Genomic DNA, 219,494 nt, shown 5'->3' with positions numbered 1-219,494 from the left:
AAACATGAACGTAAGTAGTAATAAGCAACATCACGAGGGAAAGAAAACTAATATTTTGGAAAGATTGTTTAAGGCATTATAACTACATATCGTACTTCGTTATAATTCTTTAAAATATTTTGTTGGTTTTGCCCACAAACTTTTAGTCTCTGCTGGAATTATTGAACTGGAATATCAAATCTAAGACAAATGAATAAATAGACTTCTTGAGTGAGTTGGAGTTTAGCAAACCCACTCTCAAGCTGTTGGAATTTAGATGGTGCTTGGCTGAGCTCAGGGCCAAGTCTGTACAAGTGCTTTGGCAGTATAAACATATCAGGATACTCTGGGGGTAATTCTAGCAGTGCCGAAGGTCTGAAGCAGTGAATCTGCCAAGTTTGCCCAAACAGCATAGAGATACAGCTCCAGGACATGAGGTATTCATTATCCCACTCCCTGGTAAATTCACAAGCGTGTGGTACCAGCAAAGCATTCCTAGGATGAACCACTAGAACTGCTTTGCTGGCAATTCGTTCTAGCTACCAGCAAAGTATCGTTTTGTCTTTATAATGTTAACCACAAGAAGAAATTTTGCCAGCATAGCTATATTAATCACAGATCGTACCTCATCACAATTCTTGTTTAGAATAGACCTGAACTATTTAACAATAAGACTGATGTATAACATCTTCACTGACATACCCATTGTAAATTACATTGAATTCAGTGGACTTTGGATTTACAGCAATATGAGTCAGAGTAAAATTTAACCCAAGGAGATCCTTTTTGAGCTTTCCTATAATTGACATATCTGCTAAAAGATTCGAGTTGTGGATTCCCCTTCAGTTTTCCAACTGTTTTCTAGATTTCATTCATCTGTACATTTTATTTTATTTTAAAGGAACTGGTACAGATCATCAACTGCAGTAAACACACACACACACATATATATACATATATATATATATAGTTTGATGTCCATTGTACAATTCTGTTTGTTTGTTCAGCTCCAGTATCTGCAGTAAAGAGCACGCATATTCCTCTGGAATTTAGTTGCTGACTCTTAGAAAGACAAGTTCTGAAGCCAGCTGTGTAGTTCATACAGGATTCTGCTTAATGCTATATAGGGATCCAGTGGTTGTTTTATTGTACTGATACATCACACCTCCACATGCTAGTATTTTTAGATGCATATTTTTCAAATATACTTACAGTCAGAAATGTGACTGCAAAAGCAATCCCTCAAGAACTGCCTGCATTCGCTATTGCTGTCTATGCATCTGATTTTTCTTTCACTTACATTAGTGTAAATCTAGGATAATTCTACTGTTATCAGTGAAATTACAGTGATGCAGAAGTGACATAACTGAAAGGCAAATAAGGCCCTGAATCTTTTTTGAGGGATGCTGACTTAGTTATTGACACAAAAAAAGCTGTAATTACTGTCAGCAGCATTGCAGAACTAATTAAGCGGCAGAAGCTCTTCATGTATTGTCAGCCAAATTATCAGTTCTGATTTTAGGATTTTTATTGTGGGACAGGATTTGTTTTTATGGGAGAAGCAAAATGGATACAAGCTAGTTTTTTAGGAAATGGATTGAACAGACAGTTTTACAAAGATTTTTTTAACTTGTATATCAAGCAAAACCCTTGTCTTTCAAATCGTATAGTGCTATCTGCATTCCTAGATGTAGGGGTACAACTGCGGTTACAGTTTGGACTTACAAGAGACGAGTCAATACTAGGCTTCAGTTACAATGAGCTCTTTGACTGTTAGTGGCATATGAAGAACATGAAGTTGGTGAATGGCAGGCTGTCCTATTTAAAGTTTGGTTATAGGTAGGCTTGAGTTTGAGACTTACTGATGTTAAAGAACAGTTATCTATGGGCTTCCACTGAGTAACAAGTGCTCATACTGGGAGATCGAGTGTGTTTAGTTTTCAGACTACTTTCACCTCCCCTTGTAATTTGCAACAGAATCATTACTGTGATTAGGATTAGGGTTGTGGAGATAAAGTTAGATCTGGAGGAGAAGGCACTCTTGAGTATAGTGCATTGTATTAACAAGAAGTTGAGGTTCAGAGTTAGGGAAAGGGTTAGGCCCTTGTAAGAGACAAAAGCTAGTGTTAGACCTGGTCTCTAAGCATCTATTTGGCTGATTTAAGGTATGGAATGTCAATAGATACGGAAGTATATTTAGTTTTGAACTTTTTCAGGCATTGAGTTTTGATCAAGATTCTTATTAGGACTGAAACTCACTTGTGGTTTTTTTGCTGTTCTGCTATTTTACAAGGACAAATTAGTATTAATTGAAGGCTGGTATCATCAGTGGCTACAGACATATGTTTGTCAGGATGAAAATGGTTGCTTTCTTCAAGTCAACAAGAGAATCGAGAATAGGTTTACAATTAGCAAGCAAGTTAAGCTTTGGGTTCTGACTCCCTAAAGGAGGTTAAGCTAGAATTTATAATAGGTCTCTGGATTCACAGCAGGACCCATACCACCAAGGCTTGCCATTTACATTCTTCTTCAGAGGTGATAAGGGTCTTTTCTCAGCATTAGAATTACAGTCAAGATAGAATTAGGGTTAGAGTTCAGATTTATCAAAGGAAGTGAATTAAATTTACAGCAGGATCTATTGGGATGATGCAGACTGTTCCGTTTTAGAGGAGGTTGTAGATGGGTTTCCTCCTTACATTTAACTAACAGTCCAAGTTAGGACTCGGGTTAATGTTTGGGGCAGGGTTCTGGTTCTTTTGAGTATACAAGGAATTATTCAGAAACTTATTGAAAACCAGACAAGTTTACTGTTGATATCATCAGGTGTTGATGAACAATTGTTTTTCAGACTGCTGTAGGTCACAGCTGAGAGCAAACACTGAGGTTAGATTTAAGACTAGGATTAGGGTGAGATAATAAATTTGCTAGGAAAGATAAGCTAAGATCAGGCCTTCATTTATTGGGATAAAATAAGAGATGTGTGGAGAAGTAGTATTAATTTTGTGGAGGAGAAGACTGCTTGCTTAGGGTTATCAACAAGCAGGAGGGAGCTTAGTTTAAATACCAGTGAGGTGATCCCTTAAACGTCCAGGAAACTGCATTTAGTGCAGGAGCTGGAAGATGAAGAGACACTTAAGGTTTTCCATATAGTTAAGAATCAGAGCTTACAAGGGACATCTGAGTTTAGTTCTAAGTTCAGGTTGTTAACTGTTACAAGTCAGCAAAACATAAGTGGTTTGGTGACTCACATCCTTTTAGCAATTCCTACTATGCATGGCACCAACATCATCATTATTTTAAAGCAAAAGAGACAGGCAGTCATCCATGCCAAATGGAATGTCTTGCAGGAAACCGTTTCACACATGCAGTATAATCTGGAAAAAATAATGTATGCCAGTCCTCAGTGGGTGCCATGTGCTGGAAATATCACTATATAGAAATTTAGGCATCTGAAACAGATTTGCAGATATCTTTTCTGGAAACAGACATAAAAAATATTAGGTGTTCTTTTGTTGGACTTGCCGCAGGAGAGTACAATGGATCCTGTATGTTGCATACAGTTTGATTATGGGACCTGTTCTGCTTGACTTCTCTTCAGTCTGTTCCGTTTTCTCACCAGTTTGCTGTTGTATTAGTTTTAATGGCCTAAAAAAACTTACTGTGCTGTTTACTCACCAAAACAGCACACCTGGTAAGAGTCTATAGCTTTTTCTCACAAATGTAATAAATAGGAAATTTGAAGAACTGAAATGTGATCTGCAGCAGTACTCAAAGGTAGATTAAACTCTTTCAGCAATACCATAGTTTATAAAACCTAGAGGACAAGATAGCTCTCCAGCAGAGGGCTTTCCTCAGCCACAATAAAAGTAACCCAGAAATACTAGTGCTTAGGCACTTACCCCCATGATGATATTCTGCCTAGGTTGGGGCTCATGACAAAGAATAGCAGGTCTGTTATTTATATGCTTTCCTATTTTATTGTTGGCTTGTCTCTTACTTGTTTGGGCTGTTACAGGTCTGCAACTGTGCACACATGTGACAGGGATCACATGCTAGGAACTCCCAAACACAACCCAGAACCACTCTCATTTCTGCCTTCTTGAAATAGAGCCCTCTTCCTCTTTGTTTCTTTGTCTCTTTTTCTCTTTCACAGAAATTTGAGTATTTCAAAAATACAAGCACGCCCCTTGGTAAGTTGGCAAAAGAGGAGTTAGCATGCAATTGGATATAGAGGCCAAGGATACTTGAATCATTTGTATCAAACTAATGCATTCACTAGACCAAAGACTGCTTGAGGAGTCAAGAAAGAAAATGTGAAAGAGGTGGAGAATTCTTCTTTTAAAAATTTGTAATTCAAAAAAAAGTGCAAACCACATGGATGCAGCGTTTATTAGAGATTGACCTTTTCCCATTACTCACATGGAAAAAGGTTAGGTGGGGTATTATTCTGAGGTGTTCCTGAGGCAATTTCTTCTCTTACTGGATAATATTCTGGGCACACATAACTAGACAATTAATTCCCACAAAACATTTTCCATGCTCACTTAATATAAGGACAACAGCTGCAGAAAAATGGGGCAGTTCTGGGTGGGACTTTGTCGGAGTGTCAGAAATTCAAGACTATGAGCTCACACAGCCAGATTGCTACTGAATAAAAAATGGTGTCTGCATGCAACACTGGCCATTCAAAAGGCTCAGATCTTTCTTCTCATCCCTGCCTGTTTGAAGCATCACTTATTGCTAAAGAAACTAGTTCTTGCTCACAAGTTTAGATAGTTTTACTTTGCCCAACAGGAACCCATGTGTGTCTCTAATTTGTATTTTATGGGCCACATCATGTCTTCTTTCAAAACAGTTCATGCTGCAGCAAGTCAGCAGGACTGATCCAAAAGTTAACTGGAGGGTATGTGGCAGATTACAGTTACCCAGGCAGACCAAGTGGTTTAATATGGCTTTAAAAAAATCTGTGATCAGGTGTTGTGAGGCAGCCATGTAAATGGAAGGCCACAGCCAGTCTTGTGGCTGCTATTCAGAGGCCACACATATTAAACCATCTGGTCTTATTTGCATAAAACACTCAGAACTCCTTTTCAATATTCACACTGGGAGTAGTATGCATTTTCATAGAATCATAGAATCACAGAATGATTTGGGTAGGAAGGGACCTCAAAGATCATCCAGTTCCAACCCCCTGCCATGGCAGGGACACCTCCCACTAGACCAGGTTGCTCAAGGCTCCATCCAGCCTGGACTTGAACACTGCCAGGGATGGAGCATCCACAACTTCCTTAGGCAACCTGTTACAGTGTCTCCCCACCCTCAGGGTGAAGAACTTCCTTATGTTTAGTCTAAACCTGACCTCTCCCAGCTTCCAACCATTATCCCTCATCCTATCACTGGAGGCCCTTGTAAAAAGTCCCTCCCCAGCCTTCCTGCAGGCCCCCTTCAGGTACTGGAAGGCCACTAGAAGGTCTCCCCAGAGCCTTCTCTTTCCCAGGCTGAACAAGCCCAACGCTCTCAGTCTGTCCTCGTAGGAAAGATGTTCCAACCCTCTGACCATCTCGGTAGTGCTCCTCTGGACTCGCTCCAACAGCTCCATGTCTTTCTTGTGTTGGGGACTCCAGAGCTGGACACAGTATTCCATTGCTTGACACAGCTAATAGAAAGTTTCCCTACAGCTTTTTGATTAGAATGCTTCAACAGAGGCAATTCAGTGGGAGGGATCTGCCTGCACCTTTGCAAGCAATGCTACAAAAATGCAATGAACCAAAGGGTGTGAAATGAGAATAAATTCCATTCAACGTTGTGACAAGCCAACAATCAACATCATGGCCTGATTTTCTAGGGTCTGTAGGGATGGCACAGTGCAGAAAGGAAAAGCTTTCACATTTTGTAAAAAGCTTTGTGTCCATTTTATTTGCTACTCATGCCTGAACTGCCCTTATGGGTTTTCAAACCGTTTCTGCTGAGCGCAATCTATTCATCCAGCTAGGGAATAGAAACATTTCTGTGTGATTTCCATAGCCAACTAACATGATCATTGAATTTCAAACATCAATTGCCAGATGGAGGCAATGACAGAAAGTGGTAGATAGAAGATGATCCATAGACAGAATATATATATTTTTTCCCCTCCCAAGTGTATCATCATGAAAACTGTGCCTTCACTTATAAATGCCAATTCTTCAGGCACCATAGACAAAAAAAAAAACACATTATGGGAATCAATACATGGAGTGAAAACCAAGCCCCCAAACCTGCAAAAAACAAATAGAAGAATTTGAAAGACTGCCTAAAATCACATCTATTTTGGAGCATTCTATGGAAAGAAAAAACAGGCATCACCCAAGAGCAAAGCAATCCCTCTGACTTACTTGCTAACTTCACTCATAGCCCCTACTGATGTCAGTGTAAGGTTACAACTAACTGGCTCTTTGAAAATCAAGCCTGTTATTTAACTGGTCATAAATGCTATTTGAACTTATCCTCATAGTTAGATGTCATAGCATTTGAAGTATTGTTAGTAGCTGGGAGCACATCTGCATTGGGTTTACTAATGTGAAAAAGCCAGGTGAGCTAGACGCCCATGTCCTGTTTCAGATTATACCGTTGTTTTCCTTCGGAATTGTGTTCTTAGATTGCTCTATGCCTTTTCCAGTCTTAGCACTGTTTGTGAACAAGTTTTCTTCACTTGAGGGCGCTAAAGGCCTAGCTCCGAAAAGGGAATGCACTTCTTGAGTTGGCAAACAGTACTGCTGATAAGTATCACAAGACGAAAAAAAAAAAGGATCACTACAGTGTAAAAAATTGGTTTTAGTTACACATATTAACATGATGAAATCTTGGGTGCTAGAGGTGGAAAGAGACTATTGTCATACAGATCATAATAGATGGCCAGGGCTGTCTGCCTTGGCTCAGAAGATGATGAGAAGCTCATCCAGGAGCAGAGTGTTGTATCTTCTCTGTGATCAATACCTCTTCCACTCAGGTGAGCAGACAGATACATGCCGGAGTTCGCCAATTAAGTTAAACAGGGACCCGAAGATTTTGTTTATATTTGCTTCCCTCAGATGTGCTCCTAGTCCCTTCCAATCTATGTATGTCCGAATTCACAGCTACCGTTCAGCTCAGTTTAGTTCCAGGAGTTCATATTTAATTCAGCAGCAGATCTGGTCCTCTCACAGACTTAAAGAGTTCAATTCATTCAGATTATCGTTCTCTTCCCTCTGGCTTCTGCTTTTCAAAAAGCTTTTTATGGAATTAATCTGCACAGTAGGTTTTGGGTTGGTTTTTTTGTGGTGTTGGCTTTTTGGGGTTTTTTGTTTTTTTTTAAGATCTATAAGCAGAGCATCTACTTTCTGTCACTTCTTCACAATTGGATTGTCATTTAAGCTGTAAAGTACTAGCTAAACTCAAGAGGTAACAAAAGCAATATTCCATTGGAGTCATAAGCAAAGCCACTTTTCATAGCTAAATCACGTATGACTAATACATTGGTCATGCTGATGTGCTGGGTTGTAGTTTAGATGTTTCTGATGATGTTCTGTAACTATTTATATGACTAGTGCTTAAGAATAATCTGGGAGTTAATTTGAAACATTTACAGTCTGTTTGAGCTAGAAAACTACTTCCCACCATGGGTTTAGGTATTTTAAACTGCTCTGTCCTATTTTAAACCCCTCTGTCCTCCTGGAATTTTTCAGCTGTAGCTTGATTTTGCTTTCAGTACTATATAAAGGAGAATGCAACAAGACAGTATGTGTTAATTATTACACATGCAAAATCAGAGCCTGAATGAAGGGCTGCTGTGAACTGTGGGTCCTCTCAATGTTGCTTTCATTGTTAACATTTTTCTGCTACTGATAATAGCACTTTAGCCCCCCTCCCTGGGCTAAAGGCAGGCATACGTCCCAGATGACCCTTCTGCTGCTAATTTATGCTACTGAAAACTAGATGGGTCAGGTGCCCATGCAGTCAAGCCCAAACACTGAGATAAGCATACAGAAGAGTAAGTCTCCCTCCTTCCTTGTGGGGCTTACTCAGTTGCCTACTGACTGTCTATAGAAAAACAATTTGTCTTAGAGAAGCTAGTTTCCCACCCACCAGCTATGAAACAATGAGCTCTGTGTGGTCACCTGAATTGCCAGGTTTCCCTGAAGTGGACATGGAAAGCTGTCAGGAGGTCATGAGCACCAAAACTGTCAGAACTGAGAAGAATGAAGGCCCCTTCTAAATGTGCTTATACGCCCTTTGACAGGTGGGAGGGTTGTCTGCATTTTTTACTAAGCAAGGCAATTCCAGATGTCTGTGATTATGGACAATGAAGAAAAAAAACGTAAGGGAGAGAGGCAAGAACGGGAATAAGGTAAATCATCTGAAGATCCTGAACTGTCTTGGTTCTCCTGGGAAGAGAAAAGTGAGATACTCAATGAACATGTCCTCCTGTACTGCACACAGGGAAATTAGGACAGCACTGTCAACAGTGGCTGTGTCTATGATACTGATCACAGTGGGGAACATAAGCAGAAGCACAACCTTGACCCCGTTACATGACATGGAAACCACACTGCAGTAAATGAGGCCAGAGAGACAGCTACGTTCTCTTAAACCTGCAATATATTGGACCCTGTCTACAGTGGGTTCATTTAATCAACATTCCTTTTAACTCCAGTATTGATCAGTGAATTGTATCCACCCAGTAATTTTAAATCAACTGAGCTGTTTTCATTGACACTCATGTCAGCACTTATCAAAAAAGACAAGTTTTTCAGAAGTGTCTGATTTGCATACATCGTTATGGAGGCAGCCCACGTAAATCATCAAAATTTACCTTCACTGGCTGCTTGTGACACATTTGCTATACCAAATGGCGTGGGAGTGTCAAACCCGAACCAAATGCCTATTAGATCTATTGCCTGGAGGACAGAAGAAAGACTTGGAAAAAAATTTAAATATTGCAACTATGTACCCAAATTACACTGTGCTCCATGACAGGCACTACAGAAATATACAACGAAAAACAGATTCTGCCTTCAATTACTGATATGTATAATAAAAATTGTGATCCCTTATCAGTGTAACATGGCTGCTTTCTTACAGTAAACTCATGATTGATAAAGCACTGCCTTGTTCTTAGTATATAACATGATATATCTTTTTTTTTTTCTAAAAGTTTTAACAGTTCCCAGATGAACAGATACTTACTCTCCTAATAATAGACTGACACTTAACTTTTGGTGGTGTCTTGTCCCCCACCTCTTTCAGAGCGCTATATATCTATGATGTTTTATGTGTTATTTTTACAGAAGATGTCAAATGCTTGCAATGGCTTCATATGCTTATCATATTAAAATGCAGCACTGGGAATTTAGAAATCCATTTAGTACACGCATGTGGTTAAGTAATATATTACCATAAATAATAAAAAAGCAGAAGGAGTAAGAAATTTAGAAACATAGAAGCACTACTTCCTTTCTGCACCAGCTAATTCAAACAAAGCCAAAACACAACCAAGACATTTGGAGACAAACAATTTCATTGCATTATGCCTTTCAGTACAGTCAGATGGGAAAGACCTTGAGTAACCTGATTCTCACGTGCTCAGAAAGCATGGGTGCATCGCCACTGCTCTGTGAAAAGGCCACAAGCCAGGTCACAGTGTTAATCACTCAGAGAGCTGTGAGGTCTGAGCAAAAAGAGATCCAGAGTTACAAGAAAATAATGCGCGCACTGGTTTCATAAGCAGTGAAATCCCCTGTAATTTTGTTGCATGCATTCAGAAGCTGAGAAAGTGGAAGTCTGGGGTTCTCACGAACATTCCCACAAATCTGATTTGTCTCCTATGCCAGCTGCAAGACCTAACATTTTGCTAGCGATCCAGCTAGCCAGAGAACTACAACGAACAGTACAGCTGGTATGGAGGGAATAAGGACCCACTGCCATGTAACGTGAGTTTGCGTCAGCCCAGTACAACCATTTCTAGGCTCTACTGGAATACAGCACACGCTGTAGTACTGTTCAACCATGGAGAGAGCTCAGAGTGAGGCAGAATGGGAGAAAGGTTTATGCTGAAGAATTTATTGGCCAGGGCTGGTTTAGATCTGGCTCATACTTTGTCCGAAACCTCAAAATTTGTTGATAACATGGCTTGGATGACTTTGATTATGGCTTATCCTTATGTCTCAGTGCCCAACCTATAAGATTATCTGTTTCAACCCTTACTGGCTTGGGTGTGCTTTTGTCCTGGTTTGGCTGGGACAGAATCACACCCAGCCATGCTGGGCAGGCTGTTGGCAGTTTTGAGTCAGCCAGGGCAGCTGACCTGAGTTAGCTACGGGTGTAGCCCATCCCATAGTGTCATGGTCATTATAAAGGCGAAAGCTTTGCTAAGAAGGGAGAGTTCCTGTGAGATTCCTGATGGGGTTTCTCCTCTGGTTTCTTTCTGCTCTTGAGGACTGCGCTCCTGTTGTTTGTCTGAGTATAACTTTGTACACCTTTGTTAGCATTGGTGTTTCATTAAATCTGTTTTCACTTCAACCCATGGATCTGCTCTCCTTTTCCTGATTCCCCTCCCTGGCTGGTGAGGGGTCACCAGTGATAGAGCAACTGATACAGTTTAGCCCTGGGTACAGGCTAAATACAGACAGCTTTCCGTATGCCACAACCTCATGCTGATATGTCAGTCTACAATGTGTTTTACTCCAGATTAAGGAAGAAAACAGACAAGAAATACAGGTCTCTTATGTGACCCTGCCTCTAACACATATCTGTAATGTATGTGTAGAACAACCTCCAGCTTCTGCCAATGGATGGCAAGTCGGTTCATGTAAAGATACAGAAAGCAGAAAATAGGATCCGAATCTCTTTCCTATTCTAACATTGTAACACACATGAAAGTTTATCACAATATACAAAGACAAATACTAAATGTGTCCCAGGCGTTTGCTTTCTGTGCCAATGTGAGATTGAGTCAACGTGTCCTGGTAAGATTACTGTGGTATCTGAAGAAGGTACTTTTCTATGGTGAGAGCCTGGCAGCCTTGTTCATTGGTTAGCTTTTTCTACAGTGCTAAAGCCAAGCATTTGTGAAGCAGGAATAGTTTCCCAAACCATCAGAGGGCCTTAAAAGGCATGAGATTTTACAGAATTTAAAACTGGTATGTTCTCTATTAGCCTTCTGATTGTAAGGATTCATGTTTTGAAGATTTTCTCTCCGATCTCAAAAGCTATGCATCCACTTGAAAATGAAAGAAATGCTCTCACAAATCACGGCTACTTTCCTAAAGCAGTAGTGGCATATCCTCAATGACAGCGTATGCAAAGCCAAGCCTAGAAATTGCTTGTTTCTAACCAGAATGTCACTCAAAATAGCTCTGACTAGGGAGACAGAATTATTTCATCCAGAGATCTCATAAAAAAGTGATCACATACTCTTTTTCTTCCACTCTTCTAACATCTCTGTACTTTGATGAGAAAACAGGAAACACATTTATTTTTTAAATGACCAGGACAGATAGGACAATGTTGTGATTCCCACGGTTAAACTCTATGGAACTTCAGAACCAGCAGGACCACACATCAGTCTTTGCAAATAACCATTTATGATCAAAAAAAAGGGAAGAAATAACATGCAGCCTTCAAACCTAGTAGCTACCAACCAGGTAATCAAACTGCTAGGAACAGCACTATGAATATGGTGATACACATATATTTATACACATAATACATGAGTGTATTATGTCTGTTTTATGGTCTTTCGAAGTAAAAGAAAAAATGGCAAAATGGGGCCATGAAGTTGGCCTGTCAAAGAAAGAATAGCCATCAACAAGATAACAGTGGAAGAGACTAAAAGCTCCGCCCTTTACACATTTAGAGCTGCTTTCGGTTGGTGGTTTGACATGATGTTAGTGGAACTCCTTTGCTCTCCTTATAAGTCTCTACCTGCTCGATATATCATAAAAAAATAAGTTTTAGTCTACATTACATTTGAGTAGTGCCTCACTGAGGGCTTCCTTCACCTGAGCACCAAATGCACCTGGGCTTTCCAGCACATGGCATAATGTCTTAATGTCTTCCAGCACACATAATGTCTTAATCTCCCAAGACACACAGTTCTAATGTCAAATTAGGCACACTCAGCAAACAGTGCTCTCATCACACTGAAATGAGATTTTGCGACTAACTGTGGTGAAAGAATAATGGGTTTGCTATCATTCTGAGCACTATTTTCAAAGTTTTTTAATTCTTTTCCTCAAAATATTTTAAGATCACATTAGCTGATTTTCTGAGGGGAAAATGTGAGTTATTTGGCTAATTCAAAAGCATCTCAGACTAGCTCAACATTGTTGCTGAATATAGCACTGTGCTGCATACAGAGTTTAATTGCATGGTGTGTATCCATGGTTGGAGGCACACGAGGAAAGAAAGCCTTTCAAATAGAACAGAAGGCAGATAAACAGGGAAAGAATACATGTATCTGCATGTATGTGTTTGCAAGTGAACTCAGTGCCAATTACAAGAATTACTATTAAACTGATGTAAAGAGCTAGTAGTAGCAAATACGTCTGTAGTGCAAGACATAAATCAAGAGCATACAATGCCTAACAGGTGGACGCAGTTCACAGTTTGTATAAGCTACTTCCTTGGCAAGAAGCTTCTCTGGATTTCTGCCCAGGGGCCAGGTGCTCCTCACTGACTGACAGGGCTAACCTCACTGCACTTCCCCCACTGGCACATTGCTACATATTTTGCATTAGGAAGGAAACCTCACCCTGAAAAAAGATGCAGAATGGACAGGAAAATTCTTGGGAAAACAGCAGTGGTCTGTACAGTAGCTCAGTTCCCAGTCCAGCATTAGCAGAAATTCCTTGTACATCTTCTTTTCCCTTGTGCTGCCATTTTTAATCATTTCCATAGGGACTGATTCTATTTATTCTGCTTGGCTTCTAGTTGTTTTCTCTGCTGTCCAGTAATGTCCTTACTAGTGGATTTCCCAGGGGACTCCACATTTGATTCACTGTCTCAGCTCTCCACATTTTTTCCAGTTCAACACTGCATGCCCTAAAATCAATAAATCCAGATGGTAAAGGGTTCTCCCATTGCTAAGAGTACAATTGAGGTAACTGAAGGATCACTAAAACAAATTATTAAGTGGGTATTTATACCAGTATTCAGGTGGTATCAGCAAGACATTTCATCATGAGGTTCATATACAATTCTCTCCCTCTCATTCCCACTGTTTTCTTCAAATCCAGATCTCAGACCTTCTGTATCTTTCTGATCAACTTACTGCCAGCAGCGTCAGACTGAACTTGCATTCCTACCCAAGGAAGCTCTGTAATTTGAGAAAAGGACACTGGCAATATATCTAAACAGCATCAGACAATGTCATGATATGAAAAAAAGATCCTTTGACAGGAGAGCCAATATAGCTGTATTTACAGAGTGCTGTGCCAGAGAAATTAGACCAGCTGTTTCTGTAATTAGTCCACATACAGCACTCCACTAGTGCAATGACACTCTTCTACCTCCACAGTCAGGCCTCTGAAACTTACATCAGTATTTCCGCTCAGTGCTGATATTTTACTTTAATATTTTACCTTGAAGTAATTTACAAAGGATAATAGCCATATATGGAATATGTGAGATTTATACAATTCTAAGTCAATAAAAAATACATTCTTCTTTCCTTATAAAGCCAACAGTACCGAACAGATTTTCAGCTGTCTCTCTCACAAGAGAACTTGGACTTTCTTATAAAAAAATCTGAAAAATGAACACTTTGGCTAAACCCAAAATCTGCAGTTTTCATATTTTTCACATTTCAAAGGATCAGCAACATGTCCAAAGAAAGCAGACACTTCTCCCACAGAATAATTTTGTCAAAATCCCATGTTTTGATCAAAACCAAATTAGAGATTTTTTTTTTTAGTAGTCCTGGCAGAAGTAGCTCCTTACTGAAATCAGTAGTGGTCTGGTACCTATGGGGTAACATACAAGACCCACATGACTTAGTAGTGTAAACCACATCTTCAGATGTGCTATACGGGAGCAGACAAAGACACTTCAATCCTGAACTGCAGTCTCTGTTCATTGTCATAATAACCAACAATATGTAACAACAATAGCATCTGTTAGGAACAAAACAGTGTTTAGACAACCAGAGATGCCATACAATATGAAGATCAGATTTTAAACCTATGTGTTCACATATCTAAATAAGATTACCTTCATGGCTTATTTTACTGAACACGCACTGCTCACACTGACTGACATCAGTGTGTTCTTCTGGTGGGTAGCAGCCCTAAAACCAGTCATTTTAAGAAGCTTAACATACTCAGGCTTGAAAATTTGAGACTATTTTCCTTTTATAGTCTTTAGAACCACATCTAGACAAGAAAAGCCTACAATTACCTGAGTATATATAAACATTGGAACCAACTTGTCTTTGAAAGAAGAAGTGTATTTATTTTTTAAAAATAGCAGCCAGAGAGAGAGAGCAGATGGGAAAAACAGTTTTGCCAATCACTGCTTTTGACTGCAGAGTGAGAAGTCTAATTGAGTGGAAAGACACAAATGAAATTGAGTAAGCTCCCACACCCTGAAATGCCTGAAATGTGGAAGACCCAGGGCTGGATAATCACTCACTTGCAATTTTTCCTGACTGAGAGGTGATAATGAGACTCTATTTGCCATGCAAGCGCTAGTTAGATTTGCATGTGTCTGAATGCCACAGGACTGACTTGTTACACATTCTATCTTGTGCACAGAAGAGCATTGTATTTTGCTTTTCACATAGGTAATAGTGTAAGTATTCAGATTTTGTTGACAGAAACCTTGTATTCAGTAAAAATGAAGAAAACAGAATAGTAAGTTACCAAAGATCCTGGTTTACAATATAACAGAGTCCTGTCAGAATTTTTTAAACTGAAAGTCATTGAACAATATTTGCAGATTTATAAGGTTTTAGCGATAGCTCTCCATCTCTGGCACACAAGCCTGTGCATCAGCCCTGAGTTTGCTTACTAGTGGGATGACTTCAGTTACAAAGAGAGCTATTAGTAGCACAGGAATTAAATTGATAAATGACCTTCTCTCTATCTTTCATCTGATCTTTATATCTCACCATTTCTTGTAAGAAACCCAGAGAGTTATCAAGAAATGCCCCTGGCTTTTATCCTAGAGTATGGATTTTATTCATGCATGTGCAGAATTCTTCATGTTTTTCACAAAGCCAGTTCTAGACAGTTCCTTGGCTCCTTGATTCAGATTTAAGATGACTTGTTTCCTTTCCTCTCAGCAGGAAAGGCTTCCTCTCTCTGCTCATTACTGTATTCATTTATTCCCGATTTGCTTTTAGGTATTCTTTAGAAGAATCTTCATTTAGACAAAAGGAGCTTTGTTCCAATTTCACCTCTTGTACCTTCTGCCTACTGGGCCAGAATTAGCATGTGTAACCCAACAGGTCTAGTGAGCTTATTTTATAATTATATAATAAAATATAACATAATATAGCTTATTTTATTATTATAAGCCACCCTTATTTTATTTAAGCTTCATTTTCTTTATCCTTTCAGTGTTTCCCAAGTACTTTATGAGACTAAATATTACTGGAAGAAAAGAAACATGTTGACAAAACTGAAGTGCGTGCATGTGTAGAAATTGGGGGTATGGGACTGATTCTTTCTCTCTCTCTCTCCTGACTGGTTCAGTTTATAAAGCGCAACATGTTTTTTCTATGCTGTTGTCACTGGAAACTTTTCCACAACCTTCTTGAATACCCGTGTCTCATCATTATCTTGGCTCTCTTGGTGTTCTTTTTAAAACTGGTATTGTAGTGCTCTAGTTTCCCCCTATATATCTGTACTTTGTTACTCAAATCCCAGCTACCATTTTAAAGAATCTTCCTATTGAAAAATTTAGTTGCAATTGTACTGATGTAGAAGAAAGAAGCTGTTAACTGTCCTGGTCTGGTGTTACTAGGAAGCATGCTCAATTGGAAACTGAAACGGTTCTGTAATTTGTACAGCCAGTAGAGTGGAGAAATAATTTCCATATCAGAGGTCATTCAAATGAAATGTGGAGACTCAGATTCACGGGACCCACCCTCCTCCACCCTTATGCACATGGGTATTGTCAATAACTTCAGTGAGCCTATTTGTACGATTACCTTGCACAAGCTTCATTTGTGGCTGTGACCTGGTGCATACCAAACAGAAATCTAGCCAAAACCTAAACCTCACATACAAAACACTAACTTCTAACTCTCTAGAGGAGCACAGGAAAGATGGGGCTCTGCAGCGATTTTGGTGCTTGAACAATGGAAATACAGCTGTAGTACAAGCCATGCCCAAAGCATCAGCCATTCAAAGAGAAGGCTTTGTCTGCACACTTCTAAAGGCGTGTTTCCTCTCCTTGTGTTTGGGAGAAAGCAGATGTGAAAGGCATTTTGCCTTCTTCCCAGGGACCAGCAGAGCTCAGGGCTGATGTCTGAAGCCTTCAAGGACTTCCAGAAAAGTCTGAATTGTGGAGTTCCATTTCAGGGCTTGGGACAATTTATACAATAAGTCATCATGGAGATCAGCAGTGGGTGTAAAGCTGTAAGATCAGCCGCACAATCTAGTCCAAGTCAACATCCTCAGAAAGGGAAAGAAAATCCTGCTTAGCATTTTACATTTTATAGTCACTTAACACTAGGGTGCACCTACGAGCTATAAAATCCAAACCTCATGCATGTTAAAGACAAACACCTTAGACTTTGTTAAGTACTTTTTGTTTAAACAAAGCATACTGTAGCATGTTAGCTACATTCAGTTCAAGTTATCCTTTTTTTTTTTTTTTTTTTAAAATTCCTGAAAAGATATTCCAGCATAGCATTGAATCTACATGGTGATATTTTTCTTCAGTTTTGGAAAGGAAAGAGTATTTTTTCACTTCTACTCGTCATGCATTCTGAATAAAACTTCTGGACTTAGACTAGAAAGTTTTGGCCAAAATGAGGATTTCTGAAAAGTACTGAGCTTCTGAAAGCAAAGGGGCCATAACTGACATGTTTTCTATCATTAATGCAATTTGGTTGTTTAGAAAAGCTGCAAGAAAAACAGATCTGCCCCATTTCCTTCCATCTTCAGTCTAAGACCTTCTGCATGCTGTGTTCTGGGCCATTAGTGTTTGCACGAACTTCCATCTTCTGTGGCAAAGCATGTAGGCCTCCTCCTAACTTTAATCTGCTATCACTGGCTTCCTGTTATGACTTGCAGAGCATTTACACTGTAATTCAGATGAAAATGTTCTGTGATTTCATGAGTGATACTGTCAGTTTAATGGCATTTTTATTGCTACACCTACTTTTAATGTTTCTGCACAAAAACAGTAAGAAAAAAAATAAAAGCCCCTTTTGAAAACATAAATGAGGCAAAAAAAATCTGATTCCCATTCTCTAGTGGGACTGCTGTAGTCAATTAGTATGCTGTTAGAGCTGAGTGATCATTTCCCCAAAAGTCTTTCTACTCCTACACTGGGAGCTCACAGCCCATGTACTGACCTTACGTATAAGCGGCTTTACTTCCATGGACTGCATCCAGCACTGATGCATGCAGCAGTGTAAGGCTATAGTTTCACAAATGGCTTTAAACTGATCTGCGTGTGAGTTACTGCCAAAGGAGGTAGTCCCATCCTTCTCCCAGCCCTGCCCTTGCCACAAGACTTTACGCCTCCTTTCATGCCAGCAGTAGCTCTTGGGGGTTGCACACTGGGCCAGTCAGGGAGCAAATCTGACTAAAAAAGGACCTTTTGTTTGTTTGCCTTCCGGTTAATTTTCAGCTGGATCAGCTGATCAGTTCCTGATCCTGTTCACCACAGTGTCACAAAGGAGGTGGTGAAATCATGCACAATGTAGAAAGGGGAAAAAGGGTAGCTCACACTTAGATTGCCTCAAGTCCAACCATAAAATCACAGTCTAAGCTATATACAGGACTAAATTTTTCCCAATCACATGAATTCAGCCCTATGGGTATAAAATATGTGCACTACAATAACCATGGGGAGAGTTTTACCCTGAATACAAGATGCCCAGGGAGACTCTAAATGGCAAAGTTACGTATTATGACAAAGCTATCTATTTCATGCTAATGCGATACCTAACTGGTTCAGTCCATCCTTAGTAAAAGATCTTTAGTTTATCAAATGCAGATCTCCCTTACTCTTAGTTTTTAGTGGAGAAGAGTCCACATATCATCTCGCAAATGCATATTAGGTTACTCATGTCCCCCAACATTAAAAAAAAAAAAAAAAAAAATTGTAGATGCAGGCAACGAAACCCAGAAATGACATTCCTGTTCAAATACATTTGGAGCACTGAGTGTCAAAGAAGCAGCTGATGCAGCATCACGTTAAATGATGTCTTGCTCCTTTCCCTCACACCAGCACAGGGAGCAGGACCCAACTGAGTCAATCACTTAAGCATGATCTGAACTTAAGCATGTGAATGATCCATCAAACCTCTTAAGCACATGTTGCAGTTGAAGGCCAGCAGATGAGAGATTGATGAGCTATTGCCAATCCCTAGCTCCCAAAATCAAGATCTGCATCTTCAAAACCACTGAGGCTCATGGGAGAAAGCAGAGAATAGAACTGGAGAAGAGCGGATGGATGGATGCCTGCTGGATAGCCTGTATTTCATAAAATATTTTTTCTCTGATCTTCAAATCTCTGCTCCATGAGGGAGACTTTTTCCAGCTCTAGTTATGAAAACCACACGAGTTTAGAAGTGGCTGCCTGATTCCAGTCTCCACATCTTCACTACATTTTTTATAAACATTGGTTGTGCTTGACACAAAGGTAGGTGGCTTTTCCTGTAAGATGTACTGATGGTTGAAAATAATATACATGCCATTAGGAAGAAGCAATTTGTAAGCAAAACCAAGCACCATCACTTGTGTTATTTTTTCTTCATGTACTTGTAGAGATAAAAATACAAAAAGTAACTTTTGCTTGGTTGTGTTAGCCCAGGGCAAATACTTATTTGCAACGCAATCTGCAAAACTTCCAACAACCTCTCTTAGTACTCCCCTAAACAACAAATTTCATAAGAATGTTAATTTGTCAGCAAAAATGTAAGGAATTGCAAACTTGCAAATGGTCTCATATGGGAAAAAAATCACTTGCAACAATCCCAGTTTAATTGACTATTTCATCAATATCTGAGAAACTTCCAATTTGCAAAATATACAAAAATTTTGCAAAATAAAATTAAAAATTATTCTAATTCAATAATGAAGTTTGATGCATCTTCTTTTCCCCATCCCTAGTTCTGGTGCTTTAGATAAAAGTAGCTAAGCCTGCTGTCAAGACAATGTTTCTCTGTTGTTGACTTTAGAGGGTAAAGAGCGTATCACATAGCACTGTATGTCAGAAATAATAGAAATGCTTTATGCACATTACTTAAAAATAAAACTGCTTAAAAATACCTTGAATTGAGCAAGACCTTTTGATTAATTAAACCAAAAATCTTCTTTTAGTTCAAGAGCCCAATGAGAACCCTTAATTACATAATCAAAAATTATGTCAGGAAAGAGCATCATGAAAATCTAATTATATACTTTTTAGTACGTGATTAGTTTTAAGTAGGTGGGTATGATTGAGGAAGAGCTAAAAGAGTAAAAGAGGTGAATCAAGCAGTGGAAGGAAAAGAGGTATCAGAGAAGTGAGTAATAACAAATACAACCTCCTCCCAGAGTGTCTTCAAAAATTGGATGTCTTGACTTGATTATAGAATGTATGAAATAAGACATGCGTCTTCCTCAATTATATGCATTTAGGATTTGACACAAAGCTCACTGAAACCTATGAAAAGGAAATGGGCTGCATTTCCAATTAATTAGTGAGTTCAATACCAGGAAGATGTTCAAAAAGTTTTGTCCTCACCAGACCTTATAATGGAAACAACTGTCGATTCTCATCGTGCTGCCCCTCTGCTAAGTGAAACTGATGTAACATTTTACAAAATGCTGTGTGCAGGTACCATGATATAGTTTATAGTATCTCCCTCTTCTCAAATCCTGGATCCTTTTTGTCACGAAGTTTTGTTAACCTCAGTTTTCTCTGAGATAGAAGAGTTACGAAGTAAGGACGGGGGATGCCGAGGAGAAGCACAAGCTTCAGGCACTGCTGTGTCATGGCACTCCCAGCTGGCCTGAACACCATGGTTAAAATCTGAGTTGCTGGCTGGAAACTTGTGTGACATCGTGGAGGCCCCTTGGAGTGGGCTCTGTGAGTCAAAGCCAGGAACTGTGAATTCCTGAATTGCAGTTTTGCACATATTGACGCCGTGTTCTTGGGCAGCCACTTCAGCTGTCTGTATCTGTTCCCCCATTTTCAAAAGGACATAATAATACTTACCTCCTTCTGCCACACATCATGAGTCTAATTAAGTGTTTTCAGAGTTTATCTGAATGTGTGTACAATATTACCCTCTAATCAAAGAGAATTCCACCCAACCCTGCCTAGCAATTCTGTTTCTTTGTTCTCCATGCTCACTCTAAGCCTCTCTGTATTTGTTCCAAGTCACTCTGCAGTCAAGTTACCTGAGCACTCCTATTCAAAAAATATTTTTATGCTGATGTTAAAAAAGGAAATGCAAATGCTCCACTGGCAGTCTAGGTTCCTGGAGAGTGAGAACCTGAGAAATTATTTCTGCAAAGTTCACTGAAAACTACCTCTATATATCTTGCTTGAAGATAAATCATTTGTAGAAATCAAAGGGATTAATTCTTAGCTAGAATAAATCAGCAGTGGCTTTAGTGAAATCAGTAAGTTGCAATGAAATATATAGGGGTAGGTGAAAGGTGATTCATGTCCACTACACACAGGCCAGAATCTGATTTCAATTACGTTGATGGAAATCTCTATTAACTACATTGTTTTGCCTGAAGTTTCTAGAATTACTCTGCATATCTACAGATACAATGATGGGTTTTAAATTAGCTACTGCCATTCAATAAAGAGTTCCTGGAGGAATGAAAGGTTTATTCTCTGCTCAGCAGCAGCCATAAAAGCAAGCAGCATTTTAGAACCTATATGGAAACACCACACAGAACGTCATGGTACCACTGAACAAACCCCTGTCACACATACATCTTTAATGTATTGCAGAAATCTGTTACTGCCATCTCTAAAAGGATACAGTAGAACTGTTCTAGGTACAGAGAAGGGCAATAAAGGTGGTAAACCATGTAAAATGGCTTCAATATGAGGAGAGTTTAACAGATTAAGGCATTTTAACATGATGTGGAGACCACTGAGGGGAAATACACTAAAGGTCTCCAAAATCTTAAATGGTGAGTGAGCATGGACAGTGATTAAGCTCTGTTTCTTACAATACTAAAGTTAAGGTGCAACCAAGGAAATTATCAGGTCTGAAGCAAAAGGAAATATTTTTTTCATACAGTACATGATTAAATGTGGAAACAATTGCTAAAGGATCCTGGAAAAATCCAAAAGTTTAAATTAATGCAAAAGGCTTTAGGAGCATTCACTGGGAAACAGGCCCATTGGTGACTATTACAAACAATGGTTTAGGTACAACCTCTAGCTCAGGAAATCCTTAAACTACCTTGAACCAGGCACGTCATAGACAGGGCTTGAGTGCCAAAATTGTTTTGGGGAACCAGAGTTCAATTGACCTATTGATTTCCCATGAGTCCTTAGGCATTTCTATACTGCTCAGTGAAGTGGGCTGTGGATTAGTAAATGCTGAACTGAGATGGGAAATTTAGGGTGCCCTATGGACACCATGTACCAGATCTGCAAACAGTAAAGCTGTGACAATATGAGCAATAGCTCTGTGATGGCCTGCCTTTCTGTAGCAGTTGCCACCTCACATGCAGCTCCACACAAAGCTCACTCCCAGCTTTAAGCTTCTTTTAAAGTTAGCTTGCCATATACAGACTGTTCCAGACCCATATTCACCAAGAGATCCAGACAAACCACCTTGTACACTGACATACAGGAACCTATAATTCAGTGGCTCTTTTAACACAACAGTAAGAACATACACACAAAGACCCAGTGGAGATCAATACAGCAAAGTAATGTTCAGGTACCTCCTCTCTCAGACACACACTGTACCCAACGCTTTTTATCGTCCACATGCTTTTCACCACAGAGAGGTTCAATAAACTGTGAAATTGCGGTGTACTAAATTCCACTGAAAAGCTGTATAAACATTTTCATAAATCAAAGCATTTGAGGCTGGAGTTTACTTAGCACCATAAAAAAAAAATAAATATACAGGATTGGTTCATATAAATCATACATACAATGTCTGCACAAACAAAGGGCCATGCAGAATGCGTAATGCACTTGAACATCTGCCTTTGCCATCAAGTCACTTCGAAACTAAGCATGAGTGGCAATTTTTTGATAAGCCAGAAACAGGGATTTGATTCAAATTTTTCCTAAAGTTAGCAGAAAGAACACTTGTTAATTTCAGCAGACTTCAGAATGATATGCTTTTGGGAAGCCTGATGAACAAATATTCCTTTCAGAAAGGACTAAAAATGGTTAAAGGAGAATAGAAAAAAAACAGTGGGGAAGAGGCAGGTGGGTAGTTTATCAGATCTTCCTTGCTGAGGCTAAAGTATAAACTGACAAATTCTGCAATCACTCTGGATTTCTAAATCATTTTCTAGAGCAAATAAGGTACCAATCATATCCCACACAACTTTCTTGGAGCTCTCCTAGAGCCTGCAGCAGGCCAATAGTGAATAATGTTTTCTCCTACAAGACTGAATACAGCCAGTATGCAGACAAACATGTAATTGATGACTATTTTCTTTGGTATTGTGATACCATGCAGAGACCTTACCATCTCGGTGCTACTGTGGTAGACACTGTGCAAATATAACAGCTCCAAACAACTTACGAGCACATGTAAATTAATTACAACTTCACAAAAGATGGTGAATTTCACGGTAATTGATATGTCAGCCTCCTGATAATTGACTCCCTGACTGTCTTACAAAGTAGCAGCATTTTTGTTTGCTTTTGAAGTGCTCACTTGAAAATATATTGCCAGTAAAAATTCTCTTCAAAACTGAACAGTAGTTGTAAACTACTTCCTTTTAAAAAATATTAAAAAATGAAAAATAAGCAAAAAGAAAACACACTAGAAATAACCTATATTCAGTTGAAGCTTCATTCAGCTAACACACAATATCCCTTTAAAAACAAAAGAGCTTGCTGGCTAGTTACAGATTTTTGTATTTAAAATGAAAAGCCATGCTAGCAACTAATAAAATATCCATTCTAAAGAGAGGATTATGTGTATGCCTGAGATAATTTGGACTTTACCAAACTGAATTTTCCTACAGCAAAAAGAAAACCATTTCTAAAAAGAGGGAAAAATCTCCCTTTAATTTTAATATAAATTTTTTCTTAACACTTTACTCTTTCCAGTCACCTGTAACATCCTTTTAAAAGTCCTTACATAGTAACACTTCTAGTGCTGACAATAAAGCTAGAAAAGTATGTTGAAGCAATGTAGCTCACCCACAAGGTCAACAAAAAGGCACGCACACCACAGTAGCTCAGGCACTGCTCGGGTAACATCCTACTGACTCTATGACGGTCTCCTGTCTCAGCATTTGCTACAGAAATCAAACTATTGTAAGACTTTTGAGGCAAACACAGGAGACAGTCAACAAATTAACGACTTTAAAACTAAAAACTTTCTCATTCAGCCACAGGGTGGGGGCGTAGCTTTGGGGATGCTGATTTTTTCCTAACAGAGTGTATTGTTATTTAAACAGGATCTTTTAGAAGAGCCTTGCCACTTGCCCCAAACAGAAAAAGCATTTGATGGTTTTTAAAAAGACCTCAACTGGAGACACACTGAGTAAGTAAATGAAAATGCCATAGTGACTTTCAGAAGAAAACAAAAGGTTAAATATAAACAGCTTGAAAGAAAACCAGTGAATTTAGCATCTAATCTGACCTTCTGAGAACTTTGCTTCCCTGTCCTTGTCTCAGGCCTGTGCTGTGGTGCTCTTCCATCTCCCATAGTGCTCCTCAGTACAGCCGAGATCAGCATAAACCCCAGAATTATCCCTTGCTGTTCTCTTCCTCAGTGCTTTTCCCTCAGATCTTCTACATTTAGGGACACAAGAGCTTTCCCACACTTTTCTTCCCATTTTGAGCAATGGTGTTTCAGACTGAGTGAAGGAAACGTTTCTCACTGATGAGGTTGCAGAAAGTGGTATTACAACGTATCACGAGAGTCATGTTTGTGAAGGTGCACGTTGCGCACCTTGACCCAAGGCTACATCATAAAGAGACGTGGCAAAGTAATATGTTTTTGTCACTTGATAAAGGCAATTTCCACACCTAGGACTGAAAACATCTCAGGTATTTTCTTTATACTGCAGATGTGCAACTATATCTGGACCAAAGGGCTGTTTTTTCATTTCATGTATGTAATATGATATCCATGAAGCCCTCAGATGACAATTGTGTATGTTAGACTGCCATAATTTGCTCCTGAACAGAAAATGACTGGAATAAAGATGAGGCAAGGCAGAAAAAAGCCACTGTTAAGGTAAAATACCCAAAGAGGTATTTTGTTTTAGCCTGAGGAAGATGGCGATTTATTATATCGTCTGTGTTGGTGTTTAAGGTAACAGATTCGATAAGTGTCTCTATCCCTAGGCTACTTAAAAGTTCACATTGTTAACGTTTTTAAAATTTCCTCTTGCAACTTTCTTAATTCAAAAAAAATACATACATGTTTACAGTTTGACAAAGCCTGGCAGCTTTCCTATGGTGTAATGAAGATATTTGGGAGAATCTCCACCGGTATGAATCAAGTTAGCTTTTTGGAAGTCAGTGGGAGCAGCACTGAACTGCAGGACTTGGTTTATTTTTGTGTGCATTTTGCCCCACTCAAGCCCACCCTTAGGCCTTCCACTCGCTTTACACAGTTACAACCAACTTTAAAAACCCTGTATTTTTGATTCACAGCAATGAAACACTTACATTTATCGTATATATTCTCTGTTGGCGTGGAAGTCTGCAATAGCTTATTTCTGCATCTTTGTGTACGTTCTGGCGTGTGTATCCCTGCATGTACTTCTGCGTACGAGTGGTGTTTGTGCGCCCACCCATCAGCGCCGCGCAGGGGAGGGGCGCCCGTAGGTTTGGGTGCAATTCTTCGTGCGTGCAAGGAGCCGTGGGGTGTTCATCTCCCTGTGCCGTGCGGATGTGGGGGGCGTGGGGTGTGAGCCCGGTGTCTGGCTGTGCTGTGTGGATGTAGCGTGTGGTGTGCGAGTGTGCTGGGGGGTGTGCAAACGCATGGCGTGTGCAGTGTTAGGGAACGGCGGTGTGAGTGCGGGGTGTGTGGGTGGGGGGAGTGCGCGGGAGTGTGTGTGGGGGTGTGTATGTGGGGGGGATGAGGGAGTGTGGCTGTGAGGCAGGTGTGTGTGTGGGGGGGTGGTGTGAGGGGCTGCGGGGGGCGAGGGAGCGCGGGGTGTGAGGGGAGGGATGTGTGTGGGGGATGTGTGTGTGTATGGGGGGTGTGTGTGGGGGTGTACGGGTGTGTGTGTGTGGCGGGGGTGCGTGTGCGGGGTGTGAGGAGATGAGGCAGCGCGGGTGTGAGGGAGGCGCGGGTATGTAGGGACTGTGAGGGGATGAGGCCGCGCTCCCGCCGCGCCGCCGCCCCGCCCCCGCCGCCTGACCCCCGGCCGCCCGCGCTCCCGCCCGGCCGCCCCGCCAGGCCGCTGCCCGCCGCTGGCCGGCCAGGCCCCCAGGGGCCGGGCTCCGCCGCCTTCGCCCTCCCCGTCCCGCCCTCCCCGCCCGCCTCCCGCTCCCCCCCTCCCCGCCGCCGGGGCTTCCCTTCCCTCTTCATTCAGCGCTGCCTCGCCGTTGAGCGCTTTCCGCGCCGCTACCCCGGCATGTCCCGCAGCCGGGCTCCCCTCAGCCACCGGCCCCTGTAGCGCCTCCACCCGCGGGCGAGGCAGGGCCGAGGGGGCGGCAGGGGGTGCCGTTACCCAGCCGCGCCGGGCACCGCGCGGCCATGGGGGGCTCCTGAGGCGGCCGAGGAGAGCGGCGGGGAAGCGGAACGCCTCGCCCCACGGCCGCCACCATGGAGGCGCCGCCGCCGCCACCCGGCGCCCCCAGCGCCGCGGAGCCCGCCGGCTGTCCCAAGGACACTGACCGCCAGCTGCGCCTCCGCCTCTGCGTCCTCAACGAGATCCTCAGCACCGAGCGAGACTATGTGGGGACCCTCCACTTCCTGCAGTCGGTGAGCGGCGCCGCGGGGCGCGGGCCGGGGAAGCCCCCTCAGGGGCACCGCGGGGGCTGGGCGGGCGGCCGGCGTGGCCCGGAGCGGAGCGGCTCCTCCCCGGGCGGGACGGGGGCTGCGAGTGTGTCCCGGCGGCGCGGCAGCGCTTGGCGCAACTTGTGGGAAGTGCCTGGGGCCAGGCCGGCTTCGCCGAGGGGGAGTTTCTTCTGTTCGAGGGGCTGAGGCCGGGGGGCTATGCGAGGGGCCGGCGTGGGTCCGCCGTGGGCAGAGCAGGACGGGCAACAACGGCGTTTTTCCCGCCGGTGAGGAAAAGCCCTGCCGCCGGAGCGATGGAAGTGCCGGATCTGGCAGCATCGTGGCGGTGCCCTGGCCGCTGGGCCGGGGGAAGCAGGCGGGTGTCTCTGCCTCGCTGGGGGGTGATAGGGACGGTTCCAGAAATGAGCCTGCGTTTCAGAATGCCTCATCCCTTTCGTTGTTGTTGTTTAGAAGTTTCTGTTACACCCACTTGGAAACTCTACCCTCACTGCCTTACTTATAAATAAATATTATATATATATTTTGCTTTAATGGTAAACATAAATAAGTGATTGGGCCGGGTGTGTCTGTGCATGTGGAGACAATTATACCCGCCTCTGAAATTATCCACGGGCAAGTTCAGAAGTAAAACTCCATCTGGATATTTCCTTTTTCCTATATAGGTTCTAGATGTGGAATTCATCAGCATACCACCACACTCCTGCAAATAACTAGAAAAGCCTGCAGTAAAAGTTGCTAGATAACAGATATGCCATAAAAAAGAAGAAGAATAAACTATTTGATCACACAGAGATCAAGAATCAAAGCAAGGGAAGTCTCTGCAGAGATTTCTAAAAGATTGGACGGGGCAGAAATTCTTTCTGGTGTTTTGCTAGATAAGTACTAAACTCTGATTTCATTTAAATGAGCTTAGACCCTGGACCCTTTTTGACTTCTTTTTGGCAAGGTTTTTGTTTGTTTGTTTTTAAAATCATTTTGTCTTCAGTGTTTTTCAAATTCACCCAAGTGACAAACTGTCTAGCCTAGAAGATAAATGAAAAGGATGTGGTTGCTTTATGACCTAGTCTCTACTTAAATCCTCCTTTTTCTTTCTCAAATAGTTGAACTCAGAGCCTTTAATTTCAGAAAGTTTCTGACTGAATTGCCAGTTAGCTTTCTTTAGAACTGGGATTCTGTCTCAGTGTGAGGAGATTCTTAAAAAAGCTGCAAGTTGCAGAAGTGCCCCACCCTACAGACAAAACAAAACAAAACCCTCAGAAAACTCCTCTGTCCTAAGTACTGAATTTGAGATTTTGTCAGCTGCAGGCTGGAATGCAGATTCAAGCTGCATATATTTTTAGCTTCAGTTCTTACAGCTAAATGCATTCACAGTGTTAGCTAATGTGATTTTAATATATTAAAAATGAAAACAAGTCTTTTATTTATTTATATTCTTTAAGTTGGCAGTTTTCATGAGAGCAGTAGTGAGTAACATTCCTTAGGTAATGGCAGGAGAAGATACTGACGGATTACACTTGGCTGTGGTCTCAGGATGGCACTGCAGACAGTCAGAGCCCTTCATAGTCACTTTCTTACTAGCTGCTAGGTGTAGATTGGCTGTAGTATTATCTTGGGGGGTTGACACTGATAGTGCAGATTTACCGTCCTGTGGAATTTCTGTTTTGGTAATTAGCTTTAAATAAAGCACTGAAGGATAGGATCTTTCCTGTCTCTAGCCCTTGGTTTAGAACAGCATTCACACACAGGCTTAACTTTCAACATGTGTTGAATGTTCATGTGCTGTCCTAAATAGTAAGTTTCTTCAACCATTGACCTAGTTCTTTTGGGCTGAATCTCTGTACAACTGCATTCAGATGGTTGAATGGTGTTAGCACCAAGGAAAGGAGAATGAGGATCTACTGCAGAGCAGTAGTGGGATGAAATTTTTGAAAATGAAACTTGGAGTGAGAAATATTTTCTGCATAAATTTGGTGGATGGTCATAACTTAATACCTTCTAACAAGATAACACAAAGGAAAGAATTCTGCTCTGCTTCCTGCATTGGACAGCTGACATGACGTGCAAGGATTGTATCATCTATATAGTCACTGGAATTACAGGCAGCTAGTTACAGGGCAAAAGTTTTGCCTTATGACACTAATAAAAGTAGTACTGTAGCACTGGGACCCTGTATTCTCAAATCTATGTGGGCCTCACAAATAAAGTCCCCTTTACTCCCATTGTTTTTTTTTTCTGAGTGCTCTGACGTTACTGCATAGGAACTGCTGCTCCTGCCCCATGGGTCTCTTTCTTACCGTCTCATGTTCTATGTGAGTAGCACTTAACCAGTGCAAAATAAATGTAAACTATTACACTTTCTGGGGTAATGCATCTAGTTAACACTCAAATGTGGTTGGGTGATGTTAGGGTTTTTTGTTTGTTTGTTTTTTTAAATTTATTTTTATTTTTTTATTTTTTTTTAACAGTGTGAATTGTACTTGTATCGATATACTTCCATATGTTGCAGAAGCAATTTTGGCTGTAGTGGAGAAAAAACTGCAGTTCCCAGATCTTACAGAAACTTGTTCCTGTCAAACGTGAGATGAGATATATGGGGTACAGGTTCCTTTGCTTAAGAAACTTTAATAGGTTTGATAAATAAAGGAAGGCTAAGTCTCATATCTTTCTATTGTCAGAATGAGTTTTCCGTAAGTAGGATGGGACAGTTGTGCTTTAGAGCACAACTGAGGGAATTTGTGCTCTTTGTTAAATATTTGCTATTGAAGCCCTGGTCCTCATTGATATTCTCAATAAACAATGTTTTAAAAAGCAAACAACTAAGTTCTATGGGTTTATTCACAGCACTGAGGTTGCTTGCTAGCAGCAGCTTCCTGTGTTCCCTGGTAATGTAAAAGAATCTCCTAACTATTTAACACTCTGCATTTTCAAGTAAATCAAAGTTACTTTGATTTATTAAGATTTAGGTCCTTTTTAGAAGGCTAGTGTGTGACCATGTTAAAGGAAAGGTTTCCTTTTTCTTTTCTTTTTCTTGTATGCTTAGAAACCTTTTCCTGCTAAGCTGCAGGGAAAGTAGATTTGCTTTAAACATAAGGACTCAATCCTTATTTGCTTTGCCTGAAAGATTGTGGTCCTTATTTTGTTTCCATAGATTAATAAAGTGGGTATCATTAAAGTTACAGAACATGGAGTTCTCTTTTCTTTCATGGTTAATCACCATGAAGAATATTTTGCTATGAATTTTGTACTCATTTAATAAAAATGCTCCAGATGTTTACCTATTCCAGTAAAATCGACTCTAGAATCTGTTGTATTTCGTACTCCAAGTAATTCTGACAAATAGAGTTACATCTGCAAATTGAACTTAGATGTCCCATGCCACTACAGCTAAATTAGGCTATTCAGCCTGTTAGGTTTAATACATACAGTTAATTTTTCTCTGTGTGTATTGTTTGTAACATTTTTATTCCATAGAATTTTGGACACAAGAAGGCGTTCCTAGTCAGTTTTGCTCCTGTTTAGTTTCTGGTACTCCTCTTGATAGGTCATGTTACAGTATTATGTATCGGAACTGTGGAGAGAATAAAATGCAGTAGCTTTTCTCCATGGTTTGTTCCAGATCTTGCCAGATAGGATGATCAATTCCAAGGGTTATAGCTATTTTTTTAAACAGAGTCTGGATTTTGTATTAGACAGTAACATAATACAATATGATACTCATATGCATATCACAATTTTGATAGTCTGTCTTTTCCTAGATTAAGCCTCAAAAGGAGGGGTTACCATACTGAGAGGGTAAACTCTTTTCTACCAGCTCACAGCTGATGATCTGAAGTTACCAATTTAGTTATGAATATGCACATGCTGTATTGTGTCCTGTCTTATCTGCCATTTTGTTAGGCAGGTATTGTGTTGCAAAATATGGAATCCTTCTTGAAGAAATGCTGTGTAAATCACGAGTATTAACAGAGAATACTGCAGTTATGCAGATATGTTACTAACTTTACTGATAAAGGCTCATTACACAGCTGAACCTTTTAAGCAGCAGGGAGAACTACAGGGAATGGATGAAAACACGCTGCTGCCAATGTCATTAAAGAACTACTGATCAAGTAAGAAGCAAAGTGGAAAATTGTCAGAAGCTAATGGAACGTTACTAAAAGTTACTGATGGAGTAAGATAAACTTCAAAGAGATAAAGGCAGATAATTCTGTTGTAAGTCTCTGGTGAGATCATAAACCATAAGGATTTTCAGTCTCCAGACTTCAAGATTCAATTAATCCTTTGCCTCCCTGTGGCTTTTTTAACTCTCTGCAACATATGCAGAAATGTTTACATTTTACATGTGATCTTGTAAATATTTCTTTTCTATGTGACAAAATTAAACCAGGTGGTAATTTAGTTTGTGACCAGTCGAGTAAATGTCAAAGCATCTGTTCCGTGTCATGCGGTCTTGCACGTGAAAATGTAGCTGACAGCGGAGTCTTTGGGCACTGAGGTGCAATGTGTGCACACCACAGTCCTTAAGCTCACCTGTTCTCTAGGTGTCTGTTCTTGCCTGTGTTGTCAATCTGTATGGAAAAGTCACAGACAATTCATTTGGAAAAGAAAGGCTGTGGTTTGTTTGAATACCGCATGGTCATTCCACAGAATCCCAGTCAAATCTGTGATACTAATATTGCAATGATTAAAGACCAGCTTTCAAGTAAGGAGACACAGGAGCCCTGAGCCATTTCAGACATACTTATTGACCATCATTCTAAAAATAGGCTGAATAGTGGGTACACAACAGTTAGATGTCAATATTTAAAGGTTTGGTTTACCAGTTTGTAGACATAATTGTATGAATTACATGTAAAAGTGTAGTAACAGTAATTATCCATATACTAGATTGCAAAGGTAGGTATTTTGTTGCATAAACTTTTTTTGTTGCCATCCTTTAATTTCACTGAACACTTAGCTCTAACCTGCACATGCAGCTCCGACAACTGATTCAAGTAATTGCAAGTATATAAAGCCAAATTGTTCTCCACGTTGTATGTAAATACAGCTCTTTCATCTTTCCAAAGATAAACCACCAACCTGTAAATTTTTATGTCAGAATGACAGGATGTACTTTTACCTTGAACAATTGCTGTGTGTTCTGTGCAGACATGAAAATAGTATGAAAGTTGAACTGTCCTATCAGACTGGTATCAAGTTGGATAAGCAGTTGTACCAGGACTATTTTTAGGTTTTAATATTATACCATCCTTTATTTTTATATGACGACTAGAAGTCTTTTCCCATCTTATCAACTGTGTGAATATGTTACGTTAGGACATGTGCCATCAGATAAATGAACCCACATCCTACAAACTCAAAATATTTATGTTATACTCCCTTTTCTTGCTTTGTAGTTGTAATTGATCTAGTATCTCTGGATTTTGCACTCCACCCATCTTGTAATATGATAAGCATCACAGGCCTTTTTTTTTTTTTTTTTTTTTTTCATATTTCACAATCTTGTTTGCATCCAAGATTAGGGCTCTGGTGCTCAGATAGAGTAGCAAACAAACCATTTGTCTCAGCTGTGAGGTGTGGTTTCCTGTCCTACCCTGTTCTTTGCCTGTTTCACCCTCAGTAGATACAGATAAACTCTGATTCTGGTAGGTGAACCATATGGTTTGGGTAATGTTGCTCCTTTATTATGAGACAACTAAAAGAGCAATTGGGGAGAAGGAGATGGAAAAGGAGATTTGTTTGGAAGTGATCTAAATTACCTTTGCTGTTCTGTTGTTTCAGTCAGTTGGTCACATGCAGTCACCTATAGCCAGTTGTTACGATTGCAAATGATCGAGGTTTTCTTTTTCTACTCTTGAGTCTTGACAACGTAGAACTTTTTTTTTCTTTAAAAGCCTGGTTCCTGACATATGTAAACTGAGGAAGATTGCAGCTTTCATTTTAAATGGCACATTCGTAGCCCTTGTGGTTGTAAGGCAAAGTTTGAAGATAGAACATTAGCAAAACATAAATGCTTGTGAGTTTTTAGGGGCTTGTCTTATGACTCTTGAATATTCGGGGCTGGCAATTCTGCTAGTAGAGTTTTCTATTCAGACTTAGTGCAAAATTAGCTGCTATAAGGGCTGAAATGTGAACAGATTAAAAGGTTCTTTTGCTCTGGATACAAAGAGAGACTGTGAAGAAAACAGTCTGGATGTAGAAGGCGAAGCAGAAGTGAAAAACAAAAAAGCAAAACAAACCAAGAGAAAGCTCTGAAAATATTTATTCATCTGAGCCTGTGGTCTACAGAGCCCAGATTACGAGCCACAGGTGTAAGAGCAGGGATGGAGGATACAGGATTCTCAGGTTCTCTTCTGCTCTGAGGTGCACATCTGAGCTTAATTTTTCGCTTAGAAAATTGTGTGACCAGCTCATGCCTTTTGCAGCGAAGCTTTATGAATTGAAATTATATAGGAGTACAGCAGATTTTTCATATGAACAAAGCCGTTTAGTTCTTTTTGTGCTCTCACAGAATCTCCTCAGTGAGAAAATATCATTAAATCCTCTATGTAGTTTCACCAGTTTACTGCCGCACACTTTGCTTTCCTTAGCTCGTTCCAGCTTGGTGTGCATCTGACCCTTGTTATCATTTATCTCAGACCTGCTTTGGTCTCATTACATCCTTCAGAATGAGGTGTTTGACCTGACTCTGGCTCTGCATCTCTCCCTCCTCTCAACTGCAGTGGTATAATCAATCAGCCCTTTTGCCATTTGTCCCTCCCTCTCACATCAGGGATGCCAGCTGTTGTCTGAACATGTGTCATGATCTCTGTGGGGGGAGGGAGAGGTTGGCTGCCCTGGGCTTTCCCAGCGCCACGCTGGTGCCTCGAAACAAAATTCACTTGCAATAGCAGTCTGGGAGCTGAGCGAGTGTAAGGCAGGGCCAGAGACTCTGGTAGGAAAGAGGTTTGGTATGTGGATCAGAAAGTGAAATGAGCATCACAGATAGCAGAAATTATTTGAGGGAATTGCTCTGCACATAGCTGAATGCATGTTTGACTGCACAATTTTTGGCTGATTTTTGCAGGAAGCAGCCTGATACCTATTATGGGAGTTTGTTTGTCCCTAAACATAGGAAGAGGAAAAAGTTTGAAAGCTTTTCTAATTTTCTACTTGCCCGGTCAAACAGTGTTTATGCCATAGGCAGGAGTATGGCTTTTCATGCATGGGAAATGTTCTACAATTTTACATCGTGTCATAGAATCATGAAAAATAGTCTTGGAGAGGATCTGGACAAACCATCCCATCATATTCTCATCTAAAAGGGGGGTAATTTCTGGTAGTTTATCCTGGTGTTTAGATGTCCTTATTATTAGAAATGACTTCCTGATGCCCAATATAATGTCTAATCTTTTTTTTTCAGTGAGCACAGAGGTGATCTCTTTCTCTTTGCGTCAGTCCCTCAAGTGTTTCATGGATGGTTTCACATTTCATTTCAGACTAGACTAAATTGTCAAATAATTTAAATTTTTTTTTCTCAAAAACTATTTAATCTTACTTCTGGTAATTCCTTTGCTGTTACCTGGATTCTCTAGTCTATATGTTTCTTGAACTCTAGTGCCCAAAATAGTGGTACAAGACCCTCAAGGCTGTAGCAGTACTGAGTGAGGGAATGGATTACTTCACATTTTTGTACGTTACACAGGAGTATTATCATAGCACAAGAGCCTTAAGAAAGGCTTATCTGCGTTTGTACCTGTATTGGAGGACAAATGATTGCTCATACTGGTGACCATGACTAGGTCTGCATAGAGGATTTATGGGAGCAGCCTAATATTTGGACTTCTGGGATGCACGCTGAAAGGGCAACACTGAACCCTCCTTAAGGGAAAGAGAGCGATGGCTTTTCTAGCCAGCTTTCCTGTGTTCAGATCCTGGCAGTCCCAGAGGCATCCCAGTCTGAGAGGGTATCTGAGGCTTGAAAAAGCAGGCTCTCCCAAGTGCAGTGTCTGCCTGCAGGCATCCAGATGAGTCTGTGACAGATGAAGCTTTCGAGAAAGTACTTATTTCTGTTGCCTGCCTTTTGTTTCCTTCTACCACTTACAAGAAAACATAAGGGATTATATGTGAATTTCTGCTCTTCTTTCTAGCTGTAGAATCCCTTGTCTGTGGTGGGTTTTTTTTTGTTTTGTTTTATTTCCAGCCCCACATGGATTCTTGGCCTGCAATGGGTATTTTCTTGGTAAAGGCATTGCACAGCTGTAGTGTGTCTTAGGATGTAAATGGTAATGCATGTTTTGACTTTGGTGATGCTTGAAATCACTGTGCAAGAGACTACTGCTGACCCATGTATATCTGCTTATCATTATCTGGAAAGACTATCATCAATTTTCTTGCACCAAATGGGGATTTAATGACAAAGCTTTGCAGAAACCTTATTTGATGTCCTGGATCTTGTTGGACCAGGCCTTTCCTGTGGCAGACCTTCCTGCACTTCATCTCCTTTTTTGAAATACTCCTGAAATTAGGAAATAGAAGTATATTCTATGGACTCTTCTAATTTGTGAAGACTTTTTTATTTTTTGTTTGCAAATAGCAATTGCCATGGTTGCAGAAATGTTTTCTGGCTTAAGTCTTTGAATGGTTCTATCTCCCACTTTACTACATGGCAAGGCTTCTTTGCAGTTGTCTTTCAGCCAGGCCCTTTTGTTTTGTGCTTTAGATGACATGAAAACATGTGTAGTTCACTAATGCTTCTGCTTATTACCATTGTCTTTGTGTTGTGGTGGCATACTTAATCCATATTTACCCAGCAGTTTTTCCATTAAATGCTCTGAATTGATGGATGATCCCTTAATTAGTGCAATCAAAGGTGTTGCTGTTTCAGAGTGCATGAAGGCTGTTTGAATTAAGGATGTAAAAAGTAGGGTTGGACTTGTGGCATAGGGTGGCTGCTATTTCCTCCTCTGTTAAAGTGGCTTCAATCCATTCCTCCCCCTTTTAGTCTCTGTTTCTGTCTCAGTATTTTGCATTCTGTTTTCAGCTTCTGTTTGAGCAACCAGTCCTGTCTCTTTGAAGGGTAAACTGGAAGCATCACTATCATAGCTTGTTTCTTATCTATTTTGAAGAGTTCCAATTTAGCAGTGGGAATGACTGCAGCATTCTCAGCCTTGAACAGCTAGGGGCAAGAAAAAGATTTGAAATATGCAACAATGTAATTTCTCAATCAGCTACAGAGCCTTCATTGTGGAGTGATACAATTCTGCGAAGCCATCTCTCATACAGGGACTGAATGCTACCTTTTACTACTTATCACTGCTGGATCGCAAACTGTGGCTTGGACTGGGGGTTGCATGAACAGCGTGCCTAAGACCTGAGCAAAGTCTTGGATTTGAATATTACTGCAGATGAAGATTCCTGCTTGATAGCCTAGCCAAGCCTGATTAAAGCTTTAACGCTGCCTTCTGCACATATGATTGAGTCAAACTGTAGCGGACATTCAGAACTGCAGTAGTTCTGTGCTGGGAGTGAACCTCAGGATGATTGTCTGGACTAAAATGCCTGACTCCTACACATACAATCTCCTTCACCCTTCTGTAGAAGCCACTCATCTGAAGAGGCCTTGGCTCCCTTTGAACTGCAGATCTCAAGACCAGAGTAAGAGAAAACAGCTCTGTGGCGAGAAAACAGTTCCTTCACTCTTGTTAATGAGCCTTCCTCCTTAGAAGAATAACTCACTGCTTACACAGCTGATAGCCATATGTGGAGCCATGAGATGGCGATTGCCCAAAGCTGAATGGGATTTCTGATAGGCCCCTTGAAGCCTAGTGACAGAAAGACAGGTACTGACTGTTCTGGGCATCATGATGTTTATGTGTGAAAGCCCTCCTGCTATTTCACCCAGTGCTATTAGCACAAGAACTTGTCACAGACTGGCTGGCGATGTGACTTCCTACAGCTCCAGAAACAGCTGCAATTTTATGTCATATATCTTTGAGTTGTAGAGGGCAATAGATTTCTACACCTTGATTATTTAAAGATTAGAGTGGTTACTGAGATGATGGGACTGTGGAAGTGAGTTAAAGGGACATTTATGTTCATGTAAGGATAATGGGTCAATCTCACTGCTATTGCCATTGCTATAATTATTTTTATGGAAGCATATCAGCCATACAAATAATACCTTCCTGCAACTTATCTGATGTCTCATGACTCATGGAGTAAATTTTGTGACCATTCACAACCTGACTTTCACTTTGTACTTCTGGTTTTGCTTGTGGCCAGTTCTTGCACCAGCAGGTTAATTTGTTGGTTCACAAACCACTTAGCTTATGTAAAATGAGGGCACTTTATTTTTAACAAGCACTGTCTTTTAGTCATTGAAAATCTTTGTAGACTATTACTGGGCCAACTAAATGGTGACTACGCTTCAGGTTTTGTTTGTGGTTTTTTGTTTTCGTTTTTGTTTTTTTAAAAGCAAGCAATCTAATATGCAGGGTGCTGATTATATAGTCCCTGTGGATTTGTCAATTGTTTAGTTGCCACTGTCTAAAAGTTAGTGCCAACATTTTCAGGGCTCCTTCAAGCATGTATTAGGAACTGCTTGGCTGTATGTTTTGGGTGTGAAACTTGATGTGATAGGGCTGGGAGTTTGGCTTGCACAAATCAGGCTGCCGATTTAATTGTGAACCAGTGTCACCACCAGTGGTACCAAATCCACGTTCTTTTTCCTAACATGTCCTGCCCTAATGAGCAAATATTGATTGCTGAAAGGTCACACTGCTTACGCCTTCCTTGAGTGGACCGCTTTTAAAGAGAGAGGCTAGCACAGTTCTTTGCAACTGGTGACCCTGTCTGCTGAGGTTGCCACCAAGGAGTGATGTCTTTGATCTGAGCAATTTATTAAGAAACAGCTTTGAACCTGTGAGACTCACTGTCAGACGTTAACTACCTTTGTACATGAAGGAATGGGCTTAGATTTAAAAAAGCTTAACAACAGCTTCATCCATGTCTTCTTATGCATTTTCTTATCTACAGTAAATCAATTTACTGATAACACTTTTGTCTTTAAAGTTTTGCCTGCTCATTCTTCTGGCATCCTAGTGTGGTTTGAGTAACTTGGAACAGCCTACCATGGGATTACATGAGGGAAATACATGTCAGGAGAGAGAGGGAAACATAAAAGGTTGCATTTGGGGATTATTTTGGAGGCTGAGGAAGCTGACAATGAGAGGAGTTCCCTGATATTCAAAGTGTCACGTGTCACTGGTGGAGGGCCCTGCTTTGGGATCAGACTCCTGATAAGAATTTGCATTTTAGTGAGCTCTTATCTCAGATAGGTGGGTGGGTTTTAGCTACACGGCAGTCTCTGGTCCCATGGGACTGTCTGTCTAATCTGACAACTCCTTTGAATTCATCACCTCACAGGGAGCCGTTTGCTGTTAATCTCATCACTATGTGGCTAAAGAAGCCCCTTTCATTTTGTTTGAAGGGGCAATAACAGAAAGTTGTAAAACTTTTGACCTGGTAAAATGTTTTGGACTCTGAAACCTGATTCTTAAACAGAATCCAGGTTGTTGTGGGAACAATGGACAAGCTTGATGTAGGTATGTATATATGAGTAGTCTGTGTCCTATTTAATATGTAGATCACAAAGGAGAAGTCATGGAGGCGAAAGTTTATCCATCTTGTTAGATCTGATCAGTGGTTAATGCCCTGTATTGTTAAGTGAGAGACTTAGTCTACAAATGCCATAAACAGTGCCAGGCTTTCTTCTCTGGCCCTGAGGCCAACTGGCATGATCTGGTCTTGTCTTGTACCACTGAACTCTCTGAATCTCAAAGCAGGATGGCTGCATCCAGATTGCCTATTGGGAATGATCCTTGGCCCCTCCTAACTCTGGCACCATGCCTGAGAATTGTTTAGGAGAGTGCTAGCAGGCCTTGGCCAAAGGGTGCCAGGAAATATTCTAACAGCTTTCTGACAAAATTGTAAGGCCCACCAAGCCCATGTCCTGGCATTGTTAGCTTACCAGTATAGGCACAGTCCCACTCCAGGCTGTGGCACATACTGCTAAAAGAGGACTTTGGTAGAAGAGTGAAGCCTGTGGCAGAGCTGGCACCCAGACCCAGTGCTAGCTTTTCTGTATTGGTGGCTGATGCAGATGGATTTATTTCTGATGCTTTCTTGCAATGTCAAGTTCTAGGTGCCAGGCCAGGAGTGTTGGAAATAGTTTTGTCAACCTTCCTTAGATTTTTGCCATTACTGACTCTGTCGTGATTACTTGAGGTTTTCCATTTTCTTGATATGTGGAGGAGACAGAAGGGAAATGCAGTTTGAATGGGTGGGGACTGCTTTAGGACAGTGTGAAAAGGAACTGGATGTTAATTACCTAATTCTCAGTGTCATTACTAACAATTGTGAGCTATGTAGACTGAAAGCACTTTGGTCCTTCACAAGAAGTGCTGCTTGCTCATTGCTTCAAATGATAATCACTGGACACTTGCATATAATTTTTTTAGCTCATATCCCTCTGGGTGCTTGTGGTTCTGTCTCTGTTGTCTTAATGACACTGTGCTCAGAAATCGGCTCAGATGGGAAGCAGCTGTTTGTGAGGAGAGGGTGTTGACAAGACATAGAGTAAGGGAAGAACAGTGGGGAAAGATTTCCAAAGAGAGCTGCAGAAGTGTGTTATGAGCATCCAGTTGTCAGAGGCGTGATCCCTCAACAGGAAAAGGAGATGGATATTGGGAAGACACTTTTCCTAGAGTTTGGCTCCTTTGTGGCTCTTAAAACTTTACATTTAAAACTATCCCTGTTGCAAATACGTGTCTCCTTTTTTGTGTTGGCACAAGTGTTTTGTTCACTTGTGAGGAAAACATGTTCTGAAAACTTGTCAGTAAATAAATAATGATTGTCAGGCAGTAGGGACCAAAGATAATTTTTTTGGGGGGGAGGTATAGTTGAGTATAGTTGGAAAGTGAGATTTACCAATGAAGTTATTTATACAAGCCGAAAATACCACTGGAGTTTTAAACTTAGTCATTAAATGGTACAGGGCACACAAGATCCAGTGCAATTAGTGTTGCAGTATCTGTTTTGCTGGGCTTTTTACTGAGTCAGACCTCCAGCTTTGCCACCATTGAATTTCTAGAATTCTGCTGTGTTCTGGCCTTCACATTGCACTCACATTCTGGGCTTACTACTGCCTTCCCTCACATTGGATTGCAAAGCCATTGCATGAGAATAGATAATCTTTACTGCGTATCTTTTTTCTTTCTTCTGTGGTTCCTCCTCTGTTCAGCACTTACAAGTAGTATTTGCCAGAGTAACTGCACTTAAATTAGGGAGCAAGAGCAAAAAGCATTTAGAAACAAAAATGGACCAATAAATTTAAGGTATAGTCAAGGCTTTTGAACTAAACACAATTGGAAAGAGTATTGTTTCTAGATGAATGGAAGAAGTCAAAATAAAGGACATATCAGTCCTTCTGGGATTAGAACAGGTCATTGCAGACATATTACACCATTACATAGTCTTTCACTATTCACCAACTATGATGGCTCTCTGAAAAAATCAGTTGTGGGCAGTTCCTGTTGTTATAAATCAAAAATTGTGCACAGTTTTTATTACTTTGCTTTGGCTTTTGTTATTTGTTGGGTTTGGGTTTTTTGTATGTTCGCCTAATGGGGCAAAGCTCTCTTATTTTTTACTTAGTGAGCAAAACATTCCCTTAAGCCTCTCTTTCTTTAAATGCTTAATTTACTCAGCTGCATCTTGATTCTGACATGGTGAACAGATCAAGCTGGTGAAACTTTGCTTTATGGATGGATTTGTTTGTGAAGGGTGCTGAAAGTTTTCTGCAGTTACACTGAGTAGCAGAGGAAAAGATAAAAAGAAAGATCACTTAGGATGATATTCTGTTTTGCATTATGTCTGGTAGAGCACCTTTTGAGGATTCTGCTACCTCTATGGACTTTATCCTGCAGGATGTTGAAGCCAGGAGGGGCTGGGAAGGCTCAGCCTGTTCTAGCAAGTGCCTATCACCTTGCAGTATCAGCATTTTCTGTGTATGGCATCTGAACTTTATGAACAGCAAGGTACATCTGGGAATTTCACTCTGACCTCTTGTTTCCTTCCCCATTTAAAAACAGCTTAATATGCATCTTGACATAAAACAAAGCCAGAAAGAACAGCCAGCCTCCTGATTGGTTTTGTTTGCTATGCTCTGTATGCAGTATGTGTGTATGTCATAAGAGAGCTGTTTGCACAATAGAGGCCAATGCATCTTTCTTAAGCAGTTGCACAAGAAAAGCCACAATATTTGGCAAGTAAAGTATGAATCAAATTTTTTACAGCACAGAACCAGAGGAACTGAAATTTGCAATCAGCAGGCAAGAATTAAATTGCAGTGGTAGCAGTTGCTGTGTCCAGGTGGTGTGTATTTGGAGGCAAGGCTGCATGACATCAGTTCTCTTTTAATGTGGTTCTGGGTGAGCTGCTGGGGCAGCCTGGTATAAAAAAAAAAAAAACAAAACCAAAACATTTTAACCCAGTGGAAAGAAAAGTGTCAGGCTATTTTACTTAGAGAAGAAGATGATTTTGCTTTGACGTGCATTAAGAATAAAGATGCTAGTCTGTGTTCACGCAGCACTTTTTTGGCCGCATTATCTTGAAATAGAAAACTGGTGTTTGGCAGATGGAGAAACTGAGGCACAGAAAGGCAAAATGACTTGTCCAAAGGTTGCAGGGGAAGCACCTAACGGAGTCAGCAACTGAAACTAAGTATCTTGTCTTCATTCCTTACCTCTTAGGAGAAAACGCTGAGCAAAAGAAGTCGCACAAGCTATATATCTTTTTTTTGTGAAAAAGTGCAACAAAAATTTTATTTCTTTAATTCAGCCTTCTGGCAATCAGCTGACAGATCCTTGGCAGTTAGTGCTTGATGAATTGGTGGTCTTAGCTCAATTACAGGGGGACTGTTAGGCAGAACTAGAAGCAGTATTGACAATCTCTGTGCACAGACCAAGAATTGATGGTGATGGGAGGCATTAACAATTTTCCATTCTGTGAGTACCTCTACTGGATGCAAGAGACTGTGCTAGGAGAGTTTTCCTGCTGTAGTCCTATGTGAACGTACGGTGTAGAATGTAAGTCTTGGCTCTTCAGGAATTGCCAGTCAGCAGCTTCCCATTGCTCTCAGTGAGTAATAAAAATGTAAATAAAGAAGGTATGTTATGTCTCGGAATTACTGAGTGGCAGTTGTCTGAACAGTTGTGCTTATGCTAGGATCTCAGCAAGTGCAAGTGCAAACACTCAGACATCTGTTTGTTTCACACTTGCCTAGTTGCTTGTGTATGTGTTAGCTGCGGAAACTAACTCTTCTCGACACTATGCAGAAGTAGTTTTTAAAGCAGTAAGTGCAAGCCTGAGTTCCGCAATCAAACACACACTGAGCACAAAGGGTGTGAAAGACAGAAATGAAGTGAAAACGTCAGTGGTTTGAATGTACTGCTGGTGCTGCCCCCATGTTCACTAGGAAAAGCCCGTCTGTTACCGCAAAGTAAAACTGTCTAAGGCCAAACTGAATCCAAGGAGAGATTTGGGAAAAGTCTAGTTACAGAAGCCAGTATGTAGAACACTTCAATTGTGTGGCTTCTGTGCACCTGTTGATTTTTGGTGTGGAGCTGTAACTTCAGAGATGCCACAGAAAATGAGTTTCTTACTCTAATTTTTTTAGCTTCAAGGTTCAGACTTAAAGTTTGAAGGCAAATCAAAGAAATAATTGAATTCTGAAATTCGCTGCACAAACCCGTCCTTTGGGATGGGTGGGTTTATTTTTGGTATGATTTGCACTTCTCTGCACAGTTCTGATCTTCCAAGGCTTCAGCTGCCTCCTTTTCATTAATTTTGAAGATATATCTTCAGTCAACAGGCTTGTGGGATGTTGTCCTAATTCTCCTTATTTTCACATAAAAAGACTTTTGTTCACCAGTTCTGACTCTTGTCAGAGGCCACTACTGCCTTGTTCAAACAAACACAGTACCAAAATAAAAATAGTAGCATAACATATCTCTGCAAATCATACTATTGAACCTTTTCAGTAAGAGATTGGTGAGATTTTGAAGGAGAGTGGTTTGGGGAGAGGTACAGTAATGACCTCATAGAAACCTTACTTTCCTTTTCTCTCACCCCAGCTGATGTGATCTTTCTAGAAAGCCAAGGCTTATGCTTGAGACATCTGGTATGATGGGTACTGTAGCCCAAGATGGCATTAGACAGTTTTTTTTCTCTGCTTCACTCAGTTCAGCATCCCTGCACAGGTACAACCTCCTGTTGCGTCTTGTTTCCAACATCATAAATTCTTGGTTGTCCCCACATATATTTCTGTTGTGCTCCACTCTGGCAATTTATGAGGTGGAGTGGAGGTACTTTTGTCCAAGGGGAAGGAGAGAACATAATGTTTTCAGCTTCCTTATACCTGCTGCTGGAGCAGGGAAGTGACACTGTGGCACGGTTCAAAGGAGATGGACATGCCAAGGTCCACTGGGACTGGTTGGTGCAGAGCAGAACACAGCATTAATATTGTGGATACTTTGGGACTATAATTTCAGTATTTCCTGGCCATTGCAAACAATTGGAAGTGCCAGTGTATGTGATAGGCCATTATCCTGGAATCCGTATTTCACATCATCATCATAAAGTACAGTAGAGACCAAACCAGAAGATACTCCCACCATTTTCACTCCAATTCACTCTTAGGGCTTTGATTTATGTTTGTAAGCATGTTTAAGTGGGGTGACCACGACAGTTATCACTGTGCCTAGTTGCCCTGCCACATTCCTAGAAGTTGAAGTCCCGTGCTATGAATGGATGTCTGGGTAGTTTACAGCTTAATGTATAAATGCAGACTAAAGGCTGCAGTGGTTTGTTTAAATGCTTAAATGTTGAGTTGCAGAGGGCAGTGCTTAAGCAACAGATGCACATTCTGTGCAGCCTTGTCCGAGACAGAGATGTAACCTTCAGGAGAGGCAGGAACAGAGTAGAGGACAATAATTGCTTCAGCCATCTCATTTAAATAAGGTTGCAAATGAGAGTCACAGTCCTTAGCCCAAATGCATGTTGATTAACAGTTTATAGTTATCTGTAGGATGGCAACTGGAGTTGCTGAGGATTAGGCACTTGGCTATTTTGCCACATATACTTTAGACACAGTAAATGCTAGGAAAGTGTTGGGGAGGATGCCTGGGGGTGTTCAAACAGTGTTTGCCAGAGCTCCTCTGTTAGGGGTCTGAGTTGGCGCTGTATACGCGGGCTGGCTGATAGTACACTAGAGATACTGGTTTTATTTGGACTGTGTGAGGGCAATAGCTGTGAGGGTAGAAGAGCTCAGGCACGGCCTTGCTGTACGACTGCTTGCATGTAGACTGAGCTGTGATGGCTCTTCCAACCCTTTGCTGGTCACCTAAGTCACCTGCAATGAACCTCCACCATAAGACTAGGGCTTGCTTTTTTAGAATCAAGAAATGTTAAATGCAGATGATATTTGAGTGACAAATTCAAAGGAGGAAGAGAAACATGCTGTCTTAGTTTGCTTCTGTTTTCTAGGCTAATGTTATTTTCTTACATTTGCTGTGCAAGCAAGTTTCAGTTAAGCTGGTGAATTGGTCAGAAGGGTTGAGACTTTTGGATGAAGTGAAAATGAATTCCCTAGGCTAGGTTTTGGGTTTTTATTGGTTTTTTTTTTGGTTTTTTTTTTTTTTTTTTTTTCTTGTTGTGGAGGTTTATTTTTTTGTATTGGGGAGTAATTTGGGCTTAAGTGCACTTTTTTTTCTGACTAATGATACACCAGCTGTGGCACAAGTGAAAGAAATCTCACGATCTCTTTATTGCAAAGCTGCTTATTTCGATGTATTACCTGTCCATTCTAATGTGCATTTGAGTAGAATTTGGCTAAAGGAGTAATTTCTGTCTTCATTCATCATTATATAGATCTTTTCTTAAAGGAAAAAAGTCTCCTTTTCCCAGCAGCCTGAACACCAGGCAGTGACATGAACTAGTTACAAATCTCCCTATATGTTGCGTATCTTGGTAGCATGATACTCAGTTTTCAAACTTCCCAGTTTTTCTGGGGTAACTGCTGTCTTTAGAAGCTTTTGGATAAGATGCGCGTTGCCATCCACCCAGAATGTACCTCTGGTTAGAGACACCAGCATTATTTCCAGCACATACTTCTTCATATGTGGGTCTGTGATGCTGTCAGGATTCTGGGATGCCTCTCCAAAGGGGTGGTCTGCTTTGGAGTACCTGGAAGAAAAATGTTTGATGCTCCGTGATAATGTAGCACTCTTCTGAAAACAGGGGTTCTGTTTGTGCCCGGTGTGGCAGTCTTTTATCACACTCTGTCCGTGTTGGTGGAGTTACTCTGTAGGAGTGAGGGAGAAGGAAGAGGAAAGATGTATATCAACTTCAGATTAGTTTCAAATGTGGAGTGAAGTTTGGGTGTGCGATGAAATCCTATAGCGAGTTTTCTCTCCACGTCTTTCTTTAATCAGCACTGAAACAAGATCTATGTGAGGTGTGCATGTTGTGCATACCAGAATTTCATACCCAATGAAGAAGTTCTCATTGGTTTCAGGAGATATGGAGAGTAACTATGAAATGCCAATTCTCCAAGTGTTCTGTCTCTTCTTGTAGAGATGTGGGCAGAGGAGGGTTAGTATGAGATGGAAACATAAAAAAAGTTTATAATCTCAGATACCATCAATTAGGAAAGTTTGCATGGGTCCAGAAAGTTGAGGAAAGTTATTGTATGAAGGTCTCGTGATTCAGGATTATGGGAGAATGCTGAAGAGTTGTTAATTGAATCTTCAGAGCTATGGGTCAGTGGTTTTTGTTGGTTTTGGTGTTACTTGCATAAAACCCTGGCTGCATCTGCCCTTACTGTTCATTTGCCAGCTCTGATTGGAGCTGCCCCTATAGCGATTATAGTATAAAATAACTCTTCTCAAAATTACTTTAGTACTTACTTTAACCTTCAAGGTGATACAGAAGGGTGTGAACTGCTGAGAAATAAATTCTTTTTTATTTTTCCTTCATTTAAAGTTTCTCAGTCATTTTGCTTATAAAGGAAGTATATACCCAAAGATGTAAAGAAGATGGCAAGAGAACAGATTAGAAAAATAATGTCTTTTACATATTTCAGATTCAGCTGACTTTATAGTCTGTGTATATATGCAAAAACTTAATTTTGCAGGCAGTATTTCAAGAGCAAGAGTGGTAATATTTCTAAAACATCTCTGAAATGGGTTTTCTGTGCAGAAAGTGGTGAATACAGTAGAAGAGGGAAGGGATTCAGTTAGGTTTGTACCTGCACAGAAAGAGGTGTTGTGTGCAAGTCCCTGCCTGTACAGGGCCTGGGGTCCGCATGCTCTGCAGCAGGAAGGCACTGCACCCTGCTTACTGCTGAGGAAGAGTAATAGATGAGGCCTGGCTAGAGTACTGGCACCATCCTACCTAAACATCTTGTTTGGCAGCAAATTGTTGCTAGTTTGGAGCAGTTTCCTGCTTTCTGTGTGTTTATGTTTTTAGTTTCTAAAACTTATGTCAGGATAGTTCCTCCCACACCACATAGATACTTTGCCTGTTTATTAGTGGGATGTACCTGCTAGACTATAGCAGGATTATGGGATTCTGGTTTCTTGGTAGTGAATTCTTGGCTATTACTGATTCAAGTGAAGTCTTGATGAATTTACATAGCAGTCGTAACTCCAAATTCATAACCTATTGATGTGTGGTACCAACTGCTAAAGCATGCATGAGCTGCAAATCTTGGCAGGGTCTGGAGTGAGTTATGGAGGGTATTCATGCATAAAGAGTGTGGTGCTAAATATTAGATGATGCTGCTCCTCCTCAGCAGCTCATATCTGCTTTCCAGATCTCGAATTCTCCAGCTGCAGTAGCCGTTTCTTCAACAAAACAAATCAAAATAAACAACAACAAATTGCTCTTTTTCCATATACGACTGGGTAAATCTTTCATTAAATAAAATGTTAGGGAGGTATAGATTCACTTCAGTGGTGGGAACATGGTAGAAACTTCAATCCCTGCTGCTCTGAGTTTTAAGAGGAAAAAATGGAATCAACAAATGAGTGGAGGAAACTGAGGCCAGCAGTTCTTCAGAGGCAGAACATGATTGCTCCAAGGGCTGGGTATGAGAGAGCAACAAGAAAGCATTTCTCGTCATTTCTGGATGATAGCTTGCTTTGTTGGAGGTCATATCAGAGCCAAGAGTAGGCACAGTAAGGCATAGGCATGCCCTTGGAAGAGAATTAAGGGAAAGCACAAAAAAGAAAAGAGAAGAGAAAGGCTAAAAAATCCAGTTGGAAGATTTGGGAACTGAGATCTACTTTTCCCTTAAAAAGCAACTGAAGCGCTGTTAGCATAAGAAGAAACTGAAATGCCAGTTGTCTGACAGACTACTTCAGACCCTTTCCCGTGTGCAAATCTGAAGTGTTTGTATAAAAGAGCAGGGAGCCAGTCCACGTTCCCCTGTCTGGATTTGCCATCTAGAATGTACTGCTTGGTTGCCATGCTGGTCCACGTACGCAGTCTTAGCTTTATTCTCTAGAAAATGAGCATGGTGATCATAGCATTTACTGAATAAACAGCTGAATACTATAGTCTGTTTTTTGTTTATCTGTATTCATGACAGACATAATACAAGGACAAGGAAGGCTATGGGAGACAGTATGAACATGGGAAAAAGATTAATGAGAAACAAAATAAGAAAGACTAAATTCTAGAAAGCTCTTGAATTAATCTGATACTGTTAAAAATCAGGCACAAATAATAAATTCTTACACCTGTATGGCTAAAATGGAAAGAATTCTTAAATTATTCGTTTTATTATTGAAGTTCTTTGCTTAACAGGACAATGACTAGTTTTGTGTATAAGCTTCTCAAGTTGTTGGTATCCAGAACAGAACAGGAATGTTCTAAAGCAAAACTTGAATGAATTTGGATTGCTCAGGCTGGAAAAATTGCTGACACGTAGGGAGTAAACTCTTCTCTGTATCCATAGTTGATAGGACAAGAAGTAATGGGTTTAAATTGCAGCAACTGGGAAAATTAAGATATGCTTTCAAAAAGTCAGGGTAATGAAGCAGTGGAACAGGTAAAGAGAATGTTGTGAAGTGCCTGAAACTAGTTCTTGTTGAGAATGAATGAAACAGGCTGCTGACAGAAGTGTAAAAGATACTGTGCACCTTGGTGTATGGGGTGGCATTCTGGTCTCTTACAATCCTGATTTCTTTCATTCTTTGGTTTTAAACAGTGGAGAGGAATTAGTCAAAGGCTTTTAAGATTGCTTTTAGGCGGCTTTCCTGTGTGATTATTTCCTCTTACATTACTTTATGTATCATAATCTGTACCCTTTTGCTCTCATGGAAATTTGTGAGGGCTCTTTAATTTTTCTGAGTAAGAAGTTAGGGAGTTTAGCTTGAAGTGTTCCTTTGGTGCCTTGAACTAAGCTGGCTGACAGTATGCTGAAGCAAAAGAGTAGCTCACGCAAACTGGCTGAGGGCAGGCACAGTAACTTTCAGCAGCGAACTGGTAACCAAGTAGAAGGGCTGGTGAAGTCCTAAATCACTCTGGTCCTTAGCAAAGTGAATGTGACTTAGCTTTGTAAGCCCCTTTAAACAAGTTACCCTAACTTCTCCAAAAGCCAAGCATATTTAAAAACAGAACAAATCCCCAAGGACATGTAAAAAGTGTGGATTCTTTTTTTAAAAAATAATAGTAAAACAAGTGAAACAAAAGTAACCTTGGAACTACAAATTTCCCCAAAGTCAGAATGTGGAATCCAGTTTTACGATGCTGTTACCAATGGTAGGGAGGGTAACATGGGGAACATCCTGTGATACTGGGTGGATGTTTCACATTTGGGGGAGATTAATCATGTAAAATTATTGCCTAGATCCTCCCTTTTTGCCAGGTGATTTATTTTTGTTCTGGTTTCGAATATGTCCTGCAAATATGGTGACCTGAAGATTTTGTGACAATCCATATATCGTGTTTGGAAGCTCTCACCTTGCATAAAATTAGCCAAAGTCTCTTTAAGTGAGCTGGTTTATGTATTTTAAATTCAGAATGTTTCAGAAAACTCCCTCCCTTTTCTACTTCTTACCTGAAAAAAATAAGCTGGATTTAAACTACCTTAGCATCCAAAGGACAACAATATAAATTTGTGACATGAATGTCAGAATACTAATATCCTCCATCATTGAGGAACACAGCCGTTTTACACCACTTTGTGTGTTTTTGTAGATATGCAAAATCACTGAACTTGGTTAAGAATTTTCTTCTTCTAATTGGGACAGTGTGCAACTCCTGGACATTTCTGGCTAGTCACTTGGGTCAAAAGAATAACAGCATGTTTTGTCTGCCTGGATTCTCAAAGGTATAAATCACTGAACCATTTTCAATTGTACGTTGAAATTATCTTTCCAGGTTCTCCTGGGGGAACTAGACACTGCCTGTCAGCTTTCCCTACGTGCCTGGCTCTGCTATCTCTGCACAGAGGAGCACCGTAGTAGAATGGAGGTTTGCTGTGCAGATGAAAGAATTATGCCCATTGTTCTTAAGTTACAATTTAGCTCTGGAACCTGGATAGTTTCACCTTTTTTGAATGTTTTTGGCATCCAGCTGGCTCATTTCCAGGCATCTTTGTCCTGGCTAGTTTTCGTTTTGCTGTGAAGTGGCTTCCTCACACCACTTCCTTAGTGGTACAGCTGCATTTTTGACTCTTGTAGACAGCATTTTCCCCTTAGCACTCTTGCCTCTCAGCCCAATATTCCCACACTTTATAAATATGCTTGCAGTGGTGCCATAAGCTGTCCCTTCTTATTTATGGATAGAGTTGCAAATTTGATCCAGATGGTGCTGTTTTCTTAAGTCTGCTTCTGAAATCTGTTTGCAAGATACGATCTGCCTGAGCATATGCCTGATGGGCTGTTTTCAGGAGATCTCCTTTCAAGACTCCTGGTTATTTTTGCTGTATCAAAGTTGTGCTTCCTTAAATGCATTAAGTCAGTGCGATTGTATCCTTTTGTTTGCCACAGCAGCATAGGCGGTGTCTAAAAGCTGCTTAGACTTAATTGTTATTTTGTCATACTCATTTCCAAGAGATTTTGTGCTTTTTGAGCTTAATGAGAACAAAATACTATTTTATGATATGTAGTAAAATGGCAATTAATGATACCATTAGTAATAATTACTAGCTTTGTATCAAGAGACATTTGACGGTAGCTTTAGCTATAATAGGGGATGTGGTTTCTTGGACATCGTAGCAGAGTGCCAGCCGCGTTTAACAGTATGTGTGCTTACTGGGTGTGTCCATGCTACCCAAGACCACTCACAGCTTGCACACTATCCTTCTTGGTTACTCTTGTGAACTTAATCTCATACCATTTGTATTGCCTCTTTTCCTTTTCCCTCCCTCTGTTATCTCTTTACGCCCCTGCATTCCTTTGTCCTCAAAACAAACAAAAAATCATCTTTGGAGTGTAGCTGTGCCTTAGCATTTTTTCTTAAGCATGCAGATTATCATGGAAGGCCTTGAGGAGGTCTCCGACATCTTCAGTTTTACAAAGTTATATCTCTGGACAGCAGAAAAAGAAACCCCACAATTGTACAGCAGAGGTGTGTAATCAAGTATGGTGAAATCTGTGCTTCAGTCAAATTGAGACCAGCTTGTGAAATGAGCATATCAGAACTCAAAAGGCAAAGAATTAAAGTACCACTCGCCCTGCCCGGCCCTCCTCCACTCCCAAACACCCCCACACTCCCCACTTTTGATTTTTAAAGATGGCTGAGTTCTTATGGCTGGTAGGCCTCTGCTCTCTATCATTTGTCATGTAGTTCATTTGTTGGTCCATAATCGTTGGTTTTCACATTCAGCTGCTTGTTCTTCTAGGTAGAAATCATGCTGACAGTTTAGCAGGAGGAGCATAGGTGGTATTGTCTTTTTCCGTGGTAAGCCTGAACTGTGCCTCTTCATAGGACAGAGCTCTAGTTTGTCCATACGTTTAAGTCCATTAGTAGCTGGTTTTGAGGAGACTAAATAGCTAATGACTGGGGGGGGGGGTTATGGTGTGTGTGTGGAAATAATGAAAATGGGGTTTGTCCTGAGCTTTCAAATCACAGTGGTTGCATTGCAAAAAAAGGACTTGCAAAATGGAGGTGTTTTACCATCACCTTCCACAAATTCAGGTTCAGGGGAACTTAGCTTTTGAGCTGCTTTTGTGTGTTAGTGCCACACTGCACAAAACATGTAGGAGGACAGTGACACAAAGCCTCTTTCAGGCATTCTCCAATTGCTCTTGACAACTACTGAACAGATACATGCTTTAATGTGTAGAATTGTTGAGGCAATTTGGCTTCTCTGTTTCAATGGATATAAAACCTCAACAGCGTGTTAAGTGCTTGGTAAAAGAGAGGCTGGAGCTCTCTCCTGCAGCAGAAAGGCAGTTGTTGCAGCTTTTGATAGTTCTGTTTCCATAACCTTCCAACACAGAAGTGATGCACATATCTTCAGACAACGTGTTAATAAGACTAGCCTCTGGTAGAAGTTGTGACACCAGAAACCCCTGGTATTTGTGGACTACTACTTGATTTTTTTTTTTTTTTTTTTTTTTTGGCAAAACTGGTATCTAGGACTGGGAGAAGAGTTACTTCTGCTTAATCTATCTTGCCAAGAGTCACCATCCTAGCAGTGACACACTTAAAAATTCACTCTTCTGACAACAAAATAATGTTAACTGAGGGCAATCTTGAAATTTGTTCCTTGGAGGAGTTTGACTTTGGTCACTGCCCCTCTGCACCTCTGGAAGTGTCGTGAATGCTCCCAGTCAGAAGAGATGCGTGTATAGCACAGAGAGAGAGAACACACGAACAAACAAGCAAACTGATTAGGCTGCCTTCTGCTGCTACCCTGTTACTCTTACAGCTCTGCAAAGAGATGACTCTACTGCTGCAAGTCCTCTTCATGATAGTGAAGTGCTGATGCAGGATATTTAGAATATGAACTTGTCCTTTCTTTGTGTCTTGTACAGTGTACTGCTGAGCAAACTTTGTAATGTTCGTCTTAAATTGCATAGATCTCTAAAATTGGGGGGAGTTTTCTAATTTCATGTCAATATTGGCTCAAACAGCCACCTTAAAAATATAGACAACTATGTTTTCTCACAGCAGAACATTCGGTATTGTACTAACCCTTGCTGAGAAGGCCTCCTCCCTTCTGCACTGCTTTTTAACTAATTGGAATGAAAATATAACAAAATGGGTTGGTTTTTTTTATGTCCTCAAATCAGATTTCCTTATAGCTTCTATAATTTTTGTTGTTATTACCAGGGAAATCATAACTAGTTTCCTTGTGCCGTGTCTTTTCTTATTGAGTTGCTGGGGCATGGGCTGAGTCGTTGGGGTCTTGAGGATGTGAAAGAAAGAGGGAGGCCAGAGAGAGGTGACTAGTTTGCCCTGGTTTAACTGATTTGAAAGAGTAAATTGTCTTGATATCATTAATATTTTTGGAAACTTTCTGAAGGTCCTGGAAGAAAGTCTACTTCCCTTTCCCCCCCCCCCTTTAGATTTTCTTTTGGGCAAGTATTCATCCATATGCCCATGAAGTAGATTCTTCAGATGCTCCTTCCAAGTAAGGTATTTGAAATGAAATATCGTATCATCGTATGTAGAACTTAGCTGAAAACTAAGATGTTTCCTGATTTTATTTTTTTTTTAATTATTTTTTTTCCTACAGATCATAACATTCCTTTCTCTATATGAAAATTTTCAACCAAACCCCAGGAATTTCCTACAACACAATTAAGTTAATTTCAGACTTTGGGTTCAAAGCTTTGGATTTTTACATTTTTGTGTTGAAAGAATATTGTGAGTAGAAGACAGCATTTCCTGATAAATTTTTAAACTTCAGTAAGCCTAGTGTTTTCAGTGGGGAAAGTATTTAATCCCAAATTTGTGTCTGTCTCTGACACTGGCAGGTGATGATTTAGGAGCCCTTTCTAATAGCTGGCTCTGCAGTTGAATGTCCTCTCAACAATAGCTGAGGCAGGAGCCTAGAGTTTCAGATGCTGGGAGGTCAGGTGGGATGGCTGCGCATCCTGATCTTACAGAGCTTAAAAGCAGCTTTGTCACTGCCTTAGTGGACTATGAGTTTCACGATTGAATTCTCTTCCTGCCCTCACAGTGGTTCAATAGATGAATTGGGCTAGACACTTTGCTCTTCTGTAAAACAGGATAATAACTATTATACAGAGTGGTTATGAACTCTATTTAATTATTGTAATATACCTTTGGAAGTCCTGCAGGGGGGTAAGTTTTAACATTAGTGTTGTGAGTTTTGTGAGCCAGAGATGCAGTGAACAACGATCGCTGTGAACAGAATGACAGTCATAAAGAGCAGTACAATGGTAAAAGTAATGAATTTGCCTTTTGTGATGTTTTCAAGTGGATTCTTTAGTAAGGTTTCCATTTTTGCATAAAATCACGGCATTGTAGGTGTCTGGAGAGCTTGGAAAGAGGGGAAATGGAAGAAAGAGGTGAAATTTTGGCTAACATATGGCACAATTAACTAAAGTCTGGGGGTTTGTGCCTTGGGTTTCACTGGACAATGGTTGTTTTACTATGGCTCTTGGTTTTGGCACCAGATTTTTCCCTTTTTGACGTAGCAACTGGCAGAAGAGAGTCCAGCATGGAGTCTAGGTCATTTCAAGCTGACACCTGTTGCTATGTTTCTTTTTTTTTTTTTTTCTTTTTCACACTACATCAGTGACATCACTGCAGTCAGAATTCATGTTGCAATGGGGGAATCAGAGTGTGTTGTTTATCCTTACTGCTGCTTCTCCATAGTTAACCCTTGCAGAAGTTACAACTTCGGTTTACATATTTTTCTTTGAAACTTGCAAAACATATCCGACCTTTGCAAAGGTTTGGTTATCAGTGACCTGCTGTTCAGGTATGTTAACGCAAAGCAGTCTGCCCACGCATTTAGTGCGAGGGGCAGCAGGGAGTTGTTTTGTTATGTTCTGTCACAGGCGTTGATGCAGACTAGAAATTCCTGTGGAAGCCTGGGAGCCATTTTAAGAAGAGGTGCCGGCATCTGAGGGCTTTGCCTTCCCTTCCCTGCACACATCAACATCTCTGGGAAGCGTGAATTTGATTTATAGGGAGACAGAGAAAGAAATGTGGGATGGGAAAGGGAACAGGAAAGAGGAAAATTGGAGAGAAGGGAGGGGGAAGGGGAAAATTGGCCAAGGAAAGGGAAATGAGGACAGACAGAAAGACAGAAAGAACAGTTTCCCCTTTTATGAGGAAGGGGAGCCTTCAAATCAAGATGGCTTAGTTCAGCTGTGCAGGCCGCTTAATACCCATGAACTTGCAATTAAATGCGGAAGTGGCAGACGAGGCAAGCTAAAAGAAGATATTGTTAAATACTCGGCACTGGAGGATGCAGGGGGAAACTTGGAAAATGGACAGAGCCCAAGTCATGAATAAGCACTCAGTTTCCTGGGATTCTGCTGCTGGTGGGAGGAGTGCTGGAGGTGCTGGAGGCCTCTGTCACTCAGAAACGCTGCAGTGGCAGAGGCCCTTTGTCCTTCTCCCCTGGATGCTGCCACAAAGAGAGGTTTTATTCAATTTCATGGTGCTGAGTCGACAGGCCTCTTTCTACTAAGCAAAGGGTTTCTTCCTCAGGCCAAGCTCTCAGAGCTTTGCAGAGAGGCTCTGTGAACCTTGATTGTTGTTTGACTTGGAAGTACATTGTTTGTTGCTTGAATTTTTCTTGATCTTTTGCCTAGATAACCTCAACTTGTTCCTATTTTGCTTTGGAAAATTACATGTGCCTGATAAGTTCTTCCTGGATTATTTTACAGTATGGAGACACCCAAAAGAGTCAGGACTGTTACTTTGTGGGCTGGCCGGAAGGTTCTGAATAATTTTTGTTTTCTTTTGTGTTACAGAGTTAAGACTTTACCTACTCTCCTAATGACAGTTTTCGTGTTATTGTGTTTCTAGTAACCTCTGCTGGCTGGTGAGACATAGTCCCCACTTATTCCTGTAAGTGCATTTTACTTCTTGCTTCTGGCCAGAATGTAGACTCTTACAGTTGAAACATCAGCTAAAGCTTTGAAAGTGTTTTGGAATTCTTTAGGCTGGAAGATGCCGCGTGTGTGTGAGATTCCTGGGAGCCAGGGGCAGACAGTAATTTGACAGAATAGGATAAAGTGATCGCGTTTATTCGCCTGTCATATACCTTTTGAACATTGGAATGGGAAAAAATTTTCTTAATGTTTGTGAAGATGTTAGTGGAACACAAAAGATGCGTTGCTGACTTTAACAAACAACTGATCTACAAAATTCATAACCTGGGAGAGGAGAATGGGGTTATTGTGTCATAATCCACCAAATTCAATGAAGAAAAGGAAGTTTAACTTCAATAAGGACTCCACAGAAAGTGAACACATTCTTTGGGATCAAACCCTGTCTCATGAATCTGTGGCAAGCATTTGAAGCATGTATTAAAGATGTTTCTGTAAACTAGTTTTTTTGGGTTTTTTATTACTCTAAGGACTAAAGTAATATTCAGATTATAGCACATGATTTAAACTGAAGTGTGTATATTATTAATAGGGACTAGGATATGTCCCAGCTTGTAGAGTGAAAGTAGGTCATTCTGACTCCTCTGCTTCATTACAAGTCCAACACCAGTTTGCCTCAGCATATGAAATCAGGCTGAGGGAAGCCCTTGAATGGGGTGGTTATTTTGATAACCTCCCTGACTTGTACTGTCATAACATTCTGCCGGTTCCTTTTGACTTGTTTGGAATTGTTTAGGAGGTTATTTTATTTCTTTCACATATACAGGGTTGGATTCAAGAGGTTCACCTGTGTTGGTGCTGTTGTGGAAGGGATAACAAGCAGTTTTTCGTGCTATCGTTAGGCAGGGAAGAGATCCAGAAAACTGATGCAAAGCTAGTAGTTCTTTTTTGTTACTAAAGTGCTGTGTGGATTAGGCATTGCTGTAAAGGAGACATTTGGCTGCCTGATAACAGTTGTCTGCAAACTGTCTCTACAATGCAAACATAGCTGTTAACTAACCCTCTGTTGCATTTATAACTTTCACAGCCAAGTATACTGGCACTGGATAACATACTGCACTACCCACTATCAAATATAGATTCCTAGTAATTACAGATGTATGGTAGGACCAGCTTTGTGTGAATTCATGATCCTGGCCCAACACACCTTGCTGTCCACATAATATGCTCTCTCACACCATCAAGGTGCACCCAGGCATGACTGGGGAAAACCTATTGAAAATTTCACCTCTTGGTTCAATATAAGCAACTGCTTTGACCACAAACCGTTAAATAATTGGAAGTCTGGGAATGATGTGCAGTCTTAAGCATGTTAGGACATTTTCTTTGGATTGGAGGTGCCCCCTAAAAGTTTTATGGAACATTTCATGTCTGCGAAGGGCTGGGTTGGTGATCACAGAACAGGATTTGTCTTAAATACATGCTATCAATGTATGCCTACAGCTTATAATCAACACTGTCAAACTTGGATGGAATGTGAAATAAAGCAGCTCCCCAAATTGAGTCTGCTAGTGTCTCCCAAACTTTTGTTTGTGGTTAGGGAAAGCATTGCTGGGAGTTTTATTCAGAGCTGTTCATCTCTCCCATCGTTTCCAGCTCTCAGTACTCCTGGCTAATTTGGTGATTTGGCCCTTGTGCAAAGATTCTTGTCTAAGGGCAGAAGTGTCTGTTTATAATATTTATTTCTTTCCTCTCTGTTTCAAGCATATGGAAAAATGTGGAATAAACAATGTTGAATAAATTTACTCTGCACTGTCATCTCCATGATTTAATCACAAACTACTCAGGCTGCATTGTGCTTTGCCGGCATGAACATTTTATCTCATGAGGCCTTTCAGGCTGCTGCATGAATTGTCTTTGCTGCCTAAACCAAATCCCTGGAAAGGATTATTGCCCTGTGGCAGGCAGCCATTTGACTGTTTCTTGAAACACCGAACTCCAGTGGCTAGTTCTAGTTCTGTTACTGTGACCAATTGGCCAGCGTATAACCTATGATTCTTTGAGCAGGGAGAGACTGGTGCAAATGGACAGTGGATTCATGGGAGGACTGGACAAACAAGGGGAAAAAGGACAAGGCTTTAGATTCAGGTGGGAATCAGAGGCAGGTAGAGGAGATAAACATTTTTGTTCCTAGCAAGATTGATTACACATTAGCAGCTGGAATTGACATGTGTCAAAGATCTCTTTTGTTGCAGTCCTGCACCAACCATACTAGCCATCTAGTAGCACTGTAAAGGAGTTACACATCAGACAAACTCTTCCTGTCCTCACCTTCAGTGCCGCTTTTCACTCTTCTTCGTGTCTCACTGGGATTTCAAAATAAGGAGACGGGAATTATTTTCTTGGTTTGGGTAATATTTCTTTTTCTCTGTAGACCATAAATCTGGTAAGTGCCCAGTGTAAAGAAATAGTATTACAGTAACAACTTGCATTGTATGTTAGCAGGACTCTGGGTAATGTAGTGTATTATACAAACGGATGCAGCAGCTAAAATGCCCGTGGTAACAACACCAGCATTTTGAAATCATATACATGTATGCATGTTTAAATGGGGAAGTAAGAAAAGATGGCAAGGAAAGCTGATTAGTATCAGCCAACCTCTTGGTAGAGGCTAGGGCAAGCTCTCAGAGTTGGATTGAGTGAAGTGATGCAATGGAGACAGATTGTCCTCTACTGTAAACTGGCCAAATTCTCTGTTGGATTTGGTGCACAGATGAGTCTGGTCCATGCTGTTCAGGAAGAAACTCTTTCTGTCAGAGGCCAAAGCAAAGTATACAAGGAGAGAGATCCAGCACTGCATGTCGGTGTGGCTGAGTATTCTGTAGCCAGGATGGGCAGTGTTAAAGAGCAAATGCTGTCTGTTCATGGAACACTGAGTAAGGGACACATCTGCACCCTAACTTGGCGACGTATCTGAGGTGGAATAAGTTGCATAGCTCAAGTGCAGATTCAGTGGAGCTTAATAGTATCACACTGCGGTGTGCATTATGTCTTTTCTGTGCTCTTTGTGTTTCATGACTGTTGCAACTCACTTGTTTTCTCCTGGGAGTTTGCAACCTTTTGTATATGTAGACCTGACCAGCCTCACTAATATGGAATGTGTGAATAAGAACTTCCAGTTGAAACATCTTAACCCAATTCTCTCTAGAAAGGTGATCCTCTTCAGTGATTCCTCAAAATGATCCTGACTAGTAGTCATGTTGGCATTTGTACAAAAAGTTTAGGCTATTGGGAGAGCAGATACATCCCTCTTTCTCTGTGCCTGAAGAATGCAGGGCTGCTGCCTATTGACTAGGTGGTCTTGAGATCTCAAGTGTAAGTGGAATGATCTTGTGTTCCCCTTTTGATGGATTTAATTTTCTAAAGGTTGAATCCAGCTTTTTTTATCAATGCTTGAATCCTCTTGAAAAAAATATAATTTTTTAAAATGTTATGAAATCTTATGAAAACTTAGTTTTCTCTAAGGGTGAACTAACTGAGGGTGGCAGAGTGGGATCTAAAGGGTCAAGAAAAATTTTTCCCTTTGTAATGTGTGGTACAGGTTCCGGAGTCACCTGGATTTTAGCTGGGAAAACTGTGAGCAGAATGTGATTTGGTAATTTTGTTTCAGTCCTGAGTGAAGTATCAGATGTTCTTTGTTCTTGTGGCACATGTATTTTTTAACGATCTGAATCTTTCTTGACTAAATCTGTGTTGTTCTGATACCCCCATAATGCTTTTGAAAGCTGAAGCATAGCAGTGGGCTCACTTAGCTGCTGTTGGCTGGAGCTCCCTTGGCACTCACTGTTGCTCATCTGTTGTTGTACATTATTCAGAGGCAGTCGAGTGGAGACAGTTTTATACAAGTTCACAGGAAGAAAATGAGGGCAAATCTCCAGGAGATGATTCTGGCTGATAGTAAGTTCTCCCAGATGAGACCACTGCAGAGAGGAGCTGCTCAAAATGATTGCAGTTCCCTTCTCATAAGTTACTTCTTAAGGACACCAAATCAAAGTGAGCTCAGGAATAATGCAGAGAAGTTTTAAAATCCTCATATATTCCTTGCATCTTAAAGACCTTTTGTAGTTGTTTAATGCAGCATTTACAAGGTTTAAAGCTGTGTCTGCAAATATCTTGATAAATAATAAAAATACTTAGCAAGACCCCAGAGTCTTTAACTGAGTCACTGTTGCTCACAGGATTTATTTATCTGAAGTCCAAAGAAGTATCTAAGCCTAGAGAAGAAAGGGAAAACTGAAGAGTTAACCTGGATTACATTCTGAGATCACCAGGAACTGCTTCTAAGGGCAGCTGTAGGAAGTCTGAAGGTGATACATATGTTTTGTCCTGATCTAAAAACATCACGGGTGGGATATGTCTCTTTGTGTTGTTGTTTCAGTATTTTTTTAATGTATTGTCTTTGCTAATACTTTTTTTTTTGTGAGCTATCACAGTTTCACCAGCAACTATTTTGGTGGAAAGAAAAAGATCATTTTGGCTTAGTAGTCTTCCTAAAGAAGCTTTGTCAAATGTTGAATTAAATGTCAGTTCATAATTAGCTCTTTCTATGAAAGCAATATGGCATCTGAGTCCAGTCAGTGACCCAAGGATCTCATCCAACAGCCATTAACATTGAGGAGGATATTTTGTATGATAACAGACTGGCTCTCACCTTTAACTGACATTCCTAGGTGCGCTTCTTTCTCTTGTAGTCACTTGGGCTGGAGGATGGTTTCATATCTGCAGCCTTGTTCTGCATCCAAGGCAGTGTAGCTGCTGAATCTTTACTATCATGATAATATTGGCGTATGCAAACAGAGCTGACCTGTGTCATTGTCATTTTATTATGTAGCCCCCCCACTTTTATTGTTTGTAATTGAAAAAATTCCCGTGAACATCATTTCACTGGGTCAAATGAAATCAAACAAATAAGATTCTGCCCACAGAAATTTTGGAGCCTTCTTCAGTCTTCCCTTATCCCTTTTTCCTGCATTAATGTATCTTACTAGAATAATTTCAGGATCAGTCATGTGTTTCCAGGGGCAGAATTAAAAAAAGAGGTTTTGAATTCTAAATCACATCATGGCCCGCAGGCTGCTTTTGTAGGTAGCTTTGATTTCATGTATGTGGATGTTCAGCACTTGCTTTGCCTGCTGTATGTTGCTGCTAGAGATGAGTGAGATGTGTTCTTTGCAGCCTAGTAGCGAGGAGAGAGGGAGACAAAGACAGGCCCTTCTCATCTGTGATCTTTAGTTACTGGAAAGGGGATGTGATCTTGTAGTTAGTGGAACAAAAGAAAAAAACTGGAATTCATGTGCTCTGTAGTTCAGCAAGAGAATTATGCTGTAGTTTGGGTCATTTTTCTGTGCAGAAAAGGTTGTTTTGCACCTCTTGGGGTTTCATAATTTCCGGATAAAAGCGTAGTTTTCATGATTTTCTATATTCCTTTCATTGGATCAGATGGGGTTCCCAGGAAGACTGCAAATAATTCCTTTAGAAGGAGCGTCATGTGTCAGTCTTGAGGCAAAATTCAACACATTGTGTGTAACCAGATGGCCTGCTTTGTAGTACTGACTGACTTTCAATATTCCCCTCTGCAGCGCAGATGCATGCTTGCAAAGGGCTGGAATGACAACAAAACTGCACTGAGGTATTAGGAGGAAGAAGCAAGTCAGGAATGAAGCAGTAGAAAAGGTGAACCGGTGGGAAATGGACTGGGAATGCTTTCCTTTTTCCATATACACCGTTAGGAATAGTGGAAGTGACAGAAAAGAAATGGAGCTGAAGGGAATACACACACAGAGCCATGGCTTTTGCTCATGGCCTATTTTTGCCTTTTGTTCTGAACTAGCTTTTCTGAACATGTGAGCCAAGAAATGTGGCTACCCAGAAGCATCAGGTTTTCTGTACACATGCGGCATAGCCAGTATATCCCAGGAAGTGATGGGTTCTTGCTCACTACTCCAGTTTGGCTTTGAGAAGGAAATCATATGCTTCCAAACGCAGAAAGAAGATAGGTTGCCTACCTGTCCGTCAGGTTGAATCCTTCTGGCTTAGAGCATCAAACAGTGCAAGGCTTTTCCAGGCAATCCCTTCAGGAGCTGCTCTCCCAGCTACTGGCCAGCTGGAGGTTTTCTGTTGCCACAACAGTTTTGGAATTGGTTTACTGCACTCTTCCTTCCTGTTTTGTGTGACTAATTACTGTGGTAAATCTTCAGTCCTCTCACCCTGAAAGGTTAATAATGATTTCTCAATAACTGCTTTGTATCGCATCACTGCTTAGGGGAGTCTTTCTTTGTGATTTCTTGCAACTAGTAACTCAATTCCAGTGAAAACAGGCCTGAAATCCAGGCCCCCCCACCTGTCAGGTGAGTGCTATGATCTCCCCCATGGAGGTGTTTGAAATTACTCACAGCTTGGCCAGACTCTATATATAGGGAACAACACTATCTCTGAATTGGTGTCTAGCAGGCTAGTTCTCTCTGTGTCACCTCTGCTGATAAATCCAAATGTCCTTGTAGATACTCATCACTTCATTGGCATTGCAGATTTGCTGCTGAGGTTTCTACGTCACTTCAGCAGGGGGTGGAGTAGGTCGGGATGTGTGTGTGGGTGCACAAGGAGTGCCCATCAGACAGCTGGGTACCTTTGCCTCCTTTTCCTTCTGTTATCCTGTAGGAGATACTACAGTGCCTAACTGCTGAAGCAGATGACTGGGTGGAACCAGCCAGTACCAGCACTTTAGACCTATGTGCATATATTTAATGCCACATCACAGACTGTGGTATAAATAGAAGAGTTATGATGCTGGAGTATCCTGAGAAGCTAACCCTAAATTAGAGGTGTCGTTCTGAAGCTGTTGCATGACTGGAAGAATAGGGAAAGGAGAGGCTTCCATAACATGTACTTTCCTGTTTAACCTCCAGAGTACTGGTTAATGTGTTACATGGGAGGAAATGAAGTGCAGAGTAAAGTAACTCAGTTTGAGGGAGGAGGAAAAGAGGAAGATTTAGATGACATTGATCAGTGGGCTGTAGATCACAATTATCTATCATGTCCTGTTATGAGAGTGAAAGGAACAGCACAGTGCTAACTACTGGGGCATACAACTGACTGCGCAGCTTGGGCATATTTGAAAGCAGTCACTCGGGCAATGCTGTATCCTTTTGCAAAAGAAGCTAAACTTTAAAGAACCCAGATCCCTTCCTCTAGTGTGTTGTGGGTAGAAATTATCCTCGTGGAAGTCAAAAGCACGAGTTAGCTCAGAATATTTTGTTCAAAGAGATTTGATCTTTTCTCTGTTGGGGCAAATCGAGGTGGTTATTCTGTTCTGTAACAAAAATGGGCAAAAGAGGAGCTGAGATGGCTGCCGTTTGTTTGTGTCTGTGCTAGCAGAAGATGCACATGCAGTGGGCAGGACAGACCATGCTTTTTTCCTGTGTAACTCCCCTGGGATCCTTGAAGACCCTATGAGCAGAATGGAGTGACATAGAGAAGAGCCAGGCCTAGTGATTTTCTGAACGTTGTGTGAGAATTTAAATACTCCCTGTCTTGCTTGGTTCAGAAGAATGATTGTGGCTGCAGTGATGAAAGCTGAGGTGTGTTGCAGTGAGTGCATGGATGTTAATTATTTTGGGCAGCCTTTAGACTCTGTTCCCTGCTAATGCATTTAGTTAGGGCTGTGATGCATTACAGGCTGAACATCTGGCTTGACTTTTACAGGCATCACTAGAGTGTCATCTTCTCTTGAAGTGTTAAATTCCACAAAATACTGTAATTCTAGCCAAGCTGAGAAGCTAGCGTCTACAGCATCGTGGAGCTTGAGCTTGAGCTGCTTGCGTAAGGCTGGAAAGCAAACACGTTAATTGTGCTGTCATTAGGAATTGTGCAGGACTCAGTAAATCAGGTAAATAGTAACTCTCCTTCACTTCCTTCCATAGTAATATTTTAGATGTGTCTGCAGAATATGTTCCTAATCAGACATTGTTGTTGGTATCTTATTTGTTTCACTTCCATGCAGTTTTCGTGAGGCTGATGGGCTTGACACTTTTGGAGACTGAGGCATTCTGTTGCAGCAAGGCAAACACAGTCAGTAGCGGCACACTTTAACCTTCAGTCCTTCTGAGGGGAAAGTTAAATTTCTCTCTACTTAGACCATCAACAAGATTGCAGAGGAGTGCCTACAGCAGTGGTGATTTTGGAAGAATTAATTTGTGACCCATAGAACTTTTTTCACACAGTTGCCAAATGAGGAAAAATGTTAGGATCTTACTGAAGTGAGACAAAATCCACTTGATGGCCAAATTGTTATATAATCATTTTAAAAATATTAGATTAATATATTCTTCGCCAGCTCCAAGCCCCTGAAGTACCCAGTCTTCTCTTCCCTGTATTGTAGTTGCTTAACAGGATGTATCAGCTTGTGTCTTCTATTCCTATGTGTCTTGCCCCAGGTGAGAGTTACAACTGTCTTTCTGCTGAGATGGTAAATAACCAAATTACAGAAGAGTCACCATTCCAAAAGGAGTAGGGAGATCAGAGTGAGATGTTGGACAAATGATGCTACAAAATATCGCTGAAGATTTGCTATACTTGGATAATGCCAAGGTGATCAGCTGATTGTTCTGATACAAAGCTTCTTGTCTTGGCTGCCAGAACATGGCAGAGTCATTGAAAAAAGATGTCACTCTTCGGGTATGAAGTTTTACATGAAAATCTTGAAATTAACCTTGATTTTTTTTTTTTTTTTTTTCCTCCTGACTAAAGAAAAGAGAAGTCTCATGTATTTAGGAGTATGAAGTCAGATTGAGCAGTTCTGTATGTGCAGCCCTTGCAAATGTGTGATTATGCACATAATAGGATGAGGATGAATCCATTTTGTGGATCTTTGGGCCTCTCTGATTTCCTCTGGAAGTCATTTCCCATGAACTGAAATGGATTTTATTAAAGCAGAGAGAATGCTCACAACAGGGAGCTGCTTGAATAGGAGCTTTTGTACTGGCACAACATGAACAAAGCAAAATAATAAGTTGACATAAGCGTGTCTGTCTTCCTCAAAGGGTGATTTTGTGTCATATTTACCAACAGATTCTGAGGTCAATTCTTTGCTAGAAACAATGGATCTGTTACTCAAAAACCACTCCTATAAAACAAAATTTAATGAACAGCTACAGGTGGAGGAAAAGATTATCAGGAGTAGTCAGCATGGATTCACCAAGGGTTCAACCAAGGTTGCTCATGCCTGAGCAACCTGATAGCCTTCTATGATGGCATGACTGGCTGGGTGGATGAGGGGAAAGCAGTGGATGTTGTCTACCTCGACTTTAGCAGAGCTTTTGACACTGTTTCCCACCACATCCTCATAGGTAAGCTTAGGAAGTGTGGGATAGACAAATGGACAGTGAGGTGGATTGAGAACTGGCTGAAGGACAGAGCTCAGAGTTGTGATCAGTGGTGCTGAGTCTAGTTGGAGACCTGTGACTAGTGGTGTTCCCCAGTGGTCAGTACTGGGTCCACTCATATTCAACATATTCATCAATGACCTGGATGAAGGGACAGAGCGCACCCTCAGCAAGTTTGCTGATGATACAAAACTGGGAGGAGTGGCTGACACGCCAGAAGGCTGTGCTGCCATTCAGCGAGACCTGGACAGGCTGGAGAGCTGGGCAGAGAGGAACCTGATGAGGTTCAATAATGACAAGTGTAGGGTCCTGCACTTCAGGAGGAATAACCCCATGCACTAGTACAGGCTGGGGGTCGACCTGCTGGTAAGCAGCGCTGCCGAAAAGGACCTGGGAGTTCTGGTGGGCAGAAAGTTAACCATTAGCCAGCAGTGTGCCCTTGTGGCCAAGAAGGCCAATGGTATCCTGGGGTGCATTAAGAAGAGTGTGGCCAGCAGATTGAGGGAGGTCATCCTCCTGCTCTACTCTGCCCTGATGAGGCCACACCTGGAGTACTGTGTCCAGTTCTGGGCCCCCCAGTTTAAGAGGGACAGGGAGCTACTGGAAAGAGTCCAGCGGAGGGCTATGAAGATGATGAGGAGACTGGAGCGAGCAGCTCTCCTACAAGGAAAGACTGAGAGACCTGGAGCTCTTTAGCCTGGAGAAGACTGAGAGGGCACCTTATCAACACTTAACAAATATCTAAAGGATGGGTGTCAAGAGGATGGGGCCAGGCTCTTCTCAGTGGTGCCCAGTGACAGGACAAGGGGCAGTGGGCACAAGCTGGAGCATAGGAAGTTCCACCTTAACGTGAGGAAAATCTTCTTTACATTAAGGGTGACAGGGCACTGGAACAGGCTGCCCAGGGAGGTTGTGGAGTCTCCTTCCCTGGATATATTCAAAACCTGCCTGGATACAGTCCTGTGCAACGTGCCCTAGGTGAACCTGCTTTAGCAGGGGGGGTGGACTAGATGATCTCCAGAGGTCCCTTCCAACCCCTGCCAATCTGTGATTCTGTGAAATGACAGATATATATAAAGATGTTCAATATACGTATGTTAATTCAGTGAATTAAGGAACCTAAAGTAGATGAAGAGGTCATGGATCCTTGACTTGTAAGCCAGAGGTGCCCTCTGAACAGAAAGGACAAGCAAAGTAAGAAAGTAGTTTTGCTCAGTTAGTCAGACCACAGGGCCCTTTTTGAGAACTACGTGGCATTGGATGAAGCCATGTCAATCTGCACTGGCTATGACAGCCTAAAGCTCAGCACAGCCTTCACCATTTTGTCCTGTCCTAGGGAGCATCTGCTTCCATTTTGTTTAAAGATAAGCCACAACTTGTCTTCTGTGTGACTAAAAAGAAAAAGAACATCACAGCGCGCAGTTTAGAGATGTCTGTATGAGAGTCTGTCTGCAGTATGATCAATTTCATTGAGTAGCAAAAAAAAAATAGTTTATAAACTGTTGTGACTAGACTGCTGGTGATTGCACTAGTTAGTTCAGTTTGTGTAGGTATGGCTACTCATGTGTTACTAAATGCAGCATAGATGTACTTCTGAGGTCTGTGGGGAGCCTGAAAGAGTAGATCTGAGGATGTGAACTATGTCAGACATCTAAGTGCTGCACTAACTGTGAGGACACAGTTGATAACAGGAACTGTGTTAACATTTTTCCTGAGGTGTGAAAGAAGGGGAGGACTTATCTGCAGAGCTTATTGTGAACAACATCTCCTTGGTACCGTGAGCAGATCACATGTGGAGAACCCACCATTTATTTCTAAACAAAGTACGGTCGTATGGTCCAGTTTTTGGATGGTGTAGTCCAATGTAGCCCTTTAAGAGACAGAAGCATGGTTTTGCTCCCAAGGCCATTAGGAGGTGAAGGCAGCTGCTGTCTTGCATTGGTTTTCTCACCCGCCAGCAGAAGTGTCCCTAGCGCAGCTGTTCAGGAGGCAGTGGATAATGGGGACAGATCATGTAACCCAGCTCGGTGAAAGCAGAGTCATACAAGGTGTTCTGTATTAGAAAGGAAAAACTTAGAAGATCTCTCCGAGCAGCTACCTGAGTTTCAGAGCAGTTTGGTGTCCAGCAGGTATCACTGGTGTCACTGAGCAAACGCATAGTCAGGATGTTGGAAAATCAGATCAACTTCTGAAGTTGATTGAAGCAAGTGTAAGATAGTTTTCTGTTTTGGAAACTGCTGGCCTAAACCGTTGTTTCTATGTTGTTACTTGTTTCTCTGTTAGTAGAACTTTGAGTATTAAAGAATAAAATTTACGGGTCATCATTAGTACTGACTTTCAGTATTTTTGTTATTCTAGAAACAAGGTTTACATCTTCCAAATAGTCTTCACTTCTTGTCCAGTGAAGACCCTTTTAGAGTAAAACAATATGTAATGGAGAAGTTTTGTACTACTTTGATATTTATTAACAAAGGTATCTTCTTGTGAAACCTGTATACCTTAGGGCCTGGCAATGTTTTTAAATATAAAGGCTTTCTATAGCATTTACTGAGAGATGAGAGACTATGTGCTTTCATGCGTATCCTCTACAAAACATTGTGCCCTCCACTGCTTGTTTTACAGAATTCAAGTTTAGTTCTGCGCTAACCTCATTAACTTCATTATGCAGTCCTCATCTCTTCCCCAGAGACTTGTCCATTATCAAGGGCAGCTGCGTTTGCTTATTACAAGAACCTCAGTATCAATACAAAGCAAAGCTCTTAATAGAACACCAGATTACAATTATAAATCAGTCCAAATTTCTTTTTAAGTGTAGTAGCAATGTATAGCTTTGGATGCATTCACCCCAAGGGTTGTTACTTACATATATTTTTAATCGTTTTCCCCCCAAAATTGTCTTCTCTGTTAGGTGGAAGAATAAGTAGAGTTTTATGCCTTGACAAGTCAGATCTTACTTATTTTCAAGGTGAATGGATAAAACTGAGGATCCTACATCTGTGGAAATTTATGTGTGTCTCAACAGCTCTCAGCCATATTCTAGTGCATTGCTATGAAGCAGAGTGAGTATCCTATATGCAGAGCTGGTTGAAATTCAGATCTTGCAATTCAGATAGATCGTCTTATATGTTAACTTCTAATATTTCAGAAAGCCCTCTCATCCCAAGTCAGGACTAAGTGGCTAGCTCTGATTATAAGAGGAGTGGGTTCTAACATGAAGGATGAATCACTATTTCTTTTTGCTCCTGGTGGAGATGAGTTATGAGTCAGGGCGTCCAGGAACTACAGCTCTTAAGCCTTTTGCAACATGATTCCATGTCTGTTTAGCCGTAGTTTCTTTTTTAATCATAGTATTTATGTTTTCCAAAATCAGAGTTATTGCTACAGATGATTGGTACACAGAACTAATACACTGTAATGCTTCTGTAGTAACTAGGACAACAGAATGTGAGAAGCAAGCAATGCAATGTAAGCCCTTGGTCTCAGTCCAGGACAGTGAATTGTTGTGTTAAGGGGAAAGTGTCTCACTATTACACGATCCCTCTGGGTCTAAGAAACTTTGCTTCTTGCCCGCTGTGGAAAGAGGAGATAAAATTTCACTAATCCTCTCCTTCTGGTACCATATACTAACAGTGCACTGGAACTCCTTATGTACAAGCAAATCTAAAATCTCCAGGGAAGGAGACCCCGCACATCAGAACCGGATTCAACTTTCTAGGCATGTTTCCAAGATTCAAGTGTTACTGAATGCTTTGGGAAGAACTCGAAGCTGACATTTCTCTGGGAGATGTTAATGAAGGGGGTGAGAGGCGGCTGGTTTCCTTAGGAACACAAAGACCTTAATCATTCCGGTTCTGCTTTCTTGTATTAGTTGCCTATAACATTTTAGATTGATTTCAGGATTCTTTTACATTCACTGTACTGCAATAAACAAGAAATTTGTGAGTATTTGACTAATATTCTGTCATCTGCTGTATGTTATGATTGAAAATCCCTGGATTGTTTTGCATGTCTCAGTTTGATTATCAGAACAATTTATAACACTGCTTCTTGAATGTATAATTGATTTTTCTAGGGACATCTGTGCTGATCAGTTGCTCATCTTATTTATAACAAAATTTAAATAGCACGGACACTTCTCCTTTTAAGTACTCCAAGCGCTGGTAATTTTGCTTGCATTTAATTGTCAGATTTCCTGTGGCTTCTTTTGTGGGTGCTGAAGTGTTAAATGCATTTTTGTTGATAGGACTTCAGAAATAGAGAGAAATGCAAGCAATCTGTGGAAAAAGTATGCTGTGTGCAGAAATGCTACTAGGAATATCACTTGCAATGGGAGACTTACCTCAGTCTCAGTAACTACCTTGTTGTAGTTACTGCAATGTAAAATTGATGCTTCTGGGTCAGCGACAGCTTATGTTGCCATGTGACACTTCGGTAACTGAGCCTATCTTTCTTTGTGAGGGAGGCTTTCAGCTCCTCATATTTCCTCTTAGTGGATGGGTACTGAACAGAGCACTGTTTAATGTGGCAACAACTTTGGAGGCTCCTGGGAATCCTGGAGTTACAGTCTGATCGTGTCATCATTCCTGTAGTTCCCAGAAGGGCGAGTTTCTTAACTACCAGGCACACTGACGAGAACTTAACTTTGGTACATTCTGCTTTCAGAGAAATGTCCAAAGCCAATCAGGCATGTCTGATGCTTTCATTTTGTTAGTTAAATGCCCCAGATCTTGGGAATGCTGGAGATTCAGGAGTGAGAGCTTCATGAACTTCATGAATCCTCAGATTTTAGAAAGAGAACAGCATCCTTGTTCACCATCTGAATATGTGGTCCTTAATGAATAACAAAAGAGCTTCGGAACAAAGAGGAAACAGCCGTATTTTTTATGAGAGGGTTTGTAGGTAGCGTCAATTATAATGGTTGCTATGTGAGAGTGAGGGCTGGAATCCATCCTTGTGTTGCTATGTGACATCAGTGTCACACTTGATACCTGAGCAGTAAAATCACATATCCTATTTAAAATGCCTTTCCAGATTTCACCCCATAAATAGAACCTTTGAGTGTGTTAGAATTGGAGCTCCTCAGGAGCCAGCATCATTGCAATCAGCACGCACAAATAGGTTACTTCCAGCCATGAAACTGGGCCTTGGGCAGAATCTTGAATCAAAGGAGCTGTTGCTAATGTTATGCAAATGTCAGCTTGACAAAGACTCGTACTTTTTGGTGCTCTCATTGTGACTTGAAGCAGACGCTGAAAGGATGGATAGAGCTGGACTGTGACTTCTTTTATGATTTTCATGTAGCCCTGTATGCAAAAGAATTCATTTCTTCCCTGAATTGTTTCCTCCCAGCCTCACGGCCACTCTTTCTCCTTAAATGCAGACTGTCACTTTAGTCCTTGTTTACACAACCAAATGTGGTCGTGAAACCTGAGAAGTGATCTTAAACCAGATCACTAGTCTTGTGCAAACCTCTTCTAGCAGTGGTTGTTTGCAGTTTAGCTTAACTGGGAACAGTTTAAAACTAACCTGGTGTAAGATAGATCCATAGAAATCAAAGAGTATATATAGAGGTTTGCACCTACTTAACTAAATCCCTTTAAATCAACAAGGTCAAAATACTGTCCTTTCCCCATGTTTGAAAAATCTGATACTACTTCACTGTCACTTAAAGTATAGATATGAGTAATTGCTACAGCTCAGTTGTAACTGCCACATTTCTAGCCTCAGTGACAACTGTGTTATTTCCTCTCAATTATCCGGTATTTGTCAAAGTCAGATCAGTGCGTCAGTAAACCTAAACCTTTGAAAGCATTAGCCTTAGCTTCCTCAGCAAGCAGTGAAACACTAGTTTTGGCTTGGTGAAGGATTTTTACTAATTTAATTAAACCATTGCAGACTTGTGTACAAATAATTCTTTACACTCACTGGATGAGCTAAGGAGGCTTAGGATTTTGATAAGTACTCAAGAGTTCAGTGGTTTCTAGCTAAAGCCTTTTTGGACTTTGCTCAGTTGCAAAATTTGAGTAGAAATTGCATGAATTATTATTTGGATTTTTGTGATGTTGGCATATTTCTGTAGATACATTTTCAGCACTGAAGCTCAGAGATATGTGAACTAAAGGAGTAATGAGTGGAAAAAATAACTGACCATCATGCAATCAAAAAGAATGTTGACCACAGGCTCCATCTTGAAGATTAGGTCTGGTGACTTTTTTCATCGTTAGGCCTTAATTCCATTCTCTCACTACTTTTGATTTCTGAGAAAGCTGTCCTGTACCTGCTTGTAGGTGCAGTTGTTCACAAAACTGGCTTCACTGGGATGCCCATTACTCTGCCATTGTTAGTGTAAATTTTTCTGGATTTGTATTAATTAAAAACCTTGTTCACAAAGATGTTACGAAAACTTGCTGCTAGAGGAAGATACACTACATAAGTTGCAACATTGTGTTTTGTCTTTGATTCTTCTTTCTTTTTAAAAAGTAACATCTATTCAGAATGTTTATTGGAAATTTTATCTGTTCATCAGATTTTCCTGCAGGAGATGCATTTCTCTGAGCAGAATCTTCATGAAATTATTTCAGCTACTTTTGCTTCATTCTGGAAACGCTGAAGTTTATATTCACTATCTTCTCTTGCTTTCTGTGGGAAGGGAAGTGGCTCTGATGTTTGATACTGTCCTTAAGGTTTTCTGGTTTCGTCAAATAACTAAGCATTTTGCCATAGTTGATTTAAAGGGAAATGTTAGTAAGTTATGAGGCTGACGGCGATGACCAGAATTCATACAGGTATCTACATAAACTTCATAATAAATGCTAAATTTATTAGCATAATAGATAATTATAATAAATGCTAAATCGGGATCCTACCAATTTATTGAGGAGCAAAAGACCTCTGTCTTTTAGAAGAATCAAGTTCCCCTAACATAAATGTGTGATCCCAGGTATACCAGAGAATTGTGCTGCAGAATGTTTTACAGAGGATAGGTTTCACCATTGGAGAGCAGGCCCTATGTTTTCCCGTTACAAATTAATGTGGAATCACTTTCAGAAAAGAAAACAGTCTCCTGTAGTAAAGCCACGAAGGTGGAGTAACAGGAGTAGCAGCCCAGTAGAGCTGATAACTCAGTGATGTGCCAATGAATAAAATGGCTTGGAACTAATCAGACTAGAGGGTCTGAGTTCTTAATAAAGAAAATAGTTTCAGTGGTTTACTGCACAGGGCCAAATATGGAAAGAATATGCTAGGAGGATATCACTTTTATTCCTCTTTCATATTTTGTAGTTGTCAGGCTGATAGGGTCCATGCTGATCTCTGTGTTTGACTTAATTGTGTTCATTTTGGCAAACTGTTTTCATTTTCTGTACCTTATTTGAGTAGCAACATGTATCTATTGTTATTGTTTTGTTTTTATTATTCTGTTTGTGATTTGAAATCCCTTTGCAGAGGCTTGGGGGCTGTAAAAACGTTATTACTGCTTTTATAAAATACCTTGAGTACCTCTGACCACAGACTGAAAAGAAATGGACTTTTTTTTTTTTTTTTTTGCGTTGTCATGGAATTTAAGTAATTCTCCAAGTGTCAATGCAAAGCATAGAGTTATTCCAGCAGCTGGTATTACCCCTGAGTAATAATACCTGCTTTTATCTCTTCTGCTCTTCACCTAGATTGTAGGTAAGGTATTTCCATCTTCATTGCAGTGAAACAAGAATGTGGATGGAGTTTGATACTACACTATCTTACCACTGGTACTCTTTATGGAGCGAAGAATATAGTTGGCTCATGGTTTTAGCAGCCAGCATGTTCATGGTATCAATAAGAGCCCAGGGATATTGTAGAACCAGTGATTTTTAAGAGCACCTGCTTTACACAAAGAAACTAAATCTCTGCGAGAGGCTTGTCACTTCTGGTGTACGTTGTGTAAAGGGTTTGGGTGTTTTGCAGAAGAAAGTGCCACTTACCTGTCCATACAGCCAGTTCAGAACCAATCTGTCAATCCTGAATGATGATTTACAAGAGCCAATTGTAAGTGCATGTCCTACAAAAAGTATCAAAACCATTATGTGGTAGAATATAGGACATGGAAAGAATAACTTGTGAGCTATTCAGTCAGTCACAGAATTGTCACTGGAACATGCTTAGATAGGACAAGCAGTTCTACGGTGACTGAGGTTTTATCTGGTAAGTCTGAGCATTTAAAACATCCTTGCATGACTCACTGGTGTTACCTGGCATAAACCTTCGTCTGGTTAATGGTCACCATAATGAATCTTTGGGCAAAGAGTATGTCTTTTAACCATTTATTCTATGGCTTATGTGATAGAGGCTTAGTATATGTGAATGAGTCTCCTAAAGTCTGTTAATGTTAAGGTTTTTTTAAGGAAAACAGTTTGAAAATGTTGTTCCTCCATTACTACCTTTTTGCTGAATTTGAAGGGTGTCAGTGACTGGTGTGATGACTCAAAAGGAAGTGGTACATAGGAGAGGCTTTTCTTTTTATAACTGTGCTCTTAGTTCTTGAATGCCAGGTGAGAGTCAGCAAAGAAGGTTCCCCTTAAGGAGTATTTCTGCGAATAATTTAGGCGGATAGCTTCTATTGCCCTGCAGTTCAGCCATAATTCTATCGCTATGTAGTTCAGTCATATAATTTTTATCTCTAAGAGCTTTGCTTTCTTTGACTGCTTTTCCTGAGAAAGGCTGGACCAGATGATCCTTGAAGTCCCTTCCAACCTGGTATTCTATGATTCCAGCTTGAGGATACTACAATGGAAAAATAATAATGCAAGTTAGACTTAATTGTTCTCAGTGAGTGGAATGGTAAAGAGAAAGGAATTCAGTATATTTGCCAGTGTCTTTAGATGCTCCTGTGGCGTATGCCTCAGTGGTATATTATAAGGTATATGCTGATTAATTTAATCTTTTGCTGAATAGTTTTGAAGAGCTCAGCTTCCACATTGATGAAGCAGCTTTCATAAGGAGTACCTAAGCTGAAAAATTGATGGTGGCTGTTGTGAATAGAAGGTACTTTATGTGCAAGACAGCTCTGTTAATAGGAGATGTATATTTTTGTGTGCATTTGTGAAGTTAAGAGTAGCTCTGTGTTGTCCTTATTGGTTCCCTTATGTTATCCTGAAAACACATTTTTGGATATCCCTGCCACCGCCCCCCCCCCCTCCCCCAAGTAAAACCTGATGCTTCTGATGCTTTATCCATTGCTAGGATGTAAATTTTCTATTCATTCTTCTTGGATCCTTTTTTCATATTCCCTTACTGGGTTTCTTTTATGCAAGGGTGCCAAAAGAAATTTAAACTAGAGGGACTTCTATTTATACCTACTCCAAAATCTGTATCTTAAACCAGCCCCTTAAGAACATGAGTAATTGAAAACAAAAGCTACTAACTGGAGACCAGAATGACTCTGTGATTAGAATGGCTGGACTCTTAATTCTAGTCCTGCTGCTTGTTTGTAATTTGACTTTGTAATCCTCTGAGGCCTGCATTTCATGACAAGTTTGCTTCTGTTTTTAATTGTTCAGCCTCTATAGCCAGAGCCCAGTTTTTACAGGTAGTCATTGCCATGGCTTGTGTTCAAGTCAGTATGAATTTTGTCACAAGACTGGTATGTCTTCTGCTTTGTTCATGTTTCTGTGTTGATCATAATTTAAGGGCAGCTCTGCACAAGGATGTTTCTTGTCACAATGGTTTCTCTGAAGGATTTAGCTTATTCATATCCTGTTTCTCTAGTGACTCTCAGCTTACTATCTAGTGTAGTTCCTACAGCTTTGACATAGTTTAAAAGTATATATTTGAGTATGTGTTCTTTTAATATTTATATATAGAAAATGGGTCATATGTGGAAAAACAAGATCGTAATGCGGTATATGGAAAATTGTTAATGGAAATCTAATAGTCATTAGAAAAGAAAACACATTAAAATGTGTCCAGTGAGAACCGGGTCATAGATGGGTAAAGACACAGAATAATAGAGACTTAGTCAGAGTTTAGGCTTTCTTAGGGGTGAGCTTTTCACCTCAGTGACATTACCTAGTGCCCCATTGACTTGATAGGATTTCACCTGTATTTCGCACATGAAAGCAACTAATCCACCCCACAAGTGCATGGAGAAGAGGAGCCCTGGTGAGTATGAAATGTTATGATATGAGTGTCATCTCCGGAAATTATCAGAAACTAGGAGAGTATGTTGCTGGAATGAGCAGTTTGTACTTGCTGTCATACTTCTTCCTTAAGCAACTGCTCCTTGCCACTGTAAAAGGTAGGATGGATAGCCTTTGTCTAAATCTATATAACATTTATGCTGTCACAGTGAGGATGCAGACAAATTATGCTGTTTCCATTTCACAAATGAGGAAATACAAGTGGAGAAATTAAAGTGATTTACTGCAGGTTGTAGGTGGCTTATTCCAGGTTATAAGTGGCAATGTTCTATTGGTGGGATTTAAATTCAGGCATCGCTAGTTCTGTATTTAAATGTAACACCACCGAATAGGTTGTGACTAGAGAACAATAAAAATTAACCCTTGACACTGAAAGGCGATGACTTTTTCTTCAATGCAGAAATATTTTTCTCTGAACAATTCTGTCTATTCTGGCAGGGAGTGAAGTAATTCCCTTCTGTTGGGCTGGTCATGTTGATTTAAGAAGCTGAAGTCTCTAGAAACAATACATAAGAAACACAAAGAGTAAGAATAAGCTGAACTCTCAGGAGAGAAATAAATGAGAAAAAAGTCTCTAGATGCTTCCTGCAAAAATTTTTACCCAAACAAAAGTCTTGGACAACTGAAGAGGGGGATATTTAGAGGAACTGAAGATGTATACATGTTTGTGTGCCATTTAATACAAAAAAAATAAGCCTTCATGTAAACCATAGGTATTTTGGTTTCTATAGAATCAAAATCCTTTTTAACCAGTTGTAAGTTGCATTGGTGGTCTGACATGCCAGCCATGTCCCATGGTGTCTTACCCACAGGGAGTCCCCATGTTAGATGTCTTTCTGAGAAAGAAGTAGGTGGTAAGTACTTAACATGAAATTTGGAAACCCGAATGCAGAGGCACCAAGACCAAGAGGAACAGATTCTGCCACATCTTAAACCCCAGAGCATATCTTGGAGTAATGTGAACCAAAAGACATGGAGCAGTCAGGTGTGTCTGCTGTCTTTAAACAGACCTCTCTGAACTGACCCCATGGAGCCAGTGTGGGTTGTGTTCCCTGTCCTCATGAGGCCCAGGAAGAGACGGTCCCTCAGGAGAGCAGCTACCTTCTGATATAGAAGTGATGCGTTTGCTTTCCATTTGCCATTAAACTAGAACAAAATGTCCTATCAGATATTGTAAACCCCAAAGCAAGGATGTTATAACTGGATTTATCAAAGACTGAGAAAAGGAAAAATGGAGCATAGAAATCTCAGCAAGGTGTGTGTCGTGCTTTAACCCTGGCAGCATGTTCCTGGGCGGTGCTTATGTTGCCACCATAACTTTTTTATTGTGTCAAAGACAGCATTTAATTCTTGCTTAGGTCAAAATTAATATTTTCTGAGACAATGTTTAGGCACGTTCTAAATTTTAAGCAAGGGTTCTGTGAAGTCACTCTGCTGAGATGTACGGTAGTTTGCACTCCAGTGCTGTCTATGCCAGGGCAGTATGTGAAACTTTGTAAGGTAAAGTTGGCCTTCTATTCGCCTCCCTCACTTCTTTACAGGTCTGCCTTTCTCCTTCACCCATATTCTCTATTGTTCCTTCTGCTGTTTCTGGAAAAGGCTGAAGGAAGGAGGTTTGAATTCTGGGAAGGAAATTGCTACTTGTGCTGTACCTCCTTTTAACAGGCCCCTTTGGATAATGGTGACTTCCATGTGAAACGGTATATAGGTATCATGCAGCTATTTTGATGAGAACAGTGGGCTTCTGTATCTATAACATGTCTTTGTCTCTGCCTAGCTTTACTATGATATTTTTACTTTGTTGTCCAGTATCTGATCAAAGTTCCTCTCATAATTATCTGAAAAGACTTAGTTTCTGCCTATTTTAATATGATCGATGTTCTGTTTGTTTTACAGAGCATTTTGAAATATTCTCATATTTTGCATAGAGTTTGCTTGAACCACACCATCTCTCCCTTGCAAATTAATGGTGATTTATTAAGCTTTTGTAGGAAAGATAACAAAACCAAGAAGCACTTAAACCAGATTTTCTTGTAATAAACCTGTGGTTATTTTGTGGCTTCAGCATTTAGATCTGAAAAATTAATTATTTTAATTAAATGGAAATGATTATTAAATAAAATACTTAAAAAATAAAAAAAAGTTAGCGTCTTCTATGATGGAGGAAAAGCATTTCCTAGAAATTGCTCTACTTCATTTGGGGAATAAGGCTTAATACTATTTGTTATAGTAGTAAAGCTATAATGTTATTTAATTAAAAGCAACGGATTTTGAAGGGAATGCTAGGATAATGGGAAGGTTTTGTAAGTATGGGACTAGAATTAATTGTCTAGATTCTGAACAGTCATTGCCATTAGCTTCCTGCCTCCCGTGTAAAGTGCCAGCAGCACTATAATGAACAAAAGGACCTTGGATCTGGGGCTATGGGTTACATCTCAGCAGATCTCTGGCATCCTCGCATGCATGGTTCGTTCCTTTAAGAGTTCTGCCCTAAAGATAAAGTTTGGTTTGTGACAGCTCTCCTGTAATTAGAAGCATTGCTGGCAGCTCCAGGGCAAGGGGTAAGATAAAGATGAGGTACCAGCCTGCCTCTACATTCAGTAATTGACAAGACATCAGGAGTGATATGATGAAAGCTATGTAAATTAGCACTATGGTAATGAGCCAGAAATCCCATCAGTAGGAAAGGACCTGTCACCTTTAAGGGTGAGGTCAACACTTCTTAATTCTGTAGATTATGCCAGTTCAATCAGCATGTGCATTTGAAACAGATTGATCCTTTATTACGTGGTGCCAAGGAGGGAAGAGCAACCAATTAAGTGAGAGTCAATACAGGCAGTGAGTATAGAGTAAATCAAGTTGTCTGTGGTGTTTCAAGTCTGTACATCTGTATTGATAATTACCCTTAATGTGTCCTTCCATCTGACCAATGCAGCTTTTCAAACTGACAAATAGTATGTGTTTTGGTGACACCTTTGCATGCCAAAATAGCATTTCAGACTTTTGTTTTTATACTCCTGGCATTCAGACATGGAAGAGTTAGGAGAGCACAAAACCCTTTGTCAGAACAGGGAGAAAAGGTAAATCAGAAGGGGAAGGAGAGGGGAGAGAAGCTGGAAGACTCCTCCCCTTAAAACTGTCTTAGGGCCTCTCTAATATGTACATCACAGGCTCAGCCTTGTTTTTATGTTAGTGGATCGAAATCCTCATGTAGGAAGTGGTACACTGCCCTCTTAATCTGTTTGTAGTGCTGAAGGACTCAGGCAGCATGGCTGAGATACAGTGGCAGCATGCTGAGGAATTTGTAGATTCTTTCTTTGAAAGAGAGTGTTCGCCTTTGATCGATATGATGGGTGACCTCTGCTTGTCCTTCTCGCAGGAAGTTCTCCCATTCTGATGGAGTTACGCAGAAGTAACAGCATGGTTCTTGTCACCCAGTTTTCTTACTTGTAGCTCACACAAACCTGTGGGATGGATACTCACTGAGGATCCCCCAGTGCAACCAGTCCACCTGCACCAACCTTTGAAACTATATGGTCACGCATATCTTTACGGTAGTCTTTAAATAAAAAGGCTCTGTACAGTTTCTGTATCTAGCAAGCAGTAATAAAATGCTTTGCTTTTACTATGCTCTGTTCCAGTTGCTAGGAGTCATAACACAAGAAATAGCATATAGACTTTTGTGGGTAATCACATCTTGCCTTATGTTACTTTCTAGAGCAGTAAGTGAAACCAACAAATGTTTGGATTCTTAGCAGGAGAGAGCCAGGAGTCACTGGAGGAGCATTAGAGCAGGCAGCAACCATTTCCCATTGAGGCGCTTTGCGTAGTCTCAAAGACTGTGCTATTGCACGCAGGGAAGTCAAGAGGAAAAAAAAAACAACCCATCTACCTTGCCAGGTATGTACAAAGGGGTTGCAATGCTGACTTCTTACAGCTTCCCCTCAAATCTAGAAGAACTCATAGCATGACAGACCATATTTTCTATCAAAACTGAAAAGATAGCGAGCATCAGAGTTGAATCATACAGGGCACCTAGCTGTAATGGTGATGTGTTTCCAGTTTTGAGGCTTTTTCAGTAGAGCGTGCAGGCATGTGCATTGCCCTGAAAGAGGTTTTCTTTTTTTTTGGAGAGGGAATTAAAGAATAAGCAAAATGAATACAAAGGCTTCTTGTGACATCCTATACATATTACTTCCTGCTGTGGTTTCTTGGCGTTTTGCACGGGTGTTTTGTATCGCCTACTTTCTGTCTTCAGTGGGTGGGTGACAGACAGCAAGAGCAAGCCACTGTTCTTTGACATGACTGTTTTTATGTTGTCGGGAATGTTCATGTCAGAGCTGTGTATTGGTTTTTCAAGGTTCAGTTAAATGCCCTGAAGATTTTTTTGGTTATTTCTCGTTTTGCTTTCCTTCTGCTTCCTGTGTGGGAGAGTAGCAGGGAGTATTTTCTCTCTGGCTGAGCTTTCCCCTGAGACATCCAGCAGAAGTTAGGCTTTTTTGCCACACTGAGGCTGTGACTTTGCCCAGCTCACAGCCTTTGCTGAACAGACACAAAGCTGCACCAGCGCAGACCTTTTGCAGAATGGCAAAAGTTCCTATCTGCACTGGCTTTCCTAACAAAACCAGAGTAAGCTGCTTCGGTGCCAACTGAGGCCTGCAGCAGTTTGTCCTGTATACATTAGGATAATGCAAGAAGAATGACTTGGGTCTGGCTGCTGATGGTCATGACCAAAACCAATGCCTCAATGTAGACAAGACTTGAGTTATGTCTCCAGATCTTTCCTGTACTTAAATGTGGAAAGCAGGCAGCCTATATCAGGAGTTATTGACGCTTTGCCTGCTGCTTTGTGCACCAGCTTAACAGATACAGAGTGGAGAGGCCTAGTGTACTCTTTGGAGAAAAAAAAAAAAAAAGGAAAATGAAACAGGTGTCACTGTACAAAATAAAATGGGGAAGTTTATTAAGTACAGGGAAGTCCTTAGATTGCGGAGAGGCAGATACCGTGTTTAGTAGCTTCATCACTGCTGAACTGCCTGCTACTTGGTTGAGTTTAAGGACAAGCAAGCTGCTATTTTAACAGGAAAAAAGCCATAGTGTTTAAATGAAAGCAGCTCTCTGTACTTGAGTGGATGGATGGAGAAGGCTTGACACTGAAGCCACCTGTCTTTGATTTTGAAAATTTTTAAGAAAAACCCTGTGCCCTCCCCCTCCCTGAATATCAAGCCGTGCTTCTTTCTTATGTGTACTTGCCACTAAATTAATACTTCTGCTCATGCACACACCAGCAGGGTGCTAATCACGAGATGTTACAGTGGAACCTTAAGCCTCTGTTATTTACTTTGTAGTCGAAAGTGTACACAATAGTAGATTAGTGTAGGAAGTTCTCCTGTCACTTTGAGCTTTATGCATGCAGAACAGTCAACTGTTGTGCTCTACTGGGCTATACTGGGCTTCAAAGACAGGATGTAAATCTGAATTCCAGTTTAGACCAAGCATTGCAGCCCCATCTTCACTGTCTCCCCAGGTTAACTTAAGTAGCTTAGTATGTTCTACTGGAAAATGGGTGCCCTCCAGGGTAAATTTTAGAAAGCGCAAAGAGACCTGTGGGTGCAGCAGCTTAAAGAGCTCTAATTTGTGTCTAACTTGCTTACGTGTATTAGCAGTAACGCTCAGCTGAGTGGGCGATGAGGCAGTTCAGGAAACTAAGGTGGCTGTAAGGGAATTACGTAGTTTTTGTGTGGTTAGTGTTTGGCAGTTTGAGTTACTGAGCCGGCTGCAATCAGGCTGCAATTGCCTAATTGCATAAGCAGCAATGTCAGTACAAGGCAGAGGATAGGAATGTGCAGGCAGGGACTGCATGCAGAGGGGGTTTTGGTTGGTGTAATTGCCTGTGGAGTCACACCCTTATTTCCATCTTGTGTTACTGCTTTAATACCTAGGCTGGAGAAAACCACAGGACAGCTTTCAGTGTCAATAGACTGAAACAGGAAGATGGGCTCTTTCCAGGCCAGAGAAGAGTGATTCCCCAGAGCAGCAACTCTGCTTGGGCTGTTAGCAGAGAAGGAAGAGTTGCAATCCCGCTTGTACTCCTGTCTGCTTTTATCCACCATCTGTAGTGCATTTGAACACAGTCCCTTAACTTGGTACATGGCTCAAGTAAAAACGAAAAAGATGTTAATAAAGGATCCTGTATTGAGGTGATAGTTGATGGAATTCTTTTCTCGGGATCTTCACTGTACAAGAATGCTGAAACAAACTCTCTAGAAAAGATGTTGCCTCTATAAGCTTTCAGGGTAATTTTTATCAACGCTTATTCCTAAAAAGCCTTTATATCTATTGTATTTTCTATGGGAATGACTGACACTTTAAAACTCAGATGTCTAAATGCAATTTTGTATGTGCATTTTGCCTTTAAGTTGGCTTATGCAGTTGTGCTTACGTATGCAAATTGGATGTGTTTTTTCTCTGAACAGTCAGCTATTTAGGCGAAGTAGCTGTGTGGATCCACAAATGGAGCCTATTTACAATCCAGGACCTCACACTTTATTTTGTATAAGTAAAATTGGTTACTGTTTTAATACAAAACTGAGTTAAAACAGGCATTTATTTAATTGGCAGAACTTGAAAGTCCAGCTTTATTTATGTAGGGAATTCCAAGCATCTGAATAGATGCACCACAAATCATTGGCAATCTGAGACTGTTGCTTTTATTAAATTCTGGGGTGTTTTTCCACTCTAAATATTTTATTACAAATAAAAGCCCTGCTATGTGTCAGCACTCAGTAACTGGCAATCAGCTGGGTTCACAGAGGCGGTTCGGGCTTTTGCAAAGGCTAAATTCAATCCAGTGTGTAAACGTGGTGGATGAAGTGTTAAATAAGCTATTTGCTTTGGCCCAGTGTGGACCTGGGCTTTGGCAGCATATTTAGAGGTTTGTTCTTTGGACTGGTAGAGATGGGTCATTGGGGGAAGTAGTGCCAGCACTGTCTGAGGTGACCGACGATAGACTTGGATGGGAAACTGCTGCATGGACAGATAGGATGAATGGCAGAAGTATCGGCTCCAAAGGGAACTCCTTGTGTGAATTTCTTGGCTAGACAGTAGGTGCTACTATTCAGCATCTAATGAAAAGGCAGCTGAGGGGAAAATATTTGAGAAGAGAAAATGGCAGCCTGAATGAATGAACTGCTAAATGCACCAGTCAGTGCACTGGCACATAGGCGGTGTGGTCAATGTCCTTTTCTTAGCAAGGACAATTCCTATGGCTGGATGGGGGTGGTAGGCAAAGCTGTATCTAATCCTAGCTCCAGGTCTGCAGATATGAAGTACCTGCATTAAAAATAATTGTTTTGATTTTCAGAGGACTGTCCTGGTGATAGGGCCCTAAGATGCTTTGATCATTCTTTTTGCAATGCAAGGGAGAAACCTGTGGTGTTAGTGAGATAAAGGCAGGTTGCAGAAACATAAGTTGGATTGGAGAGATGTGCTTCACCTCTCCCAGCAAAGTAACTCAATGTCAGATGAAGGGAACTCAAACTTTAGCTGTTTTATACTTAAAAACGTCAGAATACTTTGAACAAACTGTTTTGATCACAAAGCCACTTCTAGTAAAATGAAAATGTTAGTAATTCCTTTTAAGTTTTTGCCATTTGCACCTCTGTAAAGAAAGAGCAAATGGATACCAAAGCAACATTTTTAGCTTTGCTCTAGCATATACGTAGATTAGAAAAACAACTGCTAGTTCACTTTCAGCACTGCCCTCCTAACAGCACAAAACATTTGATGCATCAGTTCTAAATAGCTTCAAGTGAAGATGACCTTTTAATATAGCCTATAGTGAAGAGACCCTCTCCATCCTCCTACATACCCGGGCAGTACCAGTATGCCCTCACAAACATTCAAAACAAGTCAGAGGCCATGGGAATGCTGGGGAGGGCAGTCTGCTTGCTGGAGCCATTCAGTTGAGGGTCTGTTAGCAAGCTTCACTCTCTCTCAACTTCCCCTTTATGTTTAAAATATAATGGTCTAATTCTTTGCTCTGATTCAGAGGAAGCTGGGGTTTAAGACTGTCTGTGATATGATTGTGTTCTGCAAGAACATGTGTGCAGAGAAGAAATGCCACCATGAGAGAGAGCTTTTCTTTAGTCTGTCACAACAAAATAAATGTACGTGAAGGGGAACTATGAAACCCAGCTCTTTAGCTGGCTTGGGGCAGTAGGCCAGGCGATATTTTTAGACTCTGCTGTAGTCTAGCTCTTTGACCTGGCAAAATGGCATGATTTTCCACTTGTCTGAGAAGGAATGGGACAGGTTACTGTTGAGTATTGGATGCATTGAAGAATTTAGGTCTGGCTAGGCACCCCAAACTGGTGCTTTTTCAAATAGCCCAAATATTTTTAAGTCTGTAAAACTGGGCAGAAGCCCTGACATGATTAAGCACTCTGAGGATGTTTCTGAGGTGCTCTGTGGCCAGAGGTTGGCTCCAGACCACTCTGCAGTGGGCTTGTGCTTCTCTGTAGAGATTAGGGCTGTAGTGCTATTTGGGAAAGAGAAGAAAAAACCCCAAGGCCCATAAATGACATTGCCTTCAGTGAGATTTCTGGTTTGCTTAAAATTTTGTCTATATATTTCATAATTAATTGAGAATTTTCTCCTGCCTGTTTGTCCAATTCAGTCTTTCCTTACTACTTTATTCCAGCATAGGAAAGATGGCTGGAAAACAATATGTGCCATTGCCATAAACAGCTGCAGTTGGATGATGCACACTTTAAAACGCTGCAGACATTGTTAGATTGGGCTCAGTTAGGAAAACTAGCTCAGATCAGCTACTGTACTTTCAGCAAGCAGCTTTTCATCAGCTAAACTGTTTGTTCCTGCTCAGGACTAGTGAGGAAAAATGTGCTTGTGAGGTTATTTTTTGCTAATTCCTCTTTTAAACCAGCATGTGAAAGATGCTCTTTCTTTTTTTCCTCTTTTTTTTTTTTTTTTTTTTTGGTGTAAATAATTGCAAATACATCAAGGCAGATTTTGCAAGGTGCAGCTGTGTGTGCAACCCGTCTTTCTCTGCATGCAAGCATAATCGGCGTTTGTGTGTGAGCACCGACTGAGGGTAAAGCACATGCAAAGTGGCAGCTCTGAAGCTGGTTCCTTTCTTTTCTGTGGCAGGAAGTGTAAATGCATTGTGTTTCTTTCAAAAAAACCCCCAAACCCAACTCTAAATTAACAGGTATTTTGACTAGTTAGATTTAGTTGAATGTTGAAATATTTGGTGCCGTGTTGCCTGGAAATACCTCTCTTGAGGTGAAATCATGGTGTAGCTGAAACCAAACAAAACTCCCTGGGTATTTTTTTCTGTGGTGTGTGTTTTTTTGTTTTTTTTTTTTTTTTTTAAACTCGAAGTTGAGTGGAAAAGCCTGAGTGCTTGGATAGAAAAGGTGCATTAAGTGCTGGGTAGTTTTTGCAAACTTATTCCCTGTACTTATATAGAGTTCTGATAGAGACCAGCGACGTTTCATTTTTATTTACAGCATTATTCATTAGTGAATTATGACGTTGTAATACAGACAAATATTTATGATGTAGTCAAAATATAGAAATGGATATCTCTGTAAACAGATACTTTCTTTTCTCAGAAGGTATATGGCATGGCATAACTGGCAGTTTGTATAAAGACAATAATTTGGAAACTAAACTTTGCCTTTGTTGATTTCAGAGGGTTGTGATGTGTCACATTGCCTTGTGGCCTTTGCATGGGGAAGAAGAAAATTCAGATCAGCGTCCTTCTTGAGAGACATTTTCCTTTCCATTTGCCTGTAGAAGGTTAATCCTTTAGCTCACAAACAAACATAGTCTGCTAGTTTTATGAGGTGGGAGAATTCATAGAAGGAAGAGCTTGACATGTTGTTCACTTCAAAGCAGCACAAGTTGCATGAACCACGCATTATCTGGTGTGCTTTGGTAGCAGGGGGACAGTGCTGATTCCATGAGCATCAGCCCATCCTGCCTGTAATAGAAAAGGCTTGGGGCAGTCGAAGTTGGTCCCCCACCCCTGGATTCTACTCCTTTTCACAAAATGATGTATTTCTCCATGCATTTGAAGTTCTTGGAAACCTTTCACAGGCCGCTCTCCTTAGGCTCCAGTGGTGAGAATCCCAGAACGTCATGGCCTTTTGTGGAGTTTGTACTGCCTCCATGGAAAGCTGCATTCCCTATTGTCACACCACAGGCACTTAAGTAGATTCTCCCAGCAGGAAATTTCAAGCTCCAGAGGCCAGGAATGCTAATACGTGTGTGCTGCACTGGAGCCCCAGTTGCTGGTTATGAAGGAGGAAAAGTTCCATAAGAATTTACAGCCCCAACCAGGGAGCCCATACAGACACTGCTGCTTGTAAGGAGCCTGAAGGGACCTGACAGTGGTTGCTGCACAGGCAGATACCAGGACAGTCTCCTAAACTGGAAATAATTTTGGAATTTAAGTCCCTTGACCCGTGACTGCATCTGTGTCTAGTATACCTGCATGGAGATTCTCAAATGCAGTTATTACTGCTTGCTGCCTAAAATCTGGTGGCTGATATACCTGAAATCAGGACAGTTTCACCTGGATTTCTAGTAGTTGCTCCCAATTCCAATACTAGTTTTTCTGCATAAAGCACCTACAGATTTCAATGCTTCCCATTTTACCTTGGCTGTGAAGACTTATTAATAGGAAACCTGTGCGTGAATAAACAGATCTGATGCAAATACTTCTGAGGACCTTTCTAAGGTGAAATGTCTAGTTTTGAAATTTTTATTGGTTCTTGTGTAGCATTGAATTTTGTCAGTTGAGAAGGTACAGCTTGGTTCAGTCAGCTTGCATTCTTGGGTCCTTTTAAACTCAAGAGTCAAGAGCAAATATTTATACATTATACAGGCATTTGAGAGTTTGATTTGATACTCAACCTGGTAGAAACCCATTGTGTCAGTCAGTGCATTGAATACTGTTCAGTCAGCTTGTTAGCTGCTTATATACACATGAATTGAGATCAGATAGATCTCCCTGAGAAGACATCTATGGAAGCAATCTCAATATTTAGATATTGCGAGCAATGTGCCCTCGTGGCTAAGAAGCCAGCGGCATCCTGGAGTGTATTAGAAGGGGTGTGGTCAGTAGGTCGAGAGAAGTTCTCCTCCCCCTTACTTTGCCCTGATGAGACCCCATCTGGAATAATGTGTCCAGTTCTGGGCCCCTCAGTTCAAGAAGGACGGGAAACTGCTGGAAAGAGTCCAGTGCAGAGCCACAAAGGTGATTAAGGGGGTGGAACATCTCCCTTACGGTGAAAGGCTGAGGGAGCTGGGTCTCTTTAGCTTGGAGAAGAGGAGACTGAGGGGTGACCTCATCAATGTTTATAAATACGTAAAGGGTGAGTGTCAGGAGGATGGATGGACCTGGGCTCTTCTTGGTGATGACCAATGACAGGACAAGGGGCAGTGGGTGCAAACTGGAGCACAGGAGGTTCCACGTTAACATAAGGAAAAACCTTTTCATTGTGAGGGTGACAGAGCCCTGGAACAGGCTGCCCAGGGGGGTTGTGGAGTCTCCTTCTCTGGAGATGTTCAAAACCCCCTGGACGTGATCCTGTGTGATCTGCTCTAGGTGTTCCTGCTCTGGCAGGGAGGCTGGACTAGGTGATCTTTCGAGGTCCCTTCCAACTCCTAACATTCTGTGATTCTGTGATCCAAAGTCTAATGAAGTCTAGTGCTAAACTGGCTTACGAGAATCTAAGTACATATCAGCTGGGCATGGACAAAATGTTCCTAATGAAAGAGGATCCTGGGATTTTGTTACATGTTTGCAATGTAGATCAAGTTTGTGGGCACCTGCGATCGTGATACTTGGGCCCAATGTAGATGCACAACGAAATTTAGGATAGGTGTCAGTGAACCTGATGGCAGTAAGCTCAACTGGTCTGCTTCACTTAGCCCAGAGATTCAGTCTAAGCTTGAAATTTGATATTATTCGATATCATCACATAAACTCAGTTGGAAGACTAAGGGTCATGTTGTCAGGTGGGTCTACTTACATGCAGATCAGTGAAGTTACGTGGATTTAGACCCCTGCACATTTTGGCAGTTCTGTTTCCCTGACCGTTCACTTGAAGTAAAGCTGTTAAGTTTGTGTCTCTGAAATGATCAACTCATTACACATTCAGATTTGAGTATGCAAGACAAGATTCAACATTTTTTAAGCTTTTATCTATTCTCTATGATCCCTACCTGCTGAGGGGATAACACTGATGAAGTCCTAGCCTATATTGCAACTAATGTAAAAATTCCATGTACTTCAATGATACTAGGTTTTATTTTAAAGTTTTTCTCTGTCTTGTTTATTTAGTGTTTGATGTATTAACACACCATCACTGGAAGGAGAAAGAGTAGAAAAGGGAGAGAATAATCTTTCTGGTACCAAAGTTCTTTAGCTTAGATTGGACTCTTGAAATATTAATTGAAGAAATTCCTATTTTTGCTACAATTACATTCAACATCTGGACTTCACTACTTTTGGGGACCACTTGATGTTTCTAGTCACTTTGATGCTTCTGCCTCCCTCTTGGAAAAAGGAGTGGCTGTGTAGAGCCTGAAACCTGATTAAACATTTGCTGGTACTGATAAAATCTTACTAGTTGGAAACATCGTTAATCTAGAACTGGTTGCAGTCTGCAGGCTTTTCTCAGTTATGGACATTGTGAAGGTAAGCAACATGGGCTGAATCCTGAATTTATATGTTGTTTACTGGGCCCTTACTCCTGAAGCAAACTTTTGCTAAAGTAACATAAAGGCTAAGCCTTTGGCCGAAGACGAAGACTTGTCAGGATTTATTCCTCTACATAAAAGACGAATGAAGTAAAACACGCTATTCGAACAAACTACTTCCTGAAAGCATTTTGAAGAGTTCCATGGTGCAGTAAGATGATCAAAATAATCTCGTGGTTGTAGAACAGGGAGAAAGACATGAAGAGGCCAATAAAAGGGAGAATATTCCAAGGGCCTGAGAGAATTAGGCACATAACTTTCCTAAGCTGCTTTGAAAATCCAAGCAAATACACTTTCTGTTGATATTAAAAAATAGGCTGGAGTCATACAGGGGTAGATATTCGCAGGAGGGCATGCTTAAGCTGTGGGTCTGCAGAAGGGAAGAGGTTTGGGTTTTTTTAAATCTACGAGAATGAGGATATTCAAAGTGATTTAGGGATAGTGTTGGAGAAGAGGGAGAGCATGAAGAGGAGTCAAGAGAGACCGGGTGCAGGAGATAAGAGGAAATTAGTAGAAATGAATCCTGAAGGATTTCAAAGGTGAAAACCTTTTGTTGGGCCCTGAAATGAACTGGGATCTTCTGACCTGCCTGCAGATGCAAATATTAGTGACTGAGGGGAGGAGGGGATAGCAGAGGTCAGGGCAATGGTTGAGAAGAGACAATGGACCCCTCTGCAGCACCAGCCTCTCTTTCACTTCACAAAACGTTTTTTGTAATTCAAATGAAAACAAACCCTCCTTAAGAAAGGGATCTCTTTGGAGTGAGAAAGACTGCAACATATTTCACTCTCATTTCCCTTTGGTTTCACCTTCCTTAATCAGTCAACGCATGAATGAATTTGATCTGACCTTTTTTGTTGTTGTAGAATTCCCGTGTAAACATCAGTACACTGGAAATACAGATATAGTCCCAGTTCTTTTTGGAGCTTTCTTTGTAAATTACTTTTTCTGAGTAATGCTGCTAGATCAATTAACTTGAGATGAGTCCCAGAATACTACAGTGCTGAGAATATCTGTGCACATTAATTTTGCATGTGTCAAACTTGCAGTACCCCCTCATGTTTGTAGCATCCATGCTGAGACATAGTCACTGGTTCACTTTTAGAAACGATTCAGTAACACTTATTGCCCTGGGACTTTGTATTTGCAGATGCTGTGAAACTGATACATGCGAGGAGGGTGGTCTAATCTAAACTTGTCACCCAGGCGCTCTCTTGATGGAAAGAGAAAGGCATTTCTAGAGGGTAATTCAGCCTTTGTTCTTCAACATCACTACTAGAGTGCAGTGACTCATCCTCTGAATTTGCCTGCCCATTGCTTTGTGTTGTAGAGGGAACCTGTATCACTAACTCAGACTAGGCTTCAACTTTTAGGTGGGTACAATTAGATGAGGTGAACCCTACCCACAGTGATTTGTTGATAGGAACTATTTTGCGGTGGACACGTCAAGAGAGTCGAAGTAAGTAAAAAGCAATTGGAATGTCTGACTCCCTTAAGCACCACTGAAAATCCTAGCGCTATGCAATGCCAGTATTTTGCAACTGTTTTTCCTTAACTCTGATGTTATAGACAGTATAACACTCAATGGCAAGACAGTTGTAAGATGAATCAGTCGTGTGGTCATAACTTCATGAGCCTTTAAATGCAGGATTGGTTAAGGACAAATCAGTTTGATTTTTGGAGATATCTCAGGCATATAGCTTACATAAGCAGTGGCTATTGCTCTTATGTAGTATATATGTAGTATATATTTACTTAAGCATTTTATTTATACATACATTTACATAATTTTAAACAGCTGAGTTTCTGAATGCTTCCCCATATTTCATTTGGTATTTATCAGGATTCACCATGTTAGACTAAGAAGTGGGGAAGAGGTTTCAAATTGCCATGATCAGTGCTTAGTTAATGTTTATTAGATTGTCAGTAATAATGGACACTTTGTAACATGTATAGATGTATTTATTGCTTATGTATCTATACAATTATTAAAAATACCTGTTGAAAGTATGCTTCAGATAAAAAGATCTCTCCCCTGTGATACATCTGGATTTTGCAACTGAAGCTGCATTTGCTTTCTAATGGTCTTGGCAGTTTCACCTGAGATGGAGTCTACTTTGCAAATGGTCATGCAGTCTTCTGTGGGAAGAGATGATTCATGCTGTAACATCCATGCTTTTGTGTGTGTGAAATGATTGTTGTTCTAAATGACAACAAGGGAATGAAAAAAAAATCATCTTAAAAGAAGGAAGTGTGGGGGTGGGGGTGGAGTTTTGGGGCATATGAGCAAGAAAGGCATTGTCTCCAGGGATGTGGGAATAGTAGTTCTGAAGACATAGATCTTCATATTTCCTTTCAAAAAACAGTGAAATGAGTATCATAGAGCACAGGTGATCAGTATAAGTAGTTCACCTTGTTTCGTATCTAACATAGCCCAAGATTATGCAAGAGCATAACCTTTGGAAAAATAAGTGTCATTTTAAAAGGTACAGTAGAGTCTATTTGACCTTCTGCTTAGCAGTAGGCAATGATGTGAGCGTGCAGCTTGGACTGCATGAACGGTTTGCAGAGAATGTGTTTCATACTCCATAATGTACATGAATTTTATTTTTTTTTTTTAAACCATCTTGGTTAGCTAATAGTTTAATTCCTCTTCAGGGGATAGATAAAAAAACCCCAAAAATCTACCAGTAAGCTTTGAGGCTTTAAAGCCAAATTGATAGACAGGAAGCCTGAAATTAGGGCAATAGAAGATATTTCTGATGCTATTTCCTCTTACTAAACACCTCTGCCTACCAGGCAAGTCTCTGTTCAGCTGTTTGCTGATGAATTAATTTGGCTGTAGATCTGAGCTACTTTTTGCAGAGTTGCTCTCTCACAGCTGTGGCTCTTTGTTGTTTTAAGAGGATCTGCACAAAAATATTCTTCATAGGTGAAATACTCTGTGCAGGAATTTCAGTATAATGCACTCATCTGATGCTTAAGTGCTTTCTTCCTTTACCAGACACTGATAATTTAAAATGTGTTTTTATAGAAATCTTAATATAGCAGCCAGTAATTGAGCAATGAGTGAATGTGAGTTTGCCAGTTTACAATGTTAAGAGGTGAAGTAATATACTCTTTAAAAGTAGTAGAGTTGCTTCAGCCTTGCTGCATTTTACATGTATAATGCTAGTGATGTCAAAGGAAAGGAGTTGCTTCTGACTTTCAATCTAACTGAAATTTCACAACTGACAAACCTGAATCAGGCCCAGTGTTCGATATGTATATGCTGTCTTTTGTCCAGGAAGGTGATAGATGTTTGAAAACTAATTGTCTGAATTTACAAAAAAATGACTTCATCTGTCTTTAAAATGCAGCTGTCTCTAGGACGGAAGCAGATCTTGGTTAACAGTGCACAGTACTGCACACTACTCCAGGAACAATAGATCTGAAGTAGATTCACCTCCAGTGGAAGTAACTTGATTCCCAGTTGGTTGGTAACCAAAAGCTTTGCTAGCATTCAGTGAAAGATCTACATTCAGGTATTTACAACATGCTTAAAGGGAAATGCTGAGACTTTGTTTTCCATAAAATGCACACTTAGTTGTTATGAAGCGGTAAAAAAAAAAAATTGTGATGGGATTTATTTTGTATAAATAGCCCTGTGCAGTCATTGTTATGTTACTTTGAGATTATTTATTGCATTGCCTTTCAGACTTCAGTGCAGGTGAGAACTGCAGTTCACATGTAGGATGCAGGATATTTATGTTTCCTGCCACTTGTGTAGAGCTTTAGTTTATAAACTATGTATCTGATAAAAAGCAAAAGAACATGATCAGGATGACAAGGTTCACCGCTAACAATTGAGTAACATGAGCAAGGATGCACCTGCTCTTAAAACGCGAACTTCAGCAAACGTTCATTTTAAATCATCACGCTATTTCAGTAGAGCTGTGTTCCCACAGGACTTTCAAGCCTCCTTGCTAAAGACAATGGAGGTTTTGGTATCTTCCTTGTACTGCCATGGAGGCAAAGGCTTATTTAACAGCCACATTTAGTGGCAACGCTTAGTCAAGTGATTAAAAAAAATTAAATAAATAATTAAAATTGCACTTGCAAGTTAATGTTCAAATCTTCATGACAGGTTTCTCTCTGTATTGTCAAAGACAGATTAGTGCGTAGCCCCTGTGCTGTAGTTGCAAGGTGAAGATACTTGTGATGGTCAAATGATGAAATTCATTGTTCATGTCACCTCTTAATTTTTCACTGTGAGCACGTTTTCTTGGAATCAAAATGTCTGCAATTGCAAGAAGCTTTAAACAATTGTTTGCACAAGTGTAAAGCAATTTATTAATTTTAAAACTGAAAGTACTAGGCTGATCTAGATCCCTATGTTGTTCTGAATGAGTCCTGATCACTCAATTAACAAAATTATCTCACTTGTCTCTTAAGAGCAATATGAAATTTCAGTCACCTGTTCAGAAAACGGATTTCACAGGATTGTGATTTCAGATATTGCTACTTCTGGATATGGTAGCCAGTTGCCTCATGATTGTTTGGCTGTTTCTGTTCTCCCTTTCATTTCCCTCATGGGTATGCACAGTTTGCCTGCCTGGCTGTTTAATCAGAAACCTCTTGCTATTTCTGAACATTTGAGGAAGTATCTGCCTTAGACATGAATTTTGAGAAGGGGCATGAGCAAACTACCACTGGCTCGTCCCTGGTATTTGCCATGTGTTACTTATGCTACGTAGAAGGTGGTAAACACTGATTTTCCCTAATGAAGTTAAGGCTACAAATGAAAGTTCAACAAGGGCCATTTGAAAAGCATTTGAGAGAAATCCCCATTGCTTCAGTCTGTTTCATGTGAGAACAACTAAAAATTAACATTCTTTCCTTAAAGTATGCTTTGTGCTTTTGTGGTTCTGAGATGCAGCAAGGAGACTCAAAGCAACAAGGTTTCATTGCAATAGTGGATTGTAGGGATAGTGATCTGAAGAACAAAACACCTTAATGAAAAAGGGGCCTTTAAAAAGTGCTTATTTATTGAGCTGACCTTTTATACCTAAATTGCATTCTAAATTGTAGTGTGTTTGTATTAGTATTTATTGCAAGGAACAAACCCAACGTGACATGCTGCAGAAAGGAAGTGTTTCACTCTGCTCATTCTATTTTATCATAGATTTGCTTGAGTCCTGCAAGGCATTTGTACTGTAAGACAAACTATAAACAGTGTTTATGCATGACATGAGGAGCATCAGACATGGCCTGCTGAGTTTGGAAGTGCAGACCTTTAGGGCAACAAGTCACAGTGCACAAATAAATATTATGGTGATGCAGCAGCAGAATTTTAAACAAAACCAAATCCTCTGTGGGCTGTTTTCCTAATGATTAGCACATATGCATGGAAGATGAGACCTTCACAGACCTTTATCAGGAGAAAGAAAATTTATTAGCCTAATTTCCCATTTTTTCCCTACATTGTGCCGTGACTTGTTTTTGTTCTGGGCTCATGGGCTCTACCAGTACTTCTGCCTGTTGTACCAGCAGTAGTCCGCCATAAAGCTTGAGCTGCTCAGAGATCTGGCCTGGTATGAGCACAGCAGAACAGTATGAATGGCAAGAGAGCAAATGCAGCATCTATGGGGATAAGAAAGATGTCATGTTGTTTGCCATCTTCTTATCGCTGTTCTGTGTGAAATTTTTAACCTTGTATCAGTCCTGACTAGCATACAACAAGCAGATAGAAGAGAGCAGTTTACTTTTGTTGCCTCTTCATCTCTTTCTAGCTCTTCAACAGTGTCTTACTGATCTGATGTGTGATTGTTGTTTTGGTGTAGTGTGTATCATAAGCTGCTGTCCTTCCCTGAATCTGGTAAGTGTAGGAAACCAACAGCACTCTACAGTAGAGAGTTCTGCTTCTGTTTGCAGTGGAGAGGTGATCGTGATCATCCTGCTGTGTCCTAGGAATGATTTTCAGAGTCCCCAAGTCCTAGGAAAATTTTTTCAAGAGCTCCCAAGAAAGTGGACCCCTGTTCTGCATATCCCTGGAGGAGAGTGAGTTCATTTTTGCAGAGTTTGAAAGTGTTACAGATGAAGAGGGTTATACTGAGGGGTCCCTGAAAGTTCCTTATGGAAAATGTCAAGGACTACACCCCTTGAATTCATGCAGGAGTTGTGTAGAGTGTGAAGAGGTTGGAGCAGCCAGAGAGAGCATTTGCCTCAGTTATTCTTTTAGATGGCCAGAAAAGCCTTTACCCCTTCAACTGCTTCCTCTTTAATAACAATATGTTCTGGAATATAAATAAGATACGGGCATGGCAAGTTTTCTAATATTCACCACCACCACCCTTTCTCTTTTTTCCTCACCTTTGTCATGTTCTGGCCCAAATACCTTTCTGATTTTCTGGATAAATCAATAGATCTAATAAAAGGTCATACCACTCCCTGTAGCTACGTTTCCCAAAGAGAGTTGCATACTACTTGTGTAACGGGTCTTAGAGTCTGTGTCACCAGGTGCATAGAGGGGTGGTGTCAGTACAGATGAGCTTAGAGCCTGCTAAAAACTGTAGCACAAAAAAATCACTTGAGAATTTTGAAAAACACTGGCCTGAATGTCTGTCTGAACAATGTATCTGGGAGAAGGGCTGCATACTCCAATCTAGAAGTAGTTTGGAAGGAAAGTGGTGGTGTCACGTGAACGGGGCATGCAACATTTGAACGGGGCATGCAACATTTGAACGGGGCATGCAACATTTGAACGGGGCATGCAACATTTGAACGGGGCATGCAACATTTGAACGGGGCATGCAACTGTTTAATAGCTTGTGTTTGTTGTGCTTTTTATGACTTTTGAATGACTGTGTTGCAAAAGATTCTGTTTGCACATGAGAAGGTGTTGAAAACTGGGGAACAAATAGTTCTGCATCCACTAAGTTTTGATGTTTTGTGGGGGGTTGCGTTTTAGAAACTAGACTACTAAATTTCTAGGACCAGTATCTCTTGTAACTGTCTTATTATTACTAGAGAGACTGCTGTTCATGCCCATCAAGACAAATCAGAGGCTGTAAGAGATTTGACGAACTATCTACAAAGTTGTCTGCCTCTTTCCCTCTTATGTCTTTCATCCTTTCTACTCTCTCCCTGCTTCTATACCTTTCTCATTTTTTGTTTGATTTTTCTCTCTCCTTTTCTCCCTTACTCACACTCACATTAAATGATCTTTTCAGACAAGCATCACAGAAAAGCTGGTTTTTAGATTAACACAGGCTCTGCTTTTTTATTGACTGGCCTGTAAAAGCCAATGTGATTTGAACTTCTGTTTACCAGCTTTCTATTATTAGACCCATCATACTGGGACTAATATGCAGGTAACTATTAGTCACCAGTGGAGCTGCTAATTGTGTAGATTAATTAATCATTCCAGTTGGATTTGTTGTCTCCAAACTGAGATGTGATTAAAACAAGGAAAAATCTCTGCCTGCCTTGTCTTTTGAGAATGAGTGACTTTAATATGATGTGCTACCTCATATAAATCAGATGCCTAATTATTAATGCTCAGATATCACACCCAGCACTGAAGAGGGAGGGCAACAGCTATTCCTGTCAATCCTCCTGCCATTAGTCATCATGCTGAACGCTTCACCTCAGACAGTTCCCTGACTGTTGCCAAGGTGCTGGGCAGTACATTAATGTTGCAGCAGTTCCTGGCCAGATTATTGTCAAGGTGGACTGGCTGGTTCTTATAAAATACCTCTTCCGCCACTGGCACACACGTCCTGTCCTTTTAACACAGGAATCTGTTCTTCAGACTTCTTAGTCCCCACAACCTGCTCCAAGCTCTCCAAATCTAGCTGGAATCTAGCCAGAATCTCCTTCCTGTTCAGCAATACAAGTGGAGCAATGTGGTTATAGTCCTTGAAATTTGTTCAAAAGCAGGTTGAGAATCCAGGGCTGAAAACAAATGCAGAGTCTGTGCGCCTCATTAATTAATCTTTTTTTTTTTTTTTTTTTTTTTAATCGATACCTATCCTGTAAAGCGTGAATGACTGACAAGAGACAGAGAGCCATGGCTAAGCAGAAACAGAGACAGTGCCCCTTTTAGTGCTGGAAGTCAGACAGAGGGACATACTGGTGGTCTTCCAACCAAAATACCAGAGGTGAAGGCATTCCATAAGCTCTAAGTTTGGTTCAGTGACAATGCTTCTTATCAGGTTGTAAGCTGCTGTCAATTCAAACAGGCAAAAGGAAAAAAGAAAAAGCTGAGTGTGCATCAGCTGACATGGGCATTGCTCAGGAATAGTTCAACTTTTAAGAGCCTTTTATTTTCAAGCAGTGACAAAGCTGCTTTGTACCATAAATACAAAGAAATGACCTGCTTCCCCTCTCTCTCTCAGGTGGGTAAGAAAAGTTCCTTTCTTTCTTGTTCACAGCACTCCCCAGGGCTCACTCCTTTGTGTGGGAGGCAAGTTAGAAACCACAAACAAGAACAGAGAGGGAAGCCCTCTATCATGCTGTGCATGGGTCATGTAGTTTATCACAGCAGATTCTGTCCTTGCTGACTTCCCTTCAGTCTCACCGGAGGTATTTGCATCTTTCTGCTGATGCCTGTGGAAGGTAAAATTCCCTGCTCTTGGTTCAGAAGTGCCCTTTAGCCAATAGTTGCTAAAACAGTGGAGACTTGAGGTAGAAATCCCACGCAGTGTGCTTTGCTAAACCCTTCCCACTGAATCAAATGTGGTGTGGGTATGTTAAGTGCAAATGCAAGTAGGTCCCAACTTCCAGTAGCCAGAGCTGGGCTTTGAAGGCTGATATGCAGATCACTGTCCATTTGTATCTGGCCTGGAGCTTTTTATTGATTTGCCTATTAAGCCAAAGTTGTGCAGAGCTAAGGGAAGGGGAAGCCTGGCCTAGGTGAAAAGTTCCAGTGTTGTTTTGTCTGTTTTTAACAAAATTAAATACAGTGAACAGGAGTCCCAGGCACTCTCTGGGATTTCCATTTCTCCTCCCCGTGTATTGAGTCTGTTGAAATTGTCCATAAACCTAGCTCATAGCTCTGACATGCCTTAGCTCCAGCAGCGTGAATGTCCTTTTGTCGTTCTTTGCAGTCCTGTTTGCTGACATATATCTTGATGCACGTCGGGCACACTGCCTCCTGAAGGTCAAAACAGCTGCATCTTAGAGGGGAAACCTTCAAAGAAAAATCAAATAGACCCTCGCTGTAGTCTGTTGGTAGTGATAGATAATTAAGTGTAAAAGTTTCAACAGAGGGAAGACTTTTATTGCCAGGCAAAGCCCAATAACATAGGAAATGTCTTTTGCGTGGCCCTGGATGCAGCAGTGAGTCTAAGAACTGTGGTGGTGATTTGGTAAATGTTTACATTCTTTCTGTCTTAAAGGTAATCAGCCACACTGTGTTGATGGGAACCTAGAGGATATAAAAGAGTGAAATCAAACTGTATCAAGCCGTTTGAACATAATCTTTTTTATCTCTGCAGGCATTTCTTCACCGGATCCGCCAGAATGCTGTGGACAAAGCCGAGAAGTACATAACAGAGGAGAATGTTAAGGTATTTATTCTGTCTTCCTCATTTTCTTGGTAGGGAAAATGATATGTAATGAAAGGCTAGGTTCAGGGATATTAATATCAAATATCCTCATGTCATATTGATGCTTATTATTAAACTGATTCCCTAAGGAAGAGAGGCTTATGTTGACAGTTTATCTGTCAATCTGTTTACCCATTCGTATAACTGTCATCTTCCAGTATTATTTCATCGCACCAGCTAATTTCAGTAAAATTTGACAACAGTGTAGTGTTGTGAAAGATAGTAACTTTTGGCGAGATTTGTGAGATGGTGGGTAGAGGACAGAGAGGCTCTTTCAGTGTCTTTGAGAGGAAAGGAAGGGAATGCACAGCCCTTGTCTATTTTGCTTGGCAGTATTCAGTTAGCCAATTTGCATCTGCTGTCTTATACAAATCTAACATTGATAGGGCTTGTGAGAAGGAGACAGGAATATTCCTTTGTGTTCTAGTGGGAAGGAATTTAGGTTCTTGGGGGAGGACTAAGTAACATGAGACCCTTGCATGAGAACGTTCCTGAATGAATTTTGCACTGGAAAGAGATAAGGGAGAGCACACAGAGCTGTGAGGCACTAGCTTCTCTAGTGCCTGTGGTCACAGGAGACCTTGTTGTTCATTATTTTCATAAATACAAGGAACACTTTCTTGTAGTAATTTGGCTTAAAAACTCTCCTTGTACACATACGCATGTGAAACCAAAACCCTCTTTGTACACATATGCAAGTGAAACCTGATGATCAGTGGGACAGAGTGCAGTTTGTTTGCCATTAGAGTCTTACTTATTGGACTTGTGTTTGATCCTGTAGCTCCAAAATCAGCAGGAACTTTGGCTTTTGCGCTTGTGGGAGCAAGGCACAGCCATAACTGGTATATCACACCAGCCAGCTCTACCGCAGATGGCACGTGTTTCCCTAAGGCTGGTTCCTCCGTTTTACATATTAGTATCTACACGTATAGAGATCCTAGCAGGGCTCTAGCCCCGTTTTTGCTATTCATTCTACAGGCTAGCAATACTGTAGTATTGACTGACTGGCATCGGAAGGGGCTGGTAGCAAGATGGCTTGTCAGCTTTGTGGGGCTAAGCCTCTTGCTGTCTTCAAATTTGGAAGTCCCTGCTCCCCAAAAACTCATGATCTAGAGTCTGAATTAAATTTAGGTGTGGCTTAAGAAAAAGCAGACAAATGATTAGTGACGATCCATCTTGTGAAGAGAAGAGTGCAAAAAGTAAGCTCTGCATGAGACATAAACTTACACAACTATTTGCCAATATCATGAACAGCTAGAGATGCTGATGAAAGTTATTATTCTATCATTATTCATATGTCATCAAAATGAATATTCGTTATTAATTATGCAGTGCCCACAAAGCCTGTGGAGAAGAATCCATATTTTCTCTGCTGATTTAAATGTGTTTATATTTGAAGTTTCATCACACTCCTCTGGGGAAGTACCATTTCATTTTTGTGTTATTCTTGAAGTGCCTGGGGGGTCTTTTTGAGGCCACTGTGAGACCTCATTTATACCTATTATTACAGTACCCAGCTTTCAGTTGCAGAGCTTCCCTTCAGTAATAAAGGGCATACGCCTATTGCCGGTGAAATAGAATCACAAAGGCACAGTTTTCCTGATCAGAGTCAATATTGTCTCCCCCTTCTCCTCCTACCCCGCATAATTTCATTGTCCTTCCTGCAGTTGAAACGTAGTTGTTCTTTCTTTCCCTCTCCATTCTCCATCCTTCATGGTAGAGACAGGACAAGCAAGGTGGTGTTGGGTCTTCTGATTATTCTGCCTGCTGATGTTATGTACCTTGAGTCACCAGACCGCTGTGAGGTGGCTGGCAGCAGCAAAGATGATAGCAGAGACTGTTTGAATGTTTTGTCAGCTTATGCAGGGAGAAGCCTGTCTTTTCCTCTCTTTCTTCATGCAGCTGAAATGTCTAGAGGAAAATACAGGGTATTCTAGCAGTCACTCTCCTCTGAGCAGAGGGAGAAAGTGCTTTTTAGGATAATTTGAGTTATTGCTCCCAGTATTATTTTTGCAGGTTTCTCCTACAGCTGGCCCTAAGCACTAGAGATTTCAGTAATCTTTGGCCACTGTATCCCCTTCCAGAAAGAGTCCTGTGCCAGGCCCAGATTTTACAAGTACTCCAGTGACTAACAGCTGCAGCAACATCATAAAAAAAATTTATTCACTGCCTTATGTGGGAATAACTCTATTGATACGTTAGTATTATGCTACATGCACAGCAGGGCATTGCTGTCATTTTACTGATACAGTAGGTTGAAGGCAGTACAACTTGAGGGTGTACACAAGCTGCCAGACATGGATCCTCACATGAGGCTTATAAGTGGTATAGAAGCACATGCAGTCAAGGTCTCTTTGCTGCCTTGATTTTCAAGTGACTCTTATCTGTGAATTCTACTGCAAGCAGAGCTCTACTGATCACCTCGGAATTCATTAGGTTACACAGATATTCCTTGGATCAAAAAAGACCACCCAAAGACTGCTCCTGAAGGATAAAATCATCCCTGACAGATGTTTTCCTTTTCCTTGTTAATCCCCTTTTGGCACAGCTTCTGGCAAAGCTATGCAGACAGAGGCTACCATGTCATCACATCAATTTCAGCCATGTGACAGAACCATCATGTGCTCTGCTTGAATTAGCATGGGAAGTTTTCTGGAAGCAATCGAATGGTCCTAGCTCCGTGTCCTTTATTTTGGTTCAGAGTCCATCGGTGCAAATTCAGTGTGTTGGAAGCTTTCAGTTTATTCGGAGCTAGAAGGGAGCTATGAGGCACGAGTATGCATTAGTAATGGTGCGTACTAACGTATCTCGATATTCCTGAAGTGAGAGAGGAGCAAAGACAAGGAACATGAAAGAGGCTCTGCTTTGCACATGCAGCCAGCTTGCAGGAGGAGTTTGAGAGAAATACATGCAGGAGGAAGGCTCCTTGAATTCCTGATCTTCTCTACCCCTGTAAAACCAGAGAGAAACTGGTTTTAAAGTAGGAATTGAGGGGTTCATTCTTGTCTTTAATGATTAGACCTAATTTATGGATTATTGTTTTCTGAAGTACTGCCACATCACCAACCACCAGGCTGAATCAGTGTCACATCTGGTGAATAAATTCCACTGCATGAAGTTGAAAAGCTTAGTATTACGATAAGGTGCTTTGGGAAGTGTTGGAAGATGTTAGGTGCAGTCACTTCCCACACCAAATGCCTGGAAGATGAAGACTGGCTCTGTCAGGCTGCATGCTTTGGGGTTCGGAGGGGTGTCACCCACTCACTGTGCAAGACCTGGGAGGCTGCTTCCAATGTGAAAGCTGGTTTGGCTGCACTGCAGATCTTCTCTTTGCAAAAGGCATAGTTAAAGCAAAGTGATAGAAAATCTTGCCTGCAATATGTGTGTCACTGCAGACTCCAGGATTTACTCTGCCCATTCAGGCTTTCCTCCAGTGGCTGTCAATACTGATGGCTGTGTCACCATGCATCAGAACTTCTCCCCCTGTGTAGGCAGCATTCCATCTCCTATGTGTATTCACACGTTCTTCTCATATTTTGTATGAAAATTATTAAGACTTATAAAGCTTATGTGTTTATAGCAGCTCTCACCCTGTCAGTTTATTCCCCTTAGCACGTGTATTCAAATCACTAGGGATTCATTTAGCTGCAACATAGCACAATTAGCTTTTAGTTTGCAAGTGTTTTACACTATTCTGTACTCCTGTCAGTGAAATGTTAGATCCTTGTGGCAGAGATTTGGTTTCTTATTTACACATACATCTTTGTGTAATAGCTTCAAGTCCCTTTCTTCCAGAAAGTGATTTCCAGTGCATGGTAAGGAAAGCCAAATGACTTCCTGCTTCTACCTCCTGCATAGTGAGTTTGGTCCTTGTGATTTCATTCACCTAGTTGGTCTCATAGGAAATCTTCTCTAGACTTGAAAGAGGTTGCTCACATTCGTCATGCTCAGGTATCTGGAAAAATAACCTTCATTTACATCAGGTACTTTGGCAGCAATAAAGATTTCTGTAGAGGGCCAGGAAAGGGGCAAATACAGTGTAATTAATTCTGTACTGGTCCCTGTCTGAGCTTTAGAACCTATCACAGCAAGTCTAGAGCCAGAATATTTTTGTACTACTACTTTAACAAAACACTCTCAGATATGTTTACAGCTAGTGATGTTTTTCTCTATATTTTAGATCTTATTTTCTAACATCGAAGACATTCTTGGTGTTCACAAGGAGTTCCTGGCTGCCCTGGAATTTTGTTTACAACCAGAACCTCAGTCTCAGCATGAACTGGGAAATGTTTTCTTAAAATTTGTAAGTACAGTGATTTAACACTATCTGAAAATGCAGTTTCCTGTCATAAGCTCCCATGCCTCTTAGCTAGCCCTAATCTCTAAGGCTTGTGGCAATACTATGACAATGTGTGTCTTGTATGAAAGTTGTAGGTAGGGTGGGAAAAAACTTGTGAATGAGGTTAGAACAATGGAAACCACATCAAACTCAACTAAACAACAAAGTATTTTTAGAAACTCTTCCTTTTCCCATTGAATACTTTTTCCTTTTTTTTTTCTCACCCAGATGATCACACTTTATTGCTGAGAATTTGTCTGCTTTGGTTCCAAATGTTTCAAAAAAGCAGCACAATTTCAAGTAAATGAATAATTTTTGTGTGTATTTTAAAATTAAAAAAAAAGAAACCCAGAAAGATCAAAATTCAAAACAAAGGACAATATATAATTTACAGTAGCTAGTGTCTGTGCATACGTTTTTCCTTCAGTAAATGAAAGGTAGCATGAGAGAGCTTATCTTGCTGAAATGCAGCACAAGTTACAACAAACAGCCTTTTACCATGGAATAAGAGAGTACCTGCATTCTGTAGCTCTAAAGTAAATAAAATTTGGATTTTGGACTCCTAATGCTAGCTCAAGAATGCCAGAGATACAAAATGCAAATCAGTCATATGATACAATTCCACTCTGCCAGTTCCAGGTTGTTTAGAATGTTTTGATGAGTTACTTTTGTGCTACCGATAGCTGTGGTGTTTGTTCTCCTGATCCATAATATTATATGATCCATAATATGATCATGTGTGCCAACCTGATCCGAATGGATTGGTACTGCTGGGTGATCCAGCAAAGCACAGACTCATACTAAAGGTCGTGTAATAGCAGCTTATGAGCCGATCCTACCATTACTTCTCTCACTGCAATTTGTTTCTCATACTGTGAAATTCTTCTTGTGGTACATTTTTGTTTTGTTTTGTTTTTAATTTGGCCTCATTTTTATATCCTGTATGTGTGCCATCCTCTGACTAATATGTGTGTAGAGCATACTGTATGTGCAAGATCAGTTATTACATACACCTAGTTACATGCTGGACTCATTTAAATGCAAAGTTACCTAATTTACATGTATAATAATCTGAAGTTTCACATTTTTTTCACAGGGAGCAGCCCTCCTGAGATGTTTGAAAATTAGAAACCATGTACATAATAGCCATTTCTTCAAATTCTTATTAACAGCATTAAGCCACAGGCCAACTTCCTGTCAAAATATGTTCTGTTACGCTTTCATAATCAAAATTCGTCCTTTCACAGCTCATCAGGTTTGAGTGGACAGCAGTTATACAGCCATTCATTACTCATAGAGCTTTATCAACTACCCCCGTTGTTTAATTTTTATTTATGCTGTGACAATTATTAAAATAGTATCGGAAAGTGTTATATTGAGACCATGCCCCAAAATTTTAGCATGTGTGAGGACTGACTGTCAGCTGCTGAAAAACATGCTGATGAACTTAGTTAAAGCCTTGAATGCCCACTAGAATCTTTGCCTACCAACAAGATGTGCTGTACTAATATACTAGCATTCATTAGTGAGGGTATCAAAATTAGAGGGCTTTTGAATGATGCTCTCAGATTGTCTACTGTGTTTTAGAATGGCGCTGAATAAGCAGAAATGTTAATATCATTTGACTGAATTTAAGCCTGGTATATGTAGTCATTGGTACTGTTTTCTTGTATATGAACATATAATTTTGTAACTTTATTATAGATAAATTTAATAGTTATGTAATATTATTTATCAAACATGCAACGATACAGGAATTATGAAACCGTAATGCATAGGGATGGGTGCTGATGCGAATTTGTCTTCTGACAGAGGCAGTTTGACTGAGATCAGCTTATGTTGCTGTCTGTGGAATGCATTGCACATAATGTGTGCATCAACTGTTTCATGATCCCCTAGGCAAGAAGCAGCTTATGCAGAAGGAAGTAGAACGTATATTCAATTCAGAATATATACAAAAAGCTGGCCTTATCCATAACTACCTTAAGGAAATGTAGGAATACCATTAGGAGCATTGTGGTACCTCAAGTCTGAGTAAGGAACAGTCAACAGGAGATTATCAGGAGAGGAGGAAATAATCTGTCCTTGCATGCAGATTGTGCCTAGGTTTTAAAAGACAAGCTTCACTGTGGTTATTTGGGAGCGAGGGAGGTGGGTTTTGTGCCCTGTCACAGTAAAGGCTTCCATAGTGAGTCTCCAGCAAGTGACAGGGAGATGCCAGTGGCAACTGTGGTTCAGAGCGAGTCTTCAGTTCCTCTCTGCTCAGGCTTCCAAAGCTCCTTTTCCCTAACTGGGACTGTTCTGATAAAAACCCCTGTGCCTCAGAAACAGTACTCCTGAAAGTGTTTCCATGATGCTGAAACCAGTATTTTAAAAATGGTGTACAAGATTTTGCCACCACAAGAAGCCCTTGCAGCTTGGAAGTTTCTTGGAGAGGTTTCTTGGAGAAAAAGCCAGTTGTTCTCTTCCAGTGATGCAGTCCTGCAATACGGCTGAAGAGCTTTTCAGAGTGCATGTTGTTAGCCAGTTTAGCCAGGGAGAACGTGGGTGACATACTTCTTTGGTCTTTCATTTTGAGTAAGGTTCTCTTGTTGTTGCAATGTGCTTAGAAGTGGTGCTAGGAAGAACACCCTCGGAGCTGCTTTTTCGTTATCATCAAATCATGATGTGTCCTCAGGGGAGTTTGCAGTGCGGAAGTGACACGAGGCCTGTAAATCTTGAATGTATCAGTGTATCTTCTGTCATGATCACCTGGCAAGGTCATTCTTAGTCCTGATTATGAACCCAGTCCTTGTTAGCCGCCAGATGTTAGCACAGGTGCTTTTGTTCAGAAACTCAATGTTAAAAATGCTCATAAATTTGGTGAATAGCTTGAGAATTCTTGAATTGCTGGGTTTTTTTTCCAGACACTGCATTTCTTAGTGGTGCATGTTTCCTGTAAGTTTCCTTGTGTCGTATATCCTTGATAGAGATCCCTAGGTTCCCCATGTGGAGTTCCACCCCACTGCAGGGTTTGGGTCCGTTTGAGATCTTTGTATCCTAAATTTCCTCTAATCTGTGTAGGCCTGACTCTTCCTGATTTACCTTGGCCTAGAAAAGCCTCACTCAACAACAGTCTACTGATCTTCAGAAACAGGACACTGCTTTTAGTTGTTATGAGCCTCTGGTATCAGAGTTGATGCATTTATAATAATGCTAGGATGTTTTCCCCTGGATCTCCAGCTCAGAAGAATTCAGATCTTGAGTAACACCTGAAGCAAGCAAGCAGATTTTGCAAGAGTTCAAAAAGAGCAATCATTGCACATTGACTTTTTGAACCGATGACAAAATGCACTTGCTCTGATGTTTAGGTGTGAAAAATCGTTTTAATTCAGAAGATAGACATTGTTTGCCCTAGTGTACTCCATTTGATCAGATGATCATGAGAAGTTCATTGTCTGATGCTAGGTGCTAGAATTTCTGCTGGAGTTGTAGTTTAGTGTGACAATAACAGACAGTAAAGAGCTCACTTAAACATTCATTCAAAATCAAATCTGCAGCCTTAAAATGACGTGTAGAAGAAGTCTTTAACATCCAAGAGAGCATATACACAGAACCTGGAATAATCACACCTCATCAGCATAGGCTGTTTTGTGCAAGTCATGAAAACTTGTGGTTGTGGAGCAGAAGTGCAGAGAATTGACAGATGCTTCATTTCTGATATGGCCATATTGCTAGAGGTTTGGTGATGTAATAGCTAGAAACTTATTCAAGGGAAACGTGTTTTCTTCTCATTTTCAGGAGCAGTGTTGCATAAGTGATGAGATTTACTAAGACATCAGGGGTCTTATTTTGTTGAGAATTATATCTTCTGTTTTGTTCACGTCTTTCATGTTGACAAAATTGGTTTCAGCCTGCTTTGAAACAAGAAAATGTCATGCCTTTTTAAAAATATGTCCAAATAAAATTGTTATTTATTTGCTTTTTCTAGTCAAAACTATTTTAAAATTTGCACCAGTTTGTGGGCCGTTCTAATGAACCCCAAAAAATCTTTAACCAGTAGTTTATTCTCCAAATATGTTGTTTTAACTAAACTAAGAACAATATAGACCTATTTCTGTCACCAAAATCAGAAGGTCTAGCTGTGTATCTAGAAGATTTGCTGAGTAAGAAGGTGCCATTTTTATGTGGTCACATCTCTGACCATAATTGCACTTTAATATAGAGTAACTGCAGGTTTAGAATTCCTGGGCTAACATCTGTAATTGTGTAACTGATAATTTCCTCACCAGGGGATGGGAGAGCCCGGGACTGAATGTCACCCAGAGAGGAAATTAAACACTTCAGACACTGAGTAATTTAAAGCATAGTTCTCATATTTGTGGGTCTCATGCATGAAGGACAGCTGGAAAAGACTTGATGAAAGCACTCTGGTGTGTGTATAATTACCGCACTGACTTGAGCTTTAGCAAAGGGATTTTGTCATGGTCTAAATATAACCTCCCAAAACTCCAGGCACTCAATGCTGCAGTCAGAAACCTGAGCAATGACATTTTGTGTGCATTGATATAACGGATGCAGTTGTGTTAATGGTTACTATTTTTAGTTTCAAGCATGCTGCTTGTGTGCATCCAGGGAGTTGAGAAGTGAGAGGAGGAAATGTAGGAGAAACCACTGTCTTCTTATTCTGTAACTCTTCAGTTTTTATGGTTGAAAACATGTCTCTCAATTGCCTCTTTTCTATTGTGCTGTGGACCCAGCTCTGCCTTTTCCTGCATCTGAAAGCCAGAAGCCTTTGTTTCTTTTCAGCTCCCCAGTATTGAACGCCAGTACTAATATGAACAGCTGTAGATGAAGGATAAAAGTCTCGAACATCTGCATTCCAGGTCTTTGCACCATACTCTTTGTGGCTGTTGTTTTATTTGCTTTGTGCCATTGTTGTTGTGTTTGGGCATACATCTATTTAGTCTCAATTCTTCCTCTGGAAGTACAAGGAGGTAAAAAAAATCGTTAGATTAGTGATAAACCAAACCAAAAGCATTTTACAGTCTCTGAGCATGTACATCTAGCCATTGAGCATCTGACCAGAATGTCAACTTCTCCCAAACTAATATTAACACAATTTCTTTTCCATGTGACAATAGTGAAGGGAATGCCCAGTGAGTGCAGCTGTATTCCCATGGATTCATGTTACTTAACTCCTTCAGTTGGCAGTAGTTTTTTGCTTGGATCACTATGAGCTGTGTTAAAAATATCTAGATGCTGCAGATATCTCCTGCTAACACAGGAATCTCTACATCTCTGCAGTGAGCTAGGAATCCAGTCAAAACTCAAAAAAAAATTAACTTCCTAGTTCTGGGGAGATGAAAAGGTTCAGATACAATGTTTTCAGGCCATGATCCTAAACAGAAAATTAATGATGTGAGTGCCACAACAAACTCTGGAGTGCATTGTCTACATGGCATGGTGCCCTGAGATGCCAGCTCTGGAAGGCATTGCATATTACCCCTGGCAGAGTGCCCTGCTAATGTGTCTAAATTAATTTTTATATGCAAAGTAGCTTGTCTGTGTACCTCTGCATGGCACTGCATTGTGGCACAGAAGCCAACCTGAACCAGGAAAGAAACTAGTACTGTGAGAAACACCCAAAAGAGTCTTTTCGGCTTCTGAATCATTTAACCTGACTAAAGCCTAATACAGTCTCTTGACGCCCGCTTTTATTCCAGAGACTGCAATATTGGAATCTCCTAATGTAGCTTCTGAAAGGTGAGCCCTTCCCAACAGCCTTGAAAAGATCAACTCGCTCCTTGCCTGGTCTGCGCAGGCATGGAAATAGTTGTTACTGCTTCTTCTGTGAATCACTTCAGTGTTTCCGGAGATCTGATGTTTGCAATGGGTTCAGCATCTCTGATCATCTTAGTCAGAAGTTGCGCTATCTCTGATTCTGGAAATCAGTAAAGCAGAACTTGGTGCTGCCAGCTGACCCTTGTTTCTTAACAGGGGATTTCATTCCACTGCATGTGCTGGTGGGTGTGGCATGTTCCAGTGTAAGTACTTCAATCTAGTTGTGAAGCTACCCTTCTCTTCCTTTAATATATTGGTTATTTTGTATGTATTTGATGAAATTCTTCCATTTAGGGAAACCTATGGACAGTTGACCCACTGTTTAGTGTTGCATAGAAATAGTGAAGTCTGCTGCTTTTTTCAGAACACAAAGTGAACCGGCCAACTCACTGGGGGTTCCGCCTCAGCACTGAAAGGCAGGGGACTTTCAGCTGGTTGCTTTGTGTTTTAGTTCCGCTTCAGATCTCTCAGCTTCTTCCAGGCCTTGGTTCTTCCCAGCCACCTCTGTTTCTTCCTCCTGCACGAGTGGTCAGCACAGCTCAGAGATGTAAGCCCCCTTGCTCCTGGCTTTACTTTGCTGGAATATCCTGACATACATGCATGTATCCCTGAGTCAGTAAAATCCATTCTTTCAGCAATGAATATATTATTTCAGTGATGCATTAAGAGGAAAACTGCTGGAAGTCTCTGTGCTCAGAAAGTTGATGTTAAATTACGACAAAGTAAGTTAGGAATTAGTGGAACACACCTATACATTATTCACATTAGAGGGGTATCACACACTTCATGTAAACTGCAACCCTAATGCCACTGTGAATGCACACCCCATTGTAAAGAATTTGGTATCAGACTGTGACAAAAGTCACTCCAGGTTTGTCTGAGTCAATAAGTTACTATGTTTTTCCTTGCAGAAAGACAAATTCTTTGTGTATGAGGAGTACTGTAGCAACCACGAGAAAGCACTCAGACTGCTAATGGAATTGAACAAGATCCCAACAGTGAGAACATTCCTCCTGGTAAGCACCTTCTCTAGCACTCTTGACTTAATGATCTGACTTTGCACTGTACTCATCATAACCCTTTGGTATCCCAGGAACGCCGGGCATTTTGCAGACATTGCCAATTCCAGGCATGCAGCACTCGGGATGGATAGGTATTGAAATCACTGATGAGTTCAGGCACAGAACGAAGCACAGCTCTGGTATGAGTGATTTCAGTGGAAATAGGGAAGACTTTACTTTTTTTTTTTTTAAAGAAACAACAGAAAATTTGAGCAAAGATTGTAAAAGGAGCAATGCAGCAAGGCAGCAGCCGGGCTGTGACTGGTTCCCAGTGGATCTGATTCCCTGCTCAGTTCTCTGACCATTTCACCATCTGCAGACCCACCAGAAAAATGTGGCCTGCTTCTGACACTCTTTTCCCCATGAGTCCAGTTGTGGTCAAAAAATGTAGTCTGGATGAGTTGTTTTGACTGCATCATTCCTGCTTGTATCAAAAATGACCTAACTCCCTATCCAACCCATGATGTATTAGTATCTGTCTTGGGACGGACTGTGGCATACAGCCTTCAAATGCCTCTGTGGAGGCTGGGCTGGGAGAAGAAGAAACCAGTAGACAGTGCCTTCTGCCCAACATTCCTTATGTTTCTTTCTTTTCTTGGATGTTTCTCCTCCTACCCTTCACCCCAGTTCTGCTTGGGTTTTGGGTGTCTTGTTTTATTGGCCATGGATGCATAGCATTTGGAATGGGGTTGGTATGTAGATGAGAGACTAATTTTCTTAGTAAATGCTATGAGGGTAGAAGAAAGGCTGTCTTTTTCAAAGGACCTCCTCTTCTTTCTGCTCTTCTTTTTTCCTTTCTGCCAAAGGTCTGCTCTTTCTGAATATAGTACAGCAAAAGAAAACTTCTGTCTACGTGTCAATCACAAGCAGGGCCAGACCATTCTTTTACCCACAAAATACAGGCCTTGGAGGGAGCAGCAGGGACAAGCACTCATCCTATTGGGTAGTCAGAATCTCTTTGTCATATCTGAGTTTTAATGAATGTTGTTAAACCTTTAGTTTGAGTCACCTTGTTCGTGAATTCCTCTGGGTGCTTCGGTTGAGAGAAACTAATGAGAAAGAGAAGAGACAGAAGTGCATATAAACACCATCCTTCCTAACATTCAGACTCTTCTCCGCTTCCACTGGATTGGCAAAAGCCTCCTGTCTGTTTCTGGTAGCAGCTGGCAAACTGATTACGAGGCACGTAAAAGATCTCACACTGCTGTGGCTTGCTGCAGCACCTGAATCCAAGAGACTCTTAAAATAGCAGTAAATATGGGAGGAGAGGCTACACTGAAATATCTACTTTGCTGTGGCTGCTGTAATTTCTTCCAGGCCTCCTTTCTCTTCTCCACTACCTCCTAAAGCCGATGCTATAATGCCACCATGCAGAGAAAGCTGCATTAAAATACAAAGCTTTGCTTGTGAGGATAGATTTGGCCTGATTGCCCCCTCACAGCTGCTGAAATATAGAATGTGGGAATGTGTTCGAAAAATCAGTAAGTGTTAAAGGGCAGTTTTGAGCCCAGAGCTAGAGAGAGGGCTGAAAGAAGAGATGGGAAGGACTGAATCACTCAAGTCTTGGAAAATTGGACAGGGAGCATTGTGAGCTGGTAGCCAGCACCACAGATCTAGAATAGCCTGGGGAAGGGTTATTTTACAGACAATTGTCTGTAAAAATACCAGTTAGGGCTAATGAGATTTATGTATGATGTCTGTGAACATTCCTTGAAGAGGAAGATTGTTGAACTACAGCCAAAAATCCACTAAATTTCAGTGTGTGTCTGAGCCACAGCACACATTTCACAGGGGAAAAGGTTATCAATGATGCCCCAAAGCAAGCACATCTTGGCTGAACTGAATTTAAACTTCAGCTTCTGTTGACAAGACAGGTTTGCAACTGGGGTGATTTTTGAAGCAAAGTTGTCCAGAGTCCTGTCTGAACATAGGAATGTGGACTAGTTTATCTGATATAGATTTGAAGTCCATCTGAGTCCACTACCTGTCTCTAGCAGCAACCAATAAAGAATCATCAGGGAAATGTGTAGAAAGCTTACAGTAGGTCAGTATTTGTTTATCACGCAGAGATTACAGATCATTGTGACAAAAATAAGGACAGGTCAAGGACTGTAGATTTTTTTTATTATTTTTTTTTTTTCCAATGCCATACCTAGTTTTTATACTCCCCTTCTGTGTCAATCCTGAGAAATGAATTTGCATAATCTACTGAGAAGTTGAGCATCACTTGTTTTGCGATAGTGTGCACAAACTGATCCGTGAAATGGTTCTTCTGGAATGCAGGGCCCCTCCAAATTTGTGTGACCACATTGTGTGAGTATTCAAGGGTTGATCAGTTGCTGCTTCTGTTCCTTAACCTGAAATCTATTTGGACTTGAATTTCTTTGGTGTATTGATCCAATACTTGTCGCCTTCCTTACTGTGTTTGAACAAAACTGGGAGAGTAATAATTTTTCTAGGTAGAGAAACGCCCTTCACCATTTATGCTGAAACTTTTTTTTAATGAGCATCAGAATTAATGAAACCTGATTTCCTTAAATTTTGTTGCCTTTTGCACTTCCTACAAGGTAGCCTTCCCTGTGTGTCCCATAGCTTTTTTTTGCTGGGGAAGCAGTGATGTGCTGTGACTGGTTGAGAGCTACATGCATGCTGGTTAGCCAGCCAGTGCACCCATGCTGTTTGTCCAGCTGTGCTCAGACATAATGTTTTGCCAGAGAATTGGTGGATGTGATGCAGATGACTCATTTATTTCAATTCTACTTTGATTTCCTTCCGACATAAGGATTGGACTAGAGTTAATTACATGATTAGTACTTAGTAGGCTTTATTTTAGCCTTCAAGAGTGTTCTAGACCAACAGTGCAAACTTTGCACAGTGAATGAAGACAAATGGTTGTATCAATTGTGGGGGTAGGCCGGATTCTTTTAGGTAATGCTGCGTCTAGGTTTGCTGATTGTCATTGTATTGTTATGACGTTTTTTGAGTCACCAGCTGTATAATATTTCTCTGGAAAGACACATTTCTGCACAGCTGCTGTTGTTCACAGTGAATTTTCTTTTGCTGATGCACAACGAGCTTTTGCAGGCTTGATGGTTGTATTTCAGTGGTGATTGAAGTCCCATTCCCTGTATCTTAGGTGTGGCAAAGTGCTTTCTGACTGTAACAGCTATTAGAGGAATACAAAATCATGTCAAAGAGCATCTTAAAGCTTTGTGTCTGAGGTAACACTTGTTTCCTTTTTTGATTACAGGGTTGCATGCTTTTGGGAGGCAGAAAGACTACAGACATTCCACTAGAGGGTTATCTGCTGACTCCAATTCAGAGAATTTGCAAATATCCACTTCTGCTTAAGGTAAACCAAAGAAAGTATTTCTCCAGATGGTTGTTTTATTCTTGGAGTGATTCTGCATTTTTTAGTCCTGACTTTTCTTGTCACCACTACCTTCCTGGTTTGAACTTCTATAAGTTGGATCCTGTCTGAAGAAAATGGCTTTTTATGGGTACAGCCAAAAGGTTGGCTGACACTGACAGTCTGCTAAATCTTGTAATGATGTGGGTAGAGCAGATAGGGTAACTTATTAACTGGTGCCTTTTGACTTCAGTTCTCTTCACATGTTTACTGGGGCTTGTGAGTGCTATTTTAGTCACTTCCTGAAAAGCTGTGTTCAGATAAAATTGTATCCATGTTCTGAGGGACTGGATGGCTCTGGGGACTCTAAATGGGATACATCTTTCATCACGAGGTCTCTAGTTTGAGTATGTTCAGGTCAGTAGTGATCAAAATCCTGTATCATCTGACAGCTGTTTGGCAGCTTGTTTGAAAACTCTTTGCTTGTCTCAGGCGATTTCCCAATGGACAAGTGTTATTGCAGAAATGACTAGTGCAATTGGCACTAATTGGCCCCCTTGCTAGTATTCTTACCATAGGAGCTAAAGAATAAAAGACCTAAAAAGAGCTGACTTGCCTATGGTCCCACCAGGTCAGGGCTGGGTCACATGCCTGATAGGGACAAGGAGAGAGAAAAGGAGGAAGCAGTTCCTGGGAGAGCATGCATCACCGGTGGCCTTGTAGCTACTCTGTGGCTGAAGCCATCAATCTTCAGTGATGTCAGTCTCTTTCTCAATCAGAGTAACATTACATTTAGTAAAAGAAAACTAATTAATAAAAAAAATATAATAAGAAATTTCCTCATATTTGAAAGGTCCCTTCCTGAGTTGTGGAAGAAAGTAAGAATTCTGTGATGAGCTGGTGCTCTTGGTCATAGGCTGACCATGTGAATCAACTGCATGTCGTGTAAAGCTGTTGCAGTCCTGTGTCTGTACATGCAGCATGATTAAGGGTACATAGGTACAAGCTGGTTAGCACAATACTGATCTGTCGTTCTGTTTAAAATTGTTTGTTTCATCTGATAAATGTTTGAATTATCTCTTTCAGTCCAATTGGAGCTTTGAGACAAATTTTCAAAATATGCCTTTCCTACAGGTGGAATCATTCTTTGGCTACGCAGCTGTGCACAGACCCATCTTGCAGCAGATATGCCTACATCTTTCCTTATGCACCTAGCTACTGGGATTTGTGTGTATATAGCCAGTTTATCAGTCCAGTCAATCTATCCATGACTCCACTTACAGTTTGAAGAAACAAAAGCATACACAGTTTAGGCACATAGCAGGAGAAGCTAATGTGTGAGACTGCTACAGGCATTTCTTCCACAGTATTAGTAACAGTCAAGACAGGGCAAGGATGCCTAGGTCAGGAAAGCATGTAAGTGGCTCCAGCTCTGATGATGTGGGGACCTTAAAATGTGCATTCCTGACCAAGTGTTTTGGTAGTGTTTGTGTTTTCTTGTTTTCACTCTGTGGTTATCTAGCTGTGCGTTCAAGGCTGAAAGTCAGAGATAGTTTTAATTGCTTACAGAGATCCCTTTTCTATTTTCCAAGAAACTTCAACCAGAGGAAATAAAATTTTGGACTGATCCATACACTCGTGCTGTTACTAAAAGATGAAGTGTTAATCTCCTGCAGATTTCCTGTCATGGTTACCCTTTGTATGAAGGGATATATAAATGGGTATGGAGCCTGAGACCAGGTTCCTTCATCTGTTTATTCCATGCTGGTGACATATTAATCCAGCCTGAGTGGCCAATATCTGGTGTACCCTTGCTATGCTTATCTGAAAATGATCTTTAACCCATTTCATCCCAATATTTTCTGAACTTTTTGGACTAAAAGATCACTTTTAGCATGCCGTATTTCTTATATTTTCCCCTGCTCCTTGATAAGCTTGAAGTAGCTCTAAAGTCAGTGTGGTTTCATGTATCAGATCTGACCACTTAGTATGTGGATGACCAGTCATCTCTCAAGTGCAGCTTGGGGATCTCAGCTCTAAGCCATGCACATGGCTGTCTTAGAGAACTCCCTGCATTTCTTCTGCACCTCAGTGCCTCTTTTTCTCTTTTTAGTGTGTTGCTGAATCACCTGTTGCTAATTAGACCTGCTTAATTTCTAAGCTTTTTTGAAAACATGATGATGAGTGGCAGACTTCTATCAATTTGGATAATCTGTAGACTTTTTATCTACTGACAGAAGCTTGACTTGCAAATTGAAATCTCTTCTATTTTAAAAGCTCTTCAAAATGTTAGAATGACAGAACCTGCCAATACTACAAAATTTCCTGAAATCTCAAGGCTTTTATTTAAATACCATAAGGGTGCTTGCTACAGAAACACAACTAAAAGAAACACACACCTTTGATTACAAGGTATTAGCATCAGCCATGTGATGACATCTTGTTACTCTTCAGCTTAATTTTTCCCATTTTTCTGTACCATTCTAGGGCAGGTCTTTTGGAAAGTATGATGTTCTGTGTCAGGGGTTGAACCAGTTTATCTTGCTTTTCTTTAAGAAGCTGCTTTGCAAAGATGTAGTAAACAGAAGACTAGAACAAAGTAAATAGTCCCAAACCGTAATTCAAATCTTTCAAAGATCGGTGGCAACTGAAGTTACTGGACTCTGGGGATGAAATACTGGCCTGTGGAAATAAACTGGTGGTTTCCACTTTCTCACACATGTGCAGTTGTGTATGTCAAAAGGCCTGGTGGCACAAACCTCCCTTCTTTGAAAGCAAAAGCCAAGACCAGCAAGGCTAAGACTGAAACGGTGTTTCTGGCCTTCAAGCCACAGGGAGGGTAGTATAAAGATAGATTTGTCCTCTGATTCCAACGCTGTCCCTGCCTTCTGGGGTGGAGACTTTGGTGTTTGGCTCTGGTGTGGTTGACCCATACCCGTGTGTACTTGTCAAACAAATAGCTGTGAAGGGAGTGAATGGGAGGAGCTGTGATGAGGTGTCTTGTGATGTTGCATTCCATTTTCCTATGGATTTCTTTTTGTATACAGGCTGATATAAATCACATGCTGTTCACCACTTGAAATGTCCTGGACAGGAAATAAAAGTTTTAAGAAAAAGCTGAGGGGAATTTAATTTTGGTTAGGCAACAAATCTGCCTCAATCAATGAGATTATGTCGTTACTAAGCGTTGTTCAGCTTGTGGAGTGTCTGTGATCATTAGAAAGGGTCAATGGTGATTCTCAGAAGTAGTGAATTCATAGTGAATAAATTGGATCCCATTCAAGACTTGTTTGACACTTGCTAGCACAAGATTACCAGAGTGGACACAAATGTTTCAGACATGGGAACAGCTAAGGGAAAATAAGGCTGATTCTGTTAGCCCTGACCAGGAAAATGTAACTCTCCAAGCAAGAGAGAGGAAAAAAAAAAAAAAAGTAGATTTAAAAGTGCACCACCCTCAAATTAAGTGTTTGCTCTCCCATTGCTACTGAACTGCAGTTATTGCTCCTGAAATAGCTGGTTGGTATTCATGGGGATTGGATCTTATTTTATCTAATTCCCAGGGAAAACAGATACTATTGTATTTCAACTGATTAGAAAAGTCCTAGATCAGAGCTATCCTACTTTCCTCCTTTACTTTGTTTTTAGCAAGAGTTTGTGAACATCCAGATTTTGTAGGTATGACCTTGTTATAGTGCAGGTATTTAGTATAGCTAAATAGTTAGGATTGATAAAGATAGTATGAACAAAGTAATTCAGACTTGTTTGTATTTGAAAGTCAACCTAAATAGTAGGGTAAGGCACATACTTAAAATACTATAACTATTTTTTGTTAATACCGTATGTGAGTGTTCTTCTTCAGAATGATAGTGTCTAGCATGGAGTTAATTTGGGTTACTTAATTAGGAATAATGTACTGGAGTATCTCCAAGTGCAGATACACTTTAAGCATATATTACCAATGATTTTCAATACAAAGTATGGCGTCCTGAAATTGGTGATCTTATGTTTTCTCATCCTCTGATGAAGTTATTTGGTTTTTTGAACTAACAAATGATGGAGACAGAACAATGATTCAAATGATAGTGACTGATAAATTTCAATTTTACTTATAGCTTCCTTTTTTTTTTGAATCAAACATTGCAGCTTTGGAGTGGCTGACGGTATACAGGTTTTTTGGCTGGTGGCTTGGTTGGTTTGGGGTTTGTTGTTTGGGTGGGTTTTTTTTTTTTGTTTTATAATTTTGATTCCTTTCTTTCTGTCTAACTTGCAGGCCTTGTGTATGGTTTGAAGGGTGGAACTCAAACCTAGCCATAGTGTTCCATAATTTCTGTGCAAATAGAGAAGTAATGATATTAAGATTTTTGTCCTTAATACAGTTTTTGTCTGCTTCAGACAGCGTGCAAGGAAATTAGTACAGAATTTGTTGGTCAGTAAATCAGTTTTATCCCCAGCCTAAAACATCTCTAATGTGACTTCCACTTCTTTTTCTTGATATGAAACTTCAGCAAATGATTTCAAGTCTGTTTGGGGATGTAGAAGCTCTGAATATTTGTTAGCAATGAGCTTTGTTATAAAATTTCCTTAAAAGTGAGAAAGGATCTTGAACTAGGCTCAAACGAAATGAAATTGTGCTTGTTGTGATGGGCATTATGATTTGGTAAGAAGAAAAGAAGCCAAGGCAATCGAATGCGCAGACCTTGTGAGCATATACTGTGTGAGTGGCTTAAATCTCCAGTGCGTACAGGTACACTGGAAAGCTTGCTGAGTAAATATTTCTAGCATAATTTTTGGATTAAGCAGCTCTGTCTCCCCGGTACTAATTATACGACTCTGTATTAATTAGTGTGAACCATACTACTTAAGAGTAGAAGCAGCTGTTGTGTAAACCAATCACTGAACAAAAATAGCCTTTTTCCTTTAATAAAGAGCATTTATGTCAGCAAGAAGAAAACCCTAGGGGAGTGGTGATCATGAGTTAATCACACCATTGGGGCTGGAGATTAGGAGCAGTCATTTCTGTCTCCTTCCTCCCAACAGAGGAGGAATGTGCACCACAGGATAGCCATAGCCGCTCCTGATAGCCCAGGGCATGTCACAGAGGTTGTTGCTTGTTTGATGTCTGCTCTCTCAAGGAATTGCTCAGACTCCAGCCAGAAATGCGCATTCGACCTCTGATCCTTAAAAAATATCTCATAATGTACACAACTCCATGGACAATTTAGGAAAGTAATTATGTATTACATCATGTGATGGAAAACTCATTGGCCCTAGGAGGAAAGAAAAACCTGCATGCAAAAAGCTGAATGACCAGATTCAGAATTCTCTTGAAAGGGAAAGCCCAACAGTGCGGCACACACAGACCTCAAGAAATGCAGTGCCCGGACTTTGGAAGGGAAAAGTGGGAAGTCAGTGGTGTGGCTACAGAACAGGATGAAGAAAGGTTAACTCACTGTCTCCTTCTTCATTCCTCTCAGGGCTGTTTAAGGAACAGAACCTTCTAACTGGCCATAATTGAGTATGTTTAATCTTTGGGGGTTTGGTTTCTTGTTGTGTTTAAGGTTTGGTTTGGGTTGGTTTTTTTTTCCCCATTCCTTTTTTCCCCCAAGAAAAGTCGTGTTGCTCTTAGATTCATGACATTGCCTGGTTGAAATCCAACTCTGTGTAGTACAATATTAAAAATTATGTATACCCTACAGAGCTGTGAGGAACATTGCCAATTTGTAAATCATACTTCTGTCTTCTACACTTTTTATAAATAATCACAAATAACTGGTAATGTTTATAAAACTGGAAACATGTTTTTGTTATATTTTATTTTAGCATATGTAATAGATTTGATGGCACGTTGAATATAATGTTTTACTGATTTATCGTTGCTTGTCTGGTCTTTACCCTGCAGAAACATTGACATAAATTATAAACTTTAAAAATATACAAAGTAAAAAAACCTGTTGTGATTGGCAGGTACACATATAGAGCCTGAGGCAACATTTATTTTCTGGTTAGTTTAAGTGGAAAATAAATTTTAATACAAGCAAATATTAAAAGCTATAAAATACAAATATAAAACTCCTTGAAACATTTACATTCACAGAAAGGTTGTGATTTGTTTTTTTTCCTTAAAGCACATTTTGGAGCAAACCTGTTTATTAACACAACTTTTTGCACTGATAGGCGAAGAAATACGTTATCTTTATCTCTGTGATCCTGAGATGTTCAGCAGGTAACCAACGGATGTATCTCTGAAGATGCATTTTATGTACATGCTGGTTTGTAGTGCAAAGCGAGACAGCCTGGCAAACAAGGATTTGCACCAGTCAGTGCACAACGTTAATCTTCATTGCATGAAATCCATGTTAAGCCATGTTTGAGTGTCCTCAGGAGTAAAAACATAGGAGGAAGGAATTTTTAAAATAGAGACATGTAAATTTCAGTTGCAAAACATGTGTTCAGTTGTGGGGTTTGAGTGCACAAAGGAACATTTTTTGCATGGCAAGGGAGGACATGGGGACGATGAGAGACTTTTTTTAGAAAAGAAAAAGATCAGTTAAGCAGAATAACATCCTCTTTTCTAGGAAATATTAAAATTGTGTTTACATTTAAAAAACCCCTCTAGTTTCCTCTGCTTGCCTCATTGTTCGCTCATCGTCCCTCCTCTGCCACCTCTTTGCATCTTTCTGTGTAATGTTCTTTTTGCTGAGTTCTCTCCTCGTACGTGTGCTTCTTGTGGGTTTGGTTGGTTTTGGGGGGTTAAACACAATTAACGAGTAGACAAATGTATAAGCAGCTGATATATCTTACTTCTTATGATATTTAGTTCTTATATTATATTTTATTATGTTTAGAACTTTCAGCCTTAAGCTATTTAAAGCTGCATCTGAGATAGAAATACTTAAGTTTGAAATCCTTTTACAGCATTGCATAATCAAAACCTGGCATTTCTGAGTAGATCAGATGTAGGTGTCCTATCCTTCCTTTCTGTATACGGTTTCAGGAGGACACTACAGCTGGATATAGATGTCTTGGAGTGCTCTGTTACTCCCTTTGTAAAATGAGCTGTGTTCTGTGTGTAGGTGTTATAAGTGGCATAACCTCAATCTTCGCAGCTATGAAAGAGGCGTGAAATAAAAGGAAAATTCTGTGCCCAGAGGACACTGTTCCCATAGCTGTCTTAGTTCTTTAAAGAACAGATAGATATATATATATTATTTTTTTTTTTTTTTCCCCCAGCTTATGATATGGAATACCTTTGCAACTTCTTTTTTCCTCCTGAAAAAGAAGAGAGAAAAGTCAAAGGATAATGGTGAAGATGATGGAGGCTGCGAAAACTACCAGCTTTTGTATTCTCCACTGCTGGTTAGCCTGAAGGATTAACAAGTCTGTAGCTAGAAAGTAGATGTGTTTTATGAATTATTCTAAGAAACTCTTTGCAAGGAATAGTTTTCTGCAAGTGGCACAACCTCATTTCCTGGCCCTATTAGTGCACAAGTTGCAATACATAAGATAGTAATTCCAGACAACAATATATGAGCTTTATGGAGCCCAGGGTTTGCCATCTGGTCTGTCTCTCAGTTGCCTTTCAGAATGTTGTCAAATGCTCTCAGAGTTTACACATCATAAATCTGTCACAAAAATAAATATGTACCCAGAGCTCCCTGCCTGTATTTCAGAAGTGCTAGGCTCTGCTCTTTTGGGGAATGACAGTGTCAGAGCAGCATGGCTCTTCCTCAGATGGCTTAAGACTAGGCAGTGGTGGGACAAGTTCTCGGGCAAGGCAACTGACTGCTCCAACCAGCACGCTCCCTGCCTTTTCCAGCGTCCTCTCCTGCTCCTTGGGCAGAACTGCAGGCAGCTAGCAGGAGTGGGCAAGATGCTGTGTTTATTGCAGCACAGGCCTGCTGTGAATGTAGAGATCTTTTTCTGTGTCTTGGTGATATTTCAGAAAGTGATGTTTAGACACTGCTAGTGTACACATATCTGTTTCCAAAGCAGTGTGGGTGACACTTGAGCTGCAGAATTTAATTGATTTTTAATGAGTCACGCAGCAAAAATTCTGCACTCTGTTTTGGAAGCGTGGAGCAGAGGCTAGTGTGACCAAAGTGCAACACCTCTCTCCTGCCTTTTCCTTTTGAACACTTACTTTCCTTGGTGTTATCCTCAGCAAAAGTGGAGTAAAAACTTTCATAGGAAATTTCATTTGTGATATCAACTGACATTTGTAGCAGCCAGCCTCTTTTTTCCTGTGCATGTGTTAGTCACTGTGTAAATCAACCAAGAGTTTAAGGTCATTAACTCCTCTCTCTTAATGGGATTCCCAAGAGTCAGCCCATTATCCATCTCCTCTGTTGTCTTGTTGACAAGAGCCATTGTCAATTCTTATTTTTCATTTTCTGGAAAGAGAAATTGTAGCTATGAATAAGTTCTCAAAATACCAAATCTATGCAAAGAACTGAGTAGTTCCTTTTCGTTGGATGAACATCAACATTCCCATCTATTCATTTGGGCCTTTCTGTCTCCAGGATCTGTCTATGTGGGAATGACAGCACCTCCCATTTGCCATATTTTCATTCTCATGAGACCTGTCTCTTAGATTACTTAAACAAGTCTCAGTGGCCAAGTAGTTTAATCTCAAGATGCAGATTTCACTTTAAAAGGTTCTGCAAAACCAAGAAGTTAATAAATAATTAAAATACTTCACGCTTCTGTACCAGTTAATTTGATCTAGAAATTATGTGTGGGCATAAGACAGTTTAGGAGCAGTATTACAGGTTGTGCGACCAGCTGGGGCACAGAAAAACCCCAGTAATACTCAGGATCATACCTGAAATCGGAGGATGTCAGCACCAAGCAACACAGCATGGCAAAAAGATCATTAAATTAATGCCAATATGGCAAAATTTTGTGTGGTGAAGAGACACTGGCTGAGGTTAAAATGTTGCTGTGGAGAAGCAAAAGGGAAATCAGGCCACAGATTAAGCGCAATTGGAGCCCATGACAGGCATTTAGGTCTTGTAATCCCTTATCTTGATGAACAACAACTGCAGCAGGCTGTCTTTGCCCTTAGCTGCGGGAACTATGGATTGAAGCAATTTAGCTACATTCAGACCACAGTGCTGTGCAGGCACTCTGGCTAAATTCCAACCCTTTCTTGTGTTTCATGCGAAATGATGCAATTCAGCAGCATTTTGCCATTTAGACACTGGACTTTAAAACAACCAAATAACATGTTGAAGCAAAACAGAACATAGTGAGGAAGTTAAATATTTCAGGCAACCTAAAGATGTGGGTCTTAAACACCATATTACGTGTCAAATTGAAATTACCAGCCTCAGTTAAGGTTTCTTTAATGTATTTTTTTCCAATTGTGGCTGACTGTAAAATACTATTGGTTTAAAAAATGATTAATTCTGAGTTGAAAGTGGTTACTTTTTTGCCAAACTGGTTAATAGTCAGGTCCCAAGTTTGCCCACTGCTGTTTTTCAGTGGGCAGTGTTTAACTGGGCTGTTGTGCATTGAATCAAGTGAAGCAGAGTCTCTTAGGAACTCCTTCAAAGCAGAGACCTTGTTCATCTTGATGTTAATCTCTCCAGTCATAACATGTGCCCCAATCTCCTAAACATAATCTGGGGAAGAGTTCCTGCTAAACTCCTGCTCCTCTCTTGGCCTTTCTCTTTCCCAGACCAGCACTTTTTCCTACTTTGACTTTTGGGGGGCCCTCTCTACTTGCCGTGGGCCTGTCTTGGAGGTTAAAACACTGAATTGAGTGCCAGAAAGTCTTGGTTCTGCAAGTGACTTGCCATTGGACAAGTTACTCTTCTGTAAATGAATTTCCTCCTTCATAAAATTATTATTATGCTTCCTGACACATAAACACATGGGACAGCTGTGGCTAGTGAATTTCCCTGCAATTCCTGGATGTACAAACTCATCATTCACAGAGCTGTAGGTGCTTATCTGCATGTGGTGGTTGACCTTGGCCAGCTGCTGACTGCCCACCCAGCCACTCTCTTGCTCTCACTATTTGATGGGGTGGGGGAGAAAGAAAAATAAGATTAAAAGATACTTGTGGATGGAGATAAAGACAGGGAGATCACTTACTAACTACCGTCACAGGCAAAACAGACTTGACTTGATTTTTTGCTAATTAAAATACATTTGGATAGTAAGAAACAAATATACCTTTGGGTCTTTTCCCCAGGCTCAACTTTGCTGCTGCATTCCCAACTCCTCTACTCCCACCCCCCCCAGCCATGAGCGATGCAGGATGTATGGGGAATGGGGGACTGCAGTCAGAATGTAACAGTTCCTCTCGGTGGCTCCTTCATCCTCATGCTTTTCTCTGCTCCAGGGTGAGCTCTTCTTGGGCTGCTGTTCTTCAGGATAAACCTGGTCCTGCATGGGTCCTACATGGGCTGCAGTTCCTGTCAGGAGAACATGCTCCTGCGTGGACCCTCCACTTGCCACAGTTTCTTCAAGGAATATCAGCCTGCTGTGGCATGGGGTCCTCCATGGGCTGCAGTGTGCATGTCTGCTCCATCGTGGTCCTCTCAATGGGCTACAGGCACGTATCTGCTCCAGCCTGGTCTCTCCAGGGGCTGCAGGGAAATCTGCTCTGGTGCCTGGAGCACCCCCTCCCTGCCTTCCTCTCAGCCTTTGGTGCTCACAGGGCTGTTTCTCACAGGTTTTTCCTCTCTGCCCTGCCATGTTTTGCCCTTTCTTAAACACATTTTCACAGAGGCACCACCGGCTCCTCCGATGGGCTCAGCCAGGCCCTGCTGCAAGTCTGTTGTGGAGCCAGGTAGAACCAGCTGGAATCAGCTCGGGGCAGGTCCTCTTCTCTCCTCTCCTCACAGAGGCCCCTGCAGCCCCTGCCAGCGCCTGGGTGTAGACACCCGACACACTGAGGTATCCGCATAGGAGAGGTGTCTCGCTGGGATCCCTCTTTGGTCAGTGGAAACAGACAGGTTTCTCATGAGGGCGGTTCCACTCTTGGTTAAGTCTGATTTGCACTTCAGTTGCATTTCTCTGCTGGTTATAGATCCAAACAACCTAGGCTCTAAAGCTTCATGTGGGTTGGGATTAATCTACACCTGATCATATCCATATGTACTGAGAGTGGGTTATACAGCCTAGCGTTATACCTGTAAGGCCATAGTTCATGGAAAACTCCACTTCCATAGCTGTAGTTGTTCCTGATAAGACCTGCTATAGGCAGAAATTTTATCTGATTGAAGGGTGCTGATCCAGCATCACTGAAATACTGGGCGTACATCACTGGGGACGGCATAGCAGCTAGAGCATGGCTAGGTCAACAGTCCATCACATGTCTTTGAGGTGGACAGTGTGTTTTTTATGTAGTCTTTTAATTTATCTGAGCTTGGTTCACACTAGGAGCAAACATATGTGTAACGGGTTTGCGTGGCAAGGTTTTGGTAGCAGGGAGTTTCCAGGGGTGGCTTCTGTACGAAGCTGCTAGAAGGTTCCCCTATGTCAGATATAGCCAATGACAGCTGGCTTTAAGATGGACCCGCTGCTGGCCAAGGCCAAGCCAATCAGTGACAGTAGTTTTGCCTCTGTGATAATGTATTTAAGAAAGGGAAAAAAGTTATTGCGCAGCAGTAATTGGAGCGAGTGAGAGGAGTGAGAATATGTGAGAGAAACATTCTGCAGACACCGAGGTCAGTGAAGAAGGAGGGGGAGGAGATGCTCCAGGCGCCGGAGCAGCGATTCCCCTGTGGCCTGTGGTGAAGACCATGGTGAGGCAGGCTGTCCCCCTGCAGCCCATGGGCGGTGGAGCAGATGACTGCCTACACCCCGTGGAGGGCCCCATGTTGGAGTAGGTGGATACCTGAAGGAAGCTGTGACCCCGTGGGAAGCCTGCACCGGAGCAGGCTCCTGGCAGGACCTGTGGCCCGTGGAGAGAGAGAAGCCCATGCTGGAGCGGGTTTGCTGCTGGTGACCCCAGGGGGTTCACGCTGGAGCAGTTGGTTCCTGAAAGACTGCACACCATGGAGGAGACCCACGTTGGAGCAGTTTATGAAGAACTGTTGCCCGTGGGAGGACTCATGCTGGAGAAGTCATGGAGGACTTTCTCCCGTGAGGGGGACTCCACATTGGAGCAGGGGAAACATGTGAGGAATCCTCCCCCTGAGGAGGAAGGAGCAGCAGGAACAACAGAGTGATGAACCCCCAACCCCCATTCCCTGTTCCTGCCCTGTGCCGCTTGGCGGGGAGGAGGGAGAGAAATCGGGAACAAAGTTAAGCCCAGGAAAGAAGGGAGGGGTGGGGGGAAGGTGTTTTAAGATTTGGTTTTATTTCTCATTACTCCTCTCTCAGTTAATTGGTAATACATCACATTTTTCTGAAGTCGAGTCTGTTTTGCCCATGACGGTAAATGTTGAGTGATCTCCCTGTCCTTATCTCAACCCCATGAGCCTGTTATATATATATTTTTTTTTTCCCTCTCCCCTGCCTAGTTGAGGAGAGGGAGTGATAGAGTGGCTTTGGTGGGCACCTGGCATCTGGCCAGGGTCAACCCACCTCAACATGTGACACAGCAAAATATATTTGGCTTGAGCTTTCTTAATTTAGCATATTTGACATAAGTGATTGCTTCATTTATTTAGCATCATTCATATGAAAGGGCGGCCCTGCACAGGTGAAGAACAGAGAAGATCATCTACAGCAATGTGCCCACAACTTCTTTTTGATTTTGCAGTGGTTCTGGCATTTTCCTGTGGGATTGCACACTAATGCTTATGCCTTTCCGTGACCTACTTCTAAGTTTACATTGTGTGTTTTCTTTTCTTTTTTTTTTTTTTTAAGGAATTAGCTAAGAGGACTCCCTCTAAGCATCCCGACCACCCTGCTGTCCAGAACGCGTTGCAGGCAATGAAGACAGTCTGCACAAATATCAACGAGACCAAGAGACAGATGGAGAAACTGGAAGCCCTTGAACAGTTGCAATCCCACATTGAAGGATGGGAGGTATGGTGTCGGACTCATAAGCTCCCTGGAGGCCATTCACTACGCAATTTAATGGGCTGGAGTTTAGTGACTCGTACCGTGTGCAGGGATTTCTGTTTCCTATGTGATGTGTAATGCTCTTGCAGGTGTGGGTGGCATAACTCTGATGAGTTTAGAATTTAGTGTTTATTTTGGGCGTGCAGTCTGCTGCTAAATTGTAGCAATAAACAGATTATGAAAGAAAGAAAGGTATTAGAGCTAGAATGGACTGAAATTTCAAATAGGCAGATCTCATTTGAAAGACAAATAGATCTAGAAGATGAAATCAGGACTGGTCTAAATAACCGAAGTTTCTCTTTCCATTGCTACAAGCCTTTAGTTTTTCTGGGAGCTCTGAAAGTTAGCTCACTTAGTTTCATACAGATTTCCTGTATAAAAGATAAAGGTTAGATTAGCAAGCATTAGATTAAAAAGCAACTGGTATTTTCTGTTTGCTTCAGTTATGTTACTCATGGGTGTGTTTCTAGTGATGTGTTTATCAGTAGGTGATCTGTGTAGATAGAAGCATTTACTATGGAAGAGAGAAAAATAAGAGAGGGAGACAACTAGAATGTGAAGCTTGGGGGAAGAGGAAATCTGGAAAAAGAGCCACTCAGTAGAAATACTGGGAAGTCAGGATGGTGTGCAAAGGGTTGGCAGCTTGTGATGACTTTAGTTGAGGCCCTTGAATCAGTGGAGTTGGAAGCCTCTGAGAGGTGCACTGCAGGGAATCAGTGGTGTTAAATGGTCTTGTGGAGAGATTGGCATTGGCGTTTAGTGAGACTGACATTTAAAATGTCGAGGCTGATCATTGCCAGCTAAGGATTTCTTAGCTAAGGCCATTTTGTTAGAGGTCACGTAAACTTCCTCGTGTTCGGACTCTTGGGTGCTCTCCATGACTCTCTTTTGGGTTGTTTTTTATCTTTCATGTATGTTTTAAACCTTGCTCATTTTTTCCCTGAAGGATGTTCTTGGCATCTAGCTAAAGACGTGAGAACAACCCAGATATCCAGCTGTGTAATTTTTGGATAGCAAGCGCAGCAAACAAAGTCGTGTGATGTTCTATATAGCAAGACTTCTAGAAGCAGTTAAAACTATTTCAGGTTCAATGCAGCTCAGGGGTCTTCTAGGCAAGAGGCATGGATCGAACTCTGAAGCCTGAAGCACGACTGTTAAAGTGACCATGATGCCATAAATGAAGTGGTATCCAAACTTACTGCTTTTGTTTTTTTAGGGTTTAACTGATCTACAGCAACATTCTGGGGCTGAAAAACCTTTCAGTTTTGTTTATATACACTGTTTTGTAACAAAATCACCTAGGACACTCAGCTTAAAATTTCAGAAAGGAAGAAGTGATTTTCTCTCTCAGTAAGCTGCGGAACATTTCTGAATTATTCTAGTGGCATGTTAGAAGGAGGAAGACTAGCTTTATACATTACAGATAAGGGCCAATGCTCAACATGGTGGCATTTTTTCTTCTGTACATGTAAGGAAGTTTGAAACTAATTGATAGTTTCCTATCTTTACAGTGCTAGTGGTCTAGCACTTTGAATAATTATGACTCTAGAACAAAGTGCTATTTGTAAATAACTGGTTTTAGTTCCTTCAGATGTATTCTACAGTTTATTCCTGATGAGAAGTGCTCCTAACTTCTATCTATGGAAAGCTGCAATTGCTGAATTAAATAAATTTTTAGCTTAACAATGTAGTACTGTAAGCCTCAGAGCTGGCTGTAGGAGGAAATCTATAAGGCAAATTTATGCCTATTTTTAGTTTATCTGATGACAGTCTCTCCTATGAAACAGAAAATTTCTCTTTCCTGTTAGCATGAATGTGGCTTCTGAAACTGATGCCATGTATCTACATACTAATTCAATAAGGCTTACAGCTTCCAACTGTTTTAATCCAAGTTATCTAAATTATCAAAAAGAAGTAAAGATCAGCTTACTTGTGACCAAATATTTTATGATTATAAGGGATGTAGCCTGAATCTGGGGAGTGTGCAAGCAGCCCAGCATGAAGTTTGGCATTAATTCGTTCACATATTTTGGAACAGGCTCCACCTTGTCTAATGTTTCTGTTTAACCGGACCAGCAATTTCACTGGTTTCTCTGACTTTGCACTTCATTCCAACTGTCCCAATGGACCATCCATGGTCTGATTGTCATCCTTTTGCCATCAGTGCCACCCTCAATATTTCAATGTAACATCATTTTGCTTCTGCAGAGTCTCTTCTTCTAGCTCTTGGGAGTCATCTGTAACTGGACTAAGAGCAGTAGTTGTTTTTTAAAGCAGTTTCTTTGGTTCAACATTTTTTTCTTCAACATCTCCACCCACCCATTCTGCATCTCCCTCTCTAATACAAGAGTCACTATCACTGTCATACACTGAGCATATACTGGCATCATAGAGTCACAGAATGGTTTGGGTTGGAGGGGACCTTAAAGATCACCTAATTCCAACGCTCCTCCCATGGGCAGGGACACCTTCCACTAGACCAGGTTGCTCAGATCCCCATCATCCTGTCAGTCTCTGAGACAGATTATAATGAGGGGACATGTTAAAGTAGGCCCAATCTGGGAAGCTGCCGAAGGCTTGCAGCTTAATCAGAGGTCTGTTCATCACAATGAACTCTGCTTAGATTTGTTGTTTTGGAATGCACAGAATCCTTGTAGGTGTATGTTATCGATTAGCCTTAAGCAGGTCAGTTTGTTTCTGGTTAATCCTCCTGGAAAACAAAGATTAGCTCAGAAGAAGGGAGAAGTAGAGGATGCTTGAGAAGACCAACTTTTGTATACAATGTTTTTGTTTGCTTAGTGAAGAACAAGTTAATATTAAGCTGTTTCTATCAATTATATATTGATTTTTCTGTGAGGAGAGCTTCTCCTCATGAGTCCTTGTGAATTATTTTTACTGAACAATTGCTATATATCCCGTGATTCTCCCAGTCTGAAATGCATAGGGAAGCAAAATCCCCATCACAGAACAGCATGAGTTGTAAGATATGTGTTAGTGCTTAGGCTGATCAGTCATTTTATAATTGGCTGTAATTAACAGTTCTACTAGCTATGTTTGTTTGGTTTTTTGTTTTGTTTCCCCCTCCCCCTCGCAGCTTCATCCCACTTAGAAAGGTGAGAAATTCTGTGTTGTCTCTGAAGATATCAAATAAACATTCTTACTCTGTTTCTTACTATTGAAAAACCTCTCAAATCAGTATAAATGGGAAGTAGCTAGGTCAACAGCAAACAGGAAATGTATCAACAGTGTTTAGATACCATCATGATGGGTCTGATGGAAAAATTAAGATTCTTAGATTGTTAAGGTGAGAAGCAACCAAAATCATTTGCTTTACTTCCTGCACAAAATAGGCCAGATAAGTTTACCCAGTGATTCCTGTGTCAGTAAAAAACTCCTATTACTGATGTCACTGTGCTCATTGCTTTTGTTGTCTTTGGGTTTCGTTTGGAAAATTAAGTACTTGATGTTGAGGTGCTCTGAAGCCTTCTGAGGAGCACGCTTACATGTTTTACAGTCAATTGGTTTCTGTTCCTGTTTGTGTATGTGCTAGTTGGCCTTTGGGGTCATAATTCTGAGATACAGTGATTTCTCTTGGAGATAACGACAGGTCATTTTCAAAATAACAAGTGCTCATTCCTGGACATGTATTAACTCTTTCTATAGAAGGATTAAGAAAATAAAAACCATATCAGGACAACAGATGAAACTATTGCATTTAACTAGTTCCTGCATTATTCTATCCAGAATGTATAGAAATGCATATATGGAACACACAAATTGGTGTTGCATACTTAGCAGCCTTTAAAGAATCACTGCTTCTTAACTAAAAGCCAGACATGGACAGCACAGCTGTCAAGGCTCCATTTAGAAAACGATGTAATCAAAGCTTCATTCACACCTTTAGAGTGACTGCATTGTATTTAGAAAGGCTGATTTCAATTGAATGATTTCCCCTGCCTTCCTCAAAAAAAAATATAAATCACACATGCAATGTCTAAAGTCATTCAAACAGATCATTCTGGGGTCACTTTCTAGATGAAGTTGGATTTCATGCCAGTGCACAGAGATGTCTTCAGTTCCTTTCCATGGAATTAATTGTGTTTTACAAAATTTTGCTATTATTTGTGAATATAGGTTTAATGGACCTTTGGAAATCACATGGTTTTGTTGGTAATGAATATCTTGCGATCCGTAGGCAGTTCTCTTTTCCAGTAAGACTTGAGGCAGTGGGTCATATAATCTAAATTACTTCCTTATCTGCACACTGACCGTGGAAGGAAGTTACCATTACCCTAAGGTGTTCTTCCCAGCTCAAAGAGTAAGTGCAAAAACTAGTAAGTGATCCAGAACTGGGTGGCAAATGTTTCCAAGGCCTCAGGTTGTTTTTCTGAAAAGGGACCTTTATTGATAGGATGCTCTTTTACCTTCAAAGTTATACTAGATCAAGGAATTCAAGGCTAGTGCCTCAGGTCTAGCCAAACCATCTTGCTTGGTCAGTGGAGCAGTTGATGAGCAGATTCCCAGCTGTGTGCATTCAGAATGTGGGGACGCTTGGAGTTTGCCTGTCCTGAAAGCAGCCTGGGACAGTCCTATAGTTGTTTTTCATTTGGGCCCAGCTGCTTGGGTCCTAAAGGGCCCCATTTAAAGGACTATGTGATCACTTTTCCTAGGAATAATCTGAGTAACAGTTTGGGGAGTGTGTGTTTTAGAGTGATCTGCTGTGGTTTTCAGCTTCTAGGCATCATCATAGGCTAAAGTGTCTCGAGTGCCAAGCTCAGTTACCTCTATGGCTGTCTAGTGCATATAATGGCTTGGACAGAGCAGCTAGCACAGGACTAGCTGACTGTCCAGGACTGAACCTCTGATTTTCATGGCTATGTTTCTAACTTGCGTGTGTTTATTGGAACTCCAGAAACAAGAGCACCTCTGTATACATCTAACAAAAGAGTTAGAGAGACTTATCACCACTGAGATGATTTTTGCAGACAGATGGTTGATAGTGGTGTATGTCAGTATCAAATGTTAGGGAAATACCATTACTCTTTTATAAAGCATTCCTAAAGCCATCACTTGTGATATTTGCAATGATAGCTCAGGGTATGAAGGGAAGACTAATGGTCTTGAGAGACTCACAATACTGCTGCTTTGAGAGTCAAATATTTCTTCATGAAAAAGTCTCCTGGACTTTTAATAGGGAAGATTTATTGTAGTGTATGAGGATTCCAAAAAAATAGTTGTAATCCAGAGAAAACATGATGTGTTTAGCCACATTAAGAAATTGAGTACTTCCTCTTTATGAGTGCATCAGTTATTTCAGTTTAATGACATGCAGATAAAATAACAGTGTTTTAGTAAAAATCCTTCATTGCACACATGCAAAAGAAGTGACAAATAAACAATATCTCATTTCTATGTTTCAGGGGTCAAATCTGACAGATATCTGCACACAGCTCTTGCTTCAAGGGACTTTGTTAAAAATCTCAGCAGGAAACATCCAGGAGAGAATGTTTTTTCTATTTGATAATCTACTAGTCTATTGCAAGAGGAAATCCAGGTGAGTCCCTCTGTCTTTATGGTTTTATAATGGGACCATTCGGAAGTTTTGTAAGTAGAAAGTACGATCAATTACTGGTCACTCACTGTATTCCCTGTTGTTCTGTAGCACCGAGTCACAAGAATAGACTTTCCTCTATTCTTGACTGTTGCTATTATTTAGACTATATGAGAAATAAGTCACTACATGGTAGGATAAATATACCAGACCGTGACGGGGTCCCCACCCTGAGAAGTGCGCAATCCAAAGACAGAAGTTGATACAGTGCAGAAAAAACGCAGAGTGAGTTTACAGCTGGAAAGCTTCCCAGAGCAGATGGGTCTCCAGGACTGACGTGAAGAAGGAGGCCTTGCCAACTTCCATTGTGAGGTTATTCCAAGCAGAAGAGGGTGACGTGAAAAATGATATAAAGCCAAGAAAGGGGCAAGTGGAAGACTAAGAAAACATTTAATAGATGCATGGCACAGGGGAGTGAGGAAGAGGTGAAGATTAGCAAGTTGCTGTTCAGCTTTTGCAGCCCATGTGCTTTGTGTGTTGTCCTGATTTCTTATCCTAGTAACAATTCCACCTCATAGAACTGTATTTCAGTTCTTAAGCTTTTCACCTTCACAGCTCTAGTCTCATTCTTGTGTCTGAATTTACAATGCATTCTCCACACTCCAGATTCTCTTCCTCCTTCCTTTCCTGAAATATCCTCCCCCTGCTCCAAGTTATGCTTCTTTACTGGTGATGGCCAAGTAGAATGGCCAACCCAATTAGAAATTCTCAAAACCCAGAGTGTTCTCTCCGAAGAAAATTCTCATATCTTAGATTTTGGATTTATTTCCCAGTTTTTTGTTCAATGGAAATTTTGGAACCATTAAGCTGGGAAAAAATAATTTCAGCTGTGTTCAGACTTTTGTGGATAATGCTGAAACTATACAACATAAATACAAATTATTAGATGAAGTCTACATTAGAAATTACTAGGATGCAACACAAACGTTTCGGTTAAATTGAAAAAAAATTTCACAGTTCAGTCTTATATGGCTTTTCATATTACCTGAAGCATACTGACTGCAGAAATGAAGCAAGAAAGATGAAACATTTCATTTTGACACTTTACCAGATTTGTCAAAATCCAAACTTCCGTATGAAACAGAGTTCAGAAATTTGTGTGTCTTCTAACAGAAAACTGTGCCTTATAAAAAGAAAAAAATAGTTTGATATCTAATCTTTTACTTCAGAGCTCTTAGAAACTGGTTTTCTAGTCCTGTTTGTAGTTCAGGTTAGCCTAGCACCTCCCACATTGTCCAGGCATTTTTCCCAGAATACTAAGACTGAGAAAACAAAATGTTCTACTGCTTTTAAAACAACCCTCTCTTTTTGTACAGAAGACTTTACTGAGCTACTCTGTAGTTTGGTTTGATTTTGGAGGAGGCTGCTGTAACACTTTGATTTTCCCGAAGGATTGATGTTGTTTATCTTTGTCTAATAATGTAGCTTGAACTGATGAAATGTCCAGAATCTGATTTCCATTAAAAAATAGACTATTTTATTAAGTCTGCTGGGAATTGCCTAAAGTAAAAGATATATTTAGGGATCATTGAGCAACTTTAATTTTGGATATTTCCCCTGTCTAGCTGCTATTTATAATTAGTCCAGGATGGAAATTTATGTCTATCCAGTTGTGCTGGTATGATCATTTGGCCAGCTGCTTGACAAACAACTGACATGTTAGTGGGACACAGATTTTGGAGGGAAAAAAAAAAAAAATCTACTAAAAAAACTGTCTGTGTCTGTTCCTAATTTAAAATTGAATGACTTGGTTCTCATCTCATTTACACTATGCTTATCTTGTAAAAATCACCGGAGTTTTTCTTGATTGAAAAGTGCAATCAGAATTCAGGCCTCAGTCTTTGATAAGTAGTCAACAATGCAGCCATTTGAATTTGGGCATCATATATTTTCACAATAGCATAAATTAGGAGTAGCGTTGAGAACAACTTAAGATGTATTTAGAATCAGAATTAGATCTGTGTCTTTAGATCTAAGCAGTCTCATCTTTTGCAGAAGCTTAGGGAAGGCTGACAAACTAATGACATAAATTTTCAGGGCTGAGTATTGTTTTGCGTTTTTAGCAGGATCATAGACTGCTTTTTTAGATTGAATCCTGATGTCAGGAACAATACGTTTCACATGGGGAAATGGGCTGAGTATTTAAAGGGTTTCAATAAGGCTGCCAGGACCGTTTTTCTTTTGACTCCAACAGTTGTCTTTAGGAAGTGATCTAATAGCTCCAAGATCTCAGTCTCTGTCAGTCTGATTGGATGTAAATATATGTTCATCACTAAATGTCTATTTGTCACTAAAGCTAGTTGTGAAAGGAAAAATATTTCAGAAAAACTTGGTAATTCTCCTCTCACCTCAGTTTGTCATAGATATTTCGGTTTGACAGAAATTTTCTTCCCAGCTGTTTTTTATTGCAAAATTCTTTGAATCTTATGAGCTCCTGGCAAGTTGCCACAGCAATCCCTTCACTGTACAGAGTTTGGACACCTGCCATCTCAAATGATGATCATTTGACCAGTTGTGTTTTGGTTGACATAGCAGAATTGTTCTTAGATATTAAAGCTCAGCAGGTGTCAGTTGGATAGTTTTAAACCTATTCTAGATATAAAAATCAGAACATAACTAGCAATGAAAAGCGCTTTCCTGAAAATTTTTGTAAGACACTTCAACAGAGACACTATAAAGCTTATGGATAAGGATGTAAACTTTGGTGCAAAATCACCACAGCAGCACTTTCACCAATGCCACATTCAATGAAATTTGTCACACATATGACAGACCATGTGACACTAGCCTATTTACATGTTTCATTTTAACATATTTGAAGCTTGGTACATATACCACAGATTTATCAAATCTTTAGGCAAACAAAGGAAGCAAATGTAGCATTGTGTCAGGTGATACTGCAGTTTTCATCACGAAGTCATGTGCAGTTCAGTTGTACTGGCATTTCAATCAGTTAGTCATCAAGAATGTAAATCTTGAAGGCATCCCAATCTTCATATAATCTTGCAAAATAAGCTCTTTATCAGTGTACTGATACTGGTGTACACCTATCATTGTGAGCTTATTGAGTATTCCAGTTATTTAAAATCAGAGACGTGGTCAGATATCACAAAACACTGTGTTGGAATCCTTTATAATAGTCATATCTCAGATTGATTTATGCATATATGTGTTACACTACTTGCATATGTGTTGCTAACAGTCTAAATCCTAATTGCAGAGTCACTGGGAAAAAAGCATCTAAACGGACCAAGTCAATCAATGGGACCCTTTATATCTTCAGGGGCCGAATAAACACAGAAGTCATGGAAGTGGAGAATGTGGAGGATGGAACAGGTAAGAGACTAAATACAGTCTTTTAAGAGCATAGCAAGTCCAGATCTTTTGTTGGAGGTTGGTACAAAAGTACAAATCCGTCTCCTTTAATGGAATCTGAAGTAAGCTGTGTAACTTCTGATGCCTTCATTATTAGACCAACTTATATAGTTGAAAGACTGGACATGCTTTCAGGCTCTAGTCCTTCATTCTGAAATGACCTTATGAAGAGTTTGTGTATCCAGAAGTTTGTCTATTTTTTCTCCTAATCCAAGTTAATTTATTAAAAGATACTTTATCTTCTTTCCATCTTTTCTTTTCTTACATCTTAAGCCATTACAGCTATAATAACAGAACTTGTGGGTCTTCTTATTTAATATACTACCAAATATTAGTCTTAGCATCAAACAGTAGCATGGAATATGGCCATGAAGGAAATATGGGAATGGCAGTTGTGTTATGATTCTTGTGTCCTGACACAGGCAGGGAGGTTGGGTGGGTTTCTGATTTCATCCACAAAGGCCACACCAGCCCCTGCTCCTATTGTAATAGGTCAGGAATTAATATTATGTCCTTTAAACAGTTAACACTGAAAGAGTTCCCATGTCCTGTGGACAAAAATCCTTACAGTGCAAGAAGTTAGCATTTCCCCAGAAAGTTCAGAACAAATAACCTGAACAAACATCATAGACTTTTTTCCTGATGTCATTGTATTTAAATTATTTTGGTTGTTCTTCTGAGATGAAATTACAAAGTGTCACTCTTAGAACTGAAACATTCAGTCAGTTTGAACAGCCTAACTGTGGATACTTCTGTTAATATTTGTACTTCTAGACTGGTAAGTAACAACCAGTCACATGGACAGTCAGTAAGACTGATGCATGAGGAACACTTCCAGAAATCAAGCTCTTCAAAGAAGAAAATTTTAATTAAGGTGTCCCACACTGATTTGATTAAAGTAGCAGGCCTTCTATTCACTGTGTGCATTGTGCTTTGGGTTCTTACAGCAGATTACCACAGCAACGGCTACACTGTGACAAATGGCTGGAAGATACACAACACAGCCAAAAACAAATGGTTTGTCTGTATGGCGAAGACTCCAGAGGACAAACAGAAATGGCTGGATGCTATAATCAAGGAAAGGGAGCAGAGAGAGAGTAAGTGGATAATGTATTTTCTAATGCACTGAATGAACTTGTGTACAAAGGAGAAACGTATATGCATGTCTAAGTATCTGAGAGAAAAAGAAAAGGCTGCAGTTTTTCCTCCATGGGCAGACTTAAAATCTATCCTTAATGACAAAGAAAATCAAGTGATTTAAAACAAATATTTCTGAATGTGTACCTTGGGGGTTTTATGGACTTGTGTCAGTATATTTATTAAGTGTTTTTATTTACCAGAGTCAGTTTCTTTGATGCATTGAATTACTGTGCAAAAGTTACATTTAATCAATTTCAATTTTGGTCTTTTATTTGTAAATAGGATAAAGTTGTGTTGCATTTATCAGTAAAAGGAAAGAAGAAAATCCAGCTTGCAGTCTTTTTTCCAGAGGCAGTGACACAAACTCATTCTCAGAAACTTGGCCTCCATGGTGTTGAAATAAACAGTTCATGGAGTTTTTCTCTACAAATATTATGCTTAGACTGAGAACAGTGACAATTGTATGCAGATGCTTGTCACTTTTAACTTTTCTTGTGGAATGAAACAAAAACTAAGCTTATCTTGAAACAGTGTTGAACAATAGAAGCAAGCTCACAAAGCCATGAATCAGGGCGGATAAAAGTTCCGAGTTCCGTTAAAAGCCAGAACTATCTTTCACAAGTGAACCTGCTTCCCCGTTTGCTCAGTGGGAACAATAATAGCTTGTTGCCAGAGAAAATGACATTTTATTTTAAAACATCCTGTGCCTGACTTTTAGAAGTTGTTCCCTGCTCTGCACACACACCTCCATTAAAGATGTAATTGCTCATCTATGCTGATACTGAAAGAGATCGGTCTGAAACCCTTTTTTAGTAGTGTGTTTTCAGAACTTGTACTTGCTAAGCAGTAATGCTTTAGCTTTTTAAAGTATTTTAAGAGAGTTACAGATCTGCCACTGCAGTTTAATGAAAGCAGAGAAACGAAATCCTTTGATGTCCTTTGATAGCCAAAGCTTAGTTTTTATGTTTTGATCCTTTGCATCTAATCTGCCATACACAATGCACATTGCAGTGTTATTTGTTACCATAGAATATAAAACATTTCTAACATACTTTATCATATATAAACCCCAATACACCTTTTGATAATAGCAAGGATACTACCTTCAAAATGTAGATCGGGCATGGTGTAAATTCGAAATAACTACCTGAAGGTGACAGAGAGAATCAGTTTTGATTTTTGCTCATTGGTCAGTTCTGCATCCCACTCTACTGTAAGGACCCTGATCTTCCACATGATTTTTTTTTTTTTTTTCATAAAATACATTTCATGGCTTTTCCTTTTACCCTCAGAGTGCTAAATCATATCTCTAAAAGATCCAGGAGTCTCCATTTCATAGCGAGTTTCACTTTGTGAGGTCACTAGCGCTCTGCAGAATTTCCTGTGCATCAGGTAAAATATGTGAGGAGAGAGAGGGTTCAATAAGAAATAAAGAGACAAGACTAGAAAAGCAGACCAACAGGGAGCTTGAGAATATGGGGAGGTGATAGAAATAAATATTAGAAAGGGAAAAGAACTATTCCTTTGAGAAAGTTTCTCAAAGTTTTCAATGCAGCATTGGCTAGTAAGAGTGGTTTATTTTCTGATGCTTTTTGTCATGTAGTTTTATGATGTGGCAGTTGATGACAGGCACTCAGGATAACATAGATATTCTGGCAGACATTCCAGGCCTTATTGGAAAATCTCCTTTGGATCAGAGTACTTGCAAAGTCACAGAGATATCAGTGTTTGGATTAGAAAGCTTGGTGAGATTCCCAAATCTGTAGGATGAGTTGGGTAGAATGTGCATTCCGGTCTGCCATTTACATCAGAGCCTGGGGAATTCAGTGATGTAAGACCAGCAGGAAACATGTATACTATTACACAGGCTGTTTTCTATCACAAGTTCACGTTGCAAATTAGACTTAGCTACACGTGTCAGCATTCGCATTGAATTGGATCACAGTATTGGGGGAAGAAGAGGATGGAAGAATAACAACAATAATCCAGGGGATTTGCAGAGCCAAAGCCTTTAGCCAGATATTGGACACATGAAAGAAATAGTGTATTTGAAAGACAAAATATTGTGCAAGTCTGATTTCTGGAATATGCATTTCAAGCCTCTAAAACAAATGCATTAAGCATTTTCAGAAAGCTAGAAAGCAGCTAGAACACTATGAATTCATTTCAGTATCTTACCATAAGGCAACAGGATTTATGTCCAGTCAGGGTGAACTGCTCTTCCCAAAGAATGTACAGTTTTCATTTTCTAGCTTTACGCTGGTCACTTCATTTCTGCCATTTCTGCCATTAGTCAGTCTCTGTAAAAATTAGGCATGTACATACAGGACCAATTCAGGCTGCCTGTTTTCAAGCTAATCTTAGAAGTATCTAAGATCTGAGCCTCTGTTTTGGTCTCCAGAGTTACCTAGATTTGCAAGTTTTACAATAACGTAACTAGAAAACAAAATTACTTGTTCAGGCTAGAAGAGACAAAAACATCTATAACAGCAAAACAGTTTTTCTCACGTGCTGTCCTCCTAAAGCAATTTGCAAATCTAAAGGGAAGAGCGCCAGAAAATGCCAGTTGTGACAATAGTTGTAACATAGACACCTGTTGTTTTCAGAGGTCATCCTCCTGACTGTAGCAATTTTCAAGTTAACATGAGCTATGTGGAGACTCATACAAAGTGGACATTAAATTTTCTCTATATCCAATTATCTATCTTTTCTGAAGTCATTCAGTAGTTCTTTCATTGACTGGATAATCTGATTGTCAAACTGTATTTTTAGCCTAGGCGTATTAGTAAACAGGCTAATTAAGAAAGGATGAGAAAATAATGTTTCTGTCTAGTTTTGATTTATTTAAGGACGTGAATTTGATTTCAGCAGTTTTGTATTTTTGACTTCAAGTAATAGAATACTCAAAAAGTTGTTGTGCGATGTCATGTAACCGTAAGTTTAAAGCTATTTTTCAAATGGAGAAGAAAAGCTGCAAGTATCTTGGTGGTACTAATCTCACCAATGGCAGCTTTGTCCTCAGATAAATAAATGACCCGATTTCTTCCTCATTTGGAAAATAAGTCAGTTAATTTTTGTATTTCTACCTTTTTTCTGTTTGGCCTCAGCTTTTGACTTTGAGCAAACACTTTACCTGATGTTAAGGATCTGAAGGAAATTCTGCTTTGCATTCCAGGTTTGAAACTGGGAATGGAGAGGGATGCATACGTCATGATTGCAGAGAAAGGAGAGAAGCTGTACCAAATGATGATGAGCAAGAAAGTGAACCTTATCAAAGACAGGAGGAGAAAATTAAGTACTGTTCCCAAGTGCTTTCTTGGCAAGTAAGTGGCATTTGAATTGAAAAGGCCCTTTCATACCAATTAAAAGAATGGACTCTGGATTTTCTGGGGATGGCGTTGTGAGGTCAGATCAGATATGCTTTGATGCGGCTTAATTGAAAAGGCCATAACCCCCATTACAGTTGTGATTTATTAAAATTAATCACTGATTTCTGGTTTACACCATATGCAGGCTGTATAGTGACAGCTCATTTTATTGTACAGTAACTCATAACAGCTGTTTCAAGTCAGGAAAAGGAATAAGAAAAAATACCTTAACTCCCACCAGCTCAGGGCTGCTGGTGGCCTAACCTGTATCCTGTTTTGTATATAAGCAAATGCTTACCAGGTGATGTTTAAACCCAGCAGAACTGTCCAAGTCTCAGGATTGAATTTAGAAGTTTGCTGTTTGTCTATGTGACAGAGACCTGATGCATTTCTTAGAAGTATAGGGCTTTTATGGCTGGAAAAAACCTTTCACTCAGGCTAGATATTACAAAATTATTCTTAAGAATGACATATACAAGGCAACAGAAGAGAGACCTCGTGGATGAATCAAATCTAGAGGTAAGATATGGTAGCAGTGTCCTACATGGCACACAGGGAGACACATTAGTTGACCTGAGAAGACTTTTCCACCTCAGCTGTTTATAAATGAAATTATCAGCTGTGAGAGGAAAAAAAAGTTCTGAGAGGCAAATTATCCATTCATTTCCCTTCCCTCCCCCTGGTCTCTGTAACGGCAGTTGGCAGGCAGCATTCTTTGTGTACAGGGTGTGGAAATGATGCATTGTCTTTCTGCCTGACAGAAGGCAACCTGGTAGCATAGGCTGGTGATATTTCAGCTATAAAAAAAATTGTTGATTTTTGGAGACTTCTTCTCACACACACCAACGCCCGCTACCCAGCTGACCTTGCTGGATTCAAACTGAAACCTTTAAACCCTGATATTGGAGGTATGAGATAGCATTGCTTATTTTCCATGCAACAAGAAGTACCAGATCAGAAACTTATGTTCTTCCAGTGCTGATATGTATGTATGAGTCTGTTGTGGGATGCCTGATATTTTGCTTAGTCTCAAGTCTTACCTTTTTCTTTTAAAATGTTTGTTTTCTTACATGCTCCACAGTCTGTCCCGCTCATTGCCCTCGGTTTGTTGACAGACACATGACACTCCAGTAGTGAGGACTTGACTGAATTTTGCCAATGGGTGACTGAGCCCAGACTGAGATACCTACAGGTATCCTGATCTCTGACAAAAGCATTATTTCTGCTAATGTTCCGGCCTTCTCCATAGAAAATAACTCTGCTGATATATTTTCAGCAGTCACTTGTTGGTACAATCCTGGGCCAACGCAGTTGAGTGCAACTTAATCAGTACAATCCAGTCATGACTCACAGACCTTTTCTTTCGTTCCTGGGGTTTCCTCTGAACAGTGCATATTGGCTGTGACCTATTAATTTTTTCAGATATTCCTGCCTAGGGAGTCAGTAATAACTGTGCTGAGATGTACTTAGTGGTTTTCTGCTACATGCAGCTGAGAGTAGCACTAAGGCCACAAACAATTCTTTTTCTCTTGGCCTTTGGATATCAGACAGTATCTAATAATTAAAGAGATAAAATGTGTTTGCAGCAAAAAAAGCATGAACAAATCCTAATATCTTCAGAAATATCACATGCATTTATTTATAAGGCTGTTTATTGAACTTGAGTTCGGCAACTGACTTGCTTGAGTGCAAATCCATTTTCCTAACCACTCCTCAGATGTACTGGCATTTAGGCGTGTGACTAGTGATGCAGCGGGAATGGTGTTTGTTGGTGCCAATATGCATAAATGGTATGCTTGCTATGCTTCTTTTCAGCAGTGCACTGAATTTATTGCAAAATCTTGAACTGTATTGAGCTTGTAATAGAGAGGATCTATCTGATATCTGATCAGATTGCATAAACCTGGACGGGTTGCAATTTCCGGTGTATTTCTTGAGTAGAATCCCAGCTGTTTGAAATCTCTTAATTTCAGAGGTGTAGCTGGGAGATGGTGTTCTGATTGCATGCCAGATGAGAAGTGAGGATACTCTCGGTTATACTGGAGAACTGCTTAGGACAAGATGAGGAAACAAATCAAGCTTTGACATCCAATTTTTGAGTTTACGTACGCTTTTTTAGCAACAGTCTGGCATGTACCTAAAAAACCTGTTGGAGTATTTCTGGATGATGCGCTTCTCAGTGCTTATAAAACCTTCAGAGCAAATGATTACTGATTTTTGCTTATGAATCAAATGCCACAGAAGTCTTAAAGTAGCTCTTAAGTAAACCATCCCATGGTTCTGAAGCTTCAGGCTGTGAGAGTAGCATTCAGTTATTTTCCTTTTTCAGCTCATAATTTAAACTTTAAGAAGACTGCCTTACATTTACAGTTCAAATAAACTCCAGGGACACAGTTCCAAATAAAAGAAGCAGGAAAGCTAACAGGGTAGGGGTGTTCTATTGAAGTTTTGGGCAACTGTTTAAGTGCTGTAAAATGCCATCAACCCGTTGCACTTGATGGAAAAATGTATAGCAACTGGGCATCGACCCTGGGTACTTAACGTGATTGTGGTCGTTGGCCAGCATGTCTGTGATGGAGCACTCCACAGAGTGTGTGTCTTGTATTCTCAGTAGTGAGTGCGGAGGATCATTCTTACTTCTCCTCCCTCTGCAGTTTATATTCTGTTTCAGCTTTTAAATAATACTAGAAACAGTCCAAAATATCTGGAAAATTGAGAATGAGCTTTCCTTAGGAGGTAGAGAGTCTGACTCATCACTACAGTACTCTGGCTTTAGGAGTTTTACACAACTCCACTAATTTCCATGGGATTCCCCTGGCATAGTTGAATAGATTCTGCTGCTTTTTCTACACTGTTAGAGTTACAGAGTAGCCCCTCAGCAAACCAAAGTTTTCAGTACTGAAGTTGTTGTTATTCTAAAGGCAAAATCAAATACTGCCTACAGCTTAGATGAGTCAGCTCTGATAAAATGAGGAGACTAAAAATACTTCCTTTAGAGCCCACAAGTGGAGGCACGGATACTGGTTTTGATAAGCAGCAACCCTCTGCACATTGGCAAGCACTCAAGTGGTTTATTGAACTCAGATTTCCCATATGTCGCTCTACTTTTATATATTCCTTTTGTTCTTCTCTATGAATTTAACACGTTTCTAGTATAATCACTAATTAACCTGGCAAACAACTCAGCCCCCTTGGGCTTTGGCGGTGCTGTATTTATCAGGCTTGCAATGTCTGTTTTTCCGTACTTACTGTTTCTAATTGAGTAACATCCTACATATCTATCCAGTTTTGGCTTTTACTCTGCCCATATGTGCAGCTGTGCCCCTCATCCGAGAGGTTTTGTTTTGTGCTGCATGAGCAGACAGACTTAGCACCTTTTGTCTATAAATTAGAAGCATCGTTTACATTATCTGCCAGGCCCCAGCTCCGGTAAATAACCTTAAATTAACCTGTCAGTGCGATTTGTGTGCTCTCTTACTGCTCTGTGCTTGAATTCAGTAGGTTGAGTCTCCTGTCCTAAGTCCTACTGTGATTCCATTAAAGTGAATGCCATTACATCATTGACAGGGGAGGGGTGGGGCCAGAAATCAGACCAGTGAAGAAAGGTGGGTATATGTAACTAAGTCAGACCATGAACACTACTTGGAGGGATAACTTGGATAGAAGTAGCTGTTTCCTGTACTGTCCAACTTGTTGTTTTTAAGGTCATCAGTTAATCTTGCTTTCCTTTTCCCCCTTGGATGTCTGGATCGCTCAATAAAATATGAATTTGCAGCATCTTTAAAGATCCAGCCAAGTCTTCTTTCCTTTTGTGTGTGTGCTAATTATGATGAGCTAAGGGGGATGGTGGGAAAAGTCACAGATAGGAGATCTGGATCTTCTGCAGAGCATTTCCTCTGGAAATGTGGGAAATCAAGCCACCTAGCAGAGGTATCATCACAGCAGTTTTCACTGTGTTGATGATGGCTTGCAGAGGCATGTATCTGCTTATACGCAGGGTGAAAGAGCTGAGTGTTTCTGTTCTGGTTGCCTTTGCAGTGAATTTGTAGCATGGCTCACAGAGATTGGAGAGATAAGCAAGCCAGAGGAAGGGGTCAACCTTGGACAGGCACTATTGGAAAATGGAATCATTCATCATGGTGAGTGCTCCATGCCATAAAGACGTGTCAGCTTTCAGTAATGCCCTGGAAATGAGTGGAAAACTGACTGCATCTGTTCACAGATGATGTTCAAATACTCTCCTGTACCATACTCATCAAGTTCTTAAAATGTTTAATGACTTTTGGGATTAATAAGTGGGCAAATTATGTCATGAAAACAGGACTTGTTGGGTATCCTGAAAGTGTTTATGCCCGCAGTTGCTTGATTTCTCTGCAACATGTTTGTTGTGGACTATATCAGGTGTATATTCCTTTGTACTATGTGTGTTTGAAATTCTGTAGTGATCAATAAATACAGCTTTCCATGTGAGACATCAGCAATGTGGAGGATAGTCCAGCAGTGCTCTTTTAGAATGGGGCACAAGTACCAACAGAGTGAGGGGCTCCAGATGATGGGTCATTCTTTCTGATGAGACAGCTTGTCATAAAGAAAAGGGATGATGGAGGGTTTGTTGTCGGATTTGGTTTTTCCAGCTCATTTGGTAAGGATGTCTCTCTTTAAAATAGTGATGCACCATACTTCTTCATCACCCCAGCAGATGACCTTGAAGTGTTGTGATGACGAGTTATTTTAGAAGAGTAGGATAGTGCATACAAAAGTGCTACATGACTGAAGTGGCACAAGATGCTTGTTCGAAAATTTTCAGTGCCATCTTTGTTTCTAATAAAATAAGGTCTTTCTCCAAAGTACCTCCTTTAAATCCAGATTTGTCCTGCTGTTTTCTATTGTTTTCATATTACATTATGCAAAGCAATGTAGTCCTATTCTAGTTAAACAGCAAATGCCCCAATTTCAACATACAGGTGAGTTTAGCTGCAAAATGCACATCAAATGAATATGTTATATAGGTCTTAAGTCACCAGTGGTCTGGTCTACATTTCCATACAATCTCTTGGAAATCAATTTAAATAGGGGAGCCATTTAATTAGGCTAGTCTTGCTTTAATCTCTTGGTAACTCAGCTTCACAAACTTGTCTTTCAGGTGACAATAACACTGTTAAGAAATACTGTCATCTTCTTTTAATTAACAGAGAAATCTAATGTGAGCAGTACCATAATCCTTCATGCATATACACTTCCACCCCCAGGTACCAAGACATACATTCAGGCACATTCAGACTTTGAAGAGCTTTGAGCATGAGCTCAGAATCACTGAACGTGTTTGGATACTTGGCCCTAACTGTGGCTTTGGGGAACTGAAACACTCCGGCTCCCATGTGTAGGGATCCCCTTTTGGATGGAGAATGCTCTGTTGCACTCACACCCTTGCTTGCCTGAATGGGTTCACTTGCATTGTTGGTGCAGAAAGCTCTCCTGAGACTTGTTATATTCATGATGGCTGTTTACCTTGACATAGCATCATACTTCAGCACTTTTAGCAGTGTCCTTTTTCTCAGAACACAAATTTACAGCTCAAACAAAGTTGTGCTGTTATAACTACTGCACCCCTTGTTCAAATGCCTTGAGTAAGAGGTATCTGGTTTGGTTTTAATGTGTAGTTTAGTTAGAGCTCCTGCTGTTAATATCTGCAATGACAGTGCTAGACATTGGAAGGTATTTGCAATTCTGCATTTACTTCAGGAAATATCCCCTGAGATTTTGGTAAATCATTAAACATGAAAATATCTCATTATTTGTCTCCTAATGCGGCAAGAACTTAAACACAATAATGAAGCCCTTACCCCTCTTCTACGTTAGGCAATATGTTTTATCTTCTGTTTTCACTTGGCATAACATTACTGTCAGGTGAAAACTGCTGATCTCTCAGCCTGCCTGAGAAGCAGGGCCATAGAAGATTGCTAAATGCTGAGCTGTGTGCTAAGTGCTGAGCTCTGTGTGTTTTATCACTCAATTTTCTCTGTATCTCCTTTAATTCTGGCTATTTTATCTGGGACTGCTGATGTGGAAGTTCTGGTACCTGTCACAGAGAGCAGAAGTGATCAGAACCTGATCTGCTGTGTGCCAGACACAAAAGATGCTTTCTGCAGACTTGATTCTCAATTGGATTTAGAAATACAAAATCCGGAGCATGTAGACACTCAAAGAAATAAATAGTTTATGCAGCTTGGAGATTCCACTGTATGCAAAAGGATATACGTCAGAACCTGCAAGTTTTGTTTTACTCTGTGACATCAAGAAAAATATCACCAAAAGCAGGAATCTTAATTAAAGACCAGTATGTCCTATGTAATGAGGGAAAGTCTTAAGAATTTCTGGTCTCTGCCTTCTAAACAACTATCCTGCCCACTCTGCCAAGGGGCAGACTAAATCTAAAACTGAGTCTTGGTACTTCTGAGTCTGCCTGACTCAGTTAATTGTCTTTAGTCATCCAGTGTCATCAGTTTTCTCAGGTTAATCAAACTCAGGCTAAGAGGCATCTTAATAGTGTAAATCCATGTTTTCTCTTAGTTAATCAAATGGTGTACCTACGCTCTGAAATACTGCATCCAAAATATTCAAGGGTGCTCCAGCACAAAGATCTGGCCATGGTTTTGGTATGTTGGCAAAGGCAGGAAAGATTACAGTGACTAAGCTACCCCACCTTATCTGCGTATATTGCTCTTCTCTAGATTTCCTCCTCCTTCCCGACATAGTTGTAACTGATCTCCACTAGATTAAGCTGTGAACAATGGCATTTCTATACTACATACTGTAAAATCTGGAACATACTTTATTACTTCTTTTGAATTTGAACAGTTGTTGGCACTTTACTTATTATTACTACTTATTTACTAATCAGTAAACCCAATAATTTCTACTAGTTACTAAATTGCTATCTTCAGTATGAGGGTTTGAGAATAGAGACAGGATAAACCTACATATAATTGGATATAGACTTCACCCTCTTCGAGTCTGGTGCGTTAGATAAATCTGTTGGAAACTGGGTACGGTTTTAGACTCTTTTTCTGATTTTGGCCAGTGCCTCTTTTGAAATAGTTCCTTATCACACTGAAACATCTTTTGTGTCCTTGTCTTTAAAGCCTATCAGTATATAGCATTACCCAGTAAGATTTTTAACTGCCCTACTGTGGAATGGGTATTCTGGGTGAAAAAGCAGTCTTTCAAAAATATTATTTAATTTTTAAAAGGAACTCACTAGTAAATACAAGAACTATGGTAGAAGAATACCTTGAACAGCTTTAATTCCTCCCACCAGCATGCTTCTACTTTTGGAGTTGCAGAACTTCAGGCAACTACAAAAATTACTTTTGGTACTGGGATAACTATTGTGGGGATTTGCAGGCACTTTGTTCAAAACTTATCAAACTTAGCAAAAAAAGTAAAACAGTCGCAATTATCTTCACTGGGACTGTTTCCAAAGCTTTACATAAATTGAATCTGGTGTAAAAGGGAGAAATGTCAATTTTATTGGTGCTTCAGCATTTTAGAAAACTGATTTTGTTGGTGGAGCTATTCAGAAGTGCACATAAGCATATATATACACAATAAGGGGACATTTAAAGAGCTGAGTCCTCTTCAGAAAATGTTAGATACCAGCAAATACTTTGATGTAGATGTATCAGCTGGCCTATGAAGAACATGGCAGGGGAGAAAAGACTAATTTTAATTATCATACTGGTGTTTTAGTTTCAGATAAGCACCAGTTTAAGAATGAGCAGGTGATGTACAGATTTCGCTATGATGATGGAACATACAAGCCAAGAAGTGAATTGGAAGACATCGTGTCCAAGGTTTGTATTGTCATTCTTAGTTGGAACCTTGTGATTTGCATCAAAAGAGTTTGCTCTACCTCTGAATGTCATTGACCTGTTGTATAGGAGATCCTAATGCTGTTTATCTTTGTTGTATTAAGCTATCCATCCTAATGCCATGGGAGACATTGACTCTAGGGAGAGGAAGCAGAGCTTAGCAATAAATAACAATACAGTTGTGACTGCACCCTAATATATCAATTAGACAATCTTAATATAGTAACAAAAGCTCTTAAAAAAACCAAAACAGTAGGCCATAATATAGCATGTCTGCTGAAAATCTGGGCATTATAGTTCAGGGAGATAGAAGAGATCAATATTTAGCTGCTGTTCCTGATAATTGTATGTTAAATGAGTTCTGTTGATCCCATATCTGCCCACATACCTTTTAATAAATTGGATTTCTTCTTACAGACATTAGTTCATGGGTTAATTCTGAGGAAGGATTAATGGAAAAAATGTTGGAATAGAGGTAATTAGAGATAAAAGAACAGATTTTTTTGGCTTCTGGAGGCAGGGAAAGAAGAAAGAGTGTTTGACAGAGAGGATAAGGGAGTTGTTTTGAAAAACAGTTAATCAATAGATAATTCCAGCTGAGTAGAGACATCAGTGTCCAGGTTTTGCTAGCTTTAGCTAGTCAGTGTTTCTTTGAAATGGAAAAACCTGATAATACCATGCATCTTTCCTTCTTCAGGGTGTGAGGCTCTACTGCCGACTACACTGCCTATATACTCCAGTGGTAAAGTATGTTCACCTTCATGTTCCCCTTGTATATGTTAGCTGGCATTGTTAAAAGGATGACATGTTTCTATTGAAATCTTTCTTATTTCTTATTATGAACAGTAATTTTCTGCATTTCTTGACTGTTTTACTACCCTTCTATCTCCACAGTTTAGATCTGTAGTTGTACTTCTTCTGGAGGATGTTGGGACTGGGTTCTGGGAGAGTGAAAGACTAGTGTTATAGTCTTTCTGACATTTTCTTCCTATATCAGTTCATAAGAGCTGTTAGCATGACACAAGTTTATTTGTTTACTCTGGCATTTTCTGTGAGTTAAAGTGGGTGTGATCAATACGTGACTACTAATTCAGGGCAGATTGCATGGTGTGATTGTAGCTGCTGTGTATTATTTGGGTTATAGAAAATGTAAACAGATGCTAAAGTGATGTAAACAGATTCTGATGTGATGATAGTATTCTTTCATTCAAAGCGCCCTAAACAAACAAAAAGCAATCTGAAGTGGAGTAAAACCTGAAGCCGTAATTTGAAAATACCCAGAAAATTTTGTGTGGAACCAACTTGGCTCTGTATAAATAAACGCTAAGGAATTGAGATAATCTGCAAGAGCTGGTTAGCTCTCTTCTCTGGTCCCAGGAGATGATTTTCAGATGTTGTTGCCTTACTGTGACATCAGGTGAACATTTCTGACATATAATGGAAACCACCCTGAACCATGTAGGTGTTCTGTTTAGGTATTTATGATTGAAAATTAGGCATTTTCACTTAGAACTTCCAGTACCTGAAGTGGGCCTACAAGAAGGCTGGGGAGGGACTTTTTACAAGGGCCTGCAGTGATAGGATGAGGGATAATGGTTGGAAGCTGGGAGAGGGCAGGTTTAGACTAGATATAAGGAAGAAGTTCTTCACCCTGAGGGTGGTGTTACACTGGAACAAGTTGCCTAAGGAAGTTGTGGATGCTCCATCCCTGGCAGTGTCAAGAGCAGGTTGGATGGAGCCTTGAGCAACCTGGTCTAGTGGGAGGTGTCCCTGCCATGGCAGGGGGGTTGGAACTGGATGATCTTTGAGGTCCCTTCCAACCCAAACCATTCTGTGATTCTATGATTTTTACATATGAAATCTGATGAGGAAGAAAAAAAACCTCTGGTGGGCGTGGCTGGAGTCCCAAGTTCAATAAAACTGACCTCTTGCCCCTGAGTTGTGCAACAGACATTTCACTGAGAAATGCCATTGTCATGTTAAAAGGAGCTGCAAAGATAGTTACAGTTCATCAGACATAAAATTGCCTAATTAGGTCTCTCTTTTTTTCCCCAGAATAGTTGTCCTACAATAGTACAGAATTGAGTTAGCCTAAAGGATATGGAGAGAGCAGGAAAGCACGATGCAGCCCTTGGTAGACAAAATGATTGTGTATATGCATGAGTGTATTTCCACACACACATTTAACTCCTTAAGATGGCAATTCACATGCAGAGTAGGAATAACAAGTGAAGCTCAAAAAATTTCACTGACCTCAGGGTACCCGCAAACTGAAAGGGATGTAGTGTTATGCTTTGTCAACAAGGACAAAATAACTACCATAGGCCTGTCCTGTGGTGTTTTATCAATGTGCTATTTTTGTAATAGAATCCCAGCTGGAGATTCTTCTAATATCAAGTTTACTTTGGGTTACTGACAGCATTTCACTGTGTGTGACCAGTGAAAAATAGGAGACTCTCGGAAGTTTAGGATCCTTAGGATCTTCACGCTCTCAGTTTGTTTAGGCTATTCTTCCTGCCTTTCTCTTTCCTACCTATTCTTTCTTTAATCTCCCTGTTAGAAAACTGGATCTCCTAGCATGTCATCCTTTCACATCTTCTTATCATGTCTTTTTGCCTCCTACAAGCTTAATGTTAACCTAAAGGAGCTAGTTTTTAGCCAAGTTAGGGTTTTTTATTACTTTTTCCTGTGCCTTTGGACCACTGCTTTATCTGGCATCTTCAGACTGCTGAACCCTACAATCATGCTGGCAAGATTGATGACATCTACTTTTCGGGTGCAACCTTCCTTCTAGAAAATTGGCAAAACTGCTTGGAGTAGCAGGTGCACATGACAAGAAGATCTGGAGGAATCGTAAAGTTCAAAATTCAGTTACTTTGTTGACAACCTTGGGACATAATTTTGCTTAGTTGTCTTCCCTGGAAAACTGGGAGTTTCCATGTAGTGTTTGCCTCTGCCTCTATAATTTTCTTTAAGTAAACTCTGACACTGATGTACTTTGAGGACATTTCCCCACTGGAAACAAAGCGTGCTACTAAAATACTAATACATAAAAAGTGAAACATTTTGAAAAATCTTAGATGTAGAGAAGGTTCTGAATATGTCTCTTCGGGGAAGTTGTGAGGGTGGGAGAACTTGCTCCTGCTTACAGATGTGATGGACAATACTTCAGTGTGTAGATGGGCTAGAGCCTGTGAAGAATATTATATTCCTCTAGTTTCTATAAGGCAGCAAGGTTCTGCCTAAATTTCAATGGTTCCCACATCTATTTTTGATTATTCATCTGCAGTTCATGGTTCTGGATAACACTCTATGATTCATGCTCTACTCCTGTTCGGACTAGAATGAAATGAGGGGAAAAGTCAGTGAACTAATTTTGAAATATTCATCCTGACAAGCATTTAACTACAAGCAGTGAAGGACTGGGCCTTGGACCAATATCCTGATGCCAGCTTATTCAAAACTCTAGCTCTATCTCAGCATCTATATGAAAATGTTGAGAGTTGCTTCTCACAATCTGGAAACTCTACTCATTAGTACTCAATATTTTAATGCTTTCCTTTGTTGTTCTGACATTTCAAAAGCACATTTTCTCAAGATAAGAGTGTGAGAGGGAAAAACTGCCCAGAAAACTCCCACAGCTTTGCGCTGGGTTTAGCACATTACTGGAAGACAAGTCGAAAAATGTGTGTAAGCACTATGAGGAAAGCTTTTGTTCTGAGGACACATATTTCTGGAAATGCTGTCATGGTTTTTGTTTGTTTGTTTGTTTTTCCGAAATTCTGAAAGTCCTGCTTGCCTTTCAATTTTCTCACACCCTACATTCTGCAAACACACAGGCATTTCTGCTGCATTTATTTACAAAAGCCAGTCACAACATATTTGTGTCTGTAGATGATTAGTAAAAGGAACATGGATAGGATGAATTTTAGGTGGTGGTTTGATGTTAGATTTTTAGAAAAAAGGAAATATCAAACAGTGTGGTGCTAATGAAAGAAGTTGATTTGACAGAGCTGAAAAATAAAGTCTTGAGCTGCTGTATAGATACATCCGGACTGTAAAACAGTCACAGTGGCTGTGAAAGTTTCTTTCCAGCCATGCCAGGGGACCTCCAGCTTGAAATAGAAGGACCACCTCCAAGGGTGAGAGAGGAATTAATTCTTCGTAGCCCATTCAACATTTGGCCTCTCTACTGAGACTCTCAACAAGAGGGAGCCAATTAATGCAAATTAATTGTGGTAATGGCTTTTGTGATGTGGAACTAGGAACTGGATCAAGACCACAAAACTTATTTCACACGGGCCAGTAAACAGCCTTAAAATGGAAAGAGCTTTTCATTTTCTCATGAGCTGGATTAATTCCAGTGACCTGGAGGTGAAAGGTGTTGGATCCCAATGTCCTGAGCCACATAGTCCTCTTATATTTGTATCAAAATTCTTTAGAAGTATGTTATGAAAGAATAAAACGATCAATTATCTCCATGGCTCTGAGAAGAGGAATGGAAGAAAACTGCAAAAAAGCAGCAAGTTACAATAGGATTTCCTTTCCTTATTTCAGGAACAGTGCTGCTCTCTACAAGGGCTGTGTGTGAGATGGTGCAAGTTGTGTTACAAGACCTAAATACAACACTTCTTTTTTTATTTACAGTGGCCAAAATTATCTAATGCCATAAAAGAACACTGTGCGCTCTATTTGTGTCTGGCTACTCTGATATTTTGCGAAAGGAAGGAAAATCTGAACAGCTGTGGAGAGTCAGGAGAATCTCTCTTGACAGAGTAGGCTAAAAGGCGCTTAATTCAGTGAGCCTAATGAAAAGGGGACACAGAGGGAATATGTAGGGTCACTGTCTATGAATACATTGGTGGATAAACACTAGAGAAGAACTATTTAAGCTTATAGATGGGGCTGGCCTTGAGCCAATAAATGTAAACAGGACATGAATGGATTTAAGATGGAAACTAGAAGATGACTTTGAGCCAGAAGAATGTGATTTTCAACAGAATCGATTGTGGCACTATTCTAACCTGAGTTAAATCTCAGTACATCTGTGAAAAGAATGTCCTGGTTGGCTCTGGCAGGAGCTCACTGAAGATGGTTTGAAACATCTAGAGAAATTTGGAGTAACACTGCTCTGTATTGATCTGAAGTATCTTCCTAATTCAAGTTGTTAGAAAAGTTTAAAAACTAGTTCTTTCTTCTAGACATTGTAGCAGAACGTCTGCTTCTTATTCTTTGTGTTATTTATTTGTGGCTGGGAGTCTTTTTTTTTTTTCCCCATCTGTAATTCTTCTTGCCTTAATAATAGTATGTCACAAAACTGTATGTAGGTTTAAAGTGTAAAATAGATGCTTACCTTTTTGTCCTGATTTTCCTTGAATTCTCTTTCTTAATTAGAGATCGTGACTACCATCTAAAGACATACAAATCAGTAATACCTGCAAGTAAACTAGTGGATTGGCTTATTGCACAGGTAAGAAAATTTTAAGATACTGCTGTCTTTGACAAGGAGCTTAATTTTTCAGTTCCATGTAAAAGTGAATAAAACACATTTATCTAGAGAATATTACAACATAATTAAACATATCCTGATTCTTTGAACTTACAATCCTATGCTTTCTGTTATTATTCATTTGGTGAAAACATTATTTGGCGGCATAAAGAGGAAGAAAGTTCTTTGTTAGCTCTAGGAGTAGTGAACTGGCCGTTCTGTGGGATCTTTTCTATTTCTTGTGATTTTTGGAAAACACTTAAAGCAATGTTGATCTTATTTAATATAGTACAGGTACAGCACAATTTTATTGTAAAATGAACCTAGAGTTTCACACCAACAACTGCACCGCTGTCTTTAGAAATTGTAGTTGCCCCACGTTTACTTTGTAATTACAGTGAAGAGCCTGTAGCTTGGGTAATTAAAAATTTAGCTTTGATAATCTAAAGCAATCAAAAGAGAGAGTGTGCCATGTTGCTCACTATCATAGAGTCAACTCCACATTCTGGTTTTATCTTAAATTATGGTCCGATTCACAATCGTATTAAGTCCTCTACTGCCAAAATTACATAGAGGGGCTAGTTTGAGAATCAGGCCTCTGACAACTAGGGATGTTGTCCTTCAGACATGTTTGTTTTAATTGCATTTGACATCCTCCTACATTAATAAGATTGATATGATTTAAGGTTGTTCTGTGCCATGAGAATGGAGTAGTCAATTGTTTTCCTGTTAAGAGCATAGAAGAGAGCAAGGTTATTAGTACTGAGGTTGTCATATCAGTTGCATGTGATTTAACTGGGTGGTCTTCATGGAAAGCTGAGAGGGGAAAAAAGTCTGCTTTGGTCAAAGGAGAGATGTAATCAGGCTAATCTGGCCAATATAATAGTTAATCATAGAGCTGTAGGCAGTGGAAAGACTCAGAGAGCGAAGTAAAACATCAACTCTTGGTCTGGAAAAGGTAGCTCATTTTCTTCCCCATTTTTCTTCATTCTGGTCAGTTAATGTGGCTGTTAGTTCTCCTGTTTACTGAACTTTACATTAAGATTGAACCAAAATGTACTAAAGCCAGATATGGAGATACAGAAGACTGTAATTTATATTGTGTATATGTGTGCGTAAGTGTGTGTATACAGATGAAAAGATGAGGGAAATTTCTTCTGTGCTCAGTTAAAGGGGAACATTGTTAAACATTTAAATCACTGGCTATGACTTAGATGAATTCCTGTCTATGTGGCTAAGTCAATCTTTGCTCATAGAATTAGTAATTTTCGTGGAGGTGTGCTTGGAGTTATCATACTAGATTGAACTATTTTCCAGCAACCATTCATACTTTGGCCGTATTAGCTAACAACAGATTTTAGTGGGAGCTAATGAATACTCAGCTTTTTGCAGAGTAGTACATTTATTTAACTGCTCAAATATCTACCTTTCAGTTTAACTTTAGACATCTCTTCTTGAAAATCTTGGTGATGGTGTCTGTAACTACCTAGTACACAAAAATGCTGGGATATGTTTATTTCTGACAATCAATTTGCATCCTGATTTTTAGTTTAGAAATTGTGCCCCAAAAAAGTGAGAACTATTGTTTCTGTTAGATTTAGTGACATAAGGATGACTGTCTTGAAGGACAGTCTCTCTCATTTCTGTTTGCAATTTAGACTATAAATGCCAGTGGGAGGCCTCCCTAATAAGAAAACTGTTTTTTCATTTCCTTGACCTTTACAAATATTCATAAGATTGAACAGAGCAGAAGAATAAGAACTGTTTTCATAATCAAAGAAATGGTATCAATTCTATTTTGTACCCTTATCCTCCTACCTAGAAATTGTTGGCTGTTATACTTCTGACAGGAGATAAGTTGGATCCTCAACAAGGCTTAATCTTTTGTACATTTGAACAGTTTTATTCAAATGTGATACATGTTATTATCCCCTGTATATTGCATGCACTCAGAGTCAGGGATTGGATAGGCATTAAGAGCTCTGTTATTAGATATGCAGTGTATTTGTGGCTCTGTAGACATCAGGAGTATGTAGGAGCTGAGTATCTCTGACTATCAGGTTTATTGATAAGTGCCTTGTGATGCGCTAGCACAGATTATTCACTACGAGGTAGTTTTTGCATGTGAGAGAGGATGGTCAAGGGATTTCCTGATGACTTGGAGATTTAATGCTGAATTTGCTTGATGTCTTTTTATTGTTAATAGCTTTTCACAATAGCTGGATCATATTGCAGTTATCCCCATAGTATGTCTTAGGCAAATTGTGCATGAGACACTAAAATAAAGTATTAAGTATGATGGTGGAGAGAAGCATGTATGAGCATAGGCGCTGATTGGAGATGGAAGTGTTTATGCATCTTTCAGAGTCACAAAGTCAAATCCTGGAAAACATAATGCTGTATTGGAGTTCTCCATAGACATTACTTTAGTGACCCTTTGAATGTAACAGAGAAATGGTCTCGGAGTCAGAGTCTGAAAGGAGAAATACCTGATCCGTATCCATGGATTTAGACTGAAAGTGTCTGAATTATATTATGGTCCCTACATATATTTAGAGGTAATCATTGAAGGGAAGGGGCTCATTCTTTCGTTGATTCTGGACACTCTGAACTTCATTTTACAACCTAATGTTTCTCCCACTGCCAGTAAGCTGAGAACCAAGAGGAACACAGACCTCATAAATGTCGGAGCACTTGTACTTCACAGACTCTCGGGTGCTACTGAGAGTGCACTAAAAGACTGCACTGCTACAAAAACAGTACTTTTGTTATCTAGCTGAAGATTTATATCCAGACCTCCAGAAATGTTCCATGATAAAACACTATCAGTTGAATCCCCAGTTCTAAATCTAAGAAACTTAAAATGGCAATTTTATGAAAGGTAGAGTGGAAGTAAAGGGACAAATGCAATGTAGAAACCTGCTGGTAGGATTCTTTAGGTCTTTTGCTCCAGTTTTGCTCTTTCCATTCATGCATCCATCCGTCCATCCATCCATCCATCCATTCCTTCTTTCTATTGCACCTCTGTTCATTGCATTACCTTAGGCTTCCTCCCCACTTGGAAGGAGCACTTTGTAATCTTAAAACTCTCCTTTTCCATGATATCAACAAAATATTTTAAAGTGGTTTGGTGGTTGTTCTTAACTTATCTGTGTTCATCTGCTTTCTTCTCTCCTGCACGTGGGTTGTAAACAATCTAGGTCAAAGACCATCTTAATTCCTGGGCTTACGCATCTCAACAATCAGCCATGAACCATGATTAGGGCTTTAGGCATCATATCATTACCAGAACTAGGTAATAATACTTATTGTAATGGTGGCAGTAGTAATAGTAATAATAGTAGTGTGCTCTGGACATGATTCTTCACTATGGTACTGACTGTAAACTGTTTCCGTAATTCTGCCGACTCAAATTCAGTGATTGTGCTTGAATAAACCTAAATTATCTTGTCAAAACTAGTTTCATAACCAATATCTGTATGACAAAGTTATGAGAGACACATTCTGTCGAGACTGTTGATTTTAAGTGGTTATTTTTTCTTAAGATTTTTGTTACTGCTTTCATTGTATTTGGACAAATTGCTACATAACAATTAGAAGTATTTACAGGTGAGCTGAAATGATCGATTTTAAGTTATATTTTATAATTAGAGTGCTGTTTTGCTAGGGGAATGTTTTGAGGCCAAATTAACATCATCAGGAGTAGCCTGTCTGCTTTAGAGCCTTCCTACCCAAAGATTTTGTTGCCTAAACCAAAAATGGATTACTAAAGGTTAAGAGAGTAACATTAGAAGACATTTCTCCTCCAGTTTATTTACAGTTCAAAGAATAAATTAGATTTTTAAGTCCCAGCTTCTGTAAAATAAACTACCTATTTATCCCATAAAGTAGCACAAAGTGAGCGTTGAGAATTGTCACATGACAGGGTGGAAAATGAGGAACGACTTATGAAGACGTGAGATTAGTTTATAGTAAAAGTTAAACTTCAGGTGTATTAAAGCCCTTTTCTTGGCTTTCCTTGTGTGATTACGTGATCAAGCAGTTCCTCCAGTTCCTCCTTAGTCTTTTTCCTACCAAGAGAACAGTATTTAGTTCTTAATTTGGAAATGTCATGCCTTTTTTTTTTTTTCTCTCTCAGAAAGTCTCTTCAACAAGAACCAGCAGTGCTGCTGATTGGCAAGACCTGATCCTGTTTTATCCTGTTTTTAAATAGTATCTTTACACCATAGCGATGTTATTTGCCAATATTTGCCTGGCAAATAGCTACTGCTCTCCTTAGTAGGACTTGAAGTAGGACTGATGTTCTGCTAAGATCAGAGGGCTCTTGGTCTGCAAGCTGGTTTGCTTAAAACAAAGTCAGTATGCTACTTTGCAGTTGCTGCTAGAGCTTCAGGATATCTAGTTCTCCAGATGGAGAGGAAAAAAGGTGTGATACTTGTGTAGGATATAGCTTCTAATTTAGTAGGACTGACTGAAAGTAAGATGCTGAAATTGCTCCTCTGCTAAAGCAGCAGGTCTTCAACCTGCTGGAATGAGATGACTGTTGCTAGTGAGACAGCAGATCCTAGGTTCTCTTGTGCCCATTTGGGGACTGGGAAGCAGGTAATTTTGCATCAAGTGACCAGCATTAACAGTGTTTTTCATCTGAGTGAGACCAATAGTGCCTGCTGATTTTTACCAGCCCTATTTAGAACTTGTATGCCTGCCTAAAAAGTACAACCAGCATGTTTGTCAAGTCTTTACTTGTGGCTGCAGATTAGCAGATATGTAGAGAAAAGTAGGCATTTCTTGTATTTAACGGAATTGCAGATGCAAAACTTAATGCTGTCATTTCAGGTAAATTTGTAAATTTGCAAGTCACCTTTGGTACCTATGTTGAAATACTACACTCAAGGCTTCAGGTAGTGAGAAGCCTTTGTTTGTAGGTCTGCTATGTGAAAAAGAACGTCACTGCAGTCTTAACCAGTCTGACCTTTGGAGTTCACATACACTGGATTTACGCAGGTTTTTCTTGCTTTGGTTGAACGAAGATAAGATCTCTCAACTTCTCTCTCTAAGAATGAGTTTTATTGTCTGTGGCTAATGAGGCCTAAAGTCTGACGCTAACATTGCAATAAAAAGTCTTTACATTGAGATAATATTATGTCCTTTTGTGGGTTAAACAACTAATTTCCAGAATCCTGGTCTTTGTCCTCCTAGTTCCTGTAGGAGGCAAGAGATGCTTTATATAGGAATGAATGGGATTTGGGCAACAGGGTAGCTATTTTAATTTCTTGCTGTTGTTCCCTACAAAGAGCATCCTGCTAGTTTAAGCCACAAGCTATGCAGTGGCAAAGGGGAATAATTTAGCTTAGGAAGTCATATTTATCCTCTTGTTTCTAGGGAGACTGTCAGACTCGGGAGGAAGCTGTCGCACTGGGTGTTGGACTCTGCAATAACGGCTTCATGCATCATGGTAATGCATCAATATTACTTCCCACAGCCAATTAAAGGAGCTCTTACTTCAGTCAGATTAGCTGACTGTCTGAAAATCCCTTTTCTGTAGGCTGTGCCATACATGCTGACATGTACACAATTGCAGGCATCCCAGCAGGTCCTTCTAAAAAGCAGTCTTCGAGTGTACACAAAATGTGTAAGCCTAGTACCTTTCCAAGTGAATCCCCTTGCTAATAGTTATGATGAGGCCTGATGTAATTAGATAAGCTAGAAGGGGCATGGTTTTTACTGCGTCTCTTCCAGAGCCATCAGACCAGTGCACAAGCCAAGTACTGTCCTGAAATATCACCAAGAAATGTCAGGTACAAGGTTAAAATTGCCCAGTTCTTGCCATTTGGACAACAAGCATAGTCCTCAGTGCAGAATCTCTGAAGCTCCCAAATCTGAAGTGCCAAATTGCCAAGTTAGACATCATTCATCCTCAGTGATGCTGCTGCTGGTAAACTGAGAAACTAAATAACCCATTGGTATCGGTATCAAATACCACATACAAAGTTTTAAGAGTAAAGCAGTTTGTCCAATGAAATATCCAGTTTTAGTCATAAATAACATTTTCTTTCCATATTTTGAATAGTGTTTTTGAGAGCAGATTATTGTGTCATGGTATCATGAGCTACTATGCACTGTGAAGAAAAGTATATGCCTAAAAACAGTAATAGCTTAAAAATATAGAGCTGAATAGCTGACTGGTAGGTATGCATCTGGTCTTTGTTCTGTAAAGACTGGGAAAATATTTAGGATTTCCTTTAACTTTCTCTTTTGTTTCTCGCTTTCTTTCTCTGTGTGAATGTGTGCATGTATTTCATATATTTTCATATCATTATTTCCAGTCCTGGAGAAAAGTGAATTTAAGGATGAATCCTTATATTTCCGCTTTTATGCTGATGAAGAGATGGAAGGCACCAGTTCCAAGAGCAAACAATTACGTAATGACTTCAAGCTTGTGGAAAACATCCTAGGAAAGAGTCTTTTGGTAAGAAACACCTTAATGTAAACCTTGCCTTTTCTGTGAAACCGGTATTGCTTTCTACTAGAGAAGAATAAGAAGGAAAACTATGATAGAGTAGGTTTAAAATGGGGAATTGCACCTATAGTTAGACTTCTCTTCACTGCGTAAATACTAATTCTTGAGCTACTTTGCTGTAGAGTTCCAACTTCTGCAGCTCTGACTTGTCTAGCTGTGCAGACTGCACAGCTTATTCTAGTAGCAAGGGAAATCCGTAAGTTGCAGGCTCCCTTCTCTAGCATGTGACGATCCTACTGCACTACCTGGGAGCTTTGGATTTACAGCTCACATACATATATGCAAATGCATGTAAGCTCCTGCCTCTTTCTGATAGGTCTCAAGAAAAGAAGAGACTCAAAAGATATGACAGTTTCATCCAGTTCACAGCCCAACCCCTTTCTATTCCTTTGAAGCCATCGAGAGAGTCTGGAAGTGAGCTGGGAGCTGGATGTCTTGTCTTAGGCACCATATGTTTCTTGAGTTTCCTGAGCGGGCAAAACAGTGTTGGTGTGGTGGAGGAGAAATTAATGGGCACTGCTGTCTTGGGAGAGGTCTGCTGTCAAGTTTAAACACAGTTTAAACACACTTAATGTGAGGTAGATTCAGATGCAAGTTAAAAGACTGTTAAGAACACAGATATTTCAGGACGTCGTTGTCTAAGTGATATGGGTATGCCGTGCATTACTGGATCAAGTATCAGCTTTACTTTGTTTATGGAAATGATTTTCCAAAAAATACTGATCCTTACGTTCATACTTTTGCAACATTACTGTTATCTCCAGATTCCCACCTCACTAAATGCCATCACAGTCCCCACTGCACTGGGATTATTCTAACGCTGTTTGGACTTGTTGGTAGTCGGATTGGTGCAAACTCTTTGTTCTCAGATCCTTGTTTACCGCCGGTGTCTCCAGGCCCACCTTTTTCTCCCTTTGAACACTGGCAGAATGCAGGAGCAGGATAAAAATTGGGGTCAGAAACTACAAAAGCAGAATTGCTGGAAAAGATCCAGATGTCCATTATATGGGAAGATTTTTCCTGTGGTTCACAGAAACTTCACTGTCTCACTGTTGTCTTGTCTCCCAGGAGACCAAACTGTGTTTGTCTTGATGGCCAGAAGTAATATTTAAAGCACCATGGTCCCTCAGAATTACTCCTCTGTGCACCCAGTGCCAGAGACTGGAGTGTCAGGTTAATAGGATTATCCTCAAGGAGAGTTGTGGGGCAAAGGGGAGCAGTTAAAAGGTGATACACTTAGTGGGTTTTTTAAATTGTGATTCGCAAAGCACTCGGGAGATCAGTTTCATGTAGGTTGGTGGGAACTGCCATTGTTCAGGTATTTTTGATTTTCCAACTTATGAAGACAAGACAGTTTGAGGAAACAGTAAGTCTCTTTCACTTTTTTCTGTCGGTTCAAGGCACTTCTGCTAAAGTGCTAAAACTCAACAGTAATATGTTAGCTGTGAAATGAGGGATTTAAAGTTCCTTGATCCTGTTTGCTGTTAATGTAATAATCATTTATTAGTGTTCACTAAAGAGACAGAGCGAACAAGCAGACCTTGCACATGGACTATTTACTAATGGTTAATTGTAATCCCTAATTTGTCCTTCCAGTCACTCTATAATTTGGTAATTGAAATATTTGCAACAGGAATAATATTAATGTTACTATTATTGTAGTTCTGAAGTGTGTCAGTCAGCCTCTGACAAAATACAGTCCCATCTCAAAAAGTGAACGATCTGAAATGAACAGCACATGCTGAGTAAGAAATCGCCTACTTAGAGGGCACAGAGTTTTGTCAAATGAGTAGTAGTCACACTAAAGTTAGGAGTTGCCCTCATTTTCGCAAATAAATTAGCAGTCACCTGAACGTTTGCAAAGACGACCCCACAAATAGCAGTACAGTAAATGCATTACTCTTATCCACAAAGAAAATTTGTGCCTGACTTCTATTTTACTCTGTGTTCAGCAATTATGAGCAGCTGGAATCCTGAGGCTTTGCTGTCTGTGGAACATCACTGCTTGCCTCTTTACGATCATGATAGGGTGTTGATCCCTCCCATCCTCCAGTCCCGCCATGGGAAGTTTAATGGAATTTCCTCAGCACTGGCTTTTGAAACATGCTTTCCTACTGCCATGAAATCATAGCTGTTTAATGGAGAGCTTCCCCCACCCCCTTCATCTAAGTTTGCTCTATCATAGAAAAGCTTGCGCTTGAAAACAGAAAACAACAGAAGCTTTGACAAATATGTCATTAGAAATGCCAAGGAAAAAAGTGCTTTCTCTCTCAAAAAATACACTTCAAACAAAATTTAGTACTCATTTATTTGTGCAATTGTTTCTCATTGAAGAACATAAATCTTGACAAACTGAAAAAATATACAACATTCTTTGCATAGTTGAAGAGAATTTGGATTTTGGTTTGACTCCAAGCATTGTGACCTTGGTTACTGCAGTGTGCTGTTAAATTGTGATCAGCACCTCTACTTGTTAGCCCAAACCAACCACAGCCCAAATTAATGCTGGTAGCTTGGAGCTGAATATGAGACAAGGATAGTTGCCTGTAGAGATGGGCCTCCATCAAAGTTGCCTGAGAGGTTTAATGCACACACAATGCTGGAGTCCCCAGAAGACTTTAGTGTATGACTTATCTGATCTCAAAAGAAAAGCATTTCCAGTGATTTCTAAAGATGTGTGGGTTTTATATAGTGTTCTCAAAACTGTTGTGCTGGATTGGAGATCTGGACTGTAAATCTAAATCTCATCAACTTTCCAGACCTGTGATATCTCCTACATTCCTCCAGGGTATCCGTTATTCCTTATTCTCAGTAGGGTGTTGCAGCAGTTGCAGGAGAGACTAGTTGTCATGTCCTACTGCAGTTTACAGCCAGGACTGTGACATGTCCTGGAATTCAACTCATGCAGGGGTCTGAGTACTGTAGCGTATATGATGAAATCCGATGGTTTGAGCACAGAAGTCATGGTTACCTGGGTTTTAATTTAACTTCTCACATGAACTCACTATGTGGCCTAAGCAAGACCTTAAGTCACTCTATGCCTCAGTTTACCATCTGAAAATTAGGATGCTAAATCTCATTTATTCATAGGGCTTTGCTACTGGTGTTGGATCTAGAATCAGCTTTGAAAATGAACACGTCCTTATAATTCAGCACTTCAGATACAAAGTTTTTAGAGAACAGGTAGTAGTATCATTTGAGTTCACGTCTTTTCCATTTTAAACCAGCTAATCCAATAAACATAGCATTCACCTTAAAATTCTTCTGAAAGTATAGAATGCATTTCTCCTATTCTAATCATGAATAAATGACAGTAATTTGTATTACTCGAATAAAGCCATACTTGGTTCTGAATAAAAATCTCTTCCATCTTTAATCATTCCAGGAGAATCATTTTTGTGTGTTGTGCTAATATAAAACAACCTAACTCCACAAAATTTCATGGGAGAGCGAGCAAAAAAGAGATTTCCCTTTGTTCTTCGTTATACTAGTGTTCCACAGTCTATTGTAGCTTGAGAATTCAAATAATTGATTTAAAACACCTCTAGGAAGAGAGCCACTAGGAAAAGCCCATCCTCTAGGGATTTCTGATCTCCCAAGGAGACAGGCTGGCAGGTCAATAACAACAGGCATCAGTCATCCAGGTGTATGTGGCCAGATAAGGGCTTTGAGGGGATTTGGGTACTAAAAATTACAGTGAACACCAAAGTGAAAAACTTTAGGCTGTAAATCTTTCACTGTTCCGAATGAAATGTTCAGTTCCAGTGCTCAATTTCAAAGCTCATAAATTAGAAGATGCTTTGAATTATTTTGTATATATTAAGCCTATTTTGCTTATGTGGCAAAACATACCTTTAAGGATAATAGCAGTAGGGCTGTCTTAGATTCTGGAGCCTCTCGCTGGAAGGAAACTTTGTCTTTTCAAATTTTGTTTTAGTGACCCAGAGCTGTGGACTTTTGAAAGGCTGGGGAGACTGGAACAACCTGGGAGATGAGGTGACAGGGACATAGCTCTCTTCAAATGAATGCTGCTGAGGGCCACAGAAACCTCACCAGTTTCGTGAAGCATTCAGACTTGACATTATTTGATAAGTCACTGCTCCTTAAGAAATTCTTAACAAGTCGGACTGTTCAAGTGTGTTCAACAGAGAAGAGTTTATGCTGGAGAGCTGTAGGGAAGGCTGTGAGAGAAGGATGTGAAGTACTTCAAGAAAATGGTGGTTGATCTGCCTATGCTGCCTCTTCTCCTGCTGGTGTCCCCAAGAGTTTAGGCTGAGAGTTCCTGCTTCTGCACGATACAGGTGTAACAGACCATTCTTTGCATAGCTTTTCATCTCCCCGCTCCCACCCACCCCCGCCAAAATTCTCTTTGAATATGTTCCGGTTACATTTGCCCTCTGGTTTTGATTAAACATGCTTATTTCTCATATAGTCACATTTTTTAACATGGTTGTCTTTCAAGATTAAACAGCTGCTGCCTCACGTTCAAAAAACTGATTGGATTTCAGGGGCACAGAAATAATTCTTGTAGATGGCAAGTTAGTTGATTGCTTTGGACTCCTTAGGGATGAATAGTGTTCAGCTGTGGAATTGCAAGGTATTACTACCTTATAAAGGATGAATAATAGCCTTCTCCAAGTAAGGCATGTTGAATGTTACCTGTAGTGCTTTTCGTAAGTCTTGTATTTTTTTCCCTAACACAAACCTTACGTGCCTGTTCTTTAGAGGAAGGACCTATAGATGTCAGAAATTGTTCTCTCACTGGTCATCTGGAATTTTAGCCAGCAGAATGACTATAATGATGTGGATTTATGTGATGTGTAGTATTATCTATAACAAACAAGCCTGAGATCCCAAATTTATCTGAAATGGATAGCTAAGAAGGACTCCTAGATTGTTCATTATTGGATATGTGGGATATAGTTGATTAACCGTTGGAACAAACTCTCAAGGGCAGGAATAGATTCTTCATTTCTTAAAGACTGCAGATCATAACTGGGTAACTCTCTGGAAATTCTGCTTTAGTATAGTGAGAGATCAATGCAGAAATAACTAGATTAGATTTTATGGCTTATGTTATGCAGGAGATCAGATCAAATGACCTAGTAGTCACTTTCAGCCTTAAGATATACAATTCTATGTCAACTGTGGTTTGCAATGAAAAGCCCAATTTCTCATCTCCATCCTTCAGCTTTTCGGCTAACTCCATATTTATGAAGCATTACCTTGTGCTCTTTTTAAGATTTTGCCAGAAGAGGATGACTATGGATTTGACATAGAAGAAAAGAACAAAGCAATAGTGGTGAAGTCAGTTCGACGAGGGTCATCTGCAGAGGTAGGACCTGACATTCATAAATATTTTGGTTTTGGTACCTAAGAATATTTCGGTGCTTTGCAAAGGTACAAAACCATCCTTTTAAAGTCTGATTCATTTTAAAGGCAGCTAATAGAAAATTGCCTATCTTCTACAATTCCTGTGGTAATAAACTGTTTCTGTAAATTGCCAAGTGTTTTGGCATCTTTGGGTGACTTATTAAATATTTTGGTAAGTGATAGGACAGCAGCAGCATCTGTGTGATGATAGCATACCTCAAGTTCATTAGCAACTTGAATTTGAGGGAGGGAAGGAAAGTAACATTGCTTTGGGATAGCAAAGATGTTCAATGAGAAACAGGTTTATTTGATTGAAAGCCATATTTTTAGATTTGTATTTTTTCCTTAAAAGGCATGCACTCATTTCTCTCTCTGGTATTTTTAAGAGCTCTACAGAATATATTTGCTTTGCTTTGAGGCATGTAGATAGCCCAAATGTCATAGGATCTGAGTATTTCGTAACCATTTGTTAATCCATACAAAAACCTTGAGTGGATAACACAATGTGATCCTCCATGTCCGAAAATAGGGTACAGACAGACTGGACATTAATTTTTAAAAAGCTATTTAGGTGCCTTTTAGCGCCTAAGGTAGGAGAGGACTAAATGACTTGTTGAGGGTTTCACGGAAAATTGTGTCAGCACACAGACAGTGCTTCTAATTAAAAGTCCAGGAAAAGCATTACAGAATTTTTTAATGTGCACATTAATTTGTTGGTCACTGCTTTAGGCTACAGATACCACAAATAACTCCTGGATGACTTCCCCAGTGCAAACAGCTGAAGTGGACAGACTGGTTTTAGCAAGTTGAGAAAGTCAAATGGGAAGATATTTTGAACAGAAGTTTAATATTAGAATTAAGTTATTTCAGTATTCCTGATTTTTGTTTGTTTTATAGTCACCAAAGAAACCAATCCTATGCTCTACTTCATGCTCAAAATCAACATAGGTTGGCCAAAAATTTATTAATCTAAACTTCTGCTATAAACCATTGCTCAACAGATAATCCTTCTACTCTTTCTTTGGCTGGATGCCTGTGGTGGAATATCCTGCAAATCTGTTGTGATTTAAGACAACAGAAGCACACAATTTTGTAAGGAATCTTTTTCTTGATCTTCCAAGACAAACTGTCTGTGACTCTGAGCCGGTCTTTTCAACTTGATCTTAAAATATTGCTTCAGAAAAGAACTAAATCTGTGTCTCTCTGAACCAGAGGGCTGTCAGCTCATTCTGGAAAGACCTAAGGTCCAACAGTAATGCATTTCATTAAATTCTTGGGCTTTTTTAATTGCTATGTGATACTAGAAAGATACCCAACAGGTAGTTCTGTGTGGCTTAGCAGCTGTAGACCATTTAGAGACCTTATGCCTGCTGTCACACTCTTTAGGGACAAAAATTAAGACATGAAACTTTGCTTCACAGTGCATTGCATTCATTAGGATTGTCAGACTTCAGGCCAGAATAAGGTTCCAGGCTCACCAATTAAGTGGGAACAAATCTATTACTTGCATAAATTTATTCAAGATTAACACATTCTGTTTGAGTTTGGGATTGTGATCTCTTTTTTTCTAGTGTACCTGGAACAAAATTCTCATGCAGAGGTTGTGGCAGCACACAGCATTGAGCTTCATGTATGTGCAGCAAGGGTCTTTGGGGTTTTTATTCAAAATCAGAGTTGCCAAGCATTGTTCTCAGTGTCTTTTTTCTTCTCAAAATTTTTCAGAAACTGCTTTGTGAGCTGTTAGATTTGCCTATGCCAGAAGCAGTTACCAAAGTGTGTTTAAAAGTTGAGAAGAATTGCTGGGACATCAAATTCCTGTACTGATAGGGTACTTGAACTACAGTTTGGGAACTCTTTGCCTGACATGTGTGTTCAGCTTCTCAGTTTTGGCCCTTAGATAGAATAGTGCCGTAGTGGGCACTACCCACGCACTTTCTCTCCTGATCCTGAATGACGAGCGGCTCTCAGCCCAGGACTCTCACCTATGGGAATTGTCCCCCCATGCTCCTGGCACCAGCTGCCTGTGACTATTAACACTTGCTCAGCTCGCCTAGACGGAGAGTCACAAAAAATCATGTAGCAGTGGTTGGTTCATGTGGACTGTGGCACGTCCCATGCCTATCCCAAGTTCACGTGTCTTCAGAAAGACATTCAGAAAGTCAGTGTCTTCTCAATTTGTATCTTGCCTTCCTTTCTAAGCCAGCTCACTTGCAGGTTAATTGTGGCTGGGCTTATTCCCATAGGTTTTAATAATGGAGCTGGTTTATGAATGGTACTGTATCAGAAGGAAGCAACAGTGAAAAGAATGATCCTTTTGGGAGGTATGGTTGCTGTCTTACTCTGAACAGCCAACTGACAAGCAGATGTCTAGTGTTTGAACACAGCGTGTTCAACAAGCAGCCAGTTGGCCAGTGGCCATGCAGATGAATAGTAAATAGCAAGCTGCTGGCATTTGGGAAAAAAAAGTGGCCTGGATCCAGACAACTGCATTGAGTTGTCATCATCAAGAGGTATGTCTAGGGTTATTGTCCAGTGGGCAGAACAGGGGATCTTGATTCTGTCATCGGATCTGTCTCTGACTTTCTGTGTGACCATTGCTAAATAACTAAAGATAAGTGCAAAAGCTAGGAATTAAGATTAAAATCTCGTGGCTTTTTGGACTGATGAGGAGCCAGTACTTCACTTAAAGCAGAGACAAGTTTTTACCACCACTTAAAAACAGATCACATCTACTGAGTGACTAGGTAAAGATTGGTTTTGTGTGACTAATGGTTGAAAACTGTATTCTTGGCTGCCCGTGCTTCAGCTGTAAATTGTGGGAAATCACGCTTCCCTATCTCACTGGGTGTCACAGCCGATCTATTATAGTCCCCTATTTTTTAGTTATGCCCTCCTGCTTTTTTTTAATAGTCTCCTTTTTTATTAGTCCCCACTTAAAAAACAGTAGCAGAAAAGTACAAAGATATCTCCGTTGCAAAGTAAGGTATAACTCTGGAGTGGCATGTTTATACAGATATTGGTGAAATCTCTTTTGCTTTCTGTAAATGCAGACAAATTTAAGGGTGACTGACAAATGATATGATGAACGAACACTGTATGTACAGTATTCCATGTGACAATAATCCTGGGAACGTCTGTAAGTAGAGAACAGATGAACCCTGGAGCCTGAACTTGCTGCCAATGATCCAAAGTTTTCTGTGGTGTTTCTTTCATTTGCAGATGGCTGGCCTGCAGACAGGAAGAAAAATCTATTCCATCAATGAGGACTTAATATTCCTACGCCCGTTTTCAGAAGTGGAAGCCATCTTAAATCAGTCCTTCTCCTCACGAAGGCCGCTTAGGCTTTTGGTAGCCACCAAATCAAAAGAGTAAGTGCCAAGATGGGCAGACAGAGAAGATTAGCTAGAAATGCCAATTACTAAATATTTCTTCTACAGTTTGTGATGGAAACTGTGTAAATGCTTTGCTATGCAGAAGCTGTTCAATAGGAAAACAAATTACGTAAATGAAAGATACAAGAGTGACAGGTTGTTTTAGTGATGAGCTTTGTGCTTCTAGAACAGGTTAGGATATATTCTCTTTATACTGCAATTAACTTTTGGCTTCCCTGTGCACGGTGAGTACTGAATCATAGGGATTGTCATTCTTAGGTGTGAAGCTTCTCAGATTCTAATATATGTGCAAGGGAAAGCAATTTCCACCCCGTTAAAGCTTGTCTTATTTTTGGATAACTAACAATATCAGACTGTACAGTTTTTTAGTCCATTATTGTATCTTATAACGAGGCTTGACCCTGTTAATGTCTTGTGCATTATTAGATTCTATAATCCCAGAATTTGCCATAGAATTGAACGTCTCAATGAGCACTTGATGCTGAATTCGAGTCCAGGACGTCTTGTTCAGTCGGTTGTTTTTGGTTTTTTGTTTTGTGTTTTGTTTTGTTTGGGTTTTTTTTTAATGGAAAAGATCCTCAGCTGGCGTAAGTCAGCACAGCTGCAATGAAGTTTGGCTAGAGATGGAAGTGAATATAAATACCATATAAAGTTTCTGTCCTGTGTTGTTCATTTAAAGATGTAATAAATTTAGAAGTGCCAAATTTTAATTAACAAAGAGAATCTCCCACCTGCCTTGGAGGATGAAGATGAATTGGATTATTTCTTCAGGTCTATTTATTCATTATTTATTTGTAAACTGTGTGGGTGCTTCCTGTAATCGAAACGGCGGTTGTGAATGCCAGGAAAAGATGCTGTTAGAACTGCCCAGATCTCTGGCTGCCTAACTTAAAATACTGCTTCCTTGTCTCCTTGATTTACCTGCAGGATTATTAAAATCCCAGATTGTCCTGAAGCACTTTGCTTTCAGATACGGGGAGCAGCACCACCATATGTTCATGCAGTAGGAAGAGGTAAGTAGAAAGGCTGTGGTACAGTTCAGCTTAGAGTACAACTTAGTGTGTGTATATATATATATATATATATGTATATGCATATGTGTGTGTGTATATAAAGTGTGTGTGAGTGTGTGTATATGCATAAAAATCAAGACAGATGCCGGGTTCATTGTCAAACTTGTTCTAACAAGTTCTGACAGCTTTAATGGCCATAATGACTAGGAACCTCTGTCATAGAGAAGGATTGAATTCATATATGAAACCATAGAATGAGATAGTTCCTGCCTCAAAGTGCTTATAATTTAAATACAGTCTAAGAAAATGGTATCGTATTATGAACTGGAGTGTTGGGTCACTAATCCCATCAACACAAGACAAGGAATAACTTAGTTCTAGAGTAGGAGAAACTTGGTGATACTGCAATCCACCGTACTGTGGAAAGACTTGAGAAAGCATTAGCACTTGAGCTCTTGCAAGCTAGAAATGTGCTTGCCTAGTGAACCTAATCTTATTTCTTCTAAGACTACTAACATACAGCTTTACAGCCACAGGGAATAAAAATTTAAAACTCAGGTGGCTGAGAAAAAGTGAAGGTGTAATGCTGCCTGTTGCTTCCTCAATATTTTTGCCTGTGGTCAGCCAGTTTGGATCACTGTTGGTAGGCAGATCACATTTCCTAATGGGCTTGACAGAGTATGATATAAGATGTGAAGACTACTTCTCCTTTTACGTTGGCTTATGCTGCTGTGAATTACCGATATAAGACAGAGACGAACAGGTTTCCTTCGTCTTTTTAAAAGGAGAAAACACAGTTTGACAGAGATATTTACTACTTCTGTAACTGAAATGTGAACTGAGCTACAAATAAAGCGCAGCTCTAACCTTTATTTTCAGCAGATGCAGAAAATACATGTACCACTTCCTTCCTTCAGAATAAATACATCTATGCAGATATGTGCAGTTAGCATACAGACAGCAGGCAGTGCCCGAACGCAACAGCGTTCTCAGGGAGACACACTTACTGCGCTATTTCATGACAGCACCTGTAGCCACTTTTTAACAATCTGAAGAGTGCAAACTGGAAATGCCAGCTAGAAAGATTTTCCTTTTCCAGGATTTTGCTAGCAAAAGACAAATTGCATTTGGAATAAAACTGTATGAATTTTAAATGATGGTGCCTTAAAAAAGTGAATCACCATAACTGTAGATTTCTAGGAGCTAGCTAGGGGTCTGAGTCTCGTTCGTGTGAATCCGGAATAAATCCAGTGAAGCCGGTTATTGCAGTCTAGACTTACTCTAGTTGTAAGTACATCATAGTCTTTTTCTTAGACCGTGGCAAATTGCATAACATACAAGTGTTCTGTATCTTTCAGGTGCAACAAGCTGAAACAAATATAACTGTTGAATTTTAAGCAAGACCTCAGCAAATGTAATCATAAGTCTAGAAGAGCCGTATAATAATCCCTAATGATTTCAGACAGGAATTTCAATTTCTAGCATGAATGTATGTAGATCTAGGAGGTCTGTTTTTCCCAGCACTGCTGAAAATATGAAGGATGGATGCATGATGTTTTCCTTATGCAACAAAGCTCTCAGAATAAGTACTTAGTAGCAAAAGCATGACAGCATTCAACTAGCTCTTCTTCATACTCTTCTTATCCAGAAACCTTTGGCAAACTTCGCAATTTTTTCTTCCATAGTCAGATAGCTTTACTGTCTTAACTCCTCTCCTGTTGACTTTTCAGGTTCTGAGGCTGCAGCTGTAGGTCTTCATCCAGGACAGTGTATTTTGAAAGTTAATGGGAATAATGCAACACATGGAAATTACATGGACGTTCTGGAGCACTTTACAGCCTACAGGACCAGACAACAGGAAGCACTGGTATGATTACAAAACGTCAAAGGAAGTACATATATTCCTGCCCTCCTCCTGTCCTCCCCTTCTCCTGTGCTTTTATGCTTACTAAATGTTCAGAAAAACAGTGTATACATGTCTCTCTTGACTGATTTACCCCCATGCCAAGGTCCTAGTTTAACTGAGGGAGCTGATTACAGTTGCCTATAGTTGCAAAACATCTACAAATAATACATATGCTAATTCATGCACTGTGTACAGTACTAAATATTATTAACTATTGCTAAAACTAGAAGTTCACCCAGATATTGATCTAGATTTTACGTCCTCTGAAGTTCAGAGGAAGGCTGGGGGTATTTCAACCAACTTAAAAGCTTGATGATTGATAGCTAGATTCACCTCTGTGGTCCAAGCATATAGAGATTCAGCATTTTTAATGAGATCATAGCTGAAGCCGATGTCTCTTGAAAGGGATTGTACCAGTGGGTGTACAGAACACATGAAGATGCTGAAGAGGAAAGAGTTCAGCAAGCAGCATCTGCTACATATCTGAATGGCAGTCATCCTGGCTCCAGCAAAGAAGACTCTTCACTGGAAGGAGGTGCAGAATTGGATCCCCTTCAAAATAGCCAACAGGAATCAGGTAGAGATTCTCATGGGGGAAGGAAACCTAGGGATGATGCAGGGGCTTCAGGACCGAAAACTGCAGTAGAAATGTAAAGTGTAATTATTATTGTAGAATATCTCTTGTCTTCGTAAAGCTTTGTAATAGAATGAGGTCTCACAGAGGAAGTAGTCTTGTGCTGCAGTTTATTCAGGAGAAGAGAAAATTGAGATACACATAGAAATCATGCCTCTGTGACTCTCTGACCTTACAAGAGAGCCCATTTCTGGAACAAAAGGCTCAGCATTTTTAGAATCATTTGGCAGCCCCTGCAAACCAGGAATTTATGGGCAGTAGCCACTGGAGAGGGAAGGTCTGCAAGTAACTCCACCTAGAATAATCTATGTTTTCTGTGATTAAAGATTAAGATTTTAAATTACTTCGATCTGGAGCAAGTTTTCAGAGCATATTACCACTGTGTCAGCAAAAGGTATGGCTGTATTTCCTTCAACTTGGAAAAATGTAACTCATAAAAAACACTGCTTTACATTCATGTTGAGAGCTTATTCGAAAACCTAGATATTAGGGGAGGATACTGAAGCCAGATTCAATCCAAAGGACTGAGCCTGGCCTCTCTGAATGCCATTGGCAACTTCTCCAGGAACAGATGCACATCTGTGTGGATCCCATCTAAGATCTGGTGAGCCTGGTAATCTAATGGCCAAACAGTGCGGCTCCACAGTGAAACAGCTGGAGCAGTGCCTTGATAGAGGCATGTGAGCAAATCTCAATCTGACTATAACTTAAATCTGTTCTCTGGTGACAATAGCATTGCCGTGTGTAAAAAAACGTTAGCTCCTCACCCCACCCCTGCCCGGCCATCTCAGTCTTACACCTGCACAGAAAGTGTATCTGGAGCTTTTCCCAAAATTGGTCAGAAAAGTGGCAGTCTTCCAGAGGGTCATTACAAACAACGAGACTCTGAGATTAACATACTTCACTTCCATTTGAAAGCTGCTGCTGGGGTCTGTGTGTCTGGATGCTGAACAGAACTAAAAGTGCACTAAAAGTGCATGGATGTGTGCATGCACGCATGGAAGAACATCAGAATGTGGATTGGAGCATGTGGATTCTCCCAACCTCTATCACTGTCTCCAGTAGTGGCCAACAGCAAATGTCTTCCTCAGAATATTCTCCCAGCCTCTAGCATCATGTAGTTCAGAGACTCTTTGAGCCAAAGGTTGTGTCTTTGTGACTGTGCATATAATAATACCTCTCAACAGGTTTCTTTGCCCTGTGCATGCACGTATGCATGTGTGCTGCCAGACAGCTCTAATGACTTATTTTGGTTCCAGCCCAGACACCACAGACCATCAGCTCTCCTCTGGTCATTGGTGAAGAAACACCTCTCATCAGCCTGACTGTGGATAACATCCACCTGGAGCATGGGGTGGTGTACGAATATGTCAGCAGCGCAGGAATCAAATCTTTTGTCCTGGAGAAAATTGTGGAACCAAAAGGTTGCTTCAATCTCACTGCAAAGGTATGGGAAAACATACAGGGCCAGCTTCATTCCTAAGCAGAACAGGCAAGCCAAATATAGAACATGGGCTACCGCATCCGAAGAGCCAAGCCAAGCCACCAGAGAAATGCCTATATTGGCATTTGGCTTGGCTTGGCTCTTCGGATGCGGTAGCCCATGTTCTTCTCAACCCCGCTCAGAGTTTTCTTCATTAGAATGCACCAAGCTGTAATAGCTCGTTTGGTATGAGCATGTCAGCAAATGCTTCCAGGATTTCAGCTGTTGAGGTAGAGGGAGGGGAGCTCTCAGATGTGGAATTCTTGCTTTTATCTGTCTGGTAACATACTCTTTGCTGATACTCAAGATTAATCTTTTCAGGCAAGAATTTGTTTTACCTTGGAAGAAAGTCAAACAACTTTTTCCCCTCTGATAGGCTGGATGAGTCACTAAAGGAATCGAGTAGAACTGCTGCTATTGGAAAGCAGCAATGCATTTAGTATTTTGGTCATCTGTGACAATAATGAGCTAATAATAAATGTTTCTGTCACATCCCAGTAACATTATTGTTATGTCCCGTAAAAGTATGCCAGAGAAGGTAACTTTGACAGTGCACGGTGGATATTTTGATCCACTTCAATTATTCTAAAAATTTTTGTGGAATGTTTTATGGCTCTGGGGATTAGACATGATAGTGATTCTCAGGCAGTAAGAAAGGCAACTTGTTCTGAAGGCAGCTTTATTCAACCATGACAGCATGGGGGCTTTGCCACTTAATGGAAGAAAATTGTATGTTCAAGTCTCGTATCATTGACATCCTGTGTTTTTGTTTAGATTTTAGAGGCCTTTGCTGCAGAGGACAATCACTTCGTAAGGAATTGCAAAAGACTTATATCCCTAAGCAGTGCTGTGGCCACCATGCCCCAGTATGAATTCCGGCAAATCTGTGACACTAAGCTGGAAAGCATTAGCAGAAGGCTCACAAACTACCAAGAGGTACAACACTACTAGTTATTGGTGAAGTCTTAGGACAATACTTCGTTGTCATAACTGAGTCTTAGTATGCGTTATTAATGCTTCCAAACTGCTTTAGAGGTAGGTGTCCTAGAGACATGAAAAAAGCTCTGCAAGTTATTGAAATTGCAAGTTTTGAGGAAAAAAGACTTTATCTGTAAATCGCTCCTTTCAGCTTGTCAGAGCTGTGAGTTATAGAATATTATTAGAGGTTCATTTCTACCATACCAGTGTATAAGCATGACAACAGAATGATCAGTGTCTGATTTAATGTGAGCATAAGTACAGTGTATCGTAGTGCAAACAAACTATGTGTGCTTTTTTGTGCAGTTACCTGAGCTGTTTGAAAAGAGAGTCCTAGAAGGTATAGCTAATTGCTTTCATTTATTGTTTTATGAGCTTTTTTTTTTTAATGTGTTATTCCAGCTGCAGCAGAACTCATATGATTCTGGAATAGGAGGCAGGAAGAGAAAAGGATTGTCTGTATTACATCATAATTTTTTGCAAGTGAAGTAGCACACGCTTGCTTTATTTTTCCCAGTTTGCAGATGAATTGAAAACAAAGGTGAGCCCAGCCTTCAAACAAGCTGTCATGGAACCACATTCCCTCAACAGCATGGATTTCTGCCCCACCAACTGCCATATTAACCTCATGGAAGTATCATACCCCAAAAACACTACCTCAGCAGGGAGGTCGTTCAGCATTCGCATTGGACGAAAGCCCTCTATTATTGGTCTTGATCCAGAACAAGGTGATAATTAACTTTCGAATTGTACTGGTTTTGTCTGCATAAAAAGTTGGGTCTTTCCACTGCTCAGCAAAGTCAAAATAAGTTCCAAAGAAACACGGTCTTACTGGTACCCTTTTTTCCTCCCTAAAATTTTATAGTAAAATGACAGCCTCCTTGTGTTATAAAGTAGTAATGCCTTTAAGCATAGAGAGGCTTCAGGTCAAATGTTTTTACTAGCTAGGCAGTGTGGTCATCTCATGATAATTGGGTATTTTTTGCACTTAGTAGAGGTGACTTACTGGCTAAAAGTGAATGGGGGCTGATGGTCCTGCCAGCGCTGTGAAGAGAGGCTACATTCAGAGAGGAAAGATGAGTTAATCAGATTGTAGTACTGGGTGGTTTTTTTTGTCATTATGAAAGAAATTCTATGCATTGGAGCTGAAAGTCTCTACTCTGTCAGGGGCATCTATTTTCTGATAAATAGCTGCTATATAGCATTTCTTCATCATCATCTCGCCTAACATGCTTCTGATTCATTGTCTTGTGAAGGTCAGAGTGCAGGAATGCTTGGAAGAGAGACACGGGGAGAGTTGACTAACCAATTTTCTGAAGAATGGCACTGACTATTTAAAATGAGTTCGATAAAGAAGCCCTGCTCACTTGAAGATATTAAAATTCCGTAGTATTTTTAGTGTGAGCTAAGGTGGTTAGCAAAGTACCGTATGAAAACTGTCAGCATTTTTAAACGAAAAGGAATGTTATTTATCTTCTGTAACGACATTATCCTATTTCTTTATATATATATGTGTGTGTGTGTGTAAATTGTAAAGCTGCAATAACAACACAGACCAACTCCTGAGAACCTGAATTCGCTAAGATTTCAACAAATGTGTTTAGATACTATACATGTTGTCCACACATATACAGACAGTTGGTGTCTTTACTTTCATAATTTAACCTGTTTCTGGACTGCAGCAAATTCAAAACATCTAGTTGGCGTGGTTTTGTCACATATTGTAATTATATAAAATAATGCTGTGAAATTTTATTTTTTCTAGTTAAATTTCCTCCTATCCTAAGCTATCATTATTGGGATGGAGTGGCGAAAGTCATGAGAGCCATACTAACTCCGACCCTTCAATGTTTAGTAGGTACCTTAAATCCAGTCTCATATACTCAACATTGCATCGCCACTATGGCTGCACCATCTTGGAGATGTCTGACCCCAGAAGATGGAGATCTTGATGGTAGTTTTGGCCAGCAGAATGGAGGAACAATTCAGGAAGAAAGGGGACTCAGTTTTCTGTTGAAACTGGAAGATCGGGAGATACAGGACTCCTACGTGCACCTTTTTAACAAACTTGATGTTGCAGTGAAGGAAATGAAGCAATATGTCATTCAGATAAACAAGTGAGTAAAGAATCCTGTATGCACTGCAGAGAGCAGTTGGGATAAAATGGAGGCATTAACCTCAGACAATACATTGTGCCTCCCCGCCCCAACTGTCACGCTCTTACGCTGCCCTGTTCACACATGGACGTGCTCTACAGCTCCTTGCTGGTTGTGTCAAACCTACTCCTGTGCAGATCCACAATATATATATTCTATATTGTCCTGTGCTCCTAAAAGTCTACCTGAATTCAACAGCCACTGTTTTGCTGACTATATATTCCAATATAAAAATCTATTTGGTGCCAACAACGGTTTTGGAATTCCATACATTCCCTTGAGAGTTTGTGTCATAAGGCAGACTAAGCAAAACTTGTGATTTCAGGCAGCTTTCTTTATGGCATCTGTGTTTTCTTTTCCTCTTTTTGTCTTTTTCTCTTTCTTACCATGGGTCTCCTAGTAGTAGTAATGAAGGATTTGAGTAGCGTGTCTGCGTATTGCGTAACTGTCAGGGTTTCTGTAGCAGGGACTGCAGGGGTGATCTGTGTGGGAGGAAGCCATCAGATGCCCTAAGCCGCTCACAGCCACTTCCAGGTATCCCAGTAACGAAACAGAACAGCCCATTGTGCACCAAAACTTCAAGTGAGCAGAAACCACGTGGAGCCTTGGCTCAAACATGTTTAAGAAATGGTGGTAGCTGCTGGTTAGAGCCCACGAGCTGAGGCACTGCCCCAGAGGAGAAACCCAGCGCCTTAGATGGAGAAAGGACTTTGGCAAATTAAAACCAGAGCCCTTTCAGGCCACCATGGTTATGTGGATTAAACTATACCTTTTGTAGGCAGGGTACCTGTGGAAACAAGACATTTTGTGAACTGATATTCATGAATTTCAATGACCCCTTTCAGAGCTCACAATTTGACATAGCTGTAGTTTGTGTAAAATGCTGGCAAGGTTGCTTTTGCTTTCACATAGCTGCATTCCAGCCCTTAGTCATTATACCTCATTTGTGAGACTGCCCACCAGTCCCTGAGAGCTGTATGTTCTACTTTTGTAGACTTTTGTCCACCATAACAGAACCTACAGAAGGTGGTGCCTGTGAGCCACCATCTACTGAGGAGACGTCTCCGCCTTCCCTGGGAACAGAAGAGAGTGATCCTGACAAAGCTGAGCATGGTGGAATCAAGAAGGTCTGTTTCAAAGTTTCTGAGGAGGACCAGGAAGACTCTGGACATGACACAATGAGTTTCAGAGACTCCTACAGGTTAGTCTGAAGATTGTGCCACTTTTACCTTACTAATACAATGTTTTGAAGTTCTAATCCAGGTATGGATTCAACAAGCAGGTTACTTTCCCGTCAGTCAATTATTCTGTGTTCACTTAGTAAAGTATTCACTAGCTGTAGCTATTTCATTACATTTATTACCGTGGGGACATCCAGAGCAAAAAAAATCTTTCCGTATAACAATGCCAAAATACTAACACTTCTAGAAAATTAAATAAAATTAACTAAGTAGGTCTAGTGTGACTTTCCCTTTCTATATCTTATAGCTGGAAACTACAGAAGCTCAGCAGAGTTTGCAGAATGCTTGGTCTTATAATAGCCGCTATTGTAAGGGGATATTTCCATTCAGTTCCACAAACAATTTTCCCAAAAATCTAAGACACTGTGAAACAGAAATGGACATTGAGTGTTTTATTTTTAATGGGCCTTTGAAACCACAAATGCAAATGTTTATTCAGGTGACTCAAAATCTTGGTTTTGGGACATGATTGACTGCTACTTCTCCAGGAATATTTCCCACCAAAGGAAATCTCACACTCCAAATCTCTCTTTCCTATGAGGAAGCATTTGGAAACTCAGCTTCAGAAGAAATGGAATAACTGGTTGCAGTCGTGTCTGACCATTTTACATCCTTAATAGCCCATTTTTATATTTATAGTATGGCCGTAGGACTTTGCCTACACGAAGGAGTAAAGCCACTTTACAGTGAGCTGGGAGGATTACAGCAACCGGAATGAATGATGAGTCTTTGAAACTTCCACGCTACAGGCCTGATTCTTTTCTTGCTGCTGGTTTTGTACTGGTACAAGTAGTAATATGTTATGTTCATGCAGGACTGTGGAAATGACAGAGCCAGAACGGTTGATGTTGGAAGGGGTCTCTGGAGCCCACATGGTCCAATCTCTCACTCAGAACAGGTCCAACAAGATTGGTTGCTCAGGGTCTTGCCCAGTTGAACATTGAACGGCTCCAGGGACAGCAAATACAAAGTCAGTAAAGAAACAGAACCAACACTTCCAGTGTTGAGATCTGTGGCATCTATTTATTGTGCTAGATTTAAATCTGCACATGTGCTCTGAAGCTTTTTTATTGAAATGTGCTGTATTTCTTTCATTTCATCTAATAGGATTCCCATTTATGAACACTGTTTATTTTAAATGGTTTCTATAATTGAGGCTAATCTGTTCTGGGTAATAAAATGACATCAAAAACAGTCTCTGTGGGTCTGTCACTTGTTCCAAAGTTCTACACATAAATGTAAGATGCAAAAGATTATCCTTGTCTTATCTTTATTAGGCAGAGGCAGAGAATTAAGCATATATTACGGATAATAGTTGCTCAAGGGGGAATAGAATGTATTTTGATCTGAAAAACTACTGAGGAGCTACAAAAACAAGCAAATTACTGATAAGAAAATATCTTGTTTGCATTAGCCATGCTTCTTTCTCTGGGATCATTTGGAGGTGTAATTCAAATTTCATAGGGGTTTGTACTGCACAGTAGTTGCCATAAGTATTAATCTTCTTCAGAAAAAATAGATTTCTTTGGTAATAGGTTTAACAAAGGACAGGCAAGAACCATGATTAGGGTTCTTTCAGTTGCTCTTATATTATTCTCTCATCTCAGTCCAAAATAAAAACAGAGGAAGAGACAATATGGAGAATTTTGTAGGCTTTGTTTTGCACTTGTACCATTAAAAACACTGTCACTTAATTGGAGGGGGACAGACTGAGATCCATAGCCTTTTTTATTACTTTTGTTAAGTTATAGTTAGTGCAAAGTGAGCTTTCAACAGAGGAGATGCATACTAGAATTTTCCAGGTGTGCATGAGCCAACATTGGTGTGAAGCCAACTGTAGTGACTCCTCTGCTTCCTGAGATAGTTTTAGGATCTGCAGTGCCCGATTCTCCGATGGTATAGATTCCTTAAATTTCTTCTCCCATCTCCAATATCTGTGCTGCTGCACCTTCAGTATATGCTGGACTTGGATGCCGTAGTATCCTGAGAATTGGTAACAAATGTCGAGTTTAGTGGAGATTCAATCTCGTAGATTTTAATTTTCTCCCCTACTCAATGTTCATAGAGCACGTTTAGTGATGCGACCTAGATGAGGTCCATGGTGGGAAGTGCGTTTTTGTTATTTATAGGATCCAGGGAGTATATTAAGCATCGAGAGGTCACTACAAATGGAAAAGATGTGCTCTTACAGTGCCAGCCCCAGAGGCCTTGCGTAACGGTTGTTCTGCAAGTTTTTCTTAGTTTTTCTTTTCTATATGCGTAACAGAATCAGTTTTGAGGATTGCAGTGTTAGCAAGAACAGAGTGATAGTGTATCAGAGACTGGGTGTAAGGACAGGGTTTTTTCAATCACCTTCTTTGCTTTTCTTTCTAGCGAATGTAACAGTAACCGGGACTCAGTTTTGTCGTACACCAGCGTACGGAGTAACAGCTCTTACTTGGGCAGTGACGAGATGGGATCAGGTGAGTGTGTGCAGAGGTTACATGGGTATTTCTTGCACCACACGCCTTAGTAGAGCTGGGAAGTCTTTGCTGACTATAAGCACTTGCATGGTTAATCTTCAAAACTGATCACAAGAACTTAGAGATTTTTTTTCTTTTTCTAGTGAACCACAGTAAATTTGAAAAATGGAAGAGGCATTAGGCAGGGATAAGATTCTTTTGTTATTGAACATTTGAGTTATGTGAAAAATAATTAGTATTTTGATCTGTGAATTAGAGATAAAGCAGCAATCATTTTTCACCTGCTCCAGTGTGAAAGTGTGCTTGTGTCATCTGTGGCTTCATCACAGATTGTGTTTTTAAGACAGTTAAAAGCTTTTCATCTTTCCTTTGTTAGGAGATGAGCTTCCCAGCGATATGAGGATTCCTTTAGACAAGCAAGACAAACTTCATGGCTGTCTGGAACATCTTTTTAACCAGGTATGTAAAGCATTACTCTTACACAGAATTGCTTTCTCTTTATCAGTGTCAATAAAAGCAAGCAGAAGTATCAAATTGTTTAATGAAATCATATTTTGAGGGAAGGCAAACTGTCAAGATTTTGGGTTGCAGTGTAAGCAAGTATATTATAGGATGATTTGAGGAATCAATTTTGACAACATTCAGGTTGCCTTATGTGATTTAAGCAAGGTTGACCTGCCTTATCTCAGACATTAGATTAAGGGGGAGCTTTCATGAAAAAAAGGAAAGGGTGAACAAAATTCTAATACCTTGTGGACACATTTACAGATCTCAGGAGAGTCCTCGTGAGTTTAGCCAACAGATGTCTTTATAGATGAGAATTGGTTTGTAGTATCTTTTATCTCATCAGCACGTAGATCGTCATTGTGCAAAATGCTGTGTTCAGTGTGAGGCTCTTGAGGCCAGTTCATGGTTAGAAAGTGTTAACGCTATTTGTCAAAAAATCAGTCAAAAATACGTATAGTGCAATAGCTTTTGCATTTTTGCACAACAGTTCTGTTCAGATTTTCTTCTGTAAATCTTACTAACGCGGATTGAAACGTTCCAATTGCAGGTTGATGCAATCAATGCACTTCTAAAAGGACCAGTAATAACTAAGGCCTTTGAAGAAACCAAGCACTTTCCAATGGACCACAGTTTGCAAGGTAAAGAAAAAGGTTGGTTATATTTAATAAAATGATTTGCAACGATACACATATGCTATATGGCCACACAGAGGCACTTAACTATGCAGTCCACCCAGTCATATGTTAATGGCAGGTACCGGGTCATTTTCATATGAATTCCTTCTGAAACACACAGCACACTTCTCTATATGCTGCTGAATCCTCCCGGCTCTTTCACAAGTCTCCAGATCTGTCCTTTGATGTGAACACAGATATGTATCTTAAAAGGTACAAAGTAGAGGTAGGTCAGATAGAGGTAAATGAGCACTCAGAGTAGCTGATGAGGGGCTGGCCACGGTAGGTCTGAGGTTCTGCCTGAGTTTGCTTAATGACTTACTCTGCTTTTCTTCAGATGGTTAACTGCCAGAGTAAACTCATCCTCACATGACACTTATTTTGAAAACCGATTCCCATAGAGAGCAAACAAACGATACCGTGTTTTTTTTTCCTTAGGGAGCATGATGAGACTTTGGTCTTAATGGTTTTGGGGCCCAGGATGTGGTTTCTTCTCTCACTGAAATACATAGGACTTTATTTCCTGAACATTTGCTGCATTTCCTTTCCCACTTGAAATCTGAAATGTTTCCTACTGTTCCTACTATACCTCAGGTGCTGCTGTCGCACTGCAGTCTTTGACAAGCTCCATTTTTAAGTTCCAGTGGCAAACTCTAGAAGAGTGCTTTTTCTGCCTTTTTTTTTTTTCCTGACTCCAGAAATAACTCCTATGAAGTTCTGTTACGTGAACTCATCTCTACAAACACAGTCACATTTATGTAGAATATCTGTTAGTCTTTCCATGCACTGTTTAATGAAATGAAGAAATAACAGACACTCTGTGTTCACTGATTTTATTTTATTTTGCTTAAACAGAGTCTCATTTATTAAAACTATGAAAATTGCACTGAGGGAGTCTTAGTTAACTGAAGATCCCACATTCATCACTAGGAACACACAAGCCCTGCTTATGTTCATCTGGAATCCTGGACCACAGTGTCAGTTTAGTAGCTGCCATAGGCACCTTCCAGTGGTGGATGTAAACGTCAATGCTCTCCCCTTGCTGCTCAGGAGCAGTTACTTGGCAGAGTTTTTCTGTGTTTCTCTGTCTGCTTAAGCATTTTTTCACCAACAATGGGTATTTGGCCCAGCTACATAGCTAAGTCATGGAGAATAAATCTTCTACTCTGTAATTAAATAATTACTTTCCATCAGGTGAAAGAAAGCAGGATATTTTGTAACATCTCGTCAGTATTATGGGATGTGCCACTGCAGCCAAAAAGTTGATCTGATTCTGCACAGCCAGGGACTCTAGATCTACCCGATAGAGCTGCCTGCCAATTATTAAAGGCAGAGAAAACAGAAGGGAATTCTGTGCTGTGTGAGTAGTGCAGTGCGCCCTTCACTGTGCGTGTCACCCATGTACGTAACTCTTGGCCCACGACCCTGAAAACAGTGCCGGGAGACTGCTGATCAGGAATAGTCTTTTTTTCCTTCCATATTAGATCTATTTAAGAACCTTTTTCATTCACAGCTGTTGCTATTGATACTGTCTCTGCTTTCATCTGTATACACATTATATACATACATATATACAGAGAGCCACTCTGAGCTATGTAGCATTTCTGTAATGGTTAACAAACTCCATTTTTTCTAGAATTTAAACAGAAGGAAGAAACCACAGTTAGGTGCCGGAATAATATTCAAGCCAGCATTCAAGAAGATCCATGGAACCTTCCATTGCGCATCAAGAACCTTGTTGAAATCATACAAAAACATGTGGAAGGTCTGTAAATAAGGAAAAGGCTTTAAGGAGAAAAGATCTTGATCTTCTCAAGTCTAGCAGTTCATTTTATCATTTACCAAGGCTGTACAGGCTGTAGAGAAGAACAGCTAAACCAGCTTATTGTGTGCAGAGTCCCAGTGCTGTATGGTAAAATCCCACCTGTGCAGCAATCCCAAAGAACTTTCTCTCCCATATTTTATTTCATCAGCTCGTTCAGATAGAATCATATCAGACTGATCTATTTCCCTGTGCTTTTTTTAATCCTTTTAGAAAATGATGAGAAAGGTGCTTGGTATATTCCAAAATTAAATAAATGCTAATCCAATACTATAACATCCTAAACCATTGCAATCTGGTTGAACTGGAACAGAAGCTGAATCTGATGCTTACAGCCCAGTGCAAAGCACTGGACAGAAATCACCTCCTTAGGGATTAATCTACGTGTGCAATTTGTTTCCAGTAATTCATGGAAATTAACAGAAAATTTAGCCTGTAAAATTTTTTACACCTTGTTTCTTTTTCAGTCTGTGTGAATAAGGACTACTAGAGTAAATAGAAATGGCCATGCAGGGGCCAGGGATTGTGGGGAATGAGGAGACTGTTAGCCAAATGCAACAAATCTGCCTTGCTGTCATGTTGACTAGAGCATTCCTTTTCTTCACTGTTTTAGATGGGAAGAATCAGCTGCTTTTGGCCTTGTTAAAATGCACAGGTAAGGGGTTTTGATTTGTTGCAAAACAACATCATATATACAGATGTCCCTAACACTTACAGTTTCTGTGTGCGTGCATGTGCATACATCAGGATGTTAGGTTTTTCCTTAGCATTTATATTTTTCCCTGGCATTTTATGCCAACATTTCGCATGCTCTGCATCTAGGGCAACCTTCCCACGCATCTGACATCTGTTCTTCAGTTTATATTATTTCAATTCATTGAAGGCTGCTTGTGTTACCTGGCTGGTCGCTGATGTTTCACAAGCACTGTTTTTCTTTTTACTGTCTTCATTTTTTCCTTTGTACAATTCTCCTTCCCAGATGGCCTTTACTGTTTCCTGCTCTGGTGAGAACATGCAGCAAAAATGAGACCTATTGCACAACTTTCTGTGAGACCATGGACTCTGTCATCTTTCCAAACAGAGCAGGCGTGTTAGGAGTTAGGATCATGTATACTGAAATTATAGCCAGGAGCAGACGAAGAACCTAAATGTGCAGGCAGCACCAAAATACCCTGTGGACATCATTAATCTGTTCCCAAAACACTGTGCTCACAGATCAAGGGACAAGCCTTTCCCAGGAGTGAATGTGCAGTCTTTTTGTAATTGAAACACCTACTTTGTGTACTTTTGTTTGAAAATGAGGTAATAAAGAACTGGAATAGGCTGTCGTTATTTCACTGTGCCAGACTTGATTCTCAAGTCTTCATAGAAAGAAAATGAGAGATTTGTATGGCCCTAAGTCAGCTCTCAGCTTCTGGTCCCTGAGTCTGTGCAAACCAGCCTGTGGCATCAGTCTGGTGTCCACAAAGGCTGTTTTTGCTCATAGTGTGTATGACTCCCCAGGTCTCTACCTGGGCCCCATCTCCTGCAGCATTTCCATGAACACCCTCTGGAAAGAATGGAGCAGATGGCACTGAACTGGCTGTGGCAGCTTTATTGCATCAGGGATTCCCTTGCCTTCAGGCAGTCCTCAGCTCTCTTTGCCTCACTTCCAGCGGTACAGAGGGGTACTGCTTGAAGGATTGGTTGTCCTTAAGTTGAGAATATGGCCCAGGGCCTGGAGTGTATTAGTTGGTCTATTGTGTTCAGTGCTTTATAAAAATAATCCAGATCTTCAAAGCCTCCGGGTGATGTCTTCAGCTTCTTTCTCTAGGGAATACTGCCTTCACAATGAGAGACTGCTGTACAGCAGTGCCTGCTGGAGGAGCCCAGGGTGCCTGGGAAGTAGCTCTTCACTTATTCATGTGCCTCTTTGGCCTGCAATCCCCTTAAGTGTGACGAGGTTGATTTGACCAGCATGGGGCCGCCTGGCAGGCGGACTGGAAGCAAAGTTAACACAGGGGAAATTCTCCCAGGAAACATAAACCAGTTGGTACCGTATGGGCAGAGCCAGTTAATGCATTAAGCATATGGGAAGGCCACAAAATACGGGGGGGGGGGGGGGGGGGGGGGCGCGGAAGATGAATCTGTAATAGCCCAGGAGAGGAGTAATGGCAGAGACCTTCTTTCAAGAATTCTCTTGCTCCTGTGGGCATAAAAAGAAGGGAATCAGTCCAGATATGGCACTAAGGAGTTACAGCTCTTCCCAGCCAGAAGAACGAGCATGCAGATGGCAGAGGTAGTAATAAACAGTCAAGTGAACCAGAAAATTTTCAAACATGCGTGTGCTCCAGCTATGCCGTCTTTATCTGTCCGCCCAGGTCACACAGCAAGAGGAGGTTATCTGTTAAGTCTGTGCAAAGCTACAGCAGAAGCCAAATGTCATGCACGCACACACACATGCAAACTGCTGCTTTGGCAGTGAGATTAAAGACAAGCATACTCATGACTTCTTTGTGCTTCTCTCCCCTTCTCTGGCAGATACTGAGCTACAGCTGAGACGTGATTCCATCTTCTGTCAGTCTCTTGTGGCTGCTATTTGCACCTTTTCAGAGCAGTTGCTCGCTGCTCTCAACTATCGATACAACAACAATGGGGAATACGAAGAGAGCAGCAGAGACGCCAGCAGAAAATGGCTGGAACAGATAGCAGCCACTGGTGTTTTACTAAACTACCAGTCTCTTCTCTCCCCCACTGTGGTAAGATGAAGAGTTGTGGTACCCTTGGGTCTGCTCACACTTGCCTGTGTGCTGCTCTGCCACTTGCAGCATGGCCAGAGCCCTTCATTCCAGCAGCATGTTTAGACTCTCGCTACAGGAACCTCTGGAGATTCCCGCTGCTGACAACCATGGGCCAATATTCATGTCCCATCATTTTCATCTCCTCACAAATACTGGACCCACTGTCACACTAGAACACTGTAGGAATCTGTCTGCCTTCGTATTTGAAGTAATGCTGCGTTTAGGGAGGCTTTACCGCTCAGTTGCTGGTGACGCATGTGTGGCCTGCCATCTTCTGGTGAATACACACATTTCAACAAATAGGTGAAAAAGTTCTGAGTATTTCAAGTTCGGACAGAGGGAAAATCTAGGCTTTTGTTCATGCACTGGACACTTCTATAGAATAGATAGACTGCAGTCTCTCTGTCACTTCCATGGCGCTGGTGTTTGAGACCCCGTGTCTAAGGAGGAAGGAGCTGGTGTTGCATAGTTCATCCACGCCTAAAGAACAGATAAGTCATAGCTAGGGTAGATAAGCTATTGTAACAGTAAAAATGTTAAGAAAAAAAGGAGCATAAAAAAAGACAAGTAACTGACACTAGAGAAGCAGCTTTTTTTGGATTTTGTAAACGTTGTAGATTGAGTGTGGCATTATGGTTTTTTGGGGTTTTTTAAAAATAAAATGCAAACTGTATGTGTATGTAACTGCTGTTTCTTTAGATTGCATGGAATGTGTGGACATTTATTTTGCAGTGACTGATAGACTGTGCTTCACATTTGTAGCTATAAAGTTTGGAGAAAGAGGTCCCTTCAGACTTAATCAGTTCTTAAACCTCTCTGCTCTCTGTGGATCACAAGTGACGGCTAAGCAAGGGGTAGCTAAACTTGTATCACAGAGAGCCATTAGTAATTACCTGGCTGGGATGGAGTTAATGGAAAGCTCCACATTCTGCTCTAGGTTTCCTGAACCAAAGCATGCCCATAACAGCTATACCTTCCTGCCACTGATCTCTTTCTGGCAGATTATAACCTATTTAGCTCTGTTTCTTTGCTCTACAGAAAGAGGAGCGTACCATGCTGGAAGACATCCAGGTCACTCTGACTGAACTGGACAAAGTTGCCTTCTATTTCAAGCAGCTGGATGAAAGTCTTGTAGCAAGTGAGTGTTCTCTGTGTCTCTGAATCTCGCTCTTTCTGGTTTGTTTCATGGATTAATATCCTCTGTGATTATAAATCTGATAGACCTGGAGAGCAGTGAGCAGCTTCTCTGAAGTCCTGTTGCATTCCCCCAGCTTGCACTGCAAACACACAGCATGAAGAGCAGGACTGACATCGCGGGGGGCCGGCGGCATGCTCTGTGGTCTGTGCCAGCGTACCTTACCTGTGTGCTTTCGCTCACAGGGAGGTATGACAGGTGCCGAGCAGTTCCTGACAGATGTTGGTAATTCACCACGTCACCTAAGGCAGAAGGACTGTCCCTCCCCAGCTCTTCTGTGTCCCACGCTGGCAGATCTCTCTCCATGTTTACTGACAACGAGATGCCATGAAACAAGATGGGATTTTAATTATTAACCATGTTTATTGTGTTAGCATCGAACATCATGCTAGGGCATGCTAACTGCGGATCTTTTAAAGTATAAAATTTCAGAGCCTGCATTCTCTCAGTAAAGGTTCTCTCATGTCCATCTAATGGTGGAGATACAAAATGTCATTAGATAATCTAACAAACTCAGATAGCAATGGTTTCGCATTTCTCCTGCTGTGGTAAATCAGCAAGTGTTTTATCTTTATTTCTCCAGATACTCACGTCTTCTACCACATCGAAGGAAGTCGTCAGGCCTTGAAGGTTATCTTTTATCTTGACAGCTACTACTTCTCCAAACTGCCTTCTCGGTTTCAGAATGGGGGAAGCTTGAAACTGCACACGGTGCTCTTTACAAAAGGTGTCTATAAAAAGCTTTCTTGTGAAAAATAAGCTAACAAATGGTGTTGAAAGATTCAAAATAAAGAATGGCCATGAAGCTCTTAACATAATGCAGCTGAGAACTATAGACGTATTTAAGCAGCAGATGTTTCTATCCTAGGAAGACCTGGGGAGTGCTAGATTTTAGAACAAGCCGCAGGCATGAGAAGAAGATATGCGCGTTTGGGGCTCTTTTTGTGCCTTCCTGTAAAGACCATAGAAACATTAGATTGGACTACATGGACAATCTGATCCTCGTATGGTATCGGGAGATGTTCCCAGGCTACAGAGAAGTTTTAAAAACGTACACCGTGACAGAATCATCTGGGCTGGAAATGGACTGACTTACCATGCAGGACTTTTCCTTCAGTGGGAGATTGATGGGTGTAATTACTGTTAGATAGACCTGCTTCCTGTGGAGCTCTCCTTTAGGTTACTGCCACTGTATGCCCACACTGGGAAATGCATTAAATTTATGCAGTAACAGAATCAGCCTTGACATGATCCAACAGTCATTTGCTGAGCATTGAGATGATATAGAGAAAAATAAATAAATGAATAAAAAGAAAACTAATAACATAGGTTTAGTAAAATGTTTTCTTCCTCAGCTCTGGAGAGTATGGAGGGACAATCACAAGCAGCTGGCTCATCTCCAGAAGAACTCCCACAGCAAATTAATGGTATTTCACTTGAAAAAGTGCAGCAATACTACCGTAAACTCAGGTATTTTATGCTTCTCCTTTGCCTTAAAAGACATTGAAAAGCGCGCGCCTTGCGAAGTCCCTTCAAATTTAATGAAAAAGAGATGCCGTTCCTGATAGTTTCTTGTACAAATATGATTTTTGGAAATCCTCGTTGTGTGGGAAATCTGTTAATTTTCTTCCCACAGTTAAGCTTGTTCTGAATAGCGCACTGTACAGGATGAAATTCCATCTAATCTGACTTCAGAATTTTCTGCAGAGATAAAATTACACCAAAAAAAAAGGGAGGTTGGAATATTTTGGTACAAACTCGGTGAATTGCTGCAATCAAAATGCTTCAATAAGAAAGCAGATCTTGAATTACAAGATTTTTAGCATAGCCTTCTCAGATGTTTTATACAGGATAGCATACATATATGTGCTTGAAATGAGACACACCCACTGACGTAGTCCTTGCTGACCTTTTTGCAGGACATTTTACCTAGAGAGATCGAACTTGCCCACTGATTCCAATACTACTGCAGTGAAAATTGACCAGGTATTGCTATTGTGTTTGTTTCTACAATAAATTCTCTCATAAAAGTATTATTTCTACAGCTGTAAAATCCCAGTCGTGGGGTACCCATATGGCAGACCATGCATCATGTAAAAAATGTTCCCTACCCTAAAGAAATGATCTGAATTTCTCTGAAGCTTGGCTACAGTTCTTTTGTTTAGAAGAAAATGTGGAGAACTGGGGTTGACAAGAACCCCTTAGCTTAGGCACTAAGACTCCATATCACTCTGACTGCCTCTGTTAAATACAGTGTCTGATGTTACACAGAATGAATTCATTTTCCTCTCTCACAGATACATGAAAATGAACAAACATTCAATTTACAAGTTGTTATAGAAGAAAACAATAGGAAAATAGTACTTCCCAGTATCTCATGTAAAGGCACTCTGTCTGACTGGGGCAGGTGACACACGTGACCATAAGGCATTAAATACTACCACAGGGAAGACAAAATCAGAGACTGTCTTTGTGACTGCAATACACATATTGTCAACAATCTATGTGGTTTGTGGTAATTGCAAAAAATTGCCCCAAACCTAAGTAATTGTATTTTTCCACTTCCAAAGCTCATATATATTCTAAATAGATGTTACTGTGTGGCAGTTACCCCGTGTAGATTATTGTGCTTAGACATAGGATAAGGAATTGTAAATGTCTTTATAACTGACGGTGTAAGTATGCTACTGATTTTTTTTTTTTAATTGCTTTGTTTAGCTTATTCGCCCCATTAATGCAATGGATGAGCTTTGCAGGCTGATGAAGTCTTTCATTAATACAAAACCCACGCAGTCAGGCTATTCTAGCAGTCACACCTCTGGAGCTGGCCTGCTACCTATATCCTCTGAGCTCTGTTACCGACTTGGAGCCTGTCAGATTACTATGTGCGGCACTGGGATGCAGAGGTGAGATTGAAGAAAGCTACATGTCACTGGTGTGATGAGAACTTTTGTCCTTTCTAGAGATTTGAACAATATATTTGATTCTGTTCAAAGCAATAGGAAGGTAGATTGTTAAGGGAATATAATAAGGGCCTATATCTACTGCCATCTTTATTTTAGGGGAGGTTGTGCATTTTAATACTTTCGTTAATAATTAGTATTGTCACACAAGCTTTATTATGTGTTAGTGCATCATCCAGTGCAGCTGAGTGATCTCATTGCATATAACTCTGTCTTTAGGCACACACTGAAGATGTAGGAAGTTTCTCAAAAATAGCTTTAGAATTGTGGTGTGTGGAAGCATTTATTCTAAACATACCAGTGTTCTTCCAGTGTCCCAAAAGCATCGAGTAAAGAAAAGATTAATTTGTGAGTAACTTTATGTGAGTTGACGCAGAAGAGCAGAGAAACGTAAGCCTTGTTGTAACGACCCGCCTGGACACAATCCTGTGCGAGCTGCTCTGGTGACCCCGCTTCAGCAGGGCATTGGACTAGGTGAGCTCCAGCGGGCCCTCCCAAGCCCTGCCAAGCTGTGATGCTGGAGACTCAAACGATTGCAGTACCTAGGTGTAACGAGACTGGAAATGCGGGACTGAGCTAACTTTATAATTTTGTAAGTCAAAAAACAAACTAAAAAAGTAACTATAAGAACGCCAGCTAACAGAAGTTGCACTTAACAGCTAAGTGTCCTGTTCGTACCTACATATGTGCTTTTAAATCTGAGCTGTGATTTAATACCTCTTGTTCCCATGCTCAGAAGTACGTTGAGTGTGTCCCTGGAGCAAGCGGCCATACTGGCTCGAAGTCACGGCCTTTTGCCCAAGTGTATCATGCAAGCTACAGACATCATGCGAAAGCAAGTAAGTATCTGGGTGTGCGTCTGCTGCGTGCCACCATTTTCATTCCAGTGACATCATTGTACAAACACCAGTTTATTTCGCTGTGGCACTGTATTTTGTGCACTACAAACCCGTATAGCCAACTTCTGTGAACGTTTGAATGGCTACACATGTATTTGACAGGAACAAATTAACTTTTGCATGTACAGCAATTAAAATATGTGCCTTGGTGTACATAATTTAAAGTGTGTGCCTTGATGGCTAGAAATTAGAGACTATTCAGTATATTTAAGACAATTTCTGTATATTAAAAAAAAATCAAGTCTCAATCACAGTGTTAAATAGTAGAAATTCTCTAGTGCTAGACAGCAGTGCTTGTAAAGTGCTTTCGGACGGATTCCATCTTTTAAGTAAACACAGATGACTAATATATCCACCCAATGGACTCCAAATCTTCTAAAAGTAGTTAATGGATTCTCAAATAGAAACCATACTCCCATTATAATATTTTCCCCTAGGGATCAGATGCTTTATCGATACTGTCAGTACCATAAATTCTGTTTCCTTAGGGACCAAGGGTTGAAATCTCTGCCAAGAATCTGAAAGTGATGGACCAAATGCCACAGTGTGCACCTCGGTAGGTTATTATGTATTATACATTTTATCTGAGTGCTGGTTTTATGTTTCTCTGACAGTTGTGGAGTTCCTGGTATAACCAAAGATCTCCTTAGTAGCAGTAGTGGGGGGGGAAGAGAAACTTCCTGTTGTTTGTTCTCGCTGTACTAAACTAAGTGCACTCTCGATTCATCAGCTTTGCTGCTTACAATTTGCAGATCGTTAACTTCAAAGGTTTCTGCATTTTCTGAATAAAACATAACTGATCAGACAGAAGGGTCTTTTTCGGACTGTTGCTGTGAGTTGGCACAGCTAGTGATTGACAGCCATCTGTGGAATGCTTTGAAAGAAAAATTCCTGAGTGGCAAATCCAACTCCCGATACGCAAAGATAATTGGTAGGCTACTACTGTTGTGTGCTTGTAAGAGCTTGGCTGTTCAGTTATGGCAGAGCAGGGCTAAGAGCAAGTGCTTCAAGTGAGGGTGACCGCACAGTAACGCAGCTCTAAGGAGGATCGGTTGCCTGGGGTTATATGTGGTTTTGTCCAAAGACAACTTTGGGAAGCACCGTACATTTGCAAATCCTACTGCACCTAACGGGAGCTAGAGATGTTCATGGTCTCTTTCTAGGGAATAAGAATACCTTTATTTTTAAGAAAAGTATCTCTATCTGGTCAATTTCCTCCAATTTCATATGTCAGAGACAGAGACAAATATTCTTTAGTAAACTGTAACACAGCATTTTCCCACAATAGTAGTAACAAATCGTCATGATTTAGGTGAGAATGTACATGGAATCAGTCTGTACAAATACTAGTGAAACTTCGGATTCTGCTCTTGCTAATGGCACTCTTTAGGTGATGGCAAAGCAGTTCTGACGTGTAGGAATTGGCATCAGAAAAGATCCAGTAAAGTCTGTGCCATCCCTTCAGATAGAGCGACTGTATTTCCTAGTGCTTGAGCTCTGAGAACATACTAGTTCAGTGTCAAGGCTTCCTTAAAACACTGATTGTCGTGTTCAACCATTAAGACTTCTGAGTTAGTCTGAACAAGCCCCACCTCTTCCCCCCCTCCCCCCGATCTGCTCCTCAAAATGTTTACAGGAGATTATTTTAGAGGCTGTGATGATGCTTTACTGTAACAGTCTGGCCTCAGTTTATTTTCTCGGAGACCTTAAAAAGAACAGTATCTCTCATTTAGAACCTTATCCTTCTGTTGGATTGTAGTTGCTGTTTCAAAAAGGAATGAAGTAACAGTCCATGTTGGCTCCCGTACCATGTCCCCAGCGTCGCACCTCAGCAATTTGGCAGCATGGTTATTTTGCCTTGTTAACGGCCGTACATTGCTTTGGTTCCATTTTTATGACCATAACAGCATGCTGTTTTCTAAACGAAACAGCTTTACAAACAAATCATAAGATGAAGCATTTCTCTTCTTTCGTATACACTCTAAATCGCAATGACAAATTCCAGGACTATTTACTTTGATTATTTCAAGGCAATAAAGCTCAGATACACGTGTTCCTGCTGGGCTCCATTATTATGATGTGAAATAAAACTGAGCAAAGTTAAAAGGAGATCTGGTGAATTAATGTCAGTTCTCAGGATTATATTGCCTAGCATTGAGGTTTGTCAAACTCTGCAGTAGCAGTCTTGGAAGAGAAGTTACAAAAGACTTGCATTTATTCAAATGTAAAGTAGAAAAGGCCAAGAAAAAGCTACCACAGAGACTCATTGAGGAATGACAGGGTCGAGATGCGCTTAGGTTTAACCACTGACCTCAATGTGCTAATCTTGTGATTTAAAAAAATGTCTCTGAAAACCTGATTACTAATTTTAAAGTTTGTTCAACCATGTCAACAAGCAAATATATTCTTTTATCTGTCTGGTGTCCCAGTCTGTATGAGGAGTGAACTCCCTTGTTCAGGAGAAATGATGAATTGGGTTTAAAAAAAAGAAACAGAAAAGAGAGAAGGGACTGTTTGAAGACCCAAATTGGGCCAAAGTTAAAAGGCAGTGATGGACAGTCTCAAGAAGTATTTAAACAATGATTGTAAATACTTTAGTTAGTAGATCACTAGTGGCACTTCACAATTTGCAATTGTTAATTAAAACCAGTGGTATTCTTGATATTGAATTGCCTCTAAAGCTGCAGAATGAATGACACAGAAGTTGACCCTCACATGCTCTGCCCGTAACTTTATGCTAGCACCCTTACGATATTTAATACCACACTCTTCCTCTGCCCTAAAGACTCTACAGGTTGTGCCAGCCACCTACAGATGGGGATTTATAAAAGTGCGAGAGGCACCTACCTTGTAGCATCGTTAAGTGTTCAGTTATGAGCAGCCCTGTCTGAGGACCCACGGCAACAGACCCTGGTGGTGCTGAGCGAAGAGAGGAAGAGATCCTGCGCTGCGTCGGTAGGAGGGAACCTGCTGGGCCCAGGCACCGCGAATCTGCCTTTGAACTCCTGCTGCACGGGCAGAGATTCTAGTATTTCTTTGACTTCTTGAAGAAATTCTTGAAACAAACACCACAGAGCAGAGGTGGATGTTACTGCCATTTGCCAGATGCCTGGAAAAGTGACAATTGTATTTCAAGAAGGCACAGTTTTACTGGTGACTTGTTTGTGCTGCCACCTAAAAGTTGTGGACTTCAAGATATAGATCGGTTAAGAAAACCCAGAGTGTTGTGTCTCTCTCCCTGTGCTGCATCTGGCATTCATTTAATTGCCAGCATAAGTTTGGTCAGCATCCTTGAGCAGTAGCTTCATAAACACCACTTTTTCATGAACTGACCTGCACTTTTGAACAAGGAATAGCACAATCTATGGCTTATTCAAATATGAACATAAAGAATTTCTTCTGGAGTAATTTTCCACTTCAGCCCAGTGAGAACCAATCTCTCTATGCTGCAGAGTATACATTCCATAATACTTCTTAACATTACTTCATTTTACTTACTGTAGCTTTCAGGTTTTTGATTAACTCTTTTTGCTAATGCCCCATTACGCAGTCTGGAAATACAGTGCTATTTAAGAGGAGAGAGGGGGAGTGAAGGATTTTAGAGAAAACTTTACAAAGGAAAATACAGTCTTATAATCTGATTATTTGAACAGATGTAGTTTTTAAAACAGGTCAGAAGAACTATACTTATTTATGTGGAGTGGAGTATGTGTTTTCGATCATGTTATTATATATACAAGATTTAAATAAAAATTATATTGTTTAAAATGGGACCAATATGCTGGCAATTACACAGCTACTCCCAGTTTACTGAAAAAAAATCTACGTTATTTAAAATCTTCCAATATTTAAGTAGTCTTTAATACAATTATTAAGATGTATTAGGGATGCTTTTAAGTTAAAAGAAAAAAGGAATCATGTATATAATGTACTTTATTTTTTCTTGTTTGAAAAATTGTTCTCCATTCTGTCAGTATTATCCAAGCACAGTAATTTTTTCCAAATTACTGGCTGAAACTAACTGAAACGTGTCAGCAGTCTCAGGACAGAAATAATGTTCTTTTGGAGCGAGTGCCTTAACATGACCACCCATCCCTAACGAGTTTCAGCGGTAGCAGGTGGCAGGAGGAGGGTGCGTAGGAGCCTTCCCTTTCCTCTGTTTCTCCTCGTTTGAAACCGTTCGCAGTTAGGACATCAGAAGCGCTTTGCAGTGATGCATATTCTAGAAAATAAAGGTTTGGGGTTTTTGTTTGTGACGTTGCTTGGTTTTTAGCTGGCTTCATTTTATTTTATTAACATCCAAACCAACTCAAAACCTAAAATTAGACTTTTTCCATCTGGACAGGAAGGCCTCTTAAATTTTTTCATCTGCCCTAAACAAACACAAAATGGCTTATGACAAGTTTGGGGATGCAGATTGCTCCGAACCTTGTTTCTTAATGTTTGAATTTTTTTTGGACTTCACTCGCAGACTGAAATAATCTTGGAGAAGGAACATGTTTTGCTTAATCTCTTACTTTTTACTGTTTCCTCTGACCTACAGCAGCCTGTTTGCAGGGACCTAGGACAACCCATCGATCGCCAGCTGTCAGGTACAGGGGTTTGTCACTGCCTGTCCGTTTGTACTGCAGCCAGATGAGCAGATCATAGTTTCAATGCACTTTTTGTTAATTTTGGAAGAGTTATTCTTGCCATTTGCTGTTTGAAGAAGACATTGATGTTTCTTTACTCACTTTAAAATGTACTTAGTATTATAAGAACTGTAGGAACACCCCAAAATAGAAGGAGCACATAAGCCAAGATCCTCACTTTGTCTCCATCATCAGCTCTGTTCCGTGGAACTGCAGCCATTCACGCAGCCTGGTGGGGATCCTGGCCCACACTTACGCAGTCACTGTCAACATTAAAGATGCACAGAAGAGCATCTAAGGGCATTTACACTGTGCACTGTTTTACATTGGAATGTATATGTTATTCTCATTGAAAACGTGATAGAAGTTTTTATTATTAAAAGTTGGTTTATATTATAAGGAAAGAAGGTATGATCTTATTTTTCCATTGTACCCTTTGGTTCCTTAGCTCCACGTTCTGCTGAACAGTCTTAAGTTCCGATATTTCTGTGGAGCGATGAGGAGTTGAAGTTTAAACTGCAAGGGAAAAGTTGGTGCTGGTATGAGCTCGAACAGGCAGTGCAGAGCTGAACTCTTCGTGTTTGGGCAGTGTGGCTACAGCGCTGGTTGCTGCAGACTGCCTGTTACGGTAGGAAAGAAGAACTGTTTTGGTGCTGTACAACTGCAAGGTTTGAATCCAGTGCTGGGAAAGACAGGTTCAAGTGGAAAATAATTGGGCAATGCACAAGCCAGCCTGCAGGTAGAGAGTAGGTTAGGGCTGCAGAATTTCCATGGCTAAAAGCAAAGTAAGGATCAGGCCTGCCACAACCGAACAAGTGCAGATTTCGTAGGTCTGGAGCATCTGATACACGGGGAGTGTGGAAAATACAGAAAACACAGTCAAGATGGAGAAAAGGGAAACTTGCAGCGTGATGATGAGGTGTGTAAGCAGCTGGCTGAAGGAAAGAAGGCAACACAGAAAAGAAAGTGGGGGTTGGGTGGCAGCTGCAAGTGGAATTTCTTGTGTATCAGCCTTGTGGCTGAATTTGCTTAGCATAGTCATTAATCACTGAAGCACAGCTACTACAAGGCTGGAGTTGATGTTAACTTGGGAGGCACTCATCCAGAGAAGGATCAGGGTACACCCAAAAAAACCCCTGGGAGACTTTGGACACTGAAGGGGATGAAGTGAATGGGATGAAATTTTACAGTACAATCCTAGTTCATGCACTTGAAGATTAAACAAAGTATTTTGCTATATTTCTTGTTAACTGATGATAAAAGGACCTTGGTTATAGACTTTGTCACGAGATGACTCAGATGCAATTTGATAGAATCGTGAAAGCTCAGCCTGCACTAGGAGGCAAATTTCCAGTTGGGATGGAGAAGTAACCAAGCCACGGTGCAGAGGCCAGATAATTAAGTGACATTGCAGTAGCTAGGTGTTAAGGAAAGATACTGAAATGGTATCAATAAAGTGGACACAATTGTGCAAGATAAGGAGAGCTTGACTGATGTAGCCAAAGACACAAGTATAACTGATGTCTTTATAAGGAGATAATAATGAGGAAGGTAAAGAGAATTCAATCTGACCATAAATACAGGCAAAGGAGACAGAGGAGTACAAGCAACTGGGGATAAATATTGGCTAAAAATTGTTCTGGACCCTAGAAATATTGTGGGTCTTTTTCTCAATCAGGCTCTGACAAAAAAGCAGTAACTTTTACAAAGGGGCTTGTAAAAGATGAAGCAGCGGTGCCTCGAGTCACAGGAGAGCCTCTCTGGGTGGGCCGAGGTGGCCCTTCCCCGTCCAGCCCCGTCTGGCTGCTGAAGCTGTGCTTGGCCGTGACAGGAGATAGTGTGAGCAGTCCCTGCTTTGTCCGATTTTGTCCATGGCACTTGCAAGGACAAGTAAACTGCTTTTCAGATCCAGGCCTTGTCTACCTATTAGCGTTGGACATTTCCATATTCCAGTATCCATTTGCAGACTGAAATACTGGGATTTTTAGATGAGAAACCACAGATTTAGACAAATACACATCTCCTTTCCATTTAGAATAAGTAATATTAAAAAGAAAAATCTACCTGGACTCTGGCAAATTCTTTTTCATCTGTCGTATTTTCTTACCAGCAAATGGCGCTAACTTGGGAATACCCTGAGCACTAATTATTTCGTGGTTCTAAAGTGAGTTGAAGCTATAAAACACTAAGACCTAACAATCAGAATTTAAATGTAAAAATAACTTGAAACACTCCTACTTCCATAACAGCCTATATAGTATTTCATCATAACACTTGGCATTATAAATGTCTGATGCAGCTTCTAAGCACCTGGTCATTGGTAAAAGGTTGAGAAAAACCCCCTAACCCAACAAACGGCGCCTGGAACCAGCTTATTCACAAAAGCATAGCCCGTAGCCTAATTGATGATACCATTGATCAATCAAATTACCCAGTACAGTTTGTGTCTAAAGGCACCGTTTGTGTGGCACTGGAGTGTTCAAGTACAAAGCTGGAATTCGCTGTTCAGAGAAGTCTGCACTAGCTGTTTGTCTTAACAGGGAAGAAAAGCCTTTAAACAGCAAAAGGTGGTTTTGCTGCTTTTTAGAATGAGACTCCTGGCTTTGAGTAGCACCAGCAAACGATGGTCGTGCCAGTGGGTTCTGATCCTTCTGTTTGTTTCGTGTTAAATAACACCGTGCAATGGCGGGTGTGATGGTACTGTCGCTGCATTGCCAAGGGAGGCTTTGTTTAACATAAACTGAAACTAACGCTAGTGTCCTCAAGACATGAATTTCCGAGTGCTGAGGCTCACCAGGCCCAACTTCCTTCGCTATACCAAGCAATTCAGTTTTCCTCCCTGCTGCAGACTGAGGAAGGAACTGGGGAGTTATTTTCTTACCACTGGTATTGTGAAGATTCAAAGGAGAAAAACTGTAAACTGCTTTGAAAACTGACGGTGCTTTTACATATATAATGTAGTTTTAATGACTTGAAAAACAGGAAACTAGACGGAAGAAAGGACAAATACCAGAAAAGCACATATAAAAATCTTTGCTTTGAATTCCCGTACATATATTAATTGCGAGCACTTGGTATAAGGAAAGACGACTGAGTGTATTTTTGTTGTACTTGCTGCGCCCCATTTCAGGATTCAGAAGTACTGTGCATTAATACTATCAAGGAACCCAGTTTAACGTACCTGTTTTCGTTAGGGAAAAAGAATAACCTCGTATTTATGTGTGAGGTTTCTTCAGGCTCCCTTATGTTCAGCAGTTCCTACTCCTTGACTTAAAGAATATCAGAATTCAGAACATAAGTAAATGTTAGGTGAATGATATTGCAAAATAAGCTCTTGGCAAGAGGATATTCAATTTGGATTTCAGAGTAGCATGTTTTAGTTTGTAAAAGAATTGATAATTCTTTTATCACACAGTTTCACATGTGAATAGTAACGTTTATTTAAGGTCCTTCTAATTGTCAGCATATACACCCTGAGACTCAGGCTCTGACATGCTCTTGCAGTTGTGCGTACCAGAAGAAAAATCTGTTGGTACCTGGACCCTGATCAGCGGGATGGGTTATGGCCTTGTATTCTGAAGCTGATGCTGGCTGCAGCGCTAAATTAAAGATGAAGGACCTGGTTATCTTAGAACCATAGGTTTGCTTTTTGTAGTTAAACTTTCCCAGATGTTTCTAGATGAGTTAAGCCCCCAAGATGAAAATCACTGCACTAGTACAATACCACAGAACAAACAAACAACTCATTGAGGAGGATGGAGAACTTTTGGGAGGCCTTTATTTTGCCCTTTTCACAAAGGGTAGGAATGGCCACAGTAGTCTGACCATAGGTTAGGCCCAATTTAAAAGGCTTTTAGGAGTTAACCGATGAGCAGCTGTAGGAGCTCAAGTAAGATTGCTACAGCATTGCTGCACTCACAGCCATTCTGCACCTGAGATCCATTACCTCGTCTGGGCAGGGGGGCAACTCTGAAAGGACACGAGTTGTACAGTATGGTTTTGCACAAACCAGCGCTTTTCATGGTTTTAGGAAAATGGTCCAGAGATGATATTTTTATATCGGTTTATGGGATTGGCATTTTCCAATGTTTTATAAAAACGAAAAAAATGTACGTAATATTTGAGAGGGTTTTTCCAGTTGAGTTTGAGGGATTCTAGTGTACTAGTAGTGTTATATTTTTCTTCAAGTTTCTGTATTTTTAAGCACATGTACCCTGCGTTAAGATAAAAGTCTTAATGTAATAATATAATTTGTGCAACTTCTTGTGTTGTATCATCTACTCTATGTTGGTTTAGTACTACTGATCTGTGTGTGTTTGGTATGCTGTATGCCCTCTGTCTGTCAGTGGAAATCAAGCCCTTCAGAAAACACTGCTCTGCTGAGATGGTCGTAATTATGGTCTTCTGTCAGGATTCAAAGCACTCCTTGGGTATGGAAGGTTGAAAGGTGTCTGAACAGGGGACATTTCTATTGGGTTATTAAAAATACTTGGGCTATTGCTTTAAGCAGAAGCTTTTGGACTTGCAAGAAGATTGAGAAAGTAAAAAGAGAACTATTTGACAGTCACGTCCTTTTTTGTTTTGTGGCACAAGGGACAATTAAAAGAGCGCTCTCCTGTGTGCAAACCACATTCTGTCCTCATAGGGCATGAACTGAAGAACTAGATCTCTTTCCCTTTCTCTGCAAAAAGACAGACAAAAGCTGGAGCCAGGAAAATGCATTGCTGCCTTTGATTCCCCCAGCTATGCATCTGAAATTTCTGTTGACCCTGAAACTGAGACAGGTCCTGAGTTTTCCCTCAGAGTATTAAACGCAGCTTTTTATGCTCTGACACTTATTTAAAATACCAAAATTGGTTACAACATGTATTATTTCCACGGTCTATGTGTTGCATTGCCTGTATGGCATTCTAGCAAGTAGAACAAGGACGCTCTGGACAGCCAGCCAGCCTTACCTGCTCACCTGCTCTACTCATAAACGCCTCTTGCCTTGGATGGTGCAGATACCAGCTTGTGAGTGCTCTCAGCTGTCTTTGAAATGGGAACTCTTCATGTTCCTGTCTATCCAGGGGCTTACATTTGGGGAGACTTCCCATTCACTGAAAGAGCCAACTGAGGAGTTTAGAGCTGCACATCTGAAAGTGTTCAATAGGTTTCCAAGAAAGAAGAGAATAACCTAAGAGTTAAAGCCCTTCATCCTTGCCTCTGATCAAGATACTATGATTTGGGCTTCCTTCTCTTTGCAGCAATAGAGAGAAACATGTCAAAGGAGAGATTCGAGAACATTGTGGTGAAAAATGAACTTCAGTTTTGTCCCATTATTGCCTGTTGAGATGCGTCAGGTTTTGGTTCTTAGCCAAAAATCACCCTATCCAATTCCCTAAGCCCTCCAAGTCTAGTAGCCTGAACGTTACTGTAAGGCAAGGACAAGCCTCTAGTTCTGAACACTGGTTTTTAACAGTGGTTTAATTTCCACTTCACTTGCAAGAGACTTGCAACTGGTTCAGCAATAAGAGACCTATTTCAGCCTTAAAAGAGTGGAATATATGACACCATGACAGAAAACGGATGAGGCCAACATGCCATAGGTAGTAGCAGTAATGGGCTGCTCTCCAAGCAATATTTTATGCTGGAGAAAATGACAGAAATCAGAGAATGAGGCAGTTGGGGCATGTCTCCCCTCTCTCACTACAAGTTATGCAGAACTGTGTGGTCACACCAGACTTTTGGAGATACTATTCTGTTTCAGAGGCCACTTCTCCTAGATAGGAAGAAGAGGAAAATCAGAAAAATAAGGCAAATAGGCACAAGGAATTCAAATGAAGAAACAGGGACCTCAACTAGTAAACTCTCTTTCTGAGGGTAACACAGATCATGAAATGGACACTGGAGTAGTCTTGCAGAGTGCATTAAGATCCCTAGCCCAGTGTTTCTTAACTCACCAAGAGTCCAACATTTCCTGCTTTTACTTTATCAGCATCAGGCTTTATAATGTTCCTGTCCTTTTCCATATGAATTTGACTGGCTTTCTATCCAGCCTGCTTTCTCCTTTGATCCTAATCACCTGGGCAATCAGCTAGTCACTAGAAAAGGAATTGACTGCTTGCTTAGTGGAAATCAATTGAGTTGTCTGCGTTTTTAATGTTACTGCTCAGGCGAGATGAGGGGCAGGGACTGTGACTGTGCCAGTTCTCTGCCTTAGAGTCTTAACTGCATGTTCAGTAGCCTGGACTCACAAACTGTCTTGAGCAAAGACCAAATAGACCAGGGAATCTTCAAAATGAGAACTTGTACTAGTACTCCCAGTTCTAACCCCATCCGTGACGTACATAGAAGTGCCGTCAGAACAATAGGGCAAAAGAGTAAGTAATCCCCATTCAGAGCAATAGGAGCTATTGTTAGACGGTCTCTGACAAGAGAAGGTCCCTTTTTCCTTGTACAGCTACCAGGAACGTGGCTCACCCGGGGGCACGCTGCTGCTGCTGCTGCTGGCAGTGCCAAGGGGCAACGCCGAAGCCCTGCTGACAAACTGGGCGGCGCTCGCTGCCTGCTCTCAGCTCACCAGCTGCCGTGGTCATCTGCAGGGAACAGCTGCAGCCCAGCCGCACAGGACCGGGGCACCCCAGAGACCACCTGCTCCCAACTGCCCCTGCAGGGGGACGGAGACTTTAAATCTGCCAGGGTGGGGCTGCCCACCTCCTGTAGCACAAGTGTACGAGAGGAAATTCTGGGAGGAAGACACGGTGCTTGTCCTCTTTGCCCATCCTCCACCTGGGCACTATGTTACGCTGGGCAGTTTTTTGCTACAGCTGACATAGGGCCTTAATCTTCAGTGTTATTTCCAATTTCTTCTTTTTTTTAATTGTTGTGCTCATTGAAAGGCTGGGACTACTCACTTCTCAGCGATTAACTGTTTTCATCTTACAGCTTTCTATCAAAACAAACGCCTGTTTGTCTTGTATGGGTTGTTGTATTTTATGCGGACAATTTAACAAACACATCATGTTTTCCCCTGTTAAGCAGCAAATAACAGTTACTCCAGGCTTATCCATTGGTATCTACATAGCTTCAATACTTCAGTAAAATACCTCCTCCCCCATTTCAGGTTATTACCTTTATGCAGAGAAACGTAATGTTTGGGCAATGCGTTTGCTGCGTTGAACATCTCCGTTTCTATTTTCAGACATGTTCTCTCTATCCCAAGGTCTAATGAGCAGCTGACAGCATTTTGGGTCAGTACAAAATAATAACCTCTCTATGGAGAAAAAGAACAAAGATTACCTTTTTGCTGGGTTTTCTTCACAATTTAAATGATTCCTTGCCAAAACTGTAGTTCTGTCGATTTTTCAGTTGCAGAAGCTGTGTCCAGTTCTGCTTGTGATTAAGATGGATTCTCTGAGAAGCAAAAAGATGAGAAGGGTGAAACTGATAAGTGTGAAAATGTACAAGAAATGTTCCTAAAAGTATAGTCAATAAAATGACAGCACAATCCCTGTGGAGTCCTGATCACCTGGGACTTACAAAGCACACAACTGGAGTGAGCAAAATCGAGCTATTGAGTAAGCTGCAGGAACAAGGGGTAAAGCCCATGGGTTATACTAGTCAGTATGTTACACGATGGTCGTAATAATCCCACTGGGACTTAAGAACTACTCTCAGAAAAATTATTGATATATTGATGTAATTTTTTTAATATATCGTATAGGACCACTTAATCGCTGGGTTAAACTCTATAGGTACATATCAAAAAGCTAGTCGTTTCCCAAAGGAATTTACAATCCAGAAGTTTGGCAAGTTTTTGGAGGGTGTTGGTATTCTTCCTAGTTCCTATCAAAGTAGGTCAGCTGGTACAGACAAAAAAAAAACCCCAACAAAACCAGTCCTGTAGTGGTAACGCTGTACATTCCAGGAACAAATCCTGAACAAATTGCTCAGATTCTCTAGCCATTTCCGACTTCATTGGAAAGAAAGCAATAAACCTCCTGATTCTTACACTTCTGAACTGACCTAAACTGCTCCAGTTTCTCCCAACAAAGCTGTTTGTTTGCTTTAGGATACTTTTTGTTCAGCTTACTCGCCCATTGCCAGTAATTAAAGGTAGTTAGCAGCATACTGGCTGCTGTGAAGAGCAGAGTTACAACTACTTTTCCAGTCAACCTGGAGAAGCTGAACTGCCGTTAAATAGGGCTGCTTTTTCTGAGAAGTCAAAGCTCCCTCAGAGCTGTTTAACAATCCCTTCTGTTGGTCATGATTCACCGTTTGAAAAATACATTTCCGTGCCAAAATAATGAGTCATTTTGTAAAATGTCAATTAATGCCCTGCAGAGTCTGCAAAAAAAATTTGGTCTGTTTTTAATGAATTAGGATTAAAATTAGTAATTAATGTTTGAATCAAGTGATTATTTTCTTGATCCTGCTTAAAATTAAATTTGGTTATAAGCACTTTGAAGGCAATGAGCAAGGAATCATTATTATTTAATCAGCTTTAAATTACTTACATAATTACTTACATGAGTGACGTATTTTCATCTTGAGATAATTAAAAATAATTAGTATGGCTTTATCATAGTTTTAATGTGCAAAAATCAAATTCATATTATTAGTTGTGCTTGAGTACTTGCTTTTTTAGATGGAATTTATCTGCAAATTATTGCATGAAAGTTAATGAAGCTATCACATGAATGCCTTGCCTGAAAAGAGTGATTTGGAAAGGATGCATCATTTAGCTCTGATCCCACGTGAACTCAGTTCTATTTTATTTTTCAGGGGGCTTACTCACTTTTTCTGAAATAATAAGCCATTTTATAGCTAGTGTCTTCCTGCAAGAAATAACAAAGGTTGGGCCTTATTTCTCTGCCTGCTCTGGCGTAAATTAAATGCAGATTCCTTAAATTCAGTGAAATCACAATGCTGTAGAGTGTATATAACTCAAACCCAGCAACAACCAATGGGTTTAAGTATATAACTCAAACCCAACAAAGTTTTTCAACTTTTTAAAGTGTGGACCAAACATTCCCCTAATTCTTGCCTATCTTTATACCATTTCACAAGTTATCATGCACACGCTTACTAAGAACGTACCAGCAGTTCAGCTGTCTAAAAGACTTTGCTTAAATAGGAAGGTAAGTTCAGGAAAATAGTTGAAGTATTTTTACCTTTTAAAGCAATCTAACTTTAAAAGGCAATTTAGTTGGCTTTTAAAGCAGTTTAACAGATGGAGCTAAAAAGGAGGAGCCAGTATCATGTCATTAGCCAGAAGTGCTTTATGGACCACATTTATTAATGTTTCTCATTAGAGAATTACACTAGGGTTTTGAGATGCAGTCTAGACCATGGCCGTGGTTAGCTTATTTTCATAAAGAGGAGATAATTACAAAGTTCAGAACAGAACCTTGCCAACTGTTGAGGATCTTCGGGGTTTTCACACCTACTCCTTGTAACAAACAATCCTTATTTACCAACATATTCCTCCAGCTTCAGTGGTTAGTGAGTGCCTCAGCTGAATCTTTTGCCACCAGCTAGTCAGCATAGGGCTGGCTATGTTTTCTGGTCACCTCGGATTTCATCTTCTGTTACGTGTCCTCTTGACCACACTACTCTTACCGAAGATGCTGCTGTTTAACCTACCTTCAGCATTTTGCTGCAGAGGAATAAACCTTTTCCTTCCGTTCTTACTAGGGTTCTTATCTATGTTACCAGACCTAGGAGGGTGTCCCAGCTCCTAGTCTGAGTAATTGCCAGCTTTGGGCTGAGAGCAAGCGTTCGCTGTATCTGCTTCTCCTCTGACTGCAGTTTCTGACTAGCTTGCAATAATATTGAAATGTATTTACATCCACAGCATCCCTATAAAGTAAGAAGCACTATTTCCCCACTGTACAGATGGGAAATGAGAACGAGATCTGAGATGTAATTCTAACTGAAATGACAGCACCAAAATTGAAACACAGGAAACAATTTGTAATTTTCGGACAGGATGGCTGTGACCAGCACTACACTCCTCAGCTCCGTCTTGGGACCTGCCAGGACTCGTACGCCAATGATTTGAAAAAAAAGGGGTAAATAGTTGTGAAAAAATTTCAAATTATAAAGTGTCCTTTAGGATAACAAAATCCAAAGGCAATTGAAAAGAGCTGCAGAAGAATGTTGCAGTAATGAGTGGCTGAAGCAATTAAATGGGAACTAAAATTCATTATCAGTAACTGCAGAGTATTGGTCACACAAAGTAAGTAATTAGGCACTGGATATGCAAAGTCAGGTTTTAAATTTGATACCCAAGCTTTGGAGAATCTTTCAGGGTTTCTGTAGACCAGTCCTTGGAAACATTAGTCTGGAGTTTTGTGGCAATCATAACGAAACTAGAACAATAGAATTATTAGGAAAGGAAAAGAAATCATAGCAGGAAACCTTATTAATCCCATGGTGCCCTAAGACTTAAACACTACAAGAATTATTCATATGAATTAGGCCTCCAAGCATTTTTGAAGAACCTTGAGAACTGGCATGCAAGCAGTATGTCCAGTGTCATACAAGAAGTTTCTTTTGCAGCATAGAAATAACTCCATTTCCTAGGAGCTCAGGCTTCCTCTGACCACTGAACCATCCTTACTTTAAAGTCAGCGACTGTTGCCCTTCCTCTCTGTATATACCCCAGAAAGACTCTTGTTGAGAAGCTCTGGGCTTCTCCCTTCATCAAGCAAGTTTCCTTTAGTTTGGGGGCTTTTCCCCATTAAAAATATCAGAAATACTCTTTAGAATCTGCCTTAACTTGATAGTTAAGAACAGACTCTCATGAGTCTGGTCTCAAAGTGATGAAAAAGAGCCACAGGAAACTGCATATTTTTAGCTTCATCCCTCATTACTAGATAAGTTTTATTCATGGATGCTCATAAAATTGTAAAATACATTAAATCTCATGGAAATATATGTATTTAGCAGCAATAAGTAAAAACCCTGCTGGTTTCAACAGCCTTTTTCAGACATAAGAGCAAGCAGGGGGAAAGACTTTATGACAAGGAGCCACAACTTATGAAACCACAATCCCACTTAGCATGTCTCTTTTTGATAAAGGTTCCAGGAAACTTCCCAATTTCCAATTAGCAGTAGAATTAAAGCTACAATTTCAGCATACCTCTGCATCAGCAATCCATAACAACTACAAAGGCTGTGCATTTACCAGCTGATAAATAGCCTTATCCCTCTTACATGTGGAGAAGTTAAATATAGAGAAGATAAATTACCACGTCAAGACGGCAAAGGAGACAATGAGATCCACCTTTTCCTCAGACTGAAACTCTTGCTGCTGGGCCAAGCCACCTTGCTTATAGCTTCCAGAAAGTTACTGGTCATCAGCACACAGTCCATGCAGGATTCTTCTCCTCCCAAAATAGCCAAATACTAGCTAACCATTAAACTTGTGTACATTTTTATCACAGTTGAAAATATACTTCTGGATTCACGTTCAAGGAAAGTCATAAAAGGACACGTGTTCTTCTAAATCAATGCTGTGTTAGATGTGAATCTGAAATTTGCATTGCCAGATTTTGAAAAACGGTAGGTGGTGTGGAATTAAAACTTAAAAACCCCACTGTTAAGCAAAGAAATTTCCAGTATCTCTACAATTACGCTGTCTGTATCTAAAACTGAAAGGAGAATGTGTTAAGAATACTAGGCTAGGTTTTCAGTGCTGCTCAGAGTAGCTGGATCCCCTAAAGAGAGAAAAGAAGTAAATACTCAGTCAGCTCCACTGGGATAAATTGGCTGTTTGTGTCAGTAGGATATTCCAAAAGAATCATCTGTATAGCAACACATACACACATAAAGTAATGAGGTTTCCAAAAAGATACATACAGAGCTCAGCTTTGCTATGTAGATTCAGCAGAACCTGTAATGACAAAGCAGGTAAGTTAGTTGTAACTGCCTGAAACTGCTCCTCCCGGTGATACTCTTTACTGCAGCTGAATGACACTCAAACAGATGTGAAATTGTTTCTTACCTCTGAAAGCCAGAGGAAATGAAGGGAATCTCTCCAGTCGCTCTCTCTCCACATGAATTTTCCCACTTATTAATACAAGTAAGAAGCAAACATGCCAGCAGTCACAGGAAATTGTTTTCAGAAAGCAATTTTTGATCGATACAACTGAATGATCACTATTAAGGATAATTATTAAAAATTCATTTCACTGATCATATCTTTTTGCACATTATGTCATTCACATGATTTGTTGCTTAATATCACTCTGGTAACATTACTTTTTCCCCCCTTGCTCCTCTGGAGAAACCACAGATGATGGACTGCTACAGAGAGTCCCCATAACTAGCTTCAAATATGTTCAGCCTCACTAGTTTTAGACAGACCAGCCCATAAAAAACTTCAAACATACTGAGCGGTTCCATGTGTGTCCCAAAACCAACATACACAGCAAACTGCAATCTGTGTAAAACTTCAAAATCCCTTAAAATAGATTTAAAAGGCAGCACAACCTTCTACTCCCACTCCTTTCACATTATTGCAACAGCATGACTTGAATGTATTCAGAGAAGTATCACCGATAATGGAAGTTGATGCTAGTAGGTGCCGAGACGTAATGCCTTTTCCATACACTCCAATTACATTGAAGTGGCAGGGGTTTGGGATTGTCAACCTATTCAGTTATTGATTGGCCTTCTGATAGAGAGCATTTGTTTCCAGTTTCTCACTTTAACCCTGTGTTCCATTAAATTCACTACAGCTAGCACTCAGAATAAATTGCATTTTGGAAGATGAGCTAAGTCAGATGGTAAGGCTAAGTGCACAATCTCTTCTCTCTTACCCATCACTTACAGTTCATCAGCCCTTGCAATAAAGAAATGAGAAAGGTAAAAGGCTCAGAAAGAGCAGGGTTAAAAGGGAATGTTATGTTTTAATCATCTGATTTCTTTCCCCTTTTCCACAAAACAGTGAAGAGCATGGGACTGACAAAGGGAAGACTAAACATCCTTTCATTTCCTGATTGAATGCCTAAGACATGGTTGCTTCATGAAACCACTTCAGGATGCATTTTTTCACATTTAAGCCAGGTTCCTCACAGGAAGAATGATCATTTGGTATTAAAATTAAAATCACCGCTAGAGGATCAATAGCTAATCCCACAGATGAATCCCATCAACAGTACCTAAAAAGCTTTTGGCTAATTCTTTTCAAAATATGTCTCCACTGAAAGCAGTGAAAGTATAGTCAGTATAAGGGGGAAGAGAATGTGGTTCTCTGTGTTCAGATCACTCTGTATACAGCTGTTTCAGTCCTGCAGTAAGTGCTGCAGCATGATTTAGTATTGAATGCTGTAAAACAAAGATGAAAATACGCCAGATCGTAAAATAAGAAATTCTTTTTTTCTATTTATAGTTTCATCACAATATTCTCTTATATGGAAGAGATTTTTAATAAATAACTGCCTTTGCAGAACCACAAACCATCACTGTTTTATACATACAACAGTGAGAAGAGTTAGGTTGGCATCTACCCACATGATTGACATGTCCTGCAACACTGAAATCCTTAGCTCTTGTTTAGTCTTTCCCTAGACAAAACTTCTACAGAAACCAACAGATTTCCATTCATTTAATTTAGCTCCCTGAAAATCCCTTCCTTTGATTCTAGATGCTGTTTGGCAAAATGGGTTGGTCGCCGAAAAGCAAGGGTGCACAGTGTGCATAGAGAGCCCCTGCTGCAGCCAAAGAGAAGAGGTCCAGATGCACAGTTTTAGCCCTGTCCTGTGCTGGTTTTGGCACTCATCTGACTTTTCTGTGAGCTGATTTAACTCGCTAACTCAGCAGAAATCTATTCATTCTTTTGCTGGTGTGTGTTTCCTGCTCGGTTAGCAAGCTGAATCAGCTCACAGCAAGGTTCAATGAATCAGTACGAGGTGACGGAGGAAAGCACAGAGTGGGGGAAGCAGGCTGTCCTCCTTCCAGTAGAAATGAGCTGTTGTACTGCCTTCTCCGTGTTGTGTAACTTCACTCTGATGTACTTCATCGGTGAAGTCCATTCTTCCACCGTTCAGGAGCTCTGGATGCAAACATGCCTAAGAAAAGACTCCCCTGGTGGCCAGTTGAGGGGTGCAGCCATAGGCACTATAATTACGTCAAAGAAGGCTGATAGCAGCTAAGGATGCTGCCATTGGCAGGGGCTTCCGATTGCCTCCCTGCTGCAGCTCAGGGCCCTCCATCTGAACAAACAGGTTGTGCCAGCACTTCTCATCTGCTTCCGTGCAAAGTTGGAGGGCTCACTTCATCCCACCGTTGAATGGTGTTTGGCAAACTTGGGCTGACTTTGTGATAAAACACGCAATGAGCAGATGGCTGACCTCCCCTGTCAACTCTGCTTGTGCTTCCACCAAGGGCACTGAGAAAACTGCCTGGTAACATCCATCATCTTCTTCATAGCTACTATGGCCTTCAGTTTCAAACCTCAGGGGAGGGGAGGGAAAGCTGAGGGGAGATGGGGGGAGATGGGGAGGTTCAGCTAGGTAAAGGGCCCCGTGAAAAGCTGATAACAATCATGATTTTTTTTTCAGTAGAAAGGAACACTCTGGAGCCTACTATACCTGATGGCACTGTACTGTTTAGAGATTTAGAGAAGTACAGTCTTGGCAGTAAACCTGAAGGATGAAAACTCTTAGGATGAAAACCATGGCTGTGTTCACTGGTTTTGCCCTTTGACCAACAGAAAAGCAGGGTGCCATGGAAGAGAACAGGAAAACAAGTGCAATCTTTCACTGACTCCCAGCTCAGCAAGGTTGGCAAATTTTTTTTTAAGTGAGTGTAAAGATCAGTTACTGAGTTAGAAGTAAAATCTTTTGCAATTTCTGTCATTGATGAAGTCCAGAGAGAATTGCTTTGTTAGCAGCACTACATCAGTTCAGAATGCATCTTCAGATGCTGCCAGTGAACCAGAAAGCAGCAAGAGGATTTCACAGGGGGGAAAGAATAATTTTATGAGACTCTAAAAGGAATGCCCTGCTGGTTTACTGAATATGGGCAAAATCCATTATTAAATCTGCTACCATTCCTGCCTTGCTGTCTACGGTAGTCAGGCTTTATATCAAAATCTTAATCTGTGTTCATCTTGTACATCTATTGAAGATAGTTACAAAACCCCCAAAACTTACCAAGGTCAGGTTTGATTTCTTCTAAATTGTTTCCTTGTGATAGGCTTTCTACAATTATCTGTTCTGCTGCATTTGTACTTTCCTGCACTACAGAATCTTTGGCTAATACATATGACACAAACATGCATCTTCAGGCATAACAAAATGCTCCAAGATCACTTGTTTACTAGAAACAGTTAATGGGATGAGCTGAGTCCTACTGAGCATGCGAAAGAATGCCATAAATTACTCTCTGCTCTTTAAGAAGTAAGAACATGAAAACCATTAAACACAAAGACCTTTACCCCGAAAGTCCCACAGACTGCATGGTGGGGAATAAAAGACTGTTGCATTTCATTGCAAATATGAATGGAAACTATGAATAACAAAAAATAAGACTAAATGTTGCTCCTAGTCTTATTGTTGAGAAGAAGTGTCAAATTCTGGCCAAAATTTTGCTTGCTTGCTTGCAGAGTCCATTGAGAGCGCTGTGGAATTAGAGCACAGAAAGGGTGTGAACAACAAGTACAATGAATCTAAATGTTAAGTCAAATGCTGTGCATGGCTGCAGGCCTATGGTCTCATTCTTTAAGGATTCTTTTCTTGTAAAACATAAGACAAACTCTCAAAATGCTGTAATGGTACTTTCCAGATTTTCCTCCTTACTTACTAGTCTCTTCCAGACACCACAATATACAACGCATACTAGCATTTAGAAGACCAACCTTTATATTCTACTGGCTAGCAGATTCACTCTGAAGGTGGCCGGACGTGTTTTTTTAAATGACTTCTGCGTATGAACTCAGAGGTCACAATGAAGGCAAGGTATTGGAAGACAAAAATTAGGAGATGATTATTCCAAACTGGTACCTGGATAAATAAATATTTAAGCTGGCTTACATATAAGCTGGAATTTGCTGATAAAGAAAGATCACAGACGATGTAATCATACCAAAGATTAGATTCTTAGGGGAAACATGAGCACCTTATAGAAATTATTGTTCTCAATAAACAAAAGGCAAACCTTTTGTCCCCTTTCACATGCAGTTGCAGGATTATTTAAACAGAAAGCATAAGGTATTTATTGGCAATATATGACTAGCTGAAAGGAACCGATGACATTCAGCTGTGCTTTTAGCCATTCACCCCAGCTTGAATGGCCTGTGCTGCAACGGTCACTTCAGGAAGCAAAAATAAAAGTACAGACACAATTCATGTTCGTCTGTAACACAAAGGGGTATTGCTGATCTGTAAGGGGTATTGTTGAAGAAGTCCAAGACACTGTCTAATGTCTTAAATTGTCCTCCTTTTATAGCACAGATAATTGACTTGTCTTCACTCCCATATACAGCAACGGTGGAACCATGTACAAATCTCAACTAGTCAGGACCCATTGGACCAAGCTGCCAAGCTGTGATCAGTTAAGCATTCCCTTTTTCTCTGAATGGTCAAATAAATAACTGGTGTAATGATCGTACCAGAACAGCCTGCAACAAATCCATGGGGATCCCCGCCGAAAATCCCTGCTTTGGGGGAGTGAGGTTATCGCACAGCTCACGAGTGGGTGGAGGTGTTTTATTGTTCTCTGTCGCTTGACCGGGAGATGGCGGTAATTCCCTTTGCATAAATAAGAAACCTCAAAAAAGATACCCAGAAAGACAGACAAGGCGTTTAGGGGAGGGGGGAAGAAATTCAGAAAACAGTCTGCTAGAGCGAAGCGGATAAAATTACATTGCAGATAACAGAAGGAATATAGCTAAGCTCATTTTCTTGTCTCTGCGACTATTTTTACTGTTTCTTTGGTGTCTAAAAGAGAGATAAACTGTTGGAAAGATATACAGCTCCCAGAGCTTTCAGCTAGGTATTATTTTTAGCATTAATCACATCTGCATATTGCAGAAAGAACAACACATTTCAAACTGGCATTCAGCAGCTGTATGTTACTGTTATTTGTGAAAATACGGTCAAAAGCTTGCACACTAGGAAGAACTTGAATATGCAGAAGAGGCCACCTTCCCTCCAGGGACCTCCATAGTAAAATGCACAATATTCTTGTTCCAGTGCTGTGACTCTAAACACGCAGCTCAGCAGCACTCCTCCATGCTATTGCTCCTTCGTGTTGTATCCCTCTTCCCCTCCTGCAACTTTACAGATAGATCACATTAACTATTGTGCTCTGCTTAGAGCACCTCCTGGGCATGTTCTGTAAATCCTCTTCTGCCTCAGTCTCACCAACCCTTTCACCCTACTCGCATCGCTCCTGAACTTGCCTTCTTGAAAGAAGCAATAGGAATTCTGTGCCTGCAAGCAAAACTTACTGTCTGGCCTGCAAAATGCATATGCACAAAAAATACTTTTGAAACAATTTATTTCCCTCCTTTTGCTCAAGTTCTATAAATATTCTACAGAGGGAATATCCGGGCAGGACTGCTGAAATATATAGTGAATTTGGTGTGGCTATTAAAAAGTATTAACGATAATCACATTTCAAAATTATGTTTATTCTGGAAATCTAAGAGTTATAAATTAATTAAAGTACCATGACAGATCCATGTGTGGTGTAATTGATGCTGCCCCATTAATCTCAATCCAAAAGACACATGCTAATTTTAACCAACCAAGAATCTGGCAGAATGACCGAAGGAATGTAAGAGTCCCCCTTTGTCCATTCAAAAGGGTTAACATTGCAAAAGTAACGATGAACATTCCTGGCAAACAGCTCACAGAAGCTCCCATGAGAGACATTTTTTACATCACATATTCATTACATCATTACAAATATACAACACCAGTTAGTCAACAATGGTATGTCAGTGTAGGAAAAAGAAAAGGTCTTTCTGTAAATTACGTCTTGTGGATTTTAAAAGACTTCTGCAGGACAGATCATGTAAGCAAGGACTGTTGGAATAGGACCTTCTCTACATGTTTGTCATTTGACTTTCTATAGGTATGTGTGATGATTTCGTGGTCTGTCTGAGCCGTGTAACTCTGCTGTCATCTGCGTCTCATAGAAAAAGCATTTATCCCTGCCTTGTCAGTTTAAACTCCTACTACCCAGACAGAACAACTCCTCATGTTGTCTTTTTTTCAGGCTGGTATTAGCTACTTCCATATCGCCCTATCCTCCATCCCTCAGTCATATAAATTCCAGTCCCTTCAAGGTTATAGTGTCCTCCAGGCTCGCACGGAAGCACTGCAGATAGCACGCCCTAAGTTCAATAGCTTATGCCAGATCACGCTATGTCAAGAAGGTATTTTGCAAGTAAATGTGAGCATACTCTGCAAGAGCTCCAAGCAAGCTGGCTAAACTTTATTTCAAGCCAAGAAGCTGAAAAGTCACATTATCACAGGCTGGAGCATTGTGGAGTAAATTCACATCACCCAGAGCGTGGAGGACAGGTATTACCTTTGTATCAATAATTCTTGTGTATCTACAAAAGCCAGCCCAGTTTTAGGTAGTTGTGGATGCAACCAGTCTCCACCAAGGATCTCTCTTTATCTTAACAAGCAATAAAGTTCTTTGTGATGGCCACAGTCCCCCCCTGTCTGGAAACACTGTCAATGCCTTCAAATGAGTTAGACAGTGAGTGGTACTGAAAGGTTTTTTGAGGAACCAACTTTTGAGTGATTCCACGGGCTTCAAAAAATTGCACTTGCATTTGGGTAGCTATTGCAATCGGTCACAAAGGACAGTGGCAACTTCTGTTTCAGCCATAGCATGTAAATTAAATACAGCCTTTAGTCTCTTAATGAATTGAAAACATATGTTGACACTGGGTACCTGAGTGTGTGTCAACTGGGTGGAAGCACATCGCCATGGCATAAACAGAAACAACATGGAAGAGGTTAGCATTATCTTTCTGTTAGAATTTATTATCCTGTCTTACAACAATGCAAAGACAGAAATGACAGACTTTGTATTAATATTTGCTTTATAGTGTATTGTCATATGCACATTAAAAAGTGTTACCGTTAAACATTACTACACTATTTGATCAAGATAAAGAGTGAAGACTTTTCTCCCATTGGCCAGTATTTACTCACACAGTTTGCTTTTAGGAAGTTTCTTTAAACACTTTTTACATTCTTTGTATACTTCCCTCCTATAGCTTCACTGTCAGTATTATATATGGATTACATAATAGTATTAGATTATTAGTTATGTATTGATTTAGATTTATATTGTAACCATTTGATGAAGTTTTAAGGATTAATTTCTTCAGTATCAGCTTGTTGGGTTTACCCCCGTATAGTCATAAAACTATCAAAGCAAATACAAGGCTGTTTGCTTGAATATACCAAACAAATTATGAGTTAGCTGGGTTTAGTGACAGAATCAGTTAGTTCCAACAAAGACAGGTATCATAGCACAACTCAAGTATGTCAGAAATAACATGACTAGCAGGAAAAATGAGAAGGTCCAAAAAGCCATTGTCCATTGCTGTTTTACTGCAAACTAATCTGCATATGTGTGATACATATTACTGATGATAAGCTTGAGAAGTTGTGGTTTTCTTGGATGTGATTACTATAACTGGAGTAATATGTGTCATAGTGTCAGTAAATCCTGTTTATTTAACCTCAATCTAATATTTGATCATTAGAAGGCACTACTTCTTCACAATGTCTTATCTAGACTACCTCTTCACATTTTCCTTTAAAAACACCAATTTCTTTCCTTTTGTCTAATCAAAACAAACTGATTTAAATTGTGCTTGGCTTGGTTTCAGCTCGAATAAAGTTAATTTTCTTCCTAGTATAGGTGCTGTGTTTTGGATTTAGGATGAGAATAATGCTGATAACATGCCAATGTTTTAGTTGTTGCTAAGCAGTGCTTATGTTAAGTCAAAGACTTTTCAGCTTCTCATACTGCCCTGTCAGCAGGGGCTGGAGTGCACCAGGAGCTGGGAGGGGACACAGCAAGGACAGCTAACCCAAACGAGCCAAGGGGGTATTCCACACTATGTGATGTCATGCCCACTGTATAAACTGGTGGGAGTTCATCAGGGGGCACCACAGCTTGGGGATTGGCTGGGCATTGGTCAGTGGGTGGTGAGCAATTGTATTGTGCATCATTTGTTTCGTATATTTATTTATTTATTTTACCAATTGCTCCATCCTACTGTGGGGTGAAGTGTGAGCAAGCGGGTGTGTGGTCCTTAATTGCTGTCTGAGGTTAAACCACAACAGTGCTCCAGGCCTGTCATTTTCCAATATTTTGCAATCTATTCCACAATTAAAAGCACAATTCTCCTTTTTCATTTGTCCTTTACAAAAGCTAAGCCTTTTCAATTTTGGCCAGATACTTGCTGTCTACTTCTTTGATCGTAGTCAGAAATCATATTTACAGCAACTATATATTGTTAAAAGCTTAACCAAACCCTATTAGGGTCAGTGATTCCATTTCAAACCTAGGTCAGGAAAGACTGCCTCAAAAAATACTTGGTATATCATCTGATAAAATGATATCCACTTCAATTCACCCAAAAGTTGCAGCTCCAAGAGCACGATAGAACATGGAGTTCCCTACATTTGGAAATCAGAAGCATGCTCACATTCAACATGAATTTCTTTCCATCCTAACTTTCAGCTAACGTCATTCCAACCTGAGCACTGGCATCAGCAGATGTGTTCCCTCACTTAACCATTGCAACTTTTTTCCAAATGGCCTCTAATCTTCTCGGCTGTCAAGCTGCAGCATAAAGAAAATCTGTCAATAAACATAGCTTCAGCTTCCTAAGTCCCTCTGTAATTCTCATTCCAGTCAATGTCAGAGTAATTGCAGTTTCATATGATCAATGTCCTAGCCCAAGCACAGCCCTCCATCTGCATAAATATTTCCTGATCTGTCTTTTCACCTAGCCCTGGGAGATCAGTAATTGTTTTCTGTTGTAATTGTTTTACCATTTCAGTCTTTAGCCTCAAGTTCAAGGTGTCTCTGAGTTGCCATCCATATGAATGTTATTCTGTTTTCAGCATAATGTCCTTCCTCATTTATACTGTCATATTGCCTTCTCCTTTCTCGGTGAGAATTGCCTGTCCTTAAACTCTGTAGCTGGGTAATGTAATATTAGAGCCTATTTCCTGAACTGGCCACATTTCAGTAACTCCAATTACACCAGATTTGTCTTTAAGCAGCAGATGTCCTTGCTTTTCCAATCTTGTTTTCTATTTCCCCCCCACACTTCATCATGCCCTCCAGCACACAAAGTATTCACCTGCTAAACAGTAAACAGAAGCTGGTCTGCCTCATTCAAGCATTTTTGATACCTGTCTAAACGAAAGAGGGGATTGCTGTGCAGTTATTATCTCTGTGAAAGAGAAACCTAGGATCTTATATCAGATAGGGATTAGCCCTGGTTTCAATAATAGAAGGTGCTCAGTAAAACCCTCTGACATAGACAAGGCAAAACAGCATTGCATAGGAAGAGCTTTCCCATATCTGCAGCTCGTGTAAGCTCCTAGAGAGTCAACTGTAACTTTTCCTGACTAGAGGGAGGCCCGTATATCAGTTGTAAAAGAGCTTCTGTATCAGTTTCTGGTCACCAGTTACTAAAAGCTAGAACAAACATCAAAGCACCTGTGAAAAGACAGGTCCAAACCTCATAGCTGTCTGTGGAGATTTTCACTTAACTCGAGTGCTTCTGGATCTCAAAGTCAGGCTCTTTGTCATACAGCTTACAAGGTAGGTTTTGCCATTTATTTCCACAGATATGCCTGCATTAGCAAGAAGACCATAATGTCCTTCCTTTGTCCTTAGGCTGGAACAATTTCAGTCCATCTGTCACTCTGCCTTTTATTCACAAGGGGATAGGCACGTAGTCTTGTATCTTCTGTTTTACATCTCCAGGAACCCTGGCTGCACTAGGGCTACAACTCTACACATCAGAGGCATTTCCTCCTCCTCTGGGGAAATACACCTTTACACCCAGACTCATCAGGGTTAGTCATAAAAATGGCATAAGGTTCTCCAGCTCACACAATCACTGCATATTTTTTTTCATTTTTATTTTATTTGAATACATGTATTGCATATGCATTAAGCAGGCTATGCCAGAAGCATCATTCCAGAAACGTATTTAACTCGACAGCCTGCTCAAGTGGAACAGCAGTGTTACTCATTACATATTGGATTGAAAGTCCTACCAGAGTAGACTTCCAACAGAAGCTTTCCTTCCCCTCTCTGACCTACCAAGAACAGAGGAATTGCTATTCTCTGCCTCAGTTCTGAGCCACACATCACCAGGTTGGATTCAAAGTGGATGTAGTCAGGATATGATAACCCAGATAAAGGATAATTTAGTTTCTCAGGATATGAAAATAGGAGTAAAAATATAATCTGTTGTCTACAAGTTCAATAAAAACAAACCAATCTGTCTGTATATTTGCTTTCACCAGTACTCCTTTCTGAGCTACCATGGATTAAGTTTAAATTTCTGATCTAACTGCATTCAAATTACAGAGCAATGCCATGTATGATTTTGACCTTCTATAATCAAAAGTACATTTTGTCTCCATTTTCTTGCATTTAAAAATAGAGAGTATTTAGCATTTTAAGAACCCACAAATGAGTTGAAAGGGTGCCAAAAAGAATACATTAGAAGTGTGATTAAACATTCTGTAACTGAAACATTTAAAGTATCAGTGGCATGAATACTTACCAAAAAAATGTCAGAGGGTTTTCATTGTGGCATCTGAGGAAACAATAAAGTACCTTGAAGCCCTGAGAAAGCATAGCCAGGTACGTGACCACTTAGTAACTTGAATTCAAGTGAAAAAGAGCATAGGTTAGCAAGATCATGCATACTGTGAATATAAAATGTCTAACTCATACTAGCTCTTCTGTACTCTATAAATGGTAGCTAAATGATCCTCACAGCTCCCAGGCTAAATAACTAGCCCAGTTTGACAAATGGAAAAGTGCCAGCTCAGGTGCCCAACCTGACACGGGCACAGGCATTCTTTTTCACTCAGCTGCCTAGATCAAAGCAGAAGATACCTTGCCTTGAAGAAAGTCAGATAGAAAGATGGAAAAAAATCCAGGCCTGAAATTTCCATCTTTCTGCTGTCTTATTCACAAAAGAGAAAGAAGAGATGAGAAGTTTAATTTTGAGAAACACCTCGTGAAGAAGTGTGCTGTGCCCCCATCTGTGGGGCTGATCTGTTCACCAGCGGTTAACTCAGCTTTCCTTTTCTATGCCTAGTTTGTCTGTCGTTATAAGGTCAGACTCGCTACAGAAGTGGGAAACGACAGTCCCGCTGCATTTCTGTCATTACAGTGTTGACAAAGTTCTCTCAGAACCAGCACTATTTAGAGCAGTACAAGACAAGCAGAAACAAGTAAAGCTCACTACTGTTACTTTTATTTATTCCACAGGTGCTAAGCGCCAGATCAGAAAGACAACTGTGCTGTATCCAAAACTACCCTGATTCCACAAGAAACTTGTCCTGTCCTCCTGGCTCACCAAGCTGCCCCGGACAGTCGAGGTCTCGGCAGTTTCCCTGAGGGTCATTACGGGGCAATTTTGTATCCCGTACATACACTGTGCACTCTCAGACTGCAACCGAACCAAAAATTCTTATAGAAAGATTTAACTAGCCTGCCTTCATGGATTATCATGACCATTCTTAGTCCTAACTGACCAGAAAAGAGGTGGAAAATGTCACTTTTACCTCAAGCTCATACGTGTTTTCTGTTGCTAGAAAGGAGATGTGATTTCCCTCCTTAGGATAGGTGGTTTCCTTGGTTTCCTGGCAAGAAATGCGTGTATTTACAACACTAAGACTCTTAGTCAAGTATATGTTGCCAAACATTCGTGTCCTAGAAATACTGCTGTTTCTGATTAGTTATTACACCAACTATGTGTAATGCCATATGGCCTTAATAACACGCCTGTCACTTTCAGAGAGTAATTACTTCAATTTTGGCAGCATTAATCTGCAATATTTGCTGTCTCTTTGCATGACATCGTAATGGTGCAATGCAAAAGTGATCAACATCTCCCAGGCTGTGAGAAAGGCAGTGTCTGAACAGATTATGATTTAAACCAGGCAAGGGCATTTTTCTTGAAAAACAACACATTATTTTCACTAATACTATTTTTAGGAATATTTGGGAAGGGGTGAAGGGACGATATTACTCATATAGAATCGCTAAAATCCTCCTAGATTCAAAATTTGAGTATTAAAAAAATGCAGTAAAACCCTGCCTGTTTCCAGATAACTCCAAAAAGTAAAAAATACTAGAAGTAAAAAATACAAAATTAAAAAATACAACTGCTAAATTAGAAAAAATAATTCATTATTATATTCTGCGGTCAACAAACCAGCTAAGGACACCACCTGCATTTGTAGGTTGAGTACAGATTTTAAATCCTTGTACCAATCTAATTTTGGAGCAATCTAATTTTAGTTTCTGGTTAAAATAGGCGCTGTGGCTTTGCAACTGATTAGAGATCCTCTACAAGAGTCAGTGATATGGATGTGGCTGCCCTCTAGGTATTGCAAAACTGCTTCATAAATTTGTGAAGCGTTAGTTCACGTGTGACTAATCATATATATCAGTGTAGTCTCAAATGACTTATGACCTGATTTGGTCTCATTACCCATGTAAGTGAAGTGATGTCTGCCACTATTCTAATTGCTTGCAAGTCTGAGAAGTGGAAACAGAAGTCAGAATTTGTTAGCCTGCACAAACACCAAGTAAAATTAACATGCTGAAAGCCTGGACTTATGTTCACTTCATCCTGTGCATACGTAGACTACTATCCTGTCAAGAGCTACATATGTTCTTAGCATTATTACCATTAGTATTTCTGCTGATGTGAACAGAAGTAAAGTTAGCATATGAGTCTGAGCAGAACTAGGAGCAGAATGACATTACCACAAGACAAGACAAAAAGCTCAGAGACAGTACAGGGCTGTACCATATCTTCCTTGCCAAATTACTCACAAGAACCTGTGGAAAACCAATGGTATCAATCATACCCTTGATATACGATTGTACTTAAAATGATCATCCTATGATTATGCGTAAAATATCTGTGTGTAGATCTTTTCTAGGCAGAAAGCAAGCCCACCTGCTGTGAAGATCAACAAAGCCTTCTTTTGCTATTCTGTTGTCTTCAGATGCTCAGTTCTGACCATAAGCAAGATACCTCACTGCACCTGAGCACTTGTAGCAACTGCATATACTGAATAGCCTGGAAGCTTACACACCCACACACAAAGTCAATATCCATGCACTTATGCCCATTTAGCATACTCTGCATGTTTGTCGGTGTATGGACCCGTTCCACATTTCACAAATTTTTTTCTTGGATGAATACTTTTACAGTTGCAGATCTATATTAAGTTTGGATAGACCCCTGTAACATGCTACTTTGATGTTATGATAAGCTATATACATAGCCATACAAATGATCCACATTCCATTGAAAAGGAAAATTGTCAGCTGGACATACACGTACAGGAAGTCTCAAGCAGGGACACAATTAATGTTCTTGCACAGAATCCAAGTCATTTTTTGTCATTACTGGGATATTGGTCATTACTCAATACGGAACAACATCTCTACATTGAAAGGCAGGCAATTCAGCTATGCAACAGAATTATGGTGTTTCTAATGAAGGAAGTCACTTTGGATTTTCAAGGATTCCACTGAAACAGAGTGGTCTCTGTCCCTCCAGAATGAGAGGCTCACAGCAGAATTTGAAAAGAGTGATATCACAGACTTCGTCTGATTATGGAGAAGACATGGGCTTATTTCTAGGCCTGGCAGTTGATTGTTGTATACGTCAATTATAATTTACTATGCACAAGAACACAATGATCCACTTTTACCTCCCACCACATATTTCATTGTAAACAAGGAAGAGAGACATTCCTTCAGCATGT

General features: G+C 40.4%; 1 protein-coding gene across 1 annotated transcript; it reads left to right on the top strand.

The window, feature by feature from the left end:
* The first annotated feature begins 26,113 nt into the window (after nt 1-26,113).
* PREX1 (phosphatidylinositol-3,4,5-trisphosphate dependent Rac exchange factor 1) lies at nt 26,114-191,835 on the top strand. The gene is made up of 40 exons (XM_086474918.1): nt 26,114-26,272; nt 96,283-96,354; nt 100,574-100,696; nt 107,467-107,571; nt 110,867-110,968; nt 123,794-123,955; nt 129,412-129,545; nt 132,823-132,938; nt 133,925-134,074; nt 137,293-137,440; nt 141,524-141,624; nt 145,235-145,338; nt 146,054-146,103; nt 150,751-150,826; nt 156,227-156,299; nt 157,171-157,313; nt 162,607-162,699; nt 165,957-166,105; nt 167,057-167,142; nt 168,873-169,009; nt 169,454-169,625; nt 170,942-171,129; nt 171,940-172,101; nt 172,661-172,871; nt 173,999-174,260; nt 175,294-175,500; nt 177,914-178,002; nt 178,379-178,461; nt 179,057-179,147; nt 180,820-180,948; nt 181,619-181,660; nt 183,526-183,743; nt 184,824-184,923; nt 185,564-185,707; nt 186,336-186,450; nt 186,900-186,966; nt 187,699-187,886; nt 188,680-188,782; nt 189,331-189,398; nt 191,628-191,835. Exons 1-40 carry the CDS (start codon nt 26,114-26,116, stop codon nt 191,668-191,670), a joined length of 4,965 nt encoding a protein of 1,654 aa, XP_086331044.1. The 3' UTR covers nt 191,671-191,835.
* The last annotated feature ends 27,659 nt before the right edge of the window (nt 191,836-219,494 follow it).

Source organism: Leptosomus discolor, chromosome 17 (genome assembly GCF_034619465.1).
Source record: "Leptosomus discolor isolate bLepDis1 chromosome 17, bLepDis1.hap2, whole genome shotgun sequence".
Taxonomy (NCBI): domain Eukaryota; kingdom Metazoa; phylum Chordata; class Aves; order Leptosomiformes; family Leptosomidae; genus Leptosomus; species Leptosomus discolor.
The sequence above is the reverse complement of the archived record's forward strand: the minus strand, read 5'-3'. Positions and strand labels throughout refer to the sequence as shown.

Bases quoted from the DNA above. Each gene is read 5' to 3' on its own strand.
- PREX1 (XM_086474918.1), top strand. From the start codon at position 26,114: ATGGAGGCGCCGCCGCCGCCACCCGGCGCCCCCAGCGCCGCGGAGCCC. The intron at 110,969-123,793 runs GTAAACCAAAGA...TTTTTTTTTAAG, and splicing joins AATATCCACTTCTGCTTAAG to GAATTAGCTAAGAGGACTCC. The intron at 169,626-170,941 runs GTAGAGATTCTC...TTTTGGTTCCAG, and splicing joins AAATAGCCAACAGGAATCAG to CCCAGACACCACAGACCATC.